Here is a 234,825-nt window from a genome sequence, read left to right as displayed (position 1 = left end):
TGAAACATTGACTCAGAAGCAACTGGGGGTACGGGGACACAACTCTGATCTTAGCAAACTGCCTGAATAAAATAGAAAAACTGCCAAGTCAAGCATGGTGTCTTCTTCTTGTGGTCCCAGTTTCTGACCTAGTGAGACTTTGTTTCAAAATCACAAAAATGAGCCTGATGTGGTCCCAGCACAGGCAGAGGCAGGCAGATCCCTGTAAACTCAAGGTCAGCCTGATTTTCATATCAAGTTCCAGGCGAGCCAGAGGTACACCCTGAGATCCTGTCTCAGCATATAGAGTACAAAATATCTGAGGCTATAGCTTAGTGGGAGAGCACTTGCCTAGTGCTGGTGAGGCCTTGGGCTTGATCCCCAGGAGTGAAGGGGAAAATGTACAACAGCTATTTCTCTTTCATGTTTTAGGAGAAGCTTGCAATTCCTTTGTATAAGAAAAATCAACAGTCAATTCAGGGTTGAACTTTGTATTTTTTTATAGATACTAGAGAGAGGTCATGCAGCGCTGACCTGTGTTTTGAAGGGTACAGGCTTGGGGAAGAGAGAGCCACTTAGTTCCCCTACCCCACCTACAATCTCTTGGTTTTTCTGAGCACATCAGCAAGATGGACGAGAGAACCTGCCACTGTAGCAATTAAGTTCCCAACACCGTGCCTGCCCAAGTCTCTGCCCCTCCCACTTCCCCCTCCCACTTCCCCCTCCCACTTCCCCCTCCCACTTCCCCCTCCTTTCTTTCAATAGCGTTTGTCCATCCGAAAATGACTGCATCTGTCTGGACTGATGCCGAAAGACAGCCGAGAACTTTGTAAATTAGTGGAGTCTTTGAAGCTGCAGGGTCCTCGGGACAGTTACATCAGCACCAGACCCTGTTCTGCCCCAGAATTCTCTCACTGCTTTTCCTCTCAACTTGTGGATCTTCCCTTTACTTGTTTCAAGCCTGCTCTTCTCTAGAAATCAAACCTCTCTTCCTTTTTCTGATTCCGTTTTATACGAAGCTAATCTTAATTTCATCTCAGGATTTTAATGAGATTTAAGAACCCAATTGGCTACATCTTGGTGATAGGTATGGGTGGGACACGAACTTCACTGTTATAAAGCTAATGTACTCCATTTTAAAGTAAAATAGAACATGGTGGCATTTCCATGATGCTACAGAAAAGCACCGTTCACTGTTTGCCCTGTCGGGGATCAAACCCAAAACCCCTCACTTGCTGCAGAAGGACTATGCCACTAAGCTGCATCTCTAGACCAGGAAGGCATTTGCCGTAAAATGAGGGAACTTCAGATCCTGTGCAGAAAACGTTTCAGAATAAGGGTGCCTGAAGATCCTGTCAAGTGGCTGTCACATCTTCAATGGTATAAAAAGCACCGTCTGACCTGTGCTGACCTTTTATAAGGACTCCAGTGACAGAAATGACTCACTTTCCTCAAGAATAAAGTGGGCATCCATAACTATCTCTCTTGAGGGTTTTCTATTCGTGTTAACCTGGTAGTTAACATAAGTCAGATACACAGTTGCTGGCACTGTCTCAACAAGAAGTTTTTTCTCTGATGCCTGGTGATTTTCTTTAAAAATGAAGTAGGAGCGTGTAGAATAAACAGAATGAGTCTTGCATTGCTTCCCCCAGGACCCTCTTTTTTCCTGAGACAATGTCTTGCTGTTTAGCTCACACTGGTTTCTAGCTTGCAATCCCCCTGCCTTAGTCTCCTGAGTGCTGGGATTATAGGCGTGTGCTACCACACCTGGCTTCAATTCAAGTTCCAAGTGCTCTGGAATGCCTGTAAATCTGGCTAGGGAGGTGTGCTGACTGCTCTTAATTCACCCCCTGAGCTGTAGAGCAAGTGCAAGGACAACCTGAGATAGGAGACACTGTCTCAGAGAGAAGAACATTCACAGAGGTCAGCTCGAGCCTCGTGTATGTATATAACGCACATATCTCAGATATCCAAAGACTCGCCCATCCAATACGACGTGACACTACAGTAACTTTCGAAATGCCTCAGCCAGCATGACCCTGCCCAGCAGTCTACAGCACCAGTTCTGTCTTTATTTCATCTTTTGTTTGCTGCTTCACTCATTAATAGCTTTCCAGGGTCTCTAGTCCCTCCTGTTCTTTAGAAAACCTATTTCTCAAATCTGTCGTCCATCAAACCACTAAGGTGACTGACTCTGAGAAATGAACACATTACTGACATTTAAAGAAACCCACTGGCAGGCTGGCCCCTAGTATCAATGCAGGGTGTCCTCTTCATGTGCTAAAAAAGGTCAGACTGGACATGCTACAACTGTCCTCCCAACATTTGAGAGTCTGAGATAGGGGGTTGTCAAGCTGGAGGCTATCCTGGGCTACATAGCAAGACTATGTTTTAACAAATAAGAAAATAAAGGAGACAGAAAGACAAAAAGAAAGAAAAAGAAAGAAAGAAAGGAAAGAAGGAAGAAAGAAGAGAAGGAAGAAAGGGAGAAGAAAAAAGAAAAAAGAAAGAGGGAAGGAAGCAAAAAAGGAAACCCTAAAATGCTACCAAATTGACCAAACTAGTCAAGGTTTAACCGCTGCTCTTGAGATATCTCAGTTCCATGGGACAGTCCCAGAGACCACCTCACAAGGACAGCCTTCTGCTTAGCTCTCCGACCACCTCCACCACCCGAAGACAGCCACCTGCTTCGGCCTCCTACCTGTGCTGTTTCTGGGCAATTGTAGTGTCACCGTGGAAGACACTTTCCCCTTTTCTCCTATTTTTGTTATTTGAATTTTTAAGTTTACTTTATGTGCCTGTGTACGTGTGTGTACTTGGCGAGCTGTATGTGTGTGAGTCAGTGTTAGTTCTTTCCATTTACCATGGAGTTCCAGGGATTGCACTCGGGCCTCAGGCTTGATGGCAAACAACTTTACTCACTGAGTCACCTTGCTGACTGGGTCTTTTCTTTTGAGACAAGATTTCATTCTCTAGCACTAGCTGCCCTGCTTATACCATGTAGACCAGGATGACCTTCCACTTGCAGCAATCCTCCTGCCTCTATCTCCCAAGTGCTAGAATTCTACAGGCAAGGGCCCAGCTATGTTATCTCTTTTTCTGTATGTTCTGTGGGTTCACATTTACTTTACCACACACTTAAAGTGACAGTCCTGGTGACACACTGGCATTCCTCTCAAAGCTCCCCTTTTCTGTTAGCTAGACCCAGTATCTTTCTTGGCCTGAAAGTGGGAAGGGCTGTTCTCTCCCAGATTCCTATCAGTTCTACAGAGAAAAGCAGATCCTGGGCATGTCAGACATGACTAGAGCAGAACAGAAACAATGTTTTCTTTATCAGACACACCAGTCCCCATCCATTCAGTGTCTGGGGGTGGAGAATGTGTTAAACCTCATCCAGAAAAGACTAGCAGGGTGGAAAGTTGGAGGAATAACTGAGGTATTCAAGAATGGAACTAGCTGCAAAAGAAGCTCTTGAATGGTCAGGGGATGCATAAGCCCTTAACTGTAGATGACTAGCCTTCCTTCAGTATCATCCTGTGTCTTCAGGAAAAGGGTGTGGTGCTGGCCACCACATTTTGCAAGAAGTTAAAAAAAAAAAAAGGCATTTATATTTTTATCATTCTTTTCATTTTGGTGAGCCATGCGGGCAAGTGGTATTGACAATCACTTTCAAATGTTTTTTGGTTGTTTTTTTTTTTTTTTCCATGATGTGTCGGGTGGTATGGGGTAGCTTACTCTCTTTGTTTTAAACTTTTCTTTCATAATTCCATACATATATATGATGTACCTTGATTATATATTCCTCTCCCATTAACTTTTCTCCTCTCTCCCACCAGCCCCTTCATTTCCCCATCAAGTCCTCCTCTCACTTTTATATTGGTTGATTCATTGGCCTCTTAGTTACTCTTATATTGCTGTGATGAAACAGCATGACCAAAGCAAGTCATAGAAGGGCTTTTATGGGGCTTATGATTCCAGGGGGCTAGAGTTTATGACTGTGAACTGAAGCAAGACAGCAGGTAGATGGAGCAGCTGAGAGCTCACATCTTGATCTATAAGCAGTAGTCAGAGAGAGTGTACTTGGGATGGTGAGAGGCTTTTGAAGCATCAAGCTTGCACCCAGTGAGACGCCTCTTCCAACAAGGCCACACCCCCTAACCCTTCCCAAGCAGTTCCACCAACTGAGGACCAATTAGTCAAAGACATGAACATATGGGGGCCATGTTGTGGATATAATCATGGTTTGTTTGTTTGTTTGTTTTAATCCCATGTGTGTGTGGAACTGATTCAGATGGTCCATAGCAGCAAAGTATTTGCCTCGTGCAGGCTCTGCGAAGTGCTTTTTGCCAGCTGCTGATAGTTTAAATCTGAGGACTCTGGAGAGAGAATAAATTCCAGAGTCCAGAGAGTGTTGAGGAGCTCGAAGAAGAAGAAGAAGAAGAAGAAGAAGAAGAAGAAGAAGAAGAAGAAGAAGAAGAGGAAGAGGAAGAGGAAGAGGAAGAGGAAGAGGAAGAAGAAGAAGGCGGCAGTGGCTGCTTTGCCCCCTGCTGCTCCTGGTTGCTGTTGATATGGTGAGACAAGAAGTTAGAGATCTCCTGAAATGAGGACTGGACTGGCTCCAAGGAACCCAACACTAACCCAGCAGGAAGCAGCTAAAAGAATTGCATCCCCTCTCCTACTAACCCTTTCTCTCTCTCCTACCCAGTGTTGGGGTGTTAGAAAGGATTGGGGTAGAGTAGGAAGAAAGAGATATAACTAATGCAAATAAAAGAGTTTTTTTAAAGTACGCCAACAGGGCCATTCTCATTCAAACCACCCAAGTAAGTTGGTTTTCAGCCTACTTAATTAGGATCAATAACATGAACACAAATGGGAACTGAAGAAATAGCAACTTGCAGGTGGCTACATCAGCAGCTGAACTGCCTATAGCTGGGGGGGAGGGGACTTATGAAACTTTTCCCCATCCATAATGGAATCTTGATGTGCTGCTCAGGCTTGTGCTGGTAGCTACTCCTGCTGCGAGTTAATGAATATGACAGTCATTTATGTACAAAAGAGAGCTTTCTGTAGCATTTCTATCCTTTAGCTCTTACATTTTCCCCATCCCCTTCCACGGTGGGTGTTTCCTATTCTTGAAGTGAGTGTTATAGATTCAAATCTAGAGCAGAGCTCTCAAAGCCACCTATCCTTGGGACTGTGGTTGGTCGTAAATGAACCATTGCCCACTGCAAACAGAAATTTCTTCCGCCAAGGCTAGGAGTAACACTGATCAGTGAAACATAACTATTTCAAAGGCAGCTTGACATCATGGCTACGTGCAGCAGTAAAGAGACCTCTCCAGATAGGGAGAGTTTGACCAAGTTTATAGTACCAGGCTCTTAGGAAACAGACCTCAAATTCCACTGGGGGGAGGGGTGGTTGGTTACCCACCTAACAGTCATGCTGCTGCTGCATCAGTGGGCACATCCTGCCTGTCGGGTTGGTACCGTAGCTCATGGGGTTCCCAGCCAGCTCAGACTGTTGAGAACAGTCTATACAGCATTCTGAATGCTAGTCAGCAGGGACACCACGCTAGCTCAGCTCCAGCTTGCCTCCTCCTGTCCTGCACTCAGTGTGTGCTGCGCACAGCACTAGGGTTTTATCTTCTAGCTCACATGGCTAACCATGGCCATGGAAACGGCCTCTGTGGGTTGCAGGGTGGGGTTGTTTCGGGGTCCCCTCGACTAATGACTCATAAAGAAGTATTCTGTATGCCACACTGGAACTTTCGTTTTAGTAACCTATGACTCTTGGATGCATTGTCTTTCCATGGAGAGTACTTCCTTTTAAACTTAATTATATTTTCTCACTATCTAAGAAAGTAGTAGGATTCAATATGGATTTTTCAGGCCTTAGTTTGGTTAACCTTTCCCCTCCCAAATCCCCACTTAAACCTTTCCACTTCCAGCATTCCCTCCCATATATCACTTGTGTTCTACTATCTTCCTACCTTAGGACCTCTTCATAGCCCAAGCTGGCCTTGAACTCCCTATGTAGCCAAGAGTGGCCTTAAATTTATGATCTTTCTGCTTCGTCCTCCCTAGAGTTAGTGTTACATCAGAGGTTCTTGGGGGGGGGGGGGTCGCCACCTCTTTGGAGTTGAATGACCCTTTAACAAGGGTTGCTTAAGACCATCAGAAAATATCGATGAGCCAGGCACGGCGGTGCATGCCTGTGATCCCAGTACTTGGGGAGAGGGATGGGGGGGGGCAGACAGAACTCTGTGAGTTCAAGGCAAGTTTGATCACAAAGCAAAACCAGGACAGCCAAGGCTACACAAAGAAACCCTGCCTCAAAAAAAAAAAAAAAAGAGAGAGAGAGAGAGAGAAAGAAAAAAAGAAAAAGAAAAAGAGAATACTGATGTTTACATACATCCATACATATATTACAATTCAATCAGTAGCAAAAATATTACAGTTATGAAGTAGCAATGAAAATAATTTTATGGTTGGGGTCCATACAACATGAGGAACTGTATTAAAGGGTCACAGCATTAGGAAGATTGAGAATCGCTGTGTTACAGGCTTGGACCACCACGTGGCCCTGGGAATTGAGTTTAGGGCTTTGTGAATTCCAAACTATCAACTGAGTCATGTCTCCAGCCACTGCTTTGATTTGAATTATTTTAGCCAAATGCAGTTGACTCACCATATCCCTGCTCTCTACATCATGGATTCAACAACAAAAATATGTCTGCTTTTGAGATAGGTCGTAATCTGTAACCACAGTCAGCCTCGATGCCTGATGGTCCACCTGCCATTGCCTCCTAAGAGCTGGGACTAAAGGTGTGCACTACCGTGCCTAGCTTGGATGATCTTTTTCCTTCCTTCCTTCCTTCCTTCCTTCCTTCCTTCCTTTCTTTCTTTCTTTCTTTCTTTCTTTCTCTTTGTTTCCTTCTTTCTTTTTTTCTTTCTTTCTTTCTGGTTTTTCCAAGATACAGTTTCTCTGTGTAGCCTTGGCTGTCTGTACTCACTTTGTAGACCAAACTGCCTCTGCCTCCCAGAGTGCTAGGATTACCAGTGTGTGCCACCATGCCCAGCTGGTGTTTTCTTGTTACCTGCTAAATAATATAACAATGTAACAACTGTTTACATGCATTTTCATTGTACTAGGCATTAAAATTAGAGATGATTTCAGGTTGACGGTAGAGTACCCAGCACACCCAGTCCCTCAGTCTCAGTACCACAAAATAAGGACGTAATCCCAACTGTAGGGAGGCTAAGGAAGAAGGCCGGTGGAATTAAGGTTTGCCTGGAGTACACAGGCTCAAAATAAACAAAAATTTAAAGGGTTAGGGTGTGGCTCAGTGGTAAGAGTGCCTGCCTAGCAGTCTAAAGGTCCGGCACATCAGTAAATACACACAGGAGAATGTGCACAGAAGGCACCCAGCAGATCCTCTGTACGAACATCTGCCCATCCTGGTACCTGTAGAATGTCTTAGGAAACTTTCCCATGGATATAGCTGAACCCTACATTATTTCTTCTTTCTTTTTGTGGTGTGTGTGGGGGGGTGTCTTTCTCTGTTGTCCAAGTTGTACTGGAATCCACTAACATAGCACAGGCTGGCCCAGAACTTACAGCAATCCTCCTGCTTCAGTCTCTACAGTGCTGGTGCTGTGATTACAGGTTTTCCCCTACCATGCCTGGTTTTATATTGTGCTGTTTTATAAATAGAAATAGCAAGGATAATCAAAATTCTCCCCAAATAAAGTCCGTGTGACAACTGAGCAAGAACATAGGCACAGAGGAATCTTTTGAAAACTTTATTTCTATTACACATAAATATGTGGATATGTGTGTGTCAGATTTCCTGTAATGGAAACTGAACCCAGGTCCAAAGGAGGAACTGCCAGTGTTATTAACCACCGAGACATCTCTCCAGCTACTGTCCCATTCCACATACCAGGACCCATAAAATGCAGGCTGAAGCCAGAGGATGGGGATTTTTGAGACTGGCCTGAACAACACATCAAGACCCCAAGAAAGCTGGTAGTGGTGGTGCACGCCTTCAACCCAATCCGTCAGGGAGGCAGAGGCAGGCAGATTGCTGTGAGTTTGAGGGCACGCTGGTGTACAAAGCAAGCCCAGGGCAGCCAAGCCTACGCAGAGAAACCCTGACTTGGAAAAAAAAGACCCAAGAAAATAAAGATGTAGATAAGTGGTCTCACCTGGTCTGTGTGACTCTGGGTTCAACTCCCAGTACAAAATAGGGGGGATTGCCTAACCTGACTTTTCAGTAATGTAGTGCATTTCTTTTCTTTCTCCTTTTCTTAATGAAAATGCAGTCCTCAAAGCCTATGTTGAAAATACTGCTCAGGCTTACATCATTATGGTTTCAATGAGCCAAAAATTCTATTTTCTCCCCTACTGCCCAGAATAATAATTCTTAAGAGCTAAAAACTTCAAAGCACTCATGAGCATTTAATGAGAACTCTCTGGTGCCAAAGAGAAGGACACAGACACTTACAGAACTTCATCTGACATCCTTCAATTTGGCAAGACTTTTGCTGGCTTCGAAAAGCCGAGTCTGTCCCACGAAGGTTATTTGGGCCACCTTAGCATGAGTTGCCCTTACCTAACGAAATCTGTAATCTGAGCAGCTCAAATTGCCATCTCGTTGGACTCTGGTGGAGCAAGGGGAGCTGCTGAAACCGTGGAAGAGAAAGGGCAGTGATTCCTCGGAGAGCAGGAATACAAAGCGCGTCTGTGGGGAACCTTCGAGATGGAGCGGTGATGGAGGCTGGAGCAGATTGCATCAGCGTCTGATTGACTCCCTGGAACTGGGGCACGATGGTAACCCAGCTCTTCCCAGAACTCCACTCTCTTGAGGCCCTGAGACTGGCGGCAGGGCTCCAATGTGCTCACAGCTCACCTCCTGTGCGTGGGAAGCTCCAGGCCACCCTTTTCTCTCTATTGAAGACTTGCTTCCTGCGGAAGGTCTAAGGAAAATAGAACAACCATGCCTAGGGGTCCCCAGCAAGGGGTGGCTATCTTCTCATAGCCTCCCCACCCGTATCAAAACCTGGTCCAGTTCTTAAAAATTCCCACCACCTGATCTGTTACACAATGGCAAGAATGACATCAAATCTTACTATTTTTAGACTAATATCTTGATATGTAGTCCCGGCTGGTCTTGAACTCATTATAATTCAAATTGACCTTGAACTCTTGGCAATCTTCCTGGCTCAGCCTCAAATTCTGGAATTACAGGCTAGTGTCACCAAGCCCACTTTTAGATTTATCTGTTTGTTTTGAGACAGGGTTTCTCTGTGTAGGCTTGGCTGTCCTGGAACTCGCTCTGTAGACCAGGCTGGCCTCTAATTTATGGGGATCCACCTACTTCTGCCTCCGAAGTGCTGGGATTAAAGGCGTGAGCCACCATCACCTAGTGCACCTTCAGATTTTTAAAAAACGACATTAGTATGGATGAGTGTTTTGCCCACATATATGTATGTGTGCCTGGTGCAGTTGGAGGTTGGAAGAGGGTGTCAGGTACCCTGGATCGGAGTTACAGATAGTCTGTAAACCACCATGTTATTCTAGGAACTGAACTCGGGTCCTCTGAAAGAGTAACAAGTGCTCTTAACTGCTGAACTCTCTCTCTAGCCCCCATCTTCAGATCTTATTTTCAAGTCTGATGCAAAAAGGTTAAGAAATGCTTACTGCACGCCTGTTACATGCCAGGCATTTGTGGAGCCCTGGATCTGGTAAGGACCCGTTCCTCAAGTGGCTGCATTTTCAGAAAATAACTGTACTGCAAATCCAGTGGTAGAGGTGCCATCCAATGAGCATGCAGAGGAGCTGCACAGGAAAAGGGGCAGGAAGGGAATGTTCTGTTCATCAGGAGTAAGGAACCATGCAGTGGTATTTCTGCTTTGTTCTGCAGTCTTCGAGATCAAAACCAAGGCCTTGCACTTGCTAGGCAAGCACTCTTCCATGGAGGGCATTCATGTTCAATCTTGCTCTTTTTTTTTCCCAACCACTTTCATTCTTAAGTCATTTCACTGCTTTGTTCAAATTAAAATGCCTGCTATAGGAGTTAGTAAGCACCCTCATTAGCTCTGTTCAAGCCCACTAGCCAAGAAGAGTTTTTACATTTTTAATTGGTTAGGAAAAAAATGGTCATGTCACCTGAAAATTACCTGAAGGTACAATTTTTATCGTTCATCAGTTAATGTTTTACTGTGACACACCCACACAACTCATTTACATACTATCCACTCAGAAGTAGGCTACAATAGCAGAGTTGAATGCTGGGATCCTGGACCACACAGCTTGCCTTAGCTAAATATTTACCCTCTTGCTTTTAATAGAAAGCTTGCCAACCTCTGCTACAGAGTAAACATATTGATACAAGCCTTTGAAAAACTTATCTTTTGTCACAAATGAAGAGTAAACTATAAAAGATAACTTTAAAACTAAAGTACAAATGAATAGTAACTAGAAAAGATGATGTTAAAAGGAAAGTAAACCAGAGATACATCCTCTAGTGATGTTTCCCAGAGACATCCTCTTGGGAAACACTGTTGAGCTCTTCACGCAGCACTCTGGCTAGGTAAACTTCTTTCTATGGGCTGATAATGAGAGCAGAAATAAATTCGCTCATGTCTATGAACAAGGTCAAGGACTTTATATACTGAGTGCCTTTCCAGTCTCCAGACCCCTGGCTGACATAAGAAAGCAAAGGCTCATGGGGTGAAGTAGCTTGCCCAAAGTCGAACCAGTAGGAAGAAAAGACACCTTCAGGATTTTCCCCAGGTTTTGGAATCTCAAAGCTACTGCACCTTAAACATTAAGCCGCGATAATTTTACACACTGTGACACCTGTATGGTTCCAAGCTGAAAAACCCATTCCTCAAATCTGTCCTCAAAAGAACCCACTGACAGGTTCAGGGCTGGGAGTGTAGCACACACAGAGTCCTGCTGTACTGGGATCCGTTTGTGCAAGCTTAATGAGAAAGATGTAACGCCATCTAGGGGTTCCTTTTATCCTTCAATTAAAGAATTAAATCTTGGGGGGTCCTGGCAGAACCATCATATGATACTGGGGAAAATTCCCTGTTAGAGTTCTCAGGAGGTCTCATTACTTAAAAAACAAAAACAAAAACAAAACCAAGAGACTCCAATAGAAGCCTGAATTTATCAGAGTTTAAAAGAAAAATCTCAAGGCAGGCAAGCTGTACATCTCACAGCTGCAGAGAAGAAGAGAATGGGGAAGCTAAGTCAGCATGGAAGGCAGCCACAGGGTTGCAGGCAGCCACACAGCATGGAAGGGAACTCCAGAAAAAGGGCAAGGATGCCCACGGACACACCTCCACCTTACCCCCTTATGTGCTGACTCACCACTGGTCCAGCGCTCAACCAACCACAGATGAAAGTCTCTAAATGGCTCACTAGGGAGTTTTAAAACATGCGTAGGTTCCGGCCAGCATCAGAAACAAAAAGAAGGGAATAGTTATGCCCTTCTGAATCAGATCTCAGGAAGACAGGCTGACCTAGCTGAGCATCATAGATAAGCAGAAGACTGGGATAAATTAGCCAATTGGTGGTGATGGCACAAAACAGCATACTTATTTATAAAGCAGATATGTAAGGGGAGGTACTGAGAATGTGACCTTATCATAAAGAGCTTGTGTTGAATTTGTGGGGACATGGGTTCAGTCTTAAGCACAGCAGAACAGATGTCTGAAGAGAGAGAGAGGTCAGAACTCCCAAGGCTGTAAGTCTCAGAGGCTGGGAGTAGTGATGAGGTCTGGAGAGGGAATCATGGTGTGGCTCATGAGGGTTCTGTGGGTCTTTGGGTTGAGAACTGCAGCAGCAGACAGGAGGAAATGGCGGAATGGAAGTTGAGAGAATAGTATTTTTCGGGGTGTCATCTACCTACAGAGGATGGTTCAAGCCACAGCAACAGCTGTAGTTTGGATGCTGAGTGTCCTCCAAGGTCCATGTTATAAATCCAGAGAAGCAGGGGCAAAGGGGGGCTTCTAAGGACACGGGGAACAGGAAAGGCAAGGTGAAGAGTGGTGGAAAACTCAAAGCCCAAGAGAAGCAGGAGGAGGTGGTAAAAGGAGCAGGAAGGCCTTACTTAGCCTTGGAAAGCCTCATCTCTCCAGATCAACGGGATGCTTTAAAATATGTCCAAACAGAGTGTACAAGCCTGCAAACGCAGCAGTTAGGAGGCTGAGGACGGAAGATCATAAGTTCAAGGCTGGCCTGGGTTATTTAAAGAATCCCAGACTACCTTACACTAATATGGCAAAACCCTGTCTCAAAAACAAACAAAAAACCCAAAACCAAAACAACCAAGATCTTTCTTCCATCAACTTGCTTTTTGAAGTATTTTGTTAGTGATTCAAAAGTAAGACAACTTATTTGTCAGGAAGATCGTCTTTCTCCATCCAACCACTCCCCTTTCTTTCTCTTTTTAGAGCCGGTCAAAAAAGAATATTAAAAAAAAAAATCCCCTTGCTCTTCTGTGACAGACCTTGTACTAATGTCCACCTTCTTTTCTTGTGTGTGTCCTCTTCATTATTTATTTATTTATTTACTTACTTGACTTATTTTGGTTTTTCAAGACAGGGTTTCTCTGTGTAGCAATGGCTGTCCTGGACTCGCTTTGTAGACCAGGCTGGCCTCAGACTCACAGAGATCCAATTGCTTCTGCCTCCTCAAGTGCTTACAGGAGTGCATCACGGTGCCTGGCTGTGTCCTCTTTATCTTTAGATGGGTACGAGGAATATAATTTGGCTGGCATCACCTCACTTTTGTTCTTATTCTGTTTGCTTTTGTTTTTGAGATAAGCATTCCTTATATAGCTCAGGCTGGCCTAAAACAGCAACCATCCTGCCTTGGCCTCTGAGTGCTGTGATGACAGGCATGCACCCTGTATCTATGTATTTCTTCTCTTTAAATGTCTACACATCTTGTCTCTGTACCCAAATGGCATGGGGACTATGACTTCTCTGAGTCTTGTTGCAGCACGGTGAGTGTTTTCAATAAGAAAGACAGTCAGGTGTGGAGGAGGGGCAGGGCGTAAGACTCCAGGGCTCCAAAGGGCATCTCAGATTGCCCTTGGCGTGCAGGGTGTGTCTGCTTTTTAGGTGACCAGGGTGAAGACACACAGAATGCCCCCAGTGTGATCACACTGTGTTGGACAGCCAGTGCGCAAGGATAGTCGCCCATGTATTCAGAGACAGTTTTCTGCCTCTTCATTTTGACTTGACTAACTGCCTTGCAATGAATGTCCATTCCTTGTCACTCCAAATCCTTATTATTTAGTCCTTAAAGGGAGGCTGCATGATAAAGACAGACTAGAAATAGAACCTCAGATGTCATTGTGTTAAGGGTGTCTGTGAGTCAGGTTTTTTAAATGTATTTTTTTCTTATGGAACTGTGGCTGGAACCTATAGCTTCTCTCATGCTTCACAGGAACTCCAAGCTAGGTCTCTAGCCCAAGAAGCCAGAATTTTGTCATTTTCTCTTTCTTTTCTTTTTTCTTTCACTTTTTTTTTCTTTTTTGAGGCAGGGTCTTTCTGTGTAGCCTTGGCTGTCCTGGAACTCACTATGTAGAACAGGCTGCCCTTGAACTCAAAGAGATCTGACTGTCTCTGCTCCCAAGTGCCAGGATTAAATGCATGCACCACTATGCCATTCTTTCTCTTTGTTAGATCTAGAATTTCTAAAAGGCCTGTTTCTAACTGTTTCACAATGACTTTTTTTAAAATTTATTTATTTATTATGTGTACAATGTTCTGTCTGAATGTACACCTGCCACATCAGAAGAAGGCACCAAATCTCATTATAGATGGTTGTGAGCCACCATGTGGTTGCTGGGAATTGAACTCAGGACCTCTGGAAGAGCAGGCAGTATTCTTATCCCCTGAGCCATCTCTCCAGCTCCCTCACAATGACTTTTTAAAAACAGAGTGTCTCATGTAGCCCAATGCTGACCACAAGCTCACTATGTAGCTGAGGATGATCTTGAGCTCTATTCTTCCTGACTCTACTTCCCAAGGGCTGAGGGTACAGGAGTCAAACAGCACAGTCAACAAAATGCTTTTCTAAACACAGAGAAATTAGTGGGCTCTCATGCCAGGGTTAGGTGTTCCCCACACTCGGTAGCATAACATCCTGTTTACTTCCACCCAATAGAATAAAATCTAGTAGAAAAGCAGACATTTTCATAGGTAGATTGGAACTGTTTCATCATAACATGTTTTAGGCCAAAGGAAACAAGATAGCTCTAGCAAAGACTCCAACTACGAGGGGCTGGAGAAATGGCACAACCATCAAGAGTACTGGCTGCTCTCATAGAGGACGCAGCTTTCCTAGAACTAGTTGACTCACAACCGCCTGTTCCAGGGAATCTGTCGCCTTCTTCTGGTTTCTGTGGGCACTGCATGCACACGTTACACACGCACATGCAGACAAACACACAAATACACACAAAAACAAAAATAAATTTAAAAAGAAAAACAGGAGAAAGACAAAGAAGAGAATGAGGATGAAGAGGAAAAGGAAGAGGAGGAGAAGCCGTAGGAGAAAAGAGGATGAGGAGGAGGAAGAAGAAGAAGAGGAGGAAGAAGAAGCTGGCTATGGTGGTACATTCCTGTGATCCCAGCACTTTGGAATTAGAGGAAGGAATATCAAGAGTTAAGTCCAACCTCACCTACACAGGGAGTTTGAGTTAGCCTGGCTGCTTGAGACTATCTCAAAAGCAAAAAACAACAACAAAGAACAGCCCTTGCTACCAACCTCTGACATTTGGCACTGGAGGAGGAAATTGTCTGGACAGTTCCGTCGGATTCATAACCATCCTTTGCTAGCACGGGAAGTGTGGTAAGACTTGAAAGCCTTGCAAGGTGCATTCAAGCCTGACGCAAGAAGTTTCTGAAAGCCCAAAGTAGGTGAAAGTCTTGTTGAGAAAAGTCTTTAGTTCAGCTCACTGTTCCTCTTTTTTTCCTTTCAGTGCTGATGTTTGAATCATAGTCCTGTGCTTGCGGTGGAAGACTCTACCACTGAGTTATAGCTCAGCCCAGAACCCCTCAAGTAACTCTGTATGTGACTTTTTTTACAACTGTGTTAAAGTCCCCCACCCCCTGAAAAGAGTGCAAGATCTGAACTGACCCAGTTTTCCCCTGGGTATTAAGTGACAAGGCATTTGGAGACAGCCTGGTCTACAGAGCAAGTCCAGGACAGCCAAGTCTACCTGTCTCAAAAAACAAAAACCAAAGAAAGAGAGAGAGAGACTAGATACCATGCACTCGGCACCCTTCAGGACCTTGGACTACCAAGCAAAGACATTAAGAGCCTTGAACTCTGTGAAAGGATGTGGTGCACAGGAGTCCATTGAACTAACTGACCTGGGCCCAGCTGGGGTGCTCACAAACTCCCAGTGGGGTACAGTTTTTCAGTCCTCTCTCGGGGAGGCTCTCAGAAAGCCTCTATTCATCCTAAGCAAGTGGGTCACAGAGGCCCACAGAGATGAGAGCCAAGTGCTGTCTGGGAGCTGGCAGAGAGAGCTTGACAGGGCAAAGACCTTATTTCTGAGTTTCTCTCTCTATGAAATGAGGGGACTTTCCTGGCCCTGATCCTGTGTGCGCAGGCTCTTCTTCATGGGGTAGGAGGTCTAGGAAGATTCAAAGCAAGCCACCTTCTGTCACTAACAGTCAGGACACAGCAGGTTCTGTACTATTCTTCCCATCCCGTAAATAAGGGAACGTGGTTCAGAAAATGTCACAGACTTCACCAAGGCCATTGTGGTTATATGGTTGTGATGGTTTAAATAGGTTTGGCCCCCATAGGGTCATGTGTTTGAATGCTTGGCCCATGGAGAATGGCACTATTAGGAGGTGTGGCCTTGTTGGAGGAGGTGTGGCCTTGTTGGAGGAGGTGTGGCCTTGTTGGAGGAGGTGTGGCCTTGTTGGAGGAGGTGTGGCCTTGTTGGAGGAAGTGTGTCATTGGGGAGGTGGGACTTAGAGGTTTCTATGCTCAAGCTATGTCCAGTGTGAAACGTACATACTGTCCCCTTCTGCTGTCTTTGGATCAAGATATAGAACTCTCAGCTTCTTCTCCAGCACCATGTCTGCCTGGACACTGCTATGCTTCCTGTTATGATGATAATGAACTAAACCCCTGAATCTATAAGCCAGCCCCAATGAAATGTTTTGTCTTTTATAAGAGTTGCCATGGTCATGGTGTCCCTTCACAGCAATAAAACCGGCACTAAGAGAATAGTCATAGGACTGCCCTTCACACTGAGGTCTGTGTCTGCCTTTCTGCTGCCTCCTCCCCTTTGTGTTTAATGTGTTTTCGTGGTTTTGCCTGTGTGAGTGTGCCAAATCTCCCGGAACCGGAGTTGTGAGCTGTCATGTGGATGCTGGGAATTGAATCCGGGACCTCTGGAAGAGCAGCCAGTGCTCTTAACTGCTCAGCCATCTCTCCAGCCTCCCAACCCCCATTAAATCACTTTCAACTATGAGTCCCAGACTCTGAAAACCTTGTTAAAGAAAACAGCCGAAGCCCCCATTGCTCTCCATGGGGTCCTCAGAGCCTCTGTCTTGTATTTAGGATTCACAGTCTTACCTTCAACAACAGATCCCGGCTTGCTTTGTTTTGTGACAGTGAATATGGACAGAAGCCTTGCTTTGGGCCAGGCACTGGGCAGGGCTCCTTCAGTGGCCCTTTGGCCCACAGTGGCAGTCTCTGAGGTGAGCACCACGGGGGCCACACTTCAGACCTAGCGCATCCATGCACCCAGCAGCTACTGCTTAAGCAGGTTGGAATAGAGGCCTCGCGGTCTTGTACGCTAAAAAATGGCTGTCTTCGGTAATCAGCCCCAGAGGCTGACGCATGCTTCGTAACACAGGCTGGATCAGCTATGAAGCACCACACTCCAGAAACAAGAAGCATGCAGGGTCAGGCTAACTCATTCTTTTCCGTAGCTGTTTTCTGAATGCCCAGCCTGCCATTGTCCAGAGCGATCTGCTCTCAGATCCGGACTTTGGTTACATCCTAAGACAACTCTGGCTGGATGGGACCACTTTTAAGATGACCCATAGCCTAGGGCATGAGGACAGGGAGGTAGACAGCCCTTTGAGCAGGTGAATTTCTGTACATCTTATGTGACCCAGATTTATTAACCCTTCAATGGATCCCCACACACCAAAACCAAGTCCAAAATTTTGCCTTCAGTGATCTGGCTTCTTGTCCAGTTTTTACATGGCTGGATAATTCTAATTGGGCTTATTTGGTATGTTTTTAAAGAGGACTCTTAGCTTGTTTATCGATTTTTGTTCCTGGAGCTGGGGGTGCAGCTTAGTGGTAGAACACTTGCCTGGCATGCAGAAGGCCCTCGCTCCAGTCTCTTCAGATTTCTTTTTGACCACCTCTCCTCCCCAGCCAAAAACACTCTTTGAAGTTGTTTCCACTCCTCAGTGTTTCTCCTGTTTTTATTTAGTATTCAAGGTAACGAGTTTTGACATTTTCATAATACACTGTACTTTGTTCATATTCACACCCTAATTATCGTGTCTCCCCCCCACACACACACACTGATCCCTTCAAATTACACCGATCCTTGATCAACAGAAAACATCAGCAGAAACAACCTCACTATTCGGACCCAAGGAGTCCTCAAGTGAAAGAGAGGCTCTGCCTGCTGTTTGCTTCAGACCCTTCTCCAGGGGGTTTGTATGGAGTGCATCCTTTGAAGACAGAGATAGTGCCTCCTGCAAAAAGCAGGGCTGCTCACAGTGTCAGAGGATGGACGGTTCGAGGACCATCTGGAGCCTCGTCCTGCCCTCTCGTGCCCCCTTGTTGGTGTGCGTTGCTGCCCATGCTACGCTGCTCCAGTGCATGTGAATTCTCCTCCACAACCTGGAAGAGTAGCCCGGCACTATTGAGAGGATTTCAGTACTCACGGGACAGAATGTAATAACTGTGCGTACTCAGTTGTATGGTAAAGCAATTTCAAACGCTAAAAATAAAATGTAATTCATTATAATGTCAAAAATAAATTTTAATATCATATCCCCTTTCTCGTTTTATAAAGAGATTAATATCGCTGGGGCATCTTATTCCGGAGGGAATCAATAATTGGACTGAGATAAAGAGAAGTTCCTTAACAATTCAATCAGGGAGGGAGGCAGTGCCACTCTCAGCACCACTAAAAGCAACCAAATTCACTCACTCATTCTGTCTGTCTGTCAGTCTACCTGCCTACCTATCTATAATGTTACCTATATGAAACACACACACACACACACACACACTCACACAAGTGTAGCTCCAGGCTAAAGGTATAGAAAAGCATATGAGCTCTGGCCCTTTGCTGGAAAGATGGCTGGTTCCCAAATGGAGTAAAAGCAGAGTGAGTCTGTGGAAGAGGTGGAATTTAAGGCAGGGGCACATTGCCTTTGACCTGGATGCAGGAGACTGGAGAATGCAGGGAACAGAGAGTGGTCTGAAGGACTTGTTTTGGGAGCACATGTGGGGAGGGTGGCGCTGGAGTTGGTGCTATGACCTGGAGAACACAGAACATGGCTGTCGGAGAACTTTGGACTAAATGAGTAACTAGTGTGTACTGTGGAGTACAGGCTCAGGGTACCAGCTAGGGAGGGCAGGCCACACAAGGTGAGGCACGAAGAGCAGGGAAGTGTTGGAGGGCTGAAAGTCAGAACGGAGGCAAAGGTGATAAGATGGCGAAAGGAAAGAGGCCAGAGGGAATCCACCGGGCAAACTGTGCTACCCTTTGCCCTGGTTGTGGAGAGACACACCGAGACTCGTGTTTGCAGATGGAAGCAGTGGCAGAAGGTCTCTGCCATCTTATTTCAGAACAGTAGTTCTCAAGGGAACAGTCTCCTGCCAGAGTCGGACATCATCCTGCCTTTCGAACAGATCTGAGAGATGCAGATCTGAGTCATGAAGTTTAAGATGTCAAATGTGAGAAGCTTTTGTATCTGTGGGTCTAATCTGATCTCACTTTAATAACTAGCTATTACAATCTGAGGTCCTTTCAGATTGGGCACCTTGAATTTTTCTATTCTACGAGAGAGAAATGACAGCCAGCCCTCCACTTTCCAGATTTTCTTAAAAAAAAAAAAATACTACTTTATCTCATTTCTAAAGATATGTAGTAAGTCCAGTGTGGCCTAGAGCCTAGGATCTTCCTGCATCCATCTTTCAAATGCTATGACTGTAGGTGTTCACAGGTGTCCATGGTTCTTCCTTTAAAAAAAAATATGTGTATGAGTGTTTTACCTGTCTATGTATGTGCAGCAGCTACAGAGGTCAGGAAAGAGTATTGGATCCCCTCAAACTGGAGGTATAGATGGTTATCAGCTGCTGTGTGGATGCTGGGAATAGAACCTGGTTCTCTGAAAGACCATCAAGTACCCTTAACCACCCAGCCATCTCTCCAGCCCTCTTTCTCTCTCTTTGTTTTTAATTTTAATTTTTTCTTCACAATTTACTCATTATATATCCTGATCGAAGTCCCCTCCCTCAGCTGCCCGAGTCCAACCATCCCTCCCTCTTTCCCCCATCACCTTCCCCTACTCCACTGAAAGAGGGAGTTCTCCACCATTGCCATCCCTCTTTCTAGTTTAATAAAAACAAATGGGCAAATCTGTTTGCTAGGTGAAACTTTGAGAGCCTTGGCAGGCAACACCTTTGTGATGGCATTCTATAAGCAGACTTCACATTCCATTCTCTCAAAGGTGACACTTGTCCCAAGTCCACACTTGCTGCAAGGAGGCTTGCCTCTCTGTCACCTTTGATAGTCAGCTCAGTGGCTCCACCTTTAAGTCCCTAACAAGCAGCAACTCATCAGAAGTAGGCCAAGGGTCACAGTGCACAAGCTTGTGCAATCCTGAGGCGAGGGCAAGGCAGCTGCCCTTGTTCTTTGCCCTCAACATTCCTGCCTCAGATCCTCTGCAGACACAGGTGAGGTGGCTTCCTTGGGGTCTTTTAGAATTCAAGGCTTGTGTAGCATCCAGGAAGGAGGCTTTGCCCTTGAACTCATAGAATGAACCAGGAGCCTTCCTGATCATAGTCCTGCCCCTGCCTTGGCACTCACACAAGAATTCTGTGACATCTCTCCACACCTCTTAAGTGCTAATTACAGAGGTTGTCCACACACGTGACCAACCTCCTCAGCCAGCTCCGCTAATGGAAATACCTTGAGGTAGCCAGGGCAAGGATATCATTGCACAATCCTTGCCTCAGCCAATTTTTCCACTAAAAACCAATTGTTACTTAGCAACCAAAGCAATTTGGCCCAACTTAAAAAATTATCCATCCCTAAATAGTACACTAAGATAGCCTATACCTACCAGCTCTGTCTGGAGGGCTTTGAACGCGGGTTCCTTGGGATGCAGCATTGCTTGTAATCGTTGACAATTTTGCAAAGGTGGGATTAGGCAACAGACAGATTGAAAACTGTTTTGTTGACTAATGAAGTTGTCTGCCTGTCGAACGAGTGGATGAGATGTTCTGAGAGCCAGTTAAACATCATTCCTCATTCCCAAGCCCCATTGTGCATTGCTAACCACAAAAGCCCTTCATCAGACAAGTGAGGCAACACAATACTTCTCTCCCTACCCAAGGGTTGGGGGCGCTTGAGGTCATGCTGTATCCTCCAGAGATAGCAGACAGATTGGGCAGCCTTCTAAGCATGTTTCAGGACTTCCACACAGTACTCACACTGGCTGGAATCATTTCTCATGCCCCTTTGAGCCTTGTCAAATGATATGCTCTTACTTGGCTTTGAACTTAATTGGTAAGCAGGTACCAGTGTTAGTGCACTCTCCATTTCTTAAAAGACTGGAGCCAGTTGGATTAGGACTGAGTTCAAAGCCTACCTGTGCAACTTAGCTGATCCTGACTCAAAATAATAAAAAGGCAGTCTGGAGCTGAGGGTGTAGTTCAGTTGGTAGAGTGCTTGCCTGTCGTGCTTGGAGCCCTAGTTCAAGTCTCAGCACTACATAAAACTGAGCATGGGAGCACAGGCCTGTAATTCCAGCACTCAGGAGATGGAAGCAGAAAGATCTTCTAAAAGTTCAAGATCATTTTCTACTATATGAATTTGAGGCGAGGTGGGTAGATCCTGTCTTTAGATAGATAGATAGATAGATAGATAGATAGATAGATAGATGATAGATAGATAGATAGATAGATAGATAGATAGATAGATAGATAGATAAGGTTGTATATTGTTGTAGATTAGTGGTAGAGCATCTCCTTAGCATTTGCAGGGTCCTGGGTTCAGTTACCAGTACAGAAAAAAAAATTTAACTGGTGATTCAGCCAGTTTAAGAAACTATATAATAAATAGAAGAGGGCTTGCTGAAGACAGACTCTTACCTTTTTGCTAGGAGTTGTAGACAGGGAGGGTTAGTGCCATTTGGGGAGCAAGTAAGGAGATAGAAAAGAAACTGGTTCTAATGAAGATGTTCAGACAGAACCAAGCACAGGTGAAATATATGATCATGAAATGTCAGTGTGAGTTCACATGGAGGTGTGCGAGATGACATGAAAGACAGGCTGACAGGACAATCCTCTAAGTCATGGTTCAGGGTTTCCATCTCATCGCATAGCTGTTGGGGAGCCAAAAAGAGTCCAAACGCTTAGGTAGCTAGGTTTGTGTCTGGGCAAGACCGTTCTAGTCACCAAGCTCTAGAGGGCTGGAGAAAGGCCACAGAGGTACAGGGAGCCCAGGGACAGGCTGTTGCAGTGACTCAGACAGGAGACAGTCTCTGCTTTGGTCGTGATCTGGGCACAGAAAGGTGGGTAAGTAGGACAGGAGAGCCATGGAACTAACTCTGGAGTGGATAGAGAGGTAAGCGCTGAACACAGATCAAAACACCCTGGGCTGGAGGATGCCTCAGCTGATAAGGTGTGGGCCCACAAACATGGGAACGGGTGTTTGGATCCCCAGAACTCACGTAAAGAGCGAGGTGCAGCCAGGCAGTAGTGGCACACGCCTTTAATCCCAGCACTAGGGGTGGGGAGGTAGGCATAGGCAGAACTCTGAGTTCAAAGCCAGCCTGGTCCATTGAGTGAGTTCCAGAACAGCCAGGGATACACAGAGAAATCTTGTCTCAAATAAAATAAAACAATAAAAAATTAGAATAAACAAGCAAACAGACAATAAAGCCAGATATCATAACCTGTAATCTCTGTAATGCTGAGGTGGGGGGCAGAGAGAGGAGGAGGATCCCGGGGCCCGCTGGCCAGCTAGCCTTACCTACTTGGTGGAGTTCCAGGTCATATAAGCCCAATCTCCAACAAAGAGCAGAGTGTACTTGAGGAACATACTTCAGATTGTCCTCTGACTTCCATATGCAATTACATTCACACCTGCACATATATACCCACACATGGTCATATCCATACACATATACACATGTATGCACTCTTTACATGTAGATCCACACATGTGTGGATCCCCCCCACAATACAAATGTCTTTTTTGAGCACCAACGGAATGACATTCATTGACATGGTGTAATGAACTGAATTATGTCCCTTCTCCAAATATATAGGCTGAAACCTAATTCTTTTAATATTTTTTATTTTAATTTTTATTAATTACACTTTATTCACTTTGTATCCCCCCCCGTAGTCCCCTCCCTCCTCCCCTCCCAATCCCACCCTCCCTCCCCCTTCTCCACTCATGCCCCTCCTCAAGTCCACTGATAGGGGAGGTCTTCCTCTCCTTCCTTCTGATCCTAGTCTATCAGGTCTCATCAGGAGTGGCTGCATTGTCTTCCTCTGTGGCCTGGTAAGGCTGCTCCCCACTCAGGGGGAGGTGATCCAAGGGTAAGCCAATCAGTTTATGTCAGAGACAGTCCCTGTTCCCATTACTATGGAACCTACTTGGACACTGAACTGCCATGGGCTACATCTGTGCAGGGGTTCTAGGTTATCTCCATCAATGGTCCTTTAAAACCTAATTCTTAATGAGACACTAAGAGAGTCTTTGGGAGGTGACTAGGTCATAAGAGTAGGTCCCTCATGAAAACAGATTCCTTTATAAGAGACCAGAGGGAAAAAAAGAGAGAGAGAGAGACCTAGAAAGCTCTCATCAGCCCTCTTTTTCACAAGTGAGAATACAATGGTAAGCTGTCAGTCACCTTCTACCCAGAGAGGGCCCTCATCAGAACCCAGCTCTGCGGGTACCCTGATCATGGCCTTCTAGCTTTCAAGAATTGTGAGGAATAAGTTTGTTGTTTATAAGCCGCCTGCTTCGTGGCCCTTTGCCATGGCAACCCAATGTAAGACACATAGTGAAACCTAGGCGTGCGTGCTCAGGATCCAGGTGGAAAACTCAATAGTGAAGTTTGAAATGCTTGTAAGAAGTTTGCAGCACTTGTAACATATGCTGAGGGGAAGCACGGAGAACGTGCTAAGAGCATGGCAAATCTGTGTACTCAGGCTTAGTGTCCCCTGAGCTTGCCTTTTGCCCACAGCACTGGTTTAACCTGACTGTGCTTCTGAATTGCAAGAAGTCCTACCCACTTCCCTACCCCAGCCTGTGCCTTACGGCCCAGGGAAGGCTTCTGTAAGACTTGTGCAGAAGCTAGGCACCACGGAGCATGCCTGTAATCCCAGCACTCTGGGAGGCAGAAGCAGGTGGATCTCTGTGAGTTTAAGGCCAGTGTGGTCTACAAAGTGAGTCCAGGACAGCCACGGCTACACAGAGAAGCCCTGTCTTGTGCAGAATCAGCCCCAGCAAACTGGTTCCACATAGATGTTTAGACTGCTTATAAGTTTACACTGTTTTTGTTTGGACAATGAATATTTATACAGAGTAAAAGTTCCAATACAGGAATATAACAACAGCAACTTCCCAAAGAATACCATCAAAACAGAAAGCCAGAGTTCCTCCCACTGACAGGATTCTTAAAAAGGTGGTGCTGCTGACTACATCTGGGAACCTGGAGTTTTGTGGCCTTCCCTAATAAGGGCAGCAGATTGACAGCAAGCTACTTGACTGGAAACCCTCCTCCCTCATGAGTCACTTAGAAAGTTAAGGTGGCCTGAAACTCCAAGAAGGTATGGAAGCCACAGCTTCAAGAGAAAGGAGCTTGCCCCAGGCAGCCAGCCAGCCTGGCAGCATGCTGGGCTTTCAGCCAGGGCCATCTGCCAGTCTAAGCACTGAGCCAGAGCTGAGTAAGGGGACTGCAACCACCATCTCTTTATTTTGATTTCTGGAAGCCGGCAGGACATGATGGCTCACATCTGAAATCCCAGCACATAGGCAGGAGAGTGTCTATGAGTTCCAGGCTAACCTGGGCTGTCCAGTAATACTGTCAAAAAAAAAAAAAAAAAAGGCCAGATGTGGTGATGCATGCCTGTTACCTTAGCACTTTGGTTAGTAAGGCAAGAGAATGGAGAATCCAATCATTCTAGGCTCCATAGTGAGTTACAGGCCAGTTCAAGCTCCATAGTAAAATCCATATTAAAACCACAAACAAAAACCTCAGGCCAGCAGGATAGCTCAATGGTTAGAGCCACTTGCTACCAAGCCTGATGACCTGGATTCAGTCTCTGGAACCCATGTAGTAGAAGGAACAAACTGACTCCTAAAACTTGTCTTCTGACCCTGTACCTGTTCACTGTGGCACATACTCACATACACAAAATGAATACATGTAAAGAGAGGCAGAGGAGGTGATTTTTTTTAGCTTAGATATAGGGTGGGTCAGGCAAAGCAGAGGGTATCTTAAGAAGAAGAAATTATAGAGCCAGCTTTGGTGGCACATGCTTAGTTACTCAAGCACTTAGGAGGCTGAGGCAGGTTTGAAATCAACCTGTGTTATAGAGCTGAACCTATCAGAGAGAGAGAGAGAGAGAGAGAGAGAGAGAGATATTATTGTAGCTTAGTGCCTGCCTAGCATATTTAAGGTCCTGGGTCCCATCCCCTATACTACAGAGCCACAAAAGGCCATGGATGTCTCTGTTGGTTAGTGAGCATCCATTGAGGCCCAGAGCCAGCCACAGTCAATGGGTGAATAGGCTTGGACTGGATCCCTGGCTTTCTCAGGACAGGTATGGACAAGGGCGCCACCTTGTTGATCCTGAATTAGATTGTTGCAGCCTTGAGTGAGATGGGGGAGGTCTCATGGTACCCAGAACAGGTCAGTTTCCAGTGGTGCCTGTCCCTTGCACTCTGCAATCCTACTGATATGTAGTGGCTTCCCCAAGCTTACTCTGCAGCCTCATCCTCACCAGCCAGGCTCCCTCTCCACAGAGAGCTCTGAGATCATGCTCCACAGACTCTTCCTCAGCTGCCCTTTCCCAGTAGCAAGTCACAGTCAGGCTGTCAGCTTTACTTCAGTGTCCTACCTTAGGGGGAGCTGTGGTGCCCCTACCATCCTCCCCCACCACAGCGAGCACACCTTAGCATCACTGGAATGTTCTGATTAGTAAAATAGTCAGTAAAACAAGTGGGTGAAGCCACACCAGGTTTGCAGTATGGAATGCTTCAATATCAGCAGCAACAGGTCTAGGAGGGGGGTCAGCAATGTAGTGCTGTTTTTACCTAGGGACTGCAGTAAGCCTGAAATATTTAGTGTCTCATAGGTTTATCATCAATATCCAGGACAATTCTCACTCAGTGCAGTAACTCAAACATCGATTGGGACCCTTCTCTGGGACAGACCTGGGCCATATCCTGAAGATAGAAAGATAAGCGTGTATGGTAAATACTAGAAAAAAAATGTTCGGGGGTGCCTGTGAGCAGGGCTCCTGGAGGACATCCATGCAGCTGTCCACCGTGCTCCAGGGAGCTGTTCACGTAGACCAAAGAGTCATGGTTTAGACATGAAGTGTCCTCCAGAGGCTCATGGGTCAAAGGCTTAGTCCCTCACTGTCAAGGCCAACTGTTGAGAAGTGATTAGACCATGAAGATATTGTCTTAATCTCTGGGTTAATTTGATAGCATCTCCACATGGTGGAGACTTCCAGACTTGGGTCTAGGTGGAGAAGGGATCGTGTTTTAGAGAGTTAGACCTTATCCTGGCTCCTTTCCTCATCATTTCTACTTCCTGGCTATGTGGTGTTGCAGTTCTGTTCCTTTCTGCCACGAGGCTGTCCCTTGTCACAGGCCCAGAAACAATGACCACGGATTAGAGAATACTCCAAAAACCACCAGCCAAAGTAAACCCTTCCTCCTTTTAAGTTGTTATTGTTGGGAGCCACTGTTTTAGCAGCTGCTTTGATATTTTTTTTTGTTCAATTTTTTATTTTAATTTTTTTAAATTACACTTTATTCACTTTGTATCCCCCCATAAGCCCCTCCCTCCTCCCCTCCCAATCCCACCCTCCCTTCCCATTCTCCACACATGCCCCTCCCCAAGTCCACTGATAAGGGAGGTCCTCCTTTCTTTCCTTCTGATCTTAGTCTATCAGATCACATCAGGAGTGGCTTCGTTGTCATCTTCTGTGGCCTGGTAAGGCTGCTTCCCCCTCAGGGGGAGGTGATTAAAGAGCAGGCCAATCAGTTTATGTCAGAGACAGTCCCTGTTCCTATTACTATGGAACCCACTTGGATACTGAACTGCCATGGGCTACATCTGTGCAGGGGTTCTAGGTTATCTCCATGCCTGGTACTTGGTTGAAGTATGAGTCTCAGTGCTTTGATATTTAAATCTCAGTGGAAAGATTGCTTTTACCAGGCTTTCACTGGAGTCAGGAGAGAATTTCCTAGTTTATCTCCTTTTGTTTGAGACAGCAGGTGGGATAGCTTGTAAAATCACACCTCTTGTTTCACCTCCTTGTGTGTTTAACTCATTGTGCTGAGCTGCTTTTACTCTGGCTTAAAAGCAGTCTGAAATAAAGCAAGGTGTCTAGTCTCTACTAGAGCCTCCGGAAAGGTCTCATGTGTTGTGTGTTAGTTTATTAATTTTAATCCTCACTCCCGACTCAAGAACTGTTGGACTCTGCTGGCAGGCTCCGGCATGTTATGTCAGGAATTCTGTCACAGCAACAACAGGCTGACCAACACACAGAAGTCAGCAAACTTTCTGCCAAGGGCTAGATAGGAAGAAATATAAGTTTATGGGCCAGGCCGGGCTCTGCTGTAATCACTCAGGTGGGCTCTCGCAGCTTACACAGCCACACAGGACATGTAAACCAGGGTTTGGCTCTTGCGTTGTCCTTGGGTGACCCTGACATAGCACCATGGCAATGGTCTCCACTGGCGCCATGCAGCACCCGGGCCTGCCTGGGGGTGACATTAAGCAGGCTTCCTCAGAATATTTATTTCATTTTAGTTATCTGAGACTGTGTCTAGCTCTGTGGTCCAGGGTGGCCTCAAACCTGATACCGTCTTGCTTCATCCTGCAGCCGCTAAAATTACAGGCATGTGCCACTACACCCGCTAGAAGATTCTTATTGCACTAGGATTTAAAGGGTAGCTGCCAACCAGGTAGACATCTCTAGGATGGGATGGTAAGCAGAGGGAGCCAGATCGGCAAAGGCATAGGGGTCAGGAGCTCATACCCTATGCTCAGAAGTATAAACTCTGTCCTGTGGGACATAGGGAGCCATTTGAGGCTGGAAGGGACCGCCTGAGACTATCTCAGGGAAGAGAAGGCAAGATGGAGAGGCCTCTTAAGAGGCCATACACCAGGCAGGGGAGAAAGGAAGACCCAGCCAATGAGGGCAGGAGCGTTAGAAAGAAGAGAGAATGAAATATGTTGAGCATCATCAATTACCTGAGAAATGTCAATCAAGATTACCAGGAGATGTCACACAATACACAGCGGGATGGTTACAATTAAAGAGACAAGTGGTAAGTGCTGCCCAGAGATCAAAGCAATTGGAAGCCTCCTTCACTGCTGTGGGGAGTGGGCAGTTTGTGCAGTCACTCTGGAAACCATTCTGGTGGTTCCTCAAGTCAGCCGCTACGTGACCTAGCAGTTCACTCTGTAAGTATGTACCAAGAGAACTGGAGACACAGGCACATGTCTGTGGATGCTTGTGGAAACATTGCTCGTGACAGCCAGAAAGTGGTAAACCCATCGGCTGATGTGGAGATAAAATGTGCTCCACTCATGCAATGGGATATTATTCATCAACCAAAAGAATGCAGTGCTGTCACACTCTCAAGCGCAGATGCACCCTGGAGACACTGTGCTGAGGGAAGAAGCTGGTCACAGAATACCACCTTCATGACTCTGCTATGTGAAAAGCCCCGAGTCAGCAGATCAGTCTCAGAAAGGTTAGTGGCTGCCTAGGCTGGGGGAGGACTGTTGAGCTGGGGACTGAAGGCTCACTATTAAGTGTCTGAAGTTGCTTACAGGGGTAAGTAAAAAGTTTTAGAGTTGGCTGTGGTGATGCTGTCAGAACTTTGTGAATATGCTAAAGACTCTGGACTATACACCCTGAATGATGAGTGGGTGAAATGTGTACTGTGTGACTCAGGCCCCAATACAGCTGTTTAACAAGATTACATTAGTGTAACTCAAGCACTGCAATTTTCTCTTGGCATCTCCCTAAGTAAATCATTGAAACCACTCATCTCTTTGGTTGTAAAATACATACAGGTTTTTGTAATTTAGATTTTTGTGTCCTGTTAATTTAACTTGGTGCATATGGAATGCTAGTCTAACAATCACATTTTCAAAACTAGTTCAGGCCAGAGAGGTGACTCAGAGGGAGACGCTGGAGGGAGGATCCACCACTGAGCCTGAGTTCTATCCCGGGGGCCCACAGGGTAGAAGAGGAAAGATTCTCAGGAGAATTGTGCCTGTGACATCCATGCTGGGACTTTCAGCCTCCAAAACTGTAGGCTGAACAAAAACTCTTCTTTTCCATTTGTTTGGTTGTTTAGTTTGAGTAAGTGTTTGTTTATTTTATTTTATGTGTATCTGTGCTTGAGTGTGTATATGCACACCACATGAGTACAAGATCCATCCCCCAGATGTTGGAAGAGATGCCTCGTAGCCCGGAACTGGAGTTAGAGATGGTTGTGAGCCAACATGGAAGTATTGGGAATTGAACCTGGGTCGTCAGGAAGGACAGCCAAGAAGAGTGCTCTTAATCACCAAGATTTCAGTCCTCCAAATTATGTTTAATTTTAAATAATAATAATTATTATTAGTGCGTGCATGCTCAGAGGCCAGAGATGGTATCAGATCCCTTAGAGCCGGAGTTACAGGTTTCTATACAACCACCATCTTGTTAAGTGGGTACTGGGATATGAACTTTGGTCTTCATGATTTCGCAGCAAATGCTTTTAACCATTGAGGCACATGTCCAGCTCTGGCCTCAAGCGCGCATGCACACACTCTCTCTCTCTCCTACAAAAGAGGGGAGTGTAGGAATGCAGGAGTACCAAGAGAGTGGCAAATAAATATCTTCTTTTGATCGCCTCTAAGAGGAAGGGGCAAGCTAGAAGTGTGCTCATGTATGGCAGAGGGACAGGTAACCATGGCAAAACCCCCAAGGGCCACTCATTGCAGACTCTTTCTCTGCCTGAGGCTTTCAACCTGCGAGTTTCTCTGCCTCTCACCTCTGCCTCTGCCTCTGTGATGGAAGGTAAAGCCGAACAGGTGGGATGCTGAAACAAAGCCTACAAGGGAGCTTGTTCCTGCATCCTGTAACCACGACCTTCACGTGAAGTCAGCCTCTCCCAACTCCTCCTGCCCGGCTGCGTCAGGTTAATCACCTTCCTGCATAGCAGTACCTGTCCTGGTGTTTGTTTTGTATCTTGTGAACAAATATGGAAATTGGACAGTGGTGCTGAAACAGAAAAGAGTAAATCCCAGGGAGCGAGTGGCTGAGACCAGTGTACTCCAGAGCAGCTCGCTCCTCCCTGGTCCCCTCCCCTTGTTCCAGCAGCCCCTGCCTCGTTGAGCACAAGGTCGGGCTCTGCTCACATGAGAAGTGTCTGGATGAGACTCTGCCCACCTTTCTCTCTTTTGGGACATTTCACTTCAAGAACAGAGAGTAAACAATGGTGTGGTTGTAGAAAATTTGTTACTGGTAAATATTCCTAAGAGGTTTGTTTTCTTTCTCTCTGGTGCTAGGGTTTGAACCCACAGCACTGTGTGTGCGTAGCAAGCTGCAGTACTGACTTATGTCCTGCTCTAATTAGTAAATACTAATGGAGGATAATGGGCAAATGGCTTTTTGGCCTCTAAGTTGAATGCACAATTGCTGTAAGTTTACTTTTCAGCGTATTGTCAAACGTTTACAGAGCATGGTTTTCCTTCTGTGTCTGCACTATCATGCTAACTCTCCATTCATTCACTTAGCGCATCTCCCTCTGAGCCCACAAGATTGAGGCACAGATCGTGGAGGAATGGGAAGTGGCCCAGATCTCTCTGAAATTGATGTCTTTGAGGAAGGGTGAGGGCACCATCCTGTATCAGTTCCTGTCAAATCTCAATGTCTGTTTCTGGGCTTCTCATAACTTGTGCACACACGGAATCCACCCCTAGCTCTGTCACCAGTACGTCCCCCAACTGTCTGTCCACCTGTGAGAATGGGCCAGATGTTGATGGCCCAAGGGAGGAGGGGGAAGGAGGAAGGAGGGTGGGACTGGGAGGAGTGAAGGGAGGGGGCTGCATTCGGATGTAAAGTGAATAAATAAAGAAACTTAATTTAAAAATGGTCAAGCAAATGGAGCAGCTGCCAACTGTGGTGGCGCATGCCTGTGGAACCCAGCTCTTGGGAGGCTAAGACAGGGGGTGGCAAGCTGAAATCCTGTCTGGATTGTAGAATAAGCCCTTGTCACAACAACAACAACAAAAACAAAAGAAACTGGAGCAACTGGCCTCCCAGTCTGGTAGTGGGCAGGCCCCACAGGCTTGCAGAAGGCCTAGGCTGACCAACTCAGCTACCCTCCAGGCCCAGATCTGGCACTTTGAGTTAGTCCACTCCAACATCCACTCCATCTATGAGCTGCTGGAGCTCATGAAGGAGTCAGTTCTGCAGAACCTGAGACGAAGATCACCATGACTCTGGACAAGACCAGGATAGCCACGGTGATGGACCAGTATTGATGGTGGGTCAGAAACCAGAAACCCTGAACCAGACCAACTGCTCATTGCAGATAGTGTAACACACTGAAGCTTCCAATGCCGCTACAGCAGATGAGTGTGTGATGGAGAGGTGGGAAGAAGGAGGAATGGATCAGTGCGTGCTGGGTGGAGAGAGGAGGAACTGGAGTCGTGACAGGTATGAGAGAAGGCTGTGGTCAATGAGGGAACGTGTCACTGCCCCCTAGGGTCAGCAGGGTGCTGTGCAGCACCCCACACCCCAACAAGCTGCTCAGCCACACAGCCATGCTGGCTCGGAGCAGTGACAGGATATACGAGATGAAGACTGGCTCATTTCCTAGACTGGACCTCCTCGAAAGACCTCCAAGGTCCTTACATCTCCCAAAGGCCATGCTGGTATCAACGGTCTGTACTGCTGCCCAGGCTGTGACGAAAACTGATGGCCAAGTCTGAGTCCATGGTCCTGTTGTAGCCAGGAACCGTGTTGACTTCCACAGCCTGTGCTGCCTCCGAGGCCCATGCAGTTAAATGTGGGCTGTACCATCGCCAGAGGCTATGTTGATGTCTGTGGGCCGAGCTGCTGCTAGGGGCCATGGTTGGGTCTGTGGACCAAATAGGTTCTGACACCCGGGATTCTTGCCTCCACTAACTGTGAAGGGCAAGGAAGCTACTTTTATGGTGGTGTCGATGACTGCAGACACACAGCAGAGAAGGAGAGACATAGAAGGCTTCTGGGACAACCCCTACCTCCACCCATCCCTACCCCCCACCAACTGCCACAAAGTAACAGCCTAGATAGGAAGCCACTGATGAGAACTCGTAAAAATTGTGATAAGAGGGGCTGGAGAGATGGCTTGGTGTTTAACAGCACTGGCTCATCTAACAGAGGACCCAGGTTCGATTCCCAGAACCCGCATGGTGGCTCACAACTGTCTGTAACTCCAGACCTGGGGGACTCAGCACTCTCACACTGACATAATTGCAGGCAAAACACTAGCGCACATAAAATAAAAATAAATAATTAAAAAAACTGTGATAAGAATGTTGAGGCATACCTCTCCACAACCGATGGCTTCTTCTTTTAGTCTGTTTGTTTGTTTGTTTGCTTGTTTGTTTGTTTGTTTTGAGACAGGGTTGTTCTGTGTAGCCCTGGATGTCTTGGACTCACTTTGTAGACCAGTCTGGCCTCAAACTCACGGAGATCTGCCTGCCTCTGCCTACCCTAGTGCTGGGATTACAGGCGTGAGCCGCAGAGCCCTGCTAAACCCAGTTCTCTTTAGGGGACTGACCCCGGGGAGTTTGCCCATGCTCCAGCGAGTATATGGACAACACAAATTAGACTTTTTTTTTTCTTTTTTGGGGGAAGAGGGAGGTCACAAGGGTGGAGGGCAGACCTGGGAGGACAGGGTGCATGATGTGAAATTCCCAGGTAATCAACAAAAATATTGAGGGAAAAAAGAACGATAAAAGAAAGAATAAAAAAGAAGGTGGAGCAACTGATTATTGAACTATGCCATCTTCTCCTCGGCGGCAGCTGTACCTTTTCCTCAGCCTCATCCCGTTTGCACTCACACATGTTCAGAACAGTGTTCAGCAAGAAGCAGGTGTGCCACAGTGGCCTGACACCCACCAGTTCCAACTGAGGCTCTCTGGTGATGGCGGCCTTGGGGTGGGCTTTGAAGGGAATCTAAGAGAGGGACTTTGGTGCTGGTGTGATGAGTTACCAGCATTTAGCAAACTGTCAGGTGGGTGATGAATATTCACTGGAAACATGAGCGTGGCAGTGGCTGACGCAGCAGCCGCGGCGGTGGTGGTATATATTGCTGCTGCTGAGAATAGACCCATTTCTGGACTTTTGAGGGATATTTTCCCGCCTTTCCCTGTCAGAGCAGCCTGAGGCCCAGGAGCGGGCAGGGGGACCAAAGGCCCAATCCTGAAAGCCCAGCTGATGGTCTAGGGCCTTGGTGAACCATGTGCATGGAGTCTTTCTCTGGGTGGCCAAGGAAGGTTACAGGTCTACTAAAGACTCTCGTTTACCAGGCTGGGGACTCAGGACTCTCTCCTGGTCCCTTTGTTAGTGGACAGGGCTCAGATTGCTTCCCTGTGGCTGTGCTAGGTGGGTGGAGACATGGGATGAGACTCCAGCTTCCTTCCCTGGCAGAGGGGAAGAGGCTCATTGTTTCGCAGGATGGGAGGACTTGATGGCGATAGTGTTATATATAGACTAAGTGATGTCATCCTGCCTCCTTCCTATAGCCTGAAATCCCCAGAGCTCCCTTCTAGTCAAGTCTCCAGCCTTCCTTTCCTCCTCAGGCAAAGCTCTTGTTTGGATTTTGTGGTTTGTGTTTGTTTGCTTTAAATTTGCATTTATTATGTGTATGAGTATTTGCCTGCTTGTATGAATCCATGCAGTGTACATGCCTGGTGCCTGTGGAAGCCAGGAGTGGGTGTCAGATCACCTGGAACTGCAGTTACAGACAGTTGTGAGCTACCACATGTGTGCTAGGAACCAAACCTGGGTCTTGGCAAGAGCAAGTGCTCTTAACTACTGAGCCATCTCCCCAGCCTTGTTATTTATTTACTTGTTATTTTTTCTGGTTTTTTTTTTTCTTTTATCTGTTTGTTTTTGATACAGGGTTTCACAATGGAGCCCAAACTGGTGTAACTGATAGAGATCTGCTTCCCTTTGCCTCCCAAGTGCTAGGATTAAAGATGTGTGCCACCATCCCCAGCTGTTGTTTTAACAATAAAGTGTTGATTTCCTTAGTGCCAGATTCCTCAGACGTTCAGAAGGGCCACTGACAAGCCACTTATCAAGTCAGTTTTTTAAATTTTTGGACTGTGTAGCCCAGGCTAACCTTGAACACGCTAAACCAGTAGGCTGGCTTCTCACCTGCAATTCATTCAGCCACCTTACAACTCAAGGCAATGGTTATAGGCTGACTGTGCAGCCACAGACAGTTTTATTTGTTTTGTTTTAGTGTCAAAGTGAACCTGAAGAACTATTTCATTTTTGCCTCTAATCACAAGCAAGATAGCTCTTTCCTGCTGTTCGTCTTCCCTCATCCCTGGGCACGGAGGCCAAGTTGCGGCCAAGGAAACAACTCCTGGAACCGGGAAGGAGTGTCAGAGCAGTGGAGATGGGCCTGAAAGCGCAGTCCTGTCCTGCTGTACCCCCTCTCCAGGCAGGCCATGTGGAGAGACTCCGATGCGCTGCTACACGGGCTGCGGAGCCAGAGCTGCTGCAGTCTGTGGTTTGGGCTGCTTGTTTGTTTTTGTTATGGGGAGTTGGGACTGCTCTTTTGCTTTGTTTTCATCATCAGGGAAATATCCAGACCTGACTGTGGTGTGTTTTGCCCTCATTCAGGCAGTTAAGCTCAGAGTTTCTGATGCCTCAGGGGAAGCCATGAAAGCAGGAGAGAAAGTCTCTTCTTGTGTAAACATCAAGGACTGTTCTAGTGCTAAACATGGGGACATGGAGCCTCTGAAATAGAGGACTGTGCAAGAGGAGACCTTCGACCCCCCATACCCCATTTAAGCTTCAGGTTAGAGGCAAACCTGAATCTTCCTAGGGTGGGGAGTAGAGGGGGTACAGCTGGGCACTCTCGAGTTCCTTACTATGAGAGCTCGAGCTATGGAACACAGAGGAGGGTCTCTAACAACAAGCTGGGAGGAGAGCTGGCCATTGTGTCCTTGATAACTTAACTCGTCTGAGAACATTCCCCCCATAAATCATAGACAATCCCGAGAAAGAAACAGATACCCAAAGTTGCCTGACATGGTGTTTTTGCCATGTAATATAAAATAAACATTTTCAGAAAAACAAAACAAAGCACAACACCTGTGTTGAAGATTCCATAGACTGGCTGACTGACTAAAAAGTTGGAATGCAGCCAGGCATTGATCCCAGCCTTTGATCCCTGCACTCAGGCAGGCAGAGGCAGGCAGATTGGTGTGAGTTTGAGGCCAGCCTGATTTACAAATTGAGTCCTGGATAGCCAAGGCTACACAGAAAAAGTCTGCCTCAAAAAACCAAAAAAAAAAAAAAAAAAAAAAAAAAAGTTGGAATGCTGCAGATCCAGAACCAAATTATCTTCATCTTGCTCATGGCTGTTCATTATAAAGGTCTTAGAATTGGACTAACCCATAGGTCACAAGCTTCTACCAACTCCAAAGCTGAGAATGTCATCAGATAGAACCTGAGAACATAGCTGAGATTACACAGTTTGCTATATCCTTCCTAATGGCGACACTCATCAGTGTACTTGCTATTAATGCACTGACTTGTGACTTCGTTTTTAGTAACTAATAAAAGCTCACATAACCACGTCTACATCAAACTTGCTATTTGAGGCAACCTGAGTCTAGGCTCCCGGGCTATAGTCACTCATATTCAGCTCCAAATAAATGATCTCTTATTCTATTTTAGGTGAGAGCTGTGCTTATGTCAATAAGAGCAAAATGAGAGGCAGAAGAAAAACTCATTTGAGTTCTAGGGAAACAGGTGTCTTGCCCCTAAGACACTAGGTTTGCGGCCAGACAGCCTTGCTTGTCACCTTGCATGGGTGGCAGTTCTCTAGAGAGCATACCACTGCTTTGAGGAGCCTGAAGTGGCTCAGAATGACCCAGGAGTCCAGGAAAGAGCAGCCTGTGTCCACTCAGCACACATGAGCTTTCTAAGGGAGACTCCACATCACAGCCTCTTCTAAAATGGATCCCCATCTACAGCTTCCTGTTTGCCCATCTCCCTGTGTTCAGTTTGGAGACTCACCCCCCGAATAGAAAGCACCTACAGCCGAGGTCTCGGCCTCTTTTGTGTGGAACTCATGTGTCACCCTTGTGTTCTCTGGCCTTTTTCAGCTGCTCCCGAGTCATTGCTTGCCAGCACTCCTCTCCCGCTTGGCATTCTGATACCAACTTTTCAAAAATGGCTGTGCTGACACACCCTTCCCTCACACCTGTCTCCATCCTCCACTCTCCTGTCTCCCATACATAGCCTGACATTTCAAGGCTTAGATCAAACGTCAGCTCTTTTGTGAAGTTCTCCGGGTAGAGCTTTGTTTTGTGGCCTCACCGTGCCAAGTTCAGATGGTTACCATGACGCCTGCAACACTATGAAACTTCCCTGTTTTCATGTCTTTCCTTCCCTCACAAGACTTTCAGGCTTGGGGACGGGAAGGGACCACTAACCATTTTACTGTGAGGTGAGCATTTGTGGACAGATCATAATATTAACACTGAAGATGGTCCTTCGGAGAACGGAATTTTGCCATATTTACTTTTAAATATCGATCATCTTCGAATTTCTCTTATGCCCCCGGGACACAGAGATCTTGCTTTGTAACCTCAGTGACCACTGACTCACAATTCTCTTGTCTCTACCTCTGGGTTGCTGGGTTTACAAGTGTGCAGAGCTCCCTCCAGCCAAGGGACCAATTTAAGATGCTCAGTCTTAGGATGTGCGCTCCAGCAGGGACGCCTGGCTGCCCTTGAGATCACATGCCTGTAGTGCAGTTGCCCTGGCAATCAGGACCCCAGGGATGAGGTGCAGATGCTTCCTCTTCCTCTTTGCTTTGGTTTGAGCTGACTCCCTCCCGGAAGCCATTTGAAGCTAATAGCATCATCAGGAGACTCCCTGTGTGCAGTGTTGGCTTCATTTTAACAGAGGGTTTTCTCAGCTGGCAGATCCCTCTGACTTTGGGGACCTCATCTGTGAGAGCTCCTGGGAGCAGTCGTTGGCCTTAATGTGGCCTCCTCAGGCTTGGCTCAAAGTTTGTAGGAGGGAGGGCTTCTAATTCTCACTCAAGGGCCAGGGAAGGCAGGATTGGGGTTTACAGTCAGATCCCAGTATAGATGGTTGTGAGCCACCATGTGGTTATTGGGAATTGAACTCAGGACCTCTAGAAGAGCAGACAGTGCTCTTAACTGCTAAGCCATCTCTCCAGCCCCATTTTTTTTTAATTTTCTTTCTTTTCTTTTCTTTTTTTTTCCATGCTCCATAATTTCTTTATGTCCATCTGTGGTAGAATCTTGTTGTGTACCTCTGGTTGACATAAGACTTTCTTAGCACCTAGGCTGCTCTTGAGTTCATGGTCCTCCCACTCCACTGTACAAAGTACTGGGCTTATAGCTGTGTGCCCCCACCCTGGCTTAGCTTCTTTAAAAAGAAATTAACTGGAAAATAAAAATTACATATGTTTGTCATGTACAGTGTATTTCAGAATATATGTACACCTTGGCACTTATAAATCTAGAAAACTAATATGTATATTACGTCACATTTCATTTTTTTGTTGTAACGTAATTTTTTTCTTTCTTGAAAAACTTTTTCTTACTTGAAACAGGGCTTGATACATAGCTCAAGTTGGCCTTAACCCTTGGAAACCCTTCCGTCTTAGCCTGTAACCTGATGATGCGTCAGGTATCATGAGCTGAGCCCAGTGCGCTGCTGTGTACCCATTATCCCAATACTTGGAAGGCAGAAGCAAGAAGATTGAGGATTTGAGAGCAGCCTTGGCTAACAGGAAGCTCCAAACCAGCCTGGGCTATACAATGAATCCTTGTGTCAGAACAAAACAACAAAATTACCCTAAGCTATTGCTGTTGTTTTATTTTTCTAAGATCTTAGAAGTGCTGAGCCAAACACGTGACAGTGACCTTCTGCACCCACAGATTCTGCATCCAAGAGCAGCAGTGTGGGGGTGCAGGCTTATCCTCCCAGCACCAGGAGGCCGAGGCAGGAGTATCTCTTTAAAAAAAAAAAAAATTCCAGCAAGAGCTGGAGATGGGAGTGTAGTTCATCGGCAGGATTCAAAGGCATGAGCCTCTGTAACCTGGTGCCACAGAGGGAGGCGAGCAGAAGTGTCTGCCAACACTGTGCCACTTTACCCAGGGGACTCAAACACCTTTGGATTTTAATACCTGCGGAGGGTCTTGGTGCCAAGTTTCACTCCCCAAACCTGAGGATGCAGAGGGATGGCTGCACATTTGTCCTGATTTGCAAGTAATTATTATCCTTGAAATGTAGCACAGGTTAATACTGTAAAATATTTGGTGCTTCTGTGTAACATAGAATGACACAGAATGGGTCATCACACATAACCATTACAACGTGCATCATCTGAAGCTGGTAGGAGAAGCAGCCCAAAGGCTGACAGGGAGAAATCTTCCGGGAAGCTCATAGGGCTGGTGTACATCTCACAGGCAGCCCCCAGATGGCAAAACAAAGACAAAAAAAACGTAGTCACCGTGAGAGACAAGCCAACATCTGCCCCTGCGTCCCGACAGTTCGTTTCCTGCAATGCTCCTGCCGGTGGATAGCTTGCAGAGAAACTGGAACAGAGGGAGAAAGTAACCACCCACTGCCAGCTCTCCAACACTATGCCCATCTGTGCCATGACCTGTACCCTAGCTCAGTGCCCACCCTGTGGAGCTCAGGGGTCCCGGCAAACATCAAAGGGCTGCTATACCACTCTAGCCAAAGCGGCTCTGCTTTTATTTGGTTCAAAATCGCATTGAGCAATAAGCATTTGGGCAGAGGCATTTGCTGTGAGCCAGGCACTGCTTACAGAAAGCACACCCCACCCCACAACCAGCAGCATCCCACCCACAGGTAAAGTGGAGGCGAAAGCAACCTTCTGAAGCTGAGGCCCAGGTTTGTACCACCTGCCACTGCCTGTTCTCACCACAGCACACTTCCCTCTGGTGATTTCTTTGAAAAAGGATTTTGCTGGGAAACCACAGCCCGAGGGAGGCCACCTCAGCAGAGCCTTAGTCTTTTGGCTAGACAAGTTTGGATAAGACCAGAGTTGAGTAAACTCCACAGAGCTGTCCTGCCAGAACGTTCTACAAAAAAAAAAAAAAGTCCAAGTAATCAACCATTGCAAGAAAGTGGGAAAATACTGATTAGCCTAATAGACACATAGGATTAACACATATGATCAGGGTCTGCACAAGTCTAATCTAGATGAAGTCCCAGTGCTCAGAGACAGGGAGGGGCTGGGGAAGGATAGAAACCATGATCAAAATATATTTTATTAAAAAAAATCTCTTTAAAAAAAAAGAAAATCTCTTTTCAATAGAAAAGTATATTATATTCATCATTATAGTCATGCATGAAATATAATGAAGCCAATTGTTTTCTATAATCAACATATGCTAATAAAATGAATTCCTATTTTAAAAACTACCTTCCTATATAATCTCCTATTGAAGTCATTAACATATTATGAATAGCTGCAAATTATATTTGAAACAAATTTACTCACACAGTTTATGTTTGTGCTGTTTATATTTAATAAATTTTGTATTATGGAAAATATATTATGGAAATGTACATTATAAATATATATCAGCTTCTCAAGGCAGGGTTTCTCTGTTTTAGCCTTAGCTGGCCTGGAACTCACTCTGAAGATCAGGCTGACTTTGAACTCACAGAGATCCGCCTGCTTCTGCCTCCTGAGTGCTGGGATTAAAGGCATGCACCACCACTGCCTAGTGATGGAAAATATTCTATATTTTGTTATAAGTTGCTAGTATACACAAGTATACGCAAGAATGTCATAACAACGCACACTGGACATAATCTGTAAGTCTTGTTTAACTAAGCGCTGTGTCTTCCCCTTTCTCAGATGCCATAATCTTAGTCCATTTTTGGTTTTGCCTTTTGAAACAGGGTCTCAGTGTGTATCCAAGGCTGGTCTGGAACTTTTGATTCAAATGCTGGGATTACAGATATGCGCTGTCGTGTCTGGCTCTCCGGTTCTTTTATTGATTATGACAGTGACTGGCATGAGACTCCACCAAAGAAATTGCCGAAATCTCTGAGGCTGTTATCACTTTCTTTAAAAATTTACTTTCCTAATTTTGTTCAGTGGGGTGGGGGTGCGTATGTGGTGGCATACCTATGGAGGTCAGAGGACAAGTTCATGGAATTGATTTTCTCTTCCACCTTTCTGTTGGTTCCCAGGATCAAACCCAGATCTCCAGGTGTGTGCGGCAAGCACCTTTACAGGTTAAGCCCCCTTACTGACCATCATCGGCTTAACTCCTAACCATCGCACTGGGAGGCCAGTTGATTTTCAGCCATTCTTGTTTTATTCAGAAGACAGCCCATGCTTGAAGAGGTCCTTCTAGCCTTTCTCTCCTCTCTGAGGATGGGTGGGCACAGTCGGCACACTCCAAGTAAGTGATTTCTCGGAGCAGCCATAGGCTGCTCGCTGAGACCTCTGGCTCCAGAAGAGAGACATGGATGTGGGCAGAGCCTCAGGCAGCTGCCAGGGCTGGGTTCTCCGCAACACTCTGGGGATCCCCTTCTGTGGCGCCTGTAAGCCTGCCTGGTTGCTTAGCAACTGCTGGTGGCATCAACAATAAAGGGTTTTTGAGAGCCAGGCTGGATAGCATTTCAGAGCTTCTGTGGTCTTCAGGAGAGAAGAGCTTCTTTTTCTTGCCAGCAGATGCCCTTGAACCCATGAGGGGCCTTGCAGTGCACTGGCGGGTGCTAGCCTTTTGCAGTGTTTTCCCGATTCTGTGGTCTTAGTGGACCCTGTCTTTGGTCTGAGCTCTGAGCACACAGAGACAGTGCTTAACAGTCCTCTTTCTCAAGCAGTGGGGCTGGAGGTGTTGGGTCTCAGGCATTCTTGGCATTATGATTCGCCAAGTCGGCCTGCAGGTGCCAAGGCTCTACTATCGGGGGAAGTGACCTCAGAGCTTAGATGTGTCTGCAAAACCACCGTCCAGGCTTAAAGGTCCCATTACAGGCACCTGTCACCCAAGCTGGGGTGTTTTCATCCTTTCTTGCCTCGACCTTCCAGAAAAGGGCTGACTGACTTCTTAGAGTAGGCTATATGTTGGCTAGATTTTTGTCAACATGACACAAGCTAGTCATGTGAAGAGAAACCTTAATTGAGAAAAGATTGGCCTGTAGGCAAGACTATTGGGCATTTTCTTGATTAGTGGTTGATTTGGGCAGGCCTAGCCCATTGTGGGCTGTACAACCCCTGGAGAGGTGGTTCTGGGGTGCATAAGAGAGCAAACTGCGCAAGCCATGGGTAGCGAGTGAGTAAGCAGGGTTTTTTCCATGGCCCCTGCTTCGGTTCCTGCTCCAGGTTTTGCCTTGAGTCCCTGACTTCCTTTCTTGGTGGACAATAGGCTGTAAAATGAAATAAGCCCTCTTCTCCCTAGCCATGTCCTGCATGGCTTGGTTCTGGAAACCTGACTGGGGCAGTATGGGAGTGAAGAAATGACAGTGAGGAAACCAGAGCTACACATACAGAAAGGCTGGGGTCTGGTGGGCTATGCTCACGACGGGAAGCACATACTACACAACTCAGAGTTTGTGTGTTTACTGTGTACAGTAGCAGGAGGAGGAGCTAGCTAGTCCATGAAGGAGGTCTTGGTAAAGGGGCAGTCCAAGTTGCAGTCACCCAGGAGAAGGAAGGTATGTTTGCTAGGGTTTGCGTACATCAGTTAATCATTTGTGAACACTCCTTCTTGGACCTGGAGTGTAAACACTCCTCCTTGTGCCTTTTCTCTGAGCCTCACCTGGGGAAGGCTGCCATTTCTATGAGTCTGACAGATTGGAGCTCTTCACATGCATGGCTCTGTTTATATTCACTCAGGACTTCATCAGCCTCCCACACCCTCCATGTTTCTTTTGCTCATGGTGTTTATCATCACAATAGAAATCTACTGGAGATAGGGCAAGATCCCAGAATTCCAAAGTTCCCTTCTTGAGTGTTTAACTCATTGGAATCTGAAAACACCACTTGAGTGGAGTAGGGAAAAGGCCAGCTGGTACAACTTGAATCAGGGCCCGGAAGAGATGCTATCTTGCCCCCAGGGGCTTATGGTAGTTCACAGGGAAAGTGATATAGATCTAGTATGAAGCACTCATGTCACACTCAGCTTCTTACATGTATGCTGGGAATTCAAACTGAGGTCCTCATGAGCGCACAATAAGTGCTCGTAGACACTGAGCCATTTCCCTAGCCTTGGGACTTTATTTTGAAACATTTTCTTGTCCTAAGTCTCTCTCCCTGTGCTCTGCTTCCTCTCGTCATGAGGTAAACAGCTTTTTTCATCACACCTCCCTGTTACCATGATACTCGGCCTAAACATACAGGTCTAAGCAATGACTGACTCAACCTCCTGGAACCGTGAGGCAGAATAAATTCTCCCTGTATCAGTGACTCTTCACTGATATAAATTCTCCCTGTATCAGTGACTACTTCACAAAGTAACTGAAAAAAAAAAAAGTTTATCACAATTTGAGGGTACATATCAATCATGCCAGGGAAGTCAGTGGGAACTTAGGACACATTGCATCCATAGTCAGGAACAGAGAGAGATGAATGCTGGGTACATCAACCCGCTTTCTTTTTAGTCACAACCCCAGCCCATTTTAGGGTGGGTCTTTTCACCCTAATTAGCCCTAACTAGAAACTCCCCCATGGGTGACTTTCGATCCTGTCAGGATGGTGATATTAACAGTCACGTCCCCAATGCCGCTTATCTCAAGTACTTGGCCAAAGTGACATAAAGTCTAACTAACGCAAAGAGAAACCAAACTAACTGTGTCCTTCACACTAATACAGCGGGCAGCCTGCACCCCTTCCTTCAGGGCCTCTGTTTTCTTCTGTGAACACGGAAGTAATTGTCATGCTTACTTTGAGCGGACTGTCTCCTACACTGTTCAGTTTATGCTGACTTGATTACTATCAGGGGTCGTGTTAGCTCAGAAGAGTCAGCATAAATTTTGTCATTCTCTTCATCATCTCTCCCTTTAGAGTCCTGCTTGTCACAGGTCTTTCAGCTCTAAGTTTCTCAATACATTTGCTTACAAAGCAGTAGCTCAATTTTCAGTGTTGACTAAGCATTTTTAAAATTATTTTTCGTCATTACGGATGTGGGTGTTTTGCCTGCATGTATGGGTGTGTACTGCTGTGTATCTGGTGCCCATGGAAGCCAGAAGAGGGTGTCAGATCCTTTGGAATCCAAGATTGTTGTGAGCTGCCATGTGGTACTGGGGATTGAACCTAGGTTGTCTGTAAGAACAGCCAGTGCTCTTTTTCTTTTCTTTCTTTCTTTTTTTTTTTTTTCTGAGACAGGGTTTCTCTGTGTAGCCTTGGCTGTTGGACTCGCTTTGTAGACTAGAGTGGCCCTGAACTCACAGAGATCCAGCTGCTTCTGCCTCTCTGAGTACTGGGATTACAGGTGTGCACCACTGTGCCCAGCCCATACTCTTCAGTCCTACTGCAACTTGTCTTATTCCAGAATCAGGTCTGGCCCCCTGAGGGTCTGGAGCTATTCAGTACCTGGAGGGCAGCAGGCCTCTGCTCCAACTCCAAAGGACCTGACACGCTCTTCCAGCTTCCACGGGAGCAAGTACGCAGTGGCACACAGAGGGTGCTGGCACATTTGAAATCAGCAAGTTCACAGATAACTGTAGCCCTCTCCACACACACACGTTAACACAAGACGTCTCCTTAGGAGGAAGCATGGAACAACCCCTGCAGCCTGGCTCACTGGCTGCTTGCTTTGTTTCTGTCACTGAGAGTTGTGTATTGCTGGCATATATTAGACCCTCCAACTCAACAGAGACAGCAGCAACCATGCCGAACGAGATGTGGGTTTCCACCTCTCTAGCAGCGGCTCGTGGTCCTGCAGCCTCTCCCACACGTGTGTAGGATCCTGGAGTTCAGGCTTCTTCTGATGACTCTCCTCAGGCTGCAGGAAAACGGAATGTTAACTTGACGTTGTAGACTTGAGCCCATGGTGCTTGTTCGCAAAGCTTGGGTCACAGACACATCCTGGAGCTGTAGACATGTGACCTCATTTCCTCCGACCCCAGGAGTGTCTGCTGCCTCCAACCAGGCTATGCTCTGGCTACTAGTGGCTGGAGCTGGCCCTGGCATTTGTTCTCACTCTTCCCTCTAGGATGTATGGGTTTACTTTTTCTTTGTATACATTTGTAGGAAATGAAAACAGCAGCCATCGGTGTCTGTTATTTATTTCTTTAGTCATTTATTTTTTTTGAGATCTTGCTATGTAACCCAGGCTAACCTTGAAATGGCGACCTTCCTGTCTTTGCTTCTTTTGGGTGCTGGGCTCACAGGCTCGTACCACCACACCCTGTAATGTGTGTTCTTTTCCACACAGTTTCTCCAGACCTCCTTTTACCTTTTTTTTTTTTTTTCAACTTGGGGTCCCAGCTGCACACAAAAGGCACTGTGAGCATGCCAGAAAGCCAAAGGGTTTTAGGAGTCATGTGCCAAAGACATGAAACCAAGACCACTCATTGACTCATAGATTGGTTGCAGGGCAGGGATTGAACTCAGGGCTTCACATGCATGAGGCAAGCGCTCTACCAAAGAGTTATTCCCCAGTTGGGCTCTCTCAGTCTGCCAGAAGAGGTACTGTGGCAAGCCTGAGGTCAGCGTGGTAGGGTGTCTTGAGTCCTGTTTTATGCATCTTTTTTCTCTTTCTCTCTCTCTCTCTCTCTCCTTCCTTTCTTTTTTTCCAAGACAGGGTTTCTCTGTGTAGCCTTGGCAGTCCTGGACTAGTTTTGTAGACCAGACTGGCCTCAAACTTAGAGGATCCACCTGCTTCTGCCTCTTTCACCAAGCCTGCACTTTACGCATCCTTTTTGTTGTTGTTGTTTTATCGAGACAGGGTTTCTCGTATAGCCTTGGCTCTCCTTAACTTTCTTTGTAGACCAGGCTGGCCTCGAACTCACAGAGATTCGCCTTCCTCTGCCTCCCGAGTGCCAGACTAAGGGCGTGAGCCACCACGCCCGGCTTGCTTTATGCATCTTTGTTCACATCATGTCTAAATTTTTTCAGTAGGCCCCAGCTGAAAAAATTAGCTAGTCAGTCTAAACTCAAGAAGCCATTTCTTTGACTGTAGCAAGGAAAAAGTGGTGGCAAAGTCAATCATGCAGCAGGAAGAATACAGGGCAAACTGGGTGCAGTGGTGCCCCCCTGTAATCCCAGCACTCAGCAGGGATGTCTGTGAGTTTGAGACCAACCTGGTCTACAAACTCCAGGAGAGCCAAGGCTACACAGAGAAACCCTATCTCAAAAAACCAAATAATAAGAATTCCAGGACAAGATGTTGGCCTCTGCAGTCTAGCTGAGGTAAGAGGCAAGCACCAGAGAGAGGAATTGCCTATTCAGTTTCAAACAAAAGGTACCAGTGGGCCGGTGGAAGCATTGTTCCTCTCCTTTATCTTTTGGGAAAACATTTATTTTTCTTCCCAAAACAGAGTCTCACTATGGGGCCCAGACTGGCCCTGATCCTCCTGCCCCATCCTTCTAAGTGTTGTCCCAACATTTCTTTAATCTAAAAAAAAAGAAAGAAAGAAAAAAAAAAACTGCCCTCCTCGTTGTCCTGGGAAGATAAGCTGACATTTTAAGTGTGTTTCGAGCAGGTCATGAGAAGCAAACCGGAAAGCAGCATTCCTGCATGGCTTCTGCTTCGGTCCTGGTCCTCCAAGACTTCTGCTTCGGTCCCTGCCTCTGGGTTCCCTCCCTGCTCTGGTTCCTGCCCTGATATCTCTTGGTGATGGGCTTGTCACCTGCAAATGTCAGATAAAAAAAAACCTTTCCCCCCAAGCTGCTTTTGGTCATGCATGTGTATTCATGGGCCGGGGGTTCTGTATCATCAACACCGCCAGCTGGTCCTTGCCTGGCTGCCAGCCTGAGAGTGGTGGCGCCACCGTGCTGTGACTGAAGCCTCTGTCACCCTGGGATGGAATGCAGGTTCCTCCTTTAAGCTCATCTCATGATGAAAAGTTAACCCCAGACCTCTGTCCACTCTTCTCCAAAAGGAACCAACGCTTCTGATGGGTGGGTGGGACTTGGGGTGAAGCGAGAAGGGGGGCCTGAGACATCGCACAGCCAGAGAGCCAGGGCATTCTCAAAGGGGTTCCTCTGAGAATAGGAAGCAGGCTCATGGGAAACTCCCACAATACCCATGGTGAGTGCTCATGGAGGTCAGAAGAGGGCATTGGATCCCTTGGAACTGGAATTACAGATGGTTGTGAGCCACCATCTCATATCACCGTATCATGCTGGGAATTTGAAGACTAGTGTGGCCTGCATGCTCAGGCACTTGTGACAGCTTCCCTCAGTCACTCAATACATTTTTCTTCATTAATTTATTTGTTCATTTTACATCCCAATCTCAATCCTACTCCCTCCTCTCCTCCCAGTCCCACCCACTTCCCCTTTTTCGACTTACCCGCCCCCCTTTACTTTAATTTTAAAAATTATTTTCAAGAGCTGGAGCATATTGGCACACACCTGTAATCCTAGCACTCGGGAAGGCAGAGGCAGGCAGATCTCTGCGAGTTCAAGGACAGCTTGGTCTACAAAGTGAGTCCAAGACAGCCAGGTCTACACAGAGAAACCCTATCTCCAAAAAGCCAAAGCAAAGCAAAACAAAGAACCAACACTCATTTATTACTAGTGTATATTACTAGTGTGTGTGTAGGTGTGTGATATGATCCCATGCCAAGATGTGGATATGAAAGTCAAAAGGGCAACTTTGTCATTCCTTCCACCTATAGGGCTCAAACTCAGGTCTTCAGGCTTGGATGACTATCACATTCCCCCTCTGAACTGTCTGCTCAGGCCATTAAGTACTTGATGACAGCAATTCATTAAAAACTCACGACAACTCTATCACCATCATCAATAGCACCATTCCGAGGACTAGTAAGCTGAGCTATAAAAGTCAAAATACAGTGCATGACCCATAAATGCTTCCTGATCAGAGCATGAGTGAATAATTATATGATCTCACCTATGCAAAGATTGCAACCTAGGGATTCTGTTCCCCAGGTGAGCCCCGGTCCACATAGCTAGGATGCAGAGGTCAGCTTCTATTCATGACACGTGAGCATCATTTGGGGACATCATTCCTTCTCATATCTTTCCCTTTTATGGGCCTTTAGGAAGAGCTGAACCCCAGGGCCTGAGACACACCCAGTAGGGGTTTCCCTGGTTCCATCCAGCCCTGCCTAGGAAGTTACTTCACCTATATAGTAAGGCTGTGTCTGCCTCAATTTGCCAACAGAATACTTTTCTTTCTTTCTTCCTTCCTTCCTTCCTTTCTTCCTTTCTTCCTTTCTTCCTTTCTTCCTTTCTTCCTTCCTTCCTTCCTTCCTTCCTTCCTTCCTTCCTTTCTTTCTTTCTTTCTTTCTTTCTTTCTTTCTTTCTTTCTTTCTTTCTTTCTTTCTTTCTTTCTTTCTACTGATGGTCAGTCATCTCTTCCTAAGTACTCGAGACAGACTAACCAATTGTCTCTTTAGCCTAAACAATAGTGCCTTTTAGTAGTGCTGTTTCTCAGGAAGCTAAGTGGCTTGCCAGTGGCCTACTGTATGGGAATGACTCTATCCCCGAGATGATCACTGAAGAGAAGCTGTTTGTGGAGACCCAAGGTCACGGAGTGGAAGAGGCTGCCTGTACACTCCCTGCTGGCCGATGCAGCTGCTGAGCAAGGATGCTGCTAGCTCCCACGTGCATATCCAGGTCCTGCCTGTGGTTGCATTCTAAGCAAATGGGATTTCCAGGGTGAATGGGCACCTTCTTGGAGCTCTTGGATTGCTTGACCCCTGAGGGTGTGGAGGGGATTTGCTTTGAAAACTCTGGGGAGCTGGTGGGATTCTCAGCCAGCAGACGCACATCCTGTCGGCAGCACTTCCCCTGGCGAGGCCAGACCTCATTAGCTCCTTCCTACAGTCTGTCCACTGCAGACTGGTGTCAGCTGTCCACCAGCCTGCTCAGGGAGCAGTTGTCACTTTATCACTGTTGCACGCTTCAGCCTGATGGTAACCAGCCACTAAAAAGCCACTGTGCTTGAAATAGCCAGAGCTTTGGACATATAGACAGAATTAAAGCCATTTACACTCAGCGCTGGCCAAAGCCTGACACCTCCTCTCTGTTTTCACTTTGTACGCACGTCCTTTCCTGAGCACCCACCAAAGCAGCCGGCTCGGCAGCAGAGCATCAGTGCAGTTGACACTTTTTCCTGAACAGTTTCACCAGGCTGCGTTTTGTTTTTGTTTTTGTTTAAACGGGTAACAGGCAGTGAGGGAACGGAATGGCAGGTCTCAGTGCCACACATCAGACCCAGGAGCTGCTTGTGACAAACGGAGATGTGTTTCAGAATTGAAAATAAGTGGGCAAATGAAGTTCACGAGTGAAATTTCCCAACGGCCAGCAGGTAAAAACAACTCTGATGCCCATCAGTGAGTGACTGTATAACTGAACTGGGGTATAGCCGTCGTACAGTAGAGAATCACTCAGCCACAAACAGAAGTGGAGAACGACCCACGCTGCCTCAGCGGCGTTGCGCTGAGCGGAAGACGAAGGCTACACACAAGGGACAGTGCTGTGTCCTTCTATTTGAGTGAAATGTCATCAACAGGAACACCTAAGCGGCCAAAAAGCCAAAGGTATTGGGAACTGGCGACTTCCGGTGTGTGGCTTGCTTTTCGGCTGATGTTCCAGAGCTAAGCAGAGACTGCTCGAGATAGTGCTAGATGTTAGCAAGGGCACGTTTTCTGTGAGATACTTTTTACCACAGAAAGTTTTCCTAAAATCAAAAGAAAAAAAGTTTCAGGACTATGTGGGCATTTTCTCAAATTGATATTTACCCTACCTTCCCGAAGAGAAAATTAGCCAATTAAAATATTAATTGTACAAGTGCAAATATTTGTCAAAACTATATGAATTGTACTTAAGAGCCACAGCGTTTCACTGAATTTTACTTCAGTCAGAAACTGGCCAGTCCTTGCTTGAGGTGGCGGCATAGACCCTAGAGCCTGAACAACGTGTAGCCCCCCTGGGCAGAGGTCACACGAAAAGTTCCACATTCTGAAGAGGAAAGAAAAACAACAGCTGACCAAGAGAGAGAGAGAACAATGAAAAATCTCTGCATCTGTGGAAATGTGATCTTATTTGCCAGCAGGACTGGTTGGCTGACACACAGACAGGTCCTCTGTCTCCTGTGCTCAGTCAGCTCTGGGAAGCTCATCACAGTCACTTAAACCACTGAAGAGCTCCAGAGACAGGCAGATGTGGACTTGAAATTGGGACAGATGTCTGTGACACAGGTCATGGTGTGTTCCCATCACACTGTCCACGTGTTCATGTTATCTTACATCCCAGCCACAGGAAGCCTGAACATAATTTCATGTAACAATTTTTTAGCTGGGTGGAGTGGCAAGTTTGAGGTCAACCTGGTCTTTAGAATGAGATACTGTCTCACCCCTCCCTTACCTCTTCATGATCATCTCTTGAGCACCCAGCAATCTCAAATACCCATTGCCACTAAATGTGTTTAAAAGCGCAGAGTGGAAGAGAGAGAAATAATCTCACTGACTGGACACACGCCCTCATACCTGCACTGCCACTGCCACAGCAAAGCACATAAGGTACTGCATGTTTGACAAGTGAAGAGAAAAGATTTTTCTCCTGTGAAATCAGAAGTTGGTTGCTGTGGGGGACTAGAAGCCCCCATTAAGAATATCCCCAAACCGATGCAAGCATTTTGCAAGCTTGACTGTATTGATGTACTGGTTGATTTAGCAAAAGAGGCATAGAATGACAGGTAGTCTTAGAAACCTACTTTATATTCTCAATTTGAATCAGCTAGATTCCTTGGTTATTTTTCCCCTAATTGGAGTGACAAGCCTCCCAGTTCCCAAGGAGCTTTCTTTAATTTTAGTCCCTGTTACTTCCCTTCTGATTCTTTTATACCATGTAGAAATTCTGCTATATGAACAAAATGGCCCAAATAGTGAAGTGGAGGCATGATCTGAAGCTCCAAGGGGAAAATTGTAAAAGAAAAAAAAAAGTAATTTAAAAATATTCTCTGCCTCTACAGTGAATGTTTATATTATCACAATATAAATGTTAGTTGTTCAGCTTCCACCTTTAGAATGTATAGTTAGGGCTGGAACTCAGTTACAGAGCATTTGTCTACATGCTCAAGACCCTGAATTTGATCCTCAGCACCACATAAAACTGGACATGAAGGTTCATGCCAGTAGTCCTAGCACTTGGATGGCAGAGGCAGGAGGATTAGAAGTTTGTGGCCATCCTCACACAGTGATTTGACTGATAAGCTATGGATTTACAAGACCCTGTTTTGTAAACATGCTCCCCCTCCCCCCCAAAAAAAAGAGAGAACGTAAGAAAGAAAGAATCAAACCTAGCCTCCAACACACTAAGTAAATTCATTTTTAATGAACCCAGGGGCTGAGGATAGTTGAGTGGGTAAGTGTGAGGACCTGAGTTTGGAACCCCAGAACCCACACAGAGCCACATATGGTAGCACACCCGTGTAACCCCATCACTCCTACAGCAAAAACAGGAGGTGAAGACAGTAGAACCCTCAAGGTTCACTGGCCAGCAAACATGGCTTACTCAGGGAAGAACAAGAAATCCTGTCTCTGTCTCTGCCATGCATGTCCACCCCTCCAGATATGTGTGTGTACACACATATATTTATATATGCATATATACATATACGTATATACACATGTGTACATGTGTACACGCACACACACACGCACACCTCTACAAACATACATAAACATATATATGCACACATATATACACATAAACACATATATTTACGTATACACATACACACGTATGCATACACATGTACATATACATACACACATAGGTATAGACAGAGTTTAAAAATCTACCCAATTTGTCAAATCACCCTTGACTGAGCAGCCAGACTAGGATAATACCATGTTCAAGTCAGTACATTAAAAATATCCCTGGATGACACAGCCAGGCATGAGGGCTTGTGGTCGGAGTCAATGGTGTCAACCCCCCTGTTTCATACATGCTTCTTGGCTTCCCTTGTAGCTATGTGTGGTCATTCAAATTAAGATTGAAGTGGGGTTTTGCTGGGGATTGGTAAGAGGAAGTCTGAAAAGCTTATACTTTTAAAAAAAGTTTTCAAGATTTATTTGTTTTATGTGATGAGTGTTTTGTCTGTATGTCTGTGTACCTTGTGTGCCTGGTGCGCTCAGAGGCCAGGAGAGAGCATCAGATCCCATGGAACTGGAGTTACAGGCAATTGTGAACTACCATTTGGTGCTGGGAATTGGTCTGGATACTCTTCGAGGGCAGCCAGTGCTCTTAACCACTGAGCCATCTCTCCAGGCCCCAGCTTACAAGGTGATATGAAACCTGTTTCTTTCCCACTTCCTTCTTCCTCTCTAGTGTTTTTTTTTTTAATAGAAAGAATATATCCATGCACATAAAAGCTAATCCATTAAGAACAGCAGAGGAAAGAGAGAAAGCCTGGGTCCTTCTTAGAGGTTTTTGACAGCTGAATTAGCAATAAAAGGATTCATTAAGTGACAAAAATAGGTCCTGAGTAAACCTCTGTGATGAGGCCTCTGTAATTTGAGAGTAAAAGCAATTACAGCTACTAAAGTTACAAGCATAATGGAAGAGGAAGTTAAAATAGGTACTATATCCTGGGGTTGTGTCGTTAGCCTGATGCAATCCTGCACACACCCCAGAAGAGGGAACCTGCCTCCACCAGATTGCCAGAAGGACTTGGGTGCTGCCTCAGGCTCTCTGAGTCCCTGGAAGAACCAGAAGACTTCCTCCCTGCTACCTCACCTCTCCTTCCTGCTTCCAGGATTCCTGCTTTCAGGTGTGGCTAGCTCACGGATCTGGTTCTGAACCCACCTTCCCGGGGGCATCTGGAAGGCACACAGCCTCACGTGCAGGTGCTGTGGCTGAGGCAGGCTTACAGTCCCACTTTTCACGATAGCCTTCAGAATGAGGGGCCAAGGAGTGAGCACCGCCTGCGAGCAGCTGCCAGGACACAGGCTCATCTGTCGGTTTGCCAGCATCTGCAGCAAGCAGTCTCCCTTTCCCACAATTCAAAGCAACAGTCTTAGAACTGAATCCTGAGTCAAGAGCTCACTCCTGCCTTGGCCACGATGGCCAGAGGAGAGCTGCAATAGGTCAGGCTTTTCATAAACCTGCATGAAGTACAGGGATTGTCTGTGGGGCTTGGAGCTCAGGGTTGTCACGGTCCAAAGAGGGTGTGAGCTGGGCCTATAATAATCCCACCTACCTGGGAGACTAAGAGAGGAAACTCACAGGTTCAAGGGCCACATGAGTAATTTAGTGATACCCTGTTTCAAAATAAAATGTAAAGAGGCTGGGACAGAAGGGTGCTCGTCAGTAGGTGAGAGGTTCCAGCCCGTCAGATTGGCTTATAGGCAATCTGTGGGGTCATTTTCTTCATTAATGATTGATGTGGGAGGGTCCAGCCCATTGTGGGTGGTGCCACTTCTGGGCAGGTGGTGCTGGGGTGTATAAGAAAGCCAACTGAGCAAGCCATGAGCATCAACGTCAGTGAGCAGAGTTCTTTCATCATCTCTGCTCCAGTTTCTGCCTCCAGGTTCCTGCCTTGGCTTCCCCTCATGATGAACTTATATAAGCTGTGGGCTAAATAAATCCTTTCCTTCCCAGGTTCTTTTGGTGATGATGTTTTGACAACTGGTGAGGAGCAACAGATACTCCTGTTTGCCTTATTTTTTAATGTTTATTTATTTTGTGTGCATTGGTGTTTTGTATGTCTGTGTGAGGGTGTCAGATTTTGGAGTTTCTGACAGTAGTGAGCTGCTGAGTGGGTGCTGGGAATTCAGCCCCAGTCCTATGGAAGAGCAGTCAGTGCTCTTAACCACTGAGCCATCTCTCCAGTCCCCTATCTGTCTTACTGGAGAAAAAGCCAGGCTCAAGGGATGTAAAACTGTTATCAAGAACACATCCAGGGGGCAGGATGTTTCAGCAGTTAAGGGCATTCATTCGCTGCTCTTCCAGGGGACCCAGTTTTGACCTCCAGCACCCACACGACATCCCAAGACCATCTGAAACTCCAGTGTCAGGAATCTGACATTTTGTCTCTGTGGGTACCAGGCAAACTCGTGATAAACAAAAATACCTGAAGACAAAACACCCATTCAAAACTTTGAGGGAAGGAAAAAAAAAAAAGAGCAGACGGCTCAGGTCAGGCCTGTTCCAAACACCTTCTGCATAGCATGCATGCCCTAGCTTGCTGCCCACAGTGGGTGGGACCCACCCACATCACTAATGACGAATACACCCCACAGACATGCAGTCTGGGGAGGCCAAGCCCTCACTTGAGCTTCCCTCTTCCCATGCTACTCTAGTTTGTATCAAGTTGACAAGTTAACCAGCACACACCCACACCCACACCTCACCCTGACAAGCCACACTCCATTTATCTATCCTGCCTGACCAGGAGTATTTTGGTGGCTAGGTGGCTCCTCTGGAGAAAGCAGCACCCTGTGGGTCAGGGTTGTTGTCTCAGGAGGAACTTTTTGTTTTGTTTTGTTTTGTTTTGTTTTGTTTTTTCTTGGCCAGACATCACCCAGCCATTTGGTCAAGGTTTTCCAGGTAACTTTCTCACCATCTGGTCTGTTCTCACTGTCTCACTCTCTGAATACGGCACTCTGGCCACCTCCCAAGGGGAGGTGATGGGCAATCGTCCACCGTATTCCTTTCAGGGACAGAAATTCCAAACCTCTACTTTTACGTCCATTCTGTAAGTGGAGACCAGAGCCCTAGTTAGACCTCCCCCCCCCCAGGGACCCTGGAAAACTGCACCCTCCATCACAATTGGCCAGGTGTATGTGTGTGTGGCGGGGGGAGTTGGTTTCCAGGAAAACAGGCTTATCACCTGTGACCCTCCTAGCTTACTGCTGTCTTCTCATTGTCCTTGCTTGACATAGTGTGTAAAGGGTGGTCCCACAATCGGCAGAGATGGCTGGTCCAGCAAGGCCTGGTGACGCTGAGAGATGAAGCGTCAGGGGTCCCAACCCCTCCTTCTCGAGCACAGGCATTCCAAATGCTCTATGCTCAGTGATTTTGAGAACATTACATGGCACAAGTGTACGATTGCATAGAACTTTGCTTGACAGACTTATCAAACGCATTGTATAAAGAGCCATGCATTTCAGGTTGCATGAAACACAAATTAATTCCATGTTTACACTCTTTCTCAAGATGCCTCCCCGTGTATATGCAGAATAGTCCAAGTGTAAACCTGGAAGCGTTTCTGGTCCTAAGCATTTGAATAAGGGATCCTGAGCCCAAGTATCCTTCCTCCTTTTCCTCTGGGATATTTGTGACCGTGATTTAAGCAAATAGAATCAGCTAAGAAATGTTTTCTGAGTACCTATTATGTGCCAAGGAATCTTGCTCTCAACTTTTCAGCTAGATTTGGGGAGAAGAGATAAAGGGAGGATGGGCTTGTTCTCATGGTCGTTCCTGGCTCTCCCAGCCCAGAAACTACTACAGCCAAAGAGCTTTCCAATGGGCCATAGCCCCGTTTTACTCAACAGCCTTCAATGGCTCCCCACTTTCTTGGGCCACAGTCCAAACACTTTGCCTGAGCTAACAGCTCCTCCTGATCAGCTGATCCTTGAGGGTGTAGTTTCTTTTGCAGAGGTCCCTCCCCAAAAGTGACCTGAGATGTTTGGCTCCTCATCATGTCCTATAGGTGGCAGTGACAACAGGAAAGCTCTGCTCTGGGATCTCATAGGTGCTCCGGGGAGCCAGCCAGCCAAATTCCTTTTGGATTATGCAAAGGCATAAGGGGATGTTAGTGGGTGAACTGGGTGGTAGGTGAAGGCAGTGTTTTGTCCCAATCTGCAGCTTACATCAGAGGCAGGCAGGAGAAAGCAAGTGGCATGGGGGGGGGGTATTAGAATCATACACTCAGAAACCAGAAAGCTATACTAGCAGCTCTTGATCCATGCACAGTCCGCCAGCATTCACCCTCCCCCCGCCCCCACTCCAGCCATTGGCAGTTGCAGCCTCAGAAGCAGCCTACCTTCCCCTCCAGGAAGCCTAGTCAGGGCCCATAGGACACAGTAGGAGGGTGGAGCCTAAGAGACTCTCCGGGAAGTGAGGATGGGTGCTTCTAGCTGAGGCCTGAGTCCTCAGTGGGAGTGATGGAGACCAGGCTTCCACTGACAGACTTAGACTCCTACAAGCCCCTAGATGTAGTCCCTGCCTGGGAAATAGAAGGCTCTGGATCTCCAAAGTAGTGGCACCCCAGACTTCTTATGTGAGTGCAGAAGGTTGGAGCTAAAAGGACCCATGGGCTCAGGGTAAAGACATGGCCTCAGGACACCGCAGGAAACGGTAGCTGGTCTGAACCTGAGCCAGACGCTGCGGGGTTGTCCTTGAACTATCAACAGGTTGCTCTAGCCTCTGAGCCACAGTGTGCTCATCTGTAAAATGGGGATAAGAACACCCAGCCCAGATGGTTGTACCAATTAAAGGAACTCGTTCTTCTGTTTAGCAATGACTAAATGAGGCTGTGGTAGCCAAGAATGGGGATGGCTACTCTCCCATTCTTGGAAATAAGACCCCAGATTGTAATTGGGAACACAGCCACCCCAGAATAGTTATGTTTTACCCATTTCTAGTGGCATTCGACAGCGTGGGAACTGGGATAGAAAGGACGGAGGAGAAAGCCAGGCGGCACATACGAACTCCGCTCTTCCACAGAGAGTGTGCCCACTGCTGTTGCCCATGAAGGTCACGTCTAGCTCCTCCAACCTCTTAGCATGGACCTACACCAGTGGCTCGCCAGAGGATTCCAGCCTTCCAGCCAGGAGGCTTTCAGGCACCCCATGCTTATACATGCTACTCGAATAAATGCCCTTTTGTAACTGGAGGATTCGAAGGGAAGAAAAAGGATAAAGCTGGGCACGGTGGCTCATGATCCCATAATCATAACAGTTGGGAGTATGAGGCAAAAGTGCAGCTCGTTCCAGGCCAGCCTGGGCTGCACATCAAGTTTCAGGCTACAAAATGAGACTCTAAAAAAACAAAACAAAACAGGAACAGGAAGAGGACTATTTTAACATGAGGAATTTCCTTCTGGCCAGAGGGACAATGGTACAAAGAAACAATGGAAGCAATAGGAGGGGGTGAGAGTGTGGGGGTCGGGGGAGTGGCTGCAGAGATGGCTCAGTGGTTAAGAACACATGTTGCTCTTGCAGAAGATTCAGGTTCAGTTTACAGCACCCACAAGTGTCTGAAACTCCAGTTCCACGAAATCTGATGCCATCTTCTGCCTCCCAGGCAGTGTGTACACAGCACGCATACATACAGGTAGACAAACACTTATACACATGAATATTGAAAGAGAGAGACAGAAAGAGTAAGACGCATGGAGAGAACAGCTATTTGGAGGTGGGTGAGAGAAGAGGAAGACAGACAGACAGACAGAGCTGCTAGGGTAGCTGTGGTCAGAGAGAGGACAACATGGCTGGGGCAAGACAGGGCCAGGCTGAGCAGGCTGCAGTGAATTCATCTTGTTGCTCAACAGAAGCTGGAAAGGCTCAACAGAGCAAGGTGCTGCAGGGTTGTAGGTGCCTTGTCTCCTAGATCCTCCCAACATGGAGGAGCTAGTCGCACACCCGTGTCTTCTCTGCTGTGATAGCCTTTATCCTTGAATCATCAGCCGATGATACCCCAACCCCTTAAGGGGCTTTGCCAGGCATTTGGTGGCAGCAACCAGGAAAGAGAGTGACACAATGAGTCAGGTTGGAGGAGTCAGGCCTAAAAGATCTCAGTTTTCTGTTCCTCTGAGACTGTTTCCCAAAAAGGTGCCCAAGATACCCTACATCTACCCAGTTGCCATGGCTTGGCAGGTGTGCTTGTTTCTAAGCTTTGTGGCTGTTTCCTGTTTCCTTTTCCTACACAGCCCCTCCCCCAGTTGTGGAAAATAAATGAGTCTCCGGATAAATATCTTTTATTTTTAGCCCTATGATTATCACGGCGGTACTACTTAACCTGCTCTCACAATCAATAAGACCCAGATGCCTGTTAGATTTTATAATTGCCTTATAACACCTTGGGCTGGGCAAACAATTCCACCTATGCTATCTCAATAACCTCCCAGCCCGAACCCCAGCCCATCCGCCTCCTTAACCATTCCTGCCTGGACTACCTTCCGTTCAGAATCTTACAAATACTCGCTACATTTTTCATCTTGGGTTTCTTTTTATGCCACTCTTGGAGTCCTTCCTCCTGGCCCACATGCTTCTTTCTCCAGGCTAACCCATGGTGGTGTCCTCCTTCCTCCTCTCTCCCTACCTGTCAGTTGTCTCCTTGCCATCTGTTATTCCCCTCCCCAAAGCCGGAACCTTAGCCACACCCACCTCCTCCTGCCCTGCCCAGGTGCAGACCTTTTAACCAACCAATCAGTAAAAATTTCTTAGGCAATGTTAAACAGCAATACTTGGGGTACCTGACAGTTTGCTTGTGAACGGTGAGAATCTCGGGGGATAAGCAGTTAACAAATACAAAGCATTAGACCATACTCCAACAACCCCCGTCTGCCTCCTTCCTCTCTCTTTCTAAAAAAATCTTAATGATACCTTCTTATTTTTTACTTTTTATGCATATTAATGTCTTACCTGCATGTGTGGCTGTGTGAGGGTGTCGGATCCCTTGGAGCTAAAGTTACAGAGAGTTGTGAGCTGTCATGTGGGTGCTGGGAATTGAACCAGGGTCCTCTGGAAAAGGATCCAGTGCTCTTAACCACTGGGCCAACTCTCCAGCCCCTTTTCATTTTATTTTATGCGTGTGTTTGTGTGTGGGTATATGCAGGCATGTCCACAGGAGCTAGACTTGGAAGTGGTGCTGTGAACATGTAGGTGGTAGGGCCTGACACGAGTTCTGGGAACTGAGCTCAAGCACCCTGCGGGAACACAGTACTCCTCACCATGGAGCCATCTCCAGCCTCCCCCATCTCCGTCTTTCTCCTTTCTTTCTTTAAATTTAAATATTTACAGTTGCATTCAATAGCCAAAAGAGCAAGATAATATTTTTAAAGGTATAAACGTAAAAACCTTTGAGGCTGGAGAAATTGCTCAGTGGTTAAGAGCACTTCCTGCTTTTTTGTTTTGTTTTGGCTTTTGTTTTTGCAGAGGACCCAGGTTTAATTCCCAGAAGCCAACATGGCATCTCACTGTAACATCTCATCTGTAGCTCCAGTCCCAGGGCATCCAAACCCCAGAGCCCTCTTCCGAAATCCTGTACAATGCACATACATGCATACAGGCAAAACACTCACACAGATAAAATAAAAATTGTTAAACATTTTAAAAAGGAAAAAATACTAAAAATAAATAAATAAATAAACTGAAAACCTCTAAACTGTCTCTATCCCTGAAATAACAGCTTTTCTGTGATCACTAGTTTTTTTTTTTTTTTTTCAAAATGTATAATTTTTTTTAATGTAAATTCTTTGCTTTTGAGGACACATTTAGATTTGGGGGACATTGCTGAGCTGGCATGGGTTCCCCTGAGCCTTCTCATACTTGATTTCCTGTTCTCAATGACTCATCACTATGAGGACAGCTTTCATAAGGGCCCTTCTGTTCCAGGATGCTAAAGCACATTTAGAAAACATGTCCTGCAGCTTGTATGGCTGTTGTGTGTTATGACAAATCCTAACCCATAAGTTGTCTGAAACCAGGTCTTGCTTTGTAACCCAAGATGGTCTTGAAGTCTGTATTAGTTGACATAGTCTCTGAGCCATCAAGACCTTTCACCTCGCTCTGTAGATTTGCTCAACTTTGACACAAGCTGGAGTCATCTTGCCTCCATCAAATTGGCCTGTAAGCAACTGGCCTAGTTAGGGTTTCTACTGCTGTGAAAAGGCACCATGACCACTGCAACTCTTATAAAGGAAAACATTTAATTGGGCCTGGCTTACAGTTCAGAGGTTTAGTCTGTTGTCATCGTGCTAGGCAGGCATGGTACATGAGAGGTAACTGAGAGTTCTTCGTCTGGATCATCAGGCAGCAGGAAGGGACACTGGGCATGACTTGAGCATCTGAGACCTCAAAGCCCACTCCCAGTGACACAATTACTCTAATAAGGCCACACCTACTCTAACAAGGCCATACCCTCTCAGAGTAACTTATGGGCTTATGGGGGCTGTTTTCATTCGAACCACTGCAGCAAGTCTGTGGGGGACATTTTCTTGATTAATAATTGATGTGGGAAGGTCCATCCCACTGTAGGTGGTAGCACCCCTGTACAGATGGTCCTGTGTTGCATAAGAAAACAAACTGAGAGAAAGCCAGTAAGTGTGGCTTCAGCTTTAGTTCCTGTCCAGATTTCACTTCACAGTGAACTGTAATCTCTAAGTTAAAATAAATAATTTTTCCCCAAGTTGCTTTTGGTAGAAAGTAACTAATACATCTTTGCTGGTTTTGATGATCTTGCTCACCCTGGGAAAAGCTCCTGCATATCATCAACCAGGGTTTCTAACCATTTTGCTGGGGTGGGACAAGGTCTCCCCAGAAAAGGAGGACCCTGGTAGGAGAGGACAACCCATAGCTCTTCCTGAAGAGAGGGCTTATTGTCTTTCCTCCCACCTCCTAGGCCTGGCAGTGCTGGAGGAGAGGAGAGCTGGAAGGAAAGGAAGATGCCAGCTAGGAGCACCTGAGAGTAGCCACCACCCTCAGGCCTCTTTTCTAAATGGTTCCAGTTCATGGCTAATCACGTATGATTGTTAATAATGATGCATGCTGCCCTCAGAGGTTACAAAGGACCATTATTAATGGCATAGTGCCCCACAGCATTGTGCTGGGCAGTGTCAGGGCCGTTGTCAGCAGCCCTGGATGGTGCCAACACCAAGCCCATTTCACAGACGAGGAAACACTTACCCTAGTCCTGTCCTGAAGTGACCTCAAGCTCCCACTGTCACATGGTCTGCCTTGCATTATCTCAAGCCCGAGTCTCCTTTGCACAAACGTGGAAACCAAAGCTTGAGAGGGCATGCTGCCAGGCGTTAAGATGGCTGGCTTTAATTGTCAACTGGATGCAGCCTAGAATCACCTAGGAAGAGAGCCTCAGCCAGGGGTTGTTTACGTTGGCTGGCCTGTGGCTCTGTTCATGGGAGACTGTCTTAATTGAATTAGTTGATGTGGGAAGGCTCAGCCCACCGTGAGAGTCCTGATTATATCAGAATGCAGAAATCGAGCTAAGCGTAGGCAAAACAGACAAGCTAGGAACATGCATATATTCATTTCCCACTGCTCTCAACTGTGGTGTGATATGACCAGATGCTTCAGTCTCCTGCCACCGTGACTTCCCATCATGACGGACTATAACCAGGACCTGGAAACTCAAATAAACACTCTAAGTTGCTCTTTGTCGTGTGTGTGTGTGTGTGTGTGTGTAACAGCTACAGAAATGAAACTGAAATAGTGGTTTGGTGTGACAATGATGGTCTACTAGTAATCAGCTCAACCAATGGCACTCACAGACAGGTCTGCGTTAGCAGAGCCTTTCCCCAGTTCTGGAGCCCTGGGCCACAGTACACTGGCTTCCTGCAGGGCTAGCCGTGTGACCAGTCCTCCCAGCAGGAATGTGGAGACCACATGGCCCTTCACAGGACACTGGACAGCCTATAGCTCTGAGCCTGCATGAAGCAGGAGCCCAGGTGCAGCAGAGAGATGTGTAAAGCCACCAAGCTCATTTTTGTAAAGAGGGGACCTCCATTTCCCACTCCCGAGCACCTTCCTTCTGCTTTGGGGTGCCCTGCCTCTTGCTGTGCCTCTTGCTGAGTAGATTCGCTGAGCCCCACCTCTTCTTTCGTACTTGGTTCGGCGTCCCAGACCACACAGACTGGGAGACGCTCCCACTGCTTCTCTAGCGACGCTCAGGTGAGCGGCCTCTACCCACATGCAGCTCAGGGTCAGCTCAGCCACTGCCCAGCTGTTGGCGTTAAATCGGAAATGTCTCCCATAGACTCATGTTCTGAACACTTGCTCCCCAGTAGCAGATATGATGTCTCTATGGAACTTTAAGAGGTAGAAGTAGGTTGTCAGAGTCGATGTTCTATTGCTGTGAAGACACAGCATGAGCATGGCAACTCTTATAAAGGAAAACCTTTAATGGGGGCTGCCTTACTGTTTCAGAGGTTCGGTCCATTTTCATGGCAGGGAGCATGGCAGTGTGCAAGCAGACATAGTGCTGGAGAGGCAGCTGAGAGTTCCATGTCTGGATCTGCATGCAGAAGGCAGACAGAGATACTGCTCCTGGCTTGAGCATTTGAAATCCCCAAAGCTCACTGCCAGTGACACAGTTCCTCCAGCAAGGCCACACCTCCTAATCCAGCGGTTCTCAACCTGTAGGTTGCAACTCGTTTGGGGGGTTGAATGGTCCTTTCACAGGGGATGCATATCAGACATTTATATTACAATTCATAACAGTAACAAAATTACAGTTACGAAGTAGCAACCAAAATAATTTTATGGCTGGGGGTCACCACAGCATGAGGAACTGTACTAAAGGGTCACAGCATTAGGAAGGTTGAGAGCCACAGAACAGGATTTAAAATACCTGCCAAGGAGTGTCACTGCCTAATGACCAAACATTAAAATCTACGAGCCTATGGGGGGCCGTTCTTACTCAAAGCACCATATACATCATCAAGAGTGAGCCTTCGACGCCTACACTCAGCCCCCAAAGCCCATCTTGGTGGCACACACACCTAAAATCTTGGTGCTTTGGAGGTTGAGACACAAGTATGTGGGTACAAATGTCAAAAACAAACCAAAACAAACCAAACCAACCAACCAAACAAACAAAAAAACAAAGCCAACAAGATGGCTCAGCAGGTAAAGGTCCTTGCTGCTAAGCCTGATGACCCTGAGTTTGATCCCAGGGACTTGGATGGTGGAAGAACAAAATCTAATTCCTGTAAGTCGTCCTCCAACTTTCCAACTTACACGCACACACACACACACACACACACACACACACACACACACGCACACATTCCCTCACCCACACATGCACATGTAACACAAAGAAATTAAGACAAAAGAGCAGACGGCACCTGACTCCTCTCTCACTCTCTGCTTCCCGGCCCCTGGAGGTGAAGAGCCTCTGCACATGCCCCTGTCGCTGTGCGCTAACCTGTTATACGGTGTCTTTCCCACTACGATGGGCCGAAAGTGCCCCCCCCACCTTTAAGCTGTGTGTGCAGGTGCTCTGCTCATAACAACAGCTAAGGAAGCAACAAACCAGCCCAGAGCAGGTCAGCCCATACCCTTGTCCCCCGTCTGAGCTGCAGTCCCAGTCTCCTCCTTCCCCTTGCTGTTTTTTCACCCTCCGTGGGTTGACCTGGGCCCCCTAAAAGTTCAGAAACGTAACTGCTGCAGATGTGATTGGTCAAGATGGTCACTGGTGTGCCACAACCCAGTGACTTGTCTCCTTAGAGAAAGGGGAATTTCAAGTTGGGCCTAGGACATCTGTAGTCCTAAAAGCTAGGGAGGTGGAAGAAAGAGAATTAGAAGTCTGAGGCCAGCCTGGTCTGTGTGACAAGTTCCAGGAGAGTCAAATCTACATAGCGAGACCTTGTCTCAAAAATAAATAAAAAAGTAAACACACACGAAAGGTGGGCGATTTGAACACCAAGATTGTATGAGGACACTTGTAAGGCTGGTGGTGGGGATGATTGGGGGGAGGGCGGGCTGAGAGATGACTGTTCAGGAAAGAGGCGTAGAAAAGATCCTTGCTTCACTGCCCGAGACACTTTGCAGCCTCCACTGCGAAGGCCTTGGCCGGTGCTGGGGATAAAGCAATAACAAAAAGAAAGGATGAAGAGTCATTGCATTTCTGGGACTTGCACCTTGGGTGGGGGTGGCGGGTTCAGATAGTGGTGAGACGAGACGTATGACAGGAGCAAGAGGCTCCTGGCTCTTGTGACTGCTGTCCCTGCCGGTCCTTTCTGCCTTCCCAGGAAAGGCCTCTCCCACCCTAAGCGGGACTCTTCCCACGCCAGCTGTGGTTAGTGAGGTTCCACAGGGCTTCATGCAAACACCATGGAGATCCTGGAAGAATAGCCTTCCCCCTGCAGCTCTCCGGCCCCACCCCACCCCCACCCCCACAGCTCCTCTCTCCTATTCAGCCACTTGCTCACCCTTTCCAACCCCTGCCTTCTGCAGTCTCTGTTTTGGGCTCTCTGGCTGTAGGGACCTTTCCTCTAGGAGGCAGGGCCTGCCATCTTTTCTTTTTCTTGACCTCTCTCTCTTTCTCTCTCTTCTAGACAGGGGTTCTCTGTGTAGCCTTGGCTGTCCTGGACTTGCTTTGTAGACCAGGCTAGACTTGAACTCATAGAGATCCATCTGCCTCTGCCTCCCTTCTTCACAGGCGTGGACCACCACACCCGGCATTCTTGGCTTCTCTACCTGCTCTCACTTCTTTCGTCTCCTATCTCCCCTTTTCCCTGGAAGGTCTTCAAACTGAAAGCAAAGTTGCACTAGAATGCAGTGAGTTCTTTCATATCTCTCATCTGAATTCACCATCTGTCACTATGTTGCCATTTTCTGTTCCGCATTGTGTCTGCACTTTGATGGCATTATTTGTGGAGCCTTTGGAGAGTAACTTTAAGCCCCTGTGAGTCATCCCTCTTGGTTTCAGCTGTGTTTTCTAAGAACAGGGCATGCTCTTACATAGTCACAATTTAAATGTCAGTGAAAAAACTATATTGACACACAATTCTTACATAAAATACATTCCGTATTTAAATATCCCCAATAAAGGACATTGCCTTTACAATGTCCTTTTTTGCACCCTTCCTTTTGACCCAGGAGCCAGCCTGAGAATACATGTTGACATGAATCAGAATGCCCTGCTTCCACCAGAACCACTGCCCCAAAGCTGTCACTCGGTGAGATCCCATCCCTCTTTCAGTAACCAACCCACAAGAGATGGTTCCTTGGTCCCTCCAGCCCTGTTTTGGCAACCTCTCTCCTTTTCCTCCTTCCCATGTTGGCATCTCTCCAGGACAGAGTCTCTGGGTTATCTCCTTTCCCAGAGCCATGCCTGCCAGAGTCTGAGAAAAAGAACTCTTGCCTGCTATCAGCCAGACACAGATTTCAGCCATGGTTCCTCCCAGTGCCTGCTCGGCCTCTGATGCTCAGGCTTCTGTGTGGAGAGTTTTTCTGAGCAGATGAGACAATGGGCTGTGCAGACACGCAGGAGGATCTTCCCGGGTGTTGTCAGCATGGCTGGCTCAGAGTGCACTGGGTGACAGAGGAGTGTGTGTGGTACCCAACAGGGTTCATACGCAGGAGAACCTGGGACATCCATTCTCAGCTCCCAGATGACCCTCCCGCCAGCTCTAGCCAGTATGCCGTCCCAAGCTTGATGGAGCCCAGGCCTCAGATTAAAAACACATTTAATAACCCAAGGAGTCAGGCTGTCTGGGCCTGCTGTATATACCTATAATGCTAGCACTCTGCACCCACCATCTTGTCCAGACACTCCATGAACCTGATAATCACCCCTAAGTTTAGCCAGCTGATAACTTCCTCCCCAGCTTGCTACCCCCGAGTGCCCCCAAACCTCTGCTGGGCTTCAGCATCTGAGGCTTCTGTCCACCCACAGTAGGAAGGACAAGCTCCCTGTGGAGCAGTGACGTCAGATTCCTAAGTAACATCTGGGTCCCATTTAGCAGCAGAATATTGAAAACCAGGGCTGGCCATGAGCCAGCACATCGAAGGAGGAGCAGGGCCACCACTCCCCTTCCAGGGCAATAGAGTTGTCTGGGCCTCTGGAGGCCCACCCTCTTTCCACAAGGCATTCTGAGGAAACAGAGGGGAGGAGAATTTGCTGGCAGCCCAGTACTGAGTTCTCTAAAAGTCGTAGATGCCAGCCTTTCCAAAACAGCAAAGTGAGTGCTCTGCTGACATGGAGAGCTAGGGGGCGCTCTGCCTGCATGAGCCTGGGGTTGAGGGTTGCTCCACCTAGTGCAAAGTGCAAAGGGCCGTGCGGGCACAAGTTTCACCAGACACACTCTGCACGTGGACATCAGGCCACTCCATGTCACTCGCTGTACTTGGTTCCTTCTAATCATGCTTGGATATCTGGTTCCCAGCACAGCCAGAACGTCCAGTCCAGTCTTCATTACTCAGAGAGGGCAGGAGTCCAGCAAAGGTGATACAGGAATGCAGGATGCTGTGCTGTGGATGGAGAGTGATGTCGCCTTCACTGGGTGCCTGCCGGCTTAAACCACATCCCAGCAGCCGTTTGAAATCCCCATTAAGCTATCCTCAAAATAGTGGGTGAGAAAGCTAGGAAGATGGCTTGGGAGGTAAGACCAGTTGCTATGCAAACCTGAGGACCTGAGTTTGAATCCCCAGCACCCATGTGACAAGCCAGGTGTGGATGCACAGGACTGTGACCCTAGTGTTGTGGGGCAGAGTCAGGTGGATCCTGTATCAAGGGAATAAGACAGAGATTTAGGAGGACATCCTCTTCCAGCCTCCAGATGTGCATACCAATGTGCGCACACACCTTCACATGCACACACGTGTACACAGACACACACATGCACACACACATGAAAATGAAAAACTCGAGGCTGGGTTAAGCCATAAGCTGGATAAATGAGGCTGAGAACTAACCTAACCTGGCCTGGCATCAGATGACAGGGTTCCTGCGTGAGGTCCTGATACTGAAAATCCGCCAGTGTGTCCCCTTAGGCTATGCTTTCAACAAGGAAGTACAGGGTGGGGCTCACCCACAGCTCGGGACATGCAGGACATGTCACAGGCAGGGAAACATCCGGTGCCCATTCACCCGGCATCACAGCTATGGGAAACTTTGCCTTCCAGGTCAGTCATGAATCACCCTGCACCTCTCTGTCCTCAGACTTCAGAACAGCCAGCGCCTGCTCTCAGTTGGATCTAGGCCAGCAGGATTCCTATGGTCTATGGGGAAAATGTCTGTACCTACCACCCACATGAGCAGCTTGCAAGGACAAGCAAGTGACTTTGAAAGAGCATGTTGAATTTTGTTGCGTAGGGACATGTGAACAGACACATACACGAGAACAGGCTTTGTCTGGGAAGCAGAGCCTGGTGGCTGAAGCTAAGCAAGGCACACAGTTTGTCTGCCTGCTGCTGGTGCAGCGCCCACCAGGCTCAGCCCAGGAGGCTCATGCACAAGAAATCAGAACAGCAAGGATGGAACAGCCTTTCAGGACCGGGCAGGCCACCCTTCCATCTGCTATTGGGGACAGTGAGGTCCCAGTATACTGTCACTTATAGACACATGACAAGATGATTTCCTGAGCTATGTATCTTGGGAATCCCACCGCATCTCCAGGATGCAGAGGCCAGGTCTGGGAGCTCCCTGAAGGCCAGGGGAGAAGTGAGTGACTTCTCCAGGCAGAAATCCTCAGAGGTGTGTTGCGCTTGTTTTCAAACTCTGCTTTATTTTGGAGTTCTTTAAAGCTTCTCCTTTTCAACTCCCCAACCCTAGGTAGAAGAGTCAAGGTTAGTGGGGAGAGGGGGGTGCAGATCCCTTTACTTCTCCTGGCTGTTTAGGGTCCATAGGTTCCCCTGAGGCTATACCAATCTCCATCAATAGCAAACGCAGCAGGCAGTTTCTTCCCAGGCGCTTTGTTGAAACGTTTCTCTCCATCTGCTACACCCTCCTTCTCTAGTCACTCCAAACTCCCTCACGCCACACACCAACACTGCTCACCCCACTTTCTGTCTCCGGCTTCCCATTTTTACATCCCTCAGAGTCCTAGACCACGCCTCTCTCGGTTACCAGCTGGCAAAGGCCACACCACACGAGGCAGTTTTCAGCTGTGGACAAACTAAAGCCCAAACTAAAATCCTGCACCTGGGATTAAAACAAAAACATATTTACACGACGTGACTGAGTTTTGAAAGAAACCAAAGCTTCCATTACAGAGGTGCTCTCTGTGAGCGTGGCACCCATTGGTAGGACTGTGTTGAAGGTACTAGCTAGAAGGTACACCTACCACAACGGGCTAGCTCCAGATCGGTGGGGAGATCTCAGACGCCCTCGCCCAGCATGGGAGGGGAGCTAACACGTGATTGTCATGAGGTGAGGTATTCTGTCTTTGATAGCCTGCGCAATAACCCCTGTGACACAGAGATGTTGTTTTCTTGCCACCTCTCTAGTCCAGGCAGGAGCCCTGCCGGAATAGCTGGAAAGTAGGGCTACGTGTAGGGTGTGGACGGCAGGACCATGGTATCCTCCAATAGTCCCAGTCAGAAAAAGCCACGACAGGAATCTAGTGTGGATCTCTGTGACAAATAGGGGCTCTAAACATATTAAATTTGACTTAGAAAAAGAAAGAAATATGCCAACAATGAACTGTGCCTTGGGAGAGTCTGGACGTGATAGACATGTTTACAAACATTCCTCAACAAATCACAAAGTTTTTTGGGCAGTGGGGTGGAGACAGGCCTTTGCACATAAATGCATGCCCCCTCCATCACTCCCAGCCCTTCTGGGAGCCTACCTAATGCAAGTAGATAGTATCGACACTCTCGTCTGTTCTCAGGCCATGTGGGATGAGTTAGTCAGGGTTCTGTATTAAAAGGAAATTTATCAGTTGGCTTACCTCATATGGTCTGGCTGTCTCACCCCAGAAAGGCCAAGAATCTCAGTTTACAAGACTAGATATCTCAGCAGTCATAGTCCAGTACTGAAGACCTGAAGGATTCTTGGAGAGCTGCTGGTACTTTGGAAGCCTGAAAAAGTTGGTTTTAATATCAATGAAGAAATGCTGCAATGACAGGATACTTGCCGGAAAGACTGCAGGCAAGCAGGCAAACAGCAGCTCCCTTCTTCTGCGTCTTTCATAGAGGCTGCCATGGAAGGCGTGGCTCAGATTTACAGTAGGTCTTTCAACCTCAAATGATCCAGGTTTAGGGTGGGTCCTCCCACCTCATATGATCTAAACAAGAATAATCTCTCACAGGTGTGCCCAGATGCTGGGGTTTTAGTTGATTCCAGATGTGGTCTAGTTGACAAGCAAGATTAGTCACCTCAAGCCCGTCCCTTGTCCACTCGGCACAGTCATATCTCTTTATGCTATGCCTAATTTCCAAATATAAGCAATAACCAGGTACTAGTTATGCCTAATATAACGTAATTATGCCACATGCAGCTGTAAATGTAATATATATCTTAGAATAGGTGGCAATGTATCTTGAAAGATATTCTTTTAATTTCTTATAGCTTAAGTATGATAACCATTGATATTTTCTCAATTGATGCTATGTTACAAGATAAAAACATAAAGGAAAGAAAACATAACCGAACAAACATATTCTTAACAAACTATGACAGAAATATTCATGTCAATTATAATTCTCACTTTTGCAACTGCTCACATAGACCTTAGCTGGTATTTAAACTACCTTTCTCTGCTACCCCTTCTGGATTTCCTCCATTCTAAACAAGTATTTGGGTAGGTCTTGGTTCTTTTCCTGAAGGAGTGATCCATTCCTTCATTCCTGAAGGGTCTGTGCCCTTTGTCATTTCGCCTGGAGGAGGTTGTTGTAGCTTCCCATTGACTTTAAACGCAGGACATGGTAGCACTGAGAGATGCCCCAAGGCATCTCAAGACACAATCCGTCTCTCTTCCACTGTAAAGAAGCAATCCAATTTCCCCTCTGTACTCTGGATCAACCATCCCTCCCAACACTGTCATTCCTTTCTTAGCCTTTGGGCTTAAGGGCATCAGAAACTCAAAGTGACCATGGGGAAGTCTGAGCTTCCAGTTCAATGGAATGTTTATTGTGTCTTCTGGCAGGAGCAAATCCCTCATCTGGCGAAAACTTCTAGGTCAGCAGAATTTAAGATCTCAGGAACAAGAATCAAAATTTTTCCTAGACACAACTTTTTTCCCTAGTGGGTAAGCAGGAGTGATAGTGAGTAGATCCTGTGTATGGTTTCTGTGGGAGAAACCATACATACATTTGACATTGATTCAAAGCATGTACTGCCTTCTGGAGGATTCTATCTTAGTCTTCTAGGCTACTGCCATCTAACTGGTGCTGTCACTGTGTCTTCAAAAGGCCTTTTCATCATCCTTTCAGGCCAGCTGTGTCAGGGTGGTGTGGAATATGGCAAGGCCAGGGGACTTCATGATCCTGGGACTACTGCGCACTTCCCTGTCTGTGAAGTAAGTTCCTTGGTCAGAAGCAATACTGTGTGGAATACCATGACAATGGATAAGACATGATGTAAGTATGGATGGTAGTTTTGGCAGAAGCACTTGTGTGCAGGAAAGGCAAACCTATAACCAGAATAAGTATCTACTTCAATAAGGACAAAACACTGAACTTTCCAGGAAGGAAGTGGTCCAGTGCTGTCAGCCTGCCACCAGGCTGCTGGCTGATCACCTCAGCGAGTGATTCCACACCGGGGGCTGTGTGTTGGTCTCTGCCGCTGGCAGATGTGACATTCAGCGTCAGCTGTAGCCAGGTCAGCCTTGGTGAGTAGATGCCATGTTGTTGCACCCATAAGTAACCTCCATTTTTCTCACCATGGCCACTTTCTACAGGAGCCCATTTCGTAATGACAGGGATGGCCAGGGAAAGAGGTTGACTGTACATCAGATATATTCCTCTGTGGAAGTTACCCTTTGATAAGTGTTTACATGGACATAAGTGTCTTCACATCCTTCACCCATTTGGAGCAATCTATCCACAAATTTCTCCAAATGTCCTTCTCACCAATTTTCAAGTCATGCTCTTTCCCAGTCCCTGACCATCCAGCCAACCCATTGGCCCATAAATCAGTGAAAACCAGGCCATGTCTCCTCCCAAACAGAATGCATAAGTGTGTGTACTGCCCAAAGTTCTGCCCACGTTGAAGATTTCCCTTTGCTGGTGTCTTTGTCAGGGTTGTCCCAGAAAGGGGTTGTAATGCTGCAGCTGTCCACTTCTTGATGCCCACATATCATGCAGAACCAGCAGTAAATCGGGCCCTAGTCTTCTCTTCCTTAGTCAACCAAGAAGAGAGCACAGCCCATAAGCTGAAAGGTGCATGCTTGGCAGCAGACAGCACTGTTAACGGGAGGAGAAACCATAGGCCTTTGGGCAACTTCTTCGAGTATTGTGCCCTCAGGACCTCTTTGGGCTTGATCACATATCTCTATCACTTCTATTTGGTACTAAATGAGTGATGTGCATGTCTTATTGTACGGAAGGGTCTGATATTACCCACTTCATGTCGGGCCGCTCAGGTTGCATGGTAACTTGGTGGCCCACTGACAATTGTTCAGTTACCACTATAGCAGGCCAAAGGCTGTTTCTCAAAGGGGGAACAGTTGTCTGCAGATGATGGTAGAGCATTGCTTCAAAATCCCAAAGGTTCCTTTGCAGTTTACCTATAGGGTCTGCCTCAGGCTTGGAGCATCCTTATCTGCTACTGATACCTCATGTACCAGTCTGATGGATCATATGGTCCAAGACATAGAACAGCCTGGATCTGTTAAAGAGCCTTTTTTTGCGTGACAGGTCCTACTCAAAGCCAGCACCTTTCCAAGTTATTTGGCATTGGAACTGGAGCAGCACCCCCAAGTGAAGAACGTGCTGTCTCCAGAATCCAAATTGACCCACTAAACACTGTGATTTTTCCTTGGTCGTGGAGGGACCAGGTGCAGTAGCAGATAAAGGATAAGTTATCCCTTATCTCAGAAGCCCCACAGCACAGGATTGCTGTGGTAGACGCCCTTGAATTTTGGTTGGAATTATTTCCCATTGTCTTAATTAGGGTTACCATTGTTGTCATGAAACACCATGACCAAAGCAATTTGGAGAGGAAAGGGTTTACTTGGCTTACATTTCCACATCACAGTTTATAATCAAAGGAAGTCAGGAAAGTAGTTCAAACAAGGAAGAAACCTGAGGCAGGAGGTGGCAGAGAGGCCATGAGGAGTGCTGCCTACTGGCTTGATCCCATGTCTTGCTCAGCCTGATTTCTTTTTTCTTTTCTTTTCTTTTTTTTATTTTAAGACTTATCTGTTTATCTTATGTATATGAGTGTTCTGTTGTTGTTGTTGTTTTCATGCACACCAGAAGGGGAATCAGATTGTGAGACACCAAGTGGTTTCTGGGAATTGAACTCAGGACCTGTGGAAGAGCAGCCAGTGCTTTCAACTGCCAAGGCTCTTTCCAGCCCTCAGCCTGACTTCTTGAACCTAGGACTACCAGCCAAGGGGTAGCCCCACCCACTATAGGCTGGGCCCTCCCACATCATTGACTAATTAAGAAAATGCCCTATAGTCTTACCTACAGCCTTATTTTATGGAAGCATTTTCTTAGTTGAGGCTTCCTCTCTCTGATGACTCTATCTTGCATCAAGTTGGCATAAAACTAGCCAGTATACCTATCCTTGGTGCATATGTGTTACCAACAAGTCCAAAGTGGTTGTTTCCTGCTGCTCACCTTGGCCAATCAGCCTAATGTCATCAATTTAGTGGACCAGTAGGACACCTTGTAGACAAGCCTGACGATCAGGATCCCTTTGAACAAGCTGTGACACAGGGCAGGAGAGTTAACATAATCTTGAGGAAGAACTGTGAGGTGTGCTGCTGTGCTGCTGCCTTTGCCATCTGACTGCAAGTTACTTTCTGGTACCTCATGGGCAGGTACTGAGGAAAAGGCAGCTGATAGATTAATAAATGCATACCATGTACCGGGAGATGTGCTAAATGCTCAAGTCAGAATACCACACAGCATGAGGCTGTGCCAAACAGGAGACTTAAAAGAAGATGTCACCAGGCAGTGGTAGTGCCACACAACTTTAATCCCAGGGCTTGAGAGGCAGAGGCAGGTGGATCTCTGAGTTCAAGGCCAGACTGCTTTACAGAGTGAGTTCTAGGAAATTCAGGGCTACACAAAAAAAAAGTCTCAGACAAACAAACAAACAAAACCCCAACTGAACCAACCAACCAAGCAAACAAACAAACAAAGGGAGATGTGGTTATTAAGTTACAGTACAGAAGAAGAGCAGTGGCAAAGCTCTTCCAGTGGGCTGGTGTCCTCTTACCATTTGTGCCTTTTCGGATTAGTGAAGGGCAAGCTCTCCGAGCCTTTGCATAGTGGAAGATTAGGGTGAAGTTTGCCTCTTATTTTATTTTTTAAGTTTAATTTTTATTTTATCATTTTTAATGTTTATCTGTGTACTATGTGTATGCCTGGTATACACAGAGGTCAGAGGGCATTGGATACCTTGGAAATGGAGTTACAGATGGTTCTGAGCCCCCATGTGGGCTCTGGGAATTAAACCTGGTCCTCTCGACGATCAGGCAGATTCCAGCATTCCAATTTCCCTGAGTCTTAAAATCCCTTCATCAACACTAAACCAAGGATATCAAACATGTCCTGCTCCTCTTCAGTGGGCCATCATTTGACAAATGCTTCAGCCAACCAACCAACCAACCAACCAACCAACCAACCAACCAACCAATTAACCGACCGACCGACCGAAACTTTTGACACCTTTTTGTTTTGTTTTGTTTTGAGACAAGGTTTCTCTGTGCAGCCTGGGCTGTCTACAACTCACTTTGTAGACCAGGCTGACCTTGAACTCACAGAGATCCACCTACCTTTGATGCCTGGCTTTGACACCATTTCTTTTTAACTGTGCAAACTTCCATCTTAAACCTAGAATCTCCACTCAGTGGGTCCATATCAAAAACTCTGCCTGACCCAGTTTTATGTTCCTTTTACCATTATCCCACACTCTTAAAATCCATTCCCACACATAACTCTTCAGACTTCTTCTTGAATGAATTAGCAGACTCACCATGTTCTTTGTTGTACAGAGTAGCTTCTCGTGGACCATACTTTTTTCGGGTGCCCAGCACCCACTCACCCAGACTTCAGTTTTCGTAGTCCCTTTTACCACCGCCTCCATACAGACTGTTCAATGCAAGCCACCATTTCATTGGCTTCCTTAAAAGGACCATCTCTTGGTCCTGATCCCTCTCTCACATATGAATGCTTAGGAAGTTAGTCCATCCAGAGGCCCATGGGCCCTGGTTGTCAGTGATGACCCCAGGCTTGGCTGCCAGTTCCCTACGGATCTTACTAGAAAGGTTCTCAGAAACTTTCTACACCTCTCCCCTACCCCGATACTTGGATTTATAGTTAACTTCAACTTTTCTCAGATGGGCTCCTGGCTCAACCGTCAGCCTCGGTAGCCTGTGGAAACTTCTGGTGGGAGGCATGTGCGCATAGTGTCACTAGGCTGTGGCCCTTGGCTCCTGGGGCAACAAAGACAGAGAGGAATCCTTGCTCTCGTGTGTGTCACAGAACCTATCTAGTCCAGGGTTCCTCCCATGGCCTTGGCTAGGAGGTGGCTGTTGGCAGGCATTGCCATTGGCAGGAAAGCAAACTGCGGAGAGGTAAGAATGAAAAATCAGGACAGTGCCATTTTTGCAGGCACTGGGTCAACACCTCGAGAGACTGACCCTGTGGTTTATACACATCTAAACACAGTAGAAATTGTGACCTGTGACCTTTTCAATAAGAATGCATTCTTTTGAATAAACAGAGTACAGGCCTAGGGCCTAGAGAAGGATCGGTGATGAGCAGAAGGATAGATACTATTGGGAGGGTACAACATACATGGGGCCTCTTTCACAGGGATGGATTCTATTTACTGTAGGATTAGAGCCGCAACAGTGCTCAGGATCTTGGGGATTCAGGAAGGCTGGCTCCTAATAGAATAGCAGAAAGATTGCCAGGTTAACTGACAACATTTCGCTCTGGCGTTCCAGGTGACTAGACATCATTCATTTCCTTCATTGGGGGGATATAGGCTCACATGATTGATGATGTTGGTTTCTCCACTGCTTATTCTTAGCTGTTCCTCTTACACTCCACCACTTAGCTACATTATCAGGAAGTGGCTGTTGACTGGCCGTGTACAAAGGTGGAACCAGATCAGGGATGCACTGGAGTGGGGCTTGCGCATGCCAAGGTGGGTCAGCCACTGTCTCAGTTAGGGTTTCCATTGCTGTGAAGAGACACCATGACCAAGGCAACTCTTCAAAAGAAAAGTGTTTAATTGGGGCTGGCTTAAAGGTTTAGAGGTTTAGTCCACTACCATCACAGAGGGCAGCATGGCAGCGTGCAGGCAGACATGGTGATGGAAGAGCTGAGAGTTCCACATCTTGATCCTCAGACAGCAGGAGACTGTGTCACCCTGGGTGGAGTTTGAGCAAACATAGCCTCAAAGCCCATCTCCACAGTGACACACTTCCACTAACAAGGCCACACCTCCTCCAGTAAAGCCACAACTTCCAATAGTGCCAATCCCTATGGTCAAACAGTCAAACACGTGAACCTATGGGGGCCATTCCTATTCGAACCACCACAGCCACTTAGGAAGGCCTGTGGTTTGGACTAGAATGAGTATGCAGGGATTCAGCAGCTGGGAGCAGGGGACCGGAAGGACTGGGGATACCATCAGAGATCCTGGTGCCAGGGCTGCTGCCACACAACACCACGAGGCTATGTCACGAGGTGGTTGCGCTTGCTGGATAACACTGGTGCTTTCCTTTGCCCTCACCATGGTGCCCATCTTGGCCTCCACCTGTTCAGCTAGGTCTGCACTTAAGAGGTTTTGTCTTCTGTAAATTTTACATTGGCATATGACCCATCTTGAGCTCTTTCTGATCTATCTAACACAAGGTGGACGTTCCTATCTTGTTTGACGTATAGATTGTTCCAGTTTCCTGTGCCACATTGTGAATGATGACGCTCTTACTCACTTGCCATCTTAGTGCCTGGAGGTCAAAGGTTTTGACTAGCTGCAGAGTCTCTCCCAGACCACCATCAGGATGTGACCCTGGGGTGTACCTCTGAGGCTTGCCAACTGTGGTGGTTTGAATAGTTATGGCCCCCATGGACTCATGTGTTTGAATGCTTGCCCTTACGGAGTGACACTGTGTTAGAGGAAGTGTGTTATTATGGGGTAGGCTTTGAGGTTATGTATGTTCCAACTGCCCAGTGTGACACACAGTCTCCTTCTGGTGCCTGCAAATCAAGGTGTAGAGCTCTCAGCTCCTGCTCCAGCACCACGTCAGCCTGCATGCTGCCATGCTTCCCGCCATGGCAATAACGGACTAAATCTCTGAACCTGTAAGCCAGCCAGCCCCGGTTTAATGCTTCCCTTTATAAGAGTTGCCGTGTCATGGCGTCTCTTCACAGCAACAAAACCCTAGCTAAGACACCAGCAAGGAATCCACTTCCCAGTTCATCCGAGTTGCGGGCAGAACTCATTGCCTGCAGTTGTAAGAGCAAGAGCCCAACTTGTTGCAAGCCCCGTTCCGCTCCTGCAGGATCTTGACAGATTCTTTTTTCATGAACTTCCCAAGTACACCCGCTTCCTCATCAGCCAGGAAGGGCAGTCTGCAGCAGCTGCTTAGGGCATATGTACTATGTCCCTGGGAGTGATGGCCCACAGGTCTTACTCACACTTGAGGGGGGAGCCAGCAGGCAAAGGTCACCAATGCATTCAAATCTCCTGGCCATGGGGACACACCATGTTCTGACAGACTATCTTTTCTCCTCTGACCAGTCTGAGAGCTTTGTAAAAAAAAAAAAAAAAAAACCTATTGACAGAACAAATGGGCACCCATTTCTACTCCACCGGCCTGTACGTCTGTCTGTGAGCCAAGAACATGAGGTCCTGATGACCAGTTTTAGACCAACTTGAAGCCAGGGAGTGTGTCCTTGGTTGTTTCTTTTTTTGAGGGTGGTTGGGCTTAAAACAGGGGCTCACCCTGTAGCTCAGGCTGGGCCCAAATTCCTGATGACCCTCCTGCTTCTGCCTCCATTGTGTGACCTAGAGTTAGTTTAACCCACTGCCGACCTGCTGGGAGCACAAGTTGCTCTGACTATTAGGAACATTCTTATACATGCTTTCTCTTAGCATCTTTTCACTTAGGAATAAAATGGCTGGGGCAGGGGCAGATGTGGGTTAAATTAACTCTGTTCTGTATGGAATCCCAGGTTTATTGTTGCTCTTGGCCTCCTCTGCTCTGGGCAAGAAGAGATGCCTTCAATCAGGCAGGCTAGAGGGGAGCGGTTCTCAGAGACTGGCCCCTCCCACCTGGGTTGCGACCCTTGCTCAGGGTGGGGGCTTGTCCTCAGGGTGAAGCCCTGACAGGGTGGGTGCTACCACTGGGCTCTAGACTGGCCACCTAAATGGTCAGGCATCTGGAGAATAAACATAGCTCACTTCCTGGTGCTGAGCCTATGTCTGTGGAGATCTGGGAACTCCTTAGAAATCTGTTCTGCCCTCAGCCAGAGTGAGAAGGTGTCTGCTCCAGCAACCAGTGACCAAGTGTCTCACAGACACACCTGTGTCTAGCAGCTGCTTGCTGCCATCAGAAATCAGGGAGGCGCTGGCCAAGTAGGTGGCCAAAGCCACTGCCCACAAGGCCAGGCCTTGTACACTGCTCTCAGCCATGTGTTCCTGTGCCCCTGGAACTCAGTGCACGTCGGGGAAGCTACTTTGGTACTCTCAACATCTGCTGCAAAACAGCGGGCTTGGCTGGAAACCGAGGCCATGCTCCCACTCCTACATTGGGTGTCTCTGAGGTGCAGAACAAGAGCCCTGGAAGTGCTTTCCAAACAGTGGAGCATGGAGCTTGCTGACTTTCCACAGGCCTCCTCCTCAAGAGGAAAAGCAGGCCATAAGTCAGGTCCTCTTTACTGATCTCTCCGGCCTCGGAACTTATGAGCTCTTTGAACCTCCCCGTTGATGCCCACCTCCTTGCTAGGACGGATCTCTTAGGCAGTGCATACCTTGCCTAACGTGGCTCCTTCCCACACACTTTCCTTGCTTAGATACCCGTGGAGATGTAGCCCATGGATGCTTAAGCTTAGGTGTTTTTGGAGGGTTGCTGGCATCATGGAATGGCTGAAAGGACAACTGGCTATGACCCCCGGCCCATGCGTGGGGTAGTTACATGCTGCTCTCGGGGCATGAAGACTGCGGCACAGCTCTCAGTGGTGCTGTCCTGCCTCTCACCCACTGAGAACTAGTTCTGCTAACCCTAAATTCTGGCCACAGCAGAACAGGGTCACCATAAGATGGTCTACACATGGGGAAAACATCTGAGAACAGACAGGAGGCCTGGGCTGCCCACCTGGGAAGCGGCTGTACGCAAAGCAGAATGCCTCATAGCCACCTGGGCTGAAGCCTGCTCTCAGACCCAGGATCCATGGCGCTGATTTCTTTGGTCGTCTGTGATGGGGCATGAGGCTTCCCTGCCTGTTGTTCAGAACAAACAGATGCAAGCCTGGGTCAGGTTAGAAAATAAATAACCATCTTGGCCAAGGCCATTTCTATGGCAGTTTAGGGCCTGATAGCCAGAGCTCTGGGAGAGTACAAGGAGCTCAGCATTACTCTCTACTGTACACCTAAAAGGGGCTCTGGCTGATTCTGGTCTTGGAGGTCCTGAAATTGTCAGATGATGCAGAACACTATAAGGAAAAAGCCATCACCATCTTCTGGGAAGGTAGAATGAATGAGGGAGTAACATGGGAGTTCAAGCTTTGCCTCAGCTGATTGCTAGTGGTTGTGGACACAAAGCCAGCCAGGTCTCTGCACACTGTGAATGATGGCAGGGCAAGGTAATGAACTCATTCAGTGAAAAGGTCCAACTGTTCCTTTCCCTCCTTTCTCTTTTTGTCCCAGAAGCGATTAGTCGTTTCTTCTATGATGTAAGGACACAGGGGTGGAGATGGGGATCAGGAAGGGCAGTTGTGGCAGCCAGCCAAAGCAGGTGCTGAGGGCCAGCTTCATGGCTTGACACACAATCCCAACTGTAGTCTTCCCCCTTCCCTTTGTCTTTTGAGTCAAGAGTCTCACATTGTAGCTCGGCCTGGCCTCAAACTTGTCCTCCCGCTGCCCAAGTGCCAGGATTTCAGGTTTGCACAGCCCTGCTTTGCAGCAATGCCTCATCAGGGCAGCTGGGATCTCTGAGGGCTTGACAACAGTATCCATGTCAAGCCTTCCAGGGACTTAAGAGGTTGAGGAACTTTCTCAAGGTCACACAGCACTAGGGCCCACACACTCACCAAGGCAGTCTAACTGCCTCCTACCTTTCCTCCACCATTGTCTCTGTGGTTTCCTTTGCTTCGAAGGGGCTCAGGAACAGGTGGGGCAGAAGGATCCAGAGGGGAGGTGGTACTGGGGCTGTTTCAGAGGACTTGGGTGACCTGCTGGTAGAGGCCCTGTGGATGGGGAAGGACACAACCTTGTTTTCAACTCCTTCGGGCCAGTCAGGAGGACCTCCTTCCTGCTACCTGTTTGAGTTGGCCACAACTTGAGCCTGATCCAGGAGCCAGACAGGTGACAAGACCAGCACAGGCCTGATTCCTCTGCTGGGTCCGTCTCCAGACTGGGTTCCAGACTGTTTGGCTGAGCAGGGTTAGCAGGTGACCTGGAGGGAGATGGCAAGCAAAATCTTAGAAGCTGCAGTCTGCAGAGCAGAGTTTTGGGATTTGCAGTGAAATCCACAAAGCAGGAAGGCAGGAGGGGAAGTTCCAGCCCCTGGCTACATAGTGGGCACTAGCTATGGGACTTTGGCTCAGCCTTTTCCCAAGAAGTCACCCCTGGCCCTGGTAGCACCGTGTGTCTAGAAAATGGAAAAGTGAACTGCTTTTAGATCCATCCATCCATCCATCCATCCATCCATCCATCCATCCATCCATCCAATTATATGAGTGCTCTGTCTTCAGCCCTGGCAGCACCATGTGTCTAGAGAATGGAAAAGTGAACTGCTTTTAGTTCTTTTGTTTATTCATTAATTATATGAGTGCTGTGTCTTCACACACACCAGCAGAGGAAATCAGATCCCCTTACAGAGAGTTGTGAGCACCATGTGGGTGCTGGGACCTGAACTCAGGGCCTCTGGAAGAGCAGTCAGTGTTCTTAACCATCTCTCCATCTCTCCATCTCCTGCTTCTAGTTCTTAAAACCCAAGAAGCATGGTGGCTTTCACCTGTAACCCAAGCATTCAGGAGGTTAGGGCAGGAGGATCACCATGAATTCAAGGCCAGCCTGGACTACAGAGTGTCAGAAAACAAACACCCCATAAAAACCCGCTGGGCAAAATGGCCTATAATCCCACTGCTTGGTAGGCTGAGGCAGGAGGATCATGTTTGGGTCAGCCTGTGCTACAAAACCAGTTCCAGGCCAGACTAAGCCATTTAGCAAAACTTTGCAACACCAACCCAATGAAATAATGTACTTCAGGCTTCTTCCCACAGCAACAGTGCTGGGTATATCCCTCTGCATAGGACAGTGGAGGAAGCCTCCTTCCTTGAGAAGGTGTAAGTGGGGAGGGATAGGAGGGTGGGACTCTTGAGGAGCAGGACACACAGTGTGCTGCTTGCACAAGCCTTCAGGACCCCCCTAAACATTAAGCTGGACACCACCCACCCAATCTGCATGCTTTATTAAGGACAGGGAGGTGCTTCACTCAAAAGTAGACACCTGATTTCAAGGAATTAATTCCAACATGAAACTGCTTCAGCAACAGGGGACACTTCAGAGACTCCTGGGCCTGGTGACATCTGAGAAAGTGTTTCCTTGACAAAGGGAGCTCAGAACTCAGGGCCATGAGTCTCTTGCTCATATTTCTTTCCTATGGCAGAAAATGGTGTTAATGGCTGTGAATCGATCAGCCCATGGCACCCCACCCACGATGGGAAAAATCCCCGAGGAAGCCTGTTAGGAGTGGCCTAAGCCAACTATCTGGTATGGATGGTTTCATCTGGTCAGAATTCTCGGTCCGACCAACTTTGCCCAGGATGGCATGTGCAGAAGCCTCTACAAAAGGGGACATATCAAACCAGGCAAGCAAACGCACCCCTAAACCTAACAGAGGTAGGGCTCTGAAACATGGTCACCAAAGATCCTCAAGGGCCCTTCCGCCAAACCCGCAGTCAAGAAAGCACCATCGTCCACTTCACTCGAACAGACATTTATTGAGCACCTACCAAGTGCAAGGCACTGTTAGGTGCCACAAGAGATACAGACTGACCATATGGTCCCTGCCCGCGAGGAGCTCACAGTCTAGAGGGAGGCAACACAGTACACAGTTGGCTGCAGCTACACCTGCCAGGGCAGAAAGAGCCAGAAGGGAGACACGGAGAATAGCATAGGGCTGCTTCTGTTCAGGGCACAGAGGAGGGCTCAGGGCTGGGCCTGTGAGGAGGCAGGCTGTAGGGCAGAAGGGCATTTCTAGAGGAATAAGTGTGAACAGGGCCCACGGAGAACCTAGATCTGGGTGGCTGGACTGAACATCATGGCAAGGGATAGAAAGTGGAGAGTCAAGTATGCCCATGCCCAATAGCCGGGACACTAGACTGAGGGTAGGAACTGGATACTGTGGTTGCAGCTGTAGATCAGAAGAGCATGATGCAAAATGGTCCTCTAGAAGACGAACTTGGAGCCCTGTGGAGTCTGGGAGAGGGAAGAGCTATAAAGTGGCTTAGTGTTGAGGAACCATTCAGGAACCAGTGTCATGGAGGATTGTGGGAACAAGGGATGAGCAGTAGCAAGCCAAGGCCAAGAAGGATATAAGGGAGCTCTCAGGGTTAGGTGAGAGGTGACAAGATGCAGGCTGAGGTTCTGGGAGCCAAGATCACACAGGGCTAGTAACAGGACTGGTGTCACCCTGTGGAGGATGGAGTGAGAATGTGACTCCTAAGCAAGCACAGTTCCAGACCACGTACTGCAGCCACTCAGGGTGTGTGGGAGTGACAAGCCTCCAGGCTTCCCTCTAGAGTCCACATCTCCTCAGGGTGGTGCCAGATAGCCTGCATTTTAGCAAGAGCTGCCCTTTCCACCGTGAGTCCTACGGGTGGCCCCGTTTGAGAACTACCTGTTGAGAAACCGTATTAAGGATTGGCATGAAGCGCCTCTAGAAGGAAAACGGAGAAAATAGGGCCAAAGGCCTTGCTGTCTATAGCTACTACATTAACAGCAACCAGTGATTTCCCAGGCTGCTCACCTGTGGTGGGCAGAAGCCAAGTTTGCAAACTGGGGAGGGAAAAAGTGGAAAGTTAAAGCATTAGCAACAAAATGCATGGCGGGTTAACCTAAAGGGATTGGAGATATCGAGGGAGTAACAGTGCAGGTGGGCCCAGCTGAGCTGGCTCAGATGCTGAGGATGAGGCAGCACTGAAGAGGCGTGGAAGGCAGGCCAGCGCCGGGCGGGCCTGGGCAGAGGGCACAGTATCTACAGCAGCTGCTCCCACGAGGGGGAGGACTAGCTACTTGGCACTGGCAAGGAGGGGTGGAGTAGTCTTTCATGCCTTACATGTTCACAAGGCAATATAAATACAACTCCATCCTGTCTCAGAGCAAGTCCTACTAATACACCTGAGCCTGCCAACCACACTGGACCAGGACAGCTATGGCAACAACACATGAGCGCACACACACACACACACACACACACACACACACACACACCCCTTAGAAGTCCATCAGACACCCTGTCCAATGACCAGAAGTGTCGGCCTCAGCAGGGCTGACCACCTCACCCAAATGTTAGGACACATAGGAGGAAGAGGAGCTCCACACAGGGAGGAATTCCGAGACACTCCCAAGTCCACTGAGGAGGCACTGAGGGATGCAGGTAAAGCATCTACAAGCACCTAGCAGCAACAGCGCTTGGAATGAGGCAGAGAAGCAAGCTGTGAGCCTTCTTCAGTGGCTGAATAGCTAGGCTTTAAATGCTACATACACCTAAATGTGATAGATTTCACAAAGAATCTAGAATTATATTTCATATTATAATCTACAAAGTAATTAATGCCTCTCAGTTTCCTCCAGCATTTTCTTCCCTCCTATATGGAACTAAAGGAAATGGGCAGATATCTCTCAGAAACAATACTAAGAACCTGGAGGTTCACACAATTCAGAGATCAGGCTTCCTGAAGAGCCTTAAAAAGCCTGTGCTCCTCCCTGCCAGCATCAGGCGGAGGCAACTGTGGAGCACCAGGAGGCCCTACAGACAGCTCCACCTCGGCACCTCTGCTATGCTCCAAAGTAGGGGCAAGGGTGGGGAGCTGGCCAAACGTCTTTGTTCTCTACTTGCAGAGCTAGCAAGTCTGAAACTACCTCCTGACAGATGACAGCGCCCCAGCAGGTTGCATCATCAACACATTCAGGAGAGAACATGACTGAGGTACAAGTGCGGCCACCTAGAAGGCTCTGTATTTGTCTCCTGAGGGATGCAGGGATCAAGCGAAACCACGGCACATGCGTGGTGGTATCATTCTGTGATCTACACAGTCCCTGCATCACGGAAAACAAACCAGCACCAAGTCCTCAGTTACTGTTCGGGGGGCGGGAAGAAAGACAATCCACAGGGCAGTGAAATTGACCACGAGGGCCCAGAGACAGCACAAATGAAAAACACAAAGCCCTTTGAAGGTCTAGGTGAGAGTCAAGATGCTAAGGATGACCAGGAAGAGTTTCACAGACACAGAATTCAAGCTACACTGAGAAGAGACAATACCAAGATAACTGGTTCTGAAAGACTCAGGAAGAGCTGCTAAGAGACCTCTAAAGACAGAAGAAGGGAAATACAGGGGCTTTGGGACCCCTTGTGAAACTTCTAATGCTATTTATTGGCTTGGGTCATCCTTGAGAATAGAAAACTTTTTGGCAAAGCTGTACAAACTCCACATAGGGTCTCCTCACCAGGTGCTTCAATCCCCACCTCACCTACTGAGGGTACAGTAGCTGTGGTGCCCGGTTGGCAGCATGGTGGCCTCGGCTGGTGAGTGCATTAAGGAGCTAGGCCAGTCAGAGTATGCTGGGACTCAGTTCCCTTCTCTGTCCGGTGGAGGGGGAAGAAGGTGGGGCCAGATGGACTCTTAAGTCTTCCCACCTGCTCTTCCAAGTCTGCCTTTGTCTTGGCACTGGTGACAGCTAGGCACCCAGTGCCATCTAGTGGCTCCTGTCTCCACTCTTCACAGTGGCCTGCTGACAGGAGCCCACAGAGCAGAGCAGGCCAGCTCCAGGGAGGAAGGCAGGGGAGCACACACCATGTTAGTGGACAGGACAGATCACCAAGAAAATAGACTTTAAGAGGTCTTGCTTTCCTTAAGGAAGCAACTCTTTTTTTTTTTTTTTTTTTTAATTTTATTTAGAAAGGCTAACCATACTCATTTGTCAATTTTTCTTCAGCTTTAAGGAAAATAGTTTAAAAAACATAAAATAGTAAATACACTCAAGAGTAACTGCTATTAAACAGTTCTGAACAGGCAGAAAATGTACTTTCCTTTTACAGAAAATGTGTTAAATCTGTAATAGCAGCATAATTTATATATAGAAAAAGGCTGGCTTTGAAAACCCAGATTTCTGTATACACAAAACATCTCCCTCCTTTTTCCTATACTACACAGCAATGTTCACTCTGGGAAGGTGACTTCACATTAGGATACTTCCCACAGTCGGCAGCTCCCTCGGGGGCCCCATCATCAGTGGACTCTCAGCCCAGCCTTCAGTCCAATACGAGGGCAGAGAGGGCGTTCAGGTCTTTCATGTATGGATGAGCTACCAGGATTTGGTCGATCTTCAGTTTCTGCTCAGAGTCAGGGAAGATCTTCAGCAGCGCCTCCCTCAGCTCGCTGGTCTCTGCAGAAGATCTCTGTGCTGGCATGGGAAGGTTCTGCTGCAGACTGGGAAGGGTGGCCAGGGGCGTAAAGTGGGGCTGCTGAGGAAGCCAAGGGCTTGAAGAGGCTCCCTGGATCCGGGGTGGAGGCTGGTGGCTGGTGTTGGCTACCTGGGTGCTGGAGCTCCGGAAGCCAGGGTCAAACGTGCCCACACTTGGCAGAGCATTGAGTAGCGGCTGCATGTCTCTGTGGATGAAGTGAGCCATGGTGAGAGGGGCAGTAAGATACCCTTTTAAAGAACCTATGGCTGACATTGAGGGTCCAAATGCCAGCTTTATGATTTCAGAAGGCCCCCAAAGAGTGACCTCTAGGACACTCGGTACCATTACCAGAGCCACGAGGGAGCGAGCACCCCCGGAAAGACAACCCCTCCTCAGTCTGCTGCCTTAGGGCTGGCCACACTGGTTGGTTCTGCAAGGTTTCTACTCTTTTGGAGAATTTTATTCTGGGAAGAGTCAGCTAACAGAACTGGGGAAAGGCATCCCTCTAGGTAAAAAGACAACTCCAACAGGTTCATGGACTCCTTGTCTCCAGTGAAGTCTGGATTAGGCCCGTGTGCTCTCAATGTACGTACACAGGTACTGTATGGGCATACAGGGTACATCTGTGCTGCTCAACCATCCCCATCAATTCTAGCTGTAGCTGAGAACTGCGGGACTAGTGCTGTCAACTTCAGAAACCCAACAGCCTGCAAAAGCTCCATTAACCCTAGTGGCAGGCATCCCCTCATGAAGGAGTGATGGCAACTGGCCACCAAGCACTTTGAAAATAATACTAGGTGGGAGGGAAAAGGACCAGAAGGGCTGATTCTGCCACCAGGTTACTGAAGGAGTGGAACAGGTAGCAAAGAATCCACCTCTAGCTTGACCTGGGCCTTGGCTCAGCACAGGGCCCACACATAGCCTCAAACACAGGCCTTAAGGCCTAAAATGCTATGAGGATTTCCAATGCAAGGCATGGGAGAGAGGGGTGAGTACACCAGGCTGCCATACCCTTGGTATGGGCACACAGTTCTGCCTGAGAGTTACTGCCTCAGCTGTGATAAAATCCACAGGCTCAGGGAAAAATGATCCTAAGAGCAGGAAGCTGAAAGTGTGCTGGTTTCCATTAGAGAAGAAACCTGTATAAAAACCAATCCACCTCGGCATATCTCCAAGTTCAAATTGATGGTCCCCAACCACACAAATGACAGATTAGCAGCCTTGAAAGCTGGGAGAGAGCATGCCTTCTCCTTTTAGGTACCCAGACCAACCCTATACAGAAATCTGCCAGGAGGGCCACAGAAAGCACAGAAAGAAAGCTGATTTGGGTTTTAAAACAGAAAAAGCCTAGTTAGCATGAAGGAAGCTGTGGTTAACAAGGTCACCTGAGAATTCTGAACATAGAAATAGCCCCTACTTGTCAGTCAGTGTCAGACAAATACATGGCGGGCTTTTCCATTCGTGATGGTACACTGCAGCTGTTTGCTTCCTGTTTGCAGTGATTTCTGAGTAGGACATGAGCACACGTCAGCACCTAACCCCAAAGAACTCCAGAAAGTGCATGGCAAGGCATCCCTCATAATGAACCATGCAGCACTGGCTGGCAAGTTATCACTAGCTTGAACATCTACTGATCTAAGACCCTCAAAAATGGTTGTGCTCTCTTAAGATTAAAATAAGGAGGGGAGCAGGCCTGGACCCCCAGTGTTCAGGAGGCAGAGGCAGAAGGATCTGTGCTTGAGTTCACCCTGCCAACATAGAGAAACAGTCTAAGGCAGGGAAGGAGGGAGGCAGGCAGGCAGGCAGGCAGGCAGGTAGACAGAGGAAAACTGGAAAAGTCCACACTGAAGAACAGCCTTGGAATGATTGCTTGATTCACTTCCACAGCAGTCACATATCATTAAGTCTAATTAAGGCTTTTTAAAAAATTAAGTGCCATTTCCAGTTTTCAAGGAGAGTACCTTGTCTGAATCATAACATGTGGCTGAAACAATAAACTTTGACATACAAGGGAATAAAAAAAAAATACCTAAGAAAGACTTCCTTTCGAAGAAATTCTTCTAGCCGAGGTCCGTTTCTTCCCAGCGGGTCATCAGGAACCATAAATATGTCTCCCACGAATGTGTACTGAAGCAGTCTACAACACAGAAGGACAGAAGGTCACAGTGCTGACAATAGTACCCTTCCCTATTGTAGGAAACAGGGCATTTTGACTATTAACTACCCGAAGGGGAAGCAACCCACATCCAAGTAAAATCATTTTAATTTCCATTAAGGACACAGTCATGCAAGAAGCATTTCTCAGCTTCTCACATATCTCAAAAAGATGCAAGCCAGATGAGAAACACCATTAAAGCATTCTTGTTGCGATTTAGCAGGTATTTTAATTTTTAAGTGAAACTGGAAACAAATGTGTTCATGGGTTGGGGGGGGGAGAAAAACTAGCGAGAGAGAGACAAGGTTTCTCTGTGTAGCCTTGGCTGTCTTAGACTAGACTTGTGGATAAGCTGGCCTCCAACTCATAAAGGTCCACCTGCCTCTACCTTCCCAAGTGCCTGGTGTGCGCCACCATCCCTGGCTGAAAATACTCTTTTTTAAAAAGAAAACATCTTCGGAAGAGAAGCCAAAGGTTGACCAGGCATTACTCATATCGGACACGTTGAATCCAGGGCCTGCTCAGTAGGAAAGCCTTGCCAGGCACAACTGAGGCACCTTACAAAAATAAAAAAGCAAAATAAAAAAATTGGATGGGCTTGGAGGTACATGCTCTTAATCCCAGCACTCCAAAACAGAGGCATGTGACGCAGAGCCCGCCAGAGCTTTACAGTGAAATTCTATCTCAAATAAATGAATAAATAAAACAGAAAATCCTACTGCCAATGTTTGTTGTTGGCTTTTTGGTTTCTGAGTTGCTTCTCTGAAGTCTGAAAGCAGCGGCTTGCTGTGAGACTCACTGCAGTTTAAGCCTCGTGTGCAGTCTTGTGTCTCGCTCACACCAGTGTCCGGGAAGTTTAGCAGCTCATCAACCGTGTGACCACCAGGTCAGAGACCAACTCTCCTCCACCCATCACTAAGATCTTTTCACCAACACAGAGGTCAAAATGTAATTAACTTCCTCTAAGAAGTTCACACCCAAGCTTCCTCTGTCTTTTAAAAGTCTAAAGTTACATTGTAACATTTGTGTGCAGGCACGAGCTGCTTCAGGAGGTTGGTGAGCAACCCCGTGCGGTTCCCAGGAGTGACCTCAGGTCCTCAGGCTTGGCATTTCTTATCAGCCCAAGCCAAGCTTTTCCAAAAACCCTGTTAGGATGTAGCAAGCTCTAAGGACGTATCTACCAGACACAGGCCAACTGTGAAATCCCAAGAGAAACAATGTTGACACATTCCCTTCAAGGTTCAGATGGGTGTGTTTTACCCCTGGAATCACAGCACAGTGCTCCTGCTTGTGTGAAGCAGCTGCTCAAGCGCACAGACCTTCTGGGGGATTGTGGAACCCAGTGTTCACTGCTCTTCAGCAGTTCAGCAACCGAACACATCCACAGCATCAGCAAGAAGAAACTTCACGCTAACTCATGGAAAACACCAGACACTGAACTAGAACTAGAAAGACCCACCCCCTTCCCTCAGACAGGCACTCCCTTCCCTCAGCATACTGCTTTTGTCATAAGCCCTTGCAGAGTCGCAGTATGGCAGAGCTGACACCTCAGATGGCATGAGGCCCACCCTGACCGGGCCCACCAATCCTGCAAGCAGCAGCCACATAAAATGCAAACAACAAACTTCTGACCAAAGCAAAGAAGACAGTATTACCTTTTTGTAATAATTTCTCTCCAGGACACTGACTCAGTCACAAACTCTCTGAAGTTATCATTTGTTACAATTATACCCCCAGTCTTGTCCGCTAAGTGTAGCAGGAACCTATGGTAACAAGAGGATTCAAAATGAGCAAACAGCAAGCATGGATGAGGAAGCTGTGCTAAGAAAATGAAAGGGTTTCCTCTTCTTAAGAAATTGCCGGTTTAATTGAGGCTGGACACACAGAGTTAGGCCCTGCAAAACTGAAGATGTTCAGAATGGTGAGTAACTCTGGGACTATTAGTGTGACTATAAAACAACTTTTCCATGCTATCTAATTCTACAAAAAAAAAAAAAAAAAAAAAAAAAAGACTTTAACTACGATTCTGACATTTTCTAGGAAAGTCCAATAAACTGTGGTAACGGTGCATGAAGGCTCGAGCAGAGAGCGGGTTAAAGGTAACTGGCCTGTGAAATCAGCTTTCAGCTGCCTGAGTTTAGTTCGATGTTAGTTACTTGAGAGTCAGCAGTGCAATTAAAAAAAAATCCATTTTCTGCTTTGGTTTAAGAAGACATCATTAGAACGACCATAGATTCATTCAGTTATGAAAGGACATATGGTAATAAAATAGTTTTTACATTTAAAAAAATTTTTTAGCAGTGCTGGGACCAAACTAAGGGTCTGGCATGCTAGGCAAATGTAAGGGAGGGCACATTACAGAATCCATGAAGATGGACTTCTCCATGGCTGAGGAGGAAGTTTTTACTATAGAAAGGAGAGAATAAACAGCTAGAGTCACAGAAGAGAGAAAAAAGAAACAGATTGGCTAAGGCTAGGGCTATCTTTGTAGGTGGATGGGGGTGGAGGGGAAACTGAGGAGAGTGAAGGCAAGGGCTATATAGTGAGAACCTATCTTAAAAAGCAAAATAAAAGAGAAAACTTTGTGGAGATCATGGAAATGCTATTTCTTGAATAAGAACAATGAAACAAACAAAGAAACAAAACAGATCACTGGAGTCAAAGGTACAAATGATGCTCTTCTTAGCCGTGGCTCTTTTTTCTTTTCCCGAGACAGGGTTTTTCTGTGCAGTCCTGGCCATCCTGCACTTGCTTTGTAGACCAGACTGGCCTCAAGTTCACAGATTCACCTGCCTCTGCCTCCCCAAGTGCTGGGATTACAGAAGTAATCCACAGTGCCCAGTTTTAGCAGTGGCCCTTAAGTGGGATTAAAACAACGCAATACTTTCAAGATCTCAGGAACCTTGGAGGGGAGTTTTGTTTTTTGTTCAACTCTCCAACCCCAGGCTATTCCAGGATAGCTTAGAATTCACTATATGGCTAGTGATGACTTTGAATTTCTGATCTTTCTGCTTCTACCTCTCAAATGTTGAGATTATGGGTTTGAGCCATCACAGTAGGCTAAGTTCCTTATTTATGAACATCTCAGTTTTATTTCTAAAGGGCATGGATTTCTATGGTGCTCCTGTTTGCCCAAATGTCAATAAAAGTCGACAGGGAAGCTTCTCATACTAAACATCAGGGCACTCACCCATGTTCTCTGAAACCCAGAGAGCTATGAACCAAGCCAAAGAAAGCTTCACTTGCATGACCGCACCTGGGCCTAACTCACTCGGCTGTGAGAAGACAGCTGTGGTGGTAGAGGACCTGAAGGCTTCTTCTAGGCCCACCTGTAACTACCTTTTCACCTGAGCACTCAAGCCTGTTACAGGGCTGACAAAGGCTGCTCTTTCAGGACAGATTCCTGGGGCTGCTCCTGAGCCATGTGCCGCCCTCGCTCAGCTCTTCTCACACTGTTCTTTGACAGCACCTTGGATCAACCCCATCTAACTTTCTGTCAGTGAGATGCCTGTTCAGAGAGTGGATGGATGTCCACTGTAGCCCCACCTACCAGCTCAGGAAACAAATAAAGCATCATTTTTATTGGAGGACTGGGAAAATGGACAGAGTAGTGCAGAGAAGAAGGAAAAAACAGTCTGAGGATCCCAGACACCACACTTGTTACTACTGACATGATTACACCAGAACAGAGTTGCAAAAACTACATACAATTGGGTAAGCTTGGAATCAAAATTTTACCTTTTTTGGAGGTGGGGTAGGGGGTGGGGATTCCACCATGTAACCCTGGCTGGCCTAAAACACAGAGATCCACTTACATCTATGTTCTACATAGTGAGTTCTAGGCAAGGGCTGCATGATGAGACCTTGTCTCAAGGAAAACAACTATGGATATCTGCCTTTTCTCATCTCAGACATGCTTTACTGAAATAAACCAAATTCCCACAAGTTCCTCTTGTGCCCAACCTGAGCACACAGTGTGTGTAAGTGACCTTGATCATGAGTCTGAAGCCGAGTCCAGCAGGTCCCTTCAGAGTGTGCACTTATTTGGTGGGCAGGTAGCTGGCTCACCACCCCACTCCCACCTTGGGAAGAAAAACAGCCCTTCATACCTGTCATCATGAGAAGCAATTCTCTCTCCAAAGACCATCCGGGCAGGAGTTAAAGATAATATTCCAAGCTCCTGGAGCTGGGTTAAGAAGTGCTGCTCTGTTCACAGAAGAAGTTAATATGTATTCAGCAAAGACTGTCTTCCCAGATGTGTAAATAAATGAATGCAAACCAAAATATTTCACTTGGGGGCTTGCAGAAAACCTCTTTTCCCTACTTACTCCATCTTACTGACTCACCAAAAAGAAGAAGAAAGAAATCAAAGAGTCACACTAAGGCAAGTTATGAACTGTGTAGTTTTTAAGCAAACTAACAAAATGTCATGCATTTGCCTCTTAAGACTAAACCATAAGCCCGTAATTAAATAATCCTGCTCCCAAGAACATTTTAAAAGGTATATATTACAAGTAGAATACAACAAAAGAAATGACAAGAGTCCCCAAAAGGCCGAGAGCAGGAGGGGAAGAGCCCTCTGGAAGTAGAGGCAGTAGGAAGGACAAGCTGTTTTGCTTCAGTCAGGAAAGGCCGTTCATTCTGGCTGTGACCTCCTTTCCTAATCACTCTTACTGGCTGGCAGGAGTGCTGACTGATGTTCACAGGTGTGCGTAGTGACAGAATGGAGGGCCAATGCCACCATGGAGAAGTAAGTCATAGGCAAGAGCTAAGCCGAGAGCTTAAGCAGCAGATTCCCAAGTTTGTGTTTCCCACCAAAGCAGCCGCCAGCGACCTGCGCCGATGGAAGGTTCCCTGCCTTAGAGCCGCAGAGTGTGCCACACTGAGCCTTAGCGGGAAAACGTGCGGCTCTGCCTTGCTCCTCGGGGACCTTCTGCAACATATCTTCTCCCAAATAAAGGAAGCTGGGAATACTCCAGAATCGAGTGGCTTCAGCACTTCCTCCTCCCTAGTGTCTAAATTTCACTTCCTGTTTCTGTGCTTTCTAGGTGCTCTGATGTACTATGCCTGGCACAGTTTTTTCACCTGTTTTTCTTTTTTTTTAATTAATTCATTTTTTTATAAATTACAGTTTATTCACTTTGTATCCCAGCTGCAGCCCCCACCCTGATCCCCTCCCAATCCCACCCTCCTTCTTCATCTCCTCCCATGCTCCTACCCAAGTCTACTGATAGGGGAGGTCCTCCTCCCCTTCCCTCTGACCCTAGCCTATTAGGTCTCATCAGGACTAGCTGCATTGTCTTCCTCTGTGGCCTGGTAAGGCTGCTCCCTTCACCTGTTTTTCTATGATGACCTAAGACAAAAACAATCTTATGTTTCTCTGGAATATTTCACAGTTTATATTAAATTCAAACCTTTTGTGTGGGGCCTGTAGGTCAGCCAAAAGGTACTATATGGCAAACAGAAATGATTCATAGTAAGCCATCAGACTACTGAAAAGACATACCTGAAGGTACCAAACAACTATTTTAAAAAATATTAAATACTCAAAAGCCTAACCAAGTGGAGGAACACATTTTCGAACAGCTATGCTAGCTTTCCATCCTTCCCTAGTCACTCCTCTCTATACTGTAACACTTTTCAGCTGAAAGGGATCTTCTGCAGGCCAGCCTCAAAGTCCCACTCTGTAGCCAAGGATGACTTTGATTTTCCTGAACTTGTCATCTTCCTGCTCCATCTCCTGAGTGCCGACATCACAGGGGTATACCACCACACAGTTTTCAGTTAGAATTGTTCAAGTTTTGCCCACGTGCATGAGTCTATTCTAAGTACCCTGTGTTGCAATTTTAAGCATTAAATATCTAACCAGAAATACAGAAAAATCACCGGGCCTTACCTGTAACATTAGGATCCCGTCTTGTTCTCCACTGTGGAACAAACACAGTGATGTTTCTGTTGCCAAGCTTCCAAAAATATTCAACTGCAATTGCAATTCCACGGCAACTGAAGAACTTTTTCAAGCCATGGCTGGAAAGAAACAAGGACAGTTTCTTTCAGGTTAAAGCATATGTAAAGTCTAGGATTTACCACAGAAAAGAGCAACCATACACAATAAAAGCAATACAAATATGCTTTTACTTCCACATTTGCTGTACAGTTTGTTACTACGCAAAGCCAAGTTAGACCTGCTGACTGAGTCCTTCCTGTATTTTAGGGTCTTTTCCTTGTATTTAACAAACTGAGTCCGTGCTTTGGTGGAGGACTGCAAGCTGGATGTGACACTTGTTTATTATCGTGGGGTTTTGAAATGTATTTTACTGGAAAAAATACTACTCTTCCTAAGTTCTGTCTAATCACTGCCTTTTTTTTTTTTAAAGACATGGTCTTTGTATGCCACTGAAGCCGACTCAAACTTGTGCTCTTCATGCTTCAGTCTCCTGAGGTCTGACATCACTCACGTATACCTCTCCATCTACCGTATGTGATCACGAGTGACTGCCTGGGGTTGTTTCTGTTGTTTTGCTTTTTACTGTGCTGGGGATCACACCCAGGTGCTCACACGACTGCTTCACTGCCTGTGTACTTCTAAGAATTCCCCAGGAGTTTTATTACAGCATATGTCACCCAAGCAAAAATAGCTCAGTAGATGTGACAATGCCTGAGGACAGGAATAACGACGTGACCCTGCCCAATGTCACTGCTACCTCTGATGGGTAGGTAGGTGCACCACCCAATTTCCAGGGAACTGAAAAGCTTCCGAGTTCAAACTAGAACATGTCAATCTTTACAGACAGCTGCAGGTGGCAAATATGGCTGAGTCTACTCTTAAAACAGAAAGGGACTGCACTCAGCCCAGTGGTGACCTCTGGCTACTGAGACACAAAAAGTGCACTTCCCAAGTCTCACAGTATATTTCAAAACACAAAAACTGGCTAGAGGGAGGGCTCACTGGTTAAAGCTGATCTCACAAAGGGCATGGACTCAATTCTTACTATCCATTCTTAGCTCATAACCATTTCTAACTCCGGTAGCAGAGGATCAGAAAGTCCTCTTCTGACCAGGCATGCATAGCGCGCACACACACACACAGGTACACATTAAAAAAACAAAACAAACATCTGGCTATCTGGCTCCACAGGTAAAAGTGTGACCCATGCACCGGGGTGTGTACACTCTCCACACACACACACACACACACACACACACACACACACACAAATAAATGTAATAAATAAACAAAAACCTATCCTTTTTTTCTCAGGCAATTGAATAAAGGTGAAGGATACAAGTCTTCCCCCCCCCCATTCTCTGCCAGAGTTGGCTTCCAGGTCCCTCCATCTGACAGGTCAGAGAGAGCAAGCCAACACAAACTTTCCAGAATTCACGTGGTAGCCAACTCTTGCTCTTGGGTGGTCTTGTTCTCATCCCCCTGTGTAGCCTCCTCTGTGTACCTTCCCTCCAGCCACTCTAAAGGCTCAAGCTCCTCTGATGCAATCGTTGAGAAGGCCCTTCCTGTCCTTTCACCTCTTGTCTATCTTCTACTGTGAGTGCAAGAAAGAGCAGCCTGCCTGGGGTGTGCAGCTGGACAGTGGTGTGCTGGTGCAGACTCACACTTCCCTATTCCCTACCCTGGCCACAGCCCTTCCACTATCCCACAGTAAGCTGCCAACCCCATTTGCATCCCTGACCCTTAACAGCAGGAAGGGCTGGATACAAACAGCTAAGTTGCGAAGAGGTTGCAAATTATAATAGCTCCCAAGTTCCCTGTTTGCTAGAGAATAACATCCTCTTTTTTTTTTTTTTTGGAGACCCATAAAAACAAAACAAACACAAACAAAAACCAAACAACCCTCTCAGATCTTACTCCAGAAAACAAAATGCAAGCAAACTCACTTCTGATATGCTAAGGATGTACCCATGTGACACTTGTCACTGGGGAAAAAAAGAGGGCATTAACTGGGGTTGTTATTGTTAAAGAATAAGATCACACTAACTGTTAATACCAAAGACAGGTTCGGAATTAAGTTATGAAGTCTTAAGTTCTAACATGAAGGTCCCAAATCAAGAGCCTGCTGCTTCCTAGGAAAGCCTGTTTAGATCCCAAAACTTTAAAAAGAGCCTCTGTATCATTCAAACCACATACATGCACCTGCTTGTTCTCTCCTTAAATGCTTCCAATAACCACAACAGCAGTGTGGATGGGGATGGAGTACCAAGTACCATTTTGCCAGGTCAGGGAAGGAGAAGGGGCCTACACAGACAGAGCAATTCTGCTACCCCAAGTTTCTCACAAGCTTGGTGGGGCTAAAGAGGTTGACAGGCAGTTTCTAGAAACACTAATGCTGAACCAATTTTCAGTGTTCTCTACAGTAAGATCATAACATTTTTCACTCTGAAAAGTCTCCAGAGTTTAAAACAGTGGTTCAATGTTTGGGTAAACAAATACATAGATTTATTTATCTAGAAAATAGAAACTCCAGAAAAAAGAAAATGAGATGGAGGGCAGAGGGGGGTAGTCTGAGTTTAACCCTCAGCCCCACGGAGGACAAAAACAACCAAGTGGGGCCACACTGCTGCCCTAACAGTTGGCAGTCCAGAAAGAACTCAGCCTAAAACGCTGGCTGGATAAGTGTGTGTAGGCCTGGCTGCCTCTGGTTCCTGCAACTGAGAGGCTGGTGGGCAGAGAAGTGCAAACCAGTGGTCTGCCCTGACAGTGCAGAGAACATAATACCTTCTACGCTGGGGGCCAAAGTCTGAGGCTCCTGGCTCCATTCAGGGAAACACCTCTTGAGTCTGGGAGGGTAGGTATATCAACTCTCCAGAGAGATTTGAATTCCTGTTCCTCACCTCTGGAAACAAGCTAAATTCTCTGGCTATTTTCACACTATAGCAGCCAGTCAACATGTCTGACGCAGAGGCGAGCTGGTGACAATAGTGGCCATCAAACCAGACAGGACAGTGTGGGGAAATAGCAGAAAGCCCTTTCAGAGTTAACCAAGAAAGCATGATTTCCTTCTAGCTTTCATTTAATAAAAATGGTTGTGGAACCTGCTATAGAAAGACCTGTGAGAAAAGTGGACAGAATGCACAGTTCTGACAAGCAAATGGGCAAACCCCATCTACACGGAAAATCACCAAAGCAGACTAGTCAGGTGCTCATTCTGGGGTTTCAGCCGCCACTGTCGTCGGGCCAGACACCGCAAACATTTCCACTGACTCATCACTTGACTCATTCATGGTGATAAGGGGGAAAATGAACCAAAAACATACAGAATCAGCAGCATAAGGCAGGTGTTTGGGAATTTGTCATAGTATACATGAGCTGCAGATATCATGCCGGATCAAATAAACAGCAATCCAGGGCAGAGTGCAACCAGGCTGCTTCAGGGCACTTTACACCAATAGACCCTACCCTTAAAGGCCTTGGATTTCCTTCTCAACCACTCTGTGCTCAGCTGAGTCAAAGCGGCGAGGAACACTCCGAAGCACTTCTGTGTCCAATGACAATAAGGTCTGAACATTTCAACCTCAACTTCTGTGAAGACATACGTAGTCCAAGTGCTGAGAAAAGACATTATGGCCCCAAGTCTAGGTTTTCATGTCATTTTGTATCATGTAAGGTATACCCAATTCTTGATCCAAAAACCAAACAAACAAACAAAAAAACTAGTGTGAAGATTGCATTACAAAGAAATAATAAAGTACCAGGCTGAATGAAGCTCAGAAGCAGAACATTTGCCTAGTATACCTAAGAACCAAAGTTCAATCCTTACACTACACTGGCAAAACCTTGAATTAAAAAAATACTTGGACTCAGTTAAAATGATGATCAGAATGGCAACCATGTCCCAAAGTTATAAATGATGGCAAAAAGTCAGTTAAAAACAAACACACAAACAACAACAACAACAAAAACCCTAGTCTTCCATTCATCAGATTTTTCTGGAAGTCCACCATGTCCAGAGGCTCTGGCTCAGGGTGACCTAACTAACTGACTTCACTCACTGTGGAAACAGACACTCTGGTGCAAGAGCTGGTCATCTCCATCTTGAGGGCTGTCTTTCTGAGGTGAGTCCACGGAGCACTCTTGAGTGCTGTGAAGCCCACAGACAATGATCTGAGGAATTCACAACTCAGAGCAAAGCCCTACCCCTGCAGACAATCTTCCTTCAGAAAATGGGTTAACTCTGATTACTAACATTCCACGTGAATCTACTATGTCCTAACTAACATCCCTTCTTATTGTTGTTTTTCTTTTTTTCAAAACAGGGTTTCTCTGTGTAGCCTTGGTCATCCTGGAACTAGCTCTGCAGACCAGGTTGGCCTCAAACTCAGAGATGTGCCTGCCTCTGCCTCCTCAGGGCTAGGATTACAGGCGTGTGCCCCCACAATGGCAACAACCCCTTTCAAACCTGTTACTCTTAAATACAAACATAAGTAAATTTGAAAAAAGTCAAATCCTCTAAAAATAATCAGCTTTCAAAAATAATAAGTGGGCTAGAGGGCTGGCCCAGTGGTTAAAAGCACTTGCTGCTCTTAGAGGCTGGAGGTCAGCTCCCAGCACCGTGTCACGCTGTTCATAGCCACCATAACCTCTGCTCCAGGGGATCCAACACCCTCTTCCGACCTCTGCAGGCACCAGCTTGCACGTGCATAGCCTTCCTGTGCCCCTACTCATATATACATATATATATATATATATATATATATATGTAAAAATAATGTCCTAGTACCCACATCCAGTTGTTCACAACTGTTACTCCATATGACATACATATACACACAATCAATGTCAATCAAATTTTAAAACATATACTAATGAGAGCTTGCATGTTCACTTCAAGTGATAATTATTGTTTTTCAAAAACAACAGCACTAGATCCAAGAGTGTTGGGAAATATGTGGTAGTATTTTTGGGGTGTCACACTGTCTGGGGAGGTACAGTATCGGCAAAGTGAAGGGATTAGATATATAACACATCCTGCCATGGTCAAACAGCACAGTCTATTATTAGTACAGTCTAATAATATTATTATAATTATCTAGGAATTATTATTATTAGTACAGTCTAATAATAGCATCTGCTGTGAAAGATGCTATTTACTACCCCGGGAGAGTTGGTAAAGTCCATGCTGAACGAGTATGAGGCCTTGAGTTTAGATTCCCCAGCACCCCTGTAAAAAGTGAAGATGGTAGCACACGCTTATCATCCTAGCACTGAGGAAGCAGAGACAGGAGGAGCCCAGCTAATCCAGCCCAGGTTATGAGCTCTGGGCTCAGTTTAAGACCTGACTCACAGCACACAAAACTAGGTGGAAAGCAACAGAAGATGATGTCAATATTATCCTCTGGTCTCCATATGTACACACATACATACTCACGAACATACTTGCAGCATGTGCACACAAGCACCACTACCATGCTGAGCCTTGGTTTATCTGTGTTTATTGTATGAATACCAATTTGGATAGTATTTCCACACACAGAAAGGCTTTTGCAAAAGAATTAACATTCCTCAAAATCATTACTTGAGCTCTGTGTAGTCGAGTACCACAAGAACTTCTAACAAGGAGGAACTGGGGCCAGTCTTGGACTACAGGTGCCTGAGTGGCTCTTACAGTCTTAGACAGACAGGTCTCTACAGCTGTGGGGCATTTGCTGGGTTTCCCTACCAGAGCTGCCAAAAACCAAAGTGAGATGATAACAGGCAGTGTTGCTTGGAAACGGGGACACAGGCTCAACAGTTTTTCTCCTGCCTTTCCATTTTCAACCTGATCCTCTGGCCTTGACCTTCCCAAGGCTGGGATTCAGGAAGGGGCCACTGGGCCCACTTAGTGCGTGGGAAAACCCAGGGCTTCAGGAATCTAGATAAGCACTCTACCAAGAGCTACATGCAACCCCAGCCCAAACTGCCAAACCTCTAGTATCTAAAATGGTGGCACACGCCTGTAATCCTAGCAGAAGCAGAGGCAGAGGCAGAGGCAGGTGGAGCTCTGTGAGTTTGAGGCCAGCCTGGTCTACAAAGCAAGTCCAGGACAGCCAAAGCCACCCAGACAAAACCTGCCTCAAGGGGTAAAAATGGTGGCACTTCTTTTAAACAACAACAACCACAAAAAACTGTTGACAGCATAATGTAAACATACAATAATTTATTTTTTAAAAAAGAAAAGCAAAACAATGCTCATACTTGTAAAACTACATACTACCAGACACGGTGTTGCACACATTTAAGGAGGATCCCCAGGACTCTGGCTAGCAAGGCTAGTAAGACCTGGCCTCAGAACAAGCAGGCCAAGTGTGGTGTCGCACAGCTATAATCCTAGCACTTAGGAGGCAGACTGGATCTTTTATGAGTTTAGAGTGAGCAGTTCTAGATGAGGGCTACACGGTGAGACCATGTTTCCAAATAAAAAGCTACATACCAAAAGTTGTCAGGGCAGACTTATAAGGTAGGTTGGAGAGTGGCAAACTAGCTCATCATAAAAGAAGACCAAACTGGGCCTGGCTTCCATTCTTGCACCATACTGGTGTCAGCAGGCACCGTTCTGTGCTACCCTAACCCATGGTAACATGAACAAGCCAGGCATAGTTGCTGCTGCAGGCACCTCACCGAGGACACCAAGTTCTTAGGGGACATGACGGAAGAGTTGTGTGGCTTTGCTCACCACCAGCAGTGAGCTCTGGAACTGCTCAGTGTAGACAAGGACAAACAGGACAGACAGACATATACACCCACACCAAAAGAAAGGGAGAGAAATTGGGTGAGAGTCCTTACCAAGATACAAAGTTCCCTCTCTCCTCTGAGCAATAGATAATTCCCAGAAAACAACATGGAATGTGTCTGAGATACATCCTGAAGTACTTGGGGATGAAATGTATATCTGAGATTTCGTTACAAGCACCCAAAGAGCTGGAGAGGGAGCTCGGCAGCAGAGCCAACTAACATGCGGAAGGGCCTGGATTCCATACCCAACACCACAGGGAAAACAAGCAGAGTAAGACAAAGAAAAGAAAATAAATGGATTCAAAGCAGGAGGTAAGAGTGCAGGTGGAACAAGATCGGTCCTGAACTAGTAATTTCTAAGTGAATCCATGGAGAGTCACCACACCTTGTTTTAAATTTCTTTGTAAATTTAATGCAAAGAAAAACACAAAACACACGACAGTACTAGAGAGATTGCTCAGGGGTTAAGAGCGCTATTACTCTTTCAGAGAAGCTGAGTTCAATCCCATCAGCATAGAGAGGCTCACAGCTGCCTGTAGCTCTGGCTCCAGAAGACCCAATGTATTTGTCTGGCCTCTTCCAGCACCTGCACACACGTGGCATGCATTCACACAAACACAGATGCATGTACATTAAAAAAAGAACACTGGCTGGAGAGATGGCTCAGAGGTTAAGAGCACTGGCTGTTCTTCCAAAGGTCCTGAGTTCAATTCACAGCAACCACATGGTGGCGCATAATCATCTATAATGAGATCTGGTGCAGAATACTGTATATGCATAGTAAATAAATAAATGGAGGGGAAAATGGAGGGGAGGGGAGGGGAGGGGAGGGGAGGGAAGGAGAGGGGAGGAAGAAAGGAAAGATAGATAGATACAGGTGACTAGAGAGAGACAGTCTCAGTATTTACAACTCTTGGATTTGGGTACAGTTCCCAGCACCCACACAGTGGCTCACAACTCTAACTGTAGTCCCAAGGAATCCAACACCCTCCTCTGGCCTCCAAGAACAGCAGGTATGTATCTGGTAAGTATAAACATGGAGGCAAAATTCTCATACACATACAATAGACATGTGGCAGTAATTAATTTTTCATGCCTGTACTATAAGCATTATGTGAGAATCGGTCAGGATTGTGAGTCTCAATACAGCCTGGTCAGCCAGCCTGGGCCACTTAGGAAGACTATCTCAAAACAAAAAATAAAAAGAGTACTAGGAAAGAGTACAGTGGTGGTGTGTTTGCTCATTCATATAAGGTCCTTGCCCAAATACTAAGAACAGAAAGAAAAAGAAAAAAATGCCACAGGTATCCTTAAAACTTCAAGATATGAGTAGATCATTTAGAATTCCTAGGAGGCCATATAGACAGACATTCAACAACAGCAAATATTACTCTTAGGATCAGCACCTGCAGGAGCTGGGAGCAGTGGCACAGCAGTTAAGAAAGGCTTGAGTTCAGTTTCCAGCACTCATATCAGGTGGCTTAATCTGCCTAGAACTCCAGTAGCAGGAACTGCTACACTTTTCTGGCCCCTGTAGGCACTGTAGTCATATGCACAAACTGAGTCTCTGACACACAAATACATTTAATTAAAAATAAAATGCTTTTAAAAGATTTTTTTTTTTTTTTTTTTTTTTTTTTTTTAAGAAGCTGAAGCAAGGACTACAAATTAGTAGCTAGCCTGGGCTACAAGAGACTGTCACAAACAAAAGGCAGCAGCAGGCAACAGCTCCACTCCTGTACTGGAAATCTAGTGCTAACACAGATTTCAAAGTCTAACTCATTACTGCTGTATACTATGTGGCACAGGGCAATTTGTACTGTGAAAATTCGCAGTCTCCACCATCTCTTACCCACAGGAAAAGGAGAAGGGAAGCTCAGAACTCCAAAAGACCAAATAAAAAACTTTTCAGACCAGATGGTTCCTCTCCCAGGGAAGGATGCAGATCCATTAGAATACATAGGGCAGTCTACACACACAGTCCTCAGACACTGCTTAGAGAACTATGTAAGAATAATCTGCAGAGTGGACTTACGTAATTGCAACATTGCTCCCGTCTATAACAATATGCTTCAAATCAGCTCTTCCTGGTTCATTTTTTAACTCCAGCTTGTATGGTATTTTTAGGGTATCCCGAAATCTTTGAACTCCTGTAACTGAGGAATCGATATGATCAGAGGAGCCTGCCAATCGTGCATCTGAAACTGAAGGTGACAGCTGGGGCAGCAGCATCGGCGGAGAAAGTGGGGGATAATTTGGCTTAGGCTGAGGAGAGCCACAACAGCCAGAACGTTTTTCACCGGCAGGTTTTGTATTATTTGGAAGCAAAGGTTCTGCTTGCTGCTGAAAACCATTTTCAGGAAAAGCTGGGCTCCTCTGCTGGTGACCTGCAGCTCCCCTGGAAACAAAACTGACTTCTTTAGGGCTGGAAGAGGCAATGGAGGGCGAGAGACCATCAGTGTCAAGGTCTACATTACCACTGTAGTTCTGGTTTGAACCCCAGATTTCATGTTTCTGTCCTGCTGGCACTGTTCTGAAAGAATTAATCCTGCAGTTTGAGGTACACTGTTTAGAGTCTTTGAAGGGTAACTGGGAAAATTTCTCCACCATATTCTGCTCTGTGTGACTCTGTGTTTTCTTTGGAGTGGAGTCTGTTGTGAGCTCATTGGTGCTGCTCCCAACACCTGCACTTCGGCTCTGTCTGGCATCTGGATACACAGTGCAAGGTGGAAAGTCTCTGTCTTCTTGGAGCCTTTTATTTTCTTTTTCGATTTCCTCCAAGAGCAACAATGGTTCTGTAGAAGGTCCATACTCCCTAATGACCTTTTCAACAATCTCTTGGGAATAGCCCATGGTTTTAAAGAAGTTTACAAGGATGTTGTATTCCATTTCTTCTGTAGTGTCTTTTCCATCGGGGCTTAGATTTGTAGAGTTAGAAGCAGCATCAGACAGGTCAGTGACTTCATTTCCAGTTGATGCCTTACCATCTGGCAATGGCTCTCCTTCTGGAACATTCTCTAAGGAAAACTGCTTCTTGGTATGCCTTTCTTCTGCGTCAGAAGACCTCCTCTTGTGACAAACTCTGTCTTTGGAAAGAGCATCTTCCTCTGGACTCAGACCATTCACTGGCACAAAGAGCAGATCTGGTGAGCTAGAAAAGGCTGTGTCCATTTGTTTTGTAAGCTCAGAAACTGGGGTCCTTCCTTTATTTCTGGAATCTTCCTGTGCAACAATTTCATCTCTAGTAATACTCAGTCCTGTGGCAGCATTCTGCATGAATTCTGGTGGCCGCACACCTCCAACTTTAATGACATCATCATCTCCTGTTTCAAAAAGATTCTCTTCACCTTGTGTGAGACTCAGTAGTTCTTTCTTCAAGGAAGTAGGCAGAATCAACAAGTCCATTGTGTAATTGTCTGCATGGGCTTCAACAAACTGCCTGAATTCCCGTTTGATTTCTGACTCTTTCTGATTACTGGGCAGGTTCTCATTATTCTCAAAGAGCTTCACAAACTGCTGAATGTGGCTCCTGGCCATGACCACAGCCTCAGCACTTCCTCTGATGCCAAGAAGCCCAGTGTCTAAAATGCAGAGGTCAGCACAAGTATCCTGAATTAAGCTCTTCAAAAATAGGCTCTGTGCCCCGACAAAAATGCAGTGCATGGCCTTGGGGTAACATTCTCTTTCTTCCAGTTCAGGTTCACAGATCCCTTTGATATACTCCTGTGAAGAGAAGACAAAATTAGACCAATTTGCCAGGTTCCTTGGTACATGGACTTACAATAGCCAGGCTGATTTTTTTTTTTTTTTAATTATTAAGCATATTTTTAATTTGGAGCAACATACCTTAATTTCAGTTAAAAAAAAAATTACAGCTCTTAACTTTTACCTGGGGTGGGGCCTATTGCTTTCTGTTCATTCTCAACCGTTTAACTATTTTTAGAGGAATTGAAACTTTGTATAATCTTCAGAGTGGGAATGTATAACCTTTCACTCTTTTGCATTGTGATTTTCGGGGCTTGCCTAGCTACACAGTGGATAATCCCAAGACTGGATGCATTTACATCTACAGAGTATCTCCTTGGTACCTAACTGCGATAATCTGATTATTGAGTTATAAGAAAACAAAGGCTTTGGTTTCTGGATTCAATAAAAATTATTACCCTGCCTCCAGGTTTTTTGAGGCTTTTAGAAACAGTAGGATTCAAGTACAAAGAATACTAATTAGGACCGTCACTGGTTGATGCTGCTACTGAAGAAGTCTTTAGTAAGGTTAAGAAGGGGACTAGAGCCAGTGAGATGGCTCAGCAGTGAAAGAATTGCCACCAAGCTTGATGGTGGCGTGAGGGATCCACATGGTAGGCAAGAAGAACCAACTCCATAAGATCACCCTCTGACCTCTACATACATACCACAGCAATACACACCCAACAAATAAATGCAATAAAAAAAACTTTTAAAGACAATAGTGTGTTTAGCAAGTGCGCTGCTACTGGAAACAAAAATGAGTCAAACAAACATATGCAGTGTGTGTGTGCGCGCACACACACACAGACAAACGTGTGAAACACATTGGTTAATATGCCCACCAACTTTGGCTCTGGAATGTATTGGTCTCAGATTCCAGAAATAGTTCCGGTGCAGTCTTGCTCAAGTTACCCAACTGAATCCCAGCTTCTTCAATAGCAGAAATAAGAATAGCACAGTCATATATGGCTATGGGAATTAAAGTCCTCATAATGGCATCCTGGTACATGATCAGGCTATTATTTCAATGATCAGTGAAATTTCTGGATCTCTTTTGAAAAATCAGATCTAACCTCTACCTTCAACTAAAATTATAACAGCATCCCCAAAGCCAGAATTATTTAAAAGCTCGGCCTGTGAAGCGCCAGGCAGGAGGTTTTTAAACTTAAACTTAATATGCATTTGCTGTTGATGGCCACACCTCTTCAGTTAGAATCCATATTCAAATATATATATATATATATATATATATATATATATATATATATATATATAAAACCTATGTGCATCTATAATTTAGAACCACCAAATTTGAGTAAATCAAACAGTAGCAATGAGGAAATTCCCATCCAATTAGTATGTTACTAAAGTATGCTCCTGAGTCCTGACTGGTACTGGGGTTTATAGTCTTGATGAAGCAAAGAAGAGTCTTATCTTTTTAAAAAGCATATTTTTCTATTTTTTTTTTAAGGTGACAATTTAGTCATGCCAAATAGCCAAACGTTTTCTCTCCTGAATATCCAAGCAGTGTTAAATACTGATGCCAGCAGCCTTAGAGCTCCAAGTGGGATCTGGGGATGTGGCTCGGCTGGGAGACCGCTTGTCCAGCATACACAGGGCCCGAGTTCAAGCGTGTTACCATGTGAGTCAGTCATGGCGGTATATGTCTATAATTCCATGGGCTTAGGTTGAGGCAAAAGGACCAGAAGTTCAAAATCAACTTTCGCTGCATAGAGTAAAGGCCAGCCTCAGCTACATGAGACCCTGACACAAACAGATCTCTCTTCAAAAGGGCAACATTTGGCTACAACTTGTTTGAACTTGCTATATTTACACGTGGCTTTAAAAATGTTTTCATAGGAGCTGGAGAGATGGCTCAGTGAAGACCACTTCCTGCCCTTCCAGAAGACACAAGTTTGGTTCACAGCACTCATGTCAGGCAGTTCACACAGCCTGTAATTCCAATTCTTGAGGCTGTGACATCTTCTGGCCTCTGTGGACACCTGCGTATACCCACCTCCCTACCACATGGACACACACAAATTCTTTAAACAGAGAAACGTCTTTATAAAGCACTTCATCTTAAGCTAATAGCAGTTTCACAAGGACCGATTCTGTGACTTTAGTGTACAGGTCATGTGCACTCTATTGGTTTACCCCACACTACATGGTAGTACCGTGAGACTCAAAACTTCTGCATGTATGTATGAGTTCATCACAGATCTAGAATAGTTCATCACATGGCCTTATAAAACCATCACCTTGTGGCAATGTTTAGAATTATTCCATTATCAAAGATTTTCTTTATCTTTTACGACTTTTTATCTTCAATCTCCTGGTAGTCACTTATTTTCAAACTCGAACTTCTGTGATATTATTAACATTATGAAATGGACTTACTTGACTTTAAACGTTTTAGCACATACGTAAAGTGCTGGTCCATGATTTTCCATGCACACGCCTCATTGTACTTGACTTGTTTCCACCTATAACCTTCCTTACTATAGCTGTCTAGCTTTGCTCATATTGCTCTTATCCTTCTATTGGTCCCCTTTTTGCGTGCGCATGCGTGCACACACATACACGCACGTGCAGGTTTTAGATAAGAATTCCTCTCTTACCGGCTCCCAAAGTCCCTTCCTTTCTTAGCCCAGAACCCTAGGTCCTTTCTACTTTCACATCTTAAGGTTGAATGGCTGATACACCACATTTCCTCTATCCATTTGTCTGCTGACAGGCATGTAGCATAACTTAGCTATTGTCAATAGTGTTGCAATAAGCATAGACAGGGGTGTAGTGATGTAAACCTTTTTCCCTTAACACGATGCTCTTAAAACTTAAGATGTTGCAGCTGGAAGTTCATACTAGAGATTGCAGCAGAGGGAAGACCAAAGCAAGACTGCTGTGAGCTTGAGGCCAGCCTCGGCTACATAGAGACGTTGTCTCAAACAAACAACATAAAACACTAAAGAAAGAGTCATGTTCAGATTTTTATGTGAGTTTCCAGGTCTCTAGGATCAGTGCTGAAGGGCACAGCTGCTGGCTTGCATGGTAACACATACTTAGTTTTCCAAGGAGCTGCCCCATTTTTCAGATGGCTACATAATTTACAGGACTCCAAAAATGTATGAAATCCAGTTTTCCCAAAACTCTGCCAGTTTTTAATAGTGTTAGTTTTTATTTTTGACATTTCAGTATAAGTGTGGTGGTATACTTTATCTCAGCTCCCATTTCCTCCTGGCTGGCTAGTGGCCCTGATTACCTTGCCTCCCACTATCTGTCCTCTCCAGTGAAATGCCTTATTCTTTTGTCTGTCTCTAATTCGACTGGTTTTGTCACTTGAGTTTTGAGACTACTTTAAATAGTCCAGTCTTTTGCAAGAACTGTGGTTTACATCTGTCTTATATACACTAGTAGTCAGTCTTACCATTTTTCCCCCCACTTTGAGACAGTGTCTCATGTGGCCTACATTGGTCTCTACCATACTTGGTCTATATGGTAATCTATGTACTAGAGATCAAACCTGTGATTTCAGACATGCTAGGCTGGAACTCTAATGACCGAGCTACACCACAGTCCCTTCAGTCCATTACCTATCAATTAACACCATGTTTTGTGCTGGCAAGTCTTAAGTTTTTAGAAAGCTGTTTATTTTTTTCCTTTGTTAAACTCTACTCCTGACATCTCCCCATGTCATCCTGCACAGGTTGCATATTTAAAAGCCAAGGCTTCAGCTTAGCAGACAAGCCAAGGCAAGCAGTTTAAAAGCACTAGCTGCTCTTGTAGAGGACCCAGGTTCAATTTTCCAGCACCCACATGGCAGCTCACAACCACCATCAAGCAGCGATGTCACTGGTAGGTCTTTATAGAACCCTCCACCCAATGGCCAAAAGATGTTCTTCTCGAAAACCCACAAAACTACTAAGATAAACACTATGCTCACCATGAAACAATCTCAACAAAGTTAAAAGAACTGAAATTATGTAGAATGATCTGACCACAAAATAATCAAAGCAATCAGTTACAGATAAGAAAAATCTCCTAGTGATTGGAAGTTAAAAACTGCACGGTACACTTCTTAGTAACTCAGAGGTCAGGGGAATTTGCCTTTTTCTGTTCCTTTCTTTGGTAGGGTATGGATCTTCCAGACATGTGAGTTCTTTCTTACAGTGCTGGGGATGAACCCTGGGCCTTGCCATGTTAGGTAAGTGTTCTGCTGAGCTGCACGCAACCCCTCTGGGGAAATTTTTTAGGAATGTATTGAACTAAGTGACAATAACATAAAATATCCAGGCACAACTGAAGCAGCACAGAAAGGCTTTTTCTGAAACTCTCAACATTATCCTGACTGACCTAAAATTCACTAGGTGATCACCAGGTGAGCCTTGGGCTCAGTGATCCTTTTACCATTTCCTTCCCTGTGCTGAGAGTACATGCAGGGACAGCCATGCCTAACTTGAAAAGGAAATTTAAGACAGAAATGCACAATTAAAAATGGGTATGGCAACTCACACCTGTAATCCACCTTAATCGCAGCATTTAGGGGGAAGAGTTGGGGGACTGACATGAATGCAAGGATAGTTGGGCTCTAAGTGTGAACGCTGCCTCTGCCTCCTGAGTGCAGGGATTACAGGCAGCCTCCAAGCCCTCCCCCTTTTGGTTCTGGGGACTCAAACTGCGGTTCTCAAGCTTATGCAACCCGTGCTTTATCCACTGAGTCATCTTCCCATCCGCCACACGCATCATTTGAAGATACCAGGATAAAGGCCCTTCTTTTGTTTTCTTCCTGTGCTGGGAACCAAAGTGTGAGACTTGTATGTACTAGACAAGTGCTCTCCACTGAGCTACATTCCCAGACCTAAATTCATTTGTTCTTGGATCCTTTCCTCTCCCACCTTCTACAACAGTGCCTCACATTCCATGTACATACGTTAAAACTCAGCATACAATGCACATTTTTTGTTTCTAGCAATCAAGCTCAAGTTGAAGAACTCAGGAGGAACAGGCATGCTCGAGTAATTCCAACACTAAAGAGGCTGAAACAGGACAATTTTGAGCTTAACAAGCCACCTGACTTAAGCTACATAATGACTTTACATCAAAAACAAACCACCAAAACATCATAAAAGGAGAAAGTAACCAACTGCACTTACTACTTCCATGTAAACTTTAGCAATTCAGAACACATGGGAGGGTAGCTAGTGCCAAAGCTACACGGTGTCCCAGCAAGCCTCGGCTAATGGCTAGAGAGCTTGGTTCCAACAGTAATAATGATGATGAGGATGGCCACCTTCTGAGTTTTTAATTGCAACTTTGCTCTAGTCTTGCTGATTGGTTCTTTTCATACTAGTTTTTTGCTGAACCTATTGGTTTTGACAGTTACCTACAGGGAAATTTATTATTTATTTATTTTTAAGGCAGGATCTCACTGCCTTGAAAGTTAGTCCCAGTTGTCCTGGAACAAGAGGTTCACCTGTCCCTGCCTACTCCGTGCTGGGATACAAGGCATGTACCACCATGCTCTACAACTGGGGAATTTGAGTAACAGCTGCTTTAGTTTTTAGCAGGTGATTCCAACATCTGTGTGTTCTCAGCAGTAATATTAACATCCTTTCCTGTAAGTTAAGACTGTCCCAATTATTCACATGCTAAGTCACTTACACAGTCCACACTGAATGCTATGATATACTATGCCAAACCTTGTTGAAGTTCTAAGAATATTAGCATGTTTGACGGATAACAAATCTGTCATATGAGTTGTGGTTCCAATGCCATACAGTTTTAGAATGTGTCTGCAATAGGACAGTGGCTATGTTCAGTTTTTAAAAGCCTTTTGTTTGAGACAAAGCTTATGTAGCTCTGGCTGTCCTGTAACTTGATATGTAGACTAGTCTGGCCTCAAGCTCAAGAGTTCCAACTGCCTGTGGCTGCTCCTCAGTGTTGGGATGTGCCACCAAGCCCAGCCTCCCTTAAAAGCATTTCTTGGGGTGTTTGGGAGCAGGTGTGCACATGGGCAGATTGGAGCTGGGTCTGGAAAGTCTATAAACTGTTTTCACCACCACAGGACTGATGCTGCCTGAGTACAGAGGAAAGAGAAAGAATAGGGATTTGGCAAATGTCAAGTACTAGGTACCCCCTTCCTGTCCCTTCAGGTTGGAGACAAATAGAAGGGGGGCAGGCAGCAAGATAGCTCAGTGGATAATCATTCCTACTGCCAAAACCGAAACCCAAGTTCCATTTCCAGGACCCATGAGGAAGAACAAGAGATTAGACTCCTGCAAACTCTCAAGCACATCCCCACAGCCCTATCTTACCCCGATAAATAAAGGAATAAATTAAAAAATGTATAATGAGACAACCAAACTTGGCAGGGGTAGTAAATTCACTACCAATGGCTTGCTAGTCTTCTAAAACTGGCTCTCTTCCAAAATTTCTCTGTTCCTGTTTGCTTTTCCAAGGCTAAAGGAGCTCCCAGACATTCTGTCCGGGAATGGCAGCTGTATGAGTAGTTCTGTCAGGGTGCTTCCCCTGCCATCCTAGGACTGGGTGTGCAAGTCCTGTTAGCACAAGGGAAGCTGCCTGTCCAAGTACGGAGGTGGGTAGCTCTCCTCATCAAATCAAGTAGAAGTCCCACAGCCACCTGGGTAAGAAGTTGTTGGTCAGATCCCTTCAGGAGGCTGCCAGCAGCAACTGGTAGGAAAGGGAGATCTCTTTTCTAGATAAAAGATTTCCAAAACACTCTCTTCAAAGGGCTATTTTCTAATTGATCCACAGTAAAGCCCACCTATCAACAGATTCTGCGCAGATCCAGATCTCTAAAGTGGCTTTTTAAAAGATTTTTCATGAAACACATATGAACAAAGGAATGGCTATGAGACTAATACAATAAAGCAGAATATAAAACAAAGAAAATGGGGGGGGACCAATCCTGGGTAGTTTGGAATTCTTAAGACATTTTCAGGGCTCCAATGCGGATGGTGCTGAGAGAAAGAGTGTTTGGCCGCATGAGGCCAGAGTTTCAATCCTGTTTTGGTTTCATTTCTGTTTCTATGGTAAAATACCCTTACAGAGAAAGGGAGAAAAGGGTTTATTTTAGCTTACAATTATAGGTGGCAGTCTATCATAGCAGAAAAATCAAGGTGGCATAAAATTAAAATAGTTGTTGATATCACATCTACGAGAAATGCATGTTTGCTCCTGATCAGCTTATTTTTCAGGACCCAAATCCAGGAAATGATACCACACACTTTTAGGCTGGATTTTCTCACATCAACAAATGAAATCAAGACAATTTCCCACACACAGGCCAACCTGATGTGCACAATGCCTCACACAGCCTCCCTTTCCAAGTGATTCTAGACCATGTCAAGCTGACAATTAAAATGAATCATCACAAATCCAAAGTACAAGGAAAAAAATAAATCACACTTCCTATCAAATACAAAATGATACTGAATTCATGCAACAGGATCAGGATGTCAAAATAAAGAAAAGAAAGAACAATCAGAATTAAGAGTCCTGTTAAGAATATGAAGTGAAGAAGCATGGTGGCCTGTGGCTACAATCTCACCACTAAGGAGACTGAGGCAGGAGGATTGCCCCAAGTTTTTTGTTGTTGTTGCTGTTGTTTCCTGAGACAGGGTTTCTCTGTGTAGCCTTGGCTGTCCTGGACTCGATTTGTAAACCAGGCTGGTCTCGAACTCAGAGATCTGACTGCCTCTGCCTCCCTGAGTACTGGGACTACAGGCATGTGCTACCAAGCCTTGCTGGATTGCCCCAAGTTTAAGGCCAGCCTGAGATACAGAATGAGATCTGGTCTTAAAACAAAACAAAACAAAACAAACAAACAAACAAAAAACAAGTAAATTTTTTAAAAAAGGAGGAGGAGAAAGAGAAGGAGAGGTGGAGAGATGGCTCACTGGTTAAAAGCATGTACTGCTCTTTCAGAGGACCCAGAATTGGTTCCCAACACCCCTCTTGAGTGACTCACAACCACCACCTGTAATTCCAGCTCCAGGACACCCCACACTAGGGTTAAAGGAGAACAGCCAACAGCCTCTCCTAGTTAAGTTTCAAATATACTTGATTCACGTAAATGAAAGAATTACAAATTTACTACAAGCAAGATTTATAAACAAACTTTATACTTTTGTTTCTACTACAAGTGGAAGGAAGGAAGGAAGGAAGGAAGGAAGGAAGGAAGGAAGGAAGAAAGGAAGGAAGGAAGGAAGGGGAAGGGGAGGGACGGAAAGGAATAAAGCAACCATGAAGTTGTCAGGCATAGTGAGGCACACCTTTAGTCCCATCACTCAGGAGGCAGAAGCAGAAGGAGCTCTGTGAGTCTGAGGCCAGCCTGGTCTATACACTCAGTTCCAGGTCAACAGGGGCTACATAGTGATAGCCTGTGTCAGCAAACAAAAATGAAATAAAACAAAGATAAAGATAGCGTTTTTTTAGAGGTAGAGTCTCTGACCAACCATGACCAACCAAACAAATTTAACATATTCCAGAAAAAAAAAAAAGAATTTAGAGGAAAACTCAGAAAGAATCTAGATTATATTAACTGTAATTTTGCTTAAATCATGAAAGAACGTGGTTTGTTCGTTCACTTTTTCATCCATTACAGCGATTAAAGCACCTAACATGTGCCAGGAACCAGCAATGCAAACGATAAGCGTGGGTTCCTGTTTTCCTAGAGACTGTGCCTTAGCCGAAGTGAGACAAGTGGTAAATAACAGAGACAGGCTAATGTCAGCACTACTCTGAGGAAGACGGAAACAGGTGTGTCTTTGAAAGTCTATGGCAAGTAAGGCCAAGAATCCCCTGAGGAGGTAGTGCCAGACTTTTTAGTTTTACCCTATGTTTTGCTTCTACATTATAATTTCTGATTCTGTCTTTGTGAGAGTTCTGTGTGTACAAATGTGTGTGTCTCAGCATCTGTATGTGATGCTTGTGCTTTTCCTTTGGTTCCTTTTTTTTTTCTGCTTGTTTTGTCCTATTTATATGTATGGTTTTGTTTTATCTAATTTTTTTCTTTTTTTCTTCAGATGCCAGTTTGTTTTCTTATGAGAGAGAACAAGAAAGTGTGTGGATTTGGGAGGATCTGGAGGAGTCAGGGAAGGGAAAACAGTAATCAGAATATACTGTATGAAAAAAGTATTACCAAAAAAAAAAAAAAAGGATTATCAACTAAAAAAAGAAAAAGAAACTCGTCTATAGCTTAAGCTCCTAACACTTAAGTGTCTTTGTGTGTTCTCAGAGTCATGCAGCCAAAAGAAAATGTAAAACTGACCCTAGATGCTGCCGCTTGGGAATAACCATGATTTAATTTACTCCCTCCCTCCTTCCCCTTTCTACTGTGGTATGAGGGGGTAAACCCCAGGTCCCATGTACTGAGCTAACATTGCTATTGAGACAGGGTCTCCCCAGGTTGATTGGGCTAGCCTGGAAATGGCACTCTTCCTACTCTAGCCTCTGGGATACTGGGATCACAAGCATGTGCCACAACACCCCTATCCAGCTTCTCCTCAGTTCTTAGAAAAGCATCCATCCCACAAACCTAGAAGTGTTCCTGGTGACCTGTGTCACTCAGGAAGTAGCTCAAACCAGAAAAGGGCAAGGTTGCTACTCAGGAGCAGGCAGGGCTCACCTGGGAAAAAGCCTTTCTCAAGGCACTATTCACATTATAATCTCCTCTCGAAGGCATACAGCTAAGGTGTTTTAAGGACAAATAGAAAAGCAAAGCATATGAAATTGAAATGGAGTTACAACTGATAGCAACCTGAAAGCAACCACCACAGTGTATAGAACTTTGCTCACTACCAGAAGCATCATGGTACCGACAACAGGATGCTCAAGTCCACCAACCATCACTGAGAAACACATAAGCAAGGAAGCTCTTAAGATGTCAACCTGGGCATTGTGGCACACACCTGTCATCCTAGTACTCAGCCTTCTTGGGCTACATGGTATTCTGTCTCAAAAACAAAAAAAGAAAATATTCTACACTATCTCGAGGAAAACAGAAAGGAAAATAAATAAGCCTTTTACTTTTATGCACTGATATGCATCCAACATCAAGTCTACACAGCAAGTTTCAGGACAGCAAGAGCTACATAGAAAAACCCTGTCTCAAAACAACAACAACAACAACAAAAAACCTCTTGTGTGTGTGTATGTTTGCATCTGTAAGCTCACAATGAGTGTGCAGGTATCTAAATCTATGGAGGCCAGAAAAGGGTATCCAATCCTTTCAGGGGATCCAGACTGGAGTTACAGGCAGCCATGAGCCACCTAATCTGGATGCTGGGGACAAAATTCATGTCATCTGCAATAGCAGCAAGTACTCTTAAGCTCTGAGCCATCTCCCCAGCCCACACCAGATCCTCTTTACCCCTCCTGTCACTGTCTATAAACATGTGTGGGCTTCCTGATCCTATGGAACGGTTACCTTCAGCCTTACTACCATGTGTGAACGTGTAGGGTCACCCCCATCTCAGTCCTTCCACCTTCACAGTCTATGAACACAGAAGCTTGAGTTCCCATTTTACAGCCAACCCCTTGAAAGCTGGGTTCTGTTCCTATTCAAACAGAATCACTTGAATGCTGACAACAACTACACCAAACCATTCTAACTTGGGTTACTGAGCACGACACAAGCAATCTATCCTTGCTAAGGACTTCCCACTTCACAGTTGTGCATATATGCTACATATGGATACAGCTTGACATGGGTGCAGCCATCTTGAGTCATAATTGTCACAAAGGCTCCCCAGTAACCCTAATTGGATTTTCCTTCACTTTCTCAACAAATAATAAATAAACAAATTACTAATCAGTCACAAGTTGAGCTTTATAGTCAGACCCTGGCTGTGGGGATGTGTCCACAGCTTAGATGTTACTTTCAGATAAGGCAGGTACATTTCAGCACGGATGAAGTCACTTTGTCTTAACCCATAGATACACCTCTTTCTGACCCAGTCTGTGGAAATACAACTGGTCTCGCTAATCCTGCTGGACCTCCTGTCTGTCAGCAAGGGCCCCAGCAAATGGAACCCTGAATAATCAGATCTGTCTGCCTCTCTGGCCTCACAGGACCTGAGGGCTGCTCCTCAGACAGGAAAACTGGGTTTGTTCAGGGGACACCACTGAGTATCTCTTCCTCTCCTGGCTATGCCCCAAATCTTTTGCTATCATTTTCTATTGCTCCTCAGAGGTGTATAGGTCTCAAAATTATCTCCAGGTAGTTTCCCCTAAACTCCACCACTGGCCTCTCCAAGCTCCAGTCCTAACTTTTATTGGCCTGGTTTATCCAATTTCTGCCTCTAGCCTTACCACTGTTAGACCACAAGACTACCTATCCGCTGGCATTTCCATCCAGTCATGCTATTCCAAAAGTACCTCAAATTCTGGTCTGACTTGGAGCTGACAGCTCCTTCCAACCTAGCTTTGGTCCAAGTTCTCTTTTAATAAACATTAGAGTCAATGTAAACACTGCAATCAACTACAAATACAAACTTCTTCCTACCCACCAATTTTATTATGCCCTTGCTACAACATACAACACTGCCTCTTGCAATATAAGAAGTATTTCTGAAAACACACTCTAGAAAGCCTCCTACTGGCAGCACTAATGTCCAAGATCTGCAGGGTCTTGTTCAAAGGTCTCTGGTTTGGATTAACTGTCCACTTATTTTTGCTACATACTTTAATGTTTTCTTCCTCTACCTTTGTCTAAAAATATTATCTGAGAAAACAGGGAGTATGTATATTACTCTCTTTTTATATTACTTTTTATTTATGTATTATATTTTTATATTACTTTTATACACAAGAGTGTCCTACTAAATTGTTATGTTTATCACAAGTCCAGTAGACTGCTCATTTCTACGGGGTGGGAACTGCCCTTAGCCATCAAATTCAGTTATCTCAAACAGACATAATTCTCCAGGCATCTGGCAATATCAGGAGACATACCTGGCTTTCACAGCTTAAGGAGATGTTCCTGGCATCTCCAGCATCTAGAGGGTGGAAGACAGATGGTGCTAATCATCATACAGATATAATACACTCCTCCCCATACACCCAAATTATATGACCCAAAATGCCAATTGCATCACTGCTGAGAAACCCTGAACAAACCAATTAGTGACTAACTAATATCCACAGGTGGTTTGGAAACATGGACCAACATCTTGTAGCCATGATGTGGTTAAATATTAGTTAAGAAAGAGCAGCCAACCTGGGCAGTGGTGGAGTGCCCCTTTAATCCCAGCACTCAGGGAGGTACAGGCAGGCAGATCACTGTGAGTTCAGGACCAGACTGTCCTACAAAACAAGCCCAGGACAAACAAGGCTACACAGAAAAACCCTGCCTCAAAGAAAAAGAGAGAGAGAGAGAGAGAAGGGGGGAAGATGGATGGGAAGGTGGAAAAGGAGACAGAAAAAGGGAGAGAGAGAGAAAGAGAGAAGAAAAACCAACTCCTCCCTCCGAAAAAAACTCAAGGCCATTCTTAGCTACATAGAATTCCATGTCAGCCTTGGATGCATGAAACTCTACTTCAAAAATCAATTAATTCCTTAACTGGAATGTATATAGAATTTCGCCAATCAAGATAACTCTGAGTTGGTAGACAAGAAAGCCCTACAGAGTAAGATTTCTTTGCTCTGTAAGGCTTTGGGTAGCCAATTTAGTCTCTAACTTAGCAACTTCATCTCAACATTTTTGTTTTCTTTGAGACAGGGTCTTACTATGTAGCTCTGGATGACCTATACACTATACAGACAAGGCTTGGCATTGAACTCCAAGACCAGCTTCTACTTCCTGAGTGCTGGGATTAAAATGGGATTAAAGCAGTAGTTTCCAATTTTCCTCATACTGTAGTGACCTCCAACCATAGATTTATTTTCACTGCTATTACAACTGTAATTTTTGCTACTGTTATGAATCTTAATGTAAACATCTGTGCTTTCCAATGTCTTAATCGACCCTTGTGAAAGGGTTGGTAGACTCCAGGCATGGGCCACCAAGCCTGCCTCCAGTATTCTTTTCTTCACCCAGACTCTCAAATCCTCAAAAATTCTTTGAGCTATGCTTATGCCCTTGCTGACTAGTTCTGGTTCATGAGTTACCTGCCTGTCTGAAAGCTTGCTTGTAACTTAAAAAAAAAAAAAAAAAAAAAAAGTGTTTTATTTACCCTTTGGAAGTTTACAGGACCCACTAAGAGGCCCCAGTGTACTCATCTGTTAGAGGTACTAGCCTAAGATGCTCCCAAAAGGCTTTATGTTTACATAAAAACTTGTCGCATTTTAGGTCCCAAAATAAGTCCTCAGTAGCAGAAAGCCTTCACTTTTCTGTCTCTCTGCTGCCATGTTTGTATCTCATCACCCCTGGCCCTCTCCTTCAGATGACTCACTGGTCTCAAAGGACCCTCCTACTGCAGCCTCCTGAGTGCTGGTGATTACAGGGGTTCTCCATTGTGCCTGCCTCTGCCTGTCCCCTTGCCAATCTCAAATGAGTCTCTAGATACACGAATGTGGTCTAAGCACCTCTGCCTGCAACCCGACCTTTATGGTATGACCATGTGGTTATCTGACTAGCAGATAATTAGGATCCACTTTCAGATGAGATTAAGAAACTCTGGTTTGTGGCTGGATATAGTTCACTATCACAGTGCTTGCTGGTATGAGCTACACTGTGTTCCATCCTCAACATCACAAAAAGGAAAAGAGAAACAAGTATGGTGGTGCACACTGGAAATCTCAGCACTAAGATGAAGGTAGGAGGATTAGGAGTCCAGGGTTCCTGCAGGTACATCCTCGGCTACATCAAGTTCTAGGTCAGGTTGGGCTACAGGAGACCCTTTTTCAGAAAGAAAGAGAGAGAGAGAGAGAGGAAGAAGGATAAGCAAAAGGAGAAGAAAGGAAAGGAGGGGAGGGGTGGGGAGGGATGGAAAGGGAAAATATTTAGAAGAATGTTCCTTTTGACATACTAAGGCACAGAAACTCAGTGCCCTGTGGGACCTAAACCAGCCAGTCTTCAATACATAGCTTTACTCCCTCAGTACCTGTACTCTTTTCCTGGACACTCTCAGAGACACTTGTCCTATCTAGACGGTTTCCTCATGAGTTAAAACAAAATGATTGATAGGAAGGAGGGTACTTGGTAAAAAGCAAGTAATAAGATGTGACAGCCAAGCTAATGTCTACCAATATCCATTTTCTGCTTCCTTAACTACAAAATTCAGATTTTATTGAGGGCAGCAATATACCTGAGTCATAATGAAAATTTTCTAGTTTGGACTAGGAGTGGTTGCATGGCATACTTCTAGTCACCTAGAGGAAGCAAAGAATATATTAAGTTTTTCTGGAAAGGTGCTACTTCGGCTGCATTTCTTTCTTTTTTTTTGTGTTTGGAAGCAGAGCTTCTCTGCTGTAGCCCTGGTTGTCCTGGAACTATGTAGACCAGGCTGGCCTCAAACACAAGAGATCCGCCTGCTTCTCTATTCCTAGCGCTGGGATTAAAGGGGTGTGCCATTGACACTGGTCTACATTTCTTAAATCAAAGACCTGACAGCTGGAGCAGTAAGTCACTCTGACCATAAGGGACCAGCTACTAGCCACTACTGAGATTTCTTCAGACTTTTCTTTTTTGCTTTGTGGTGTTTGGGATTAAACACAAGGTCTTCCTGTACATGCTAGGCAAGCCCTCTACCAAATCCTTTACAATTTATTTTTTAGTTGAGGACAGAGTCTCAGTAAGCTACCCAGGCTGGTCTCCTAAGCCACTGCACAACTCAAGCAGATCTCAAACTTGCAACACTCCTGCCTCAGCCTCCTGAGTAGCTGGTATTATTGGTGTATTTCACCAATGCTCGGCCTTCTTTAGACTTCTTGAGTGAAAAAAATACTAAGTCTCTATTTGTATAGGCATCTTTTACTGCAGGAATTTTATTAACAAGAGATATATTAACATGCCTCAATCTACCTATAGCAACAAAATAGTAATTTTATTCTCTTAATTTAAAAAGCATGAGGAGGGATGCTGGGTCCCTTTAATCCCAGCACTAAGGAGGCAGAGGCAGGCCGAGCTCTGTGAGGTTCCAGGCCAGCCAGGCCTACATGGTGAGACTGACTTTAAAAAAAAAAAAAAACAAAAAACAAAAAAACAACAACAAAAAACCCAAACAAACATGGTTATGAGCCTTTAATCCCCTATGAGGTGTCTGTGTTGTGGGAGTGGTGATTACAGCAAGCAGATCTTGGCCAGCTTGGTCTACATAGCGACACTATATCTCAAAAATAACAACAGGGCTAGGGCGATGGTTTGGTGGATAAAGGTGTTTACAGTACAAGCATGATTACTTAAATCCAATCCCCAGAACTCAGGTAAAGAAGAGAACCCACTTCACAAAGGTGTCCCCTGACCTCCACATGTATACTGCAGCATGTGTGTCCATACCCATGTGTCCACATTCACAAAGTACCACACACATATTACAATAATTTTTCTAGAACAATAAAGCAACACCTTAATTACTACAAAGATCTCCCCCTATAGTTCCATTTGAAATTTAAGGATACTAACTTTAACAATTACATTAATTTGGTAAAATAGTAGGGGGGAAAAAGAAACCAAGACAGTGAACCTTGATTTAATTAAAATCCTACAAAAGGTGAGCAGAAAGATGGTTCAACAGTTAAAAGAACTTGCTGCTCTTACAAAAGATCTGGGTTTGGCTCCTATCACCCACATGGCAGCTTACAACTGCCAGTAGCACCAGTTCAGGGGATCTAATGTTCTCTTCTGACCTCCACTGGTGCTAGTCATGCAGGTGCACAGACATACAAATGGCAAAACACTTCATACCCATAATATCTTTGAAAGATAAATACAGCTTTTTAAAAATCCTACAATAAGACATGCAAAATACTTCAGCAAGTAAAGTCACCTGCCACCAAGCCTGATGACCCGAGTTCAATCCCTGAGACCTACATGGTGGAAGGGGAGAACCACTTTTGACAAGTTTGTCCTTGACCCCCATGCAGGATACGGTATAAACAGCTCCAACAAAATGAGTAAGGAAATATGATTTTAAAACAAATCCAATATTGCCTGGGAAAGGAACAGAGAAGGGGAAGCTACAGCATTAGCAGTGAGTATCCCCTATTTCAACATTCTGAAACAACCCCAAAGTATTAGCCATAAAAGACACTGTGCCAACCACTGTTTCTTAAGATGATTTTCACAACTAAGGGGGGAAAAAGTATCATTCTAGGAAATGCAAAAAGGCTACACATTCCTTTCTGGTAAAATCAACACAAAAGCTCCACGATCCTACCCAGTGGTGCATTTCTAAGTTACTCCCTCCATGAACAAGCCTACTGTTCCCTCAAGAACCGGGAATTGCTCTTCTAAGCAGAAGAATCTGAAATCCCTGCAGCTTAGGACCCTGGAGAATGCCTGAGGGAGCCTTGTCGGTATGACAGTCTAGCCTGGAGTCTCACCTCCACCCCACCCCGCTCCCCCTGCTGCTGACAGCCTTTCTACCTCCTTGTCCTCGCTCAAATAGTCTCTTCAGACACAGCTCCTGGGTCCCACTCTGCCTCACTCAACTTCATTTAGATCACCATCAGAGAACCTTCCAATTCCAGGGTCCTGACTCCCTCTGGTCCCTACTTCTTCCCATATGAGTCCCTTCCAGTTTCTTCCTTACCACTTGCCGCCTCACTGAGACAGGGCTCTGGGCCACTAGGCCTGCTGCTGCTCTCTTACCCAGGAGGAAAGAGAAGGAAGCATGTTAATTTACTAACCCTGCCTCTGGCTTTCTAAAGCAGAGCTGAAAAGGACAGTTCAGACCCCCACTTGGAGTGTGAAACTGACATGTTTGCATTTTATTACAATACATTTTCTGTAAACTGAAGCTGCTATCTCCTGACCACCCCTGGCAGGGCGAGAGGGGTTAGGGTGGGAAGGTATGCTGAAGATTTGAAATGGCTCGTTAATTCAAGCTTGATTTTAGGGAGCTGACACTATACATTCAGGGCAAATTATCTTGGGGTATTGTCAGCCCCTTTAGCAGCTATTCACTGTCCACCCGTGTCTGATATAACATCCTTTTAACTATAGCTGAAGCGTTTGGGATGTGTTAGTTTAGCAGAACACTGGTGCCCATCAAACTGAAAGCTAAGTTTCCACTACCGAGACAGGGTCTGAGACTTAAAGATGCCCCCACCTGCTGTAGCCTAGTCTCCTTAAGTCTCAAGTTCCTAGCAAAGCATCTGCATCTGCATCTTCCTTGACTCTTGACTTTTTTTTTTTTTTTTTTTGAGATAGTCTTGTTACATAGCTCTGGCTGGGTTAGAACTTGCCACGCAGCTGTTATGACTCTGTGCCGATCCTCCTTGCCTCTAACTCAGAGTGCTGGAATTGTGAGTGTGTGCTACCAGACCCAGATATTTATCTCTTGTTCTGACTATGAAAGCGTATGTAACTGCTTCCATATTAAGTCATGTTATTCAGTTGGGCAGTGGTGGCACACACCTTTAATCCAGTGCTCAGGAGGAAGAGGCAGGAGACTAACTGAGTCCAGGATGGCTAGGGCTACACAGAAAAACCCTGTCTTAGAAAACCAAACCAAAACAAATAAACCAGATGTTATTCAGGGCAATCAGAATGTGTGCTCCTTGGCCACAGTTATTCATATCTGGCAGAGAGTAAATGATCTCTTGCTCCCTTTGACAGCTGTGTTTTGTGCGGATGACTTTACAGAGTATCAATGCAGCCAGATGTGGCCTGTAATCCCAGGCTGAGGGCAGGAAAACTGAGGTTTTGGCTGTTTTAGACTACATAGCTTCCTTAATCCTTTTTTTGTTTGTTTTTGTTTTTCAAGACAGGGTTTCTCTATGTAGCATTCGCTGTCCTGGACTCCCTATGTAGACCAGGCTGGCCTCAAACTTACACAGATCTGCCTGCCTTTGCCTCCCAAAGTGCTGGGATTACAAGCGCACGACACTGCTTCCGGCCCTACATAACTTTCTTAAGACCAAAAGAGGGGTATAAATATGAAATTCTTGTTGATATACCACATAGCATGTACATGGAATTAAAAATATAAATTTGCTCCCCCATCCACCCAATGGATAAGGCAGTTCTCTCCAGGTTTCCTATTTTTTCATACTGTCTTACTTGGGTTAATACTGCTGTGATGACACACCATGACCAAAAGCAACACGGAGAGAAAAGGGTTTATTGGCTTACGCATACACAGTCCACTGAGGGAAGCTAATGGAGGGATTTAAACCAGGCGAGAACCTGGAGGCAGGAGCTGATGCTAAGGTCATGGAAGAGTGCTGCTTATTGGCTTGCTCAGCCTGCTTTCTTAAGAGAACTCCTGGGTTCTCCAGGACCACCTGCCCAGGGATGACACCACCCACAATGGGCTGGCTCTCCCCATCAATCACTAGGCAATGTCAAATTAGTATGGAAGTTGCTAGACATCCCTCACGTATCTGTATCTGTATCCTGGAAAACCAGCAGCAGAGCATCAAGTCCAGAGATAGCCATTCTGTGGCATTTCACAGCTACATCGTATGCATTCTGAACTTCTACATCCCCTCCAGCAGGCCTTTTTACCTCTGAACATTTCCTCCATGCTCTCTTCATTCAAGGAACTGAGTAAAACCACATGTTTCAAATACCTGTGGTTTTGCCCATGCTCTCCCCTCCTTCAGAGATGCCCCAACTGCTTCACCCTCTGGAAGCTCACTGATCAGGAAAGTCTTTTCATTTTATCATTACTGTGACACTTGGAACACATGTCAGCTGCGACACGAATCGTGTTGTCCTGTTTCCATGGGACAACCACATACACTGACTCCTTCACGGGTAGGCTTTTCCTCAAATGCTGACCACCAGCTAGCTGTGGTAGGCCATGTCGATACTGAGGACCAGGGGGAGGAAGATCTCCAGTTGGAAGCCAGCCAGAGCTACACAGCAAGATGTTACCCTTATAAAATAGTAAATAAAAATTTAAAAAGCTGACTACCTGGCAGCCCCATCACCAACAGGTGAGAGAATATGAACTACTCTCTCCGGGTACCAGGGTTTAAACTTACTTGAATCTCTACTTCCACTCAGGTCCCAATCCACCCCACCCATGTCCAGTTCAACCTTAAAACAGTGTTCCTTTCACTACTGGTTCTCTTCTTGCCTTCCAAGTTACCCATCCAGGAGTTTTAGGTAATTTTTTTCTCTGTCAGAACCCTCAATGACTCCTTCCTGAATATCCAAGATCTCGAGCCAAGCCAGCTGTTTTCCCAGCCATCATATCTCACAAGGAACCTTGACACGTTCTGGTCATGACATTCCACTTCAAATGTTGTTTTCTGGTTTCTATGTCTTCGTTAATAATGAAGTACCTGGTAATCGTTCAGGCTTTTCAAGGTCCACCTAAAGCGCTGCCTCCTCCAACATATACAACTGGGCAGTCCATGCCTTTCTTGAGCCTCCACGGGCATTATCGCTCTCCAGCAGTAGCTCCCACTCACCTCCCTCTGATTACCAGAGGCCTGGCTAATTCACAGACCACTCTCACATCTGTAACAGAAAACTCAATTTTGAGAGCCAGAGCAGTTAGCCTCCCTGCACCAACCCCCACCCCTTCTCTCCCATTTTCTTCTTTGGCACTGGTGATTGAAGCTTCAAAGCATGCTACCATTGAGCTGTAGACCTTGACTCTTGACTCGTTATTTTATGAGAGGTTATAGAGGTAAGTTTAAAACTCTTCTTGTGGGGGCTGGAGGGATGGCTCAGAGGTTAAGGACACTGGCTGTTCTTCCAGAGGTCCTGAGTTCAATTCCCAGCACCTATATGGTGGCTCCCAACCATCTATGAGATCTGGTGCCCTCTCCTAGCATGTAGGCACAATACTGTATACATAATAAATAAATAAATCTTTTAAAAATACCAAAAACCTCTTCTTGGGCTGGGGGTGTAGCTCAATGGAAGACTGCTTATCTAGTGTGTACAAGGCCCTGGCTTTGATCCCCAGCACTACAAAAAGAAAAACTTGGTCATGATGGTTCCTCTGTGTAGGCCAGGCTGGGCTCAACCAATCATCTTCATGCCTCAGCCTCCAGGGTTCTGGGATTATAGTATGTTCCACCATAACCACCTGGCCAAACTTTTCTTTGCTGTATTTCCCCCTCAATGCCATCTCACCTTAGACCAAATTAATGGTTTCCTTTTCCTCTAGTCAACTCTTACCACAAATCTCAAGGAAAGGAAGAAGGATTTCTTGTAAGTGGGAAGGTTAGATTATGAGTAATACATGTTGAAAAGATAACCTGGAAGGTAGCATTACTATTACCAAAATAGCATATGCCACGCCTTCCCCATTAGCTAAACAGTGAGGCACTAGCAGACAGACCAGAGAAGGATTGGAAGGACTGGTAGGAGAGGCAAGGCTTTTCTGTAGACCAGTCGAAGCACTTTCTACCTCAGAAAGAAAGTGGCAGCAGGAGCAGTCCAGGCCACAGCCAGGGCAGAAGGCTGTGGAAGTTAAGAGAGCTGCTACCACATCCATTAGCAAAGATGGAGGTGGGGCACAAGCCTGTAGTCTCAGCACTTCCAGACAAGGGTAGGATTCAAGGCCAGGCAGTCACACAGAAAGGTTGTCTCACAGTGTTCTCTAAGAGGAGGGTTCAGACTGACAGGAAGCCCTACCAGGTCTCAGCACGCAGGAAGGACTTTCTGAAGGAGGATGACGGTGAAGTGGGAGGCAGGGAGCAATGCGGCTAGAAGCAATAAAGTCAGAAGGAAAACCACCAGAAACAAAGGTCTTAAGCAAAGCCAAGCACAGGGAAAGGAGTGGAATGAGTACATGGAGGAACATTTAGAAGTGATAGGCCTCAGGAATGTTTTTAGCCCTGGGTAGTAAAAGAGTGGGTGCTGAGGAGAAAGGAGGCTAATAGGAAGGGGTTACAACATTTGTTCAAAACCAGATGACTTATTTAAGGGATAAGCACAGGAAAACCAACTTGATCCAACATCAATGATTCCAGCCCACGCTGTGCAGAATCGCACAACTAAGTGCCTTATACCCTACACATGGTAAATGCAAGCATCTACATTTAAAAATTAAATCTAATTACATCAGGAGCTACAACCACTCAAGGGTAATGTGAAATTTGTAATGTAGGATATAAAAATGGTCTCCCCAGAGCTAAATTGTTTGACAAGCGTTGCCCGTGGGGACTGTAGAAACAAATGAGTTCTGGTGCCTTACAGGTGGGAAAGTCTGGAGAAACATGGGTATCTGAAGGTGTTCAGGAAGCTCAAAACGCGGCTTTGAGAAGCTGGTGACTTCAAACCGAGAGGAGCAGTGAGGAGCTTTCTCCTACGTTCCCAGATCTGACCCTCCAAATACGGCCAGAGAGGAAACGCCACCTTACTCCTCAACTCAGCTTTGGCCTTCTGGCCCTTCTCCCACGCATGGGCTTGTAGGGCTCTCTTCCATGCAAACAAAATTAAAATGCCCTTTCTTCAGGCAACCTGGCGACTACCTGGTTATTTCACTGGCTCAATGAGATTCGGAAGCAGAGACTGTTCTGCGGTCAAATTGTGCCACTGTTTTCTGACGAGAGGGGGAGGAGCTGGTGGCGGTGTTGAGTGTGTATAAGGTCTGAAATACTGATTAGACATAAGGTGAGTCACCGCTTGGTTTCAGTTTCTCCAGCTGTTCATTTAATAGAAGAGTCCTACCAAACCGTCCTCGCTGGATTTTTAAAGGCTGAGTTATTCCTTTTCTGATACTCGGCGGAACGTCAGACGTGCTACGAGCATCATATCATCATTGAGCATCAACAATACAGGAATAATGTTATTTCGAACGCAGCTACTAAATATCCCGACTCTAAAGTGTCTAAAGCATTGCTTATCCTTATGCTTTCCTCCTCCTGGTTTCCAAGAGGGCCTAAGATCTTCAAAGAGTTCAGAAGCCCCGTAGTGACGGCCTGGAGGGTGAAAAACAACCAGGAGCGTGGAGCCTTGCGCACATCCAAGGGACTGGGGGGACCGACAGCGCGACCACGCAGCGCGCTTGCTCCGGGCCTGACGGCTCCGTGTTCTGCGCACCTCGCCTACTTCCATCTTCGCGGGGGACCGGAGAGGGAAACGCTGTCGCAGCGCCCTTTCCAAACGAGGAGACCAAGGCTCCCGGGATGAAACCGCTAAGCCCCGCGGGCCGCAGGAGCCAGGCCGGACTCACCTTGGCGCTGTGCACCGCCTCCTGCGCGCCGCGGAGCTGCAGCCAGATGCGCGCGGGCAGCGGCTCCTCCGCCCCGAGCGCGCCCAGCACCGCCAGGCCCACGCCGAACAGAGCCTCGATGCGGCCGCGGCTCCGCTCCAGCAGCGCCGCCTTCTCGGCGGGCGCCGTGAACTCGTCCAGCACCGCCCGGGCCGCCATGGCGGGCGCGGCCTCCCGTGGCGCCGGGGGCCAGCGGCGGCGACGCCCCCTCAGCGTGCCGCCGCTGCACCGAGCCGCTGTCCGGAGGCGTGGGCCGCGCCGGCCGCCTCGCCCGCCCGCAGGCCCCGCTACACCATCACGACTCGGCCGCCGCAGCTTAGCAACTGCGGGCAGTGACTCTCCGCCGCCCCGCCGCCGCCGCCGCCGCCGCCGCCGCCGCCACAGCCGCCACGCATGCGCTCAGCCCGCCGCCGTCATTGAAGCTCGCCGCCCCATCGTGAAGGCTGCGTTGGTAGGCTGGGGGCGACGGAAGTCGACGCCATACGCGGTCACCATATTGGTTGAGGGCAAGCGTCGGGAGGCGAGGCCTGGGTGGCCATGTTTGATGAGGGGTTGATGCCTTTGGTCCTCTAGTAAGTAGGTGGGATGTTTGGGGGTTTACGTTGGTAAGCAGATGGTACTTCTTTTCCTCTCTTTTCGTTCTTTTTACTCCATTTTCTTCCCTTATTTACCTTATTAAAAAAAAGTTACAACAGGAAATGAAAAAGGGACTACCTGTAGAGAATTGAAAGGCTAAATAATTGCTTACATCGTGTCAATTTACTTGTAATCGCAGCGGGATGGGGAAATGAGGCAGGCAGACACCGGTCTGCTGAAGGCAAGCCTGAGGTACATAGTTCCAGACCAGCTTGGGTTACCAAGGGAAACCTTGTTTCAAAAACCAAAGGAGACATGGCTCGGTGGTTAAAAATTCTTGTTGGATACTCATAAGGGCTGGGAGTTAGGATATATCAAGTCAGGCAAGGGAACAGATCTCTAGTGCCAGCTCCGAGGGAGGTGGGAAGACAGGAGGGCTTGCTGGCTTCCAGCTTAGCTGAGAAAAGGCAAAAGGACAGCGGCAGATTCAAAGAAAAACGCCACCGTAAAGGAGTAGTTGAGATGTGGAAGAGATCTCCTGAAAGCCCCTTCTGGCCTCTCCTTGGAGAGAGACAGGACACACTTGTGCTCATACCCTCGCTCACAAATAGAACATACATAAAATAATTCTAAAGTAAACCCACTCAAAGAAGCCGGGCACGGTGGCCTGTACTTGTGGCAGCACTTAGGGAGCTGAGGCTGGAGTATCGAGACTTCAAGGTCAACTTTGGCAAGAGCCAGGCGCAGCCTCAGAAACATCTCAAGCTCCCTCCCTAGGCTCTGTCCCTCACTATCTCCACTATTGTCTCCCACTTTACCTCTCTGCCAGGTTGGCAGTTTCTTTACTGTACCTTCGCATACAAGAAAGAGAAAAAGGCAATTTCATAAGGGTTATTTGTGTTATGTGCAAGGCACAAATAATAGATATGGGGGCGGGGAGGGGACTCACTCATGATCATACTTGTGCTTGCGCGGCTAGGGCAAATAAGCCCAAATCCTTCTTCAGGTCTGTGTTTCCATCTGTAAAGTCAAAGACGTCAGTCACTTGACTCCAAGACCTTTTCCCAGACCATAAGTTTTCTTGAATCCTTGAAAATAAATTGTGAAAGATAAAGTTTCTTTCTTCTAAGTATCTTGGATATGGTAAAGAGGACTACCGGGGATATTGCTTACTTCTCTGTATTGTAACTCTTCACTGGTACACTGCTGGAGGATGTTTTTGTACACTGTGTATTCAGATGCTGGTGTCTATGCCCTGAGATATGTTTGCAGTTTGCAGTCCTCAGGATCACTAAAGAATTTCCTGTATCAATGTGGTGTAAACATTGCCCCGGACTTATCTCTGATCGGTTAATAAAGAAGCTTTTAAGCCAATGACTAGGCAGAGGAGCAAACAGGCAGAACTCCTAGTCTGGGAGTCTCAGGTAGAAAGAGGGAGGGAAGGAAGTGGAGGAGAGAGGAAAAAGTCACCAAGGTGAGGAGTTCCCCAGGAAGACAGAGTTAGATCAGAAGGCTAAGGCAAGACTGAGACGGCAAGTAAAAGGGCATATGCCTGGGAGGGAGCCAGACTAGCATAAATGCGTTAGAACAGTGAGTTATCTGCCCAGTTATAGGGCGTAAATCTTGTTGGATAAACCTAATAGGTCTCTGTCATTTATTTGGGAGCTAGGGCGGGTACCAGAAAAGGCCCCTACTTATGTGGTAAATGGTAGTCCTATTGCGACAGTACAATCCCAACACAGTCAATGCACCTTGTAGCTATTATGCAAGGATCTCATTCATTATCAAAATTAACCAGAAAAAATTACTCCCCTGTAGTGGGGGAAGTGAGTTATTAGTCTCTTAATCCTGCCTGAGACTTTTGAGTTAAGATGAATTTATTAAGCTACAGGTATGACCGTGGTGGTGCTCCAATCACTTCCCTAAGGTGTCAGGTTTTCGTCCATACTCCCTGATCCCCCACTCCCAAAGACTTTGGCTTCCTGGAAGTGCCTGGTACCTCGTGGGCATAACACAGTATTAACAGTAGCATTAACGTAGGACTACAGCAGTATCATCTTCAAGCCTCCAGCTTTCATTCTTGTAGCTTTTGGTTTTTTTGAGATAGGGTCCCTCTACATAGCCCTGGCTGTTCTAGAACTCACTATATAGACCAGGGTGGCCTTGACCTCATAGAGATCTGCCTAGTACTACCTTCCGAGTGCTGGGATTAGAGGCATACACCACCACACCTGACTCAGCTTCCATTCTTGACAAATGAACACATCCTTAGTAGGGGCATGGAGGATACAAATAGCTATTAGTGCTGAATTAGGAAGTGTTTTTCTCTTTTTGGGTTTTTGAGACAGGGTTTCTCTGTGTAGCCTTAGTTGTCCTGGAACTTGCTTTGTAGACCAGTCTGGCCTCAAACTCACAGAGATCCACCTGCCTCTGCCTACTGAATCCTGGGATTAAAGGTGTTTGCCACCACCGCCCAGTGAATTAGGAAATGCTTAAAGCCTCAGTTTTGATGGCAACCCTGTGTAGGTTTATTACAGGAACACTGAACTGTGGGCCTAGGAACCTGTACCCTCTGTGTGCTTCCTCTCGGAAGGAGAAGGAATTGGATCTAAATATATTTGGGTTAGAAATGGCAGTGGTGGTGGGGAGTTGGTGAGACGGATTACCTCAGGTAAGATGTATTGGATAGGATGTATAAAATGTAAAGGATAAGATAAGGGTCCAGGTTGTTGGGGTTTTCCATGTTTCAGAAACTCAGGCAGGTGTTCTCCTGGTGCCTTACCAAAAGATGAGTCAGTGCAGGGAAGAGAAACACTGACCTCACAGACCAGCAGCTTCCTCTTCCCCCTGGGCTTTTCCCCTGGTGTCCACACAACTTGCAGTCTTGCTCCATCAAGGCAACTATCTGGGATTGGCTGAGGCAGACCAGGTGGTAAGTGTGACCTTGCTGGTATACGGTACCCAGAGCTTAGTGTCATCAACACAACCTGCTATTTTCTTTGTTGCACTCCGTGGAGTCTACATTGTTCATCAGTTGGGCAGGGCTTTCCCCAACACTGTTCCTGTGTGTTTCCAGTAACTTCCCTGTTGGTGATTCTTTCTTTGCTTAGTTGTAAGGGGTGGGGAAAGAGATTATCTTCAAAAGCTCAAAACAGCACCCTACTTTCTGGCCTCTAAAACAGCAGGAGTAGAGCAACTGGGCTTGATTGTACAGACCTGTAATCCCAGCATTTGTGAGGCTTGAAGATCAAAGGTCAAGGCAAGGTTACACAACACTAACCTGTATTCAGAGTCACCAAATTGGCACATCACTGAATATATACAACTTTTGGGTATTTTTTCTCCTAGTTAAGATCCTTTGCAGTTTTTATTTGTTCAGCATTCCCCTTTTTGGACCTCTCTTGCTTTTCTGAGTGTAAGGAACAAGGAGGAACAAGGAGGGAGAGAGAGAGAGAGAGAGAGAGAGAGAGAGAGAGAGAGAGGAGAGGGAGAATGTTAAGGCAACTCCCTTGCTTCATTGCTTCATGCAGCCTCTAAACCACAACTTCCTCAGTTGACTAGCCTTGCCTGCCTGACTGGCCTTGCCAGCCTACGGCATTGATGGTAGGGACAGGATCTTTTTGGAGTCTGGATTCCAGATTTCTGTATGTTTCTCTCTGACCAACGAAATGCAATGGTACTGAAGAATCACTTTTTCATTTTCTCTGTTAAGAAGGGCAAGTAGTTTCCCTCTCTGCTTCTCAGACAGGTAGCCTCTGGAGGAACATAGCTTACTTGGTTTCCTCCACTTGTCAATCATCCTTCCTCAAAGTAGGTCTCTCAGATGGTGGCTTTCTGGGAAGCTCCGTGCTGTGTCAGACATTGTACTCCTAGGAGAGAGTAAGCGTGCTGTTAGTAGCAGCCTTTGGTTGCCACCGGGCCAGTGACTGGTAGAGGGTTTCTACTTCAGCCATACCCTCTAATAGAATTTATAGCAGGAATAAATGTAAAATCTTAAAAATTAAACCATTTTAGAGGCTGGAGAGATGGCTCAGAGGTTAATAGTTTTTGCAAAGGCCCCAGTTTGATTCCTAGCACCCCTGTAGCAGCTCAGATGTCTTAATCATGATTCCAGTTCCCCAGGATCTGACACCTTCCTTGGGCACTTGCCACATATTTGGTACACAGACATATATTCAGGCAAAACACCCATACAGATAAAAAGATTTAAATTAAAACTTTATTTTAAACTATACGTATATGGGTGGTTTGTGCATGTGAGTACAGGTACTCTTGGAGGTCAAGAGATGCCAGATCCCCTGGAGCTGGAATTACGGGCAGTTAGGAAATTTGGACATGGATGTTGGGGGGAAAAATCAGATTCCAAACAGTACACAGTCCTAACTATTGAGCCATCTCTCTAGCCCTTAAAATAACATCTTGGTCTCTACCAAACTACCGAGCGATGCTGCTGCTACTGGTAGTTGTGTGGGTAAGTGTGGCTAGGGACTCAACCCAAGCTCTCACTACGCTAGGAAAATATCTTACCACCAAGCTACATCTCTGGCCTCTGCCTATTTCCTTTTACTTCTTAGCTTCTAAGTCAAAAGAGTCAGAGCAGCGAATGTTCACTGACCTGCTGAACTTCCCTTAGAGATGAGGATCCAGAATGCCTTTCTACCCTTGAGCTGGCTCAGGCAAGAAGAGATCATGTAGACTGGAGAGAAGGCTCATCAGTTAAGTGCAGCTGCTCATCCAGAGGACCTGAGTTCAGTTTCCAGCGTCTGTGTCAGGTTGCTCACTTGGCTGTAACTCCAGGTTGGATAGGTATCCAAGGCTTCTAGGCTCTGTAGGTACCTGTATCAAGTTTGGGCTCACACCTACACACATAATTAAAAATAATAAAAATAAATTGTGTATAAAAAAAGATAATGTGCTATCATGGACAACTCCCTCATGTTTGGACTGTGTTTGCCTTAGATGTTTTCAAAAATAGAACTGCACTTGGGATGTTGCTCCCCTGCCAACCAATTTGACTTATGATGCTAAACAGACTGAGGGTGCTGCTGGCCAGCAGTGTGTTCCGGCAGGATGTCTTCCGAGACTCTGGGTTTTCACTGGAATCAATGGAATGTGGGAAAGGCATTAAGACAGTTGTGCTTCAGCTACACACTGTGTTAACCAGCTTGTTTGATGCTCACAAAACTGTATCCCAAGCTATAACATATGGCAGGCTGGAGTCTTAGTGGTTATCAACCTCTGTGTAGCAACCCTTTCACAGGAGTCAAATATCAGATATCCTGCTATCGGATATTTACATTACAATTCATAACACTAGCAAAATTACAGCTATGAAGTAGTAATGAGAATAAATTTATGGTTGAAGGTCACCACAATGTATGAAACTCTATTAAAGTGTTGAGGCATGAGGAAGGTTGAGAACCACTGCTCTACATCAAGGCCTGTCTGCTCATTCCCCTCCCATCTCTAAGAAGCACTTTTCTGAAGTTTCTCTGCCTATAGATAAACTTCAAACAAGGAACTCAGTTGTCATGTGTCCTGTCCTCAGGGAAACTCATCAGCTAGGGAAGATGAAGTCACTGGAAAGGTCAAAGGTTACAAGTTTTGTTACAAACTGTTACCTATTCTGCTTATGTGCTACCCAAGAATCTTTCTGCTTACCAAGATAATCTGGCCCTAGGGATATACCTCACTGTAGAACCGTTTGCCCAGCTTGCTACAGCCCTTTTACCAGTATTTGAGAAACTTTACTTAGGACTCAGGCCCTTTCTGGTCAACATCTGTAATGGCTTGATAGACATTTTCATTTCAGAGAAGCCTTGGCCTCAAAACACTTTAAAGGGCTGTAGCTTAGGGGTACATGCTTACCTAACATGCATCAGGCCTTGGGCTCAATCCCCAGCACCACCACAAAGTGAAAAAGAAACTGGGGGTTGGCTGTATTCTGGTAAGCCAAGTCCCCCTGCCACAGGTTCTTGTAGCCTTGTTGTGCTGCTGTTACTGGAGTCGTTAGGGTCAGCCTTGGTCAGTGAGGCAAGTGAGGCTCAGCCACCTACGTCCAGTCAGCTAATTAGGAAACAAGTAATAGCTAAGAGCAGAGAAGAGTTCTGAAATGAGGCCATACTGGGACAGGAACGATGAAGCACAGTGACTTCCCCACCCTTAACATACACACACACACACACTCTCCAGGTCCTTTGGGTTGTTTGTTTGTTTGTTTGGTTGGTTTGCATGTTACAGGACTATGGAGACTGGGGGAAGTCAAAAGTGAGTGTGCTTTATAGATACAGGCATAGCCATGTCAGGGCCCCCAATGCCTCAGCCCATAGGAGTGGCAAAGAATTCCCCAGCGGGAGGCTCAGAGGGATGGTGGCAAAGCCTTCCTCTGCTCTGAGTGAGAATGTTGACAGTGTGTGCAGAAACTATCAACCACAGCTTCCTCCTCTGGGATGACTGCAACCCCTGGCTGTTCTCCAGAGCCCTCCTACTGAGATTAGCTAACCCCCGCTTGTTCAGTTATACACCATAAACCTGCCTCCCTTTTCAGCCGTGCACAGCAGGGCTGAAACCTGCCTCCTTGATTCAGGTGTCTGAAACAAACACATTGAATTTCTGTTGTTGAGTCTCCATCAAAGAGTACAGCCCACAGGATCCTAGCTTTCCCATACATGTGTCCGTGTGTCTGTCCTTTCTTCATTCCCACATTGCCCCACTTAGGTCAGTCCCTGAAGCTGTGCAGGACACAGCATAGGCCAGAGGAGAGCTTAGTTCCTTTGAGGAAAGGGTGAGCCTGGAGCTCATCATTTTCCCAGCACACAATGTCCTCCTGTCTGTCCTCTCCTCCCCAGTGCTGAGTGAAAGGCCTGTGGGCCACACCCACCCAATCCTCCGAACAGCATAGCAAACATGCTTAATCCCTGTCATCTCTCCAGTCCCAGCCAAAGAGTTTAGATTTAAATAGAAAGTAAGGTGCTGGAGAGATGGCTCAATGGTTAAGATCTCTTTCTCTTCTTCTGGAGGACCCAAATTTAATTAGCAACAACCACAACTGGTGGCCAATGATAACTCCCTTTCCAGGGGATCTGACAACTTATTGTGGCCTCCCAATGTAGGCACACAAAGGGTACACAAATACATGCAGGCAAAATACCCATACCAGGAAATGCAATTTAAAAAAAGAGGTATGCATAAATAAGCAGTCCTAGTTAAGGTGTGGTCCCACACTCAAGCATTGTCTCAGCGCCAGTCTCTCATGTAAGGTTTGACAATTTCCTGGGGAAATTGCAGTGTCTCGGTGCCCATTGTCTCAGTGGTCTGACAGCCAAAGGGCGCAGACTCAATTGTCTATGTTAAAACACAAAAAGCGTATTTTTCCCTAGCTTGAGAAAAGTATTGATGTGTTTGCTGCTTCCTCTCTCTCTCTCTCTCTCTCTCTCTCTCTCTCTCTCTCTCTCTCTTTCTCTCCCTCTCATTTTCTTTTTCTCTTGCAGCACTAGGGATTGAGAGCATTGGTGACAGCAGGGGTTAAAAGCCAGTTCTCAAGGCCTGAGAAGGGACCCTGAGAGCAGCACAGGCGATAGGAACCACTTAGGCAGGCCGACTTTGGGAAAGGAAGCTGAGAGTTTCTAAAGTCCGTGGTACTCCAGCCAGGAATGCCAGGGGCACGTGGCAGTGGAACTGAAGCTCCAATCTAGACACTAATCCTTTCTAGAGACAACTTTAAAATAGATTCTAGATGTTCATGGTGAAATAGGTTCTGTCCATTGCCCGTTTCAGCCCATTTCTGAATGAGTTTAGAGTTAACTCTCCAGAAAGGGGAATGTCGCATTAGCATTGCAGGTCCATTAAAGACATATCCTTCTAGCCGGGCTCAGTGGCACACACCTGTAATCCCAGCACTTGGGAGGCAGAGGCAGGCAGATATCGGTGAGACAACTTCCCCTCTGTTAGGATTGTACAGCAAAGTTACATGGTGGGTTCACAAATCATGCCACGTGACTGGTTCCACGTGGGAGGTTTATTAAAGGAAGGGGGAAGGGGTCACAGAGACTGTCTCTGGGAAGGGCAGGCGAGAGAGATTGGAGGTGGTATGAGTTCTCTTATAAGGTGACCCAGAGCATGTGCAGGTGGTTTCAGGTGGTCTGTAGGTGTCTTCACAGATGCCTGATATCCTGTTTGTTAAGTCCCTTGGGACTTAACCTGCCTGCTTACAGATCCCAACACCCTCCCATCTTATTTTAAAGAATTTTTTCAAAGATGAAACTCTGAACTTTTATTGAGCCAAAGAAATTAAGTAAGGTAACAGTATAAGAGACAGACACTTAGAGAGACTACAGAGAAGGTCACGCATGAATTGGAGAGAGCCCTGGGAGACAGGGATACACACACAAACACGACAGAGAGAGAGAGCAGACAGACACAGAGAGAAGGTGAGTGCAAGTGCACAAAGTGGGAGCGTCCTGAGCCAAAGCCTTGGTCCCATGGCTAATAGTCGTTTCTGGCCACTAGTTGAGAGTTTCATGGGGGGAGGTACGGTCAACTGCAGGTCTTGGTCCCCTTCCACATTGTTGCTTAGGCTTTCTTTTGGTATGGTAGTGAAATTTATTACTCCTTCGGTCATCTTGGAGTAGAGATACTTTGACCAAGTATCCATGGCAACCAATCGAGTAAAATAGTAGTGTTGGCTAGGTTTTCTGTAATAATCGAGTTGATAACACTTCCTACTAGTATAACCAGACTGTCTGGCAGAATGACTGTATTCTAAAGAGACACTTGTGTTCCACTAAGCCAGGCCTCTAAGTCACCATAAACTGATTGCTCCCTCCCTCACTATGTAAGACCTCCTCCTTTACCTTGGAGACAGTCTAAGTGCAAGCAGTATTAAGGACTCATCAACTTCCTGGTTCAGAAACCTCACCCACTCCTGCCACCTATAAGAAGGGATCCCAGTCTGCCTCAGGGCCAGAATTCTCCTCATTTTCCTCAGAGCCTCTGCCATGCTGTCTTTCTTTGGTGTTAATAACTCTTCTAAAATCTCTTACCCAAAAGGGCAACCTATTGTCCCATTTGAGCCTTGAACTAAGACCTTTCAGAGAACAAACCCAACCACACTGCCAACTCTAGCCTGCATTTGCTACTTTGTGGGTTCTTCTTTTTTCCACCCTTCTCCACCCCTATTCTTCCATCCTTTCAACCCCCAACACTAGATAAGAAAGAAAAAAAGGATAGAGAGGAAAGGAAAGAGATCCCTGAATAAAGTCAGGGGTTGGGGAAGGGGGTGACATCATCATTAGGCTACTTCCTGCAGATTAGGGGGCTTGAGCTCCTTGAGAGAAGTTTGATCTTTGCCATCAGGACAGCTAATTTCTTCTTCGCTCACGACTACTTTACAAACCTCAACCAACAGCAACCAAGCAACAACCCACCTCACCTCTCAGACCCTACCGTTTATGTGCCCTCTGAAAAGTTCCCAGAATTCCAAATGTCACACAATCGTTAGAAACTATCTGTACCTGGCAGGATCACGTCTCTGCTAGAGCACGAGGCAAATCATAGTCAGCTGCTGTGAAACAGTCCCATGTCCCATACCTGGGATTAAAACTAAAACACATTTTTACAATATTTCTCTTAAAAAAACCAAAATACCCTCAGAGGGACTGCTGTTACTTTGGGTGGTTGTGGGGATCCTCTGTGTGTGTGTGTGTGTGTGTGTCTGATTCTTATTCATTCTGCAAACCATATGTACACATAGACAAATAGATGTATTTATTATGTGCTGTGTGCAGTGAAAGTTAATACTAGGAATTAAGCAGTCATGTGGCCAGATTACCAGAGTAGGCAGGATTATCAGTCAAATTGCTATTAAAACTACCTCACTTTGTAAATTTATTGTTACTCAATAAATTGTGGGCTTTATGAAAAGACACGAACAGGCTTGATTGTTTCTGGCATATCTTGTTCTGGAAAGGGACCTTCACGGTGCTGTTGGTAGACAGGCTGGACACCTGGGGAGGAGATGTGAGGCAGAGGAGGCAGGGGTGTGATGGCCCCAGTGTGCCTGAGGGAAGCTTGTATCTGCAGCCTGGTGAGGGAGGAGAAAGGGCAAGGAGTTCTGAGAGGTAGGCAGGGACCAGAGCTGCGTGCCTTAGATGCTGTCCTGGGACAGAGACAGCCACTGGTAAAGGTTCTCCAGATCATGGGTCTGCAAGGGCCTGTGTCCTTGTAGGCAGTCTTCTTGTCTGGGGGTGCTAGCTGTGAGGAATTGTTTCTTTTCTTTTTTTCCTTCTTTTCCCTTCTTTTCTAATCAAAGTTAGTTAACCTCTCCTGCTGGTTCCCATCAGTGAAATGAGACAGTCACCAGCCCTGGCAGGGATTAAGTCATTTCCGTGAGAGCATTCACTACCGCAGTTAGAGTGCTAGTGTGCCCCTTCTCCCTTGCTAAAATTGCTCTCAGTTCGCTCCCGTGTTCCTTTGTGTGACACCAAGATGATTGATTTTCAATACCGCTGACAAAATTATAACAATGTACTTTAAAACATGTCTGGGGCTGGAGAGATGGCTCAGAGGTTAAGAGCACTGGCTGCTCTTCCAGAGGCCCTGAGTTCAATTCCCAGCATCCACATGGTGGCTCACAACCATCTATAATGAATCTGCTGCCCTCTTCTGGCATGCAGGTGTACATGCAGACAGAACACTGTATACATAATAAATAAATCTTTAAAAACAAAAAAACAAAAAAACAAAAAACATGTCTGTTTTAATTTTTTTTTCATTTCTTTGTTTTGCTTTAGGTGTTTTTGTTTTTTTTTGTTTGTTTTTGGTTTTTTTGGTGGTGTTTTTTTGTTTGTTTGTTTTTGTTTTTTTGTTTTAGACAGGGTCTCACTGTGTATCTCTAGTTGGCTTGGAACTTGTTATGTAGACCAGGCTGACCTCAGACTCATAGAAATCCACCTTCCTCTGATCCTTGAGTGGTAGAATTAAAGCTATGTACTACCATGCTTGGCCTAAAGACTTGTTTTGGAAACAGAGTTCTGCTCTGTGAATCCAGGCTGGTTTGGAACATACTACAAAGCTCAAGCTAGCATTAAACTTATAACGGCATGGTCTGGTGCTTTGTATTTGATTGTTAATTGTTTTGTCCCCTCCCCCGACATCTGTGTGCTGTCTTTTACAAAATGACGTTTGTAATCCTTGCCTCCAAGTTACCCCTGATTGGCTGAATAAATGCCTACCCGCCTGGGCAGGGCAGAGTGAGGTAGGCAGGGCAAAAGTGTGAGCTCTGAGGACAGAAGGATCACAGGAAGGAGAGACAGGTGCAGGAGAAAGGCGGAAAGCCGCCATGGGATAGGAAAGAACCACATGGCCTGGGAGGTGTGAACTCTGAGAACAGTGCTGAGAGGAGCAGCCCAGATGGAAAGCAAGTTCAAGCATTTATGGGGATATTGGATGGGAGTAGCCCCGATAGGAATTATTAAGGCAAATGGCATGGGATGAGGGGCTGGGTGGCAACCAAGGTAGCTCAGGGGGTTTATATATGCCCAGCCCCAGGTAAAATAAGGCTTATCTAAAATCTATCAGGTGTCTGTGCCTTTTATTGTTTAATAGTAGGTTAAATAAAACTGCCATAGTAATTATAGGCTTTTAATAATAAACATTATTAGCCATATTTATACTTTTTAGCTTCTTAAGTACTGGCATTACATGCCATCAAGCCCACTTGATAAATTTTACTTAGCAGAAGAAGGCGTGTGTGAGCCGAGGGCAAAGGGCTGCTGTCAGCTGGAGGAGGTGCATGGAGTGACACACTATGACCTGTAGTCAGGTCCAACACCTGCCTGGTCATAGATGGTTTTAGAACGCAATAGCCAACCAAGAAATACCTGCATGTGTGACTTTGCTGTAGGCTACTGTATTAGTTAGGGTTCTCTACAGGAATAGAAGCCATAGAACAAATCTCCCTGTATATAAAAAAGGCGATTTATTAGAATGGCTTACAGGTTGTGGTCCAGCTAATCCAACAATGGTTGTCTACCAACAGAAAGTCCAAGAATCCAGTAGTTGTTCAGTCCATGAGCCTGATGTCTCAGCTGGTCTTCAGTATACACTGAAGTAGGTTCTGTTGCCGGTGAAAGAACAGACTTACTAGCAAGGCAAGGAAAAAGAGCGAAAGCTTTCTTCTTCTTCCATGTCCTTTATATAGGCTGCCACCAGAAGGTGTGGCCCAGATTTAAAGTGGATCTTCCCACGTCAAAAAAAATCTGGATTTAGGGTGGGTCTTCCCGATGCAATTGATTTAATTAAGAAAAAACAAACAAACAAACCTCTGACAGGTGTGCCCAGCCATTTGGGTTTTAGTTAATTCCAGAAGACATGGTCAAGCTGACAACCAAGAATAGCCATCACAGTCACCTTAGAATCGCAAATGGCAAACAAACTTCATCTATAACTTCATGTACGGGCATCAACACTGGTTGAGCTTATATTCCTGGAAGTGGAGCAGAAAGAAAACAGTGTCTGTTATATAGAAGGTAGAAAACTCCATATGCAGTTGGAAGATGCAGAGAGCTCATCTGATGTGTGACAAAACTTTTCCTGGGCAGATGCTGCACACATGTCTACTCAGCCCAGATAGGGAGACCACAGCTGATTAGCTTTGTTTGTTTGTTTTTGTTTTCACAACTAGACTCAGACCGGTGGGAAGAGGGAACTTCATTTGAGAAAATTCCTCCACCAGATTGGCCTATAGGTATGCTTAAACTCTATAGCCCCTCCATTAAGACTTACTTTAGTTCTTAGCATAACTATAGCTCTTCTGTTAACACTTGCTTTTGTCTTCAGCATAATAGAAGCCATTTTTTAAGTCACCATTTGATCATAAGGTGAAATTAAGTTCAGGTTCTCAGGCTCTGCCTGCCTGAGAGCTTGAATAGCCTTTTACTTACAATTCAGTACTTGTTGAACATTCTGCTTGAATTAATGATATGTGTTCTACTGAAACAAAACCACAAATACCCTGCTATGTTCCTTTCTCCCAGAACGATGAGGGAACTGGAAAGTCTCCAAGCCTATATCCTAACAATCATCTTAAAATACTTTTTCTAACTACCTGATACAATGTACTTGGAACAGAATCGATTATGTTTAGCAACTCAAAATGATGTAATGCTTCCTGCACCTGGTTACCTGGTTGTTACCTGGTTGCGGTTTTTCTTATAAAATCCTGTCTTAGAAACAGACGGGTGTCATAGTCTGGTTCCCGAATCTAGGCTGTGTGTCCCTGACCAGTCATTCTTTGTTCAGCATTCAATAAACTTCCCTCAGTCTGAGTCTGGTGTTCGAGTGGTCAGTGTGCAGCTATTTCTGAACCCATAACAATAGGCAAATCTGTGGGTTATTTTCGTGGTTCATGATTGACGTGGGAGGGCCTAGCCCACTTTTGGCAGTGCCACCCCTGGGCAGTTGGCCCGGAAAAGAAAGCAGACTGAGCAAAACCATGGGGAGCACGTAATGGAAGTTTTGGTTTCTTTGTATGTTATGTAAATATACTTTTGTCTTAACCCCAAGTGTGGGATTTTAGTTGAGCTATAGTTTGTCCACACCTGTTAACTGTCATGTGTGGGGTGTGATCTTTGCCAGCTGGTAACAGCCTTTCACGAGAGGCACGGAGAGGGGGGTCTAGGACTCTGAGAGTATAGATATGAGAGCAAGAAAGAGATGGTTTGACAGTGTGGAGCACACAGGGAGAAATGCTTCAGGGTGCAGGGATGTGGAGGAGCCTGCTGGCTGCCTCTTTGGTTAACAGGATTGGTGTAGAGCCCTAAAAGAACCCCTGACCCTCAATAGCCGGGAGAATTAAAAGGGTCTGGGCCCCCTCTGCCCACTGACCATTTCTCTCTTAATTAAGGCTGGGGGGTTGATAGAAGGGAGGTAGAGGCCTAAACACCTCAAATAAAGTAGAGGTTTTTTTTTGTTGTTTTGTTTTGTTTTTTAAAGCTACCGAAACAAGATAGTAAGCAGCACTCCTCCATGGTCTCTGCTTCAGTTCCTGCCTCCAGGGTCCTGCTTTGAGTTTCTGCCCTGACTTTCCCCAGTGATGGAGTGTGACCCGGGAGTTTCCAGATGGAAGTAAATCATTTCCTTCCCAACTTGTTTTTAGTCATAGCGTTATCACAGTAATAGAAAACAAACTACAAAAGAAGGTGCATAAAATATGCTTCCTGAGCACAGACAAACATTTAGGTGTTGTTTTTTTTTTTTTTTTTTTTTTCTAGACACTTCTGCATAGGAGGAGCTACAGGAGGAGCTACAGGAGGAGGGGATGTTAGAGTGTATACCAGCACCTACAATGTTGCTGTGCAGCTACAACTTTATCTGAGGCTGCTCATTTAACCCACCAACTCTCAGAAGGTGGGATTGTGCTCATCTTACAGGCAAAGAAACGGAGGCTTGAAGAGATCAAGTACCTCACCCAGAACCCTCACCACTAGGAAGTGCCGGAATCAGAACAGGCACAGCATGGTGCTCTATTTAGCATGTTCCCCACAGCCCACACAACCTAAGAGGCAGAGGTTCCTTCGTTCCCTAGGAATCTCTGAGACTGTGACCTGTAGGACAAGGAGCTACATGGTCCTTCTTCATCTCTAGGTCACAGGACACACACAGACAGCAAACCCCAGTGTTCTTAGAAGAGACTGTTGATGTAAACCTCTGAAGTGTCTCCCTACAGCAGCCCTGAGTCTGGGGCTGTGCAGGAGCCTGCATTAGACTTGCTGCAGATTTCCATCTGACCTCTCCTTAGCTGAGAAACCAAGACGAGTGAAGTGTGCTTCCCGCAGCCTTTCCCTCTACCTAACCTCTCCTGGTCAGGGCTCCCAGAGCACACACGCCCCTGAGGTTCTTTAGTGAAGGCTCACTAGCATCTCCTTGTCCCTTCCCAAGACACTTGTGTCTTTCCTGTAGCCCTGGTCCTGCTCCAGCCACAGGCCACCTCCACTATAGCAAGGGAAGAGGTGGGAGGATGTGGAAGAGGTAATCGGCCTTCTGGTGTGGGTTGGTGGTAAGGAACACGCCTCCTGCAGATGCTGGAACACTTGGCATAGGACTCCGGGGTCAGGCAGTCTCACAGGAAGCTGGGTCTCCGCCCTTCCCCTCCAGCTTCCTAGTAAAAATAACCGATGCTTCCGGAAGCATTCTACACAGGAAGGCCACGGTAGGAGCTGCAAGGTTACTATCAATATTCCTTCTGTTTTGCAATGGTTAGGATAGAGTGTTCCCACCTATCTCCTCTCTGCCTCGCCTCCTTTCCCTCTTCAGCACCTCTGGCCTCTTTTTATTCAGAATTCCCTAGAGAGAACCTCCTGGGCTCCTCTTTGCCCTACAGCATGGAAAACACAACCCTGGGAATATGTCAAGATAATTCAGTGGCAAACAGACTGAAAAAAATCCTAATCACTGTGTATTTTCTCCTTTCTTTCTTTCTTTCTTTCTTTCTCTCTCTCTCTCTCTCTCTCTCTCTCTCTCTCTCTCTCTTTCTTTCTTTCTTTCTTCTTTCTTCTTTCTTTTTGACAATTTCTTTGTGTAGCCTTGGCTGTCCTAGACTCATTTTGTAGACCAGGCTGGCCTTAAACTCAGAGATCCACCGGCCTTTGTCTCCCTGAGTGCTGGGGTTAAAGGCGTGCTCCGTGCCTGGCTGTTTTTTTCTTTTCTGTTTTGAGAAGAGTTATTATGGCCATAAACCCCTTTCCTTGTAATTATATTTAACTTAATGGTGTTCTTAAACTTTTTTTTTTTAATGTTCAGGGGGCATGTGGATATGTCCAGAGTCATGAAGAGGGATGAAAACGACTCAAATGTTGAAATAAGCATGCTAGCTGGTGATTCTGGACCTTGTGCACTAAGAGCACTTGGGCTAATGTAATGGTGCAACCTTTGAAAAGGCCACAGATTTAAGGGCTGGTCCAGCACCCTACACTGGCCCAAGCCTTGGCATAGTAAGGGGCTTGGCTCTGCCTTTGCTGTGTTGTGAGTGGTCGAAGCCAAACCCCTCAATTCTGGGTTGGGGCAAGAGATGCTTTTTGTTTGTTTTGTGTGTGTTTTAGATAAGATTTTCTTCTGTAGTTTCTAGGCTGGTATTAACTTATAGAAATCCTCCTGCCTCAAAGTTTCAAGTGGTGGGATTACAGGCATGAGCTACCTCGTTTGCCTGACAATTTCTTAAAGGAGAATATTTCAGCCTCCTTCCCCCTTCTCCCTCCTGCCAATGTGGTGCTCAGACTCGGAGCTAGAGGGTAAAGAGGACCTCTCACAAGCTTTTCTGCACTCGGTGGCACACTCGACTTAATGATTGAGCAAGACGGCTGAGCAAGACGGCTTTGAATCACCTACGCCCTTGGCGCCACCTGCTGCTCCCGCCGCGGCAATGCAGCTCTGACCCGGCCGGAACCCAAGCCTAGCTTCTGAGCCCAACGAGAAATCTGGTGAGCTTCAATGCCTTCTTTACTCCGGCATCTCCACAACCGAGACACTTGAGCTGTCCCCTATGCTCCCCTGGGTATGAGGAGAGCTGCTGGCCCAGGTAGGGGGTTGGAGGGATGGCTCAGCGGCCAAGGGCCCTTGCTGCTCCTGCGGAAGAACCCAATTCTCTTCCCAGCACACGTTAACCACCTGTAACTCCAGATCAAGGGGGTTCACCACCTCTGGCCTATGCAGGTACCCTCTCTTCCACTATAGATCTAATCGGGAGGTGGCACTCTGTTTCTTCAAGCGAAGAGGCCATCAGAGTCCATGCTTTCCCCTAGTCCCGTGCGGCCGCCTTTGAGGGACTTCCCTGTGTGTCCAGGACCACACCACAGACTTGGAGAAACTGTAAGCCAGGCTATCAGAGCGATTTCTGTTTTGGGGCAGCCTCAGAGCACGGGTTATCCATACTCCAGCTAAGCACAGGTCTCACTGAATAGACTCTGGCTGAGAATGGGGCCTGCGCCGCGTTTTTAACCAGCACCCATTTGGACCTGGGCTTGTTAAGGTGAAGAATTACCCTGCTTAAAAGCACCCTTCCCCCAGCTCTTTTTCCAAGCTCTGTGGGAAGTCGCTAAACTGAGTTTTCTCTGGTCTAGGGTCAGTTTCTCCTTTATAGGGAAACTCCATCAATGAGCACTGAAGGTCCTTGAGGTGTGTGTGTGTGTGTGTGTGTGTGTGTGTGTAAAGCTTAGAGGAGTTACTTAACTTTGCTAAGGAAAAGGGACAGGCAGATTTCAAAACTACTCCTTACTCACCTCCTTCCCTTCCTCCTCCTGTCCCTTCCTATATTTCTCTTCTTCCTCCTCCCTCTCGTTCCTTTTCCCCTTCTATTCTCCCTCCCCAATCCTCTTCAATACCCACCCAGTTCTTCCCCTCCCTCATCCTCCTTCCCAGTACAACCTTTTTCACACAACTGAGACAGAAATCAACCATATATTTATTATTCAGGAAAAATAAATTTAATGTTATTTCTATTTAAAAATTTTATTTATTATTTTTGAGCATGTTGTGTACGGATGTGTGTGTAAGTGTGGGTGGTGTGCCACAGGTCACTTGTGGAGGTCAGAGGACAACTTTCTGGAGTCGCTTCTCTCCTTCCACTGCGTTTCTGGGTTTTGGACTCAGGTCATAAGGCTTGCTTAGCAAGCGTCTTCCCGATGAACCATTTCGCCAGCCCAGACTTAGAATTAGTTCTGAAAATAGGCAATGCAAGGCCAGCGAGTTGGCTCACTGCGAGAAGGGTTCGCTGCACCAGCGCGGCAACCTAAGTTCAGTGTCTACATAAAGGGGGACGGAGAGAACCACTTTATAGCGAGACTTTCTTGGACCCCACCATGGATGAATAAAGACACGGAGACTTATTAGTATTTCTAAAAGCTTAGGCACTATCAGCTATTCAAACCAACAAACCCCAGCCTACGACCTGCCACGTGGCCCATTTCTTCTCTCTCACTCAGCCCCAGCCCCTGTTTCTTCCCATGTCACACTGTCAAATCTCCGTGTCTGATTCCTCTTCCAGAGACCCTTTTTCAGCCTGGAAGACTCGCCTTTTCTCTTAGGCCTAGATATTGACAGTCAGCTCTTTATTAAGCCAATCAAAAGGTGGGAGAGAAAGAGTGCTTACAAGATAAAGGCCAGTGGCGATCCATAAGAATAACAATGCCTTGTTTTTAATTGCTGAGTAGTATTCAAGGAAATTGTGAAATTTGCAGGCAAATGGTGGGATCTAGAAAAGATCATCCTGAGTGAGGTATACCAGAAAGACACACATGGTACATAATCACTTATAAGTGGATATTAGACATATAATATAGGATAAACATACTAAAATATGTGCATCTAAAGAAGCTAAACAAGAAGGAGGACCCTGGGTAAGATGATCAGTCCTCACTCAGGCAAATGGGATGTACATCGGAAGAGGGAGAAAACAGGGAACAGGACTGGAGCCTACCACAGAGGGCCTCTGAAAGACTCTGCCCTGCAGGGTATCAAAGCAGATGCTGAGGCTCATAGCCAAACTTTGGGCAGAGTGCAGGGAATCTTATGAAAGAAAGGGGGAGATAGAAATACCTGGAGGAGACAGGAACTCCACAAGGAAAGCAACAGAACCAAAAAATCAGGGTACAGGGGTTTTTTTCTGAGACTGATACTCCAACCAAGGACCATCTATGGAGACAATCTAGAACCCCTGCAGAGATGTAGCCCATGGCAGCTCAGTGTCCAAGTGGGTTCCCAAGACAGTTCCAGAACTGTCTCTGACTTGAACTCTTGGAGCAGCCTTAACAGGCCACAGAGGAAGAAAATGCAACCAGTCCTGATGAGACCTGATAGGATAGGGTCAGAGGGAAGAGGAAGAAGACCTCCCTTATCAGTGGACTTAAGAAAGGGCCTGGGAGGAGATGAGGGAGGGAAAGTGGGATTGGGAGGGGCTGAGGGAGAGGGCTACAGCTGGGATACAGAGTGAATAAACTGTAATAAATAAATAAATAAATTAATTAATTAAAGAACAACAATAAAGATGTCTGGACAGTACTCAGCTCTCTGCCGGTTTAGCAATCAACAAGTGAGTGTATAGAGACAGCCTTCACACAGTACAGAAGAGATTACCCCAACACCACTACGTAAAGTTGTTCTCTGACCTCCAGTTATGCCACGGCAAGCTCTTCTTCCAATGATAAACAAATTTAAAACAATCAATGCTAATGGACATGGTGGCACATGTTTGGAATCTCAGAATTCCCAAAGTGAGTTCAAGGGCAGTCTGGGCTACATAGGGAACCCCTGTCTCAAAAATCCAAGGGCTAAGAGTGTAGCTCAGTGTAGAGAGCTGCTTTGTTATTCAGCGAAAAACATGTTTTCACCCTGACCTTCACCTTGAGACAGATAAAAGAAATTTCACCAGGTTCCTTAAAACTTGTTTGTGTGACCTTGGACCATATCTGCTACAGGGAAGCGATTTTAGAAAACAAGTTTGGCAGTTCCATGAACTTCTTTCTTGTATTGATGTGACTTGTTTTGCTTTGCCTATATAAGGAATTGTGAAATAAACTCATGCTGCAGTCTAACTGACAGCCCTTTGAAGCTGATCCTGTGTGTAGTGTGACTTTGCTTTAATTATTTCAATCCTCACTCCCCACTCAGGAACTGTTCAACAATGTCAGCGGGCTCTGGCAGCTCAGCATCAAAGTGCATAGAGCATAAGGTTCTAGGTTTGTTCCCTATCAACACACATACACACACACACACACACACACATACGTACATAACACACAACATACATACACACACACACACACAGAAACACCACACAGAAACTCATATACACACACACACACATACACATGCACACATACACACATACACTTACATACACACATAACACACAACATACATACACAAACATACACACACACACACACACACACACCAAGGTTGAAAAAGAATCTACATAAAGCCAGGTATAATTCTTGTACTCTGGAGGCTGGAGGCTGCAGCTAAAGCAGTTTCACTTGGAGGCTAGCCCCAGCTACTCAGAGAGACTTTGTCTCAAAACAATAGCAACATTTTGGGGGCTGGAGAGGTGGCTCAGTAGTTGAGGGCACCATGCCCTTGCAGAGGATCCAAGTTGGGTTCACAGCCTATAACTCCAGTTCTGGGGATTCCAATGCCCACTACTGGACTCTGGGGGCGCCTGCACCTCATGTGTACAAACTCACCCTCACGCATATGTACAGGTAATAAAACATAAAACATTAAAAAATAACAACAGCCCACAAACCAACCCTAAAATAACCCCACTGAGTGTTACACTGTACCTAGTGCTGCTGCACAGCAATGTAAACACATTTGATAATGGTGAAGAGGGGGCTTTTGCATGTGTGGCTTTTTATTACAGTAAAAAAAGGAATCCAGTAACAGGGTTTCTCCTGTTCCATAATGCCACCCCAGGCAATCATTTCTCCTCGTTTTTCCTCAAAGGATCTTTTCACATTAAAACAGTATTTGTTTTCAAATGTGAGTGTTTGCCTACCTGTATATATGCCCACTGTCTGCAGTCCTGGATTCCTCATAGGTCAGAAGAGGGCATTGGAGCCCCTGGAAATGGAGTTACAGGAGGTTGTGCTGGGAGCCAAACCCAGGCTCTTTGCCAAAGCAAGCTAGTGTCCTTAACCACTGAACCATCTCTCCCGCCCCACTTTAATTTGCACAGACACTTTTCAATTATTTTGAGACTTTGAGACAGGGTGTCACCATGTAGACCAGGCTGGCCTCAGGCCTTTTTTTTTTTTTTTTTTACAATCTTAAAGCACACAGAATTTCAGATATTATCATCTTCTCTCTCTTTTTACACATGATTAAGAAGATCATCCTGCTGCCTGCCTCTTTTGGGCTATGTCTTGGAGCTCTCTGTGCACCAGCCACCAGCCGGTGGACGTTCTTTCCTTCGCTGATCTAGGTAAGAAGCACCGAAGGACTGGCAGGGTGGCCCAGTGGGCAGGGCTGTGTGCTACCAGATCTGATGAGTTCAATCCTTGGACCCCAAGGGACGGAAGGAGAGCATAGACTCTGCAAGCCTGCCCTCTGACCTCCACAGGTGTGTCCTGACTGACGTAGATTGCCCCACCCCAAGCAGAGAAATAAACGCAAAACCAAACACAGGGTCTGACCTCTTTCTTTCACCACTCCCTTCTGACGGACCTTAGGGATGCTTCAGTTCACAGAAGACGTATTATCAGCAGTGGGAAGGAGCAGGCTCAGCAGCTCAGGGGTTAAAATGCCCCAGAGCCTCGTCAGGCCGTCGTCCTGCTGTTTTCTCCAGGGCTGGATCTCTGCCGAGGAAGTGGCAGAAGCATTTGCACAGCCCTTAAAGTACAAACCAAGAGTAGTCACCTGACAGTAGTCACCTGAGGTCAGCTCATGCTACTGCTGCCAGACAGAGTCCCAGCCCTCATCTAACCTTCTCTGGGATCCTTGGGTGGGGCGCAGGTGTTGACAGACGGAGTCAACAAAGTGGCAGGAGGGGAAAATGGGGGCGGGCCTGCCTCTTGCTATGCTGCAGGTGGCGATCTCCCCCATAGGTATGCCCGTGGACTGTCCATCGGCCCTTTCTTCTTCCCCGCTCATGGGAGATCACTAAAGTGGAGGTCATTTGTCTCTGAGGTTCTCACAGCCTTGGGCTCAACACAGACAGTGCCTGAGCATGTGCCAGATGCCCTACTAAGTGCTTTAGTGTGGTTCAACCTCCTAGTATCCAGAAGTGGATTCTGTTAGGATCCTCAGGGCTTATTTTTAGTTAGTTTGATGGACTTTGGTCTTGTTATTTGAATATAGGGGGTCTTACTCTTTAGTCCAGGTTGGCTTTGAACTCACAATTCTCTTGCCTCAGCTTTCTGCCTGAGGTTACAGGTGTGTGCTGTGCCTGGCTCCTTCTTAGTTTTGGGATGAAGAGAGTGATTAAATAACTCATTTGAGCCACTCAGCAATTAAGTGCCAGATTGATGACATAGGTGGGTTGACTCTGGAACCTTCCCCTTGTCAATTTCCCATGAGGTCTCAGCGCCCTTTCTTCTTCTGCTTGGAAAGGTCGGAGGGGAAATTCTATTGGTTTTATTTCAGTTCTGTATAAAATAACCTGCAGGTCAACAGAGCTGTATTTGGGGTCTGGATGTGTACGTAAGCTGTACAGCCCCGGGACAGTTATTTACTGCCTTTATTTCTCATCAAACCCAGGGGCGATTTCCTGGGATTAGTGTGGAGGCAAAATGGTGGGTTCACATAGTGAGGACTGGGAACATGGGGCCTAGCATTTGCCAGGCAATGAGTGGATATCTATATCCATGTCTATCTAGACATCTGTCTGCCTGCGTACGCACTGCACGCACGCTCGGTGCCTGTGGAGGACAGATGTGCACACTGGAACCCCAGAACTGCAGTTAGAGAAGGTAGGAAGCAGCCATGTGGCTGCTGGAAGCAAATCGGGGTCCTCTGCAGGAGCAGCAAGGGCTCCTCACCACTGCGGCGACTCTCCAGCTCCTGCGGTAGTTATCTTTACACAGCCTAGGCTGGCCTCTAATTCTGGATCTTCTTGCCTTATCCTCCCTTGTGCTGCTGGAGTCACAAGCATACACCACCACACCTGGCTCCCAGTTCAGCATTTTAATTAATTAATATGTTTGTATGTTTGTTTCGAGGCAGGGTTTCTCTGTGTAACCTTGGCTGTCTTGGGCTCACGTTTGTAGATCAGGCTGGCCTCAGACTCACAGAGGTCCACCTGCCTCTCCTTCCCCAGTGCTGGGATTATAGGCACGTGTCACTGGGCCTGGCCATCTCCGCATTTTAAATGTTTGTTTGTTATTATTGTGTCAACATATGGTGTGCGTGTGTGTGTGTGCGCGCATGTGTGTATAAGGCAGAGGATAGCTCTCTGGAGTTGGTTCTTATGTTTAGGTGGGTTCTAGAGACTGAATTCAGATTAGTTAGCTTACAAGAAGTGTTTTTATGAGCTGAGCCAGCTAGCTCATCTGAGCCTCAGTATTTTTGAGGTGCTGAGGAGGGTCTTATTTGGTGCTGTGCTGTAGTACTCAGACTGTCTTTTTATCTTTAATTTTTTTTTTTTTAATCTGAGTCTTCTTGTTCTTGAACAACTTGGTATTTTGAGAAATTTTAGTGAATCAGAAAGGCGGACAGAGGCAACAGTGCCATCTTGTGGCAAGAGCTCAGTATTACCACCTTCATACCATAACCTTTCTTCCCAGACACCTTTCTCTCTCATTCTGCATTTAAGCCTTGCAAAAGGCGGCACTATGGTCCCCCCAGACTCATATGTTGAAGTTCTAACCCCCACTACCTTGGTATTTGGCTGTATTTGGAGATAGGGCTTTTGAAGAGATGATTCAGGAGAAATGGAGAGATGGCTCAGCCATTAACAGCACACACTGCTCTTGCAGAGGACCCAAGTTCAATTCCAAGTCAGGTGGCTCACAACCACCACCAGCTCCAGCCCCAGGGGATATGGTGCCTCTGGCCTTCTCAGATATCGCTTTCAGTGATTAAAACAGTAGGCACATCTTTAAAAATAATGTATTTATTTTTATTTTATGTGCATCGTGTTTTGCCTGCATGTGAGGGTCCTGGATCCTGGGGTTGCAGACAACTGTGAGCTGCCGTAGTGGGTCCTGGGAACTGAACCTAGGTCCTTTGGAAGAGCAGTTAGTGCTCCCAGCCATTGTGCCATCTCTTCAGCCCAAAATAAACAAATCTTTAAAAAGGAGAGATGGTTCAGGTCAAATGAGGCTCAGGCCTGGATCCTGTGTGACTGGCATCCTTAGGAAAAGGCCAGGACACCAGCACACACAGCAAGAATGCCATATAGAAAAGGATACGGAGAGAATGAGGCAGCCTCAAAAGAAATCAACCTTTTTCTTGGGTTTCTGGGCTGTAGGGCAGTAAGAAAACACATTTCTGGGTTGGAGTGTGGTTCCATGGTAGTGTGTTGCTCTTCTTTCTCCTCCTCCTTCTCTTCCTTTTTTCTTTTCTTCTTCCTTCTTCTTCTTGAGATGGGGCTTACTGTATAGTCCTGGCTGACCTGGAACTTTCTATGTAGACCACACTGGCCTCACAAAGATCTCCTGCCTCTGTCTCTTGGGTTCTGGGATTAAGGCCATGGCTGGCCTTCTTCTCTCTCTGTAGGCTTAAATTTTTCAACATACTGTATTTAGGGTTCTTAAATAATTCTACCTCCTTCCAAATCCACTGACCAGAGGTCAGAGAAGAAGAAGGTTACTTGGAAAAGAGGTTTGCAAACCTTTGGGTTATTAGGAAAAGGGGGTTGTACACATTTTTAGAAGTAGCTCCTTGGGGTGAGTCTACTCTTCATTGTCCAAATACCAGCAGTCCATCCAAATGACAACACCAAACAGCAACAATTCAGCAGATCAGAACAAGTCAGAAGACTTGACCCAGTTGGATTGCCCGGAGAACTTCTCTGGAACGTTTATGAAGTGAAGTGTCAAAGACAGTGCAGTGATGTCGATCCAAAAAGCATTGTCTCACTGTCCATGGGCTTCTATATATTACCTCAAAATTCACCAACAGATGTTTTCAACTGGCCAAAGTCACATCTCTATCATGAGACAGCTTCCAGCAAAGCATCACATGACACAACTGAGTCTTCAAAGAAATCAGAAACTTCCACCTCTCTCTCTCTTTTAATTATTATTATTATTTTTTCTGTGACAGGGTTCTAGGCTAGAACTTACTTTGGAGACCAGAATGGCCTTGATCTCATAGCAATCATTCTGCCTTTGTCACTTGAGTGTTAAGATGAAGTCACGTGCCTCAATATACAGATTTTTTTTTTTTTTTTAGTTTCTTATGTATTCCAAGCTGGCCTAAACTGGCCTAAACTTGCTACATAGCTGAGGAGGACCTCACACTTGTTGATTCTCTTGCCTTTACTTTCCAAGTGCTAGGATTACAGGAGGGTGCTACTACACCTGGCTTATACAGTGCTGGGGGTTGAACCCAGAGCTCCTTTGAGGTCAGTCTGGCCGGACCAACTAGACAGGCTTTGCTCTGGGGTGACCTCTGCGAACCTGGAAGGCATTACACATTTAAAAATGATTTTATTTTGTTTTTTCATGCCTCTTTCTCTTCCGCCCCAATCCCTTCTGACACCCCAAGGGGAGAAGGAACGATACTGGGGATAGGGGATGTAGTTTGCCTTAGCCACTTCCTGCTGTTTAGGGTTATCTGGTTCCTTGGGGCAAGTCCAATCACTTCTTGTCACACTGCATCAACAGCAACCAGGGGCAGCGGGGGTGGGGCAGCGGGGGTGGGGCAGCACAAGCGGCATTTTTCTTGGAGCCTTCTCAATGTTCTGAGAATTGAACTGTCGTCTGCAGCTGGCAAAGAGCCCCTCTCAGAACCTGCATGAGGCAAATAGTTTGCTGCTGTCGACATTCTGAATCCGTCTCACATCTCACACTTGGGATTAAAATGCAAACACATTTACCCAAACTTTGGGGTCATTTCAGCAACCATCCACTATCCTTCCAAGCTATGAGAGCTGGTGGCATGGGCCGGCCCTTTTGCCTCAGGTCACTGCAGTGGTAGCTCTCTTAGTCAGGGAGACCTCTAACCCTGCAACAGATTAAATGCCTTCTGCGCCCTGTCAGGTTCTTGAAACTCTGACCATGACAGCCTCCCTTGGGGTCTCAGGTAGCACAACCAATCAGTACCTGGCCCTTCTTTCACCAACTCCGGAGCTTGCTATGAAACCTTGCCAGAGTCTAACCCAGCTGGCTTGTTGTCATATCCTAATTGCGTGGCCTCTCTGTAAAGCTTCTGCACAGAAACACTCAATCTCACTTGCAGTGGTGGACCAGATGTATAAGAGTCCCCACGTTCTGACCCTGAGGTGGCTTAGTTCACTTATAAGAAGGGGACTCCCCCCTTCTCCACCTTTCACGCCTGGACTTGCCTCAGAGACTCCACCATTCTGCCTCTCTGTGGTGTTGGGGCCTGGACTCTCCTCAGAGCCCCTGCCATGGCTTCTTTCCATGGCTTTAACAAAACTCTTCTTAACAAAGGGGAAAAAAACCCAACTGAAAACACTACCCCAGTGTCCCCTTCAACCCCAGGCATTTCAATGCCTTCACTGAATTAAGTTGTTTCCAATTTAAGCAGAAAGGGCCTCAGGGGTAATTCCTATCTTTACAGAACAAATTGTTCTTTTCTTCGCTGTCTTGGTCCCTACAGGCTAATAACGGTCCACTTTCATTTCTTTCTTTCACTTTCTTTTTCTCCCCCAACCCCCAACAGGGTTTCTCTGTGTAGCCTTGGCTGTCCTGGACTCGCTTTGCAGATCAGGCTGGCTTCAAACTCACAGCAATCCACCCAACTCTGCCTTCCTGAGTGCTGGGCTCAAAGGCGTGTGCCGCCACTTATCTCTATCCCCACACTGTTTGGCATTATCAACCTTCTGTATACATTGAAAGGGTTAATGTAACTTAAGAGACTGTTCACCAAGCTCACATTTAAGACACATTCTCAGCGCTTTCTCCTCCTTATTTCAGTGTAAAGATCTTGTATTCACTCCCAGTTACCAACTTAGCCCTTCCTCCAGGGTCAACTTTTAAAAACAAGTTCATGCTGAGCTTTTGGGGGGGGAACATTTATTCATTTATTGTGAGCACCAGGGAAAGGTCAGAGGACAGCTTTCAGGAGTTGGTTTTTAATACATATAAGTCTCGGGGATTAAACTCAGGTTTAGCAGCAAGAGCCTTAATCTGCTGAGCCATCTCACCAGTCACAGGCTGACATTTTGTTAGACACCAGGCTTATACATTACAACACTGAGGCAGTCAGACTACTAGAGCATCATTAACATGATAAGTATATTCTCAACCTGACCGAACCATCTAAAGATTTTATATTCTGAATGTGTCATCTGAAGATTTCATGTTACACTTTACTCTGTGTATGTGCTCGAGAGTGCCTGTGTGCGTGCGTGCATGTGTGTGTGTGTGCATGTGTGTGTGTGAGATGTATGCTGGCACCCACAGAAACCAGAAGAGGGCAACATCCTCCTTGGAGCTGGAGCAACAGACAGTTGTGAAGTGGCAGCTATAAATAGGTACTGAGAACCAAACTCAGGTCCTCACCCTTCACCCACTGAGCCGTCTCTCCAGACACACCCCCCCCCCCCATTCTGCATGGTCTAGGGATTCTTACTGAGGTAATCAGGCTGTGATATAAACACTTGTATCCACTGAGCCATCATTCAGTCCCCAGAATACTTTTTGTAGGAAAGAAATGTTCACAGTTTCCCTGAGGGTTAATAGTCCACCTTCAAGACATTCTTAGTTATACCCAAAACTGTGCTGTGGCCACAGCTATGGCCAAAGTTATCTCTGTTCCATGACAGAGATGGAATGTTTGTGTTAGAGTTAGAGGGGATATATATATATATATATGACATCAGTGAAGGCTGAGACGCGGGCACTTATGGCTTCCCTCAGCGATGTGTGTGTGCCGGGAGAGGACTCTGCTCTCAGGCCTTCCCCCAGCTGTGTTATCCTCCTCCTTGGGTCTGATGAACTTCCATCTTAAAAGGAGTTGATAGGATTACAGTGACTTCAAACAGTGTAAGACTGTATTACACAGGCCTTCCCTTCCACCAGGAGAGGGACAGGCAGGGTAGAGGACTCGGAGTGTAGGAAAGGGGGTCACAGGTGTAAGAAAGCTGTGCTGTCTCTGCTCTTCCTGCAGGGGCATATGGTGAGGAAGAACAGCTCCTGTCAAGATGCCTGGGAGAGATAAGAGAAAAAGCTCATGTGTGGGACAAATACCATCTTTTATGTGTGTTTAGCAATGGGCTTAGAGACTCTTGTTTTGATTCCTTTGAACTATATCCCATAGTTAAAGACTAGTCCAGAAACCTTAAGCAGCTCACCCTCCAGGAGCCCATTTCAGAATCTTCTTTGTATGCTGGGGCTGGAACTTAATGAAAGTGCATGTGTGTGTGTGTGCATGCTTTGTATGTAAGAGGCCCTGGATTTGATCCTCAGCACCACAAAATGAAGCAAAACATAACTCCCATTTCTTTGGCTTGACTGTATCACCTTACACCAAAAACACTGACCTCTCAGTGTTTTTGTGGGCCCTTGTGATTATTTTAGTATCACAGATAGAGACCCATGATCACTAAAAGTAAGCCACAGTCTTCTGTGCCAGCACCACCCACCTCTCCTTTTCCTTCCTTCCTCCCATCCTTCCAACCTCCCTTCTTCTCTTTTTTCCTTCCTTTCTTCCTTTTTTCTTCCTTCTTCCCCTCCCATCCCCTCCCTATCTCCTCTCCTCTCCCTTTTCTCTTCTCTTCTCTTCTCTTCTCTTCTCTTCTCTTCTCTTCTCTTCTCTCTTCTTCTTCCTCCTCCTCTCCTTCTGTTTCTTCTTCTTCTGTGTGCCTTGATGTGAACCCAGAGTTTTCCTTGATGTCCTTGCTCAGCTGGTTGGGTGAAAAGCTTCAGCCCAGGGGTTGCTACTACTTAGAAGTTATTTTTATTATTACTATTTTAGTCTACAAGTGGAAATTATATGTTTATGGTACACAGTATTGCTTTGACCCGCAAAGCTTAGGCTCTGGAACCCTGACACATGGGAATGAAGAAAGGCTAGGCACACAGACACACAGACACACAGACAATGAAGCTGGGATCAGGTAGCTCTGCTGCTACAGAGCCACAGCCTGGTCCCTCAGCATGTTTGATATGTACAAGGGGGAGGGGTGAGCTAGTTTCTATAGGACTTTTCTCTCGGCTTCCTCTGCTTCCTATACAGGTGGTGTTTTGATATATGCACAGTACAGATTAATTAAATCAGGCAAATTAATATGTTAAACGCATGGGGGCTGGAGAGATGGCTGAGAGGTTGGGAGTGCTAGATGCTCTTCCAGAGGACCTGAGTTCAGTTCCCAGCACCCACATGGCAGCTCACAACTGTCTATAATGCCAGTTCCACGGGACCCGATACATCCTCACACAGGCAAAATGCTAATGCACGTGAAACAGAAACAAATTTATAAAAAGTATATTAAACACTTTACATTCTGATTGTGTGTGTGTAATGATCACCTTCACAAACGGTTCCCACTCTCACCCTGCCCCAGTTACTGGCAGCCACAATATTACTCTCTGCCTTTATTACAGTATATATTATTTATGTATTCACATTTGTATTAATGTGTGTGTGCCACTGTATCCATGCAGCTACCCACTGAGGCGAGAGCATTTTGGATTCCCTGGTACTGGAACTACAAGCAGGTGGGAAGTACCTGATGCGGGTGTTGGGAACCAAGCTTAGGCCCACTCTCCAGCCCCTTATCTAGTTATTTAGAGTTGGGTTTCCACATGCTGGTCAGCTAACCTCAAACATTCTGCTAGTCTGTATCTTGACTGAGGAAACCGAGACTGTTGTTATACAGTTATTACTAAAAGATTTATGTTAATGTCTGCTGTTTTGTTAATGTAGGAGTATTGATATTTCCTTATCCTCATTTGCTGAGCTAGTATCTTCTTATTTTTCCTGTTTCCTCTTACGTGTGTTTATAGTTTTTTTAGATTCTGGATAATTACTCTCTATTGTAGAAAGTTTATTAATTCGGTAGGTTTTCTAACCCTGCTAGCTCCCAGATAATTGCGACAGAGACCTATTGATTCATTTAACAAATTTAAGCACCAGGATGGAGCAGGTACAATTTATACTAATTTTTTAAGTTAGCCTGACTACTTCCCAGCCACACACCCTAAGTTTCTTGCCAATATTCATCCTGTCTGGGCCGGGTCTGCTCTATCAGGCCATGTCCTCTCTCTCCATCTTCTGTCTTCTTCCTCTGCCTTGTGGTCCCTATCTGAGGTTCCCCAAGCCTGGGGTCCAAAGCCCCCCCTACCTCTCTACCTGTCCAGCCTTTCTCCATTAACCAATCAGAGGTAATTGGGGAGCAAAGTTTACACAACATTGTTCAGAGTACAGGAGAGGTAATGGAGGAGTATATGAGAATGCACTCAGAACACACAGATCTCTGGGCCCAGAATTCGGCATCTGAATACAGAGAGCACCAGACCGACCCCCCTTCCCCTGCAGCTCTCAGTTTCCTCTGTGGAACCAGCTTGGTGGTCCCAAGTTTGTCAAGCCCGCTTTTGTTACAAAATGTTTCTCTTTCTCCATCAGTTCTGACAATGTTGCCAGGCCTTGAGGTCTGCACGCTTACCACTCTGCACTCTGAGGTCTGCTGGGCTCTGACCAGTCCATGCCTTCCTGCCTCCATGTGTGACTTGATGTTTCTTTCTTGCAGCTTTTGTTCTGTGTATTTAGTGTTTTAGTCACAGCAGGATGTGGGGACTTTCTTTTCAAGTCCTAGTTGATGTTCTTACGTCTGGATGGGATCTCTTTGCCTAGATTTGGGTAATTTTCTGTGGTTGTATTAAAAATATTTCCGATGACTTTGGAATGGAATCCTTCTAGGATCAAAATTCATAGTTTTGGTCTTTGTAGGATGTCCCAAGGAACTTGCATATTCTTTTCTTATGTTTATATTAATTTGTTGTTATCCTTGACTTCACGTTCTAATTCATATACCTTTTCTTCAAGCCCTGATATTCTATCCTCTCCTTACTGCATTATATTCATGAGAATTTCCAATGAAATTTCAATTTGATTTATTGAAATTTTCATTTCTGGCATTTTAGTGTGATTTTTCTTAAGCCTATCTATCTCATTATTGAATTCCACTATTGACTTTCTTCTTCCATTCAGCTGTTTGTGTTTTTTCACAATTCTTTCAGTTTGTGTCTGCTTTGATTTTTTTTTTTTTTTTTTTTACATACTTAAAATCATCCTTTTGAATGCTTTGCTGGCATTTCATCTACGTTTCTCTCATTGGCGGGGACATTACTCGTAGATTGGTGGGTTTTGGAGGAGACATATTGTTTGATTTCTTATGTTGTGTTTTTTTGTTAGATCAGTTGTTTACTTTAAAAATTTAAGTCACCTTTCTTCTTTCAGTGAAAGTGTTCATGATATTCAAGAGGGACTAGGTTGTAGAAGGGTTGGGGAGTCATCTTCTTCTGTTAGACTAATATTCAGGACACTCAGCTTTATCCCCAGTATTCCTCTGAGAGAGAGAGAAAAAAAAAATAATGTCTACAACAGCAATTACTCTGTACAGGTGGAACCATTAGGAAAACACAGTAATAATAAAATACAAAACAATCACTCCTTAAGTGCCAGCAATGAGACACTGGCAATCTTGGGTGTAATACATCAGTTGTGAGTGGAAAGAAAAGGCTTTAAGCAGGAGAAAGGCATGGTGAGGCCAGCAAGCAATACTGCGGAGAAAAGGACTGATTTTGGCTTATAGATTACAGCCCATAATCAAGGGAAGCCAAGGCAGGAACTTGAAGCAGAAACCACAGAAGAACAATCCTGCTCAGCTAGCTTCCTCATACAACCCAGACCACCTGCCTGGGGAAGGCGCCACTCTCAGTGGGCTGGGCCCACTCACATCATTAATAAAGAAACCACTTCACAAATGCGCTCCCAGGCCAATCTGATGGAGGCAATTCTTCACCTGGGGCTTCCTCTTTGGTGACTCAAGTTCGTGTCAAGTTATGAAAAACAAAAAAACAAAAACAAAAACAAAAAAAACCCCAAAACAACAACAACAACAAAAAAACAAAACAAAAACAAAACCAGCCAGCACAGTCAGGTACCAATACAAAGATTCGAGCTTGTCTCTGGGCTCCTTTGTTTGGGAAACCTTCGCCCTTCCTTTTATCCTGTGGTGGTGTCTACCGTTAGTGGTACTGTGTGTTTCTTGGAAGCTGCATAAAAGGGAGATCCTGTTTTGGATCTAATCTGTTGTCTTCGTCTTTTGATTGGTTAGTTGGAGCCATTGATATTCAGAATTATTATTGGAAAAATGTGTATTAAGCTTCTTGGATGTATTAATCTTTCTTTTTCACCCCATTATTCTCTTTTCATGATTCTCTTTAGAGCTGGCTTCATGTTCATAGAATGCTTTAGCCTGCTTTCATCATGAGAATATTTTCTTTTTTTCATTATGAAAGATAGTTTTGCTGGATATAACAGTCCTGGTTGGAAATTGTGATCTTTTAGAATTTCAAATGCATCCTCTCCTGTCTTTCTGGAATTTAAAGTTTCCACAGAAAACCCAGCTGTTGACCTGATGAGCATGCCTTTGTATGTATGTAACTTGGCCCCTCTTGATGCTTTTAATACTTTCTCTTTCTGATTGTTTAGTGTTTTGACTACAAAATCATATAAGCAGTTTCTTTTCCTGTCTTGTGTATGTGGTGTTCTGTGAGTCTTTTCTACCTGGAAGGGCATCTCTTTCCTTAGATTTAGGATATCTTCTGTGATTTTACTGAAAATATTTTATATTCCTTTGGCGTAGAATTCTCCTTCTTATGTGCCCACAATTTACAGATTTTTCTTAACATAGTGTCACATTTTTCATTTTCCTTTCATAATTTTTCAAAAAAATTTACCAGGGACTTAGACTGCCTGACCCAATTCCTCTGCCATCTGTTTAGGACCTGTTAGTCTGTCTCTGACATGGTCCATTCTATTGGTGAGGCTTTCTGCTGAGGTCTTATTTGAGTTGCTGAATTTTTCATTTCCAGTGCTATATCAGTTTTATTTTTCCTGACTATTTCTATCTTTTTGTTGAATTGTGTTTTCATGTCCTGAATTAACTTCCTCATTTAACTGAATGTTAATCTCCTGAAGAGAACTGTCTGTGTTTTCTTCATTCAGGAGATTATTTGTGAACTCATTCACATGTTTATTTGTGTCTTCTTTGAGTTCTTTGAATATATATATATATATATATATATATATATATATATATATATATAAAATTATTTTTGTGGAACTCCTCGTCTAGCATCTCATCTGAGCCACTGTCTTTGGTGACATTACTATTGGGGTGGCAGGTCTAAAGGAGGCATGTCTTGGTGTCTCATGTTATCTATATTGAGACTTGCCTATCTGGAGCTAGCGTTTTAGTTAAGTCTTGCTGCCATGTCCGTGCTGAGTGAGCACTTGCTTCAGTGTTTGGTATTGGTAGGTTCAGCTCAGCATTGCTTCAGTTCTAGTGGTGGAGACACTCAGTGTTGGTCCATGGATGGAGAAACTGAAGATATCTTGGTTCAGCTACAGGTGTGGTGTGGTCTCTGGTCTCATAAACCAGAGTCAGTACGGTGTGGTGGGGGTTTGTGCTAGGGGTGGTAGTTCCGTGTGTGCTCTGATCCTGAGTGTGTGCCAGGGCCATGACCCCTAACTTCACAAGCCGTGGCGCTCATGGAGCACCATACATGCTTATCTGGTGTGGGTGGCCTGAACATTCTCTGGCTACACCAGTTGTGGCAGGAGTGAACCAAGCTGGCTTTAGTGAGGGCTACTGTTGCTGGGATGTGGGAGGGGATCACACACCTCTGGCTTGACCAGCCAGTTGAGGACAGGGAGGAAGAAGTGTACAGCATCCTCTACTCTGCTGGGATGAGCCTGGGGTACGGAAGTATGAGGTGCACATGGAGAGCCCCCCCCCCCAGTTTCTGGCTGCAAGACTACAGGGTGAGCAGCCGCACCTCGCTGTCTCACTGGTTTCCCCTGTTTCAGTGATTCAGTTTTTATTTTCTCTTATTTTAACAACTCTGTCTTCCCCAACTCACCTGGCCCTCACTAGGACCTGTACAAGATCCACAGCCCCCACGATCTTAGGATAAACTAATTAATAGATTTGGACAGAGCTTTCTCAACACTGGTTGGCCTTCAGGAGGTTTTATTGATAGTCAATAAGAACGAGGTGTTTGGAGGCAAACCCACAGTGCAGCCACACCTGAAGTACTGTTAGGATGGGCTAACAACTGGAGACATTGGTGGATTGACATAGTAAGAGAGTTTTATTACTTTTATTATTTTCCTTATATTAAGTGAACAAAATGGGCTTGCAAAAGGCTTTTCTCCATACAGCCTCACGAAGAATCAGAATCTCCATGCTCTTCTAGCTGTGATCCTTGAACTCATGACCCTACCCTTGCCCAAGGCCGATGAAGCACTGGATCTTTCCTAACCAAACTGTATATTCCTCAGGGAAGGAACAGTAGGACACTGGGTGTCAGATCTGGAGACAGGAGGAGGGGGAGCAGTGACAGGGATGGGATCACAGCTGCAGTTAGAGAGAAGCAGGAGGCTCTGGGGCGTACAGTGGGGATAGAGATCAACAGCGATGTTGGTGTCATAAAGATGTGATACCAATGTGAGAGTGTGAACTCCATGATATAGTGCACATTCTGTCACTGTCATGAAATGCCTGGGGCAATGCCACTTTTTAATTTGAGTCAGAGTCTCATTATATGGCTTTGGTTGTCCCGGAATTTGCTATATAGACCAACAGCCTGCCTTTCCCTGCCAAGTGCTGGGCTACAGGCATGTGCCAACACTGCCAGTTGCATTGTTACTGTATAAAGAAAAGGAGTTTATTTAGGTCATAGCTCTAGAGAGTCAGAGGTATTGTGCCATTATTAACTTAGCTCCGGTGAGGACTTTATGGAGGAGGGAAAGAGGAAAGCACATCTGGAGAAACAGGAAGAGGCTCCAGAGAGGCAGGAGCCTCAGAATCTTTTGGAAGGCACGTAGCAAGTGACCTTGTAAGAGCTCTACCTCTTAAAAGGCCACGCCTTCCCATTGCCTCACGCCATCCTTCAGTTTCCAGGCTCCTCTATGCCTGGTCAGCAGCAGGAAACCATCTGGCAAAGGAGAAGTCAATTTGCAGAGGTTGTGCTGTGCATCAGAGGGAGGAGCGCTGAAAGGGTAGAGTTTTGGTGAGAAACGATAGCTTAAGGCATCAATTAACCCTGACTAAGATACTGTGATAACCCACTATAAAGGAGTCTCATCTAACCTGGGGGCTCCCCTAAACCTTTGCCCGGAAGCCAAGAAGAGGTTATAGGAGGTTGCCGGGCAACCTGTTTCGTTTCTTTCTCCCTTTCCAGCTCCCCTTCTCTCCCATCTTTCTACTCTCCCCCTGGTTCTGCAGACCCTGTAACTCAGGTAAGGGCCAGCAGAGCGTATTCAGTCCCTGCCTAGCTGTGTGTATTCTTGGACCAGTGCACTCCCCCATTAGAGACCCGCAGTGTTCTGCATGGGTCTATCTTTGTGTCTTCAGTAGCAAAAACAGGCACTTTCCTTTTTTTCAGCACTTAAAAACTTCCTTTTCTCATTAGCACCGCTCTGGAGGGAGAGGTAGAGGCGGAGGAACAATTAAGGAGCCTGGGTGACTTTGCCCTGAATCTCCCACCTTTCCCAAACATCTGCCCCACGGCCAGAGGCAGCCAGAGCCTGCTGCTGGCCTTCTTGCTCTTTTGAGAAACCATCAGAAAGCAGCTGCAAACGACCATGGTTGCCTTAAAGCAGAGAGAAGCACATTTTCCAATTAGAGCCTGGGTGATCGTTCTGGTGTTTCATTAATGGAGTGTGCATCTGTTTGCGGAGACCCTTTCGGATGTGCTTTTTTGGAGTTCCTTAATTAGTTACAAGAAGCTGCAGGTGTTCTGGCAGGAGCTCAGTGGACCTGGGACAGCTTCCAGAAGAGACTCTTCTTTAATGTAAATATTTAGTCATCTGATGATGAGGCTCGTTTTAGAGTTCTCGTTCCTGTTTGGTGTGCAAGCAGTGGTGTCGGAAGACACATCCAGGCTTCATTTGGATTGTTGACAAAATAAATCGAAACGGAAGAGACCAATTTTCATTATGACAGACACTTATCTGCAGTTAGACCATTACTGGAATGACAAGTTATTTTCATGTTGTCACTGTGAGCCTGCTGCCTGTTTTTTTTTTTTTTTGGTTTTTTTTTTGGTGTGTGTGTGTGTGTGTGTGTGTGTGTGTGTATAGAAATTTGGATGAAGGTGATGGGATGCTACATGCTAATTCTGTAGCTGGGATTGTGTTTGGTACCTGTTATTCAGAAGGATGCTGCGGGAAAGGAGAGAGGTTTTATCTTTCTGTGGAGTGGAGATTGTCCACACAGTGTGGATGAGTCATAAAGGCTTACCGTCCTGCATCAGGTTATGAAACATTGGTGATGCTGCTTCCTCCTGAAGCCATTACCACCTCTGGATTTGCGTGCTGGTGTTGCCATGTGAAAGATGTTCCAGGCCGACGTGAAAGTGTCTGTGATAATTGGATGTGTGGGTGTCAGAGGATGAGGACAGAGGGGTGGGCACACTGTGCTCTGTAGGTCAAGTGCCCCACAGCTTGTCATGAAGGTGAGGTGTCATCGGAGCCATCTCTCCCATTTACATGCTGCCTTCATCACAATGGTGGCTATGATTGCAGTTAGCATCTGGTTCTGCGTGCAGTGTCTGCTTGCCCTTGATTTGCTGTGGTGACTGGACAAAGTTCTGAGAGACTGGCTCTGGTGTCTGCTGCCTTCTCTCTAGGCCCCTCTCCATTCCATGGCTTGGAGCAAAACTTTCCCCCTCTATGCGTTTACATGAGACATTGTGGCAGAAAATTTCTCTAATAAATTTTGTGTTTCCGCTAAAAGCACATACTGTATAATGGGAAAAAGGAAGATAGCTTTAGTTTGTCCTTGATGTTTTCTATGTTAAGAGCAAAGATGGAGTCACTGAAACAGAACGTAGCTTGGATGAGATGCTTCCGTTTCCCATCACTACTCCACACCGACATGTTTGTCCTCTGCAGGACCGAGAGGCCTTTTCTTCTGGAAGAAGGGGAGTGGTGGGATGGGGATGTGGGACAGAGGGAGGGCAGAGGAGGGGTGGGGGTAAGAAGGAGCTGGGGAAGGTAAAGGAGGAGGGAGGAGCTGGGGAGGGTGGAGGAGGAGGGGAGGAACTGGGAAGGGCAGTTACTGTGTTCTCTTCCTCTGACCACACCCTATTTCTGCGTATAGGATAAGAGGAGGTTCTCCACCCTGTAAATAATTAAAATTTTTTTATTTATTAATTGTCCTTTCAATTTAATTTTTTTGTTACGTGTGCATGCAAGTGTGTGTGTGTGTGTGTGTGTGTGTGTGTGTGTGTGTGACAGAGAGAGAGAGAGGGAGGGAGAGAGAGAGAGAGAGAGGTGGGGAGAGAGTGTGTGCAGGCTCACATATGCCTGTGGAGATCAGAGGACAAATCTCTCCTTCCACAGTGGGTCCTGGGGCCTGAACTCAAACTGTTAGCCTTGCATGGCATCTTCATTTCCTTTCCTGTTGTTCTGGTAAAACATACCGACAAAACAGAGCTCACAGTTTCTGGCTACAATCCATTACGGCAGAGGAGTCACATGGACCTTGGAGCTTGAAAGAACCAGCCACATTCCATCCACAGTTAAGAGGGGAGCACACAGGGTCAATGCATCCATGCATGCTGCTTCTCCACTCTCATCCACCCATGTTTCCCTGCCTAGGGAAAGGTGCTACCCATGATGCACAAGTCTTCCTACCTCCATTAACATGCTCAAGATAATAGCCCACCAACAATCTCAGCTGCACGTCTTCCAAGTGATTCCAGACTGTGTCAAATTGACAGCACTAGCCAGCGTGTGTGGCAAGAGCTGTCGCCCACTGAGTCATCTCACCAGCTCTCATCTCTCTCTCTTTTTTTAACCAGATGCCAGGCTGTCCTTAAACTCACTAGCTGAGGCTAGCTTTGGTTATCCGCTCTCAGCTTTTTGAATGCTGGGATTAAAGGCATGCACCACAGTGCCCAAATTGTCCCATGACATTACTGTAAGGTTTCATAAGTCAGTGTTGTACTTCTAGGCTAGGATTAAGCTTTGGAAGTTTTGGTGGTTTGAATATGAATGGTCCCCACTGGCTCATGTGTTTGAATCCTTAGTAATCAGAAAGTGGCACTACTTGAAAAGGATTAGAAGGTGTGTCCTTGTTGGAGGAAATGTGTCACTGGGTGGGCTTCTTTGAAGTTTTGAAAGGCCAAGCCCAGCTCAGTTAGGATGCACCAGGATGTAGAGCTATGCACCAGGATGTAGAGCTCTCAGTTACTTCTCCAGCATCACGTCTGTCTTTGCGCTGCCATGCTCCTCACTGTGATGATAACGGGCTAAACCTCTTTAACTGTAAACAGGCCCCAGTGAAACACTTTCTCTTAGAAGAGTTGCTTTGGTCATGGTGTCTCTTCACAGCGATAGAACAGTGTTGCAGGGTGTTTCTCTCCTGCCTCATCATGGTACCCACATAAGTGATGCTACTGAGAAACTGCGGCTGGATTTAACTCTCCGACAGAAACAATCCTAAGGGCAGAAGGACGGAGTGTTTCTGTTGAGAATTTCAGAAGGTTGAGTACATGGCCGCAGTACTTGGGCATATCGTCTTGGCTGTGGAAGCTCTTCATATTAACCACCATTCAGGAAACAGAGAACACTGGCACTCAGCTGATTTTCTCCTCCCATTTTATTTCGTCTGGGCTCGGGTGGATGGGATGGTGCTGTCCACATGCAGGGTGGATCCTTCTGCCCCAGTGAAATCTCTCTGGTAATTCTCTTACAGATGCACCTAGAGATGTGCCTGGGAGTCTCTCAGGTGATTCCAAATCCAGCCATGTTGACAATGAAGACTAACCAGTATAGTGGGCTGAGAGAAGCAGTGCCAGATAGCTAGGCGACCTGAAAGAACTCAGTTGCTTTCTCTTTGTTCCATTACCAAATGAGGGTACTGCTGTCTGGGTGAGAAATGTCTTCCATAAACTCATGTATTTGAATCTTGGTCCCCAGCTGCCAGTGCTGTTTGGAAGGTGGAAACTTGGGTCAGTATAGCCTGGCCCCACTTCCTGATCTCTGCTTTCTGCTCCTGTTGTCATGCCTCCTTACCACAGTGGACTATATCTCTCATAGAACCATAAGCCAAAATAAACTCTATCCCCTTCACATTGTTTCTGTCAGGGTATTTTAGCACAGCATTGAGAAAGTAACTAAGATGGAGGGTTTAGAAAAGGTGATTTCTACCATCTTTATCTCCTAAAATTCAGCATGTAGAGACCAATTCTTATCATCTGGGTGGCAGAGCTAAAGTTTCATCTGGAACATGGTTTCTTTCTGATTCTGTTCAATCCATTAAGTTTTCCCTTGTTGGGGGGGTCTTTAGGTGGCAAAGCAAGGGTTAGCTGAAAAAGGGGCTTTTCAAGGTAGTTTTGCACACAGACAAGATGCTTCTGTAACCTACAGATGATTGACGTGCTGGTAGTAGAATGGGTGCTCTCAGCCATTGGCAGGAATGCTGGAGACTTGGGACCTGCAGCCTCTGTGGCCAAGGACACGGTCAGCATTCTGATTCTGGAATAGGTTGTTTAATGGCTGCTGCAGGATCCCACCTGGGCCCCAGCGCAGCCCACTGCCATTGGTTGTGTGCATTACAGGGGCATAGTTTTGCGTCTGTGCCTGGGGTATCATTGCGATCAGCAGTGTGGGCTGGATTCTGTTCCTCTCTACTGAGGCACTCTGGAACAGTGGTAAACAGTGGCTAAGCTCTACCTCACCACTGTTGACTATCAGCACCACAACTGCTGCTTTTGTGTCTTACTTGGTGAGGGCCAGAAGTCCAGAAGGCCAAGAGGAGGTCCATGGGGTAGAGAAGAGGGACCATAAATCCCCTTTGTCTTCTGTGATGGGGGTTGGCTTCTTGACTTTCTCTGTTTTGAATTCTCCTCAAACCAAAGGGCTGTCTCCCTGCTCTGCTATACAGCCCAGCGAAAGGCAGCGCAGCACAGGTGTACCAAGAGCTGTGTGCAGGCTGCTCACTGCAGCGCTCTAGGGGGTGTCACTCACACTGTGGTCCAAACAAATGGGGTCTGCGGGGTGCCGGCCCGAGGCTGCCTCTGGGGTAAGGAAACTCTCCCATGCATTTGCCCTTTCTCCTCAGCCCCTATCGGTCTGCCCCCCACCCCCGTGCTAAGAATTCTCAGAGGCTCCTGCACCGCATTTAGAAGCACACCACCATTCCGGACACATTTAAGTGGTGATTTCTTGATGTGACTTCGATGGAGAGCACACCAATTTTCATCTGAGTGTTTTCACAAATGCGACGTGGAGAACGGATCATTTGCTCATTTTAGAGTCTGTGTCCCTCTGGTGCTCATCTCTCCTTCCTCTTTAAACCTTTACAAAACCCACTCTCCTCTGCTCAGGAAACACCGTGTGGATCTTTGTAAGCTAATACTAACCCAGTGGTAGACATGCTTTTATTTAATGTTCAATGTTCAGTGTCAAAGGAGAGAGATTACTAGCAATTTTTAATCAACAAAAGTGCCTCCAACAGTTGTTAAGGGCTTGAAAATAGAGTTTATAAGGAGATCCTTTTTCTTCCAATCACCTTACAAAATCCTATACTTGGCTCTGCTTGGTTGAGCTGTTTATGTTCATTTCCCCAGGTTTAATAACAGGAAATTTTCTCCCCATTATTTTATCTAGACTCCTATATTTTGACATAAAACCTGAGAAGCATTTTCACTTTTTTACATTTTAGTTCCCTTGCTTCTCCAAGCAAAAGTAGTTCAATTAAATATCATTTGAGGGCTCCTTCGAGGCAGAGACCTTTGGAAATTGCTCTAACCCTTTAACATTTAGAAAGGCATATTTATAGAAGCAGGGCGTCTTGGCAGTGTGTGCTTGCTGCTCAGAGAGGGAGAGACTCCCTGCACTTCCTTCTGAAGAGTGAAGACATTCCATTTCAAGGCTGGCTATTAGTTGTAATGGAGAAGCTGCCTAGACGGGGTCTCCCGTGTCACAAGCCCATCACACTGGAGCCATGTGGAGGCTGTAAATGAACTTCAAGGAGAGAGGCTGTTTCTGTGTTCACTGGGTTAGGGAAACATCAGGTTAGATATTTAAGAAATCACAAGGAGAAATTTCCTCCCTGTAAAGGAAGACATGTCACATCCATCCTCCTGCTCACCCAATATCCATCCATCTGTCCATCCACCTATTCGTCCCAGAGTTTGTTGACTAAGATACATTATGCCCTTACTGCATTAGCTAGCTTTTCTTATCATCTTGACACGATGCTTGAGAGAAACAATTTAAGAGAAGAAGAATTTACTAGGATTGTGATTTCAGGTGTGTTAGTCTATCATAGGGTCTGTGTGCGGTAAATCAGTGTCATGATGGACAGTAAGAAGAGAAAGGGGCATACCAGCACTGTGCTGGGTTTCTTCTTTCCCCCTCTTATTTTATCTGGGGACTTCACATAGGTGGTACATCCCACATTCAGGATGAGTCTCTTCCTTTCAGCTAATTCTTTCTGAAAACACCTTCACAGACAAGCCCAGAAGGATGCTTCAGTCTCCTAGGTGAAGCTCAAGTTAATAATGAGGACTAACAGCTCTGCAGTGGTGGTGCACACCTTTAATCCCTCAAACTCTTTGAGTTCGAGGCTAGCCTGGTTTAGAGGGTGAGTTCCTGGATAGCCAGGGCTACACAGAGAAACCCCATCTCAAAAAACAACAAAAAAAGATTACCCATCACACTGCTTACAAGATGCTGCACATGCCTGGTACAGAGACCAGAGAAACACAGGGCCAGAGAAAGAGTCAGGTGCAGAAAGGGATAAGGAAAAGGAAGATGGCAAGATACCAGGGTGGGCCTAGGGATATGTGCAAGAGGAATGTTTTAGGGTTTCTGTTGCTGTGAAGAGACACAATGACATGGCAACTCTTTTCAATTAATTAATCAATTAATTTTTTAATTAATTACAGCTTATTCACTTTGTATCCCTGTAGTCTCCTCCCTCATCCCTTCCCAACTCCACCATCTCTCCCTCTTCTCCACCATTCCCCTCCCCCAGTCCACTGATAGAGGAGGAGACTCTGATCCTAGCCTATCAGGTCTCATTAGGACTGGCTGCATTGTCTTCCTTTGTATCCTGGTAAGGCTGTACTCCCTTTCAGGAGGAGGGAAAGAGATCAAAGAGCAGACCACTGAGTTCATGTCAGAGACAGTGTCTGTTCCCATTACTAGGGAACCCACTTGGACACTGAGCTGCCATGGGCTACATCTGTGCAAGGGTTCTAGGTTAGTTATCTCCATGAATGATGGCAACTCTTATAAAGAAAAATATTTAATTGGGGCTGGCTTATAGTTCAGAGGTTTAATTTATTATCATCCAGGCAGGAAGCATGGCTACACACAGCTAGACATGGTGCTGGAGAGGTAGCTGAGAGTTCTGTAACTGCAGAAAGAGAGTGGGACACTGGGCCTAGCTTGAGCATCTGAGACCTCCAAAGCCCACCCCCAATGACACACTTTTGTCAACAAAGTCACACCTACTGCAATAAGGCCACACCTCCTAACAGAGCTTCTCCTTGTAGGTCTATGGAGGCCATTTTCATTCAAACCACCATAAGAAGTAGGTCAAATGTATTCCCACACCAGTATTTTATACTCATTCATATTCCACTCCCAACACCTTAATGTGCAAAGTTTCTACAGCCATGTGCACTCTCAGATTCATCAAATACATATCCTCAGGGACTGTGGCAGGCATCAGATATACAGTACAAACAAACAAAACAAGACATGCTGTCTGGCTTTGTGGAATCCATAGTCCTATGGAGCAAATGTGCATAGGAAAGTACTTATAATTGTGATAGAAGCCACAAAGGGGAAGTAGCAGGCATGGCAATGACTTACTGAGCGCTGACTGCCAGCCCCCAGCATTCCCTCAACTGCATTAGCGCAGAAAAGGAAACCTACAACAAAGCAGTACGTGTAGGGGCCCCTTCAGACTGGCCTGTTCCAGGTGTCCTGAGGATGGTGAGCAGGAAGAGGGGTATTTAGGTGAAAACTGAGGAGACACAGGTTCTAGGCAGAAGTAATGAGTAATGTGTGAAAGTCCTGGGGTGGAGAAGAGCTACAGAAGAAAGCTGAAGTTGGATAATTGGAGCCTGGAGACGGATGGCTAATGGGGCAGTAGAGGGCTTATAGGCTCCAGTGAAAGAGCAAGACCTTCGCTCTAGGAGGGGAGCGATGGCAGTGCGGATGTCTGTGAGGGCACAGTGCTAGCTGAAAACCCCAACTAAATGCCACAGGTTCTGGAAATCTTCATTTGTGCCTGGTGAGTGTTTTCATGGCGTCCCGGCTGGTCATAGGTAACCCTCAGCTCACTGTGTTTCCAAATTAGAGCTTCATCGTTATCTTGAAATCCTTAATATGAAAAACAGTGTATTTAGTTAAAATAATATTTCCACAAGTTTTAGTAGTTTTAAGTAAAATAAATATTAGATACTTTTCTTCCCCATTTTAGTGCCTTGTTATATAGCTCAGGTTAGCCTCCAAGTCACAGTGTTGCCTTCCAGAGGTTGGATGACAGGTGTGTGCTACCACAGGCAGATTTAATAACTAAGCTTCTCTCCTGTGTGCTCTCTTCTCTCAGGTGCTGGGGATAGGCTGAGGACTTGCACATACTGGGTGTATCAGTCAGGGTTCTCTAGAGGAACAGAAACAATGGCAGGAATTATATACAAATTAATCAAGTCAGATTATGTTAAAATAGCAACACCAGCTGACTCTTACCCAAGAGGCTGAGAACCCATTGATTGGTGCCTCAGTGGTTGGAGCTGTTCACGGTGGCTTTCTCCATGGGAGGGCTAACAACCAATAGTTGCTCAGGCCATAAGGCTGGGTGCCTCAGCAGTCCCAAGCTGGTGTCGAAAACCTGGACATTTCCGGGATTGCTGCTGGTCCCTAGTCCATGATGGAAGCCTGGAAATGCTGGCTCTGAAATCATTGAAGGAATCAGAGGCAGCAGCAACAGGGCAGTCTGTTTCCTTCTGCCACACCGTCTTTATCCGGACTGTTGCCAGAAGGAGCAGCTTCCAACCCCAGTGGGGCTTCCCACATCAATTAAAGCGATTGGGACAGTTCTTCAGGTGGGGGCTCTACCCAGGTGATTTTAGTTTGCTGCAAGCTAACATTAAAACAAACCATAACATTGGACAATCTGCTGCCTCTCAAGCCCCTTGGAATAAATATAATTTCAGCAGTTTTGGGAATATAGAAAAAAAATGCTAAGGTATTTTCATCACAACTTGTGTATACAGGCCCCCACCCCCAAGATGGTAACCAGGTCTGAAGAGGTCATTGTGGCTTGCTCACTCCTTTCCTTCCTTCCTTCCTTCCTTCCTTCCTTTCTTCCTTCCTTCCTTCCTTCCTTCCTTCCTTCCTTCCTTCCTTCCTCCCTCCCTTCCTTTCTTCCTTTCTTTTTCTTTGGGAGAGGGTTTCTCTATGTAGGTTTGGCTGTCCTGGAACTCACTCTGTAGACCAGGCTGGCCTTGAACTCATAGAGATCCACCTGCCTCTGCCTCCCAAGTGCTGGGATTAAAGGTGTGTGCCACCACTGCCGGGTCATTGTGGCTATTTCTAGTGTGCAAGATAATATGAAAAGTTGTGTTTGCCAAAGCGAGCTCACATTATTCAGTTTGAAAAATAAGAAGTGGGACTGGAGAGATGTCTCAGAGACAGAGAGCACTTGCTGCTTTTACAGAAGACCTGGGTTGAGTTTCCAGCACCCACATGGTGGCTCTCAGCCACCGGCAACTCTAGTTCTAAAGGGATCCTCTTCCAGCCTCTGTGGGCAAATGTTCATGGTACACGTACCGACAGACATGCAGGCACACACATGCACACATATGTTTTTTTAAAAGGAGCTCAGATGAAGTGCTACCATTGGAATAGCGCTTGTCTTCTGAAGCTCTGTTGAAATGTGATCTCATGACAGCAGAGTTGGAGGTGATCCTGTGAAGTGGTTGGTTCACTAGGAGAGACTAATGCCTTTCTCACATTGGGTAGGTTAATTGTGGCCAGAGTGAGCACTCACACTCACAGGTGCAGGCTTGTCATGAGAATGGCTGTGACAAAGCAAGGCTGCTCCCGATTTTCACCTCTCCTGTATGCACCCACTTGCCTTTCTTTGGGGTTTTTATAGACAGGGTCTCTTGATATGGCCCAGGCTGGTCTGGAACTCACAAGTCTCCCACCTCAGCTTCCTGAAAGTAGGGATGACAGGGTTGTGCCACTGCACCCAGCTCATTTACTTCTTTCCATGTAGTCACATGGGATACAGAACAAGGTCTTCACCAGGAGCGGGGCAAGCACTGATAGCATCCTCTTGGGCTCCCCACACTCCAGACTTGTGAGCCTAGATACTTTCTGTCCTGTACAAAATGCTCTCAGGCATTCCATTACAGCAACAGGAGAGGGATCCAATTCAGAAACAGACATGGCTTCAGCAGCTTTGCACTGTACTCTTTAAATCGCAAAATAGTAAAAAGGAACTTGTCACCAAATCCTATATGGAAACTCCAGGCTGCTGCGCCATGGTAGAATGTGTGACTTGACATTTTCTCCAAGTGCCACGCTGTAAGAGGGTGGGTAATGGCCTCTTAGACCTTCACTAATGTCAGTATGACTAAGAAGCCAGACATGGCGGCGCAGGCCCACCAGCACTCCAGGGTTCAAGGCAGGAAGATTGGGAGTTCTGGGCCATCTTGGGCTATATAGTAAGGCCCCATCTCAAACAAACAAAAACAAACAAACAAAAAAACCCCAAATAAGTAGCACTAAGGTCTGGCTTACCTGATGCAGCCTCATGAGGCCTCTTGGGGTTTCAGTGTTCTCTTAAATACAAGGCTCTGCACCCCGTGCCCTTGAGTCATTCACAAAGGACTAGGTTATAGTACATCCTCCGAGCCTCAGGTTTTATCTTCTATGATGGTGCTGTGGGACGTGGGATTTGCTCTTTGTGGAAGGTCTGCCACTACAACTCAAGGCTCTGACTCCTGCTCAAAAAACATAAGCTGGAGCCATTTAAGAGCCCCCATCCAACTGCAGGGGTGGAGATAATACACATCCCAGTGTGAGTGTGTAGGCACCAGACAGCCAGAGTTATTGGTAAACAAGCACCCTTAACTCCCGCAAACGGTCAGTCTGATGGTGGATGCTCTCAGCTTTGTAGTTTCTGTTCCAGGTGTCCACATCAACGGCTGTCCAGAGGCTGAGTCCTTGGGCCAGGGATTTTATTTTAAGGCTGGGTCTTTGTTATGTTAGCCCAGGCTGGCCTCACTAACTGCCTTCCTGCACCAGTGATCCTCATGCATCTACTTCCTGAGTGCTGGGATCTCAGGGGTGGGCCCAGCTAGCTCACTTCTCTTTAAGGGGTAGAGCGTACCTCTTAATTGCACATGAAGAAACTTATTCAAGTGGGATCTCCGATGGAGCCTGGATCCTAAGAGCCAGGTTTAAGACCAGGGTGGGCCCATCTTTAAGAGATGGGGGTGGGGGTGGCAGAATCTTCCTTCTGCCCCTGTCAGAGTGGATCTGGTAGATCTGTGGTTAGGAGAGACCAGCCTGTACCCCAAGATTCTGCCATAGGCTTGAAGCTTCCCCTTCCTATCTGCTTTGCCAGCAAGACACAGCTCCAACTCTTTATAGAAGTCTTCACTGCTCAGGGGCCATTAAGAAGGAAGCCGCAGTGTGTTGCTCAGCTTGCCTCAAGTCTGATGGCAGGGACCTGTCAACTCTGAGAATGCACTTCAGCTTTAAGGCTGCTTTCCAGTTCCTGAGGCCGGCTGTGTGTCTGGGCTCCTGACGGTAGGGGGCATCATTTCCCTTTTCTAATTCGTTGGAGACTAAAGCCAGTCACTCCACAGACCCCCACTATACTTTCCCTTTTTTGTTTATGACGTTCATCCTGAGGTTAGAGTTGGCCTGTGGTGCGCAATAATACATTTAACCTTTGGCTTTGTGCACCAACACGCAATCGATCACTCCAAAGGCCACAGAGCCGCCATCAGTACGAGATAAATGGAGATGAGCTGACCCTTGCTTCCAGTGATCTGGTGAGGGCAAGGCGCAGATCAGACTGGTGTGTTTTATGAACTCCACTATCTTTTTCATCTTTATTTAAAAGCAAAAAAAAAAAATTTTTTTTCCACAATGTGATTTATTACTTAACGTTTTCCAACCAAATCGGATCCTGGTGAGGATAATTTCCTTAAGAATGGGCATTACTGTTGAGATGGTAAATAAACTTGAGGCATTTCCTCATTGAGCATAAAACAAAGACGAAAATGCTGAATCTGAAACCAAATGGCAGCACGGAATGAGGGGGCTCTTTGTGGCACATGGCGTGTTGGTCCTCTGATTTCAATTTAGGCTGATGTTTGCTCTACAAAATGATTATCCAGTGTGTCTTAGTGCAAACAGAAGAGTCATTTCTTTGAAAGTGACACTGGCTACTGTTGTTTACTGAAATCCTACTACATGTCACATACCTACTATCTCGTGACAACTTCTGTTCTCTACAGTTCTGTTCTCTATCTTTATAGTCTCTCTAAAATATGCTAGATATGACAGGCAAAAGAGGTCAGATTAAGAAAGACAAGAGAGCCGAACTGACCGAAGGGTGGAATGGAAGTCAGGCTCCGAGGCACAAAAGGCTTCTTTGAGCTCTGACTATTCCGGATGTCTTTGTTTGCTTTTGTGTGTGGTGTGCATTTGAGTTAGTATGTGTGCACATGTGCCAGTGTGTGTAAAGGCCTGAAGTTGACATAGGGTGTCACCCTCAATCACTCTCCACGTTGTTTATTGAGGCAGGGCCTGTTGCTGAACCCAGAGCACAGCAATCCTTGCCTGTCTGGCTAACCAGCTTGCTCCAGGGATTCCCTGTGTCCGTCGCCTGAGTTCTAGGATTACAGGGAGCTTTTCTGCGGGTCCTGGAGCCCAAACTCTGCTCCTCATGCTATAGAGCAAGGACTTTATCTTCTGAGCCATCTCTCCAGCCCATGGTATCTTGCTCTTCCATTTTTTATTTTTTTTCTGATCCTTTTCCAGTTTGAGACTAGATATATGAACTTTCTGAATCCCCAGTGTGAGTGTGGATTTTAATTTGGCCTGAGACTCACCGAGCAGCCCTGGAGAGGTCTACTTAGCAGTTTGCTCCATATAAGAGGGAAACAATATGTGCTGAGTATATTTTTAATCTTCTAAATGGATGTAGCAGCTATTTGAATTCTTCAGGGATTTAGTTTCTTCCATCCATGGGGCATTCTTCCTTATCTGTAAATAATAAAGCTGCCTATTGAAAACAAACCTTGGTCTGGCGAGGCCTGGGATGGGTAGAGAGTCCTAGGGAAGGGGCTTAGAGCCAGGGCGAGTGGCAGGCTTTAGTTTCTGGCTTCAGCTGGAACACCCTGGTTTTCAGAAGTCTGCATCAGGCTCCACAAATCTAAGGAGAGCATGTGCCTTGCTTCAGTGCCACCCAGCTATGTGCATCGCCCTGCTAGCTCTTCAGGCTGATGCCGTCTGTCTACTAACTCCCCCCCCCCCCCCCCGCGCTTCTCTGCAGGGCATCGAAAGGGGCCAGAGGACTTCCAGGGATCCAGGCAGCACTCTAAGCGCTGGGAGCAGCCACCTGTCTGGCTCCCCAGGTATCTCTCTCTGAAGGGTGCTCTCCAGGCTGGGTATCCTGCTATGCCTTTGGGAGAGTGCAGGATGCCATCTCGCTAAGGACATACAATTTTATAACTTTTACAGTTCTAGTTGATTACTTAAAATGATTTATTTATTTTTATTTTATGTTCATTGGCATTTTGCCTGCATGTGTGTGTGAGGGTGTTGGATCCTCTGAAACTGGTGTTACAGACAGTTGTGAGCTGCCATGTGGATACTGGGAATTGAACCTGTGTTCTCTGTAAGAATAGACGGTGCTCTGGGACATTGAGCCATCTCTCCAGCCCCAGTTGGTTACTTAAAATTGTTCAGTGTTTGTCTTTATTTATAACAGTTTAGAGAGTATGTGCTGTAAATGAGATTTCTCCATTCCTTCCTTGGATAAAGGTCTAAAGGTGTTACTCATGCTCCTTAGGGCATAAACCAAGAAACATTTTGATAACAACAGGATTGTGAGGTCCTGTGAAGAATAGTGGTTTGAATGAGAATGTCCCCCTCAAGCTCTGGTATTTGAATACTTGGTGTCCACTTGGTGGCACTGTGTGATGGGGAGGTTTAGGAGGTACGGCCATGATACAGGAAGTATGTCACTGGGGAAAGGCTTTGAGATTAAAAGTATTTTGTCATTTCCAGTTTGATTTTTCTAAATTTGTGCTTATGACTCAGGGTGCACGCTCTCAGCTTCCTGTGCGTACTGCTTGTTGCTTGCTCTCTTTTGCTACTATGAACTCTGTGTGGAACCATAAGCCAACATAAATCCTCTCTACCTTCAGTTGCTCTTGGTCATGATGTTTTATCACAGCAATGGAAAAGCAAATGATACAAGGATCGAGTTCCAGGGCTCCTTGAAGTAGCTTTTAGCAGGAAGTGAGATGGGGCTCAGAGAAGCTAAGGGATATGCTTCAGTCTTTCTTAATACATACATGGATTTTGATCTGCTCTCTCTGGAAGATTCCTTGCCTGACCTTTCTGAGTATTATTTGAACAGGAGGCAACACACATGATCTTCTCTCACATCTTGAAAGAGTTTGGTGTACAGGGTGCAGCTCCTGCATCTCAAGTCTTTCTTCGCCCTCTTCCTGGTGCAGTCATTGCCATCCTTCCATGCTCTTGGATACTAGGTACATACAGGCCACGCTGAAGGATCCAACTCATTCTGGTGTTATCCTTCCCAGACTAGCTGGGGTTCTACAGACAGATGCAGGCATGACTTCAAGGAAAATAGCTTATGTGACTATGGAGGCTAAGTTCAAGATTTTGAGAGGTAATGGACTATTGGCTGGGGACACAGATGCTGGCTAAGTCCAAATATCATCTGGCCATGGATTCTTTCTTTGGCTTCTTAAGACCCTAGGGCAGGTGTTCAATTGACTGGATGATGTCTACCCACATTGGGGGGGAGGCACTTGGGTTATTCAAAGTCAGCAGATGTAAATGCTAATCTCAGAAACAAAACCAAACCCACCACAACAACCCCCTCCTTCACAGGACTATTAAAAATAATGTTTCAGCAAATACAGCAGTACCACAGTGTAGCCAAATTAACACAAAATTAACTGTGTCACTCCTATCCCCGGGCCTGGCTTGATGTTACACTGTGAAACCCTCAGAGGATGAGCAGTTTTATTTCTCACTGAGAGATAAACACCAGATTCTCAGTAAATGCAAGCGGACTGTAAAACAAAATAAAACCCCAGAGTGCTTTCAAAACAGTATCCCATCTTACTCCTACCATGTGTCTCTGGGGGTAGATATCTCTTTCCCTTACACCATACAGAGATGTAAGGGAACAGACCCACGATGGAGAACTGAGGAAGTGGCAGAGCCGCTCCAGACTCCAGGTCCTCCGTGTGTGTCTTAGGCATGTGTGTTGGTCCGTTTTCTATCCTGTTACAGAAGGCCTGAGTCAGGTCGGCTTGAGGAGGAGAGGCTTACTAGCTTGTAATTTCAGTTGCTGGTTCGTTGTCTTTGCTATTTCTAAAATTGTAGGAAGGCAGAGAGTGCACTGTGGTGGGAGCAAATCTGCTTAGCTCGCTTTAGCTTGGTGGGAGAAGAGACAGACAGACAGAGAGACAGACACACAGAAAGAAACCTGGAGAGAGACAGACCAGCCAGGGTCCTCTTAGCTCCTATAAGTGCACAGCTCCATCAATCTCATTTCTGCCCATCGGGCCCCACATCTTTTTTTTTCATATTTTTATTAGTTACAGTTTATTCACTTTGTATCCCAGCTGTAGCCCCTCCCCCAGTCCAATGATAGGGGAGGTCCTCCTCTCCTTCCATCTGACCATAGTCTATCAGGTCTCATCAGGACTGGCTTCTTTGTCTTCCTCTGTAGACTGGTAAGGCTGCTCCCCCCTCAGGTGGAGGTGATCAAAGAGGCAGCCCATTGAGTTCAAGCCAGAGATGGTCCCTGGTCCTATTATTGGGGAACCCTCTTGGATACTGAGCTGCCTTGGGCTATTTCTGTGCAGGGGTCCTAAGTTATCTCCATGCATGGTCCTTGTTTTGAGTATCAGTCTCAGAAAAGACCCCTGTGCCCAGATTTTTTTGTTCTGTTGCTCCCCTTGTGGAGCTCCTGTTTCCTCTAGGTCTTTCTATCTCTCCCTTCTTTCACAAGATTCCCTACACTCTATAAAACATTTGGCTATGAGTCTCAACATATATTTTGATACCCTGCTGGGTGGAGTCTCTCAGAGGCCCTCTGTAATAGGCTCCTGTCCAGTTCACTGTTTTCTCCCTCTTCCAATGTCCATCTCATTTGCCTTTCTGCATGAAGATTGAGCATCTTACCCAGGATTGTCCTTCTTGATTAGCTTCCTTAGGTGTACAGATTTTAGTATGATTCTTCTATATTATATGTCTAATATCCACTTATATGTGAGTACATACCATGTGTGTCTTTCTGCTTCTGGGATACCTCACTCAGGATGATCTTTTCTAGATCCCACCATTTGCCTGCAAATTTCATGATTTCTTTGTTTTTAATGGCTGAGTAGTATTCCATTGTGTAAATGTACCACAATATCTGTATCCATTTCTTATCTGAGGGACATCTGGGTTGTTTCCAGCTTCTGGCTATTACGAATAAAACTGCTATGAACATGATTGAGCAAATGTCCTTCTTGTGTACTTGAGCATCTTTTCAGGCCCCTCATCTTAATGTGTTCACCATTTCCAGCCCCGCTGCACAAAAGGCTGGTAAACAAGCCTCTATTACATGGACTTTGGGGATATGTGAGACTCAAACCAAAATAGCACAGTGTCTTTTTACTTGATAAAAATGTCTTGGAAGGTATTTTAAATCTACTCTTTCAACAACAAAAGAATTTTATATGTATGTATGTGTGTGTACCCAAATGAATGTCTGTGGACCATGTGTGTGCAGACACCTGTGAAGTCCAGCATAGGGTGCTGGGTCGTTGCCTGGAACCAGACTTACAGAAGGTTGTGAGCAACTGTGTTGGTTCTGGGAATGGAACTGCGGTTCTTTGCAAGATCAGCAAGTGCTTTCAACTGTTGAGCCATCTCTCCAGCCCTATCCTAAGGTATTCTTTTTTCATGCATCTATCTATCTATCTATCTATCTATCTATCTATCTATCTATCTATCTGTCTGTCTGTCTGTCTGTCTGTCTGTCTGTCTGTCTGTCTATCTATCATCTATCTATCTATCTATCTATCTATCTATCTATCTATCTATCTATCTATCTCCATAGAGTTTAGAGGTTTAGAGTCATCAGATCTCCTGGAGCTGGAGTTCACAGGACATCTCTCCTAAGACATTGTTCTAATAAGGAATTCTTTTTTTAATCATTCGTGCTTATTTTGTTCTTTTTTTAGTTTTTTGTCATTTATTTATTATTTTTTGTGTATTAGTGTTTTTCTTTCACACATGTCTGTGTACCATGTATATGCTTGGTGCCTGAGGAGATCAGAGGAGGGCTTTGGATGTCCTGGAGCTTGAGTTATGGACAGTTGCGAGGCATCATGTGGGTGGTAGGAATTAAACCAGGGTCTTCTATAAGAACAAAAAATGTTCTTGCCGCTGAACTATCTCTCTAGCCCTTGTACCCCCACAAGGTATTTTAAATAGTTTTCTTACAGAAACTGTTATCAGTCTATCCCCACTGCCATCAACAAGAATGTATGTGCATTTTCCTGGAACCTACAGTTTACCTGTCAGGATCAATCTGTTCTCTATTAAACATCTGTTAAGTGCTTTGCCCTAACTGGAGGTAGGCATTTGACATACTTGTCTATCCACTCTTCTAACACTGCATTTTCCTAGACAGCACATATTTGCTGAATGTCTACCATGTATCAGCCAAGGGAGGTGCGAGGACTGAAGTGATGGCCAAGACCTGGTCCTCTCTCAAAGGTGCTCATAGTTGAGGCTAGAGCAGGCGTGTCATTTACCAGGACTCAGTAGCAGCATTGGCTTCCATAGACTAGCAGCCTATGGGTTTCATTGTGCCTGGCACTCCACAGGAATCCTGCAGGAAATGACTTGGATCCCTGGAGTTCTCAGACATGTCCATCAGGAGGGAGTGAGGAAGAGCTGTGCACTCCCCTGTGCCTTCTGTGGAAGATAATGGCCAGGTACACTGGCAGAGGCAGTGCTGCCCTGGCAGCCTGGATCTTAGCTCTTTGGTCATCGGTATCAACTACTATCAACTGCAGCATCAGCTACCCAGACTTATCCAGATGCCTTCGTATTGTCTCCTACTCTTGCTCACATCTAGGCTGTAAATGCCTCTTGGCCGCCATCTTTCACATCACCCCCACAGCCCTGGAGGAGGGAATGCCTGTGGTTTATCCTGCCGACTCAGCCAGCTCTCCCATAGTGTACACTCACAAGTTACAAGCTTTTACCTGGCAGGATAGTGCAATGGATGATAACTAGAGTTTGCAGTTAGTGTGAGATAGAGCTCTGGATTGGTTACTATGACTTTGGGTGGCTGAGACTCAGCTTCCTCATCTGTGAAATGGATGTACAGCAGCATTTCCCAGAGATGATGAATGGAGAAAGATGTCTGGGCAGCTCTGGTAAGCCAGTTATTGATCCAAGCTGACGCCCTATTGTGTTGCCTGTTGGACACGGTGATGCCTGTGAGTGGCAGAGGGTGATGACAGAGAAAGGAACACTATGACTATAATAAATGTCATAGTGGGGTTGTAGAAGCCACATCGTGTCCTATGCTGCATTTGAAACCTTGGACTCCAGGGAGAAGGGAGACTGCTAAGTTTCCTGACTGCTTTTGGAAACACTTGTAATAATTGTAGGGAGGATTCCACCAAGGCCGAGTAAAGTAAAAATGCACATACAAACTCTTCATCACATAAATCAACATGTAAACCAATGAAGTCTCCAAATTTATTAGGCTGTTTAAACTTGAGGGCAAAACTGATGACGATGGCCTTCCGTGAGGCTCCAATTCCAGCCTTGGCCACAGGCCACACTTGTTGGTTGAGTGAGATGTTCCCATAGGCTCATGCATTTGAATATTTGGTTCCCAGCCGGTGGCAGTGTTTGGGGAGGCTGAGGAGGTGTGATCTTTTTGGAGGAGGTTTGTTATTGGAGGCATGTTTCAAGAGTTTAGAGACTCATACTGTTCTGAGTTCTCTTTATGCTCGGTGCTTGAGGTTTCAGCTGTCAGCTCTTAGCCTTTTGCTCCTGCCCCTGGTGCTTTTGTTCTGCCAGAGTGGACCCATACATCTAAATAACTTTTGTTACAGAAATTGCCTGGTCGTGGTGTTTCATCACAGCACAGAGAAGTAATAAAACACGTGTAAGTAGATAGATATATAAATACCACCTACTGAGTCCATTTAGTTCTTGTATGAAGTTACAATCACAAAAAAAATCTCAAAAACACGGTTGCCTGAGCAAGACCTGAACAACGACAACAACACTCATCAGGGACAGCCTCGGAAGGCTGTTATCAATCGGTTATCCAAGACCAAGCTATCAGCCCTAAAAACATCCAAGAACTTGATTTCTTATAATTCTAGTAGCTGAGGAATCTGAGATCAAGGACCATATCTGGAAAGGGTCTCTGCTTCCAAGCTGGTGTTTTGAATGCTGTGTGTTATAGAGTGTGGACATCGGGTCCAGAGACAAAGGGTGGAAGGGACTCCCTCCATCAAACTTCTTATTTGTTTTAAAATTATTTTTAGCTCCTGTTTCCCTATGTGGTCTTGGCTGGCATTGAACTTTCTCTCCTTCTTTTTTAGCTTCCAGAGTGCTGGGATTACAAGTATGAGCCCAGCAAGGAGACCTTTTTGATTGATTAAAAATACTTTTAAAGGTGGAAGGCATCCTACTAAATCCTTTGTGTGTATTACTTCATTTAATCTTCTTGAGGAAGTATATACCTGTTGGGCACCGTGCTGAAGGCCCTAGACCATTGGTGTATGCATCTAGAGTACTAGCAATTGGAAGGCTGAGGCAGGAGGATCAAGAGCTTGAGGCCAGCCTGCTGGGCTACATCATGAGGGCCTGGTTCAAAAGATAAAAAAAAGTGGTCAGGAAGTGAAAGATTAGGAGAAGTACCTCTGTTTTGACAGCCCACCCCTCCCCCTACCACACACATGTAAGCCATACAGACAGATCCCAGAACCCACTGGCTGCGGTGAACAGTATGTGTGAGAGCAGGGTCTCTGAGCACAGATGAAAACCCCAGTCATAGCTGCAAGGAGAGTGTTCTATTTACATCACCAAGCTGAGGGACATTAAACTTAACAGGCTAAAAAATGAAGTGTGAGACCAGACCAGCCATCTAGACAGCTGCTGACAACTTCACACCACGAAGGTCACGGGAGGTTGCAGCTTTACCTCTCAGTGTACTTGGGAGAATTTTTCCTGGCAAGGACATGGAGGATTTCCTCATTTCCTTTCACTATTAGACAGCAATCCTTTAATAACTGTATCATGATTGATTTAATAACTTCACTATTTGTTTTGCTCTGCTTTTTTTGAGGTAAGGTAATGTTATATAGCCTGGGCTAGCCTGGTACTCGCTGTGTGCCCAGGCTGACCCTGAATTCACAGCAATTCTGACTTAGCTTCCTAAGTGCTGGGGTTAAAGATGTGAACAACTGTGGTTTATTTAATCAGTTTGCTATTGGCTGGCATTTGAATATTTTTCTTTTGAATAATGCTGTGATAGATAAAAGCATAAATGAGCCATTTTGGACATTTTGCAGGTTTGAGGGTGAGGTTGAGACGGGGTTTCACTCAGTAGCCTGGGCTGTTCTGGAATGTATCTGCTTCCTAGGTGTTGGGAGGACGGGTATGTGCCTATGTGCCAGATCTGTTTTGCACTCCTGGGAGACTGCATGGCTCCCCTGTATGCACTGAGAATTTACGGTGGATGGGGTGGTCAGGGCTCCTTCAGCCCCTTCTCTCTCCTTCTTTTTCTTACCTTATAAGTCCTTTTGTTATGGTTTCCAGTTTTGTGTTTTTATGGGATTCCTGTCAGTGTAAACATGTGTGTCTCTGCTTCTATATGTATTTCTTATGTTTTTTCTTTTATACTTTTTAAATTTATTCTTCTCTCATATATTACATCCTGACAGCAGTTTCCCCTCCCTCACCTCTTCCCAGTTCTCTCCCACTACCCCTAAATCCACTCCTCTGTTTCTCTTCAGAATAGGGTAGGCCTCCTATGTATATCAACCCATCATGGCATTTCACCTCATATTAAGGGGAGACAACCCAGTAGGAAGAAAGGGTCCCAAAAGCAGGGAAAAAGTTAGAGATAGGTCCTGCTCCCACTGTTAGGAGTCCCACAAAAACAAGCTGCATAACTCTAACATATGGAGAGGGCCTAGGCTGGTCGTATGCAGGCTCTCTGGCTGGTTGTCAGCTCAGCGTCTGTGAGCCCCTGTGAGCCCAGGGTGGTTGATTCTGTGGGTTTTCTTGGGTGTCCTTGACCCTTAGGTCTGACAGTCCTTCCTCCCCTCTTCTACAGGATTCCCTGAGCTCTGCCTAATGTTTGGGTCGCTGTATCTGTTTCCATCAGTTGCTGGATAAAGCCTTTCTGATGACAATTGGACTGGGTTTCTTGTTTTCATTTATTTGTTTTTTCTTAATGATATACTATGTGAACATTCTTGCTTGTTAACTCTGGTCTCACCTCTTGTTCTCCTCTCTTCTTCTTCTTTTTTTTTTTTTTTTTTTTTGTTCTGTAGTGTTAGAGATGGAATCTGGACATACTATATAGGCATTCTGCTCCTGAGCCACACCCATAGTCCTGCCTCTGTTTACTATTTAATTTAAAATTTTTGAAACAGGGTCTCACTATGCAAGCTGGACTGGCCTGGAACTGGTTGTGTAGACCAGGCTAGCACACACAGAAACCCACTGTTATATAGCCCACACTGGCCTCATACTTACCATGTAATCCAGGCTGTCCCTGAATAGATGACTCTTCTACCTTGGCCCCCTGAATGCTGCATAGCATGTGCCACAATACCTGGCTTGATGCTCACTTTTGATCTCTTTATCACATACATGATGGGAGCATTTTTGGGAGTCCTGATGCATGCTATACACTGACAGTAAAAAGCTGTTTCAGTTACCAGTGCTTGTCTGACAAGGCTGGTGTCTGATGCTCCTGAGAGGAGTCTCCCAAGAGACAGCAGCCTAAGGGTGAATGTGAGGATAGGAAGAGCAGCTGAAACCACAGGCCAGTGGCCACTTGAGCTGGCATGGTCTTCAAACTCCTTTACTCAGCAAGGAAAGAGACTTGCCTGAGCTCATGCTGATCACATGCAATCAAACTGGGAATGACTCTTAGACCTTCCGAATCACTACCATGGCAGTATATCTCAGTGGTTAGAGACACAGCCTCTGTATTCAAACTGCCTGTATGAATTCCCTGCATCCTTGGTAGCTGTGTGCATGGGTGCATTCGAGACCCCAAAGCCCAGATTTCTTATCTGTGTGTCCCACGTGGTTGTAAGGAAGAAAGTGGACAGTCTGGTGTGATCTAGCCAAGTACAGTCTTATTAGCCTCTTATTATAGGCTATTACATAATTATTAATAGCATCAACTTCTCTGGTCTCTGAGTTGATTGAAATGAAGATGAGAATTATGGGAGAAACTTTCTAGTGCAGTCAGACTTTGATGGCTGACGGGATCTGACATTTCTGAGGATCCAAAACCCTTTCTGTCGTAGGTGTTTTCTGTGAGCCCTGAGATTCTGGGCAGAAATTCCTCAAAAAGCAAGTGCGGAGAAGGCAACTCACTCATTCCTTCTTTATTTGTCTCTTACGAACTTGTGCTGTACTCACTGACGAAAAGATACTGTGGCTGGCGAGGCCTGCTCCTCGGGCGGTGCGGGGCTTGCTTGCTGCTGGTGAAGATCTAGGTTCAATAAGCTGTGGGTGGTAAGGACTCTGTCTGGACAGTTGATGTAAGCCTTCATAAGGCTTAGCTCGAGCAGATAGTGCACCGTTCAGCCACTGCAGCATCACACATTGCCTTTATAGCTCAGGGGCATGCAGCGAGCATTTTGCTTATGTTAGCCGAGCCTTTGGCCGTGGGCTGGGGGAACTGGCTGGGTTCTGTGGGGGTGGTTCTAAGTGGTAGATGGAGTTTATGTCTGGTCCATGTGAAATGAACCAGAAAGAATGAAAGCGTTCTTTTTGACCCAGAGATCAGCTAGCCATGTTCTCATGGTGATAGCAGAAACACACAAAGTGCCTAAGTGGCACATTGCCACTTCCATCCACTTTACAATGGCCTAGATAAGACATGTCCTGAGCTCAAAGCCAGGAGAAGACCTTGGACTCCCACAGCAAAGGGAGTACAAACAGAAGTATAAGGAATTGGGGCTAATAGTTCAGTCTGTCACAGAGGGAGTCAGACATTAATCCAACAGTCCCATAGTTATGAGCTACGGCACACTGAAGGAGCCATCCTGAGTACAGGAGAGACCTGACTACAGCACCAGGGCTGGTTTTCCTGAAGAAATCATGTCTAGGTGAGACTTGAAGGATTACAGTGCAGGGAATGTGCAAAGTCTCTAGGGCCAGAAAAAGCAGGGCTGAGCAAGGGTTTGGGGAGACAAGATCACCTATGCTCCCCGAGGCCCTGCCAAGAGCAGCTCATGTCTTTAAAATGAACAGCATTGGCTTCTTGCCATAGTTGTGATTTTGCCAGGGATGTACTTGACTACCTAGTTACACAGTCATGTTCATCCCTCAGGGTGTATCAGGGAGACTGGGAAACATCTTAGCTCACCTGGTATATGAACCAAATGCTTGTGCCACTCCTGTATGTTGGCATGCTAGCCCCTAAGGTGATGGAGTGGGGAGGTAGAACTGTAGGAGGTAACTGTGTTGTCAAGGGTAGAAGTCTCAGGAATGGGGTTAGGGCCCTTGTGAAAGAGGCTCTAGGCCTGGGCTAGTGATGTACACTTTCACTCCCAGCACTCAGAAGGCAGAGACAGGCCAATTTCTGTGAGTTCAAGAACATCCCAGTCTACATAATGAGTTCCAGGCTATCCAGAGTACAGATGTGTGTGTGTGTGTGTGTTTGTGTGTGTGTGAGAGAGAGAGAGAGAGAGAGAGAGAGAGAGAGAGAGAGAGAGACTCTAAAGAGCTATCTTTCAGCCATGTAGAAACTCCACAAGAAGTTGGCAGTCTGTAGCCCAGAAGTGGGACCTTTGGAGGCACTTTGATTCTGGAGTTTTAGTCTACAAACAAGTTTCTGTTATTATGAGTCAGCTTAGCCTCTGGTAATTTGTTATAGTGGCCTGAGCTCAGGCACTTGGCCAGCTGGTTGCTGCCTCTCTGGCCTTCCTGTTCTTGGTATAAACATCTTCTGTATCTGTGTTCAGTTCTATTTTCAGTGGCTTCTCTGCACTGCAGGGCTGTGGCCTTTTAAAAAGCAGAGACTCTTATGTTTTTTTCCTCTGCTTCTCTCATGTTTATTGACAGACCTTGGCCCAGATCAGTTGCCAGGAAATGTCTATTGTCTTGACAATCAAACAAGCTCATGGATACAAGAATACTTTGTCAAATTTGGAATGCCATGACGTTATTATCACCCACATGATCTAAATGCTGTCACTGTTTCTCCTGGTGGGAGGAGCAATCTTAGGTATGAGATGGGGTGGTGGTACAGTGGTTGATGGGAGTAGCAGATAAACCCTTTCAGGGGCCAGGAAGGTGAAACAAATGGGTGACTCAAAGCTGGTGGGAGCCCAGAAGAGCAGTGGGTAGCAGCAAGTCATACTGGGAGTGCGTCATTATGTAGAGGTATTGGCTCCTATTAGTCATGTCTTCTGGGTATATGGCTTTCAGTTACCATATCTGACTAGGTTCAGAAGAGTTGAGAACTCAGATTTTACTTAGTGAAATGGACATCTAAAACATAGGCATTTTAATATGGAAAAAAACCCCAAACCTCTGAAGGTGAAATGAAACATAGGACTTGTGGACTTTCTGACTTGTAGTCCTGAGTTTATGACCTATGAGCTAACAGCATATATCTGGGAGCTGGATGAAACTAGGTCCAAGCCCCGGTTGTTTTTTCTTCCCTGCTTTGTTATGTCAGGAAGGTGACCTGAATGCTCTGATCTTGTCCCCTCTTTCATGAGGTGGAGGCAATAATAGAACACACTGGATGACATTGTGGCTGGTGGATTTAGCACAAGGGGCTCACTTTTTACTGCTGCTATTGTTTACCTCTCACAGGCAGCTCCACACTCGGGATTGTGGTTAGGAATAGTCTGGAGGAATTAGGGAAGAGCAGCCAAGTGAGATTGTGGTCAAATTGGTTCAGAATCCTCTGAAGGTTTTGGTATTGAAAATGAATGAAATCCATAACAATTCTTTTTGAGAGCCAAAAGGAAAACAGAGAGGCTCCCAAGCAGGTGGATAAATCACCTGCCTTAATCTAAAATATCTAAGTAGCTGCTGAATAAGTACTTAGGTCATCCGTTCAGTCTCTCATTCATTTGTCCTTGATGGGTTCTGATTAGTACTAGAGTGCCTGAGACAGCAATAGCCCTTCCCTAAATAGTTTGGCACATACTGAGTACAAGACAGGAGTGGGGCAAAAGAATGGTGGGAAGCAGATTCTCTCCATGCTGTAGCTGAACGTTTGGCTACTTTGTGGGTTCCCTTTTTTTTCTATCCTTCTTCACCCTTATTCCACCCTTCCAGTCCCCAAATACTCACTAGGAGGAAAATAATGTTGGAGGGGAAAGGGGATTCAATATTATTAGACTGCTTCCTGCTGATTAGGGGTTAGAGTTCTTTGGGGCAAGTTTGATCTTTGCTGTCAGAATATTCAATTTTTGCTACTTGTCTCTTTGTACAGACCACTTGACAAACTGCAAGAACAGCAACCAGCAACCAGCAACCAGCAACCAGCAACCAGCAACCAGCAACCAGCAACCAGCAGCAGCAGCAGCAGCAGCAACAACAACAACAACAACAACAAGGGAAGGAGCAACATTAGCTTCCACTGCCCCTCTCAGAGCTCTAGCATTTATATACTCTCTTAAGAGTTCCCAGAATTCCAAGCATCACACACTTGCAGAAATTACCTGCAGCTGGCAAAACCACACCTCTGCTAGAGCATGAGGCAAATCACAGTCAGCTGCTGTGACGCAACCTCATATCTCCACACCTGGGATTAAAACAAAAACATATTCCCATAACATTTCTGTGTTTTTTTTAAAGATTTATTTGTTTATTTATTTATTTATTTATTTATTTAATGTATATGTATGCTTTATCTGCTTTCCAAAAGAGGGTATCTGTTCACATTATAGATGGTTGTGAGCCACCACATGGTTGCTGGGAATTGAACTTGGGTCCTCTGGAAGAGCAGACAGTGCTTTTAACAGCTGAGACATCTCTCCAGCCCCAATTGGTGTGTTGTTGGATTTTTTTTAAAGAAACAAAAATTACAAAATTCTCACCATGCTGCTTACAGATGTGTAATGTTAGGCAAGTTACTAGAACTTTTCCTGCAAATTTTTTCTCATCTGCAGCGTGGGCATCATTGAAACACTGCTTCTTGAGGTTATCGTGAGGAAATTACTAGGTTAACACTTGAGGGTCAGGTACAGTGTCATTAGGGGGTGGGGTGAAGGTAGAGCTGGTGTCTTGACTGGCTCCTCAGAAGCAGATTCTGGGATCCTGCTGAATAATTTTGTGACAGCACAAGTTGTCATGACTGTGAGGGAAAATAAACTGCCAGACATACACAACCTTTTGCCTGATCTTGAGGAACAGCCTGGTAGGTCAAGGGAAGTCCTTTAAAGAATTGGAAGGTCCAGGCATGCACACCTGTAATCCCAGAAGTCGGGAATATCATGACGTCAAAGACATAGAGTGAATCTGAAGCCAGCCGGAGCTATATAGCAAGATCCTACTTTTTGGTTGTGAGCCTAGCCTTTTTTATATATATATATATATATATATATATATTTTTTTTTTTTACATGTGAGCCTAGCCTTTAATGGTTGAGCCATCTCCACAGCCCACAATCCTATTTTAAGAAACCAAAATTAAGAGCCAAACCCAAACCAGGAGTAGGTGTAGATATGGTCATTGGAAGCTGAAACCCACCCAAGCTGGGGGGTGGGCATGCAGAAATAATGACTGGAAAGTGCTAGCCTTGGCTGGTCAGCAGCCAGCACGATTCTCAGCCACGGTGGGAATTTGAAATCAGTGCAGTGATTCAGATGTGGGAAGAACATCAAAATGTCAGATGAGTCGCCAGCTTGATCACAGTACTGATGTGAGCTTCTTCAAACAGTGATTAGTGCAGAGTATGTTAAGGCTCGGATATGCACACACTGTTGTGGGCTGAGCTGTACCCCTAGTTCCCTCTTCCACAAACATGTTAAGTTTTAACCATCAGTGTGACCACCGAGACACGGGTTCATTATGGTCTGAATGTGAAATGTGCCTCACAGGCTTTGTCCCCAAGCGGTCCTGGAAACTTCCGGAGGTAGGGCTTGTCAGAGGAATTAGGTCACTGAGTGTATGGCTTAGGAGATTATGCGTGGTCCCAGGCTCCTCCCAAGCCCTCTGCTTTTTGTATGTCATGAGGTAGGTGGCCTCTGCCATATGTCCCTGTGAACATCATTTTCTCTCTTACTCTCGAATTAACAGAGCCAAGAACTACGGATTGAGTTTTCTGAAACCATAAGCCAAAATAAATCATCTCTCTTAAAATTATTTATGCCAAGTATTTTGCTGCAATGACAAAATTCTGCCTAATGCAGGGTCTTCAGGAGATGGCTGAAGTTAAAGAAGGCCATGGAGGAAGGGCTTTCATAGGGTAGAAGTATGATTTCATAATAAGAGACACTGAGAACTGACTTCCTCTCTACTATGAGGACTCTGTGAGGAGGTGATCATCTGTCAGCCAGGAAGACAGCACCATTGAGATCTGAACCCTTTGGACTCCTAATCTTGGACTTGTCAGTCTTCAAAGCTGTGTTAAAAATGTCAGGGGCTGGAGAGATAGCTCAGCAATTAAGAGCACTGGCTGCATATCCAGCGGACCAGGGTTCAAGTCCCAGCACCCTGGGACTTGACACCGTGGCAGCTCAGACATGTCTGCAACTCCAGTTCCAGAGCTTCTGACAGGCTCACACAGTGCAAGCAAAACACCAATGCACGCAAAATAAAAACAAATAAACAATTAAAAAAAAAAAAAAAGGAAAAGTCAGGGACTGGAGAGATGACTCAGCAGTTAAAAGCAGCATTGTTCTTGCAGCCCTGGTTTGGTTCCTAGTACCCACATGGTGACTTACAACCATCAGTGACCCCAGTTTCACAGGATCTGATGCCTTCTTCTGTATGTATGGTGCACATACATGTAGGCAAAAAATTATACTTATAAAATACTTATAAAATAAAATAAATACATCTTTAAAAAATTCTCTCTGTTGTTTAAGTTGTTCATGCTCTGATGTGATGGCAGCCCGGGCTGGCGAAGACGCTGCCTCTGCCCAGCACTGTAGAGCCGCTGTGTACACTGCTTCACTGAAACCTGAAAGCCCAGAGAACGTGCTATTCCTATCTGCCTTAGTTACTTCCTTCACTGCTCTGACAAAAGCAGCTCAAGAGAGAAAGGGTTTACTTTGGCTCACAGTTTGAGAAATCACAGAGGCAGGAGCTTGAGGCAGCTGGTCCCATTATGTCTGCAATCAGGAAGCAAAAAGAGATGAACACTGGTGCCCAGTTCATTTTCTCCTCTTATTCAGTCTGGGCCCTCAGCTCATGGAATGGGGCTACCTACCGTTAAGGTGGGGTTTCTCAACTCAACTAGATAATTTACACAATCTCTCACAGGCACAGCCAGAAGCTAAGCTAATGTAGATAGCCCCCCACAGATGTGCCCAGAGGCTTGTCTCCTTGGAGATTCTACATCCTGTGAGACTGAGGAACTACCACCACCAACTCTTCACTTACAAGATGGGAGTACAATGGCGGCTTCTGTGGTTTTCCTGTTTGTTGTCTGCCTGGGCTGTGCTTACCACTTTATGCTTACTTGTCTATGAATGTTGGGAAACCCTGCTGTGAAGGACATAGTCCACCATGACCAGAAAGCCCCGAGCTAAATGAAGGACTCATTTTGTCAGTGGGGCTTCCTCTTCTCTTCCTGATCTCATCTGGAGAGTGTCCTTAGGCACAGATGCTTCTAACCACATCTGGTATGTGACCATTGACATAGTTTCCTATAACACCCCTCCCTCCCGCTGCCCATAGGATAATTAGGTACTGTGTTCCTGTTCATATGATTTGACTGTGCTGCCAAACACAAATAAAACATCCCTGGCATTCCTAATCCCAGCCAATAGTGTATGCCTACCGTAGGAGCCACCCTGCTCACACCCCGAGAACTGTATGGCCTTTGTTCCCACTGAATAATGAGCAGTCTTGCTGAAGCCGGTCCCAGAAGGTCATTTCCATCATACCCATGGCTTTTTGAGCCTTGCTGCCCCCCCCTTTGTCCTCCAGGACAGTGGCCAAGGATCCTGGAGGGGGGATGGAGGCTCAGCATATTAAATGCTTTGAACACACCCAGAGGGAATCTTTTCCATTGGCAGAAAAGGGCACTGACTTTTATAGATAAATTTTTAAAAGCCACAGGGCTGGGGGGTGGAGCTGGGATTTGAACCCAGGATGTTTAAATCCCTATGTTTCGATCAACAAGCCAGGTTGGACAGGTGCCACGGGTGCATCTGCTTTGCTCTCTCAGCTACCACACCAGCCTACATCCCATGGCTTCTCACCTCCAGAAAGAGAAGGTGATCCCTGCCACTCTTCATGCTCCAGAGAGTTGTAGGAACCTCTCAAAACAGATGAGGTCACTATGATCACTTCTCCGTCACCATATACATCCTTGAACACCTCATGGGCTGCACTTGCCTTCCTGGCTCCTGTGCGTCGGAACTAGGCTGTATTAACCCCTGGCAATTGCTGTCTGTATAGGAGAGAGCTGCCTCAGCCAAGGCCTCGTCTCTTCCACATGGAAAGACACCATTACTCAGGTCTTCTGTGCTTACAGAGAGCAAATCCCTTCCTCACATGCTCTTGCATTCTGTCTCCTAAAAAGGAAAGTTTTTCCTCTTTGGCATCCAAATTAGATGAACATGTTAAGCTTGGAGCAGAAGATGATTAGAGCAGGCCACAGCCAGACCTCCAGCTCACAATCTCATTAGCTTAGAGAGGCCCCTCAGAGTCTGCATAGGAGAGATCTGAGGCCTAGGAAGTCATCTAAAATGAGAAGACAGACCATCAAAGGAGAGGGAGAAGCTTATGCCTGTGTGGGGGTGAGTGGGGGGAAGGGAGGAGAAGGAGTCTTTGAGGACGTGGTTGGGGTCTGTTTTCCTATGTCTTGGGTATGTCTCTTTAATCACTTTCACTGGCCACCCCTGGCCAGAAAGCTAAAAATGTAATCACACAGTTCTCTGCAAACACAGCCTGGGTGGTTGTCGCCCTGTAGCTCGGTACAGAGAACATCGCCTCGTGGCTTGCAGAGAGAGGAAGATTGGTTTTCAGTACAGCGACAGCAAGCCCCAGGTAGCCAGCCTCCTCTTACTACCATAATAGGGCAGAATGGGAAAAAAACAGACCAAAAATAGCCCAGGATTGTGTTGGGGAGGCCTCTTGAATTCGGAATCATAGTGGCTGGTTAAAGAGGAGGTGGCGGTAGTGGGGGAGCAGTGGTTATAAAGTATTCACAGACTCACTGCCCTGCCTGCCAGAGCAGCAGGGCGTGGAGCCTGCTCTTGAGGACTTTGTAACTGTGTCATCCATGTCATTGGTGCATCCATTCAGCAAATACCGATTGAACAGCTACTATGAAGCCGGCATTGTATCGAGCACCAGGATGCGGAAGTGAACGAGAGAAATGAGTTCCTGCTCCCGCGGAACACAGACAGCACATGGAAGGCAGCGACAGCACATGAGAAAAAGTGACAAACTAATGTGAAAAGTGAGATGTGTACCACACAGAACAGGGCATTTTCCTCTCTCAATCTCTCTCTCTCTCTCTCTCTCTCTCTCTCTCTCTCTCTCTCTCTCTCTCGTGTGTGTGTGTGTGTGTGTGTGTGATTGCACATATGCACATGTGAAGGCCAGAGGAAACCCTACTTGTATTTTTTTGTCTTCTGTCTAGTTTGACTCAGGGTTTCTTGACTTTTTTTTTTCTTCTGCTGCATATGTCAATCTAGTTGACCCAAAGGCTTCTGGGGACTCTCCTGGCTCTACCTTCCATCTTTCTGTAGCAGTGTCAGGATTACAGAGGCACACACCGTTACACACTCTTATATCTGGCTCTATATGTGGATTCTGGGAATTCAAACTCTTGTCCTCACACCTGTGTGGCCCTGAGTCATCTCCCCAGGCCAAGAATACAGACTTCTGCGTGACTACAAGTGCTAGCCGTGCCTCTCCCTCTAGGGCTGGGGCACTTTCCAGGTGCTCTGGAGGCACTGGTTCCCAGAGCTGGTTGCTCCCAGGCAGGAGCAGCAGCAGAAGCACTGCATCTTAGGCCGTGGCTGCCACCTGCTCCCTTGCAGGTCCTGGTGAGACAAAGAACTGCCAGTGGACAACGAGGGCACGGAGACTGCATCTGTCATCGGGAACCCTGTGCGACATCTCTTGCCCAGCTTTGTCAGTAAATGCTGCTGCTGTGACTCAAGAAGGACATCGTGTCTACAGCTAGGAATTCTCAGGCAAGCCGTCTGCCTTAAAGATTAGCGTGCTTGCCGAGGACGGGAGGTGGGGGAGAAGGCGCCTGAGCTGTCAGTCCAGGCTAGAGGGTGCCGTTTGGGAATGAGATCTTTCCACTCTTTTTCCTCTTACAACTCTGGCAGAAAAAACTCAGCCAGGTCCTGGAGTTGTTCACAGGATGGAACAAATGAAGACTCTGGCCCAGCAGCTCCAGAGCGGATGTGACACATGTGTGAAGTATCCCCGAACAGTCCTGCCAGGACACACACACTCGATTTCCCAGGCCTTGCCTGCCTTCACAGTCAGCTTGCATCGTGTGTGAGTGTGTGTGTGTGTGTGTGTGTGTGTGTGTGTTTGACAGAGAGAGAGGAAGAGGGGGGAGAGAGAGAGAGAGAGAAGCTAGGCCTAGCCTAACCTTGCCTTAGATCAGGGTGGGGACCTTCCCAGGACCACCCCAGCTTCAGAGTCCCCCAAGACATCTGTAGCACAGTCTCACCCAATTCCTCCCTAAGCTCAGACCTGCTCCCTTTGTTATCCATAAATGTCATCACAAGACAGATGGTGAATGCTCCTCGCAGACAAGCGTCGCTCAGGGCTGGTCCTGGGGCTCAGTTGCTATGGTCTAAGTATGTACCCAAAAGCCATGAGCTGAACATTTATGGGGAAGGAGAGATGGCTCAGCAACTAAACATTACTGGTTATTCTTCCAGAGGACTCAGGTTTGAGTCCCAGAATCCACATAATGGCTTTTATATCTCCTCTTTCAGGGGATCCAATGCTCATGCCTGGCCTCTGTGGGCACCAAGATATACATGTAATGAACAGACATACATACAGACAAAACACATATACCAGGCAAAACATCCGTATAAGTAAAATACAATATCGTTTTTTAATGAACAAAATTTGTTTAGCAAAGAGAAAATGTCATTGCAAACTACAGTGTTGAAATGTAGAGCTTTTGGAAGGTCTAGGTTTTCTAGAAAAGAAAATTTGGTGTCTCTCCTCCCTCTGCCTCCTACCCAACTGTGATGGAGCAAGAAGATCTCCATCACACGAGGCACCTCCATCTTGGAATTCCAAGACTCCAGAGCAGTAAACCAAACACATTTTCATTCACTGTAAAGTCCTTGTTTGGTGTGAGGGGCAAGGTCACAAAGGAGACTGTGAGAACAACCAGAGGGAGTGTGATGTTAGGTTTTGTCACCTTGACACAAGCTGGAGCCACTTGGGAAGAAGAAACTTCAGCTAAGGACTTGCCTCCCTCAGATTGGCTTGTGGGTTTGTTTGTGGGACATTGTCCTGATTAATGATTGACATGGCAGGGCCCAGCCCACTGGGGGCAGTGTCACTGGGCAGGTGGTCCTGGGTTCTATAAGAAAGGCTGAGCAAGCCATGAGGAGCAAGCCAATAAGCAGCATTGTTCCATGGTCTCTGCTTCAGTTCCTGCCTTGCCTTCCCTCAGTGGACTATGGCTCTGGGATATGCAAATAAACCCTTTCCTCCCCAAGTTGTTTTTGGTCATGGTACCTTATTGAAGCAATATGAAGCAGACTAGGACAGGCAGTGAGCGGCTGATGGAAGGAAGTGACTTCATACCGTGAAGCCTCACTGCAAGGTGATGTGTGAGCTACAACCTGAATAATGGGAAGGGTCCAGCTCACAGAATGTCCCCAGAGAAAATGAGTATAAATCCAGAGGGAAAGGAATGATACTGGCCAGAAGGAAGGTGTGTGGGGCTTGAGGGTGTTGGACAGTTCCAGTAGAGCCTTTCTGGCCCCTGTATGGAGTTTGGATTCGATTCTCAAGGCAATGCAAAGTTTCTGGAGGGATCCGGCATAGTGAAGATGCTCTTGGCTACTGTGGATTCAGTTTCATCAGGAAGACAAGACAAGCTAACATCAAACGTCAAAGAATAACTTCTTCTAAGTGTGCCCCTCCCCCTTTTATATCCATCAAGGGCATTGCACCAAGCAATAGGTGGTGTCATAGTCACTGAGCATTGATTAACCAAATAGAATAGTCGAGTATCTGTTATATAGCAGGCACTGTACCAGGCTCTAAGATACAGTAAATAACAAGATGGACAAAAGGAATCATCAGAGTACCCATTCACAACGGACAATTTTCAACTTACGCAATTAGGTGGCGGAGGCTTTAGTGAAGCAGGGCACTGGGCACTATAAAGAAAGATGGTGCTTCCTGGAGAAGGCAGCACTCGGCGAGGTGTGGACCGGGGAGGGGGCAGAAAAGCAGTGAAGAATGCGGGGATACAGCAGTAGTGTCCATGCTGAGAATTTAGCATGTCTGATTTCATGTTATCTTCAGAGACACTAAAAACAGCAAGAGTTTCTCTCTCACTTTCCAAATGGAGAAACTGAGGTGAATAGAAATATTATGTTCAAGGTCACATGTCTTGGAAAAGGTGGCTCTGGATTTCCTTCCATATCTGACTCAGAAATGGAATCCTGTGCCCTTTCGCCCCCGCACTACCACAGCTGATGAATCAGAGGTGGCCTGTCACTCTCCAACTCAGATTCCTGCCTGATCTCAGGATGAGTTCTGCAGCAAGATTTTGGTGTTGGCTGTGGTATAGACAACAGCTCTGGATTCATCCCTTGCTTTCCTGCCTATCCTTACTTTTCCTGCCTCTTTCTCCTCCTCCTTCTCTTCTCTCCCCTACATCCTTTTCTTTCTCCTTCCTTCTTTTCTTTCTTTCTTATGGAGACAGGGTCACATTATGAAACCTGAGCTGGCCTGGGTCTGTCTCAGATCTTTGCTTCCTCTGCTCCCCACAGGTGCTGGTACCAAGGGCAGATGAATGCACACTCCCCGCAGACGGGCTAGTTTTGGGTGCAGTTGCCATGGTCTGATCTTGAATTTGTAAGGGTTTACAGGTGTGTGTCACCGTGCCCACTTTCTGCCCAAGCTTTTGTCTTCTGCTCTCTTATTTGCAAAACCTGTTAAACTCCCCACTAATATATTCCTCATTTCATCAAAATTTTATTTTTATTTTAAGTTTGTTTTATTCTTTCTCTCTGACTGTGTGTGTGTATGTGACTGTGTATGTGTGTATGGGTATGTATGTCTTTATGTGTGTATGTGTGTGTGAGTGTGTGTGTGTATGTTATGTGACAGCATGTGTGTGGAGGTCAGAAGACAACATCTCAAACTCAGTTCTCTTCTTCTACGGTGGGATCTAAGATTGGAGCTCAGGCAAGCACTTTTACCAATGGAGTCATCTCACCAACCCAAGATTCTTTGCCTTTTTGAGATGTGGTTTAATTATATTTCTTCATATCCTAGTTATGCAATCAATTTCTGGCCAAGATTATGAGCAGAAGTGGTGTGCGGCTGTCCCTGTTAACTTTGGTTGTTTGCTTGACACAGCCTAGAAACGCCTAAGAATGAAGGCCTCAATTGAGAAATTACTTAGATTGACCTGTGGGCATGTATGTGTGGGATTGTCATGCTTATTAACTGATGCAGGAATGTCTAGTCAAGCACTCCCAGGCAGCTGGTCCTGAGCTGTGTGAGAATGCTAAGCATGAGCTAGAGACCAAGCCAGAGAAGGAGCGAGCAAGCAGTGTTCCTTGTGGTTCCTGCCTGTGTGTTCCTGCTTGGAGACCCTGTGCTGAGTTTTTCTAATGATGAATTGTGACTTGAAAGGGTAAGGCAAATAAAGCCTTTCTCAGGATATTTTGTCACAGCAGCAGAAAGAAAACTAGGGGAATGGACTTTTCGTTTAGTCTTTATACATCTTCAATGCAATTATTTTTCACTTTTACTGTCTTGGTAGCTACCACTGAAGATGTAAGACATCTTCAGTGCTGCAGAACTCATCCTGAGACCAGGCAGGAATCTGAGTTGGAGAGTGACAGGCCACCTCTGATTCATCAGCTGTGGTAGTGCGGGGGCGAAAGGGCACAGGATTCCATTTCTGAGTCAGATATGGAAGGAAATCCAGAGCCACCTTTTCCCAGAGGTTAAGAGCCAATCTTAACCTCTAAACAACTGTGTAGGGAAGAGATTGTTCCACAACCTAGACCTATCTTGAGATACTCTGTAAGAAAGAGATAAAATAAATCTTGTTCAACTGTTATATGGTTGAACTTATTTGCTACTTTAGCCTGGCCAACAGTAACTCATAATATTTTCCATTATCAAAGATCATTGTCAGAACAAATGATAGTTTAGGCCAGTCCAATAAAAATTATCTGAGGTAGGGGGTTGTTGTACAGTGATTTTCTCCAAATTGAAACATTCCATCCCAAGGAGGCGTGTTAAAATTCAGGAAAACAATACACAGTCTCAGTAAGTCCCTGAAAATGATCAGATTCACAAGTCAGTACCTCTTCAAGGTTACGGAAGTATGGGCAGCTGAGGAAAGGAGACTCTCAGACCTGTTGAACTTTCTGCATGTTACACAGAGGGCTCCGGAACTGCATTTCATCAGTCATTACCCATGGTGGGTTGGGCTTTCCAGCTATGCAGATATCTTTGGGTTGTCCATGTTCCTGTAAAGAACTCCTTACACATACTCCTGTAAACTGATAAACTCTTTGGTTACCAAGTTGGAATTAGGTGGAATCTAATTCCACTTCGGTTTGCCATTCATACTCTATTTGGGGTGGGTAAATGTTTGCTCATATCTTCTTAAAAAATGTCTCACACAACAAACTTATAAATAAAAGTTAAGGGGTGAGTGAATAAAACTTTATTTTTGCTTTCATGTTAGTGGTAATACTGTAACTTATAAAAATATAGCCTTTTTGAAAAGGGAGAACAGAGACAGAGAAGAGATGAAAAAGAAAGCTAAGTGTGTGTCCACACGATTTCAGCACTTGGGAAATGGAGGCATGAGGCTCAGCAGCAGCTGAAGGACACACTCAGCTAAGTCTCTAGATCGTTGCCAGCCTGGGCTACATGAAATACTGTCTCATAGGGTGGATGGAGAAGAGGATGAATAAGAAGAGACACAAGAGAATAAATGAGAAAGGGACTAGAAATATGTGAGAGGGAGAAAATAGGAAAGAAGAGAGAATAGAAAAGAAAGGACACAGTATCTATCCATGCTTGAAGGGGCAAAATCCAAATAGAATCACTCTTACAATTTGGAGAAAATCTGGCTCTCCTGCTACAATTTCCTCACACTCAACCTGGTGTTAGAAGGTGCCCGTTTCCTGGTGAGGGACCGAAGTGTTGCTACACCCACCTCTCAGCTTCGAGACCCTGGAGATCGGTGTGATTTAGTAGCCTTAGATTCCCCGTAGAACATGGGAATAGTCCCCAGCCAAGCTCTCAGGAAAATAGTATTTCCTCTTGGCAGGTAAAAAGAAGAGGGATAAAGGTTACATCAACAGGGACAACTTTGGCTTCCGTGATTTTATATTTAGAGTGCGGTGCCTGGGAACTAATTGGTTCTCGTTGTCTTCCCACTGAACACCACTCACCTTCTTTGCCTTGACTAATTATCTTGAAAAGGGCTTCTAAAGGAAATAGGGAGACTCTTGGGACTGATAATGGGTGGTGGCAGTGGTTGGGAGAAATGTCCCCTCAGAACACTCTTTTAGAAGGTGGCTTACTTTTCAGGACAACGGACAGCTCCAGTCAGCCTGGGAATGTCACAGAGGAGGCCCTGGAGGTGGCTTCCATCCACAAACTCTTGCTATTTGGGCAGTAGCTTGCTACCTTATTTAATTATGCAATGATCAGCAACCTTTACATTTTAATTAGCGAATCACTGTAATGAAGCCATCCTGCTTCCACCCAGAGCGGGTCTGACGATTCTTTCTTCACTCTGGAAGGGTCTTCAACACTAATTGGCTGTTTGGCGGCTTGGTCTTGACAGTATGAGGTAGGCAGTGATCCTCTCACACTTCTGCTAATGTGTTCTCTGGTCTCCCTGCCCTCCTCCTCTTTGATTTGCCTAATTAGTGCTAATAATTTAAAAGCTGCATGGCCCTCTTTTGATCCTGCTGTTGAAGGCAGACAGAGCCATTTCATTAGCAGATATTAAACTGCACTAATCTGTGGCGGCACGGTTGGAGCCAGCTTACACACAGCTCTGGCCTGGGACCTGGGGCTGCCTTACTCTCTCTCTCTCTCTCCCTCTCTCTCTCAGCTCATTCACTTTATTCTTAGAGAAAAGTCATTCTAGGCAGTGTCAGTTTAAACGTCGCGTCTTTATAACTGTTTGAGGTTCCTTTATTGTGGGCTGGCATTGAAAACCCACATGATTTATTCCACAATTCAGGATTTTAATGATTAATTCATGAGTGTATATGCAAGGATGCCAAGGTCTCTAAAATAATGAAAGTCTTCCCTCCTAAAGTTGTTTGTTTTCATTTCAAACCATAGCAAATGTTCAACTATCTTGAACATTTCTCTCTCCCCCTTTCTCTCTCTCTTCACCCTGAAAGGGGGGTTGTTCTCATTTCACTAGGGTCTTGATAACATTTTGACAAGTAATAGAATTCATTTACATTCATCAAAATGAACAGATAAGCCTTCCATCTTTTCCCTGCTTAGCTGACACTGACAGGTCTTTCACCTCCAATAGGCATCAGTAGGTTTCAGGTCATATGCAGCGAGTCCAATATTCTGGAATTTCTGTTGAGATTCAAAAGGGGGCTGAGAAACAAGGGGCCTGGTGAGCCCCTTCCCAGGTTCTGGGAAAGCAGACAGACAACTCTATGTGACTTGGGCTCCTCAACCATGAGCTACTTTCTTATTTAAAGACAGTGGGATGCCACGGTTGAGAACGCTGGTTCCGTAATTGGATTGATGGAGTTCTAATCTTAGCTTCATTATTTTCCCACCAAGTGTGTGGCTTTAGGCACACTATTTATAATGGTCCTAGATACAGGCTGGAGTTTCTATAAAGATTCAAAGACGTAATGCATGTGACATGTGGGGTGCGGGATACTTAACGCACTCTTAAGAAGGCTACAATAGTGATGGTAGTGATAGAGAAGGCCTACCCCTCTCCTGGGCCAGGGTCTCTGCACAGGAGTTTAGGTGGAGGTGTCACAGAGAACAAAGGTATTCAGGGCCTGTGGGCTTACTAACATTTTCCTTCATGTCCATCTTAGTTTTGTTTTTCTTTTTTTTTTCTTCCATACCTGTAACCTCAGCCCTCTCAAGGTTGATGCAGCCTGGGCTCCACATCAGAGGGAGACTCTGCCTCGATTGTTTTTCATTAATCTTCTTGGAAAAGTAACAGCCACATTCAAAGAGTTCAAATACTATGAAGGGAGGAGACAGAGGAAAACCTACTCTTCCCTACTTTGATCTTTGGTTCCCTCTGCCTACTCTTCCCTACTTTGATCTTTGGTTCCCTCTGCCTCCTGGAGTTAGTCCTTATCTTGTGCATTCTTCCAGAGAATTAAAACACAAGACACAGGACCAGACTTCCTCTCTTACTTTTTTCTTTCAAAACATGGTGAGGTGTTTTCTACTTTGCTTTGCACTGAACAAGGCTTGGGGACATCCCATGTCATTATATTTTGGGACAGACCTCCCTGATTTTTTGTTTTTAATCAGAGGAACACAGACTTAAAACAGATTAAGGCACCATCAATCTCTTTTTTAAGAGGTGCAACAGGTGGATGAGGAGCAAATTCCTGTTTTCCCCTTGCTGGTATCCATTCTTTGTAACTTTTATGGCAGAAGCTGTTCCTCATCAGAGAATTGTCAGTTATGACAATATGCTCAATTTCGTTCCTTCTTAGAATTTATTGTGACTAAGACATCTGGTCAACCTGGGCTTCTGAAACATCTAGACACCATGATTGTTTTTGTTTGTTTGTTTATTTGTTTTTGTTTTTTAAGGTGGGTGAGAATTATGTGGGTGAGAATTAAGTTCTGGCCAAAGAGAATCAAAACCCAGAACCAGAAGAGAATTTTAAGGAATGGAGGAATGAGCCAGCAGGCTTATGCATAACTGGGATGAAGAAGAAGGAAGGTGTCAGGTGGATGCTGAGTCTAGACAAGACAGAGTTTAACTTGGTTCTGTAGCCCTACAAGCCAAAAAGAAGTGTGGCAGGATTGGAAATGGAAACTGGTACTGGGCCAGGACTACTGTTTTTGTTATAATGGTGACTTTGTAAAACATTTCATACCTATTTGGAATGATAAGACTTGGAAATTCATTGCCATATCTACTCAGTTATGAGCCATTACTCTGTCTTTGAAAAAATATGGAGAGGTCTTCATAGTCTGGTTCCTTGTCTGTAACCAAAACCTAACTCTAGACATTGATATCTGCTGTAGTCTACTCTGGCTGCTATAGCCTTATACTTTAAGGTGGATAATCTATAGAGCATAGATTCCCAGTGGCTGGAGAGATGGATCAGCAGGTAAAAGTACTTACTGTGCTTTAGGCCCACACTGGGCCTCTGATATCACTGGCCTTGTGGGTACCTGCACTCTTTACACACACACACACACACACACACACACACACACACACACACATAGGTACACACAAACAGATACATATACACATAGGCACACACATAGGTACACACACAGACACATACATACACAGATAGACAGACAGACACACACACACAAACACACACACACACAGAGAGAGAGAGAGAGAGAGAGAGAGAGAGAGAGAGATCACTGCAAAGACCAGCCTGCAAAATCCTATGTGCAAATGGCAGTGCCAAGCGAGCACATTATTATTAATATTTTTTTTTCATATTTTTGGGTTTTGAGACAGACTCTCATGCAAACTTTCTATGTTTGTAGCCCAGGCTGGTCTTGAACTCCCAACGCTCTTGCTGGCACCTCGGGTCCTGGGATTCCAGGCACGAAACACCGTACTTTACATCTATCTGACCCTTCATGCTAGCAGAGGTGCACTTACACTCAGGTGCTTCTCTACGAGGCTTCTTTGTGTTAAGGTCTGGGGAGAGCTGATGTGTTCTCATCAGGCTGAAGTAGAGTAAGATGTCTGGGGGTATGTGGTGCATAGGACCCTGACACAGCTCCCAGGGCCCTCCTCTAAGACGGTGTCATCACATCAGCCTAAATGCCAACCTTAAGGAAATGGTTTAGGAGGACATTTTGCTTTCACCCAGAATCCAGGAAGATATGGACATGTCAATGCACTGGTTTGATCACCTAGCACAGTGGTTCTCAACCCGTGGGTTGTGGTCTCTTTGTGTGTGTGTGTGGGAGTCGCATATCAGATATTCTGCATATCAGGATTCATACCAGTAGCAAAATTACAGCTATGAAGTAGCAATGAAATAATTTTACAGTTGGGGTTCACCATGACACCAAGAAGCATGTTAAAGGATGTCAGCGTTGGGAAGGCTGAGGACCATTGCACTAGCACTGGCTGTGTGGCCACTGTGGTTCTAGCCACCTGACGCAGGCTTGCAGCTTTTAGAAAGTCACAGTCAGCCTGACATGGCAGTATATTCCATAATCCCAGCACTCAGGTGGCAGAGGCAGGAGCATCAACTTCTAGACTGGCTTGAGCTACATAGCGGGACCTTATTCAAAAACGCCAAAAGAAAAAAAAAAGAAAGAAAAGTGAAAACACTAGTCCCATCTTCAAATGCTTTTTACATCTTCCTGTTCCACTTAGAAGAGCCCAGCATATCCCAGAGACAGCCCTGAGACACCCACTATGCTGTCCTTCCCTGCTCATGGGCTGGCTACAGTGATTCCCGTGTTTGAGTCACTGTGCAGCCTTCTCTCTGCTTCAAGCCTGTTCCTGCCACAGGCCTTTGGCACACACCAGCAGTGTTCTTCTGTGGCTCAGAGCTTCTTGCATCTGACTTTCTGTTCAGATATTGCTCAAAGCTGAGCCATTAATGACAACTTCCTTGACAGGTGTCACACCTGGAATCTCAGCGCTGAGGAGGCTGAGGCAGAAGGATCACAAGCTCCAGGAGCGTTTGGGTTACAAAGTGAGGTGCAGCATTGTTAAGCTCACACATTTCTAACAGCAGAGCAGGAGCCACCTGGGCAGATCTTAGCCGTGTGCAACCTGAACAACATTCTGTGCAAACAGAATGCCTCCTTGATCACGTACACCTCTCCAGCCAGGACAAGGCCAGTTGCCTTTGTGATCTGTAGAGTCTTCTGGAGCTTCTTCATATTGTCTTGGTATTTTTCTTGACTTTTTGTTGATTCTTCGTGAACTTCACATCACACACCCCAATCCCACTCCTCTCCCCCTCCCTAATAACCACCCCCACCCTTGCAACCGCACAACAGATTAAAAATGTCTCACTGTGGAAGCTGTGGTGTGTCACAGTGTGCTCCACCTGTACCCTTTGGTTCACACTTCTTTACTTGCAAATGTCCATTGCAATGAATCATTGGTCTTGTTCAAGGCCTCTGGGACTCCTACAGCATATCCTGTTGTTGCCCTGTGTCATGGAGATCCTGCGGCTTTGGATCTGCAGGACCAGCCCTTTCACTCCAGCAGTTCATAGATGGGATAGATGTTGGGTAGACCAACTCAAAATCCTGGATCTGGGCCAGGGAGGTAGCTGAGCCCACCAGGTCACCTACACCCACAGTACCATGGTGAGCTCTCCAGCACTTCCTTGGCTAGCTTACCCAATGCAGCAGCTGGCGAGGGGCGGGGTAAGCTCTCTTGCTCTCATGTCTGCAGGGCCAGCTCTTCTACCTGCTGTAGCTGGCGAGGGGCAAGGGTGGGGGAGGACACTTCTCTCTCCCACACTGATTCTATGCCACTGGGCATAGAATTTGTGGGGGCAGCTCTTCCATGCTCACACCCTCAGGGCCAGCTCACTTTTGTCCCCACCACCAGGGTCAGCTCTACTGTGCTGCTCAGGTGAGGTGCAGGGAAAGTTCTCTGAAGTGCTGCAGCAGGTGAAGGGCAGGGCCACCTCTCCAGCTCTGATGACCTGCATGCCATAGGTGGCAAGGTGTGAGGAGTGGGGCATCTGTCCTTTACTTAAGTCACCACGCAGCAGACAAGTTGCAGGGACAGCTTCCCATGCTCATGCCCTTGGGCTCGGGCGAAGTGCAGAGCCTGCTCTCCTGAGTGCTGCAGCAGGCTGGGGGTGGGGTCAGCTATTCTGCTTTCATGCCCACAGGGACAGCTTTCCCACGATGCCCAGGTGAGGGATGGGGTGAGTTCTCACAGCCCTCGACATCCACATGTCCCTGGCCGGCAGCTTAGACCAAGGATGTCCATCTGGTTTGGTGGAAACAGACCCCTGCTGCTGCAGGGCCACAGATGACCTGTTCCCCCCACCACCACCATGGTGGGACAGGCCAGGACCTTATCATTGCTCCTAAGTGGCATCACCAGCTACTTACATCAAGCTGTTCCTCACTACCCTAGAGTCTCTAGTTCTGCCTCTCTTCATTGTGTCCACATCCTTCTGTTTCTCTTTCTGTTCCATTTCCATCACCCATTTGCTCCTGTTAGTGGCACCCAGGGTCTCTGAGTGTCTGCAGTCAGCTCAGGAGTGCTCTCTGGTTTGCTATTCCCTGCTCATGCATTATGGCACAGGGAAGGAGTCATCTGGAGCATGGGCTATGCTCCCAGGCTTACACATCACCAGACTGGTGGTTGTCTCAGGCTATCTGCCTGTCCTGGCATCGGACTAGTGGTCTGAGGTTCCCCTTTTCCAGGCAATGTTAGGCTTCTGATCATTTAGATGGTCACAGGTCAGAACATAGTGTCTCTCCTCTCTGCCACCTACTGGCGCATGTGTGAAACAGCAGCCAAACCAGCAACACCTCTAGGGGCTGGTTAATCTTGGTATATTCTATTTCTTGTTTCCTTTCTCCCTTTCTCCCTTTCTCCTCTCTCTCTCTCTCTCTCTCTCTCTCTCTCTCTCTCTCTCTCTCCCTCTTTCTCTCTCTTCCTCCTTCCTCCCTTCCTTCCTTCCTTCCTTCCTTCCTTCCTTCCTTCCTTCCTTCCTTCTTCCTTCCTTCTTCCTTCCTTCCTTCCTTCCTTCCTTCCTTCCTTCCTTCCTTCCTTAGATAGGGTCTCATTATATAACCTTTGCTTGGTTTGGAACTCAATTGTGGACCAACTGGCTTTGAACTCACAGAGATCTGTTTGCTTCTGCCTCCTAAGTGCTGGGATTAAAGGTACGGGTCACCATGCTCAGTTTATGTACCACTTTTCTTCTACACAGGAGGGTTGTCCCCTGTGGACTTTGACACTGGCAGTGCCCACTTTTGAGTCTAGCATCAAGTAAGACCTTTGTAAGTCCTAGGTTGTTACAGAGCTCTCTGCATGGGTCAGAGCACAGCCTCAAAATCCGCTTTCTGGAGTCAGAAAAACCTGTGAAGTTGGAGGTAGTTTTAAGTGGGAGTATGAAGTGCTTCTGCCACATGGCAGATTTGTCCAAGTTCTGAGAACACAGGTGGGCAATGTCAGAGGGTAAATGATCAGCAGAAATGGCTGTAGTTCTGGAGTCCCCGTGCCACACCTCTGGCCCTGAGATGGGACAACATTCACCTTCTGCAGTTCTGGCCTTTTGCAGAGCCTGCCAGAAACATTCCTCTTGTTACATTAAACATCCGATTTAACTGCTTTACTTAAAATATTCAATTCTTCATGATGCCTTTGTAAGGTAGGCAGGTGAAATCAGTCTTACTTTGTGGAGCAAGAAACTGAAAATCAGTAGGATCAGATTGTCTTGCCTGAGTCACACACTGAGAAAGGGACAGGGACAATTCCTCCCGCACATGGTATTTCTACTGAGCCCACAGTTGGCTTCTCGGTGGTAGGGTCTCTTCAGAGCTCTCCAGGACCCAGGTGAAGCAGAACAAGTAGTCTTTGTCAGACTCACCTCAGGGAGCAGAGAACTGTAGTTTGTGTCATGTCAGTCACAAGCTGGCTTTCTCTGAGTGACCTTGGGCACTTTTCTTTCTTTGCCTTCTCATCTGTAAAATGAAGGATTTGGATAATGGCCTAGGAATGGCCCCAGCTTTGATGTAGGAGCCTGTGATGTCAGAGTAAGAGAGATTGTATCATTGTGAATTGAAAAATAATGATTTTTTATGCCTCACATGTAACTTTCCATCTCTCAGGCTACCTATTATAGAGTGTCAACGTTGCCTCGTATATCAGACACAATGGTAATAAGTATGTAATTTGTAGCTGCGATTTCCATTTTATGGCCATATCTGATTTACACGAGGTGTTTTTAAAGTGTGTCACTTACAATACACACACCTGCCAAGAGCCTGGTCTCTCATAATGACTTTGCAGTGAGGTCAGAGAAAGTGCTCAAGATGAGGTAAATAAACAGCAGGCATGTCTCCAACACCAAGTTTCCTTCTCTTTTCAGGAGGCTGCTACATCCTCATGGGAACTTCTGGCTCAGTGGATCAGGATGATGAACTCTGAGGAGTTCAAAGGCCACGTGGCTTTGCAGACAAGAGAGCTCTACACACTGGGAAGGGAGGGAATTCTGATCAATTTGTGAAAATAACTTAGCTGAGAATCAGTCTGAAGAATAGCCAGTTTACTGTGTTTGATCATTTTGATAAAAAATTTGAGACAGTGCTGTACATGGTGGCTCATGCTGGTTATACCAGAACTTGGAAGGAGAACTGTTGAGTTTGAGGCCAGCTTGGCTAGGTGGCAAGATTCTGTCTCATTAAACAAGCAAACAGGGTCTGGAGAGATGTCTCAGTAGTTAATAGCTGTGGCTGCTCTTCCAGAGGACCGGGGTTCACTACCCAGCACCCACACAGAAGCTCACAGCTGTCTGTAACAGCTCCAGGAGGTTCTAAGCCTTCTCCTGAACATCACAGGTTCCAAGCACTGAAGTGGTGCACCAGCAGGTAAAACACCCAAGCACAGAGAATAAAATAAAAGCTAAGCAAACAACAACAACAACAACAATAAGATAAATACTCAAAAGCAGAGGCAGGGCTAAGTGTCAGAATCATCTGGGGAGAGGGGAATACTAATTTGATGCATTTGCCTATTTATAGGACTTTTGGGAAACTGGCTAGTTTGCAGTTGGATTTTGATGAAGCCAAATTTAGCAGATTGGTCTGTTCTGCAGGGCCATTTCAGGTCTGAAAACTTTGAACAATTAGGTTCCTTAGTCTAAGGGGCCTAATTGTCTCTCTGAGTTGGACAGGGCATCTTGGACTATTCCTCTAAACCACAGGAAGGAAAAGAGGCGGTGGGTGGTGATGGCATTTTGCAGCCTAACCCTTCCTCTGCACCTCAAACGAAGAGGCTTCTGAAGAATCTTGCTCCTTAATTCCAGGGGGAATTTGTGGCCTTTGAAGCAGATCCAAACTTCTGGAAACTTGATCCTCTTGCAAGCCTCGGAAGCCTTTTACAGCAGGCTCTCAAATGCCTCTAAGGTGATTTAGACTGCTCTCCTAGCTAGTGCAATAAAGACAGCAGTACCCAGAGGCCAGGAAGGGCCAGGGGGCAAAGCTGTCTTTGGACTACTGTCTCTGCCTCAGCTTTTCTTGGACAAACTCCAATGCCCAGTTAAACAACTTGATGCATGTGCTGGCTGCCCATACAGGGCAGACAATGGCTGAGAGAGGTGAACTTCTGCCCCAGGGATTTTGGCTGCTTCTTCAAAATCCTCCCAAAGGTCAGTCGCCAGGGTTGGATTTCTTCCTGAACCTTGGCTGACTCTGTACAGCTTCTCAGTGCAGGGGAATGGCCTGTGAAGCTTATTGTGTTGATCTGCCATGCTCAGCACCTGCTCATTGCGATGGGCCAGGGTCAGTTGGATAGCCAGGCTAGTTGGATATGCTTTAATAAAACAAGCATCTGAGAGAGGATGCCAGTTTTGGTACTTCTGTGGTGCCAGACACGGAACCTAGGGCTATGTATGTGCTAGGCAAGGGCTCTACCACTGTGCTACCTCCTCCTGGCTCTAGGGTGCAGCATGGGAGGGCATGCAGTCAGCAAGGTGCCCGTTCTTCTTTTCCCATTTGCGACTTCTTTGCCACAATCAAGGTCTTTCTTTGCCAAGTTACCAGTGTAGGGATGGCAGAGATGTCTCACTCATGCAGTGTGGTAGCACTTCCTGCCCTGCCCTTGAACATGCCACTTTCCCAGGCAGGAATGTCTTCTCCTTGTCTGTTAGCCTATCTGAATTTCTTTTCAATACCCAGCTCAAATATCCCTTCCCAAGCAACATCTTCCTAGTCCCACCAAGCTCAGATTACTTAGAATTTGTAACTGTTTACATATTTCACCCATCCTCTACCACTGTTAACATCCTCAAGGAAAGACCTTTATTTCTATTTATTTACTCACATGTTTAGAGGCAGAATTATGCAGTGGTTAAGGTGAAGCATTCAGAGATAATTTGGGACTGAAGGCTGGTTATTCACCCTTTTATGTCACATGCTATGAGTGCCTTCATCTCTTTAAAACTTACGTTTCTTTTCTGTAAGGATGACATAGTGATAGTGTTCACTACCTAGGCTTGCAAACACACAGTTACATTATCGAGTGCTTACTATAGTTCAGAGATTGTGTTGATAACAATATTGATATGATTATTTATTCAACAGCTATTTATTACCGTGGTGCTTGGTACTATTGTAGATGTTGCCTGCAAAGTACAGCAAGATGTTTGGTACAGTTAGAGCTCGGGAGTAGTTTAGAATCTGCTGGTCAGATAAACAGGATCAGGCCATGTAACAAATACCTCCTTACCTATAAAATCTCAGGGGTTTAAAATGTCTTAGAAATGTGTTTATTGTTCCTCCTATGTGTTTAGTATGGGTAGGTGAGACTTCAGCTCATAAGGATCAGAGAGCCAGCTTGACTCTTGTACCATCTCAATGGCTTCTCAGCAGAGGGCAGGGAATCCCCTATTCAAAGTCAGCAGCACCAGTTAGCCCCAGGCCAGCTGGGTTGGAATTAAGTTTTCAGCCTAGGTCTTTTTCTCTTTCTCACTTCTGCACTCAATTATATTTAAGCAGATGAGTGATCTCGTCAGCCTTAAGACAGCAGCAGAAAGGAATATATTTATGGAGAGTACTCCGTGTTCTAATTAAGTTTCTGCTGCCTCAAGCTTTGGACCCAGGTGCTGATTTGCACTTTTGGAAAAATCAAAATAAAAACTAAAAGTTGAGAAAGCTTGAGAAATGCTTCCGTGTTGCTTGCCATAGCTGGTACATAAATAAAAACAGCCCTTTTCCTCCCACTGCAAACACCTTTGCTTTTGTTGCCTGATGGCTTGACAGGTTTCTGTTTAAACACAATTAAAAGTAGCTTCTAAATGCAGAAGCCAGTGAGACCACCAATGGGAAGGCACACATGGAGGATTAAGTAGGGCAGATCTTAGGCAGCTAAGGGTCCCGAGGAAATGTGGTCAGGACAGCAATAACTCTGGGCTCAGCTAGGTACTCAAAAGGTCACTCACCACGACTTCCTCTCCTTTTTTCCACCAAGGAAGGCAAAGGTGCGATCATTGTCTATGTTTTACTCCAAAACCTCCCCACTTAAAGCAATAGACATAACTGTTGCAGCCTCTGGGTGTCAGGAACCAGCAGCCACAAGATGGATGAAATGAAGGTCCCCACTTTGTGTTACTTAGAAGGGTAAGCCAGGTGATGGCTGTCCCTGCTGAGGGCTGTCCCTGGCCTGTGCACTCCATCGATGTAGCCGCCACAGATGTGAGTTCCCGGTGCTGACACTGACTAGAACAAACCCCTACTCAACAGTCTCCTAGCTGAGAAATGACAAAAGGATATGTTATTATGCAATGGTAGCATTTCCTTGGTTTTAGCTAAGTTCTGAGGACACAGAGTGTAACTTTCCCCTTGTTATTCTATATTGAACAGCAAGCTTGGAGGTGTAGTGGGGAGCACGCTGAGTAAAGAGTGGGGTGGGGGGCAAACTTTGGCTGGCTGTGTGATTTTAGGACTTCTGGTCCTCTCTGTTCTTGCTCATTTTTCCAAGTGAGGACGACTCCGTGGTTTGGCTCCTTACAGGTGTGCCACATGGTCAAATGAAACAGAGATGCACCATAGAGTTGAAGCAAATCCTTGGAGGCAGAAACCTTAAGGAGGCATGGACGCTAGAGGCTGGGACAAGGGCCTCTGGGTTCTTTCCCTCTGTGATAAATATCCCGGGGCCTCCGAGCACAGAGGGCAGAGGTCTACTCTGATTAACTTCCAGAGAAAAATGGCTGTTTGCAAGTGGCAAGGACCTTGTCACACACTTCCTCTAATGGGTTTCTCGGAGGGTGAGGCACAGAGGAGTCCTAGGCAGTGACAAAGCAACCTGCTCTGCCTTTAACCTTGGAGCAGAGCTTCTGGCAGAGTTGTCGCCTGCCTAGCGAAGAGCAGCCAAGGACAGGCCTGCGGAGCAGGAAGGAAGGCCGTGAATGCCGGCCGGAAGGAAGGACATACAGGGCACCTTCCGCTTCTGTTTCTCTTTCAAGGTCTGCTGAGTTGGGTGGCTCAGACCAGCTCTTAGGCTGGCTGGTGGTTTCAGGCCTTTGTTCTGTCTGGAGCCACTGCTGCTCTTCTGACCAGTGAGTGGGGGCTGTCCTTGCTGTTTGAGCTACTGCCCAGCCTCTCATTGTCCCCAGCGCTGTGTGGGTTGAATTCTGGCCTACAATAGATGGGAAACTGACACACCCCTTGTTTCATGTGAGTGTCCACGCTGTCCAAACAGGAAGCACTCTGGTTTCCACTGTGTTGGACGGTCTCATCTGTCACCCCCTTCTTACCTCAGACCTCAAGGCCAACAGGCACAAGTCCGAGAGAATCAGCCCATGCCCTTGAAGCTGAGCTTTCCATTCCTTTCACACCTGTATTGGAAGATGTTATTATTTATTATTATTTTTAGTTAGCACCCAGAATGATGGGATTTTGGGGAAAATTTCATCCATACCCATCATTGTGCTTTGCTCATATGTACCCCTCTGTATTCCCTTTGTTTCCCCCATGCCACTCTCTTCCTGGTTACCTTCATCAGGTAGAGTGTAATCATCTTTAGTCATCTCCTACCCCTCTGGTGCATTTCTCCGTCTGACCCAGAGAGTGGTTTGAGAGTCTGCTTCAGCATCGTCTTCCTGCATGCACTTCCTCCCAGCCACTTTCACAGACCTCTCGATGTCCTGTGTCTTTGCTGGGAGAGGTGTGGCTTTACACGCATGGGTGGGTGCTAAGAGCGGGGGGGGGCCTGCTCCTCCAGTGGGACCACTCTGCAGATTATAGCCAGACATCACAGCAAGGACACACACTCTCTGACATTTTGAAAGAGAATTAAGGAAAATTTGCTCTTGATGGGGCTAGAGGACAGGGCACTCTCCGTCCTCTCCCCCTACACTCTTGGGCATTGCGAGTGCAGTTTTTTTTTTTTTTTGCCAGAGTCAGGGGACTATGGGATCTGACTCCCTGGTATCGCCAGGGCTCAGCTCCCTCAGCAGTGCGGGAGTGCGATGAGATCTGTTTCTTTCCCCTCTGGCGTTTTTCCAGTCTTACATGTATGTTATGACAGCTGATCTACTCTGGTCTTTAACTAGATAAATTATATTCCCCTTGGGGACTTGAGAGCCAGAGTTAGGAGGCTACTTTGGATGCCTGCTTCAGCTGTTCTTCCTTAAGGGACCCTAGGGGCTTGCTCCCTCCCTTTTGACAGAGCGATTTGTGTGAAAGCCACCCCTCATAAGCTCTAGGTTGGATATGTGGCAATATGAGGTGTAATCAGATGTATTTCTTTTGCATTTGTGGATTGTCTCGTGAGATGTTGTATTAGTTATTTTTCTGTTGTTGTGGTAAAAGACCATGATCCAAAGCAACTTTAAAAGTTTATTTGCCTTAGGGTTCCAGAAGGCTAGATGTCCACAATACTAGGGAGGGTATAGTGGCAGGGGATTACATTTTAGCAGCACACAGGGAGCTAAAAGCACAAGCCGGAAATGGGAAAAGGTTATAAACCCCCAAAGCTTCCCCCAGTGATGTACTTTCTCCAGTAAGGCTGCTCCTTTGTAGGTTTCATAACCTCTTCAGACAGCACTGCCTACTGGGGTGGAGTGTTCAAACACACAATTCTTTGGAGAACATCCAAAGACGGTGTGTGGTTACTTAAACCACAACAGTTGGCACATGACATGAGCCCGCCATGTCATGAGAAGCCATCCGTGCAGCAACTCCTCCCTGAAGATGCTTGGAATAACAGGTATGTGCCACCCTCCCCAGTTCTTTGGAGACTGTGTAGAACTCTACAGACTTGAACTCTTCTGCTGTGACCTAGTGGTATCTACTTGGCACCAAAATGCATCACTTGTTCTCCAGGTAACCAGGTTAAAGCTGAAGCTGGCTCCCTCTTACTGCCTGCCATGGCTTCCTTGTCTGTGCATAGATGCCCTGCACAGTGGCCCTGCCTCCTTTTAGACATTGACAGATGGTCTCACGGGTTTCATCCCTGAGCAGTTTGTCAGGGTTTGCTGACTTGCTGAGAAGGAGATTGTAGCATCTACAATGATACCAGCAGCCTGTCTGCCCGAGCAGCAGCTTCTTGGAGTTTGGCTTTACTCACAGGCGAGCAGAGCCCACAGCCAATAGGATGGCTGGATTTTTGCTTCCTCTTCAGGGGTCTTCTGAAAATTCTTGAAATACACTGACATGGTAAATGGTAATTTTAAGACAAAGAATTTACCCTGGGAATGAGAGTTAGTTTGATTTGACAAGCTGAAATTTGTCCATCCACCCATCCATCCATCCATCCACCCATCCATGTATACACTTATCCATCCATATCCATCTTCTATCTATCCATTCACTCACCACCCACCCATCCTTCTCCCCACCTCTCTACTTGCTTAAACATACAATGCAAGCCTAAGGTGAATCTTGAAATACAGTTCTTACTTACAAAATAAGCACAACAATAGACCTTCCACACGGAGTAATGTCACAGTAGCAATTGTAACAAGTGCTTGTGCTGTTTAGTTTTTATTATTTTATTTTTTACCAATTTAGCAAAAACATAGACATGTTTGGGAAAATGGCTCCGTCAGATTGCCAGTGGGACATTTTCTGAGTTAATGAAGGTATGAGGGGACCAGCTCACTAGAGGTAGTGCCACCACATGGGTTGTATAAGAAAGCCACGAGAAGCAAGCTAGGAAGCAGCATTCCTCCATGCCCTCTGCTTCAGTTCCTGCCTCTGGGTTCCCGCCCTGACTTCCTTTCAGGATGATTACAGTGGTAAATAAGCTGAAATAAGCTCCCCTTACCGCCCACACAAGTTGCTCTTGGTCATAGGGTTTTATTGCAGCAATAGAAAGCAAACTAGGACAGTGCTCCTGTGGTTGGACATTCCCCCAGCATCTTAGCACTCTGATGGGAACCCCTACTCAGAAAAACTCTCCAAGAGAGAAAGAGAGAGAATTAGTGTTCCTCAGGGATGAGCCTCCTAAATGGTTATCCAACACCACGTGGTCAGCTCTAAAAGCATATACACACAAGGAACACTAAACAGGTTGTATTTATGTATTTATTTATACTCACATATGTAACAATAATAATAAAAATGAGGCCATGAATTTGAAAGGGAGTGTTTGCGAGAAGGAGCTGGAGGAAGGAGAACAAGGGAGGAAATGATGCAATTATATTTTAATTAAAAAAAGAAGACAAAAAGAGTAGAGGAACAAAGAGCAGTAGAGGGGAGAGGAACATGTGAAGGGACATGATCAAGCACACTGTATACATACATATATGAAATGTCATAATGAAGCTTGACATTTTATAAAATTAGTATATCTAATAAAAAAAATCTGTCTTTGCAGTATAAGCAGTTTCCATGAAAGGCAGTAAGAAATTAAGCCTCTTGGTTGTCAGAGGTAAGAAGCTAAACAAAGGGCTTATGTAGGCAGGATGATGTCTGGGTCCACACTGCTTGATCCGGGGTCAGGGTCAAGGTGGCTATTCATCCTTCAGCTGTCCCTTTTCCCACCTGCAGTTCATAGGTGAGCTGACCCTCCATAGATTCTGAGATAGTGTCATCCAAGCTTGGGTCTGAAAACCTAACCATGCTTTGAAAAGCTAGATGAGGCTGGTGTGATGGTGCATGCCTTCAATGCCAGCATTTGAGGGGCAGAGGCAGGAAGATCTATATGAATAACTTGAGGCCAGTCTGGTCTATGAAGAAGTTCCAGGCCATCCAGGGAAACACGGTGATACCCTGTATTAAAACCAACCAACCAACCTACCTACCTACTAACCAACCAACCAGCCAGCCAGCCAGCCAGCCAGCCAACCAGCCAGCCAGCCAACCAACCAACCAACCTACCAACCAACCTACCTACCAAACAACCAACCTACCAGCTGACCAAACAAAACATCTACAACAAAACTCCCTAAACAGAAAGTCATGATGACTCTTTAGATGTCTGAGTTAGATTTACTGCACCAGGAACATGCAAGGGTTGATCTGATCCTTGCATTAAATAAGGAAGACACAAATGAGAACAACACAATACATCTTTTCCTCACTGAGTGGTCATCACTACCTGGCCAGGCTGGGCCTCTCCACGGAAGTGTTAGACAGGAACCTCCATATGCCTTCTCTCTGCTCCCACCCACAGGAACCTGAGCAGGTTTCTGATATTCAGCAAAGTATGGTCCATTTAACAAGCAGTGTAAGTGACTTTATTCACATCAACCTTGGTAGCCATGGTCTCTGTACTTTAGACATGAGAGAAACAAGATATGAAAATAAAAACAGCATCAATTACCCAGGAATTCTTGCTGCCAGGAAGATATGCAACCACAAAAATCTAAGAAATAAGAGATAGCAAGAGCTTTTGAAAGAAACCGTTTCTTAAGAGGAAGTACAAGTTTAACACCAGTTCTAATTCATTGACTCACTTGAATTTGAGCCTAGAGAGCAGGGTTTCAGATCAACCCAAGATGCGGTTATTAAATTGCCAGTGGCTACAGCTGCTTCACTCTTCTTGGGGTTCTGAGGCACTTGGGAGTGTCTGCCCCAAAAACCAAAGACAGAATCCACTAGCTCTCCCACCTCCCCCTGGACCAAGATGGTCTCAGGGGAAGTAACTCTACTGTATTTCCAGGTCAAGTGTGCTGAGGAGAGAGTAGATCTGAGTGGCTGACCCAAACTGCCTCAACAGACACGCCTGGGCAGGAACTGAGCATAAACCAGGAAGACCAAGGTGAGACACTTGATCTGACTGCTCCTCCACAGAGGGACCAACATGGAAGGTACACTACTGAGTACTGACTTGAAGATGGGGGTGAGGTGGAGAGGAACAGAGTCTCTGTCCTGTGGGGGTAGGGCCCAGGGACGGCAGGTGCCACAGTGCATGATGCAGCTAGGCTCTTTTCCTCCACTGATGTCATACTTCCTGTAATACAAGCATATCACCTTTTCCCCAACCCTTTTCTTGTGTTGAAACCAACACCTTATACATTCTAGGCCAATCATTGGACTGCATCCCAGGTCCTGAAAATATCTTGTCTATATTAAAAGATTGTTTTCATAAAAATTAAACCACAATGACCTCTGAGAGTGATGTGTTGAAATTTAAATTTGCACCAAGATAAGAATGATAGATATATTTATTCCACCCCTAAAACAGGTTTCAAAAGAGGAGAAGGATGTGTGCAATTGTCAGAGTCTAATGTGATTGGGAATCACATTTTCTAGCCCTTAGATTTTTTTCATTACTGGCTTTGCTTTGCATAGTACCTGTCATCTTTGAGGCTGTCCTAGAGTGTCCCTATTCCCACTAGGGTGGCTTTTTCCCTAGTCATTCTTCATTGGCTTTTGCCACAAGGCATCTGATATGAGGCGAGAACTCAGCAAATATTCAAGTAAATATTTATGGAATGATATGAATAAATAGAGTTAAAAATAGAACATTTTCTTATTCTACTCTTGGACTAAATGCACAAACAAAGGAGAATGGATTTTGCAGAGATTGAATGTCACCCTTCCGACCTCACCAATCAAATTCAGCACCAGCTTCTGTGTCTTTTCAGACCACCCCAGGCACTCAACTGTGGTAGCCTTTTGTTCTTGGTTTTACTGATGCCAAGCTTGTTAGAGTTGGCTTCTCAAGGGCAGGGGCCACTTCATATTAATCTTTCCGTTGCCAGCAGCTGGGAAGCCTCTATGCCCAGAAACACTGAATCAAATAGACTCCCTTGTAGACTCTGCCACGACGTCCTCAGTGATGCTACCACAGTGAAGAAAAGTCAGCTGTAAAGTGAAATAGCTTAGGAAGATACTTTCAGCTTCTGTAACGAAGCTGAGAGGCTGGGGGTGGTGTCAGAATTTACCTCTGCCTTGGTTTCTCCAGGTGAGAAATGAGAGCTCAGTTGAGGTTTAATTGGGTCACCACTGTGCCTTCTGTGTCTTGGCTGACACTGCTAACAGGTAGATACTTTTTCACAGTTGGGCCGCACATGGGTTTAGAATTCTTCATTTACTTTAGTTAGGTGCTACTAAAACATTGAAAGGATGGGGGACACTATCTTAGGTATGAATGAGGCAGGAGGTTAGAACTGAACAGGCTTGAGGCAAGCTTTTTGAAGAACACCTATACAACAGCAAGGAAGTAGAACTTGCCTACCTTCCATCAATACCATCCATCAACAGATGAATGGATAATGGAAGTGTATTACCTGCACACAACTGGATTTTACTCAGCTATAAAGAAGAGCAAAATGAAGAATGTTGCAGGGATCTGAGCATGGTGGCACACACCTTCAATCCCAGCACTTGAGAGGCAGATACTGGTAGCTCTCCGTGAATTCAAGGAGCCACACAGCCTACCTTAAAACAGAACAAAACAATTCAAAAAACTTTCCAGGAAAATGAATGGAACTTGAAAATATTATATTGTGAATTAACTTTGGCACAGAAAGACACATGCTTCATGTTCTCTTTCATATGCAGTTCCCAGTTTTTAATTTTTATGTATTTGTGTGTGAGTGCATGTGTAGGTCATAACACATAGAAAGAGGACCACAAGAGGAGAAAAGAGGTTTTAAGGAAGGAGTTAGGAAGGGTAACAGAGCATATGTGACATGAAAATACAAACAGAGGTACTGGCTGGGACAAAAAAGAACAAACAGACAGAGGAAATAGGCCTGGGGAGGGAGGGAGAGTATCATCAATATGATATATGAAAGTGTGGGAAGAAAGCCCGCTACTTTGTATTCTAATTAAAAAATGAAAATAAAAAGCCAATCAAACAAATGATAAATGAATGGATGAATCAATACTATACAGCAGTTAAATGAAACAATATATTCAGTTGAATTTTAGCCACTCAGTGTTGAAGAAAATAAAGGCATGTTTTAGAAGAATGTGTTCTGTGAGTCTGTTGATAGTAACTTCATTTTTTATTTTTACTCTTTCAGATAGACTTTGTATTTTAAAAGTTATTAATTAAAATTGTTCTTTGACAATTCCATGCATATATGTTATGTATTCTAATTACTCTCAGCCCCAGCCTTTCTTATCCCCCTCCCACTCTGTCAAACCCCTTCCTCCCTATTAATAGACTCAGAGTTTAGTGCCCACATCTGCATCACAACCACAGCTGCTGTAATTTTGAATTGCATTTGTTTCCTTAGATATCAAAATAAGAGAAATGTTAATAATCCTGATAATTTATTCAGAGGTGAGATTAACTGCAGAATCTAGAGTAGTTTGTCAAATAATTTGTTACTAAGTGATGTCAAGACTACTTTGGAAATAGAGTCTTTAAAACAGCACTATGTTTTTACCTGTAGTGTGTTTCTTCTCATGAGGCACTGTAAGATGCCTATGTGCAAAGGAACAATAGCCCTGGGCTTTTCTTTATAGCAAGTTTTACATTTTCATTTTTTTGAGACATAGTTTATGTGTCTTTGGAACTCTCTATGCAGACCAGATTGGCCTTGAACTCACAGAGACTTGCCTGCCTCTGCCTCCTGAATTCTGTTATTAAAGACGTGCAACCCCAAGCTCAGCTAATATTTTCATACAATTAGTGTCCTTTCTTTCAGCTTAAAAACTTGTCTTTATCATTTCTTAAAGGCAGGTCTCATGATAATGAACTTCTGCAGCTTTTATTTGTCAATGTTTTTATTCATTTCCTTATTAGTCAGGGTTCTCTAGAGGAACAGAATTTATAGAATGAATATCTATCTATATGTAAAAGGGGATTTATTAGAATAGCTTACAGGCTGTGGTCCAGCTAATCCAACAATGGCTGCCTATTAACAGAAGGGTCAAGAATCCAGTAGTTGTTCAGTCCACAAAGCTAGGTGTCTCAGCTGATCTTCAGTATATGATCTTCAGTATATATATCTTCAGAATCTGGAAGAAGTAGCTAAGCAAAACACAAGAATGAACAGCATTTATGCCTTTGAAGATGTATGCAGAATAGATGTTACAGAACTAGACTCAGAGTCAAATAGAGAAAGCTGAATAGATAAAACTATCAGAGATCAAAATAACTCATAGAAGATATACTCACTTAACATTTTTTATAGTTCAATTGTATTTACAGGTTAATTTTGTATAGTTCCAAGAAATACCTGGCCCAATTTATGTCTATTGTAGTAAAATAAAAAGCTATTTTTGTCTCTTTGATACCACCCAGAGCAGAGTCAAAGCTACAGGGAGAAAATGAATAGACACTTAAACATGAACTACACTTTTCATGTTTATTCAGAAATTACAAACAAATTATTAGCAATGCAATTAGAATTAAGACATAAGTAAGTCACAAAACAAATTGTAACCAAGTAGATTTTATTTCAGGAATTTAATGAAGATTTAAAATTAGGGAATCTTTAACTTAATTTAGCACATTGGCAGAGTAAATGGGAATTTTTTCCTGATCTTAATAGGTATAGAAAAAGCATTTAATAAAAACTCAATAGTTACTGCTACAGAATAAATGAATCTGAGGAGTCCTGAGCCCAAAGTGATGGTATTTATTTCTGGAGCTTTGAAGAGGTAATTAGAGTTGGAAGAGATCAGAAAAGTGGGTGCTCATGTTAGGATTAGTGAGTTTGTGAGCGTGCTTGTGTGAGTAAATATGAAAAATGCACCATCGATAAGCCGGAAAGGAGAGCTATCATCAGGAATTAAATCATATGATGCCTTGATCTGGGGCTTCTAGCTTCCCAAACTTTGAGAAAATTAATTTCTCTTGTTTAAGACTCTTACTATATTATTATCTTTTGCTGTTATTATGGCAACCCAAACATGACAAATGCACCCATTTATAATAAAAGTTGTAATTACGCTAGCATGTGGTGTCTTACACAGAAAATCCTTTTACTTGGTTGGAGTCTGAGGCAAAAGTATTACTATGAGTTTGAAGTTAGCCTGGACTACATAGTGAGTTCCAGGCCAGCCTGGGCAAAGGAGTGGTTTAGTATTAAACCAGGAAGACCAAAAAAAAAAAAAAAAAAAAATCCGCAAAACGATAACATATGCTAAGAGACTCCTGTAGCTATAATTGACAGTAAAAGTTCCAGAAACATTAGATAGCAATACTCTCACAACTCAGAAATTCTATCCTTTACTACATGGAAAATCAATTATATCAAGATTAAAATTATTACAGTAATAGGCAAATTCCACAAATTTTGGTATCTCTAAGACAAACATGCAAAAATTAATTATTTCTCTAAGTACAATGTATAATTAGGCAATGTAGATATTTAAAATAAGCCATTAGCTGGGTTTGGTGATGCATGCCTATAATCCTAGCACTTGAAAGCCAGAGGCAGGGGGATTAAATTCAGAAACAGTCTATACAGAGTAGTGAGATTCTCTCTCTCTTTTTTTTTTTTCTCCCTCATTAAATATTGGGCTAGGCTGGCCTCAAACTCATGACCCACAGGCACTTCCCGGTGTGAACAAAATTATGATAGCTGTATCTCTGGTTGTTTGTTCAACTCTGTGACCATGCTGATTTTCCTTACAACTCTACACTCAGTTCTCTGCCCGAGTGCCCAGCTTCTCACAAATGCTGCCATGGGGCTCCATAGTTTTCTTTGCCAACTCAGGTAGAAGGCTTTTCAGGTTTTGCCTTTTGTTTTCTTTAATTCTGAGTGTATAGTTTGCATATTTTATGCAAGCTATGGTCGTATTCCTGTGACTATTTTAAAAACCAAATTACCAGTTGCTAGACATTGGAGTTTTGGATGTTTAGTTTAAGTGTCAGCTTGACACAGTCTGAAATCACCTCGTCTCACTGAGGAATTGTCTAGGTAAGGTTAGCCTGGGGCCATTTCTGTGGGGATTGCTTTGATTATTAACTGAAGTGGCGAGACACGGCCACCTGTGGGTGGTGCTATGCTCTAGGCAGGGAATCCTGAGCTGTGTGAGAGGGAGGAGCAGAGTGTAAACTTACGCATGCCTGCCTCAATCTGTTTCCGTCTGCCTTTTGACTACGGATACAAGCTGTCTCGAGTTTCTACTGCTGTGACTTACCAGCAACGATAGACTATAATCTGGAACTCTATTCTAAAATAAACCCTTTCTTCCCTAAGTTAAGTTTCCAGGCTATTTTATCACAGCAACGGCAATGGAACTAGAAGTTTGTGGTTGTTTAGAGGAGCTGCTCTAAACCTTTATGGGTAGGTATTTATATTAACATTTTTGTTTGTATGGGGCACTTGCATATGTGGGATCATATGGTGTTAGAATGTTTAATTTCACAAGAAACTGTCAAGCAGTTTTCTAAAATGAACTCTACCATCTTGTAGCCCCACCAACATTGAATGAGAAATCTGGTTGCTTCTCATTCTTGCTAAGCTGTGCTGTCAGGTTTGTTTTAAAGAATTTAATTTTGGAGCAGTTTTAGGCTCATAGTCAAACTGAGAAGAGAGAACAGAGATCCCCCAGTACACCTCCTGCTACATACATGTTACCTTTCACATTGTCCATATTCCCCACTGGAATGGTACATTTGCTACAACTGCTAGACAAACATCAACACATTGTTACCATTCCAGATTAAAGCCACGTGCCAGAGATTTTTCTTGCTGTATACAATCTATGGGTGTGAACACATTTCAAATGACAGTAGAGTTTAGTAGAATTCAGTTCGCCTAGCTGTCCCTTTCACCCCCTACAGCCAGCCCTGAACACCTTTAACGCTCATTGTCTACAGTTTTGCCTTTTCCAAAATATCTGTGTGATTGTTAACTGAAGCAGCAAGACCCATGCACTCCCACAGTCCATGATCCTCCACCAGCTCCTATATTTGTCAGACTTTTCATCACTGTACCAAATACCTGACATGAACAACTTAAGGGGTGGATTTCTTTGGGCTCATTGTTTCACAGGACTCAGTCCTTAGCGTCTGGCTCTGTTAGTCTGAGGCAGAATATCATGGTGTCAGGAGCATGTGACACAGGCTAGTCACAAGATATCCCCAAATACCCTCCCTCAATAGTCTACAGCCTCCTCCTATGGCTTCCCTCACCTACCCCAAATGCCCTGCCTACCAGATTTCAGCTCAGGAGCCTGAAGGGAACACTCACGTAAATCATGACCGTTTCTTTAATTTATCACTACACATTGGAGGCTTTTCTGTCTTTCACGGTCAGCTATGCATTTTCTTAGTGCTGAAGAATATTCTGCCTTGAGATGTTAGTTTATTTGCACATTCCCCTGTGACAGTTCTGAATAGATCTGCTTAAAACATTCTTGTGCAGGATCTGCCATGGATGGTATAAATTTCCATCTTGTTTTGAGGGAAATCCAGGACTGCGAGTGCTGGATCATATGGGAAGAATACTTGAGAGCAAATTCAGTTTTGTGTGGCTCGCTGGGCTTTGTGTAACCAATTAGGTTACACTGGGAAGTTTAAGGCAAGCTTGTCTCTCTCAGTTCTAGGCTAAGGAAGGCTTAAGCAGACTCTTTGAGCATGAGACTCCGCCTCTTGATTTAACCCTTTCCTTGTGTTGTGATAACACAGGGTGGAATGGCTGAGGGGCCTCTCTTGGGCCTTTTTATAAGGACACTAATCCAGTTCAGGAGAGCTCCATTCTGAAGGCCCCAACCTCTCAACCCTCAGGGTTAAGATTTCTTTTAACAAACATGAATTTTGAATCTTGAGTGGGGCACAACTGTCCACACTGAAGCTTTAAGACAGGAAGTAGCTTTTTGCTTTCCAGAGAATGAGTGTCCACACTGTCCCACTCCTCAGAGCTATTATTGGGGTTGCTTTATCTCGGCCCTTTTAATAGATGTGCAGGGGTGTCTCATCACTTTTCCTCATGTTTTTGTGGGAATGGGTCTTACTAGATAGTTATCTGGAGTCCTCTGCCAGCCTCCACGCTGGGGTTACTCATATGCTTGGTTGTTGGATTTCCATTTTCATGATGACCTCTGGCATGAAGCATCTCAGAGGCTTATCTGCCATCTCTCTACACTCTTTGCTGATGTGTCTTTTCAGCTTTGTGGTCTGTGTTCTTACTGCTGAGTTTTAGGAGTTTTTTTTTTTTTTTTTTTTTACGAACAGATGGCTCTCATTTTAGGACAGTTGCACTTAGGTTTCACTATCTTTTATTTCACTGTGCTGAGAAAACAATTCACACTGAGTGGAAACTGTACTGTGTGGGCTTTGTTACCCCTGAGCTCATGACACATGGTGCTACCGGGTAGCAGTGACAGTGACTGTAGCTCTGTCAGTCATAATGGTTAACGGTCGGTGCCGCAGTGTGCTCTGTTGCTAATGAGACGGTCGCAGGCTAGGTGTGTTCAGTGCTTTCCTGTTTGCTTTCCTAAGGCTGGGTCTTGCTGTGTATTGCTGTCTTCAAGCTTGTGGTCTTCTCTGGTGTCAGCCTCATGGATGTCGGGACTACGAGTGTGAGCCACACAATCAGCAGAAATGCCTTTTTACTTATACTATTTTCAATTTACCAGAACATAATCCTAGCGTAAGTTAGGGGACATTTATTTGAGATGATAGTCCTCTACTGAGCCTTTTGCGAATGTTTCCTCCCACTCTGGGTAGGTTTGCACTATAGAGACACTGTCTTTTGAAGAACTGTTTATCTCAACGGTGCAGTTTATCGATCCTTATTTTTTTTATGTGTATGTGTGTTTTACCTGCATGCATGTCCATACACCACATGTGTTCCTAGTCCCTCAGAGGCCAGAAGATGTCAGATCCCCTGGGGCTAGAGTTACAGACAGTTGTGAGCTGCCATGTGAGTGCTGAGAACTGAACCTACATCCTCTGGAAGAGCAGTCAGTGGTCTTAACTGCTGAGCCACCTCTCCAGCCCCTCAATTCATCCTTTCAGGAACTATGCTTTTCTCTCCTATGTAAATGTCGTTAGTGATGATGGTAGCAATCTGTTGCCTTCTGGACTTCCATACTTCTGTCTATGGTCTATTTGGCTAACTTGTGTGAAGTATATAAGATTGGTTTCTCAACTTACTTACTCATTTATTGCTGCATATGGATGTCTGCTCCAGTACCATCTGCTGACAAAACTTGTTTTCCTCCATTCTGCTGGCCATCAAAGTTCAGATGTCTGTATTTATGGGGCTCTGTCTCTGCAATCTCTATTCTTTTTTTTCCTATTTATTTATTTATTTATTTTAATTTATTCACTTTGTATCCTGGCTGAAACCCCCCTGTATTCTCCCAGTTCCCCCTCTCTATTCTCCCCCCATGTTCCTCCCCTAGTCTACTGATAAAGGAGGACTTCTTCTCCTTCTATCTGACCCTAACCTATCAGGTCTCATCATGGGTAGTTGAATCATCTTCTTCTCTGGCCTGGCAATGCTGCACCCCCAAGGGAGAGAGAATCAAAGAGCCAGCCACTGAGTTCATGTCAGAGACAGCCTCTGATCCTCTTACTAGGAAACCCACTTGGAAACTGAGCAGCCTATGGGCTTCATCTGAGCAGGGGGTCTAGGTCCTCTCCATGGATGGTCCTTGGTTGGAGTACTGGTCTCTGCAGGCCCCCCTGGGCCCAGGTGTTTTTTTGCTCTGTTGGTCTCCTTGTGGAGCACCTGTCCCCTCTAAGTCTTTCTATCTCCCTCTTCTTCCATATGGTCCCCTGTTCTCTGCGCAAAGGTTGACTATGAGTCTCAGTATCTGCTTCAATACCCTGATGGGTAGAGTCTTTCAGGGCTTCTGTGGAAGGCTCTTGTCATATTCCCTGTCTTCTCCTACTTCTGATGTCTATCCTGTTTGCCCTTCTGAATGAGATATTAGCCTCTTCCGTAGGGTCCTCCTTGTTGTCTACCTTCTTTGGGACTATAGATTTTAGTATGTTTATCCTATATTATATGTCTAATATCCACTTATAAATGAGTATATACCATATGTTTCTTTCTGCTTCTGTGTTATCTCACTCAGTATGATCTTTCCTAGTCACATATATCTGCCTGCAAATTTCATGATTTCCTTGTTTTTAATTGCTGAGTAGTATTCCATTGTATAAATGTACCACAATTTCTATATCCGTTTCTTGGTTGAGGGGCATCTAGGTTGTTTCCAGATTCTGGCTATTATGAACACAGTTGCTATGATCATAGTTGAGCAAATGTCCTTGTTATATGGTTTAGCATCTTTCAGAGTGGTATAGCTGGATCTTGAGGTAGCACTATTCTTACTTTTCTGAGAAAGCTCCAGCTTGATTTCCAAAGCTTTTGTACAAGTTTACATTCCCACCAGCAATGGAGGAGGGTTCCTCTTTCTCCACAACCTCTCCAGTATGTGTCATCTCTTGAGTTTTTGATCTTAGCCATTAGATGGATGTGAGGTGGATCTTAGGGTCATTTTGATTTGCATTTCCTGGAGGAGGTTGAGCATTTCTTTTAAGTATTTCTCATCATTCCATATTCCTCTGCTGAGAATTCTCTGTTTATTTCTGCACCCAAATTAAAAATTGGATTACTTTGTTTGCTGATGTTTAACTTCTTGAGTTCTTTATATATACTGGATATTAGTCCTCTGTCAGATATAGGGTTGGTGAAGATCCTTTCCCAATTTGTAGGCTGTCGTTTTGTTCTGATGACAGTGTCTTTTGCTTACAAAAGCTTTTCATTTTCATGAGGTCCCATTTATTGATTGCTGATCTTGCAGCCCGTGCTGTTGGTGTTCTGTTCAGGAAGTTGTCTCCTGTGCCAGTGAGGTCAAGGCTCTTCCCCACTTTTTCTTCTAACAGGTTTAGTGTGTCCAGCCGCCCATAAACTAGATCTAAACCTTATGGCTGTTGATTCACCATTGTCTTTGGTTTTGTTTTTGTTGTTTGTTTTTTGTTTTTTTTTTTAATTATTTATTTTTTATATTAATCACAGGTTATTTACTTTGTATCCCAGCTGTAGCCCCTTCCCTCATTCCCTCCCAATCCCACCCTCCCTCCTTCATCTTCTCCCTGCCCCTTTCCAAGTCCACTAACAGGGGAGGACCTCCTCCCCCTCCATCTGTGCCTAGCTTATCAAGTCTTTTCAGGGCTGGCTGCAATGTCCTCTTCTGTGGCTTAGCAAGGCTGCACCTCCCTCGTGAGGGGGCTGGTGGAAGAGCTCGCCATTGAGTTCATGTCAGAAATAGTCCCTGTTCCCCTTATCAGAGAACCCATTTGGATGCTGAGCTACCATGGTTTATATCCGAGCAGGGGTTCTAGATTATATTCATACATGGTCCTTGGTTGGAGAAACAGTCTCATGAAAGACCTCTGTGCCCTGATATATTTGGTCCTTGTGGAGCTCCTGTCCTCTCCAGGTCTTACTAACTCCCCCTTCTTTCATATGATTCCCTGTACTCTGCCGATGGTTTGGTTATGAGTCTTAATATCTGCTTTGATACACTGCTAGGTAGTCTTTCAGAGGCCGTTTGTGGTAGGCTCCTGTCTTGTTACTTGTTTTCTCCTACATCCAATGTCCATCCCACTTGTCTTTCTAAGTGAAGATTTTTCATCTTACCCTGAATCCTCTTTCTTGTTTATCTTTTTTAGGTGTATATATTTCAGTATATTTATCCTATCTTATATGTCTATATAATTGAGTCTATACCATGTGTGTCTCTCTGCTTTTGGGATACCTCACTCAGGATGATCGTTCTGTTTTGTTTTTTAATGTGCTTATTCTCACTCACTCATTCATTCATTCATTCACTTTACACCTCAATGGAAGCATCTACTTCCTCCTCTCCTCCCTTTCTCCCTAGAAAAGGAGAAGCCTCCCTTGGATATCAACCCATCTTGGCATATCAAGTTGCAGTAGGACTAGGCACATCACCTCTTACTGAGGCTAGAAAGGCAGCTCAGTTAGGGGAAAGGGATCCAAAGCCAGACAACACAGTCAGAGGCAGTCCCTGCTCCTGCTGTTAGGGGACCCACGTGAAAACCAAGCTCACATCTGTTACATTTGGGGCCCTAGGTTTGTTCCATGCATACTCTGGTTGGTGGGTCAGTATCTGTGAGGCCCAATGGGCCCAGGTTAGTTGATTCTGTACGATTTCTTGTGATGTCCTTGACATCTCTGATTCCCTCAATCCTTCCTCCTCTTCTTCCACAAGATTTCCTGAGTTCTACCTAATGTTTGACTGTAGGTTTCTGCATCTGTTTCCATCAGCTGTTGTGTGAAGCCTCTCAGAGGACAGTTACACTAGGCTCCTGTCTGCAAGTGTAGTGGAATGTCATTAACAGTGCCATAGAGTTGTCTCTCTTTCATGGGGTGGATATCAGGTTGAGCCAGTCATTGGTTGGCTTCAATTTCTGCTCCATCTTTATTCCTGTGCATCTTGTAGACAGGACAAATTTTGGACGAAAGGTTTCGTGGGTGGGTTTGTTGTTCCCAGCCCTTCCCTGGGAGCCTTGCCTGGATACAGAAGGTAGACATTTCAGATTTCATATCCCTTGTTTCTAGGAGTCTTAGCCAGGGTCACCCTTGTAGATTTCTGGGAGTTTCCCTTGTCCTAGGTTTCTGGCTTGTCCCAGAGCTGTTCCTACCCCCTACTACCAACCACCACCAAGTTCACTTCTCTCTCCCTCAGTCCTCCCCAAACTTGATCCCACATGTTCTACTCCCCACTCTCTCTCCCACTCAGTTCCCTTCTTCCATCTACCTCCAACATCTATTTTATTTCCCCTTCTGAGTGAGATTAAAACATCCTCTCTTGGGCCCTCATTTTACTTAGGGTCTTTGGGTCTGTGCATTGCAGATGGTTACTATATGGCTAATAGCCATTTATGAATGAGTCCATACTATGTGTGTCAATCTGGGTCTGGGTTACCTCACTCAGGAATATCTTTTTCTAGTTCCATCCATTTGCCTACAAATTTCATTATGTTCTTGTTTTTAATAGCTGAGTAGTATTCCATTATGCAAATTGAAAACTTTTTTTTTTTTAATCCATTCTTCAGTCAAGAGACATCTAGGTTCTTTCCAGTTTCTGGCTTCTACAAATAAAGCTGCTATGAACAAAATTGAGCAAGTGTCCTTGTGGTATGGTGCAGCATCTTTGGGTAAATGCCCAGGAGTGGTATAGTTGGGTCTTGAGATAGAGCTATTCCCAATTTTCTGAGAAAGCACCAGATTGATTTGCAAAGTGGTTGTACAAGTCTGTATTCTTATGAACAATGGAGGGTGTTCCCCTTGCACCATATCCTCTCCAGCATGTGCTGTCACCTGTGTTTTTGATCTTAGTCATTCTGACAGATGTAAGATGGAATCTCAGAGTAATTTTTATTTGAATTTCCCTGATGGCTAATGACATTGAGCATTTTCTTAAGTGTTTCTCAGCTATTCAAGATTCCTTCATTGAAAATTCTGTTTAGCTCTGTACTCCATTTTTAAATTGAATTATTTTGTTTGTTGGTGTCTAATTTCTTGAGTTCTTTATATATTTTGGATAATAGTCCTCTGTCATATGTAAGGCTGGTGAAAATCTTTTCCCATCTTTTTAGGCTGCTGTTTTTCCTGATTCATTGTGTCTTTTGCCTTACAGTTTTTCAGTTTCATGAGGTCCCACTTATTGTTGATCTCAGTGCCTGAGCTATTGGTGTTCTGGTCAGGAGGTTGTCTCTTGTGCCAATGAGTTCAAGGCTATTCCCCACTTTCTCTTCTATTAGATGTAGTGTATCCAGTTTTATTTTGAGGTCTTTGATCCACTTGGACTTGAGTTTTGGGCAGGGTGATAAAATGGATCTGTTTGCATTCTCCTACACGCAGACATCCTGTTCAACGAGCACCTTTTGTTGAAGAGGCTATCTTTCCCCCACTGTATAGTTTTAGCTTCTTTGTCAAAAATGAAATGTTCCTAGGTGTGTGGGTTTATTTATGGCTCTTCATTTCAATTCCCTTGATCAACCTGTCTATTTTTATGCCAATACCATGTAGTTTTAATTACTATTGCTCTGTAGTACAGCTTGAAATCATGGATGGTGATACCTCCAGAAGTTATTTTATCTATCTATCTATCTATCTATCTATCTATCTATCTATCTATCTATCTATTTATTTATTTTCATTATCCGGGATTTTTTCCTTTTCCATATGAAGCTGAAAATTGCTCTTTCAAGATCTGTAAGGAATTGTGTTGAAATTTTTATGGAAATTGCATTGAATCTGTAGATTGCTTTTGGTCAGATGGTCATTTTTATTATGTTAATCCTAAGATTGAAGTTCTTGCCATATAGATCTTTTGCTTGCTTGACAAGAGTTACACCAAGATATTATATATATATATATATTGGCTATTGTGAAGGGTGTTACTTCCCTATTTTTTTCTCAGTCCATTTATCATTTGTATAGAGGAGAGCTACTAATTTTTTGAGTTAATTTTTATACCAAGCCACTTTTGCTGAAGGTGTTTATCAGTTGTAGGAGGAGTTCCCTGGTAGAAATTTTAGGGTCACTCATGTATACTATTATATCATTTGTGAATAGTGATATTTTGATTTCTTCCTTTTCAGTTTGTAGCCACTTGATCTCCTTTAGTTGTCTTACTGCTCTAGCTAGAACTTCAAGTACTCTATTGAATAGATGAATACAGTGTTGGGCAGCCTTGTCTTGGTCCTGATTTTAGGGTAATTGCTTTGAGTTTATCTTCCTTTAATTTGATATTGACTATTGGCTTGCTGTATATTGCCTTTACTACGTTTAGGTATGCGCCTTGTATCCCTGATCTCTCCAAGACTTTTAACATGAGGTGGTGTTGGATTTTGTCAAAGATTTTTACAGCATCTAATGAGATGATCACGTTTTTTTTTTTCCCTTTCAGTTTTGTTTATATTGTGGATTACTTTGATGAATTTTCATATATTGAACCATCCTTGCATCCCTGGGATGAAGCGTACTTGATCATGGTGGATGGTTTTTTTTTGATGTGCTCTTAGATTCAGTTTTAAAATATTTTGTTGAGTATTTTTGCATCAATGTTCATAAGGGAGAGTTGTATGAAATTCTCTTTCCTTGTTGAGTCTTCGTGTGGTTTAGGTATCAGGGTGACTGTGGTCTCATAGTATAAGCTTGATAATGTTTTCTCTGTTTCTATTTTGTGGAAGAGTTTGAGGAGTATTGGTGTTAGTTCTTCTTTGAAAGTCTGGTAAAATTCTGTTTTAAAACCATCTGGCCCTGGGTTTTTTTTTTTTTGGGGGGGGATATATGTCTATTTAAGTTGTTTACCTGATCTTGATTTAACTTTGGTTAAATTGTCATTTTGTTTAGATTTTTTCAGTTCTATGGGGTACAGGTTTTTAAAGTAATACCTAATGATTCTTTGAATTTCCTCAGCTCTGTTGTTATGTTCCCCTTTTCATTTCTGATTTTGTTAATTTGAATACTGTCTCATTGGGTTGGAGTTCTCCTAGTATCTTCTGTGGGACTGGATTTGTGGATAGACATTGTTTAAATTTGGTTTTGTCATGGAATATCTTGTTTTCTTTATCAATGCTGATTGAAAATTTTACTGGGTATAGTAGTATGGGTTGACATCTGTGGTCTCTTAGAGTCTGCAAGACATCTGTTCAGGCCCTTCTGGCTTTTAAAGTCTCTGTTGAGAAATTTGGTATAATTCTTCCTTTATATATTACTTGGCCTTTCCCCCTTGCAGCTCTTAATAGTCTTTTTTCTGTACATTTAGTGTTTTAATTATTATGTGGTGGGAAGATTTTCTTTTTTAATTCAATGTTTGGTATTCTGTAAGTTTCTTATATGTTTATAAGCATATCTTTTTTTAGGTTGGGGAAATTTTCTTGTATGATTTTGTTGAAAATATTTTCTGGGCCTTGGAGCTGGGAGTTTTCTCCTTCTTCTATTCCTATTATTCTTAGATTTGGTCTTTTCATAAAGTCCCAAATTTCTTGGGTGTTTTGTGTGAGGACATCTTTAGATTTAACATTTTCTTTGACCAATGTATTGTTTTCTTCAATTGTATCTTCTATACCCAAGATTCTTTCTTCCATCTCTTGTATTCTGTTACTGCTGCTTTTGTCTGTAGTTACTGTTGTTTTCCTATATTTTCCATCTCCATGATTTCCTTACTTTGCGTTTTCTTTATTTCTTCTTTTTCATTTTCAGATCTTGAACAGTATTATTCATTTCCTTTCCTGTTTGATTGTTTTTTTCCTGTTTTCTTAAAAAGAGATTTATTCATTTCCTCTTTAACAGCTGCTATCATCTTTATAAGATTGAATTTAACATCATCTTCTTGTGCTTTTGCTGTGATAGAATATCCAGGGCTTGTTGTAGTAGGATAACTGAGTTCTGGTGGCACCATATTGTCCTGGCTCCTGTTGATTGTGTTCTTACACTAGCTATTAACCATCTGGTTGGCCCTGGTGCTGTCTTGATACCAGGAATGCAAACAAAGTTGTGAGCTAAAAAGGGGACACTGGAGAGATAGTGTGATTTACTGATGTTTGGTTTGCTGTTGGGGACTCAGTAGATGGGATTTCCAGGGAGGGTCCTGGGACCAGCAGGTCTCCTTTGGAAGGAAGGCAGAGCTGTGGCCTAGATGATGGAGCTTACCAGTGCTGGCTGTGACCCAGGGGGTCCTGTCAGGCAGGGGAATTGGGGAGAAGGTTCTGAATTGGATGTTCCTCGGGCTGGCAGGCCTCCTCTGGAAGGCAGCAGAGGATTTCCAGATTGGTTTCTTGATTTCCAGATTGGTTTCATGATTTTTGCACTGGTTTTATTTTTCATGTTTTTGGGTTTTAATTTGAGAGAGTGTTTTTGTTTGTTTGCTGAGTTTGGGGCTTACAGTGTTGCCTTTTAGAAATTCCCTCTCCCCCTTTCTTGGGAACATCTGCTCCAGGTTCCCCCTCAGCCTCACTTGTGTGGCATGACTTCTGACAGTTGTAACTTCATCTTCTTCTACTTACAATATTTTAAATTTTATTTTGAGATTTTTTTTTAATCTATTGTTGGGAAGTGTGTTGTTTCATTTTCTAGTATTTTAGATTGTACAATAATCTTTTTATTGTTGATTTCTAGTTTAGTTCCACTGTGGTCTGAGACTAGATGTCGTATGGTCTCTGTTACTTTATATTTGTTAAGGTGAGCTTCCTGGCCTAAGACGTCACCTGTCTTTGTGGGATGCCGTACAAACTTGAGAATGAGTTTTTTCTGCTGCTCTCGGGGGAAGCAGTGCGTGACATTTGGAGCACATCTTCCTGCACCCATCCATACACTAAGCTGCTCTTGTAGTGAGTGTATAGTTTACCTCGCTGTAATTCTGATTTTTACTTTTTCCGTGTATCCTTTCACTTGCTTATTTGTTGTTCTGTGTTTTCTTTTAGCAATTTTTATGAGCATGTAGTTATTGTTTGTAAGGTGGGATTGAGTGTGACGTTCACACCTGCTGCACGCACCGTGCTTAGTTGAAGTCCACCTTTACTTTCTTCCCTCCCCAAGAGTAGCTTGGGGTACTCTACTGTCAGATCCACAGTTTTCAGCTTATGCATAGAAGAACATGAGCTACTTGTCTTTCTGTATCTTTCACTTAATGTTGTGTACCCCATTTTTATTTATTTTGAGGCAACTGACAGGGTCTCATTCTTCTTTATGGTGGAATAACACTTCATTAAACGTTTATATCACATTTTGTTTAGACAGTCATCTGTTGTTAGGTGTCTCATCTTTTCCCTATCATAGCATTATGAGTAATTTCACAGTAATGGTGGGCATGCAGGCAGCTCCCAAGCTTATATTGTTTTTATTTCCTTGGCTAAACACACAAAAGTGGGATAGCTTTGAATTATATGGTTGGTCTACTCTGGAACTTGTTATGTAGACCAGGCTGGCCTTGGACTTACAGAGACTGCCTGCCTCTGCCTTGTGGGTGCCGAGACTAAACTGTGTACCAACACATCCATCTTAGAGCAGTTTTCTGAGGAACTTTCATAGTGTTGTTCATAATTGTAGAGCTGATATATACCTACAGATGCAAATTATTTTTTTCTATATTCTCGCCAACAGTTTCTGAAGCAGTTATTCAAATTATCCTCTTTTTTTCCTTTTCAAAAGATTTAAAAGCCTTTTTAAAATTTATTGAATTGCAAGTTTTCATTTTGTATTCTGAATAAAAGTCCTTCACCTGATACACCTGATCTTTTCTCAAAGGATGTGGTATGGAATTTCATTGTATTATCTGTGTGTTTTGAGGAACAGATTTATATTTTGTTGTAGTTCATATTCACAAATCATGGTGCCATAGCTATAAAATGTATACCTAGCTCAAAAACCTAAAGACTCTAGTATTTTCTTCTGGAAGTTTAGTTTTTATGTTTCTATCTGTGATCCATCTTGAAATTTTTAAATACAGTGAAAGATGTGGATTGGTGAAGTTCATTTTTTTCTCTTGGAGTCTAGCACCACTTGTTAAGACAAATCTTTTTCTATTGAATTATTTTAGCATCTTTGTCAATTGACCATATAAGGTCCTTTCTCTGCTCCACTGACTGATGTGTGTGTGTGTGTGTGTGTGTGTGTGTGTTTATCCTCACACCAGCAACCTTGAACTGGCAGCTGTACATTTAGTTTTTTTTTTAATTCTAACAACTTTTATTATTTCTCTTACATTTTATATATGACAACAAGATCTTTCAAACAGTACAAAAAAATCACAATGTGGTTACATTCCATTTTTCTTTAAATGAGTGATACATGTAAGAAAAACATGTTCCCCAATGCCCTCACATGATCAAATGCTTTATACATTATGGGTGAGAAACAAACATGAAAAACAAAGTATCCCCAAGAACCCATATACATTTGTAACTAAGCAACTTGCTATAAGTTAACAAAGTGTGAGGAAGCAAGGTGATTTCTCAGCCAGATTTCTTTACTGGCCAGCTGCAATTTGTGGTTACAAAGAAAGAATCAATTACCTTAAAAGGTAATCTTATAAAAATCTTAAAAGAATCCATAAAACTAAACTTTTATATAAAAAAACAATCAGCCATTTCTACTTTAAATCTACTCATTAGTAAGTTTTATTAAATCATCTCAGGAAGCTGAGGGCAAAATGGGGATAAGAAAATTAATCATTGTCTCAGTCACCAGCTTGGCTTGAGAGAGTCAAGTCAGCCAGTACTACTTTGGGCTATTTATTGTTTTTGCTCACTAACCTCAAAAAGTCCCTGGCTTTACTATTAAAATTTTATTGATTACACTTTATTCACTTTGTATGCCCCCATAAGCCCCTCTCTCCTCCCCTCCCAGTTCCACCCTCCCTCCCCCTTCTTCATGCATACCCCTCCCCAAGTTTACTGATAGGGGAGGTCCTCCACTCCTTCCTTCTGATCTTAGTCTATCAGATCTCATCAGGAGTGGCTGCATTATCATATTCTGTGGCCTGGTAAGGTTGCTCTCCCCTTAGGGGGAAGTGATCAAAGAGCAGGCCAATCAGTTTATGTCAGAGGCAGTCCCTCTTCCCATTACTATGGAACCCACTTGGACACTAAACTGCCATAGGCTACATCTGCGCAGGGGTTCTAGGTTATCTCCATGCTTGGTACTTGGTTGGAGTATGAGTCTCTGGAAAGACCCTTGTGTTCAAATTTTCTGGTTCTTTTGCTCTCCTTGTGGGGTTCCTGTCCTCTCCCGATCTTACTATTTCCCACTTCTTACATAAGATTCCGTGCACTCTGCCCAACAGTTGGCCATAAGTCTCAGCATTTGCTTTGATAGTCTGCAGGGCAGAGCCTTTCAGAGGCCATGTGTGGCAGGTTCCTAGGTTGTTTCCTGTTTTTCTTCTTCTTCTGATGTCCATCCTCTTTGCCTTTCGGGATGGAGATTGAGCGTTTTAGTCAGGGTCCTCTCTCTTGATTAGTTTATTTAGAGGTACAGATTTTAGGAGGTGTATCCTATGTTATATGTCTATATGAGTGAGTATATACCATGTGTGTCTTTCTGCTTCTGGGACAGCTCACTCAGGATGATCCTTTCCAGGTCCCACCCTTTACCTGCAAATTTCATGATTTCCTTTTTTTCATTGCAGAGTAATACTTCATTGTGTAGATGTACCACAATTTCTGCATCCATTCTTCAGTTGAGGGGTATCTGGGCTCTTTCCAGCTTCTGGCTATTACAAATAAGGCTGCTACAAACATGGTTGAGCTAATGTCCTTGTGTACTTGAGCCTCTTTTGGACATATGCCTCGGAGTGGTATGGCTGGATCTTGAAGAAGCGCTATTCTTAGTTGTCTGAGAAAGCGCTAGATTGATTTCCAGAGTGGTTGTACAAGTTTACATTCCCACCAGCAGTGGAGGAGGGTTCCCCTTTCTCCACAACCTCTCCAGAATGTGTTGTCACTTGAGTTTTTCATCTTGGCCATTCTGATGGGTGTAAGGTGAAATCTCAGGGTAGTTTTGATTTGCATTTCCCTAATGGCTAATGACATAGAGCATTTCTTTAAGTGTTTCTCTGCTATTTGATATTCCTCTACAGAAAGTTCTCTGTTTAGCGCTGTTCCCCATTTTTTAAGTGGATTACTTGGTTTGCTGCTTTTCAGCTTCTTTAGTTCTTTATATATACTGGATATGAGTCCTCTGTCAGATAAAGGGTTGGTGATGGTTCTTTCTCAATCTGTAGGCAGTCGCTTTGTTTTGATGACAGTGTCCTTTGCTTTACAGACACTTTTCAGTTTCATGAGGTCCCATTTATTGATTGTTGCTCTTAGAGCCTGTGCTGTTGGTGTTCTGTTCACGAATTTGTCTCCTGTGCCAATGAGTTCCAGGCCATTCCCCACTTTTCTTCTAACCGATTTAATGTGTCTGGTTTTATGTTGAAGTCTTTGATCCACTTGGACTTCAGTTTTGTGCAGGGTGATAAGTATGGATTTATTTTCATTTTTCTACATGTAAACATCCAGTTAGAACAGCACCATTTGTTGAGGATGCTATATTTTTTCCATTGTATGGTTTTGGCATCTTTGTCAAAGATCTGGTGTCTATAAGTGTTTGGGTTTATTTCTGGGTCTTCTGTTCAGTTCCATTGATCCACCATTCTGTTTCTATGCCAGTACCATGTAGTTTTTATAACTGTTGCTCTATAGTATAGCTTAAGATCAGGGATGGAGATACCTCCAGAAGATCTTTTATTGTAGAGGATTGTTTTAGCAATTCTGAGTTTCCTGTTATTCCAAATGAAGTTGAGAATTTTTCTTTCCAGGTCTGTAAAGAATTGTGTTGGTAATTTGATGGGAATTGCATTGAATCTGTAGATTGCTTTTGGTAAGATGGCCATTTTTACTATGTTAATCCTGCCAAACCATGAGCATGGGAGATCTTTCCATCTTCTGATATCTTCTTCTAATTCTTTCTTCAGAGACTTGAAATTTTTTTCATACAAGTCTTTGACTTGCTTGGTTAGGTTCACACCAAGGTACTTTATGTCCTTTGTGGCTATTGTGAAGGGTGTTGGTTCCCTAATTTCTTTCTCAGCCCTTTTGTCTTTTGTATACAGGAGGGCTACTGATTTTTT

General features: G+C 45.4%; 1 protein-coding gene, 2 long non-coding RNA genes and 1 pseudogene across 3 annotated transcripts; 2 read left to right on the top strand and 2 right to left on the bottom strand.

The window, feature by feature from the left end:
* Positions 1 to 79,924: 79,924 nt before the first annotated feature.
* On the bottom strand, positions 79,925 to 124,882 carry N4bp1 (NEDD4 binding protein 1). Its single transcript, XM_021656667.2, has 7 exons — positions 124,525 to 124,882; positions 100,545 to 102,232; positions 91,682 to 91,812; positions 89,895 to 89,991; positions 87,441 to 87,548; positions 85,660 to 85,767; positions 79,925 to 83,835 (listed from the first exon to the last, which is right to left on the bottom strand). Exons 1-7 carry the CDS (start codon positions 124,720 to 124,722, stop codon positions 83,478 to 83,480), a joined length of 2,688 nt encoding a protein of 895 aa, XP_021512342.1. The 5' UTR covers positions 124,723 to 124,882; the 3' UTR covers positions 79,925 to 83,477.
* A 128-nt stretch (positions 124,883 to 125,010) lies between these two features.
* LOC132656850 (uncharacterized) lies at positions 125,011 to 186,383 on the top strand. The gene is made up of 2 exons (XR_009594616.1): positions 125,011 to 125,135; positions 186,041 to 186,383. It is a non-coding gene; the product is annotated as an uncharacterized LOC132656850 (long non-coding RNA).
* On the top strand, positions 139,415 to 146,303 carry LOC132656849 (uncharacterized). The gene is made up of 3 exons (XR_009594615.1): positions 139,415 to 141,614; positions 146,018 to 146,113; positions 146,202 to 146,303. It is a non-coding gene; the product is annotated as an uncharacterized LOC132656849 (long non-coding RNA).
* A 17,181-nt stretch (positions 186,384 to 203,564) lies between the features above and the next one.
* Positions 203,565 to 203,683, bottom strand: LOC132646197 (small nucleolar RNA SNORA17; annotated as a pseudogene).
* Between the last annotated feature and the right edge of the window lie 31,142 nt (positions 203,684 to 234,825).

The sequence above is a fragment of the Meriones unguiculatus genome, chromosome 10 (genome assembly GCF_030254825.1).
Source record: "Meriones unguiculatus strain TT.TT164.6M chromosome 10, Bangor_MerUng_6.1, whole genome shotgun sequence".
Taxonomy (NCBI): Eukaryota; Metazoa; Chordata; class Mammalia; order Rodentia; family Muridae; genus Meriones; species Meriones unguiculatus.
This window is presented reverse-complemented; position numbering and strand designations above follow the sequence as displayed.

Coding starts and splice junctions, on each gene's coding strand:
- N4bp1 (XM_021656667.2), bottom strand. CDS start 124,722: ATGGCGGCCCGGGCGGTGCTGGACGAGTTCACGGCGCCCGCCGAGAAG. Junction 102,233..124,524: donor AGGCGGTGCACAGCGCCAAG/GTGAGTCCGGCC, acceptor TTCTCTTCACAG/GAGTATATCAAAGGGATCTG. Junction 87,549..89,894: donor ATTGCTTCTCATGATGACAG/GTATGAAGGGCT, acceptor TTGTTACCATAG/GTTCCTGCTACACTTAGCGG.